Source organism: Asterias amurensis, chromosome 7, assembly GCF_032118995.1.
Source record: "Asterias amurensis chromosome 7, ASM3211899v1".
In the NCBI taxonomy this organism is placed as follows: domain Eukaryota; kingdom Metazoa; phylum Echinodermata; class Asteroidea; order Forcipulatida; family Asteriidae; genus Asterias; species Asterias amurensis.
The window spans coordinates 7,144,184-7,381,283 of NC_092654.1; the positions used below are offsets into that span (position 1 = coordinate 7,144,184).

The following is a 237,100-nucleotide window of genomic DNA, read 5'->3' on the forward strand; positions in this document are numbered from 1 at the left end:
GGCCCGGCTGTTCAAGAACTCGACGCCTACTCTTTTATTCCCGTTCATAAATGCCCTTATGTTAAAAAGCGAAATAATCTCACAGTTATAGACAATGTGGCACTGTTTCTTTTGCAAGTTTGCTAATAAAGTAATAGCTATGAATTGCGTTCCGCGTAATTTAAATTGGCGTACATAAGCTTGCGCGCCCAAACGCGCCAGGCCAGCCGGTCTTAAACAGCTTCAGTGTCTTTATCAACCTTTTAAACACACCCACGTAACGCTAAGCAGCATCTTCTGCTGAAAAACTTTCAATGAAATAAGGCATCATAGGTTTACCATCATGACACAATTCGAGATGTTATACTGTCGCTTTCGATACCAGTGAATACTGAATTCTGTGCCAGCCGTGTAAGCGAAATGTAAAATTTTTGTTCATGAGAATTGACCGTGTTGATTAGTTCATTTTGAAAAATTTCGACTGAAGGTTCTTATTTTTGGTTAGTTGGCTGTGGGTTATGTTCTGCTGCTGTATGGTGTTCTATAAAGGACTGCCTCTGCTGGACCTTCACACAACTACGACAGACCAAGTTACAACTACGACAGACCAACTCACAACTACTACAGACCAACTCACAAGTGCTACAGACCAACTCACAACTACGACAGACCAACTCACAACTACATGATTTGTGTCATGAGAAGTTGTGAGTTGTTTTGTTGTAGTTGTCAGTTGTTTGTTGTAGTCGTGAGTTGTTTGTTGTAGTCGTGAGTTGTTTGTTGTAGTTGTGAGTTGTTTTGTTGTAGTCGTGAGTTGTTTGTTGTAGTTGTGAGTTGTTTGTTGTAGTTGTGAGTTGTTTTGTTGTAGTCGTGAGTTGTTTTGTTGTAGTCGTGAGTTGTTTGTTGTAGTCGTGAGTTGTTTGTTGTAGTCGTGAGTTGTTTGTTGTAGTCGTGAGTTGTTTGTTGTAGTCGTGAGTTGTTTGTTGTAGTCGTGAGTTGTTTGTTGTAGTCGTGAGTTGTTTGTTGTAGTTGTGAGTTGTTTGTTGTAGTTGTGAGTTGTTTTGTTGTAGTCGTGAGTTGTTTTGTTGTAGTCGTGAGTTGTTTGTTGTAGTCGTGAGTTGTTTGTTGTAGTCGTGAGTTGTTTGTTGTAGTCGTGAGTTGTTTGTTGTAGTCGTGAGTTGTTTGTTGTAGTCGTGAGTTGTTTGTTGTAGTTGTGAGTTGTTTTGTTGTAGTCGTGAGTTGTTTTGTTGTAGTCGTGAGTTTTTTGTTGTAGTTGGAGTTGTTTTGTTGTAGTCGTGAGTTGTTTGTTGTGAGTTGGTCTGTCGTAGTTGTGAGTTGGTCTGTTGAAGATGTGAGTTGGTCTGTAGTAGTTGTTTGACTTCATGACTTCATGAAGAAATGTTCGTGGGGGATGGGTATATAAAGAACAGGGCCTGTGTCGTAGAAGCTCAGCTCAGTGAGTTGGTCTGTCGTAGATGTGAGTTACGTCTGTCGTAGTTGTGAGTTGGTCTGTCGTAGTTGTGAGTTGGTCTGTCGTAGTTGTGAGTTGGTCCGTCGTAGTTGTGTGAAGGTCCAGCAGAGGCTGTCCTGTATAGCACCATACAACATAATATAACCCATTACAGTCAACCTTACCAAAAGTAAGAACCTTCAGTCAAAACTTTCCTAAACGAACGAACAAACACAGACAATTCTCATGATAAAAAATTTTACATTTGGCTTACACGGTTTGGACAGAATTCAGTATTGGATGTAGCCTACAGTTTTTTTTTCATACCAAAGAGCTATATATTTTGCACGAGCCTTAATTTTCATTTTCTGTTGGCCCAGAACCGTGTAACAAAAAATAGTCGTGTTGTGCAAGATGCTGTGGGCGCTCAACTGGTGCAGAAATGAGTTGTGCTATTCTTGCTCGCATGTCGACACCCTCAGCTGCATCATCAATTTGTGCAGCGTCCTCATTGACAAATTCACCATCACCATCCGGGTTGTGATCATCGTCGATCTCGAGAACATCTCCTGTGGAAAGTATTTGCGACAGTTCAGTATTTATTTTTATAAATGTCACGGGTGCGATGCGACCCCCCCCCACGTTTATTTTTATGTTACGTAATCATTTGCTTTACTTGCATGGCTAGCGCCCTCTGCGGGCTGCTTTCCGGTTCAAGAGCATTCTGTTTTGGGCCGAAGACCTTAACTGACGTCTTTGCGTGTCTTCACCCAACAGGTAAAGATCTTGTTATATTTTGCATTTAAATGTTTTCCTAATTACTACTTAGATTAAATAGTATGTAATAAGCACTATCCTCAAGTCTCAATTTGTTTATAGAATGTTGTTGACTTTAGTGGATATCTGGTTGCTTTTGCAACATCACGCTAGCTATTTATTGATTTGCGGTGTTTAGATATATTTATTACCTCTAGAGCCTTTCCTAATAATCTTAGCAGTGTTACTGAATGTAACATTTTGGAGATCCTTTAGTTTATTTTATCATTGCTTCTGGGATTGGAAATAACCTGTTTATATTGCATTTCACCGTTAATTTGCCTTAAATCCAAGATGGCGGTCGCGTCCTTAATTTTGGCGCGAACCGCGAGTATTGTTTTATCGTTTCATTGTTTATTCTTTTAAAGTTTAGTTTATGTAATTATTATTGTATATTTTGTATGAGCATTCTGTTTTGGGCCGAAGACCTTAACTGACGTCTTTGCGTGTCTTCACCCAACAGATTCACCGTTTACAGATCTCAATAAAACTAAAGAGCTACTATATGATCAGACTTGCCGTTTCATGCCCGTACTTATTCCAAGGGTCACATTTGGTGGAGAATCCGGGTAAGGGCATATCGACGACGGCATCAAGCATCACTTGATCGTCAGAGTACATTATACCCGTCAATCTTGTGACCGGTACAGATTACCCCATCAAGACGTTGAAGGCATCCCCAGCCAGGACAGCCGGGTTCCAGCGGGCAGAGCGGCCTTCCCCCCTGAACCCTGCCCCGCGGATCGGAGAGACCCTCAACACTCCAGACGTGAAGAATTTTGGACCGCCGTATCCTTACCATCGGACTTGGATCACCCGTGATTGAGCAACCTTATCCAGCCTCTTCAACGCCCCTGAGTGCCGGATGTTTTTTCTTCACGATCGGAACTGTTGAACATTTTCGCCAACATCAAGAACAAGTTTATCGCGGTGTTCTTGAACATTTTGCCAATAATAAAAATTTGCAGATTTCACGAACTCTCGCAAAGAATTCGATCGCCTCCATTTTGGACAAACTCATAGTTGTTTAAACTCATACGATCGGGAAAGCACCATCATCAGGACAATAAACACAATAGCATTGTCACACGGACTAAAGACCTCCTTTGTACTCTTCCACTGTGCCGATTAAGAGTGCGTTCGGTTGTTACCACCAGACAAGCAGCTGATGAACAATTCCCATTATGAACATTGACATTATTGGAATTTGATTGAATCAAGTCTCAATTGTATTTTGGATTCGGATTTGGTATTGTTGGTATTGTTAGGAGTCATTAATCTTGTCTGGCATTTAGACAGGTGTCCACTTAATGGGAGTAGGTACTTAAAGTTCTCATTCAGCTGAAAAGAACTTTAATCCATACATTGTTGTTTGCCTTTGGCGATGCTAAATTCCTGGGGTGTAAAAGAACACCTGTAAATTCTTTTGTATTGTATTTGAGACATTTTGATTGTCCAGCTGTGTGAAAGTTTCTCTTTATTACCTCAATTGGGTAGAGATAATTGAAGTCATTTCCTTCAGAATTGTCGCACGAAAATTCCATTGTTTCTGGTACTTCAATTGTGTACAGAATTTTTTCTTCTTCTGAATATTGATGTGTTCCAATTTGCATTCAAAGATTATATTTTGCTATTGCTGATTTGTTTTTGCATTGGTTACATTGATTGCATTTCATGATTGCTTCAGTTGGATTGATATTATCATTTTTTTCTGACAGCCATTTTACATTTTGTGAAGGTATTGCATTGATGACCATTTTTGATACTTTTGAATTGTGTTCTTTTGCATACTTTGTCACTCTGTATTTTATCTTTGGACTGTGTTCTTGGAAGCATGTCTGACGAGGAAGAATTCCCATCGTCCACAGCAGCATTTGGTCACAGATCATCTCGTCGAACTCTTCCGAACAGACCTCAACATACCTCTCCCTTCCAAGAAGAACTAGGCGACATCCAGCAAACAACCGATCGCATGCTTTCGCAACTGGGAAACATCGAGCGAAGACTATCCCGAGGCTCACTGCATCAATCAGTTCCAGGTACTCATGCACAACGGTCAACTCCAATGATGTCTACCACATTGCCAAGGCAAGGGTCTTCTTCAAATGACTATCCCTTGAGGTCTAGCCAAGTGCCGAGACAAGGTTCTTCTTCAACCGACTATCCAGTTCTCACACCTCAGAATCACCACCTACCTGACCGCAACTCCACTACACTTTCATCTCATCACCGTTTACTTCCATCACATCAAGTGAAAAGTGTACCTATGTTTACAGGGCGTGACCAAGGTGCAACAATCGCCATTGAAGATTGGGTCCGAGACGTGAAGTATCTCATCGAAACTACTTCGATGCCTGAAGAAATCCAGTTTTCTACCATCGTGAGATATCTTGGTGGCGCTGCAAGAAAACTTGTACTCAATCTCCATCCAACACATCAGACCCCAAGCCACGCCTTTGCAGAACTCAAAGCACAGTTCGGAGATGTATTCCTGACTGGTGATCCATTAGCCAGCTTCTATGAGCGTGTGAAACATCCCACCGAACTACCGAGCATCTACGCCGTCGAACTAGAGGCAACGCTGAGAACCATAGAGGAAAAGTCAACCCTAAGTCGCCCTTTTCCTAATAGAAACAGTATGCTGACGCAACAATTTATGAGAGGCGTCAAAGACGAGAAAGTTACACAGAGACTCGCACCGATGAAGCCCAGAGATATGACGTTTCGGGAACTTCAAATTGAACTTCGTCAACTGGAACGAGAGTCTAGGATTGCAGCAGCTGCAAAGACAGGAACCAAGCTTCAAGCTCAACAATTGCAGCAGATTCGTCCTCCATATCAGCAATCCTCACCGAAAGTGCCAGATGTCAAGAGCCCCAAACCAACTACCGATCATGATGTGTTACAAGAACTTCTCGCCACTGTCCATCAACTAGCTCTGAGGGTAGATCATATCTCTCATCAAACTCCACGTGGACCTCAGCAACCAAGAACAGACCAACATGCCTCTGGTCAACGAGTGTTCTACTGCCACAGATGCGGCAATGAAGGTCATATTGCCAAAGGATGCAGAAGTGCCCCTTTAAACTCCAACGGCCCACGGCCAATGGGCAAGCCGTCAGAGGCCGGGAATCAGCGAGCCCAGTAGTAAGTTCTCCTTCAAACACTGCACCACGTCTGTCTTCAATATGCCACGGTGGTAACATACCTCTCCATCACCAGCAATTGATTGGTCCAACAAACGAAGACGTCGTCAACGTTAATGGTGTGAACTACACTGCCCTAATAGACTCTGGCTCCCAGATCACGTCGATAACGGAAGACATCTTGAGGCAAAACCCTGAGCTCCAGAACATGGAAATTTCTCCTTCAGAAGTCTCCATCGAAAGTGCTAGTGGGCACAGCGTTCCTCACCGAGGTGTCATCCCTTTAACCATCACTATAATGGACGTCGTCTACAAGGATGTTCCTACATTTGTTGTACAAGCAGACAGTTACCGTAGAAACGTTCCAGTCCTCATTGGTACTAATGTCATCAGAGCAGTGAAGAGAGACCATCAAGTGACAAAGAGTAATAAGTTCCTGCCTCCGAAGAGCTCTGCATGGTATGCAGCCTTCAACAGTATTTCTGCTTCAGAACCTGGTAGCCACAGCGACGGTACCATCGGCTACGCTAGGTACATCGGCCGATACCCCCGAGTGATACCAGCAGGCCAAGAAGTAGACATCATTTGTCAGGCACCCCCTGGCAAAGGTCCGTACACTGCAGTAGTTGAAAACTTTCCTCGAAGCTCTTCATCTTTAAAAGTTAGCAACCTGGTCACAGATGTTGAATCTAACTGCCAAGTACCCGTGAGACTTTGCAACATCTCCGCCAAGCCCATAACCATCAAACGCAACTGCAAACTCGCACAGCTAGCATACATCCAGCGCATTGATGATCTACCACTCAATGAAGACTACGAAACGTTACAAGCTAGACAGGAAGACGAAGATGTTTCTCCTTCTTATCAGCTGAGCCAAGTCCATGAAAGTCCAGGAGATGTTAAACATACACCACTTGTTGACCTATCCAAAGCGAAGTTAGACAGCGAGTCACAAAAGCAGCAGCTAGAGAGTCTCCTTCAGAATTACTCTGACGTATTCTCATCCAGTCCCCTGGACTTTGGATGTACGTCGACGATGAAGCACTCCATCCCACTCATAGACAATCAACCCTTTCGACTTCCTCACCGCCGAATTCCTCCTTCACAATACCAAGCTGTCAAAGATCATCTCAAGGCCATGGAAGAAGCAGGTGTCATCCGCAGAAGTAACAGTCCATTCGCCTCACCGATAGTGATAGCCCATAAGAAGGATGGTTCACTGCGGATATGTATTGACTATCGTCGCCTGAACAGCAAAACTGTACGTGATGCATATCCTCTCCCTCGCATCGATGAAGCACTGGACGCTCTTGGAAATGCTCAACTCTTCACCACTCTAGATCTCACATCAGGCTACTGGCAGGTTCAAATGGAAGACGAAGACATACCTAAGACAGCGTTCACTACCCCCATGGGACTATTTGAATGTAATCGGATGCCCTTCGGCTTAGCAAATGCCCCAGCTACATTCCAACGTCTGATGATGACTTGTCTCGGAGAGCAAAACTACGTCACGTGTCTTCTCTACCTCGATGACATCATCATATTCTCTGCCAACTTCGAAGACCATCTCGACCGCCTCTCTAAAGTGTTCTCCTGTTTGAGGCAACACGGTCTGAAACTGAAGCCGTCCAAGTGTAACCTCCTCCAAGAAGAAGTTAGATACCTCGGACACATCGTTTCGAACAAAGGCATTAGTACTGATCCAGAGAAGACGCAACAAGTAGAGCACTGGCCAACCCCCACTAATCGCAAGGAACTACAACGCTTCCTCGGCTTCACTGGCTACTATAGAAGATTTATTAAAGGATACTCACACGTTGTCTCACCTCTCTACAAGCTCACTGCTGGTGACCCAAGACGAAAGAAGAAGAATACCAAAAACTCCTCTCCATCTGTAACCCCACCTTTCATCTGGACAGAAGAGTGTCAGAACGCGATGGACATGTTAAAGCAGTACTTGACATCTCCACCGATCCTCGCCTACGCCGACTATTCACTCCCGTTTATACTCCAGACCGATGCATCAGGAGTAGGGCTCGGAGCTGTCCTCAGCCAAGTCCAAAATGGAACAGAGAGAGTCATCGCTTACGCAAGCAGAGGACTCAACCCCGCCGAATCTCGCTACGCAGCACATAAGTTAGAATTCCTAGCCATGAAGTGGGCGATTACTGACAAGCTACGAGACTATCTTCTGGGCAACCAATGTACCGTGCTGACAGACAACAATCCTCTCCTTTATGTCACTACATCTGCCAAACTAGATGCGACAGGCCAAAGATGGATTGCGGCACTATCTCAGTTCAATTTCACTGTTAAATACAAGCCCGGAAAGAACAACGGAGCGGCTGATGCACTCTCTCGCAAATCGCAAGCTGATACTTCAAGAAGTCTCTTGTCATTCCAAAAGGATGCAATCACAATTCCTCCCCACATCGTGCAAGCTATCTGCAACAGTCACCCACCCGAAACAACTCCCTTCATCGAACCTCCAATTGCAAGATGCGATGTCATGACACAGAGTCACACGTCACTCCCATCAAATGAGTTGCCGAGACTACAAGAGAAAGACATCGTATCCGCTCAGAGAAGTGACACGGACATATCCAGAGTCATACACTATCTAGAGAAAGGAAGAAAACCAACCAGAGCAGAGAGGAGTTGTGAAAAGCTCGGATGCCTCATGTACCTAAGACAATGGGAAAAGCTTCACATGAAAAACGGCGTACTCTATCGTCTCAGAAAGACCCATGACGGATCAACAGCCGAACAGCTTGTTCTCCCTGAACAATTTCGACACACAGTAATGACATCACTCCACAATGATTTCGGTCACTTGGGCTACGAAAGAACGCTCGACATCGCAAGAACCCGCTTCTTTTGGTCCAAGATGGCAAGTGACATCAAAACTTGGTGTGAACAATGCAAGCGATGCTGCCTAAGAAAAACTCCGTCTACAAAAACGCGTGTACCTTTGGTCAGCATCACCACAACTGAGCCTATGGAATTACTCTGCATCGATTACCTCAAGCTGGAAAGAAGCAAAGGTGGCTATGAAAACATTTTGGTAATCACAGATCATTTCACCAAGTATGCCCAGGCGTTTCCATCTCGCGATCAGAAGGCAGGCACAGTTGCTAAGATACTCTGGGAAAAGATAATACAGCACTACGGATTTCCTGTACGACTACACGCTGATCAGGGTCGCAACTTTGAAAGCCACCTCATCCGAGAATTATGCAAGATCTGTGGCATCAAAAAGAGCCGAACTACCCCGTATCACCCTCAAGGAAATGGCGTCACAGAGCGTTTTAACCATACGCTCCTTAACATGCTTGGGACATTAGAAGAAAATCAGAAGAAAGACTGGAAGCAATACGTCGAAATAATGACACACGCATACAACTCCACACGTCACGACTCCACCGGTTATGCTCCGTTCTACCTGATGTTTGGTAGACACCCAAATCTACCAGTCGACTTGATGTTTGGACTCAATTCCACTCAGAGAGAGTCTACTTCAAACTATGCGGACTATGTAGAGCAGCTGAGAGAAAGACTACAGAAATCATACACAAGGGCCAGCGACTACGTCAAACAAGCGCAGTCGAAACAGAAACGCCTGTATGACAGAGGTTCCTCCATCGCTCCTCTACGTCTAGGTGACAGAGTCCTCATCCAAAACAAGAACCTCATTGGCACATGCAAATTAGCCGATAGATGGGAATCACAGCCCTATATTGTGATTTCAAAGCACAAAGATCTACCTGTGTACAGCCTCCGCTCCCTCGGTGACGGTAGAGAAAGAACTGTGCACAGAAACATGCTGACTCCATGCATGTTTCTCCCACTAGAAGAGAACAACACAACAGCCGATGAACCACATCAGGAAACCCAGTTAGAGTCAGACGAACATCAGGAGAGTGAGAAAGTTCCAACTATCATGGATCATAGTGAAACTAGCGACGAAGAGATAGACATAGACTTCATCCCAGTAGAAACTGAATCTTCGTCAATGTCTCCTTCACTATCTCCGTCACTATCACCTCCTGTCCTCACACCAATCATAGATCTTGAGCCAAGCAATGTCGTTGAAGTTTCCCCTCCTGTCGCACCACCGCAACTTACCCCTGAGTTACTGGAAACCCAAACTATTGATGTTACAGATGAGTCGAACGACACTGAAAGTACGGTATATCTTTCGCCACCGAGCCCTAGACCTATCAGAAACAGACAGCCGCCCACAAGGTTTACCTATGACTTCATAGGTCAAACCAAACAACTGCAAGCACGAGATACATCACGCCAAGAAAAGATATGCAATGGACGACGACTGTTCGACAAGTGGAAAGAGCCTACTATGGCTAAGACAAGAAGAAAAGCTTGTCTGCGTCTCCTTCTGCAAGAACACAGTTCCATCTAATAACCCCCCCCCCCAATTGTATATACACTGTATTATTATTGATTGTAACTCAATGAAGATAACGAAGTATTATTTAAATAATACTGTTATAGAGAGAAAGAAACAAAAAATCTCTCTGAGTTATGTTCATTTCGTTATAATTGTTACTTTCAATGTGTCAAGATATTGAAGTTGTAATGTAATTAACTTCTGCATTAAGTTTTGTCTACCAAAATGACAGAGTCTTTTTTGAAGGAACCATTTAGAGATGTATTTAAATTACTGGTGTTCTGCTCCTTAGTTATAGAATACTTACCTTTTTGTTGTTCTAACTAAATGCTTGGAACACCAGAGTTTTGTTTAAAGGTTGGATGGTATGGAAGACATTTGCCACCATTTTGTTTTCATAAGTTGTAAAATTTCCATTGTGTAAATATGTAACATAGGTTATGTTAGTTGCATGCCGAGGACGACATTTTTCTCCAGGGGGAATAATGTCACGGGTGCGATGCGACCCCCCCCCCACGTTTATTTTTATGTTACGTAATCATTTGCTTTACTTGCATGGCTAGCGCCCTCTGCGGGCTGCTTTCCGGTTCAAGAGCATTCTGTTTTGGGCCGAAGACCTTAACTGACGTCTTTGCGTGTCTTCACCCAACAGGTAAAGATCTTGTTATATTTTGCATTTAAATGTTTTCCTAATTACTACTTAGATTAAATAGTATGTAATAAGCACTATCCTCAAGTCTCAATTTGTTTATAGAATGTTGTTGACTTTAGTGGATATCTGGTTGCTTTTGCAACATCACGCTAGCTATTTATTGATTTGCGGTGTTTAGATATATTTATTACCTCTAGAGCCTTTCCTAATAATCTTAGCAGTGTTACTGAATGTAACATTTTGGAGATCCTTTAGTTTATTTTATCATTGCTTCTGGGATTGGAAATAACCTGTTTATATTGCATTTCACCGTTAATTTGCCTTAAATCCAAGATGGCGGTCGCGTCCTTAATTTTGGCGCGAACCGCGAGTATTGTTTTATCGTTTCATTGTTTATTCTTTTAAAGTTTAGTTTATGTAATTATTATTGTATATTTTGTATGAGCATTCTGTTTTGGGCCGAAGACCTTAACTGACGTCTTTGCGTGTCTTCACCCAACAGATTCACCGTTTACAGATCTCAATAAAACTAAAGAGCTACTATATGATCAGACTTGCCGTTTCATGCCCGTACTTATTCCAAGGGTCACATAAATTTAATGTGCACAGTTCTATTTGTTCAGTGGCTTTTGCAAGGGAGTAGGTGGGGGGATGGGTATATAAAGAACAGGGCCTGTGTCGTAGAAGCTCAGCCAATATTATTCAATCTTTGTGCTTTCATGCTCATAGTGTGTGCGTACAGAGTGGAATACGAAAACATATAGAGCGTCTGCGTCCCATATCCAACTCGGAGGCCGAAATATGGGACGCAGAAGCGCTATATTTTTTCGTATTCCACTCGCGCTTGTGTGATAACTTATAATATTGCACGGCTAATATCACTACCATGCGTCTTGTGTGTTCTATGTCACGCACCAAGTTTGCTTGAAGATAAATACGGCCTCGTTGGATATGGGACGCAGAAGCGCTATAATTTTCCGTATTCCACTCGCGCTTGTGTGATAACTTATAATAAACTGTATACAGGACACACATGTACTCACCACCAGAGGCATGGCACAATTTGTGCATTGCACAACAAGAAGCTATTATGTAAGGTGCCATTATGGACCGCAGCTCTATCTTCTTCGTGAAGATGCATCGCCACCGAACTTTTAATTGTCCAAAGGCTCTTTCGATGATCGATCTAGCCTTGCTGTGATGATAGTTAAACCTTGCGTTTGCTGGTCGTGCAGCCTCTGGTAGTTTGTATGGTGTAAGCATCTTGTCAGATGCTGGATAGGCAGTATCTCCAAGAAGATAGTATCCTCTTGGAGGATACTGCCTATCTAGCGCAATTGGACTGTTCCTGAATACTCTAGCGTCATGCACACTGCCAGGATAACCCGTGAAAATGTCTATGAAAACTCCCTCATGGTTGCAAACAGCCTGTGTCTGAACTGTGTGCTGGCCTAAGCTCCCCGGTCATCAGTTGGAGAAGTTACACTGACATGCGTGCCATCTACTGCCCCTAGTGCTCCGTCGATGTTAGCGGTCCCTGAAAGAGCTGCAAAGCCATTAGTTATAGCAGCATACTCTTCCTGTTTAGGAAAGTGGATGAACTTTTCAAGGTTCCCGTTGATGGCTGCAAGTTGTTTGTGTACAATTCTACAAACGGATGCTATAGTGGTACTCCACAGCTGCGTGACACTACTCTATATGCACATCCGCACGCCAACCAAAACAAAAACAGTAGCAGCTCAATTTCTATTTGCCAGTCGTGCTGCTTTTCTTCCTTGACTATTGATACCAGCTTGAAGAAAGATCTTCTTGATACCCTAAAGTCTCTCCTTAATTCAAGTCCTCCATCCTGGAGCGTAGCAAGCAGAAAAGTAGTCCTAAATTTACAATAAGGCCCCCGAATTACCTGCAAAGAAAATATTCAAAAATGATAATTCATTTGAAGCAACAATTTTTTATAGGCTACAATACTTCAGGAAAAATTACCGCAAGAGTGACATTTCTGTCCCAGCTGCAATTCTTCCTTGTAACATCCAGGGGCTGGGCTTGATCAGCAAGACTGAATATGGCAATGTGCTTTCTGCAAGGCCTGGGTTGTAGATGTAAAGGGCTTGTTGTAAACACGTACAAACCTGTGGTTAGGAGAAATAATTATAACCTTAAGGGTCACAAAGGTATAGTCTTGAATGTTGAATGGCACAAACATTTGAGGAAAAATTGTGGATAGGGCCTGAGTAACTAGTTAGATCAAAATGATGTTCATTCTTTCTGTACATTATTAATTACTACAAACGGAGCAAAGTATGTATCAAGCTTTCACTTTTTCATTGGTTATGAAATAAAATAGTAGAATGTACTCAAAATTAACTATTATTGCCTGATGACTGTTCTATTCACCACCTGTAGACCGCCCTCTGTATCAGCCCTTTTTTTTCTTTTTTTTTCTCTTTATTATGCTCTGCAGTATTAGTGTTTTTTTTGTTTAATTATTGAAAAAGTGGTGACTTAAAGTACCTAGCTAATATATTTTATCTTCCAGTACCCGCTACTCATCCCATAACTCGAACCGGAGTGTGATATCAGGCGACAACCTAAATACCAGTTTTTAATTGCACTCGCGTATTGTGAGTGTGCGTCACGCTTCACATCCCCAAGGTCAGTGCAAAAATTGCGTATTCAATAATAATAACAACAACAACAACAACAACAACAAAAACAACAACAACAACAACAACAACAACAACAACAACAACAAGAACAAGAACAAGAACAAGAACAACTGTTGACTCCAAAGCCAGAAAAAACAATTGCGTACAGGGAGGTGACAAAATGGCTCATCTCTGTTCAACGGAGGCGTGTTTTACGGCGTGCCAGCGTGCGGGAGCCAGCGGTCCGTTCAACGGAAGAGTGTTTTACGGCGTGCCAGCGTGGGAGCTAGCGGAGCGTGAGCCTTGGGGCATATCCCGCCGTATACAACCGGTGCCGTGTCTGGTGGGGCCAGTACTCTGGGGGGCATGAACTCCCCCAGCTTGCCGGTCTCCGTGTGAGCTTGGGTTTGGGAGCTTGTGTGAGGGGTAGGGAGCCTCAGTCGGTAAACCTCGCTGATCCCATCGAGCTCAAAGGCGTGTATAAACAACCGAATACCAAAGAACCGACACAATACACGCATCAGCCTACCCTAAAAACGAAACAAAAGACATAGAAACAAACCCAAATAATATGGTAGAACAACAAATTTTAGTAAAAAAGCCCAACACATCCATAGGTGACTGACGATCAGTAAGAAGTATACACAGTACTAGTATACTAGGCCTACTACTTTTGCTTTGCCAAAAGTTGTTGGCCATGCGATCGTAACCCTCCATCCTCCCGACGGTCGTTGCGACGACCAGTTTACTGTTGGTACAGAGACAGGTGAAACAATTTTAAAGAAAAAAACAACAACTTTTGATCCCTAGTTATATTTAGTTCCCTTGAATTATATATTTTATATGCAACAAAGTTTTAAAACAACAATTCTGTTCAGAACCAAAACTGCCTTCATTATTATGATATCTGTTTCCTTTTTTAAATATTTTTCTTATTGCCATACAACAGAGTTTGGAAAAAGAACAAACTCTTGTTGGAGAAAGATTTAATGATAACATTATCTGTATGCCTTTTTCTTTATTGATATGGGACATAATTTGTGGACTGAACAAACTCCACCCTTATCCATACTGCTGTTGGGTTTTTTCAGAACAAAAAACTGCCTAATTTGCTAATAATATATGCAAATATACATGTTTTGTTTTTATTTATGTACAACAGAGTGAAGAACAAGCAACTCTTAACTGATATGTTCTCTATGCTTTTTGAATTTTATATGCAACAAAGTTTTGAAACATCAATTCTGTTCAGAACCAAAACTGCCTTCATTATTATGATAACATTATCTGTTTCCTTTTTTTAAATATTTTTGTTATTGACATACAACAGAGTTTGAAAAAAGAACAAACTTGTTGAAGAAAGATTTAATGATAACATTATCTGTATGCCTTTTTCTTTATTGATATGGAACAGAATTGTGGACAGAACAAACTCCACCCTTATCCATACTGTTTTTTTTTTTTTTTTTTTTTTTTTCAAAACAAAAAAACTGCCTCGTTTGCTAATAAAATATGCAAATATACATGTTTTGTTTTTATTTATGTACAACAGAGTGAAGAACGAACAACTCTCAACTGATGTGGTTTTATGCTTTATATTTTATATGCAACAGAGTTATAACAACAATTATGTTCAGAACCAAAACTGCCTTCATTATTATGATATCTGTTTCCTTTTTAATGTTTTTTTTTTATTGACATACAACACAGTTAAAAAAAAAAGAATAAACTAAACTCAAAACAAAGAACTGCCTCATTTGCTCATACTAAAATCATGTACATTTATTTTTATTTATTTACAAGTGCAACAGAGTTTAGAAAAAAACAACTCTCTAATTATATGTTTTATATGTTTTATATTTCTATGCAACAAAGTTTTAAAGCAAAACTGCCTATATTTTGGTAACATTATCTGATAGTTTTTGTATTGACATACAACATAATGTGGAGAAAAAAACCTCTTGTTTAAATAAGGTTTACTCTTAACCAGGATTTTTCTGAACAAAGAACTGCCTCATCTGCTATCACGAATAAATGTTTTTGTTTGTTTTGTTTTTTAAATTTATGAAACAACTCTCCATTTGTGTTTGCTATGTTATGTGCAACAGACTTTGACAGACTAAATTTTCTGTAATTAATCTGTTGATGGTATTTATATTATCACACGCTATGCCTGCCGGAGTAATTCAGTTGATACCACAAATTTGTTATTTTCAACCCGAATGCATACCCAATACTCCTTTCCCAAGAAGCGACACCAACCCGTGCAATATTACGCGACGTTATATTTGTGACGTCAAGATTCGCTTCGCATTCGCATTCGCAGGAAGTATGAACCGGGCTTTACGGATTACTTATTCGTTCGGACGGATCATTAAACCCTGCGAACGAATTACCATAAACCGTATTAATTGGTTCGAACGGTTTAGTTAATCGTGCGAACGAATTATCCTTTGCATATTTGTTGTTCTTACCACTGTCCCTTCCCGGGCTTCGTATACTTGTGTAATGTCTGAGTCAGATTTGAGATCTTCGATCGACATTGCTGTCTACCACTTAAGGATCTATGGTAATTATCAAAGATCAGACTTCTCACTTAACATACGCATAAAAGAACAAACCTGTGCAAATTTGAGCTTAAATGGTCGTCGAAGTTGCGAGATAATAATGCAAGAAAAAACACCCTTGTCACACGAAGTTGTGTGCTTAATGCTTGAATTACCCGGGAATTACAATTTTTTGTGTGCAAAAGCAACGTCATAACATCACCAAAAATCGTCGATTATCGCCAAAATATCAGTGACGGAGTTCAAATTTGCACCGGCACACACGGGTGGGGTATCAGCAAGAAGTAATCACGCTAAATCGGCTTTTCGGGGTGGCTCGAAAATTAAAAAGTTTATTCCAGGGGAAGGAAAAAAGGGAAGAGCGGCCATCTTGTTTTTCTAATAGTCAACTTTGGAAATCGCGTTTTGACGGTGCAAATCGACCATATTGAGCATCCTGAAAAACTTTCATGTGTAGAGTCATGCAAAAATGGCAATTTCTTGGGAATTCTACTATTTTGGTGCAAAAGTGACGTCATAATATCACCAAAAATCGTCGATTACTTCCAAATCATAACAGTGACGGAGTTCAAACTTGCATCAGCACACTCGGGTGGGGTATCCTCCAGAAGTAATCATACGCTAATTCGGCTTTTCGGGGTGGCTCGAAAATTAAAGGCACCTGGAAATATTAGAATATATGTTCATGAACAATAAAATAATTTTTTGAGTAATTGTTTTTAACAATTTATATGTTTAAAAGAATAAATAAAGTTGCGTGTGGGTGACTCCGCCTACCCCTTTTGTGACGTCAATCGAGGAAGACTTTGCCTCGATCGAACATACGTACGTGCAAGTACGTTCCTAGTCGTGAGTTTGTACGTTTTGAAAAAGTTTTTTTCTTGCATTTTTCCGGCAATATCGACCAGGTGTATTGCTGCTGGTCAGTTTGCCAAGTTGTCCGGTCCGACGTCTTTTCCAGCGCTGTGCAGCAAACACTTCGAGCCGTCGTGCTTTGAGAATCCGGAATACACTTCTTATTTTGACATGAAGAGAAAAGCTCTTTTCTAAAACATGACGCCATCCCAATAATTTTTCCAGCTAGCAAGGGAAGTCGAAGAAGGTACCTGAAAGACGTAACGAACCTAAAGGAGCATTTGCCTAACGTGAAAAAAAACAGGTATTGTTTCAACTTTGAGGACATATTTTTAGCTTGCGCCAAGCGTCACTATGTTGTGTTGGCACTGCATGGATTCATCGCGCCTCGATTGACGTCACGAACAGCGCCCTCTCGGGTCGGGCTTTTTTTCAAATTTGTAAATAACATGGAAACTATTTTTTTTAAACCTTAGTTAATTGTTTATTCATATTCCACACATCAAAACACATATTTTAGTGACAAAAGCTTTATTTTGACAAAATACCACTTCCAGGTGACATTAAAAAGTTTATTCCCCGGGCAGGGAAAAGGGAAGAGCGGCAATCATGACGTTATAATTTGACCAAAAATTGTCGATTACCGCCAAAATATAACAGTGACGGAGTTTAAATTTGCACCAGCACACTCGGGTTGGGTATATTCAAGAAGTAATCACGCTAATTCGACCAAGAAATATAACTTTTTGGTACAAAAGTGACGTCATAATTTGACAAAAAAATCGTCGATTACCGCTAAAATGTAACAGTGACGGAGTTCAAATTTGCACCAGCACACTCGGGTTGGGTATATTCAAGAAGTAATCACGCTAATTCGGCTTTTCGGGGTTGCTCGAAAATTAAAAAGTTTATTTCCCGGGCAGGCAAAAGGGAAGAGCGGCAATCTCATTTTTTAATAGCCAATTCTGGAAACCGCGACTGACGGTTCAAATCGACCAAGTTGTTTGCCCCACAGACATAAAGAACCTATAGACCTTTCTTTTGACACGTCACGAGTCACGTGACAAAACAATTCCGCCAACTTGGTTGGCAAAAGTTTGTTTACTTGTGTGTAAATGTATACAGATACGAACTTTACAATCGAATAATCATGGTTCTTAGCCGCTGTTGCTGGAAAAATTGGTTCGGATCAAAAGAAGGGTTAAAGTTCTTTCGCTTCCATGAAGTTGACAAGTTTCAGGATCAAAATAAAGCGTGGATAGATGCCGAAACACGTCCGCCAGCGCAACAGGCATAGAATAGATTGGCAACCTTCACGACATGATCATGATGATGACCGGATATGCATGCATGCATGCATGGTGTGACCACTTTGTGTCTGGTAAATCATTCATTATTTCCGTGTTATTGTTAGCAAGGACAGACTCTAGTCTATGTTGTTAGTTAGCGTTTTCCTCGATGGTTGGATTGTTCATATTGGAAACAATGTCACACAGAAGTGCCAGTTTTCTCATAATAATAAATTTGAGACATCACACATTTTCTTCCTGTTCCATCTACCTCCCAAAAATGGTCAAGAGAATTATATAGAGAATAGTGCATTTTTTCTTTCATTTTCACACACAGTCCCACAACACGAGTATCACACATTTTCATGTATCCACATTTTGCTCGCAAAGCATAAAGAAGGGTTACCCTCACTTGCCAATGAACTGATCGTTTTAAAAGTCAGAATAGAAGGGGCCTACTTTATTTAACGTTTAGTTTTTACATGTTCAACATTTTGTTCAGGTAATTAATTAAGGAAGGAATTAGGCTAGTTTAGTTATCGGTTGGTTCTACACCTGGTGGAAACAATGAACAAAGGGTCTAAATTCCTTAGGTTATTATTCCTACACTTCCATTATAATAATTAATTTATAGGTATGTATGGAATAAGACTTTTTTTTTGTATACTACTTTGAGGCTTTACTACAGAGGTTATCACAACTTTTTTTTAATTTTTTTATAAATTTGTTATATACAGCAATGGAGTAATACCAGGAACAACAACACAAGAGCCCTCTAAGGAGAAACTAGACAGGAAAGCTTCATCACCACCATTATTTAGTCAGCCTGTTAAAGATACATTGTAATAACCCGAACCCATGTCCGCCTTGAGACCAGGAGAACGGAGACCAGACAACTCGTCCGCCGGACAACTCGTCTGTTCGGACAACTCGATGGTTCAGACAACTCAACGGTTCGGACAACTCGACGGATGATTTATTCAACCATCGGACAACTCGACTTGGGGTCAAGACAAGTCGACGGATGGCCTAGTCGGGAGAAGGAGGCTTACGTTGAGATCGAGTGCTTCTAAAATATTTAGTTTGTGGATAAAAAACATGTCGTCTTGCTTGAATCCATTGATCATATGGCCTAACAGACACACAGCAAGAAGATATCTTCCAAAAGCTTTCAAGAAATAAGTTAAATTGAGGAAAGCTACAGTAATAATCAACTGTTTTGAATTGTTTACACAACACACATCAGATCCCAAACTTCGAGCACAAACAGACAGCTACTCTACATCACAACACTTGTTAAATAGAATTATGTGGGTAAAGAGGAAACAAGGTTTAAATAGACTAGCTCTGGTGCTTCTGTTCAGCAGTGTGGGTTCGAATCCTTGTCGTGACACTTGTTTCCCTGAGCAAGACACTTAACTTTAATTGCTTCTCTCCACCCAGGGTAAATCGATACCTGTGATGGAAGAGATGGTTCTTGTGATTGATTTAGCCGAGTACCACATACAATTAGTTGTTATTGTTTCACATGCTGTATACTTCTCATGGAGCTGAGATGGTTTGAGAACTGAATTAATGCACAGTGATGACCAGGGGGAATAATGTTGGAAGTGCTTTGGGTGTGAAAATCACTCCATAAAAACTGGTTATTACTATTATGGGTTGATGCAGGTTTGATTTTGATATTCAGCTGCAGCTACAACACAATAAAAAATTAAATATTTGTGGATTTCAATTTGTTTCTATGATGTCTAAAAAGGCCTTACAGTAATTGATCATGCATGCACATTCACAAACCAAATCAAATCAGGATACAAACACGGTTGTATTCGTTTTAAATTATTTATTCAAATTATCCAAATTTATTTATTATAAAATATTATTATTATTTATTATATTATGTAAAATATAATTTGTTAAAATTATACATATTTAACCATGATTTCTGAGTGCACATTTTTTATGGTTTGTAAACCATGATTTGTGAGTGCACGTTTTCATGGTTTATAAACCATGATTTCTGAGTGCACATTTTTTATGGGCTGTAAACCATGATTTGTGAGTGCACGTTTTTATGGTTTATAAACCATGATTTCTGACTGCACATGTTTTATGGTTTGTAAACCATGATTTCTGAGTGCACATTTTTATGGTTTGTAAACCATGATTTGTAAGTGCACTTTTTTTATGGTTTACAAACAACGTTTTTGAGATGTGTAAATTTTCATGGTTTATAAACCATGTTTATTAAGAAGTCTCGATTTTCATGGTTTATAAACCATGTTTTTTAAGAAGTCTCGACTTCCATGGTTTATAAATCATTGTCACAAACCATGATTTTATGGTTCATTTGTTATGGTTTATAAACCATGATTTGTAAACCACGATTTTTATTCTTCAATTTTCATGGTTTATAAACCATGTTTTTTAGATGTCTCAATTTTCATTCATGGTTTGTAAACCATGATTTGTAAACCATGAATTTGATGCTTCATTTTTTATGGTTTATAAACCATGTTTTTAAGATGCGTAAATTGTCTTGGTTTATGAACCATGATTTGTAAATGTTTTTTGTATGTTCATGGTTTGTAAACCATAAACTTATACACAACAAATACTTTACTGGTATGTAAACCATAACAGGATTTGGCAACAGTTTCTATGGTTTACATCTAATTGCTGTAAACCATGGTAAAAACATGCCTTAAAAGTGTCAAACAATTAATGGACAAACGGCGCCCCATAGATGGCTAGGGATTATAAATAATAATAAATAAAATATTTAAATTGTACCATCTGTTTTTAAGATTTGTTTGAGCCCACTCATCATAAAAATATTCTTTACACCCGTAATAATTATAGCTCTATAATTTAATCAGAAGAAACCCGCAAATTATTGCCACAAGTGAGGAGTAGATCAGTGCTCGACTACCACCTAGGGTACTATTTTAAGGGAAGCCTTCTACCATCATTATTTTCAAACCGCGTGAATCTGTGGACATTTTGTTTTGTGTCCTACAGAAGGTACCCTTTAATTGAAAAACATTATATTTCAGAAAACGTTATGTTATAACACCACCTTCAAAATAACTATGACAACAAAAATGACAGTTAGTTCACATTCAATCGATTCATTGAACAAATTCATTTTATTATCACACAAAAAACAGTCAAATCATAACTCTACATAGTTTACGGAGCTCCACGACTGCAAACAAAATTAGTTTAAATAAACGAACAAGTCTTTGTAACACAGGGCAATTCAGAGACAATAAACATTGTTAACTTTTGTTCATATTTTTTCATACACAAAGATATGGTTGCCCGAAAATCACAGGCAGAACCTATACAAATGTACAAAAAAGCGTCAGCAAATAAATAATAGATAAGACAACAAATAATTATAACTTATTGGTTTAATAATCCCTGTTGCAATACTGCCATGTTGAGGATAATCATCTCTTTCTCTATGAGAAGTTTCTCAATTTCTATCTCTGCTCTTCTTGTCTCCACTTCGCATTTCCGCTGTTCCAGCTTGAGCAGCTTTCCATACTCCTCCTCATTTTCTTCTGATCTTGTTCTTTTTGTAGGCACCATCGATAATCTACACGCCGACAATGATGGTCCAAATGTGACTGGCAACTCAGCATAAGTGCTGAAGGAAAAAAAAAGATAATTTGAGTAATACGTAATAAGCTTTAACTAGTAATAACTATCCGCCATACCAGTTATCATTAATTGCAAACCCTTTGTTTAAAAGCAACACGTCACTGAATTTTCGTTTACAAATTTGCTTGGCGAGTAGATGATGTAAATGCTGTGCCAGCTCAAGGTACTTCAAAGACTACCAGTTATTTACACCGCCTTTTTTATAAGTTTTTATAAGCAATAATAGTAACTATATTTACCTGTCGTCCGGTGTATCAGCAATGGAACCATGAGCAGCTGATGTGGCGACTGCGGGCTCAAAGTTATCATCAGGAGGGAGGCTGTCAATGCCACCACTGATCCCTACAATAGTTGGAGAGTTCTCTCCTATCAGGGTCATCAATCTTTGGTCCATTGGGCTCAGATCAGGTGGGGCAGGTCCTCCTCCTTGAAAGAAACGGTTCTAAAATTGTTGAGAGTTTCCCAAAATTGCAAGTTCTAAAAAGTCTATATCATACATTATGTGTGCTTTTTCCAAGTTAAGTGTGCATAATAACTAAGTGAACTTAAAGATGCTTGATTTCGAGACCTCAAATTCTAAACTTGAGGTCTCGAAATCAAGTTACAAGTTCCCAAATATTTTTTGACCCATTAATTGATTGATTGGTGAACGGATTTGATTGGTGAACGGATTTGATTGGTGAACGGATTTGATTGGTGTATTATAATATTGTTTTATTTATTTTGTTTATTTGTTTGTTTATTTATTTATTTATTTATTTATTTATTTGTTTATTTATTTAATTATTTATTTATTTATTTATTTATTTATTCATTTGTTTATTTATTTATTTGTTTATTTATTTGTTTATATATTATTATTTTATATTTTTTGTTATTTTTTGTTATTTTTTCTTTATTTATTTATTAATATTATTATTCATTTGAAATATTGTTTTAATCATATTATTATTTTTCTTCGTTTATTAATTTTTTTTTTTTTAAGTGTAGTTATTGGTTAGTAATTTTAAAATGTATTTATTCAATTTCGACTATCTGTACTTATTTTGTTGTATTTTGTATAGTTCACTCATTTATAAGAATAAAACAAATGAGTATACTACATACCGGTTTTCACTGATTCCTTTCGGTATTTGGAGGCTTCCTCCTTCATCTTACTGTTCATGTTCTGCCATTTCTTCTGAAGTTCCGGCACATCTCGACGGACTGACGGGAAACTTGAGTTAAGGGCCTCTGCAATTTGTCGCCATGCTTCGTGCTTAATTTGGGACGTGACCTTTGACGAAAATTTCGGTCGGAGCACATCGGCCCGCTTCTCCCACTACAACTGTTTAAACTATGTAGTGCTAAAACGCGTGCGTGTAACATTTTTTTTAAGTGTTAAAACATACTATTTTTCTAGCATTAATACATGCCTAAATTCATATTGTGCGTGGACGCGCGCGTTCTAACATGAGGCCAACGCACAAATTAACAAAGAAAACACGATTAATTTGTTTCAAACTATCAACTCCCTCCGTAATTTGTGGCACCGTTGTCGTGAAAAAAAAATGTATTATAACATTCTCGTCTCGGGGTAGGCCTAATGATAATTGATTGATTGCTCCCGAGTCATCATGGTAACCATTGATGACGTATGCTTCGTGCGCATGTGCACTTACTTGATCTAAACAACTTAACTTGTTTTGATTTAAGTGGGGTACTAAGATAAGTGGGGTACTTAGAAGTTTTGTGAATAGCTACTTAAGCGCCCCACTTAAGTTAGCGGGGTGCTTTAGACTTCAGTGAAAACTTAAGTACTCCACTAAGTTAAGGTTCGTGAATACCGGCCCAGACTCACTTCTTCAAAACCTGCATAAAATTCTCAAAAGGAAAGCTTGAAACATATCAAGAGGTCCATGCAGCTTCACATCGTCGGGGAGATGGATTAAGCAGTGAACATTGTACACAAGTTGGTCTTTCCCGTACAAGCTTGAAAGATGCTGCACAAAATTGACAAGAAGGACTTTCGCATAATCACACAAAGCATTACATATGAATGGATTAGCTAGGATATGAATCGCAGTGGAAAAGAGCATGAAGTTGTTGTACATAGGTTCAGGAATGTCACCCTTCAATACAACTGGTCCAGTATATAATAGGAACAAGCGAAATTCAGTTGCCATCCATTTGTCAACGTCTGAAAGAGCCCTTGGCCGTCTTGCAAATTCTCTGGGTATGGACGCACCGAGGGAGAGAAGAGAGTCTGATATTTTCAACCATGTACGACGCCCGAGACGACATTTCAAAGGACCCTTAATCCAAAGTGCCAGAAGCCGCTTCATTGCTCCTAGACAGACCAAATGCATGTAATCTAATGGGATCTGAGAAATCATGCCAACATCTAGTCATCTTAGAGGGTTTTGTCCAATGTGGTGGTTTTCATCCAGCCTCAAGTTGAAAGAGCCATCTGTACGGGAAAGGTTATTTTGCCGTCATAATTTCCAGAAACTGTGCATTTGTCGCATGCACTGTACCCTGAATGGGATTTGACCTGTTTAATATAAGTACGTGCAGGGGCATCACAAATTATTGCTGAAATAAAAACACTGTACAATTTTTCTTCATGTTGAAGTCCGTTCTCTCCTAGCTCTTTCATTTCATCAACAAAATCTTTGAGAAATTCTTCGGGACAGTTTGGCTTCGAGTTTCCTGAATACAGACCAATGATAAGGGATCACACCTGCATGACGATTCACACACTGCTCCTAGAATAGGCCAAAACTGGGCACTGCTTCCTCTAAATAAAGGAAGACCATCGATGTTTATTTGAAGTCGGATGTTACGATCAAGCTGATGTAGATGTAGATGAGATGACCTTGACAGAATGCCATGTGCAATACCAAAATGGTAATACAAACCGCCACCTATGGGCTTTACCTCAGATGTCATCACCTTGTTAGTTGCCAAGAGTGTACGTGGGTCCTTTGGGAGAGAAGGATGAGAGCTGCCAAGAATGGATAACAGTTACCCTAGTGAAGAGTGAGTTGTGATGTGTTGTGAAATTTCCGAGTCAAAACTTTTATTACCAATTTCATTATCAGAGAGCCCAGAGGCATTATCCAGAAAGATCAGACTCTGTCGCAGAACTAATTGCCGTTACGCTACCATCTTGACTTCTGATTTCATTTAAGACAATTATATCTGAATTAATATCTTCATCTGGGGCAGCACAGACCTGCTCACTGTTAGTGTTGTCAGAACTGCAAGAGGCACCATGTTCATCCATTTCTTGCAAGCGTTGATTTACAAGGTGTTTTACTTTTCTTTGCTTTGTCCAGTAAGAAGACATTTTGCAAATTATGGTTACACTTACAGGTTTACATAAATTCAAATACAAGTCTTACTTGTTAAACGTTCATATGCAGCTGACCAGAAAATAAAGGAGTTTTGTGTTTTGTGTTTATTAAACAAGGCGTTCGGTATTGGTGAACGATCCCTTATGAATAATACTATAGTAGTGAAGATGAAGATAATTGTTGATATATATTAATCCGCCCAATTTCATGGCTCTGCTTACCGCCGAATTCTGCGCTTACGATCACGATTCCCCGCTTACGTGCAAGCGCCGAATTTCTGTGCTAGCCTTGTAAGCGTAGAATGCCTAGTAATGTGAAGTACGCACGCGCAGAAACCAAAATTTGCCGCTAACCCGTGAAATACGCTTGCCGTATAAGCACAGAATTCCCTGCTTCCGTAAGCGCCGATTCTGTGCTTACGGTAAGCAGAGCCATGAAATTGGGCCCTGCACTTAACTTTTTAGCGCGTCCATGATGAGCGCGTATGTTTTCTTCACAGGCAGTGGAGTACGCGCACGCGCGGCCGATCAATCTATGACTGACGGTTGTAAAAACAAAACCATTATGACGTCAGAACCAAGTTCTAAGTTGCTTGTGATGTCATACGTATGAACAAATTCTGTGTTTTGTATTTACTTGTTTTTATTGACACTACTAACAATATAATAATAGTATTTAAGTCAGTGGCATGCAGAAGGTCAGTGGGCTTACATTTAGGGTGTGCGGCGGCGGTATTAAGTTCATTTAAATCTGACCATACATACATATTGTAAAATCCAAGTGTTTTTTTAAAACATGGACGAAGCCTCGGGGAGGAGGGGTGCAGTTTATATACACGCAAGTGATACACAGAACACCTTGAAGTCCGGTAACACATCAGGGAACGAGCCATCCAATGAACAGGGGTTTTCGCACTATTTAGACGGTGGAATCATAGAGGAGGATACGGAGGAAGAAACGACAGCTGATACCGCAAATACGACACCAACCACTGCCTCGTCTTCTAAAAGACATACACCGTCCGTTCAAAGGCAAACTAGAAGTGCCACACCTGTTAAACAAGATGAAGATAAGATGACCGGAAACAAACGAACGAGACGTGGCAGTATTAATCTACAGGTAGGATAGCGTGCGAATGTTTCATCTCCATAATGACAAATAACTTAGATCTCAATACCTTCGCCTAACTCCGAACAGTCTTTCTCACTTGTTGTATCTCGACATATGCATTCAATAACAAAGCTTTGAAAGTTTGAGCTCAATTGGTCGTCGAAGTTGTGAGATAATAAAAAACGAAAAACACCATTGTCACACGACGTTGTGTACTAATTCTGAGGTCTCGAAATAAAATTCATGGAAAATTACATCTTTCTCGCAAATTACGTTACCAACAACTCCCCATTACTCGTGACCAAGTATAGGTCGCATGCTAAACAATATTTTGAGTAATTACAAAAAATGTGTCCACTGCCTTTTAGTTGTTCCACTTTTTTCTTCTTGTAATTGTATAAAAATGTTGACAGGTTCGCCGGCCAAACACGCTTCCCGAATTTCCAAGCGCACCTCAACAGAGGCGGATGAGTGTAAGACGGAACAGCACACTGCCTATGCATGGAGTATCTACACCAGCTGCAACACGAAGGACCAGCGTGACTCCAAAGGTAAAGGAACCCGAGCCTGCCCTCACAGCAGAGCAAAAAGCAGGTAAGACGAACGTAGAGGGGGACCAAAAGTCGCAATGGTGTAAATATCATCAATGTCAAAACATTATTCAAAGTCGTTAGACCATGAAGACATATCTGATTAAAAGTCGCAGTGGTGTAAATATTATCAATGTCAAAACATTATTCAAAGTCGTTAGACCATGAAGACATAATCTGACTACGTAATCGCACTATATGATCATGAGTGTACCCATGCGTTGATTTTTTAGAGAAGACGTCCAATTCGTCGGTAGGTTTGCTGACCCCTAGTAGGAAACAAACTCATTGACCTACATGGTATGATAACGTTTTCTTTTGACCTCAGCTTTCAAGGAAGCCTTTGACTTATTTGACAGTAATGGTGGAGGTAGCATAGACGCAGAGGAGCTTGCTGAAGCACTAAACTCTGTGGATATTCACCTCTCAGTGGACGAGATCAAGGAAGTCCTACAGGCCATTGATAAAGACGGTTAGTCTGTACTCTAAAATGCATGAAGGGCAAATAACGTTTCTGCGAATATATATATACTGTGTTTATCGACCGATAAACACTGTTTTTCGATAAACCATGTTTATCACTTGATAAACAGTGTTTATCGAAAAACTTTGTTTATCACCTCGAAAAACTCTGTTTATCGCTCGTTAAACATAGTTTTTCGATAAACAGTGTATATCACTTGATAAACAGTGTTTATCGAAAAACTCTGTTTATCACCTCGAAAAACTGTGTTTATCGCTCGATAAACATAGTTTTTCGATAAACAGTGTTTATCAATTGATAAACAGTGTTTATCTCGAAAAACAGTGTTTATCGGTCGAAAAACAGTGTTTATCGGCGATAAACAGTGTTTATCGAATTATTGGGCATATGGCTTGCCATACACAGATGGTCGATCAATCACAAACCTCTACAGGTTTGTCAGTTTATGTATATGGTGGATTACCAAAGGTGCCAGCAACTGTTTTGTGTTATGTAATGTTCCTTTTAATTGTACCATGTTTGTGTTTTTATCCCGAGACCAGTTATCACATGGAATAGAACAGCCAATTAGAATAAAGCCGTGTTCGCATTGGACTAACGTTTTACCGAGACAGTGGTTAACATTCCGAAAGGGGAAACTTACCAGCGTCCGCACATGGATTATTGACGTGGGTAAACCATGGAGGAAGGAATAGAAGGAGCTCGAACGACCCACAAAACCGCAGAGTAACAAAAGAATACCCTGACAATGCCCACGTCTAACCAGTGGAAAAAGATAGGAGACCTCCAGCTGGACGGCCGATTAACGAGCAGGATTAGATTTCTTTGTACAGAACGTGCGGTACCGCCGCTCTGCATCGTTGCCTTTGTGTAAAGTTGAATCATTGGAGACAAGAATTGTGAATACACACGTTTTCATTTACCATTTGTGGTGTTTCACTGAAACATCATGGCATATTTTTTCATTTTTTGTGACTTTCCGGTCACTAGCGGTAGTTCAAAATGTTGGTATAAGCACACGAGGGTGGTTGGTATTCAATTGTGTTTTTCGATTTGGTGAGCACAAGTGTACACAATTTTTATCAGGTCTCGAAAAAGTTGTTTTTCTGTATTATATCCATACGACATACGACACCATGGTTGAGTGAAGAACCAAGTGCGCACGCACAAACTCACGTACGCCAGGTCGCCCATTGTCTGTATAAGGTATGTGGGTGATTACGAGGTGTTGTTAAACGACCGCGGTACCGCACGTTCGACTTTTGATGTCCCTTCGTTCGAGCTCCTTCTATTCCTTCCTCCATGGGTAAACTAACCGACACGATCGGTAAAACACATATCCACTAACTTAAGAAAAACGCAAGAGGGCGCTATCGCAGTGACCTTTGACAGGGGTGCATGACAGCGAGAATGCATTGAGTGCAACCGAGCTTCCGTCCATGTACACAATGCACGATGTGTCATCACACAATCACGTGGCTGCAGGTAGATCGGGGACCGGATGTGGCTTTTTACCGGGACGGCTTTTACCCTGATCGCGTTCGCATTGGACTTTTCGGCTCGGTTAAACTAACCTGGTCAATTTAACCGGGCACCTTTGGCTCGGTTAAACTAGCCATTCGGGTCAGGTAAGTTACCTGGGCCGGGAGGAAAACTTCCTGGGCTGTTCGCATTGGACTTTAAATGGGTAAGTTACCCATTGGCTCCGTTAGTTTAGCCAATTTAAGTCCAATGCGAACAGGGCTTAAGAAACACATGAATGGCTTTAACTCAGTAGCATTCCATTGGTCAACCTTGAAACAAAGTTCTACTCTGTATCCTACTATGATAGGTAGCGGCGAAATCGACTTTGAGGAATTCCTCAATATGATGACCAACACAGAGAAGTTTCTTGAAATGTTTGGTAGGTATAGACCCTAACTATTATCTTGATCAACTCGGGAGTTTACTGTAAAGTATACTAACAAAGTAATAATAAAAGACGAGTTAAATAATGTTTTTATATAATTTTTGCAAAAGCAACATTTATTTCCATTTCACAAAATATGTGTAGATGATTTTGATAACTTTCGACAAATTACAAATCTTTATTTTTTCCCATTCCTGATCAGCATCTAAACACGAAGGGGAGGGTCCACGGGAACTTGCAGGGCGAGGTCACATCCTCTTTGATGCACTCACGCAGTTCATGAAATCATCGGCTCTAAAGCAAATGGACGAAATTGTCGGGTTTGTATAATAGTTGCCGATTCTGTGCATGATAAAAGGTATATTTTACTGAATGTAGATGGGTAATTTTTAGCCAGATCTTTCAGATAAGATGAGGTGTTAATGCACTACAATTATTTTTTTTAAATATTAATTAACATCCTTGGCACACTATGATCGAGATGTGCTTCTGTTTGTAAATAATGTGTGGACCTACACCATTAGCGTAGTCTCGCAGTCACTAGGCGTGAGCTGTCTAGATGGAGTGCTTCTTTTTCACAGGAATCTATTCTTTGAAAAATGGTTTCTCAACAACTTATTGACTTTCTACACATGTTGACTTATCAGGTTCAATTCAGAGTAAGGGCAAGTTGCATTGTGTGCCTCAAACTCAACTTGTCTTTATTGACCGTTTGGCAGTAGTGTCAGTTCAGACAACATAATAGGGACATTAGATTCGGGTTATAATGCTAGCCTTTAGTCAAGGCGCTTCGCTGCATAGCCACTCGCGCTGGTCTTTTTTGTTGAGTGACATGGGGGTCTTGCGTGACATCTGGGTGTTTTTTCCCAAACAAACGTCCACACCAAACATTGGTGACGGCTTGACGCATGCGCAAAGCATCAGCATGACGTATTTACATACAATCCATAACATAACATTCAATTCATATTCATATATTATTTTACTTTCATTTACAAATTTTACTTTTTACAACATATTGTATATAATTGTAAGAAAGCTTTCATTGCCCTTTATAATGAAAGTTATCAAATAGTTATATCCAAAATTGCATGAGCAAATTTAACTATTCTTACTAATCAAATAAATATTTTTCATCATTTTAGCTTTCGATCCAAATTGGATCTTCTTCAGATAAGAGACATTAATTTGTACGAACAAATACGTATCAATTATTAGACAAAGGAGGCAAGGGATTAAGGAAAGAATCCAGAAAATACGGGAAAATAGTCATTAGCGCAGTAGGCGCAGACGCTTTACGACCCTTGCTATGAACCAATAGGAGTATGAGGACACAGGATGGTCAGTATGAAAGGATGGATTAATGGACCATAAAAGTGGTAGGACTGGTATCGTATATAAAACAACGTACGGCATAATTGTATGTATAACTATGCAGGGAAATATATAACAATGCAGGAAAAGGGTAGGATTAGAGAGCATGCAATTTGCATCACGATGCAACTTACAATGGTAAATTAATAAAGAATAGCAAGATCAAAGGTAGAGTGATATTAAAAATACGTATGAGGGCTGTGGAAAAAACGGGTTACTACATTTCTGTCCTTACTCTAATTAATACAGTCGGATACAACCAATAAATACTCTGGCAGGAGTGAAATGGAGGGTAATAGGAGGTTATTTAACACCAGTGTTTATGTTTTGTACAAGGGGTTTGACTGTCTTGACTTGGTGAATCCAGTATGATTCTCTCCGCTTGCGGTGTGTATCACCCGTGCAAAGCTTCGTACAATTATATATATACAATGGAAATGTTTGTGGTAACACCATGTAATGACTATCTCTGATGAGTTGGTGTCGTTCTGAAAAGAACCGTTGGTTTCAGAACCTACCCAACTCATGAGAGATAGTCATAACACTTTCTTTCCGCAAACCTTTCCATGCATGCACAGATGCACAGTTTCAAATTCTACTTGTACGCATATATAATCGTGTGGTGTAAAATTAATTATTTGTAAATACACGGTAACATAATGGATGAATAATGAATTCTGGTTATATCATGAATTATATGTAAATAATTGAGTTAAATAATAAGTTTACACTTGGCGCCTCATAGAGACGCGACCCCAAAACTATGGTTATGACGTCACTTGGAAAAACCACAGCTGTGGTCGACGAGAATAAGGTCCACGTTCAACCGAATCTAAAGGTGCCTAGTATAGTATCTGAATTGGTCGACTATCGCTGTTCACCATTAATATATTATCAAATTAATACAAATATCAGGTATTACAAGAACAAGTACAGACGAGTTAACGCACCTCATGTAGTGATGCATTATGCAGCTGGAGCAAGGCTAATTGGATTAACGGAAAAGCAGTTAGCCAGACACCTTGAGCGACTTCAAGCTAGTAATCAGGGTATGTAAATCCATGGTGTACATACAGAAACAAAACATTTGTTGTACAAGGGCCTGTTGGTCAATTGGGTTAAGAGATAACGACCAATATTTCCAGCAATTTGTGCACGAGTCAGCGTTTGCAAGTAAATTGGGGTGTTCACGGTCCAAAAAGAAGAATTATAGCCGTTGATTGGCCGCCATCGTTGATGAAAAGTACCCGCGTGCTCAACTATGTCTCATCAAAGTTGTCTGCCAATGACTTCATGTGCAACCCATCTAAAGGTGAGCAGACGATATCGCTTAAATCTCAGACAATACTGTTATACTCATGACGTTAAACTGTTTGTATCCTGAAGGGAATGATCTTAAAAGTCCCTACGCCCAGCCTCTTCACATTTTCCTGACCGGTCCCCCTGTAAAGAATGTCAAGAAAAAAGAGCCTCCAATTGAACAGCGCCGCCGACGTACTGGAAAGATTCGCCTGTTTGTACATCTACCTCCATCGAGTGATAGTGACGAGATAGAAAAATACACCAAGAGTCAACGTGAGGTATGGTAACCAGTCCGATCAACTTCATGTTGAAGGGACATCCCACAAAGCAAATATAGGTGCAAATTAATTGCAAATATTATCACAAAATACCACTGCAAATAATTATTTGCGACGTCGCAAATATTTCCGCAAACATCTTTGGAAAAATTGCATGTCACATTAATATTCATCCACTGTTCCGGCCTTTTGTTTCAAAGAAATGAACAATTATTATAGTTTCTCTATAGTTTTTCGTTGTCATTTATTGATTCCAATTGAAACTTGTGTTTATTACCGTAGGTTACCCATAGTTGCAAGAATACCGACAGCACCAGCATATTAAAACCAGCCTCCAAACCTCGACTTGGTTGGATCAAACCCCGCATTAAAAGCATTGCTGCCCGCCTACCTCAGAGAAAATCAGTACTTACTATGGAAGATCTGGCATCAATAAGGAAGAGGGTAAAACTCTAATTGTGAATTCAATACAAATCAGGGTCAGCTGAGCCTTTGAATTTATATTGTCAAAATTTCGCAAAGTGATCAGATATAATATTGATGAACGATACATACAAATTTTATGTTTTTCTAGAGGTTTAAACATTTAATGATGTTTGAAAAGTTAATTCCTGGGTTGTATCTTAATTATAACATTTCTCACGACGTTCACCAAATACCTCGGGATACTGGTTGCATGTGCTTTAATATGTCATTTTGGTTGATATTATTGTTTGCAATAATCGCACAACGCATGTTTGTTTAATGTGTAGCATCTGTTAAAACATTAATATTAACATTTATTAGGCTATGAAGTTTATTGCATTTCTTATTATAGTCCTTTACCTTTTTTTGTGGAAACGGTTGGTACACCAAGTGAGAGTTTAATATAAAGATAATTTGTTTACATTCTAATGATAAATTAAACATCGCTTTATAATAATAATGTAGTTATACTTGACTGTTGCACCCCCTATAGATATCGGATGCAAAGCAAGAATACTACCACGACTTGGCCAAAAACAAGGTTGAAGAGAACCAGCGATACTGGCGCTCACTACAGCCACAATATATTCCGTCAGAAACGTTGAGAACCAACTTCCAGAAGGTGTTCTGCGCATACATTGCAGCGGGCCAGCGAAAAATGTGATCAAACTTCAATGGGTGTTTCGAGAACACGGTTAAAGCCCAGTATATATCGTTATAACCCGATGACAGAATCTTGAAGCCCGGTTCATACAATACTAAAGTACCATTGAAAACGAATTATATTATTATGGAAATTCGTTTCGCTTTCTTTATTTGCGTGACCTGCCGTCGATTTCACAAAGAGTTAGGACTCGTCTTATCTCGAGTTAGGACGAGTTACTCGTCCTAACTTAGGATTAATCTTAAGGTCTGCATGCTACAGTGCAGGGTTGGGACTCGTCCTAAGTCATAAGATTAATCCTAAGTTAAGAAGAGTTTTGTGAAATCGACGGCTGGGCTTTAAGTCGTCTTCGACTACAATGATTGCGTCTGCCTTCACATCAGCTCCCAGTTGAAGCCAATAGCGTAGGCCTAAAGCAACTCCAGCAGTCACTCAATTATTGTACTAGTCTGAGCCCTAGCCGTGTTGTCGATAACGCTTAATCTTCCTCCATGATCTTACCATGTAACTGTAAGGTATTGTATGTTATTTCTAAGCCACTATAATTACAGTGCTTTTCTTGTTCGGAATATCACATAACTGCGCATGTCCCTAATTTGCATAAACGTACCATGATTTCAAGTTTTGAATGTTTTCTCGTCCGTTACTCCTCACGCTATAGTTTATTTAGTTCACATCAAGGCTCTCCAGTTCTCATTATAGTTTATTTAATGGGTAATTTTGACAATTCAATGTAAATATACAAATTACTAAATTAAAACAAAAAGTACTTTTAAATAAATATACACAATTTTATTTTAATGTGCAAAATATTTGTATATGTCATTATATATACATATATAGACTATCGTACTTTCCGAAATTTATAAGCATTTACACGTACAAATTATTTTCCCATAACGTTTTGAATGACCACAATTTGTACTTTAAGTACAGTTGTTCAATAGATGTATTAAAACATAGTTTGACACACATCCACCACAGAGGAAGATGTTTTTTCTGCTGGAATATTTTAGTAAAACATAATAGCTTGGTGTGAAAAAAGAAAAGAAAAAGAATGTTTGTGTGTTTGTTTATAATAACTTCAAAACAACTTGTCCAGAGGCGCATTTTAAAATACAAAGGAATGCAATACAATAGTGCTCGTTTTGTTATTGAGTCATTATTTATCATCCACCGACCCATACTTAGGTATGAATATAATTAAACTTAAGTAATAAATAAGACTCCGCGTACTTGGTATGTATCATTGCTGATACGGTAAGTGGCTAATGAAAATTGCGTCAAACTGTCTCGAAATTGAAACCAGATAAAAGACACACGATCATAACGGAAATATTCATTCGGCTTTGATCGTAAAAAAATCGGACCATTCCCGAGGGCATCTTTAAAGCCAACAGTAATGACCGCCAGAGGAGTTTCTTATAGGCTCCGGCAACAATTCCATGAGCGTTAGCAAATTCGTTGGCATGCCTCAAAATAAATGCCATAAGACTTTGCAAAGAGTCAATTTCATGTTGAATTTGCGTGTTCAATTTGCCCTTCGTAAAGCCATTGGGATGGCAACTTGTACATACATTAAGAATCCCCATAGGAATTCCCAATCTTCGTGGTGCCTTCGTGTGGGGCTCGGTTGCCTTCGTGTGCCCTTTGTAGGAATACTACTTGCTTCGGCTGTTGATTGGCTGTTCGCCATCTTCGCGCGAAATTCAAATTTCAATTTTCGTATGGTCTCCTGGGCCCAATTTCATAGAGCTGCTAAGCACAAAAATTTGACTAGCATGCAATTTCTTTCTTGATAAAAACAGGATTACCAACAAAATTTCTATTTTTTGCATATTGCTTGTTACTAGTAATCAGCTGTTGTTTGCTTATCCTGAAAATCACATGGAAATTTGGTTGGTAATCCTGTTGTTATCAAGGAAGAAATTTCATGCTAAGCAAATTGTTGTGCTTAGCAGCTCTATGAATTTAGGCCCTGTTGTCATTTCGGGTCAGTGCGATAAGGAAGTAGTCTGACAAGTTGTATACTATATATAGTCGTTGAGCCTCCGTGTAAGCTACCGATAGTTTTTCACTACGGTAATAATGGGCATGTACACGTAGGCCTATATACACTACATAGCGTATTGACAGAGGTCAAAACAATCAAGTATGGACTAACACAATGCCGAGTTCTAACGATTCGTTTGTTAAAATTATTCAAAATACATTTAACGCAGTTAGGTTTGCACAAGTGCAGAAAACAGTGTACAAAGCATGGCCACAACAAAATTTCTGTCAGGCATCACCACTGGACCGTCAAATGAGGGAATTGAAAAAGCGCTGAACTTGGACAGTTATGCTTCAGCAAGTTTAACCATAAAGAACAGGGAAAAACACGCTAATTTATCATGCACTGACAGAACAACCTCATGAAGAGGTGCGATAATATTCAAATAACGTCATCAGATATCACGAGCCAACCATAGTCTAGACCAGATTTAAAAAACAACAACTTCGAGCGGCATTTTTGAGTAAAAGTTGGTAACATACCTGATTTAACTAATTTGGGGGTGCTGAATCCGGAAATGATGGATACCAAGGCTAATTTTTAGTCCTTCACCCTGAAAAATCAAATTTAAAACAATACAGAAAACCTAGCAGACGACGGACATCTCACGTGAAAAATAGTCAGGTTCTGCTGTGGTTCCATATTGATGTTGTCAGGATACCATACAGGGCAGGTACCCGGGTGCAGGTCAGGTATCCGTAACAAACTTTTGATTGTACTGGATAGATCTGCAATCAAATTGCACTTTCAGAGGGACCAACAGGTGCTTTCAATGTCATTTTAAAAGTATTTGAGTTAGTGTTTTTTCTAATAAAGAGCTATTTATTATTTGAAAATAATTTCTCTGTTGTTAAAAGCACAAACCGTTGATTATTATTCACATATTGACTGGCATCGAGGTAACTAGCATACGTCTATTCCCACGAGGGACTTTGAGTGACCAGAAGAGCGATCGGCCGAGGGAAATAGGCCGGTCTTCTGGTCACTCACAGGCCCGAGGGGGAATAGACGTACACTAGTTACCGAATTATGCCAGTCAATATGTGTTTTATAACACAGCTCGGTCTTAAAATGTCAAATGAGAACAGAAAAAGGAATTTTGTAATTTGTTCACGGTTCAAATCAAGAGAGGGCCCTGTTACCGCAGGCACTATAGACCTTATCGCAAATACCAATGCGCAAGCGCAGACTGTTGAATGAGGTGCATTGTGGGATAGATATGAATCAAATTTTGCTGCCAGCTAGACCACAATGCACCTAATTCCAAGCTTTACGCGCGCGCCCCAGTATTTGCGAAAAGGTCTATTTGCAAAGACTAGTGCCCGCTCTGGTACTATTCCCGCAAAACACGCGCGCGCGGTCACTAGCCTATATTAGTTCATCCCACGTGACCGTGTTTCAGCCAGAATACTGGAAAAGCAAGAGGTGTGTTATAATTTCTCTTATAATGTAGGTCTATATACACTACTTAAACACTAGTACGGTAGGGCGCTGGGACCGAGCGTCTGAAGCCCTCAGCGCGTACGCAAAACACACGCAATATTGTCAAAATAACCGCAGGGCCTAGCTAGTCTAAAGGCCGGTTCGTACTCGGTGCGACTGCGCTCACGTACCCGACATTTCAAATTTTGATTTAACGTTCATACTTCACCAAAATAAAAACAATTAGGCATTAAGTTTGCGTTCGCGCGCGCGGAAACAAACGCGTCAATTTGTGTTCATACATTCGTCCGGTGCAAGAATTTGTCATTAATTAAAATGCATTCCGTCCTTATCTATATCGCTAATTTTTTAACTTTCTTTCCATAATATCACTGTCCTTTTTACATCTCGGTATTCTTTCAAGCTTGTTTTACTCAAATTTTGAAAAAGAAGCACAGTTTTTATCTTTTCGTATCAGGTTCTACCCATCTTTCAATGACATTGCGTCTACGCATCCGACAAAAAATTGAAATATTTCAATTCGTCCGACTACGCATCCGATTAGTGTGTACGACCTAAATTTCATTTTGACAAAATTCGTACGCATTTGCGAAAAACGATTACGCACTGCGCTTCCTTTTACGCACTGCGGACTTTAAAAAAACGGGTGCGCGCGCTGCGTACGCAGTGAATACGCAGCGAGTTTGGACCGGTGTGGCGGCCTCAGCACTCCGGCGGTCTCAGAGCTCCGGGTGACGTCACCGGAGATTTCGGCACGCAGTAATCAGGGTCTCAGATCTCTGGCGTGCCAAGCTCTCCGGGATGACGTAGCATGCTGTCGTTGCGGGCGTGAGTCCCCGTCCCCCCCCCCCCCCCCACCGCCGCCACGAATAAATCTTCGAGACCTGTTTTGTTATCGTACGAGTGCTTTTCCGAGGAGCAACCCAAAACCCTTTTCTGGCTTTCAGAAGAACCTTCTTTGTAAATTCCACTCCTCAAATACTTATTATAAACGTGATTACTTTTTTCACAATACTGTCGCATACGCTCCACTCGGTCAACACACGATATGGGCGCCGCCATGACAGCTACGAGAGTAGACTTGTGGACAAGTCGTTTATGGTCCAACGCGGTGAGATAGTCGAGTTGCAGCGAACTGCTGGTTGCGCGACTACTACGAGCTGCCTGCAGTAGTTGCGCAACCAGCAGTTCGCGCGCGGAGAGCACCGCTGCAACTTAGCCCTATATAGGACTCTTTCTCTGTACACAGGAACAGAGTCCTAACTATTGAGGCCCGTTTCCGGGCGGAAAAATTTCACAGCTTCATAACTTAAATCTTACCTGCAACAAGCCACTAACTTCAACAGATTCACATTCCATTGCGGCATACATTTTTCTGCGGTGGGTTTTGGTCCTCATATTTTCCTAACAAATCCGTCATTTTCGTGAAATAATGCAGCTTCCAACGTTAAAAAATTCCCGTTTCGATCGTTTTCTCACAGTGTTGTCTGTTGTCGTGCGTACGCGTACACATTCGCGTGCAAGACGCATGATGCAAGCTTAGACGCATGAATTCTTGGTCACCGTATCTTGACTGCACAGCGTTAACGACACAGTTCAAAATTTGCGCGTCGTGCGTCTTGCGTACACACGGCAGACTGTGAGAGTACGAACAAAAATGGGAATTCCTTAACGTTGGGAGCTGCATTATTTCATGAAAATGACGGAAATGTGTATAATATATGACGATCAAAACCCACCGCAGAAAAACATATGCTGCCATGGAATGTGAATCTGTTGAAATGTGTGCTTTCTTGCAGGTAAGATTTGAGTTATGAAGCTGTGAAAATTTTCCGCCCCAGAAATGTACCCCGATGTCCAGGACGTCACTTTAGTACAAAACGAAAGTGTAAGGCCGCCAGGGCTACGCTGCAACTCGTCTATTTCTCCGCGTGGGACAATAAACGACTTGTCCCTAAGTCTACTACGAGAGTGTACTCGGCACGGCGCTAAAATCGACTACTTTCGCTTGATGTGCGCAGGCACGGCATGACGTAATACTACCGTATTTGGTAATCTGGAGCTCTGAGACCGCCGGAGCTCCGAGACCGCCACACCGGCCTTTAGTCGAAAAAGGGCCTCAGTCTCGTGTTTGTATAGTTTGATATTAAATTTTAAGTCACAGTTCTCACTCTTGCGGATAAAGACACGGGACCGGACTATGATCTGCTAGACTGGTCGCCCCCCCCCCCCCCGCTTAAACCGCCCGAGAATTTCATTTGTCCCAGGATATCGATACAAATATTTCGTTGGATACAATGATTTTATTGGATATCGTGCTGTGACGTAAGCTTTCCACAGCCGTGTGATGATTGGTCCGAGGTGATGTAATGTAAGCTTGCACTTTCGAACGTATGAAGGCAGCGTAATGCATATTGTAGATCATGTAAATACATGTGTACATGTGGGCCTACAGTACGTGTTGGGCTAAAAATGTGGGGTCAAGGGTACATTTTTTTTTACAGATTCGGACATTTAGACTGATTGCGTATGTTAACGAGCCTCGTGTGACGTCAGATGTTCAAAAAGTATTTCAAAACACACATCATGTCATAATCATTTAGTTCCTCTCTTCCCCCACATTATGATGTGGCCCCTTTCCCAATTGTGTTATCCCATGTTACAGCGCATTCACCACCCTTTGTGGATTTGTGCGTGTTTTTTTAAGACTCCGGTACTTTTATTGTGAGTATTATTTTATCCACAAATTAGTTCCTCCATGGTTAATCTTTACTGATCATTATTGGCAACAAATTGTAGCCCAATAGTTCGTTTATTTATTTAATTTTATTTGTTAATTTTGTTAATGTATTTTTGGCTTGTATGCTGACAACCTACAAAACTTATTCTACAAACTCGTTTCACTGTAGTGTGCGTTGTAACAACGGGCTTTGACGAAATTTAAAGACGACAAAAACGTTCAACAAACTTAAATAACTTTTAATTTTAAGGGAACACTTGAGTTTCATCCTCAGGAAACATCTCAGCGGATCCATCTAGGCCTAAGTTGACATCACTTTGAATATGTAAATAAGGGTTTGATCAATGCTTCAGCGTGTCTTTAAAGGTCTTCCATGTCTTGACTGATCATATCAATTTCACGGGCCGTATCTGCATCCAGACCATTTTCATCCTTGCCTAGGTCTCTCTTCTCACCCGGACTATCTCCGCGGACTCCACGGTTCTTCTCGCTCTTCTCGTACTCATTCTTCTCTGGTAGACTATCCTTGTCTGGGGTCTGGCTAGGAGACTTCTTCTTCTTATTCTCTTTGTCCTGCTTCTCTCGCTCTTTTTTTTCTTTCTTCTTTCTTTCTTTTTCTTTCTTCTTTTCTTCCTTCTCCTTCTTTTTCCGTTCCTTTTCTTCGTCTTCGTCTCCGAAGCTTGTGATTTCATCTTTAATTCCAGTGGAATCCCATATCTTCACTGTTCCATCATGTGAGGCAGTAAGCATCTTTTGAGGCAATATCTGGAAAAAAAAAACACCAAACATATATGCCGACAAAATGTCTCTGATTTTCACTCTCATTTATATACGGCAGTTAAAAGGTGTTCTCTGTTTTTAAGACTTACATAGGGTTTATATTTTCCTTGTTACTGAACAACGTGTAGCCTACAAATGCGATAACGTGTGCTCAATTACCAACGGTTTACAAATTGTTATAAACCTTTTCACTTTAAAGCCAACTTTTTCGATGAAAACATTAATTTTAGTCTATTCGGGGTCTTGTCTCAATTAGGCATCTTTTATTACCTAATTGTATGTAAAGTTAAAGCAAATTGTATTTAATCTCTTTTTAAGTGTCCGACTTTTTAGTCACCATTGTATTCGTGATTCAATTGAATCATTTTAGTCACTGTTAAAACACAGCTGGATAGACCATTATCAAAAACGTGAATCTCTACAAATAACTGACTCTTATGTTGAGAAAACGAAGACTCCTCCTTATGGGCAGACACCCAAGAATCTTAAAGAAAAAAATTCTTCATCTAGGAAGCGACGTGTTGGGTAACAGTTTTACCCAGCCTTTTAGCAGTCACGCAGTACTAGTAGATGTAAAAAAGTAAAGGACTCATTTTGCTCTATGTTCTTACCAAGATAGCATTGATGCAATATTCATGTCCTTTGTATGTTCTTTTTAAGGCTCCAGACTTAGCGTCATACACCCTTCCATTGTTGTCTCCACATCCAGTGTACACTGTAAGAAAACAAAAGGGACTGCTTATTGTGGTCACAGACGTAACTTATATAAAGCCACTCTTTGTTTCAGTTAGAAATGTAGGAACAGTCACATATATGTTTCGATTTAAAGGAACACGTTGCCTTGGGTCGGTCGAGTTGGTATTTGAAAAGCGTTTGTAACCGTTTGTGATGTTGTAAAAGTAGAATACAATGATCCACACAAACATGCCTCGAAATTGCACGGTTTTCATTTTACCTTGTCGACTAATGGCCGACCGTGTTAGTTCGCTCAGTAAAATGAAACCGTGCATTTTTGAGGCAAGTTCGTGTGGATCATTGTACTAAAATATCTTTCTAACCGTATGCACTTCATAACAAACAGTTACAAACGCTTTTTATAGATCAACTCGACCGATCCAAGGCAACGTGTTCCTTTAAGTGAGGAGAAAGAGTCACTGAGGGGTTTTGTTCAGAATGATTAAACAATTAAACACAAACTCTCGTATATCCTACTTTTGGTAACTTGTTTCATTTCAATTTCCTAGTTGAAGCGGCAAAAATAAATAAATTCTCATGGTTTTTATTTCAAAGTGAAACAAGATTGCAATTTTTCCTCAATCGTTCAGGAGATTGGAGTACATGTCAAACTGTACGGATGTTTATGTCATAATGATGACTAACATGTTTTTGGACAAATAATGTCATCAGAGAAAAAGTAATGTGATCTTAAAACTACACAATGTTAAATATTGACTTATTTAAACATGTGTATTTAGGGTGTTCCGAGAAATGATGACGTCATCAAACCTAATTCTCTCTAATTGTTAATGAGGGAAGCTCATAATTGGACGTAGAAAATTAATTATTTGATTTTTTACTTCCAGTTGTTTCCCTTTACTGTGATGTCTGCAAATCACCCAACGAATGATTTCTTAGTATCAGTGATCTGCAGTTACCAGCAATGGCGTTGGATGTCAAGTGCCACGAACACAGTGTCTGAAGTCATCAAATCAGACACTGCTAAAGACTCGCCATTATTGATTCATTATATCCAATAAGTATAATTAGTTATTTCGAAATAAGTAATTTACCGAAATATTGGAAAACCTCCGTGGTGCAAGGGTGTGCCGTGTCCGAATTGATTTTTTTTTCTGCGGCTATGGCCGTTGTCTACAGTCATTCTGGTAGTCTTGATTCAAGTCATGTTCTCGTGCGAGAGGTTCTTATATCCGCCGTCCGTGCACATTGTAGCCTGGTTATTGCAGCACGGCAACATTTGCAGGAGTTTTATGATTGTATTAGGCATTGGGACTGAAAATTAAAGGACTTTCATGGGATTGGGACTTGGGTCATGTCTAGCGTTTGGGCCATAGCCGTAGTCGAATTATCGAATAATATAACAAACACAATGGTTCTAACGTATTATAAAATAGTAACCAGAGATACATGCAGAATGAAGATGAGTGATGCACTTCCATTCCAGCTTCACTTTACTTTATGTGGAAGTGTCGTGGCCGAGCGGTTAAAGGAACACGTTGCCTTGGATCGGACGAGTTGGTCTATGAAAAGCGTTTGAAACCGTTTGTTATAAAATGCATATGGTTAGAAAGATGATTTAAAAGTAGAATATAATGATCCACACAAGTATCACTCAAAATTGCACGGTTTTCATTTTACGTCGCGAACTAACACGGTCGGCCATTTATGGGAGTCAAATTTTTGACTCCCATAAATGGCCGACCGTGTTTGTCGACGAAGTAAAACGAAAACCACGCAATTTCGAGGCATATTTGTGTTCATTGTATTCTACTTTTACAACATCTTTCTAACATTATGCATTTTATAACAAACGGTTACAAACGCTTTTCACAGACCAACTCGTCCGATCCAAGGCAACGTGTTCCTTTAAGAGCACCGAATACAAACTCTGGTGTTTCTGATCAGCAGAGTGTGGGTTCGAATCCCCAGCTGGATGGGATAGTGGAGCCGTTTAGACCATGGGATGATCGCTAGAATTGTTCAAAACCGTAGCCCCCACTTTTGGACCACGCAATTTTTATATGTAGGTATGAAATAAAATACAGAAAATCCATTACTTGCTGTTGCTTGGCGAAAATCCTGCACCGAATCCCGAAAAGAAACAATTACAGCGACAAATAGTGATCTAAAAATCCTCAGAAGCCTGCGATGTGGGTGACGTCATTCGAAGCATTATCGTGTTTCGTTCCCACACTGTACCATTATAACATACAGAGTACTTCTTCAAACCCCTGAATAAAAGGATGCCGATTCACAGGCTCGCTCGACAAAACTATAAGTTATCTCACAAGCGCGAGTGGAATACGAACAAAATAGTGCGTCTGCGTCCCACATCTAACTCGACCGCGCGTGTGATAATTCAAATTTAACATACGCACGTCGTAGCAGCAAAAAACAAATGGCATTGTACTTGATGTCCAATCAATAAAAATCATGGGTTTTTGTTGTAGGCCTTTGCATGTTAATCGGACAGAAAAGGGGAAAATTTACATTGTTCCTATTAAACACTTGGAAAAGGTTCTTGCACTGCCGTGAACGATTGGTAAATAGTCCCAGTATATACAGACGTTATCCAAAAAAAAACTGCTTTTGACCTAAAATGACCCAAAAATTGGTCTGTTCAAGAACTGTGCAGTTTTAGAGCTTAGCAACAACCAAATTCGGATTCAGTACCATTGAAAACCCTTGTGCGTCATATTTCACGCGGTCCGGAGATGGGGACCACGAAACCCCTAAAATAGGCCCCTTTTCAATACCCATCCCATGGTCTAGTTGGTCCCACAGACATGTCTGTGGTTGGTCCCATGAGTTGTGTAAAAAGAACCCAGTGCACTTACCGGTGTTCCTGTCTGTGGCTGCTAATAAATGCACCATGTTAATCTTTATAAGGTGTTACATAATTGGGTCTCATCATGCATAACTCTCAATAATCTCTTGTATTTTCTCGGTATACTATAAATGATTCTAAGCGCCTTGAGTACCTTGTTGGTAGATATATAAGACTTCGATATTATCAATAGGGGAGAGCAGTGATGTTTGCATCGGCAATTTGAACTTACGTAGTCCATCTCTAAACCTGACGGCGCATACGGTATGCTTATGACCCAGGTATGTTCGCGTGCAGTCCCCGAATTCAGTCACCCAACACTTGGCGTTTTGATCAGAGCTGCCACTGTACATCAGTTTGTTAATCACCTATGAGGAGAAAAAAAAAACAAACAAGATTTACGAAGTGTTGTTGAAGGGCTACTTTTGTGTGACAATGATGTAGAAAGCTTCCCTTAAAATATTACTTGCTGAGGTGCCGTAGTTTTTGAGAAATGAGTAAAACAGTGTTACGAAGGTAATTTTCGTCTCAGGAGACGAACATTCAATTTATTTACCAGTACTGGACTCTCGTAAAAACATCGCTCTCATGATTTTCACTTTTTTCTCTTAACACTTGGCGACTAATGAAGCTGAAACTTCTACAGACAAATTATTTAGAACACGTCTTCATTCACAGTGAGTAGGGATTCATGTCATGGCCAAAACTTCTACAATCAGCATCTTTTAAAAGCAAGTAAAAATAATAATACTATTAATAATATAGTTTGAGGCAACCATGATATTAGCCGTACTTATCTAGCATTAAAACCAGGTTTAAGGGGAACACGATGGTTCACACGTTGAAATGAGAACTAGGGAGATTTTGATCAAACCAATTTCGGCTCGCAACTTAAAGGAACACGCTGCCTTGGATCGGTCGAGATGGTCTTTGAAAAGTGTTTGTAACTGTTTGATTAGAAAGATATTTTAAAAGTAGAATATGATGATCCACACAAGTATCACTCGAAATTGCGTGGTTTTACTTTTGCCTCGTCCACTAACACGGTCGGCCATTTATGGGAGTCAAATTTTTGACTCCAATAAATGGCCGACTAACCATGGTTTCTAACCATATGCATTTTATAGCAAACGGTTACAAACGCTTTTCAAAGACCAACTCGACCGATCCAAGGCAACGCGTTCCTTTAAATCACTGCCGCAAACGTTTTCATATTATGCTTTTATCGCAAACCACAGTGTACACTACAATAACTTCGTACTTTTTATAGGCAGAAAAGACCTATACTTTTGGTAATTACTCCACAAGTTAACGACAATTAAAACGTATTTGGTAAGAGCTCTGGAGAGCTGTGAATATTTCAAAATATTTTTATTTAGAAACGACCCCATGAAGAAATATAGTTTAAGAGAAAGAAATTTCACTTCATCATTTGACTTAAAAACGTAAACCTTTCGCGTGCATCTGAAATAACACAATGCAACTTTGATGACCAATATCGAGCCTCATATTGTAATTGTATGAAAATGATTGAATACACTAATTAGGATGCCACATGTACCAAAAGTATTCCCCCTTTAGTATCTCCTCAAAACTTGCAGCATAAAAAGGTTATATATAAAGCTTTCTGCAGGAGACGATCAGAGCATACTGATCGAAACGTCAAGTTGAAACCAACGGTTCTTTTCAGAACCACCCCAACTCATTAGAGATAGTCATTACTTAGTGTTACCGCAAACCCTTTCCATATTATATATTTATTACTAATTATTACAAAATATATTTATTATATACCCTCCTCTGAAATAATGGTACAGTATGGTGTGGGTCTATAATAAAACCATTATCTTCCATCAATATTAAACATAATTGTCAACGCAGTTAATTCGCTGCGAACATGAAAGAACTCATTGCCAAAGGTCATGTAGGTCACGTTTTAAAGCCGACAGTGGCGGCCGGGTGCCGTCGCGTCTCATACCCTGTATTAGATCATCAATGGGTTAAATTCACAAAAGTTTTTAAATTCATCATTACATACTTCTTTTCTGTTAAAATTTTCAGCAAGTTTCAGAACCTGACGTAATAGCTCTGTGTTGTTATATCTCGGTAACAAACTGTGAAGTTTAATTGGTCGGGAACCAATCACGTGCCGTACAATAAATACGCATGTACCATGGTTGAGTGATGTTCACCGGTGTACATTACCTTGATCGTTCCCACCGTTGGACGATATCCAGCGCTTAGTACGAAACAGCCGCGGGTTCGAGGGAACAGAGCAAAACTGTTTTATACTATGCATAATGTTTGAGGATGAAAACAGAACTTCGAGAAGAGGAAAAATAATGTTACCAAGGTATAACCAAACGATTGCCGAGGGAAAATGGCACCCTCAGCTACGCCTCGGGTGCCATTTTCCCCGTCGGTTGTACAAAACGCCATGGACCCGGTCACAGCGTGCAACAATGTATATTGTTATACCTCGGTAACAAACTGTGAAGTTTGATTGGTTGAGAACCAATCATGTGACGCACAGCAAAAACGCATGTTACATGGCTCGACGGGCCGGGTAACATGAAAATTTAATTACACGGGTGTACATCACCTTGATCGTTCCAAGCGTTGGTCGATTTCGCGCTGTGTACGAAACAGACGCGGGTTCGTGGTATTGTTTCTTGTTCGTTTGCTTCTTAAAGATGGACTATAACGGTACTCCTACATTAAAATCACTATCAGAACTTGTTTATGTTGTGTTCAGCTATCAATTCATTGTTGTGGTCATGTTTTTCTCCAAATAATTTTGCTACAATTTGACCGAAAAAATTTGACCTCGATTCTTCGATTTTGAAATTTCCCGCCCTGGACTGGTTCCCGGCTATTAAACCAACACTGAAATCCAAGCGGATTTGTAAACCAGCGGACGTCATGAACGCGGTCAAAAAATGGTGATGTCATACCCATGAAGCAACGAGAGTAAACAAAGATTACGCCATGTTACTCCGTGTGTTGTGTATGCGTTTTCATCCACACTATAGGCGTGCGTGTGTGCTATGAAGCTTTTTGTTTCTAATGTATCAGCTATAAATACTGCCGACTATTTGGTTGTTTGTGGATGCACTAGAAGTTTCAAAGTTTGTGTAAGAAGCCTGGATCGATTCCGAAATTTAAACCTCTAAGCATCGATAGAATTCAGGGGGATCTTCTACCACCAGGCCCCAGCCAGTGCTGCTTGTGCATGTTACGACGTCGGCGGGGTCCCTCTGCCGTGGCCCTGGTCGCAAGTGGCCGTGGAACATCAAAAGAATCAAGTGGCATTACAGAAAAGAGAGAGAGAAAAGCCTGGTAAGTACTTGTTAATAATTTTTAAAAATCTACTACTGAGAAACTATCTCCATTATTAATTCAGGCCCAATACATGTACATGTAATTGTAATCAGAAAAATAGTAAACAATCTCTACCCTTTTCATGCAAGGAACAATCATCTTGTTGTCAAATGACACGATGTGCATGCTCTGAATCTGACCCGACTACCATAAAATAGCTACATAGTGTATTGACTCTGTTGAGTGATGAATTCATGTAGCCACCCAAGTGCTTTAGGCATGTTTATGCCCTGGTTTACACTTTCTGGCATGTTCATGCTCAACCATGTGTGAACACTATATTAATCCATTTAAAAAGTTGATTGTTACAGTTAACAGTTTATTGGCCTCGCTGACATGTATTTATATTGGTCTATACTGGATTGCTGGACATTGTTTTTGCCAAAGCTGCCTAAGAATTGTTTGCTTTTTTTTTTTAAGGCACAGCTCAAAAATATGTTCAAACTCCCATCCATATAATTGCCCATCCATGGTCATTCAGAATTTTTCTCTCCTAATTCAGGAATTACCAATTCCAGAGAAGTTTAGTCTGAAGTTTTCCTATAGCTGTGTTTATTGGCTTGGCACGGTTAATTATGGAGTGTTTACTATATTTGCATTTGTAAAATAAGGCCAGTTCTTTTTCAGCACTAGTTTTTTTGTTTATTTATTTATTTTTTGTTTTTATATTTTTTTGTACAGAAATAACTCGCAGCTCTACACTACAATGAGAATGCAGGACAAAGACAATGCAGTACGAAGACATGCTAGCCAGAACTAGAAATGGAGACCTAAGATTCTCAATAGCACTTTAGGTAAGTAGTAGGCCTATGCATGCAAATTTTCAGAGGATCAGATGATTTCTTCATTTTTAGTTTTTCAGCTGCCCCTTTGAAAACTGTTCACGGTGGAGGGGGGGGGGGGGGGGGGAGGGGATGGGGTATTGAATCGCAAACCCCCCCCCCCCACCCCGATCTGTACCTGAACAGTTTTGTACTAGGTGTAGATCTGGGGGAGGGGGGTGGTTGGAGGTCATGTTTTCTATCAGACATAAAGAAAACCTGCCCCCTTGGTTTTGTTGCATGTGGACTCCTTTTGTACTGGTTTTGCGTTAACTCCTGTAAGGTTCTTTTCAAAACTACGCAAACTCAAAGGGAGATTGTCAGTACATGGTGTTACGTCAAACCTTCCGAGATTGTATTTCTGCCATGTAAATTTTCAAGAAATCCCACATAACGATTATTTGGTTTTGTTTTTTATTTTTCATTAAACAGATACGCATAGAATGCATGCACAATGCACTTGTTCATTGTCAGCAGGGTGACAAGACACGAAAACAACTCCATCCGCAGCTGATGTGTAACCCCCGTGTCATTGACATCAACCTTCACCAGCCGGAAAAGGATGCAACAGCTTTTTTTGGGGGGGGGGGTGGGGGTTCAAAGGTAGTGGGTTCAACTTTGTTTGAAGAAAGAATGACCTGTGTCCAGTTTCATGGATCTGTTCATCACCAAATTCTGCGCTTATGATCACCGTTCTCTGCTTACGTCCAAACGCTAAATTTCTGAGCTTACTTTGTAAGCGTAGAATGCCTGGTATAAACCAACTATGCACCCATGACCGGCAAAAGCCAAAATTCGCTGGTAACCTGTGAAACGCGCTTGATGCAAGCACAGAATTCCCTGCTTTCGCAAGTGCCGATTCTTTGTTTACAGTATGCAGATCCATGAAACTGGGCCCTAGCTAGCCTGTACACATTGATTTTTTGGTGCTTTTTTTTTGGTAGGGGGGGGGGTCCATGGTAGTAAAATCAACTTTGTTTAAAGAAAGAATGACCTATGCCCAATTTCATGGATCTGTTCACCACCAAAATGTGCGCTATGGTCACGGTTCTCTGCTTACGTCCAAAGGCTAAATTTCTGCGCTTAATACTTTGTAAGCGTAGAATGCCTGGTATAAACCAAGTATGCACCCATGACCCGCAAAAGCCAAAATTTGCTGGTAACCTGTGAAACACGCTTGACGTAAGCACAGAATTTCCTGCTTCCGCAAGTGTCGATTCTTTGTTTACAGTAAGCAGATCCATGAAATTGGGCCCTAGCTTGTACACATTGATGTGGGTTTTTATTTTATTTTTTATATATATATTTTTTTTTGGGGGGGGGGGGTAACCAGGGTAGTACAATCAACTTTGTTTAAAAACAGAATGACATGGTCTGTACACAATGATTTTATTATATTCTTTTAATGTACAACTTAATTTACAATTTACAAAGAGAACCACAGCTAACTAGGTACATAACATGGCTTAGGTTTTCTTTTTTTGGGGGTAGGGGCGTTGACAGGGTTGTATAGTTAACTTTTTTTGATGACGGAATGTTCAGATGATTTCGCTATCACTAGGCAACCTTTTTTCAATTTTGATATTTTAAACTCAAAAATAAACTATTGTCGTTTGCAAATACATACAGTTTTAGTGTTGTCGTTATTATGGAGGTGTACATGCCTCCAATTTTTTGTTTTGTTTTTATATTTCTGCTAACCAAGTTGAATTTTGTTACCATGTTAATCATAGTGTATTGTTGACAACAGGGGACAAGTTTATTGCACATAAGTGCTAAATTAATCAATTTGAACCACACACCTAATTTTATAAGCCATAGTAATTTACATTTTGTGTCTTTCAGAGGGGTGGGTGGTTCAAATTAAATTAATCAATTTGAACCACCCACCCATCTGAAAGAAACAAAATGAAATAATATACATGTACATTTATACGTAAATTATTATGGCTTATCAAATTATTTCTCACTCCCTCCGGATCATTATAACTTGGAAAATTGTTACGACTGAAGACAAATAAACCAAAGCAAAGCTGCCTAATCCGTTGGTGGATACGAAAATCCTTCCACTGTACTGTACACGAGGGTTTGGAAACGTCCTTCGTGTTGCTGCCATCAAACATGATGTCAGTGGCAGCGGTTGAACGGACAAGATAGTCCTAAGCTCACCACTTGCTGATAATCATCATTGCAGTGTTTTCTGTAAAACAAAACAAAAGAATTCATACAAAATTATTAACAAAAGAATTCATACAAAATTATTAACAACAGATTTGTGGTTTGCATGGTGAAGTGTTAATATTGCATGTGTGTACCTGAACTGCTTTAAAACTATACCCATGCCAGAAGGCAATCATAATCCAAAGTAGCAGTTACATACATGTACATGAGATATTTGTGTAGATGCACATGTGTCAACCACCATGTAGTTACTTGGTGGAGAAAAACAACAACATAGGTTATCTACAATATCAGTTTAAATTGATAATGTATGAATTTTGCCAACAAAGTATAAAACGCAAGACAAAAATTACCCCTCCCCTCACATTTCTATTCTGCCCAAGTCAGTGCATGTGTTGTTCACATACATGTATTATAACGTGAATGGAGGTAAACAATAAACCTTGTCCATCATGTTCGTTCATGTTTTAATTTAGTCAAGGATAGCCTTCAACTATTTTTGGGAGCAGAAATAAACTGATCAAACGAAGCATCATTCAGTATAATTCATGAAACGTTTTGTGGCCTTACCAGTCTGTCTTTAGCCGTCGATCATCAGGGTTTGGCTCATCGTCTTCGGCCTGACGATCATCGTCCCCGGGCTGGTTAACTACATGTACTCATAACACGTCTTCGGCTTCTCTCTCGTCCGGTGAGCTCCCCTTATCGCTAGAGCCCTCACTTTCCTCTGAAGTGCCTCCCTAAAATGCCTTTTCCTCATCTATACTGTGGTTTTCCCGAGACCCGCTGCCATCGGACAGTTTCACTGTTTTTTTGTGTCAAAAAAAATGCAGCCTATAGTGTCCGATGTTATTCCACATTCAATGTACATGTAAAATGCACGCACACGATCGACCTGACACACTGTGTACAGAGCTTCGGTACGTGGTGTGACGTCACACACTGTGTATGAATGGTTCGTGGGTCACCGGCTTTTGCCGAAACTGAGTTTTCTGGGTCGGAGTACGCCGCGCGAATTCGTGTTTTTTTTGCATGAAGGTAAAGGTTTTATTGAATACTACTAAAATATCAGTCCTTATTTTACATTTCTTGTACAAAAATAGTAATATTGGCTATATCAATAATCTGTTATAGTCCACCTTTAAACAATGAGTAGTCCGTCGTAATAATGTTTGAATATGGCAACAGAACTTCGAGACGAAGAATAACAATTATACAAAGGTATAACAAAACAATTGTTGCACACTGTGACTGGGGTCCATGGGTTTTGTACACCCTCGGTGGCAAATGGCACCCTCTGCTTCGCTTTGTGTGCAATTTCCCCCCTCGGGTGTACAACACGCCATGGATCCCGGCGCAGCGTGCAACAATTGTATAATGTACCACGGCTGCACAGCACGGCGGGTAACATGGAGCAAGTTCGATCAACGACCATAGTTAACCCATGGAGGAAGGAAGAGGAGGAGCTCGAACGACCCGCAAAACCGCAGAGTAACAACAGTGACAATGCCCCTGTCTGGCCAGTGGAAAAAGATAGGAGACCTCCAGCTGGACGGCCGATTAATGAGCGGGATTAAATCTCTTTGTACAGAACGTGTGGTACCGCCAGTCTGCGTGTAAAGTTGAATCATTGGAGACAAGAATTGTGAATATACACGTTTTCATTTACCGTTTGTGGTGTTTCACGGAAACATCATGGCATATTTTTACATTTTTTGTGATTTTAGCACACGAGGGTGGTTGGTATTCAATTGTGTTTTTCGATTTGGTGGGCACAAGTGTACACAAATTTTATCAGGTCTCAAAAAAGTTGTTTTTCTGTATTACATCCATACGACACACGACACCATAGTTGAGTGAAGAACCAAGTGCGCACGCGCAAACTCACATACGCCAGATCGCCCATTGTCTGTATAAGGTAAGTGGGTGATTACGAGGTGTCGTTAAACGACCGCGGTACCGCGGGTTCGACTTTTGAAGTCCCTTCGTTCGAGCTCCTTCTCTTCCTTTCTCCATGGTTAACCATAGTTCGACTAACTCTGATCGACCCCGCGTTAGTCAACGATAGTTGGACAAGTCTAGTCAACTTTTCGCGACCAAGGGCCACTCGAGGCTGGTCGCATCGTTGGTTACCAAAAGCAATTTGTCATACCACAGCAGTGTGTTGCAGGCAAAGAAGACCTCAGTTATCATTAATATACCTGAACAGAAGTGGGTCTGTTTTTGTTATAATAATAATCAAGATATTTATAACGCGCAAAACATGGCGTGTCATTAAGTGTGTTTTCAGTTTGTTCTTGAAGTTTTCAACAGTCTCACATGTCTTCACTGAGTTAGGGAGTTTGTTCCACAAGCGAGGAGCGGCGGAAGCAAATGCTCGATCACCCCATGATCATTTCGACTTGGGGACAACTAGAGAGAGATCACTGGAAGACCGGGGGTGGATTTCACAAAGAGTTAGGACCAGTCTTATCTCGAGTTAGGACCAGTTACTCGTCCTAACTTAGGACTAACCATGCAATAGACTGTGCAAGTCTCGCACGTAGCGAAAACGAGAACTTAATTCGAAAAAAAGTATATTTTTGTACAAAACCAAATTGTATTGAAATTGTTATTTGTTAAAAAATTCTTAAAGATTATTATTTTTAACGTACTTTTTGTATAATTATTATTTTAATTCGTGTACATAGTAATTGTTTTGTTTAAATTAACGTAAATATTATACATTTATCGGGACGAGGATCGCTGTTCGACATCGACCTGGATTTCTAAAAAACCCCGTTTGTGAATCACGTCCAATTGGTGCGATCATCACATAGGTTCAGCGATAATGGGAACGTCAATTGGGTAATATTCTTAATTGTTTAGAGTAAACCGGAAACTGGAGGTCAAGTTTTTTTCTTTAGTTTTCTTCGTTAATTTGTTGAATTGATTTTACTTTTCTGTTTTTAATCACTTATTTTTACATTCCCAAGAACATATTCACTTTTTAGAGTCATAACTTATGTTAAACTAAAATTATTGACAGAACAAAATCTCCCCAACGTAAAACTCCTTTAGGTTGGGACCACAATGGTCCCGGAAGTTCAATTTCTCGCGAGACTTGCACAGTCTATTTGTATATCTCCTAGGACTAGTCCTAAGTTAGGACTAGTCCTAACTCTTTGTGAAATCGACCCCGGAGACCTGAGCGAGATGGCTTATGGATGTTGATGAGAGAAGCGAGGTATTTAGGTGAGGAGGACTTAATGCACGGAAGGTGTTGAGAAGGACTTTGTATGCAAGTCGCTGTTCAACTGGTAATAACCAATAAAGGCTTCTTAGGACTGGCGTAATGTGCGAGTATTTCCGTGTGTTTGTGACAAGACGGGCTGCGGTATTCTGGACCCGTTGGAGCTTCTGAACTAGGTAATTTGGGAGACCTAGCGGTAGACAATTGCAGCAGTCAATTCGAGATGTAATAAAAGCGTGAACGAGCTGCTCAGTAGCTTTCGGAGTGAGAAAATTGCGAATCAGGCGAATATTACGAAGACTGTGAAATGCAAGTTTCACACAATTAGACACTTGTGACTTCATTGTCATGTTGGAGCCAAAAATAACCCCAAGATCTCTGACTTTTCCAGCACGGGAAATTGATGTGGTGCCAATGCGTACGTCTTGTTCACGGCATAGAGCTATGGTTCATGGTCATTTTACATGTCGCTAGAAAACGACTAGAGTTGTTCTCACTTTTATTTCAGCGCGCATGCGCTTCGTACGTCACGAACCTACCACTAGTCGACGATTGTACCCTGATCGAACTTGCTCATGGGTGATGTTAACCAGTGTACATTAACTTGATCGTTCCCACCGTTGGTCAATTTCCAGCGCTTACGAAAACGCCGCGCGGGTTCGAGGGAACAATGTGGTTTCTTATTTAAACAGCTGTTTGTCTGCTTATCAAACTATGCATACTCCGTCGTTATAATGTTTGAAGATGACAACATAACTTTGAGAAGAGGAATAATCATGTTTACCAACGTATAACAAAACAATTTGTTGCACGCTGTGATATCGGGTCCATGGGTTTTGTACACCCTCGGGTGCCATTTCCCCCTCCGGGTGTACAAAACGCCATGGACCCCGTCACAGCGTGCAACAATGGGAGACTTTTTGAAAGCTCTGCCACTAGAGGGCAGCAGACCTACCAGGTCCTAAGGGTGCACAACTCCTATAGCAAACGATGGTAAATGGTAAAAATTCAAAAATACTAAAAAAATATTTAGAATTCTATCAGCCTCTTAAAAATTAAATCAGATACATTGTCATACAACTAAACTTCAGATTTCTTCTCAAGTTTTGGTAGGTCAGCATTTTGGAATTTTTGCTAATTACCCTAGAAGAAACGCTCCCAAAAACTCATGCACACCACATGTTATCCTTGGGGAACTCGTGTCCAGTACGTGCTGTTCCAGAAAAGTTTGGTTTATGCTGACATTGTGTTATGGAAAACAAAAATAATACAGTTTGGCTAAATCTAAATACAAAATCAAAAACACGCAAAACACAAGGTATTATTTTGCTGCCAGTGACCGTCACTCATGCTTCTCCTATTCCTAAGTTGTTGACCTAACCTGGTGAAGAGCGCCCTCTCTTGGTGATTGGCAGATAGTCTAAAGTTTCCCATTGCATAATGTACCACGGCTGCCGTCACGGCGGGTATTAACATGTGTGATGTTAACCAGTGTACATCGCCTTGATCGATCCCACCGTTGGTCGATTTTCAGCGCTTAGTACGAAACATCCGCGGGTTCGAGGGAACAGTGAAGAATTGTGACAAACTATGTAATAATGTTTGAAGATGACAATCTTAGAGAAGAAGAATGACAGTGTTACCAAGGTGCAACAAAACAATTGTTGAATGCTGCAGTTGGGATCCTTGGGTTGTGTACACCCTCGAGGGTGCCATTTTCCCCCTCAGGTGTACAAAACGACATGGACCCCGTCACAGCGTGAAATATTGTATATTCACATGAAGTGATCACGGTATGCCAGTTTTCCCCATTGAAACACATTGCTGACATTATGCCAAATATTCGTAGTACCACTTCCTAATTTGTTACAAAGTGACATATTCTGTTGCCCTGTTAGTCTTTCGTCAAGGCCTTGAAGGCCTTCGTAAATAGCGAAGCGAGTGGAAGGGGAGACCATGCGCGCGAGTCAGTGGCAAAGCCACCATGACCTTTTCCTATTTGTTTGCAGTGTTTTTTATGAATTATTATAGAGTATGAAACGTATATTAATCATAACTTGTATATAACAAAGTGATGAATGATTAACCAATTAAAACGCGGAATTTCCCAATACATGTAGTTCGTACACTTTGATATGAGTTAATGGAAAATATCAAAAAGAAATCAATTCAGACAATGTGAAAGTGAGTTCTTGGTGAAATAAGTTTGGGAAATACGTTTATAAATAATATACGAGAATGAGGGATCAATTACTTTATTTAGTTTGCGGTAAAACCTTGTGTCTACTTGCCAGGTAGAGTTTGTTCGTTAGAGAACTGTCTTGCTCGATATATTCTACTACCGCGGAGTAGATTTATTGGACTGTTTTCGGGAGACTTCTCAATTACTTGGTAGATAGACAAAAACGTTTATTCAATGTTGCAAATAGTGCAGAATCTCCTGCCACACCGGCCGGCAATGTTTGTTTCTGCACATCAAAATTGCCACTGTCATAGTACTTTTCAATGGGGTTTGTTTTCTTTTTCTAATTGGAATCCAAAAGGGAATCCTTAAAAAATATATATAATTCTAAATTTACTGCGGGTTCTAATGCTAAAAAAAACAAATTGTTGCCAGCGGCGTGTGCAGACAAATTAAGATTCATGCAGTTCAGAGTGGTAACATTTTGGTATTCATCTTCTTTCTAATTCGAACGATTTAATCAAAAGAAATCTGTCTTTATCGGTAGGTATATGTTTTCCCTGAGCATATAACTTGAAGGTAGAATTATTTTGTTTGGTTGACCACTTAGTGAATCATTAGGCGCCATAATTAACATCACCCATACGTAACCGATGAAAAACTGGCACTCATGAGAGTAGTTCACTCCGCAGTGTTGCAAACAAAAAGATGTTGTTTTATTCGTTAGTCTGTTAGACCATACCAGTGGGCATACGAACAATTTTGAGATCTGGATCAATAATTAACACCGAATAAGCCGTTACGATTTGTGAATTTACATTAACATTCACGTTTTGGAAATACTTAGGCAATCGGAATCGTGGTAGAATAGTTAACCAAATATTATGAGCATATTGCGATTTGGGTTTCAAACCGAGGCTAATGTGGACGGTTTGTGCTACTGAGACGCTAAATTTTACCTGAATATTTGCTAGTTAGGAAAACATATATTTGATGTCCCTTCAGGTCCATCAAGGTTTATTGTCTGCAAACAGCAGTAGGAACAAGGGTTAAATTCCTAACAGCGTTTTTCTTTACTTACTGAATTTGTGGAATTTGTGGCGCGAACTGAGGGAAGAAGCAGGTCATGGCAACCAATTCACGCTTGATTCCTAAACTGGGGTTCAATTTTAAATGTTTAATTTCAAGGCAGCCTGACCACACTGTATGCCCGCAATATTCTGTTTCGATTCACTAGCGACAAGAGCCTGCCTCGGTTTTGTTTCGGTCATTTCCGAACATAGGTAAATACAATGCAAACCCGCCAGAGTCAAAATGAAACAATGTTTTGCTTCAATACTATTCCGCATGATGCATTCAATGTCTATAGCGATTCAAGGTGTACCCAATACATTACAATTGAATGGGACAGCGTTTAGTGGAACGCCACACTTAAATGTTATTTGACGATCATGTACAAAACATTGGGTAAAAAAATGGAATGTCATAATTACATTATTTGAGTTAAAAAACGGATTTGTTATAATGTCGATTGAGTAAAGTTTTTGATCAATGTTCATGTATACGCTTTTTGAAAGCTGTTTAAATCTCCATTTTGCTTTGTAATCTTGTCGATAATGACTTTAATAAGCCCAATGAAATTAAACTCAAAAGTCACAAAGCAGCAATCAATATCTTTATTATTTTGCAACCAAATCCTTTTTAATATCATTCGAAATAGTGTTTGTTTATGTTTACAAAAACAAGTTTTTAATCATTCAAATTGCTGCTACATAAAATGAAAGATAACAGTTTGGCATTTATTGTTCTCTTCTATTTGTACTTTCGGAAAATGTGACAGCCTCCACTGTAACATTTATCATAAGCGTGCAGACTTTAGCGTCCCTAGAAATACTTGTGAATTTCCTGCTTGATTTGTTCCTTTACATGGAGCAAAATATGACACCAACCAAACATTGGGCTATATAAAAAGACACACTTTAAAATCGGTTGTGCATAAAGTATTGCACGCTTGATGCCACCAGGTGGCTGGTTCTCATATTGCTCGCATGCAGAGCAATACTCGCATAAACAGTAAAATAAGGAGGCATATTTAGGTTGCTATGCCAACACACATCAACAAACTTGGGTCAATTATCGTATAATAGTCGCTTGACTGAGCACTGACACCGAAGCGACGATTTCATCTCACTAGAATCCCGCGTCATTACACGGTAAACTAGTCGAAGGTTCCTCCACTCAACCAGCACGGTGGACCCTTTGATTTGGATGCTAACTTAGATGATGATTGTCTATATATAAAACCTTACTAAAAATTCACAATATAGCTTTTCAGAACACCCAACGCAAATTCTAAGTCACTACTCCGAATCCAATGATTAATTTTGGTAAAATAATTATTACGCAAAATGCAACTCATTGAATACTAACTTATTGACAGTACAAAGCATGGATTCAAATTCGAATGACTTTCTTGAGGCGTGTATTTAGTCATTCACAGTTATTTTGGGGCAATCATTTCTGGAATTTGTTATACCTTAAGAAAATACTTGCTTGAACTTTTGTTTCAATAATAATTGTCAATGCAGAAATACGGTTCACTTGAATCACTTTGCCATGTACTTCGACGACAAGCTTTGGCTACGGTTATACACGCATGTTTCGATATGACAGCTCGTGGTCTGTAAGGCCCGGAATCAGCATCGAATGACGTAGGAATGGTTCCCACTGAAGTAGAATCACAAGTCAAAGTCCATTTTAGCCAGGATCAAATGAGTCCAGTCAATTCTGACCCGGTGTGGCGGTTTCAACTTTCCGCCGTGTTCAGTTTCCCGAATGACCAACTACGGTAACATTACGTCATGCGACGCCTGCGCACAGCAAGCGAAAGTAGTCAATTGTTATATGCTATACTGAGTCCCGGAAAATTGAACACGGCGGAAGACTGAAACCGCCACACCTGTATAGTTTATAGAGTGTAGAATTGAACCACAAAGAACGCAATCTCAATAACCCACCAATTCCGCACCCAATAGTGCCTTGCGACTGAGGCACTTTGCTCACTAGTCTTTTGTTGGTGCCTTGTGACTGAGGCACTTTGTTCACCGGTCATTTGTTGGTGCCTTGCCACTGAGGCACTTTGCTCACCGGTCTTTTGTTGGTGCCTTGTGACTGAGGCACTTTGCTCACCGGTCTTTTGTTGGTTCCTTGTGACTAAGACACTTTGCTCACCGGTCTTTTGTTGGTGCCTTGTGACTGAGGCACTTTGCTCACCGGTCTTTTGTTGGTGCCTTGTGACTAAGACACTTTGCTCACCGGTCTTTTGTTGGTGCCTTGCGACTGAGGCACTTTGTTCACTAGTCTTTTGTTGGTGCCTTGTGACTGAGGCACTTTGCTCACCGGTCTTTTGTTGGTGCCTTGTGACTGAGGCACTTTGTTCACCGGTCATTTGTTGGTGCCTTGCCACTGAGGCACTTTGCTCACCGGTCTTTTGTTGGTGCCTTGTGACTGAGGCACTTTGCTCACCGGTCTTTTGTTGGTTCCTTGTGACTAAGACACTTTGCTCACCGGTCTTTTGTTGGTGCCTTGCGACTGAGGTACTTTGCTCGCCGGTTTTTTGTTGGTGCCTTGCGACTGAGGCACTTTGCTCACCGGTCTTTTGTTTCTTGTTTCGGACCCATGTTTAGATTAGGTGACATCACCAGTCACTGGAACTTGCTCATGTAAGGAGTTGTTCCTTTATTATTGGAGCAATAGTATAAAGTTATTCTCTCTCCGCTGAGGATGCGGGGTGGCGCCCTTTGAAGTTTAGAGACCCCCACGCTCCTCACCGCCTGCACAATCTTCATCAGATATCAATTGTGCAGGTTAGGTCACTCAACAATTCAATAAAGGGTCAACTACATTGGCGGAGAGAAAACAGAACTTGTGTGTCTTTAAAACTTCATTTCCAGTACTTAGCAGCCGCTTTGGACCCCCACACTACATTAGTCTTCGGACCCCAACACATGTCTTACACTCACATGCGTGTTTTGCGAGCTACTTTACCAATGCAATTAAAAACCAGACATCCCAAGTCGATTCACATCGATATGTGCGTCATCTCCAAGCTCTTGTTCCTCCCAAACATCCTGAGGACCTAAAACTTAATTCCAATACCGGATGGAACAGACGGAAATCGAACAGCGTTCTCTTGATGTCACAAAGTGATAGTTCAAGAAAGTACCCTCCTTTCTTCCGAGATGTATTGATGTTTATAGCAATCATGACCCCGGATAAAAACATGCAAAGCTTTATTTTATTGGTCTATCTATCTATATGGTGAAGTACATTCCTCTTGTAGTAGAGTAGAGTCGTACTGTGAAAGGTGCAAAGTGCGCGACCGGGAACACGACATCCTCTATTTACAAGTGGAAAAAAGTGCAAGTAAAAAACGCCACCCATCTGTCCTAACGTACGGTCAGTGGACTCAGCCTGCTCCTAAACTGCTCTATGGTTTGGGCAGTCACAGCTGATGCTGGCAGGTTGTCCCGCAGGCAGATGGCGCTTGGAAAGAAAGAATACTGGAATGCTGAGATCCGGTAGTGTTGTATCTGGGACTGGACGGGTGACCTCTGGTTTGTGATGTAGATGGAACTAGGTGTGGTGGACAGGATTGTATTGCCACTAAGCCATGAGTAATTTGGTAAAGCATGATGACTTTGCTTTTTGCTCATCTCTCGCACAGTGTCTGCCATTGCAGATATTGTTACACTGTGACGTGGGTCGTAATCATGCATGACAAAGCGGGCTGCTCGTCTCTGTACCATGTCGATCTTGGAGATGAGGTCTTGAGTGTGCGGATCCCAGAGTGTTGAGGCATACTCTAGGGTAGGTCAGACATAGGTGTTGCAGGCTTGTTCCTTGATTTTGGGTTTGGCATTTCCTCAGGTTGCGTTGAAGGAAAGCTCTGGTGCTGTTGGCCCTCTTGCAGATGTTGTAAGTGTGAGGCTTCAGTACCATGGATGGTGTATTGTGAAGACAAGATGTTTTTCTTCTTGTTGGTGACATGTAGAACTTCACACTTGTCTGGGTTGAAGGACATAAGCCCATTCCTGGAGACGCTTTAGGTCGTTTGCCAGGTCAGCATCATTCAGCATCATTCTCTGATCGGATCGGCCTGTAATCTCAGATGATACTGCGTCTGGTAGGTCGTTGATATACACTAGGAAGAGTAGAGGGCCCAGGACCGTCCCCTTGGGGACACCAGATGAGACCGAAGTGCTGCTTGCCTTTCCTTCCAAGATGACTTGTTGGGATCTGCCTGTCAGGAAGTCTCTTACCCAGGATAGAAGTGTCCCACGAACTCCTACGTGATGTATTTAAGAAGAAGACGTTCATGTGGAACCTTATTAAAGGCCTTAGAGAAGTCCAGCAGGATGGCGTCAATCTACTTGTCCTTAAATCCTTTTGCAAGATCGTTTATTGTTAGGATGAGCTGCGATTCACATGAGTGTCTCTTCCTGAAGCCAAATTGCCTGCTTGGCAGAATCCCTTGATCATCAAGATGTTGAACGACTTGACTGTGGATGATGTGTTCCATGATCTTGCCCTGGTGGAGTGTGGCCTGGAAGAGGAGAGTCAAGACTGGTGCAAGCTTATCAGACCCTTCCTTGAGTATGTAGGCAGGTAAGTTATCAGGACCTGGTGCAGTAAAGCGCTTGATGTTTGAGAGAGGTTTACGCACTCATTCACAACCAATTTCAAACTCAGGTACTGTTGGGTGGGGACTAGTGCCAAGGGATTGAAGTGTGGCTGTATCCTCGTTGGTAATTACTAATGTAAACTGGTCGTTTAAGACGTTTGCCTTCGACTCGCTGTCACTGTGTAGGATGCCATTCTTCATTAAAGGGGCCACGCCAGAGTTGTCACATCGCTTACTTTTGATGAAGGACCAGAACTTTTTGGGGTTTGTTGACACTTCGTCGCAGATCTTCCTGTACGCTTTATTCTTCCTCCGTGCTAGTTTTTTTAGGTCGCGGTTAATCCAGGGTTGGTTGATCCTTGTTGAGGACATCGTCTACTGGAGAATCAACGTTGTTGGTTTCGAGGAATTTGGAAGAAAAAACACGTAGGTCCGCTTTGATCTTGTTCATATCCGCTTCTTCCACACAAAGACTTTGCGACGTATTGCTTTCTGACGCTTCGCACGGATGTTGGACATCGTGAGTACCATCTCTTGATCGCTTACTCCTGGAAGAGGGTTACACTTATTCACAAGGGATGGACGATTGGTTAAGAATAAGTCCAGCGTGTTGCAGTTTCTTGTAGGAAAGTCAACCATTTGGAATAAACCGAGGTTATGGAATGTAGACAGGAAACAGTTGTTACTTACCAAGGTATATTGGTGACCCTTGATTGAGTCTGTCGTCCAGTCGATGTCTGGTAAGTTGAAGTCACCGCTGAGCCATAGAGTAGCAGAGGGATATTTGAGGGCGATGTTACGGATGGCTTGGCAAAGACGTTGTGCGTAGGGCAGATCATTATTAGGAGGTCGGTAGGCTGACATGATGATGAGGGGTTTCTGGCGGGCAAGTTCTATTTTAGATGCAGCTATCTCACAGTCAATGTCTATAGTAAGTGTGGTATCGATTAGGTCACTACTGGTTGCGAGTAAGACTCCCCAATAGCCATCAAAACGCTAATTCCCAATAGGAACATTGTAGCCAGGAGGCATCATCTCGGCACTGGTCATGTCTGGTTTCAGCCATGTTTCATTGGCGATGATAACGTCTGGACGACTAGTTGAGATGGCTTCCCAGAATGCTTCCTTTTTGGCATTTATACTTTGCAGGTTGACCGATAAGACTTTTAGGGGTCTTGCAATGTTTTTCCTCCTTGATGTTTAGATTGGAGAGGATTGTTTTAGAGGTGGACCAATATCTTGATCTGAACGTACTGATGTATTGCCTGAAGTGATGTGTTGAGGGCTTGGAGAGGCAACAACTTCAAGAGGATTGACATTGTTGGCGTCTATGATGAACAACGGTTCAAACTGGTTAACCGATTCTTCGATGTAAGAATCCATGAGGGATTTGGAGTGGTTAGGCGTATCGCAAGAGGCGTAGATCCATGAGACATCAGATCCATGTAGTTTGTCGTGTGAATCATTTGACATTCCCATACAGTCTGTGTGATACCATGTATCACATGAGTCGCAGGCAACGGCTGTCCTTGTACGGGACCAGGATACTCCTTTCTTACAAGCACCGCATGGATATTTAGGTGTAACTTGGACCTGGGTTAACTTCGGTATCATGAGATTGAGTTATTAATAGGATGCTGAGGTAGAGTAAAACAGATATTCTGTTCATTAGAGTGCATAAAATATTGACCCACTCAATCAAATCACACATTTACGTTGAAGCATCAAGTTATGGGTTCGAACATGTTGGGTATTAATTTTTTGGTTCCCGGCCAGTTTCAGTAACACGTCGTTTTCTTTTATCCTTTTGGGGTAATAACTAATCTGTATTGCGTCTTGATGACGCATAATCGAGGAAACTTCAACCATTGTACATGTACTTTGGTTTAATGAATTCAAGACTAATTTCTACGTATCGAAAAAAGCGTTAACCATCGAACCAAATTGATGTTTAAAGCTGTTTCCTTTTCCTTTTCATTTATGGGGCGACCGAAGTTCAACTTTTGACTGTTCTAACCAAAACAGTAAGTTCCGTTTAACGACGCCCATTCCGAGCAAAACACATGTTCTATAGAAAAGTTTAAATGATTATTGTTATACAAATGAAACTGCGTTGCATTTCCATTATGATCACAGTTCCTTTTCTTGTGTTGATTTTGTATGATACTCTTTCACACTCTGGAATGATTTGCCTCTTCAAATTCGCAAGACTTCTAGTCTCGACACTTTCAAGAGCAAGTTGAAAAACACATTGATTAATGTCGCTTTTATGTAATTGTTCCATGTGTTATTTTCCTTTGCTATGGTTTGTGCGCCTTGAGCACCGCATTTGGTGGATTAATCTTTATTTTTTGTAGTAATCTATAAAAGCCAGTTGCAGCCATATACGTTTAACGGCATCATGGTTACTATTGGTAATTACTCGGAAAAAAATTAGCATAAAAACTAACTTGGTAACAAACAATGGAGAGCTGTTGATAGTATAAACAATTGTGAGAACTGGCCCCCTCTGAAGTAACGTAGTTTTCGAGAAAGAAGCAATTATCCATGAATTTTATTTCGAGACCTCAGATTTGGATTCTGAGGCCTCGAAATCAAGCATCTATAAGCACACAAATTCGTCTGACAATAATGTTTTTTCTTTCATTAATATCTGGCAACTTCGACGATCAAGTGAGCTCAAATTTTCACGGGGTTTGTTATTTTATGCATAAATATGATTGGATACACCAAGTGAGAAGGCTGGTCTTAGACAATTACCAATAATGTCAAGTGTCTTTAAGCTACTGTGATTTGGTGGTAAAGGGCTGTTTCCAATTGGTTGTTCAAATATTTTGTTATGGTAGGCCAACATTTAATTAAAGACTTTTGGATTAAATCAATGATTTTCACCGATGATAAGACATCAATTTGAGTGCAGCCATGGTGCATGTTAAATGAACGTTGTGCGTTTGATAACGACTCTGAATATACGTACAAGAAGTACATCAGCTTTGAAATGCATGTTTAGAAACATTACACTTTGAAGTAATGCGATTATGTATAGAGATATCACTTTTTTATCTTTTCGAAAATTGAATATACGATGCATTACCGCAGTGACGCTTCTCGTTTTGTGCATTTTTATACGAACTATTCCTGCATGGACATTATTCGCTCACGAGTATCTCTAAAACGCGACCACTGTTTCAACTGGAATTTCCACAGGGTAGATCAAGTGTATTATACAGCCACATTTATATAGGATTAAAACGATTGAACGGCTGAACAACCAAAGGCATAACATGGCTTTAAAGCCATTATACACTTTCGGTAAACAGGTTACACTTCGTGTATTACAACTTATATCTAAAATAACAAACCTGTGAAAGTTTAGGCTCAATCGGTCATCGGAGTCTGGAGAAAATAACGGGAAAACCCACTCTTGTTTCCGCGTGTTTCGCCGTGTCATGAGATGTGTTTAAAATTAAGTCCGTAATTCTCGCTATCGAGAATTGATATTGTTTTAATGTTTTTCTCAAAAAGTAAAGCATTTCATGGAACAATATTTCAAGAGAAGTCTTTCACCATAACCTTCTGTAAACCCTGTAAATTATTTGAAAATTTGTGAACTTTTTTTTTTGTACCGAAAGTGTATAATGGCTTTAATTAAGAGTTTATACTACTAACCTTTGGAATATCCTATGTGATAACATTGGAATGTGCACGGGCCGGTGCGGTCCAGTCATTATATTGATATTTTTAATACAGAACTAGTTAGTAGATCAAGCATAAACTTTTGGCTGGTTTGGTCCCTCACTTTACATCATTCATCCCATCATGATATCAAAGTGATTGCATTGATATTTGGAAGAACTAAACTGTCTTCAAAACATCAACTATTTTAAAAGTGAACTTGTGAATGTTAAACTAAAATGATCACACATTTTCAAGCGACATGTTTTGTTGTACGTGAAGGCATCTTGTCAAAGTAATTTGCATTGTGAGAAACTGTATCTGAAGCATCAGCAACTGTGTTGTTTCTTGAAAGCAACAGCAGGAATGGTTAGAGGTACATGAGAAGAATTACATTACTCTGAATCATTTTAAGAATCTAACAAGTACACAAAACAATAAGGAGTACGTATTTACCTGGAGGCAAACGACGGCGCTCTGATGACCCTCAAATGTCTTAAAGATCTCTCCCGTGTTGATGTTCCAGCTCTTGACAGTACAATCGGCGCTCCCTGTGAATAAAACAGTCCCCGTGGAGTCAGCTGCCAGACACAGGACCCCACCCCTGTGACCCTTGAAAGTAACAATACAGTCTCCAGAGTCCATGTTCCAGGAGCGGGCAGTCCCATCAGCACTACCAGTCACTAAGATATCTTTATTACTTTCAATGTCAATGACATCGTCTTTGAGCGCATCCTCAGCCGGGATATACATGAGCGGGGTTATACCCCTACGGTGGCCCCGGAAGATATGCAAAAGTTCCCCATCATCTGGGTCCCAGCACATGGCAGTGCGATCGTAGGAGCTGGTAAAGAGGAAGTCACCAGTACAAATAAGTCTGTTGATGGGTGCAGCGTGTCCCTCTATTGCCAACTCACAGGATCCTGTTTTGACATTCCATTTACGTACCGTGCGATCGGATGACCCAGTGTAGCAAAACTCATCTAAGATTTGACAGCAAGTGATATAACTTTTATGCCCTTTGAGTATCATCGTGCACTCTTGACTGGCCAAGTTCCACAGTCTGGCTGTCTTGTCTTCACCTCCAGTTATAATGACTGTGTTTTCATCGTTGATCCCCATGCAGTTGATACCACCTTTGTGTCCGCTTAAAGTTGCTATCAAATATTCGTCATCCTTCTGTTTTTTTCTCTTCTTGCCGTCTGCATCAATAAATTCCCCCTCCTCGTCGTTCTGCTTCTCGTTTTCCATATTTCTCTTTTTAAATTCTCTTTCCTCGGCCTCGAGCTGTTTGGTCTTCTTTGAGGATCCACTTCCCATTACGTTTGTATAGCCGTGGTTAGTTATTTTCGTACCACTTGCCAATCACCTCACAATAAAACCCTAATTCAGTCAGATACTTGGTTTAGTACGATTCCGTACTATATAAGACCAATGTAATTGGGAGGAAAGAAACATCCTGTATGTTGCATATGATTTCAATATCAATGTGGGATAATATTGTGACTACAGTATCGGCTCATACTGAAGACAACATCAGATGGCCTCCCCGCCATTATCGCAACGCCACGCAATTGCGGTACTCGCCAGAACTCGTTCGTATCCATATACTTAACATGCAGTGTATATCAACAGTTGCAATTTGCACCAGTGACGTCAGACGTGGGTTAACAATACTCTTTAAGCACAATTGCAATGGTTGGTACAGAGTCGCAGCTGTGTACACGACACTCCAGTTAATATCGATTTAACCTTCGTTGTCTTTCAAGATACAACTCAATAATCTTCAGGCTAAAATTACATATTTATTTCTGGACATCGTTATCAACCAACCAATATGTGTCTTCAAAGTGTCTTCATCATTGTCCACGTATAAAGCTGGCTGTCTAATGAGGTTGATTTAAGCAAGGATTTTATCTGCCAAAAAAAATGTGTGTTTAATTTCAGATTTGATGACCCGGTACAGGAAACGTTTTCCCCTGCTGTATTTTGTGGTGAATATATTATAGATGTAAACCAAAAGACAAAAATATTGACGTAAAATGCTGTTAAAAGTCATAAAATAGTTCAATTACAATGAACAATAAAGTATGGTCAACCAGTGTTTGATTTTGTTAATTTGTTTAATAACGAGACCAAATTGTTTTTTTGTCAACATTTTGGATGAGCTCATTTCAGTTTCTTTTTTTCAGTTACAAGGAAGGGGAAATCTTGTGGTTTTCGTAAAATAAACAACAGAATTATAAGCAACCTCTCCTCTGGCAAACATTAATGTTGTCATCTGTTGTGATTAAAAATAGTAAACCATGAATTATATTACAATGTGAAAGGTTCGAGCACATCGTAATGGTGATGTATACAGTACAAAAGGGCACATGAATCTATTGTATAGTACCTTTAGCTGAATTACTTGTGCAATATTTTAAGTAGTTTTATTTATCTACAAGTTTACTTTTATTTATTTATTTATTTCCTTTTATTGTTTATCGTTACCTTATCGTTATTTCGACTTATTTATTTTAAATTTATTTTGTAATCTTACTATATATTTATTATTTGCTATTGGTTGTATAATTTTCTGTTTTGTAATGCTTTGTGTACTACATGTATATTATGTTAAATCTATATTAATTTTATTGTGTACCCCAGATGTTGGGCAACAGATCTACGGATCATAGTATGTATTTGCTTTTGTTGTCCCTTGCCCATCTCGGGGTATTATTGTCAATGTATTATGTTTTGTACTGTTATGGCAAATACAATAATAATAATAATAATAATAATAAAAACAAACTGAAATTCATTGTTTGTAAATAACAATAATAATAAGTGTTTATTCCCAGTCCTTAGTTACACCGATCAAAGGCAAATACGTGTTAAAGTTTATAACAGTAGGCTACCACTTGGACAGAAGTATAGTCCACAAGTAAACATAAAAAGGGTTCATCGGTTTCTCGACCACATGGCAACGTTTCTGTAGTTTCCCGTTAAACATCACCGTTTCAATTTTACAGTTACATATACGTCATGGTCAAGGTGTACGTGGTTACTAGCGATAAAAATAAACACAATATTATTTGCTAATAATATTCATTTGGATTCTGAGTGAGCTTGGAATGTTAAATAATTCCTAAATTTCTGTCATTTTGTTTTCGTTTGACAGACGTATGTGTGTTGACTTGAGAAACCATTAGACGTTCACCTACTTCCGATCAATAAACCACTGGATCACTGAATGCAATAACATTAAAAAGTCTCGAGCTCCCCTCTCCATCACCGTTACAGAAAGAAAGAAAATCAATAGCTTCATTGACACGTTGCTATAGCGACCACCAGGCCTCAACGTGATACACACATAGAGCAGGTTGTGTCATCACATGATGCCCTTTCTCACAGTAGAAAGCCAGTCATTATTTTGTAATGTATGTCTCTTATAAGGATAGTTGACTTTATGTTATTCTAATGGCTGTAGCAGAGGTTATGTGCACGTCAAATGTGCCCTTATTTGACAGTAACCAATTATGTAAAACATGCGTTTACAATGGCTTCATTTCATCACGCTGTTTGTAGCATACAACGTGTAACAATCTAATGGGTATTTTAATAGCCGGTTGTTGCCAGGCAGAAGTCACCTGGAAATAGAATTTGTTTTCCTTCAACCATTAGAGTATATGTTCCTGAACAACAAAACAATTGTTTGAGTAATTGTTTTTAACGATTTTTATGTTTGAAAAATAAATATAGGGGTGTGTGTGTGTGTGTTGGGGGGGGTGACTCCGCCTACCCCTTTTGTGACGTCAACCGAGGAAGACTTTGCCTCGATCTAACATCGAACACACGTACGTGCAAGTACATTCAAGTCCGTACGTTTCGAAGAAGGTTTTTTCTTACATTTCTCTGGCAATATCGACCAGGTGTATTGCTGCTGGATGCAGCAAAACAACTAAAAGATGGTGTCAGTTTGCAAAGTGGTCCGGTCCGACGTCTTTTCCAGCGCTGTGTAGCAAACACTTCGAGCCGTCGTGCTTCGAGTATCAGGAATACACTACACATTTTGACATGAAGAGAAACGCTTTTTTTTCTAAAGCATGACGCCATCCCCATAGTTTTTCCAGCTAGTGGGGAAGTCGAAGAAGGTACCTGAAAGGCGCATTTGCATAACGTGAAATTTTGTTTAAGTATTGTTTCATCTTTGAGGGCATGTTTTAAGCTTGCGCCAAGCGTCACTCTGCTGTGTTGGCATCAAAGATATAGAATTAAATAACTAGATCGGCCGCGCGTACATACGCGCCATTGCCTGTGTAGAAAAAAATGTTGTTCACCATGGACGCGGTAAAAAGTTCACGTTCAAAAGGCGACGCGCGAAAATGAACACGGGAGATAGGTCTTTGACGCGCTAAATGTCACGTGCTGACGACAACAAGTCACGTGCTGACGGCAACGCACAGAAAATGTACACGGGCGATAGGCAATGGCAGCCCCCATGCCAGAACCCGCGTATGTACGCGTTGCTGATCTAGTTATTCTGTTCTGTATCTATGGTTAGTCTTGGCCCAAGACTATGGTGCTTGATTCTGGATAGTGTACTACGCGCATAAAGTTATATATAAGAACTAGAGCACGCACTGGCCTATATACGCGCCCCGGTATGCGAGCAAGCGGCCATTTTCTAAGTTGACAAAACAGCGTGTGTTTGTGCGGCCATTTTGTAAGTTGAACACACAGCATCGCGTGAGCGTTCAATAAAACAAACCTCAAGCATGTGTTTCATATGCAACGCGCGTACAGAATGACGCGCTTGTCATCTTGCGGGGTCCCGTGGCGTTTGTGCACGAAGCATCAAACGGTTACAAACGCTTTTTAAGGACCGTACTCGACCGATTCAAGGCAACGTGTTCCTTTAATACAAAATTAACTTTTCACTATTATGACGATCTGGCTGCTGCTTTCCGTGTTGCAACTTGGGTGTGATCCCTGGGCTATGGGCAATTAACAGTTGCATGACATCAATAACTGGCACCCATCATTGACAATGGGAGTCTACCAAAATATAGTCTTGGCCCAAGACGATGGTGCTTGATTCTGGATAGTGTACTACGCGCGGTTGAATCGCCAAAGCGCGCCCGCCACGGTATGATTTAGGTAATTGGACGGCTTGAAATCTAGACTACACTGGCAAGCTACCACAGTCTTGGTAATCCTGCAGCGCTGTGTTAACATTTTCATTGTTTTCTGCTTCAGCTTTGTAACGGACCAATCAGCGTGCGATCGTTGTAATAAATTAACATAATGTATTAGTTGACCCCGGGGTCATTCATGTTATGATTACACGGCATTGGCAGCTCCGTGTTTGTCGTGGAGGAAAAATCGTAAGAAAATAGGAAATGTTCACGATTATGAATGCTAAAGATGAACAAGTAAGCCGAAGCTATATTAATCTGCTATCTAGATGGCAATTAATTAACGACTATATGTCAAAATACACCAGCTAGTGCCCTCTCTGCGGACGGTCTGGTGTTGCGATAAACTCCGTCAGTTCTACGTGTGCTTCGTCTGCTGCATGCAGGCAGTTGGACCATGTCCGGGTGTGAATAAACTAGGGGAAACTAGAGCATGATACATACAACCAACGTTTGCAACTGAGCAAGTCATGGATCCCAAGTCATTATGTAACTGTCAGTGTCACAAAGTGGTGAGTGGAGAGAATCTTGTTTACATCGATCGAATCTGTATAGAATTAGAAAACGTAAAGTCATAAGTATAATAATAGTCATTGTTTGTCATGTTTGTGAATACCTAATTTGCTCTGAACTGAACTATACTTCAAAACTTGTTGTTATTTATGTAGGTAGACCTCCTTCTTCCTGCTAATACTAATATAGCAGTGCGAAGCAAAATTTTCTTGTGTGTCACTTATGGAAGGGCAGCTCGTAAAAGTATTGCCTCACCAAAATCCACTTCGCATTCGCAGGAAGTATGAGCCTACTCCTTGGGTTTGCTTCGGTAGTGGAACGAACATAGTTCATCATAGGAGTAGTATGAGCCCAGCTTAATGTGAGGTTGGATTTGTCTGACTCGAGTCACCAACACTTCAATGCACACAGATGCATATCCCTTGATTTGAAAATGGCTCATTGGCTGACATTTTTTGTTTTTAACTGACATTTTTCTTCTGTGCACAAGCAGTTAACACTTGTTTGCAATTGCTATAGTTGGGTTGATTGATGATCGTAACCCTCGATGGTCAACGGTTTAACATTAACCATCAAAACAGATGTACATATTTTACATTAAGCTTGATGCAGAAAAAGTTTAGCACATTGAGACCCAATATAATCACTGAACTTATTCTATGATTTGTATTTATGTCATTCTTCTGATAGGGCACATTTCCAGAAAAGGAGTCTGCTTTTAGAGAACTGCTGCATGACCGCCTTGGAGTACGATACTTTTTAAGCCTCGTCTTGTCAGATGATCGAATGGGCAATCGACTGCTCTGCAATTAAGGAATGGAGTTCTTGATTCAAGAGAGACAAATCTGTGACAGAATCAAGATTCAAGCGTATATAATTGTGGAAGACATATATTTTTCTGTTTTGCAGAGGAAGCGTCAAGGGAAACGATGGAACATATTAACTGTCAATCAAGAAAGACATATGCAAAGAACTGTACTCTACATTTTGCTGCAAAGTTCCACCAACGTATCACAATTTAATGTCAACATGTATCATACCAAACCAATACAGAGATTGACTTTCAAGATGAGTTTACATAGCTTTTTCAACCCTGAGGGAGCTGTGTGCATACTCTTAGCAACCGATGCTTTTGGACTGGGGTTGGTGTTGATAATTATTTTGAACACCAATATGAAAGTGTACAACTAAGTGGAAGAGTTGGGAGAGATGAGCAAAATGGTCTTTCAGCTGCCATAAACTATCTAAGACACAGAGAATCAGATGAAAACTGCATTGCACCCCACAATGTAGAAGAGTTGTCGTAGGCTCAGCCGCTCACACAAGTACATACAAACAATATTGTTTATAACTGCTGTGATAACTGTGCACTTTAAATGCTGCTGTGGGAAAGCCTGTGATTGGCGACTATAGTGGTACGCACTACGACTGACGTCGAAATCGCAACTAGTTATTGCTTAGTCGAGTTGCGACTGCCATTAGTCACCTACTCCGTAAATCGAGCCACCATAACAACTAAAATAGTTTCGACTACTCCTGCTTGCTGAAAAATTGTGTCGCTCACAGTCACGATTTTTCACGACAACATAATTTATCTACGAAACACAACCAGACATCAGTAAGCCTGGGCCACTAGGTAAGTTACTACTCGACTAGTCACACCTCAAAAAGTCATGACTACGACACTAGTCACGACTTGTTTGCCGCAGGGGCAATATGGTAAGTTTCGTGTTTAGAGGATTGAAGGATTGTCACTGGAGTCACTGACTGTGTTTTGTAAGTAAATTATGTTGCCATGAATAGTCGTGAGCGATACAATAGACAGTTCACCAAACAGGAAGTTGTTACTATTTTTGTTGTACTCTTGATAGCACGATTATTCAATTAGGAATAAAAAAAGGAGTCGCAACACGACTAGTGATTTTAATAATCTCGACTGTGCGACAAGTTTGACAGTGTGTCGCACTAGTCGCCCAGCCCTAGACATAAAGTGACACAATCCTTAAATCCTTTCAGCGTGAGTTTTACTATATTGCACCGGCAGCAAATAATACGCCGCAATGTATTTTGGGGCATGACAAATTTATGACTAGTGTGTTGAAGTTGCGACTATTTGAGGCACGAATAGTTGAGAAGCAAATTTCACTAGTCGCTCAGGCTTTAATTGTGGGGTATTTCTTGCTATAGCCTGTTCTCAAACCTGATCATTTTAATAACCACTGTTCTTTGAAAAATTTGTGTTTGGCAATAAAGAAATCAATTTTATGAACAAGTAATTTGTGTTGGCCTTTATTTAGAAATAATGCATTCATGTGATTGTGACACAATTAGTAGCCCTAACGTTTAATACATGTGCAAAGTCGATGCGTCGATGCATGAACGACAATTAAATTGTACATGTACAGTGAATAGTGTTTGCTGTAGTAAAACTACTATACATGGTAGTATCATGGACGTTTCTACCTCCGTGGTAGTATTATATGCACTGCGGGTAGCTCGTCTCTGTCTGTGGTTCATGTGATCTGCCCACGACAAATCATTCAAGGAAGTATGAAACCATGAAACAAACATGACACGTATAAACGAAGGTGCAAGCATTTTGTCAGACATTCTGTAGTCAGCTATATTTCATCAGAATAACGACAATAATTATTATTTGTTTTTTTGGAAAAAGGAGATGTAGAATTTAAATCCCTGCATTTCGTTCGTTTTGTATGGCCAGGCAAACCATACTATCACCCGTTCGTCCCGTACGTCCGACCATGCGACCGTGGCCAGATACATGCTGCTGGGCGCTGCCATGTTGTTCACATATTGAATATGCATTACACAACCTTGACAACGGCCTTATTTACATAATACGGCAACGCTCACCACAGTGCACGTAGCGCTGCAGGATTACCTCTCTATGGTAGCTTGCCAGTGTAGTCTAGATTTCAAGCCGTCCAATCAGGGGCGTCAATCCGTCTTGAAAGGTGGGGGGGGGGGGGACATAACATTTACGGCGTGGGATCCGGGGCCCGCTTTAGGGCCCCGGGAATTTTTTAGTCCGTAGATGCTCTCTGGTGCAATCTATGGAGTCTGAGGGTGATGTTCCCCCCTCTCAGATTTAATGCCTATTTCAAGCTATGATGCACCTATTTTTGCTATCATGGTTATTGTACCTAAAAAACAACTCAATTATAGCTTCGTAATATCCATATTGTTTCTGCATTCTAATGCTCAGACGGCAGTTCATCCCTGGTGGGTATTAAAGATGGAGCCTGCTATAAAGCTGAACGCGAAGCCTTTTACGGCCTTGGGTCCGGGCCTAAGGGCTCGGGAAAATTTTGCATTCTAGATGCTCTGTGGTGCAATCTAAGGCCAATAAGAGGCATACAGAATGGAACAGAACATCTGTAAAGTGTGAGCAGCAGTAGAACTTTTTGAGTTAACAGCATCTTCAAGTGCGGATCTATGAACCTTGTTTTTTGGGGAAAATCTGTGAGAGAGTGAGCACACGAGTGTGAAACCTTTACGGCATGGGTCCGGGCCCGCTTAAGGGCCCGGGAAAATTGTGCATTCTAGATGCTCTATGGTGCAATCTTTAGGCCAATAAGAGGCTTACAGAATGGAACAGAACATCTGTAAAATGTAAGCAGCAGAACCTTTTGGGTTGACAGCATCTTCAAGTGCGGGTCTTTGAACCAAGTTTTAGGGGGGGGGGGGGGATACTGTCAAAGAGTGAGCACGTAAGTGTGAAACCTTACGGCATGGGTCCAGGCCCGCTTAAGGGCCCGGGAAAATTTTGCATTCTAGATGCTCTGTGGTGCAATCTTAGGCCAACAAGAGGCTTATAGAATGGAACAGAACATCTGTAAAATGTGAGCAGCAGTAGAATGCTTCATGATAAAGGTGGTCCAAAAGGTGGGGGGGGGGGGGACATGTCCCCCTGTCCCCCCCCCCCCCCCCTGATTGACGCCCATGCGTCCTATTAACTAAATCATACCGTGGCGGGCGCGCTTTGGCGATTCAACCGCGCGTAGTACACTATCCAGAATCAAGCACCATAGTCTTGGGCCAAGACCATAGAGTTATATTAGGCCGTGTCCGAAACGACGACTTCGGCTACAGCTACGTCTAGATCAGCGCGTCTACCAGTGTTGAAGAATAGGCAGACGCGCGCGGTCTAGCCGTAGCTGTAGCCGAAGTCGCCGTTTCGGACACGGCCTAAGAACTAGAGTGCGCACTTGCCTATATACGCGCCCGGCATGCGCCCAGGCGGCCATTTTCTTAGTTGACAAAACTGGAATCTCACAGCGTGTGTTTGTGCGGCCATTTTCTAAGTTGAACAAACAGCATCGCGTGAGCGTTCAATAAAAATCACCTCAAACGTGTATTTCATATTCAACGCGCGTGCAGAATGACGCGCTTGTCATCTTGCGGTCCCGTGGCGTTTGTGCACGAATAGACCTTTTCGCAAATACCGGGGCGCGCGCGTAAAACTTGGAATTAGGTTCATTGTGGTCTATCCCACAATGCAGCTCATTCAACAGTCTGCGCTTGCGCATTGGTATTTGCGATAAGGTCTATGATCACTCGTGCGCCCTCTAGTTCTTATATATAACTCTATAGACCTTTTCGCAAATACTGGGGCGCGCGCGTAAAGCTTGGAATTAGATGCATTGTGGTCTAGCTGGTAGCAAAATTTGATTCATATCTATCCCACAATGCACCTCACTCAACAGTCTGCGCTTGCGCATTGGTATTTGCGATAAGGTCTATGGCCAAGACTAATCTATGGTTGGCACTGCATGCGATTCATCGCGTCTCGATTGACGCCACGAACAGCGCCCTCTCGGGTCGGGCTTTTTTCAAACTTGTAAACAACATGGGCGGGCGGTGTGTTCTTGGATGCTCGAGAATAAGACGGATCGCTGTTCTTGTTTCATCCGCTCAAACGACGGTGTGATAAAAGCGCCACGAAAAGAGGTTGGGTGCTGGTCATGTGACAACGTGGTTCGTCAGTTAAATAGGATGTTTTTTAACAGTTGGAAACCCGACAGTAGAAAAGAGACCACTCTTTGGGATGACTAAATTAACTTTCAACTTATCAACATTCACTTTAACAATCTATTTGAGAGTAATTTTGCATCTTATTTACTTGTTCTCTTGATGTTGTGCTGCCATTTTGTAAAGTGTTGTTCTCGAAACCCCCGATGAAAGGTGGCGTGTGATCTTGTTACGAGTGAGTTTTCTCGGGTCATGTTCTCATCGTTCGGGCGTGAGAACAGTCCACTCAGGCCAAGAACACACTGCCCGAACTCAGCCATTGAAACTGATCTGTTTAAACCTTAGTTTATTGTTTATTCATATTCCACTCATCAAAACACATGTTTTAGTGACAAAAACTTTATTTTGACCAAAAAACCACTTCCATGCAAAGTCGGCCTACATTGGCTGTTATTATAATAACCCGCTCAGCAGAATGTTTATACGTTCGCACACTATTACCCTGCCTATCGGAAAGGTTTTTCTCGTTCAATAACACTTGTCTTCATGTATGCTTAAACAAATAAAATAAACCAAGTTTGCCTCTCCCGTTGCTATGTGCGTTTCGGTAATAAACGGTTTATTGTACAGTTGGACACCAATTGCGCCCTCTTCGCCCATTGGCGTAAGGCATTTTTCTGCACATTTTTTTCGACATGCTCGAAATCCCCATTCCGTGCCACTGAGCGAGATATTTTCTCTGTACTTTTTTTGAGTGTTTATACTGTGTCTCTCGCTAGTTGCTGACACTATAATAATTATTGCATTTTTGAAGAATCGCTTGTCGTAAATTGATACGTTTGGCCTACGGTAACGTTTTTTTTTTTTTTTTTTTTTTTTTTGGGGGGGGGGGGGCATGGGGGCACACGATGGGACAGGGGGGTGGGGGCCGAATATAAAGTTTCATTTTACGAGGTTTTATGTAGTATATACTCAGTATTTTCAGAACGTTTCAGTTACACGTAGACAATGTATACCTTCTAGTTTGTACCTCCTTGGTAAGTTATCTAAAACGGGAGCTGAAAGAGAAGCTTAAACGGGGGCTGAAAACGGAAACTGCGGGTTGTACATACTCAGCGTCTAATGTTCCTTGTTTGGTAGATATGTGCACTAATTTAATTGGTGCACCTTTTGTAAAGGGGCACACGAGTATGCAACCACCATGTTTGTGTTACCCCTACGCCATCGCACCAGGGTACAAAAAGTAAAGGCAAAACATCATCAATTCAAAGTTTAGCACCTGTTCCATAGCAAAATGATGCCTTTTGGGCGACGAAAATAAACCATTTAGTTTATTTAATTCCCTCAAAATAATTCTAATGCGAGTAATTTGTTTGCGCGTTGAAATTAGATTGCTTAATTATTTGTTTCCATTTAGCCCCGCCAATGTTAATTGCAAAAATAATTATATTTATTTTATTCATAATTTTTACTTCGTTTAATACTCTCCTCACTTCCAATACGTTGGACGTGGTGTTTCTGTACTGGCGCCCTCTTGCAGTGCTTGCGGAAATGAGCAGTGTCGTTCCATAAATCCTTACATTTTCAACACACCATGCATGTTGAGTTCATTTCTTTTGAAGGATTTGTGCGTGATCATTGGGCTCCATCTCATTTTAAAGTCACCTGGAAGTGGTATTTTTTCAAAATAAAGCTTTTGTCACTAAAATTTGTGACCCACTCTGTGAAAATGAGTCACATGTCGCCAAATGCAATACTAAGTTATGGACAGTTTAATGTGGAAAATCTATTAAAAAAAACAACAAAAGAGTGTGCGCTACACGAACACTAATAGCAAAAGGTTTTCGAAAAGAAAAAACAGTCTAGGTTTTTAGGGTTCCCGACAACACCGACAAAACAGAAAACGATAAATCGACATGAAAGTTGACGTGCTGTCACATCCGGAATTTTTTTTTAATAGATTGACACAATCGGTAGACAGTTATCATTTGGAAAAGTATCACCATAATGTCATGATTTTTAACACTTTTATTTCAAACCACGAAACGCAAACATAATGCGATAAACGCCAGAGCAAATATCGATAACTGTTGGCCGCTTGATCGGCCGACTTTCCCAGCTAAAGCCAAATGAGGGCGACATTTCAAACCCATTGATAGTCTGTTTTTATTTTGGAAACCGATTCATTTGGTGAATTGGGGGCTTGCAGTTTGCTTTTCTTGAATGTGACTGCAAACAGCAACATGACTGATGTTGTGTAATTGCGTTTATTGCACTTTTAAGTTGAACTTCGTTGACGCCGCTATGTCTCTGTATGTCTATGGTTACAAAGTCTTTCTCAAACTGAATACGTGGTCGAAGCAGGGTTTCAATGACAATTAAAGGCAGTGGACACTATTGGTAATTGTCAAAGACTAGCCTTCATAGTTGGTGTATCTCAACATATACATAAAATAACAAACCTGTGAAAACTTGAGCTCAATCGGTCTTCGAACTTGCGAGATATGAATGAAAGAAAAAAACACCCTTGTCACACGAAGGTGTGTGCTTTTTAGATGGTTGATTTCGAGACCTCAAGTTCTAAGTATGAGGTTTCGAAATCAAATTCGTGGAAAATTACTTCTTACCCGGAAACAAGGGCACTTCAGAGGGAGCCGTTTCTCACAATGTTTTATACCATCAACCTCTCCCCATTACTTGTCACCAAGAAAGGTTTTATGCTAATAATTATTTTGAGTAATTACCAATTGTGTCCACTGCCTTTAACATTAAAACCAATGATTATAATGTTGGCTTATGCACATCATTAAAGGGTCTATGAACTTTTTGTCAGAAAAAACACAATGTTCACAGATTGACATTGAACTTACACAGTTTGAAGATAATGCTAGTAGAAAGCTTCTCTGAAAATATAACTTGCTGAGGTGCTGTAGTAAAAAAAAAGAGTAAACCAATGTCATGAAAAAAGAATTCGTCTCAGTTATCACAAGACGAAAGTTATTTTAGCATGTAAAAACGTATTTTCATCTCATTGTTTCACTCATTTCTCAAAAACTACAGCACTAAGTGTAGTGTAAATATGTGGACATTGTGTTTTGTGTCACCAAAAGTACCCACACCCTTTAAAGTGAAGATGATATTGAAGCTCAATACAATTGGCAGTAATAATGTGGGATCTAATATTATAAAGAATTATTTATGACTTCAAGTTATTTAATTGTCTGAATTCGCCTTCGTTGGTACGATTGAACTTTGTTCTGATGCGTTTGCATTATTTGACGAGATGCAGTACGCTACAAAGAGTTTGTCCACTAGTATGTTCGCACTGACAGAAGAATGTGGTACTTTCATTAAGATCAATTCACAAAGGACAAATTGAGATGTGTTTTCGAAAGCGTTTCTCGTTCGAACAAAAGAAGCAAACGTATAATATTGACTTTACCTCATGACGTAGGCTACATTGCAGTTATATTAACAGTGTATGACCCTTTGCAATGATGCACTGACTACACAAGATGGACAAGATAACTCAATTAATAGTTGTTATCACATCTAGACAAATACGTTGTGTTATTCATGTTCGAATACAATACCAAATAATCAGTTAGAATAATAACTACTTTTAACATCTATCTTGTCTATATGCATGTTTTGATTGGGTTGCAAAGTGTGTTTATATAACAATTTAGCCTTTGAGAAAGACTCTGCTACGGTCAAAACGTCAGGTCATAAACTCTGTTTTGCTCTTAACAAATCTAGCTCAAATGTAGTACTTGTAATATCATAGGGAAGGTATACATTTGGTAATCACTCTTAAAAACTTTGATGACATTGTAATGACATCTTAAATGACATTGTGGTTAGAAGCCTCATCAGCCTTCGACAATAAAAAGTATTTGAAATGTATTTAACTTCGAATAAATTTGATTATGCAAAAACATATTTTTGTTGCAAAAAACTCACACGATGCAACAATAAACTCACCAAAAGTGTTAAGTTTGACCCTAAATACTAATAACGAGGCACCCAGGACGAGTGTGTGCAGATAATTACCCACGTTTGTCCTGGTAAAAAAAAACCGCCACGCACCGGGGTCGACCCAGGGGGAGCTAAACGAACGCACCCATACTATCGCTGTGATGTTGGTTACCAGTGTCATACAAATTATGGGGTCGGGGACCAGTTCACGATAGAGTGCACATGCACAATGTATACAATCCCACAGCGTTGGCCGGATGTAAGCAGCTTAAATTGCAGGACCTGATCATATCTCGATCTGCGTTCAAACTTGGTTTTTTGATCGCCTTTGCGGAATCCCATCTCCCTCTGATCTCGCAATGAAGGGAGGTCGAAAAGGAGGATCGGATCCCGATCTTAATCGCGTTCACACTAGCCGGTGACCTCCATTTTGATTGCCCTTACGAGATAAGATCCTCCTTTGATCCTCCTAGCAGGATCAAGTGTGAACACGGTGTTTGCCGTCAGCTAAACTAAACTTCCGTTTAACTATGCGAGATCAATGCGGTATCACACTGTTACACCGTGTTCACACTTGATCCTGCTAGGAGGATCAAAGGAGGATCTTATCTCGAAAGGACGATCAAAGGGAGGTCATGGGCTAGTGTGAACGCGATCAGGATCGGGATCGGATCCTCCTTTTTGACCTCCCTTCATTGCGAGATCAGAGGGAGATGAGATCCCGCAAAGACGATCAAAAAAACAAGTGTGAACGCAGATCGAGATCAGGTCCTTAATTTCAGCTGCTTACATCCGGCCAACGCTGTGTAATCTTCCTCCATGGTGTAATGTACATGGGGTTCGAAACGTCGAGACCAAACCGGCTCTTTTCAGAGCCACCACTCCTTCAAAAGAGTTTTTACCCATGGTTGTACCCGCAAGTTTACTATAGGTTTTCTCGGTCAAATTCGGCAAATGAGCAGCCAATTTCATTTTCATGCGTTCAAATTAAAGCTGATTTGCCTCTCCAGTTGTTACTGCGTTTCAAATTCTGAATTCGGTCATTCAATTTCGTTTTGAGTCGAGTCAAATTCATTTGGCACTCTGTTCAATTTAGCGTATCGTCATTCTTTTTCGAGACACACACGCCTCAAGAAGCGACTGCGAATTTGAATGCTGCTTTGATGAATTGTTAAATTGAATGTTTGTTTTGTTAAATCGAATGACGCAAAATTTTATTTGACTAATCATAAAACGAAATCGAATGACTCTTTTCAGTAGCATTCGATTTCGCGCGAAATAGAATAGCTTGCTGGTTAAATTGGCTGATCTTTTTCCGAAATTGGCCGAGAAAACCTATATTAATATTTATATTTATAGTTGCTCTTACATGGGAATTGTAAACATTGTGCATGTGCACTCTATCGTGAACTGGTCCCCGACCCCATAATTGTATGACACTGGTAACCAACATCACAGCGATTGCATAACTCACATTGCGTCCTCGAGAATTTTCAGTACCGACCTTTTTTCGTCCATCATCTAACGTAAGCATATTTTTTTAGCATTCAAACAAATTAATTTTCAATATATTTTTTATACAGTTATAATATGGGGAAGTTATTGCCAGTTTGGTAGTTTTGTGTCTGAACTTTCGTCGAGTTCCGGTTATTTCAGGGAACATGCGCGCGCACAATCAATTACCTCGCACAGTAACCTTTGCCGTCAGCTGAACTGAACTTCCGTTTAACTATGCGAGATCAAAAATTGTAATTTTACAATGATTTATTTCAACAAAACACCCATCCAGCTACGAAATGGTAAGGCCCGGGCCGTACCATTTCATAGCTGGAGGGGGGTGTTTGATAAAAACTCCTTAAGAGTAGATTGGCGTGCGCGTCGCGCGTATCGCATGGTTTGGCGCAGGTGCAAGCGCATGTGTCACGCCCATACTTAAACACTTCGGCCGGGGTGGATTTCAAAAATTTGTTTAGACTAGCCTAGCCCTGGCGGCCTTACACTTTCGTATAGACTGTGCAAGTCTCGCGCAGATTTGAACTTCCGGGACCATTGTGGTCCCAACCTTATGGAGTTTTACGTTGGGGAGATTTTGTTTCGTCCATTACTTTAGTTTAATATAGTTTATGACCATAAAAATGACATATGTTGTTAAAAATGTAATACTAATTAACAACATATATAAAAGTAAAAATAAAGTCAACAAAATAACGAAGAAAAACCGATATTTAAACTTGACCTCAGGTCAGGTTACTTGTAAAAAATTAAGAATTTGTGCCCATCTCCGATCTCGAAACTTACGCGGACGCTTGTTTTGGCCGCGCCGGGTGGAAAGCCTTTTCATTGGTCGCTTAGGCGTCGGCTTCCTCTTTAAAATGCGTCACGCGTTTATCTAACGCCATTGCGACCATCGTGCGTCCGCGTATAAACCAGCTTTCAGTAGTTTCACATTCGGGCGTAGATTTACAAAAGGGGTTTCAAAACATTTCAGATCAAACAAACATCCTTGTCCCAGAGTTTTACTTTTGTCTATACATAGACTTTAACCGATAATTGTGTATTTGGTTAAAAAGCTATACTAATTTAAACAAGCTCTTATGGGTATTTTTTTTGTTCAGATTCGGCATTAAGAAAAAATTAAAGCAAAGATTTGATTCATAAAAAAGTTAAGTTCTTCAGCTGTCGTGTTTTCTCGCTCCGGTGCGCGCGAGACTTGCACAGTCTATTGTACTACAGTGACCTTACACTTTCGTATTGTACTACAGTGACGTCCTGGACATCAGGGTACATTTCTGGGGCGGTAAATTTTCACAGCTTCCTAACTCAAATCTTACCTGCAAGAAAGCACCAATTTCAACAAATTCACATCCCATGCAGCATATGTTTTTCTGCGGTGGGTTTTGATCGTCATATATTCTTCACAAATCCGTTATTTTCATGAAATAATGCAGCTCCCAACGTTAAGGAATTCCCGTTTTTGTTCGTACTCTCACAGTCTGCCGTGTGTACGGAAGACGCACGACGCGCACATTTTGAATTGTGTTGCGTGTTAACGCTGTGCAGTCAAGATACGGTGACCAAGAATTCATGCGTCTAAGCTTGCATCATGCGTCTTGCACGCGAATGTATACGCGTACGCACGACAACAGACAACACTGTGAGAAAACGATCGAAACGGGAATTGTTTTACGTTGGAAGCTGCATTATTTCACGAAAATGACGGATTTGTGAGGAATATATGAGGACCAAAACCCACCGCAGAAAAATATATGCCGCCATGGAATGTGAATATTTTTAAATTAGTGGCTTGTTGCAGGTAAGATTTAAGTTATAAAGCTGTGAAATTTTTCCGCCCCAGAAACGGGCCTCAACAGTTAGGACTCTGTTCCTGTGTACAGAGAAAGAGTCCTATATAGGGCTAAGACTAGCCCTATCTCGACTTAGGACGAGTTACTCGTCCTAACTTAGGACTACCCATACTTGTTAAATATCTCCCGGGACTAGTCCTAAGTTAGGAATAGTCCCAACTCTTTGTGAAATCGGCTGTGATTGGTTAAACGCCTCTCTTAATATTTATGCATGAGGTACGTCACAATGCTAATCCAAAACGAGGCGATGGGCGCAGCGACGACGACGACGATGATGGCGGCGGCGGCGACGGCGGCGGCGACGGCGGCGTTCAGTTTGAAAGTCAATTTAGGTCTTTTGTTTTTGTTTTTCACTACCATTGTGATGTTTTTAAACTGGGACCCTGGTTGCAACGATTAATTCGATTATAATCATTAAGGCTTTGACCCACAGCAATTAATTTTTAATGAGGGGGGAGGCAAGTCAGTTCTAATTCCTTCGTCCATAGTACAATTACAAACCATATTATCCATTAAGACACTGATGGAACAGCCTTCTAGAATAGTGATAATTATTCCGGTCACATGTAACCCGTTGTGTATCAACATAAGTTATATTTCTGGGTGGACTATTTCAGAATCGTAGTTTATTGCCGCAGGAAAAGTACAGTAAGCAAATCAATGATCTGAAAATTCAGGCTGATTCCAGAACAAGAACACGCTTTATGTTAACATCTCGCGCTATGAAAGTGCAGGAATATGACTCCATACACCAACAGTAGATTTAAGAATACTCCCACAGGGGTTACTGTGAGATTTTGCCCCTTACAAGATTATCACACTATTTCGGTCAGCCAATAAAACCCAACCCGGCCATATTAATGCCGACCGTTTTCTAGTGGCTGCTCCCCACACTTCGCAGCGCAACTCCTAACACCTTGCATGCCGCAGGATTGCAAGGACGGACCCGTGTCAAGCCTCGAGCGGACGAGGTCCACCGTTAGCTTCCGGGTGTTGTACTTTCAGAATGCACGGACAGGTAAGCTTAAACGGGCACAAGACTCGTTTAAGTTGTGATTCCAACTGCTAGTGTTTAGATTTAACCCAATTCAGGAGTTAACAAAAATGGCGTGAGGCTGTTTTCAATTGAGCTTTTACGAAGTGGCCTTTATTCAATATTTTGGAACAAAAAATGACAAGTTTCGCAGATCGAGATTGGTGAACGATATCACAACCAGGTAGAAGAAGTTTGCTTTGTTTATTTTAGGTTTAATTACTTTGATAAATAAAGTTAACTATTATAAGTCCATTTCAGAACGGTACTTCAATGTCATCAAACATATTAAAGGGATGTGTAGGTCCATTCACTGAAACAAGCTATCTACAAACCAGCTTTCTAGTTATCTTGAAGTGTGAAGTGTTGCTTTATTACACCTGCTTAAAACGTATATGTTAATTACTAATCAGACTATTCAAAACATTCCCTTATACGCTATTGATGTTTATAAGATTCGAGTATTCCTTCCAAGTATAGCACAATTATTTTGCATGTAAAAAGCCTAACGGCAAATTACCAATCATGGCAGTTACCGAAGACCTGCATTATCAAAAATAAAGTCAAATCCATTGATCGTATAGTGAACCAAGCAATCTGGTTTATTGCTCAACCACATCACTGTATAATATCGTCTATGGTTAGAATTTCAATCAGTCAAAATAGGGTCCTTTTATCATCGGATTCATTTCTTATAATATAATAAAAAAAGACGACCGTCTGCAATCAGCTTTGATCCCATAAACTGCGGCATATTGCCCCATGATCAAATTAGGTCACTAAGCTAGATCTGATGAAAATCCCTCAATGTGGATCAAGTAAGTTCTTATTCAAGACCAACCATTTCCCGACAGACCCACATTCGATGGCTAATTTTCTCAAATAAACTCCTGCCTTTTTGTTTGTCTTATCGAGTTGAATATTGAAATAATCTCTCGCTTCCATAGAAAGGTTCAATATATCAACTTACACTCACTCTCTGAACAAACGGCTGAACCTAAAGTTCCATTTTCTACTATAATATTCTACACCGGGATATGTAATAGGCTAACTATAAACATAAGATTGGTTTAATCTTCGATACGTATCAAATAATAGGTATGTTCATAGTTTGTAATTATTGTTATAAAAAAATAAAAAATTCACGATGTAGGCCCTATTATCTAATAATGTCTACCCCATCCGTTCAATAATTGTTATATTTTTGTTGTATCTATTGTCAAATCCATTTCACAGTCTACATCAACTCAACAGCGTGCAATACCACGATTCACCATTCAAATTTGTATAAAGGCAATTCAAACAACATCAATGAAAATCTTCATTAAGCATTTTGTAAATCACCTTTTCAATCATGACAAATTGGTTGACCAAACGATCATTAAAATTGTTGAAGCAACCTAGGAGCACTTTCAAAAGACCTTGATTTATTGTAAAATATGTAAATGAATTCATTACCTTTTAAATGATACTTTGCTGCCCAGTTTGGTCAAGATTTACAGCCATTAGGTGGCGCCATGCCCCCCAATATTACTGAATATGCTGCATAAAATTATTTATAACAGCCTATTCAAAAGACAGTTTCAGTCAGGCCCGTGACCAAAAATTGTTTTTAATAAGCCTATTGTTATTACTATCATTATTGTTATTATTGTGTGTGTATGTGGGGTGTTTGGTCCATTAGGTCCAGTTTTGCGCTATTTTTGCTCCGCACAATTTGAACTTCTATTTGATTCGGGTGACTCGGGGGACTTTTCCCTTAATTCGGAGACTATTTTGTGTGAAGGGGGATCTGGTTTCAGTCATTTATTGTATTACTTGCTACTGACATTGAAAACAAAAGTGTTACGCGCTTGACTCCATGTTATTTTACTTTCTCTATTCGTTTTCTTAAGTTGACGTCATGCGTCTCCTAGCAACCGATTCGAATATTAAATTACTATAAATCTGTTCAATGGAAATAATTGACGAAAGGACATGCTTACAACAAAATGACAACAAACTGACTTTTGTCTCCATCTTTTTTCTCTTTGCACCGCTACTAATAGTTTTATTGAGACAGTTCGAGAAAATGTTTCTGCACAGTAGGGCAACACATGAAGGAAGCATTCATAATTTTTATTATTTGGGTTTATTGATTTTTCTCCCCGAAACACGTGGTTGGGGTGGTTCTGAAAAGAACCGTTGGTTTCAACTCAAGAGTTGAAACGCTTCTCATTCAAAGCTTGATTAAGACTGTGAATCTTTTATTTATGCAATAAACCAATCAATATGGTGTTACCGCAAACCTTGCTGTATCGTTTTTCCACCATTGCTAAATTTTAAATCCTACTTGTTTTACATACTTTGCTCTTACAAATGATCACAAGATAATTTACTGCAGAATGATGACATCATAAACGTAAGATGACGACATCCTTGGGATGAAATTTTTCCCGAGTAAGCTATATTTGACGTTTATGATTTGTTTGAAAGTAGAATATCAACACCCTGAAAGTAGAATGTCGGCTTCCTGAGATAAGCCACATTGGTATGATGACAATCTCAAACTAGGATTTCGTCTTCATCAGAATTTTTTTCTCGCAGACCTACAGAGGAGTGTCAGTAGAAATACAGAATTATTTTGGGAAGACGAAATCCTACTTTAAAGTTTCAAAAAGTCGCCATCGACAGTTAAACTATCAATCTGCGATAATTTTAGCGGGATTCCAACTGTCGGATGAAAATTTCAGAGCTCCGTATACTTCCGCTGTAACTTGTTTTTGCTTCATTTTTTTTTTATAAACGAGGAAGAAACTGGAGTATATAGATCGAACGAAGAAGATACGTGGAACGCCAAAGAGGCATTTAATCATCGGTGATGGTCTTTTGCAACCGGTGATCAAATTTGTCATCGGTGGTGGTCCTATGCGATCGGTGATCAACTTTAGCAATCGGTGATAAAACACGATCGGTGGTCAATTTTAGCGATCGGTCATGCATATTCATGATCGGTGATGGTATTAGCGATCGGTCATGCATATTCACGACCGGTGATGGCTTTTTGCAGTCGGTGGTCAACTTTAGCGATCGGTGATGGCTTTTTGCAATCGGTCAACTTTAGGGATCGGTGATGGCTTTTTGCAATCGGTCAACTTTAAGGATCGGTGCTGGCTTTCTGCAATCGGTCAACTTTAGGGATCGGTGGGAGCTTTTTGCAACCGGTAAACTTTTGCAACCAGTGATGGAATTTTGGGATATCCGAATTTTGCGTCCGGTCGGTGCAGGCCTACTTCAAAATCTATGATTGGTAGATTGTTGTTATTTTCTAGTTCACACCACCATGGAGGAATAAATTACACTCACCAGCGGGTTGACTGACTTGTCAAACATTTTTAGAAGAGTACCATTTTATAACTATAAGGGGGAACGCAACAAACATCAAATTAATTAGCTCTTTCTAAAAAAAAAATTATAATAATAACAAAGGGGTAGGAGAGGGTGTGCAAGCGGATCTATGCCCCACAAATTGGTTGTCGTCTTCCGGAAATGGTGTATGCCGGGGAAATAAAAATAGTAATATTCAGTGAAGGGAAATGTTTTTGAACAAGAGTCTTTACCGATAGTTTTAGGTGTAAGGGGAAATCTGAAATTATACAAGTAGCCCCGTGTAAACAGACCCGGAGGTGAGAACATTATGACCACACAAAAACCGTTTTTGATGGAAAAAACATAATTTTTATGTGCATCATATGAATGTTTTTTTTTTAGGACAAGCACAGATATAGTAAAACCGGGACGCACTCAACACGTTTTATAAAAGGCTAGGTAAAGTATTATACAAATATTTCCTTTTAAACGGAGAGGCATGTATTAATTGAATCCAAAGCGAAAAACGTATTGTATAAAGTTCTTAATTTAGGGGGGGGGGGGGGTGGAACAGGTGTTATAAAGTACTACAGCGGAAATAATACAGGAGCGAGAAATTCTCAACCAAATACAGTGTCAGGAGGGGGGGGGGGTGGAGGTGTTTGGAAAAGGAAAACATGTTATCGGTGTGGTCTCTGACTGTTTGACTCATTGATAACATAAATATAAAAAAAAAAAAAGTTACGTAAAAACCTAATTCAATTGCATTGACAATTCGAGAAAATCGCCAAAGCTCTGACGTGGTATGACCATGGAGGAAGACACTCTCATGGGGGACTGTACTTCACTGAATAATCATTTACTTGACCAGTTTATCTCATAGTTTATCTCCCAATCATGGAGGAATGTCCCGATCAACACCCATCTCTGGACGTCCCCAGCAGGAGTCTTCCTGTGTCCATGTACTGTACTGTAGTATAGGTATCTTTAACCACCTGGCTGCATATCATTATAAAATTGTTAACCATTTAGCCACTGTACCGCCCAGCCGCCTCTATGCGGTACGAGGAAACCTCGCTAGCTTGTGTCTGTAGAAAAAAACGGAACATCAAAATAAAACTCGATAGTCATTAGTAGGTCTACGCATTTGTTAATATATTTAGTTGTTATATATCGTTATTAATTCTCCCTTCACAGTTGACTTGTCGAAGCTAATGATGATGAAATAATTTAGCTCTTACGAAAAAACCGCTCATTAGTAAACAGGAAATTGTTCATCATTTATGATGATATTGTCGAAAGTTAACGCCTTCGCATTTAATCAGTATGAGCATTGAGCCAGATAAAAGCCTTGAAAAGCTATTGTGTCCATTTCATCCGTGCACAAAAATATTCGCCATAAAAATTACCGTAGCCGTTTAACGAGAGGCATTTATTGTTCCCATGAGAACTTGTACTTTTATACAAATATTACCGAAAGGGTAAAAAATTGTGCATACATATTAAGCCATGGCTATCTTTTAAAATGCGAACTACGATTCCAGTAATTTACTGCAAGAATCTTGAGAAATTGGTTTTGCAGCAAACTCGGGCGGTGCAGGGACTAAAGGGTTAAACCGTACCACGTTTTAATAAGAACAAAGCTTTAGTGCAGTGGCTATGGGAAACAATAAATTCACAATACCCAAAGGCGTGGGGGACAACTTGAGTGACTGGTCTCACTTCATTGATCATCTGTATGTCTATATCTTCTAGAATTTGGAAATCTCCAGTTCAAATACTCATACAAAAACTAGTGATTTCCTTCTCCAAACTCAATCTGTAAATCTACCGTATCTAAGTTTCAACTTCTCCTCTGAACAAAGCTAACTTCTCCTTTGAACAAAGGGGCAAAATTTCATTCCCTGAACTATATGCACACAAAGACACACCAACCAAGAAGTATAGCCAAACAAAAGCGAATAATTATGTGAGAAATCTGAGTAGGGTCACTTGTCAAACAAAATGAGAGTATTTTGTCATAATTTCATAGAGCAATCATAAAATTCAGAAAAATTATCGGTACAGACTCGTATTAGTTGTTCAAAAAACATTTAAAAATATTTGTATTCCCACACCATTTCTGGAAGACGACAACCAATTGGGACATGGATCCCCTTCGCACCCTCTCCTACCCCGTTGTTGTTTTACTTTTTAGAAAGAGCTTGCTAATTTAATGTTTGTTGCGTCCCCCTGACATAGTTATAAAATGGGACTCTTCTATGAATGTATGGCAAGTCCGTCAGTCAAACAGACTGGTGAGTGGCGTAATCTGCAAGCATAGGTTTTGAAATAGGCTTGCACCGGACGCAAAATACCATCAACGATTATTATTTGCCTCTTTGGCGTGGCGCCAACGCCAAAGAGGCAAATAATCATCGGTGATACTTGGCGTAAAATGTGTCACTGACCTCATTACTATAATAAGCGAAGAGTTCCCACGGTCAACTCATTACCATATTGCCCGCGAAAGACGAGACATGTTTACATCACACCACCACCACGGACGCTCAGTGAGCATGATAGGGTCCAAAGGTTGTGATAAGAGAAGTGCGTAATTGGACGTCAAAATGAATAATTTATTTGCTTCACATCCTGTGTTGTCTGATATGTCTGACGAAAGATATACATATTCATGAGCTGCATACTAGCATATCAGAGAGCCCCCTTATTTTCCTCGTGTGAAAAGGCTAAAGATACCCGAACCCACACCCTCTCCTACCCATTTGTTATTATTATTATTTTATTTTTTAGAAAGAGCTAATTCCATCACCGGTTGCAAAAGTTGACCGATTGCAAAAAGCCATCACCGATCACTAAAGTTGACCGATTGCAAAAAGCCATCACCGGTCGTAAATATGCATGACCGATCGCTAATACCATCACCGATCATGAATATGCATGACCGATCGCTAAAATGGACCACCGATCGTGTTTTGTCACCGATTGCTAAAGTTGATCACCGATCGCATAGGACCACCACTGATGACAAATTTGATCACCGGTTGCAAACGACCATCACCGATGATTAAATGCCTCTTTGGCGTTCCATAGTTTTCAGACGGGGAAGACTATAGTATTGGAAAGATTTGTGCTTCACTTATAATTTGTTAAGGTTAGACAGGAATCACACGTGGTCAAGCATTGTTCTTTTAAGTATTATGATTGCAATATGTTTTATTTACACTGGTGTATTTGTAGGGAATTGACTTCGGCTCATCTGAAGGATGTACAGTTGAGGTCGTTATAGAACCGTGTCTATTTGACGTACATGGACACGAACAGCAAGTTAAACAATTAACAACCTTGAGATCGTATTCAAAGTCTTCAAAATAAACTAAGTTTTAGCTGTCTCTCAGTGACGATATGTTCATGTTGCACTGGTGGCTTACCCTTGGGATGGATGCTTGGCTTGGCTCCCGTTTGTTGGGTGGTCGTATTTTTGGTTCAGATTTTGTCATTTTTATGCGTTATGGATAAGAGCTTATAAAAGCTTAGGAGGGGCAAATGAATACCATAAGGAAACTCCATTGGCATTGAAAAGTTTATGCTGACAGCATACTTAAATATGTTGAACTGTTTTTTTCTTTTTTTCAGCAAAGTGAAAATGTTTCAACTTTAAAAAGAGTCACAAGTAAGAAATATGTTGATATGGTAACTGGATCAGCCCGATATATGATGAATATCGATGATGTCATCAACCATTTCATCTCACGGATGAGTGGAAAAGCATTTTAACAAGAAATAACGTTGCACAATAACGTGCAGCACAAAGCTGAATATTAAGTCCACATACCAGGTCGGTTTACTTCAGTTTACTTCAATTTAATTCGGTTCCCTTTAGTTTATTTCAGTTAACTTCAGTTTACTTCAGTCTACTTCAGTTTACATCAGTTTACATCAGCTTACTAGAGTTTACTTCAGTTTACTCCGGCTTGCTTCAGTTTACTTCGGTTTACATCAGTTTACATCAGTTAACATCAGTTTACTTCAGCTTACTTCGGTTTACTTCAGCTTACTTCAGTTTGCTTTGGTTTACTTCAGCTTACTTCAGTTTACTTCGGTTTTCTTCAGTTTGCTTTGGTTTACTTCAGTTTACTTCAGCTTACTTCAGCTTACTTCGGTTTACTTCAGTTTATTTCGGCTTACTTCAGTTTGCTTTGGTTTACTTCAGTTTACTTCAGCTTACTTCAGTTTACATCAGTTTACATCAGTTAACATAAGTTTACTTCAGTTAATACTTCGGTTTACTTCGGCTTACTTCAGTTTACTTCAATTTGCTTCAGTTTACATCAGTTTACTTCAGCTTACTTCAGGTTACTTCGGTTTACTTCAGTTTACTTCAGTTTACATCAATTTACATCAGTTTACATCAGTTAATACATCAGCTTACTTCAGTTTATTTCGGCTTACTTCAGTTTGCTTTGGTTTACTTCAGTTTACTTCAGTTTTCATCAGTTTACATAAGTTTACATCAGTTTACATCAGTTTACATCAGTTTACTTCAGTTAATACATCAGTTTACTTCGGCTTACTTCGGTTTACTTCGGCTTACTTCAGTTTACTTCAGTTTGCTTAAGTTTACAACAGTTTACTTCAGTCTACCTCAGTTTACTTCGGCTTTCTTCAGCTTACTTCAGTTTACTTCGGTTTACTTTGTGCGCAACATTTTGCTGCTTTTAATAAAAATATCGCTCCTGACTTTCGAAAGGCCTAGTACGAATTAACTGTATTGCACAAACAACCTTTTCATAGCATGCGATGACTCCATGCAATGTATATAGTCGACAAAAATGTTTGCAGCGTTTGCGAAACCTAGTGTGCTCTTATAAATCGAAAGCTAATAACAAGATAAATGACAGTTTCTGAGCTGGTGTTGGACTTGTTTAGCCTCTGTAATGAAGACGAAAGCAGCTACTTTAAATCAAATCGCCTCTGCTTTTGTAGAGTACAGCGTTGATGCTCATGGGAATATGTTAAAGTGCAGGGAACCCGGGGACTCATTTTCACTGAAATGTTTTTATCAACACTGCTGCAACAGACGCCTTGGGAAATCTCAGCTTAATTGGTTTTGATGGTATCGAAGTTGCATTTTAAGGTTATTGCCTCGTGTGTGTTTTGGATACAGTGTTCTGCCTATTAGTTTAATTGTTTTACTATCCATCAATACGCACACTCAATGATTAAGATGATAATAATAATAAGTAATTAAACAAAATTGAGGAAAAAAGAGTCATATCATAGTAAGCTAATGGTCTTTGAATATTGAACATTGACTCGTCACATATTAAAGGGCACATAAAGTTTGAATGGTGGGTACTCTACGGACCAGTGACGGATATATACCCATCCATACCCCCTACTGGATATATACCCATCCATACCTCCACTAGATATATACCCCACATACCCCTACTGGATATATACCCATCCATACCCCCTACTGGATATATACCCATCCATACCCCTACTGGATGTATACCCATCCATATCCATAGTAGATATATACCCATCCATACCCCCACTAGTTATATACCCACCCATACCCCTACTAGATATATACCCATCCAAACTTCTACAGGATATCTATCCATCCATACCCCCACTAGATATATACCCCACATACCCCTTCTAGATATATACCCATCCATACCCCTTCTGGATATATACCCATCCATACCCCTACTGGATATATACCCATCCATACCCCTACTGGATATATACCCATCCATATCCATAGTAGATATATACCCATCCATACCCCACTAGTTATATACCCACCCATACCCCTACTAGATATATACCCATTCATACTCCTACAGGATATATATCTATCCATCCATACCCCCACTAGATATATACCCCCCATACCCCTTCTAGATATATACCCATCCATACCCCTACTAGATATATACCCACCCATACCCCTTTTAGATATATACCCATCCATACACCTACAGGATATATACCCATCCATACCCCTTTTAGATATATACACATCTGAACCCCTATTGGATATATACCCATCCATACCCCTACTGGATAAATACCCATATATAACCCTACAGGATATATACCCATCCATACTCCTACTAGATATATACCCATCCATACCCCTACTGGACATATACCCAGCCAAACCCCTTCTGGATATATACCCATTCAAACCCCTACTGGATATAATATAGGTTTTCCCGGCCAATTTCAGCAAAAATCCATTCATTTTAACTCCTTGCTCAATCAATTTCGTTTAAAAATAAATGCAATTTGAATCTGCATTCAAGAGTCAAAAGGAGTTATTCAATTTCAACAGTTAAGCATTCACTGGTCAACTTACATAATTCAATTCAATTACAGTACGTGGCCCAGCCTGGAAGAGACCCAAAGGGCGTCCACGCAACAGCTGGTTGATGAACTTGCTGCCCTGATCTACAAGAACCAGATGGAAGGTTCCATATCTGCAGAGGAGTTCTGACAAGCTGATGTGTTAACCTGAGGATGAAGGAGCTCCTCAGGGCCAAAACCAAACCATTGAAGTCATTTAGGACTGCCACACACTAGTTACAGTACGTGGAGATGGTGGATATATACTTCGGAAGTTTGTCAGAGAAGAGCGCATTGGCAACTGGGCGTTGCACATTGAAGCTGTGTCAGAAATGCTGCGCTACCTGGAAGCTTCTGGGCACTACCCCTACACCAAATCAGCCTACCTCTGTGTGCATTGGATGAGCAAGCTCAAGGATGAACATCAAGATGTTTACCGATGATTCGAAGAAGGGTTACATCTTTTCAGAAGAAGTGATCGCCTTTGGACTGGTCTGTCCGTAGATCTTACCATCGAAAAGGTCCTGATGAGGAAAGACCAGCGGTGGCCTGATGAGAGGGCGAGGCATATGACGAGATGTATTAAAATGATTGACACTTCCTCAGAATATGCTTTTTGGTCAAGTTTAGCTTGTAAAAACAGGTATGATTGGATTCCTGGCCCCAGAAAATGTTTGTCTAGCACTTAAAATTAAAGCCCTAATATCGATTAGAACCGGAGATAGTTGGAAATATCTATGGCGGCCATTTTGGAAAATGGCCGCCATTTATTTGTTGACCAGGTTTAACTTTACGAAATGCGTTTCACTTGAATCCTAGTCAGTGAAAATGTATGTTTAGCACTTAAAATTTAAGCCGTAAGTCATTTAGAAGCGGAGATATTGGTAAAAATCCGGTTTTTGGCGGCCATTTTGAAAAATAGCCGTCATGACACTTTCCCCCACTCGGATTGCTTAAGAGTTTTGATATGCTATAGAGGATAAAATTCTGAGTATGAAACAGTTTACAGACTTTCTGTTGCAATTTGTCCGAGGTCATATCAAACAATGCCTGGACTATTCATCAGGCCGCAAGACTCATTCAATTTCGTTAAAGCTAGCAGCTAGAGCTGGTCAGCCATTCATTTTCATTAATGGGCAAACATTTTCCAAATGTTTGCATTCAAATTAATGAATGCGTCAGATGGTATAGCCTGACCTACATGCCAAGATGACGTCAGATCACTGAAGGTTAAAAAAAGAAGAAGATGGAGACAGAACATAACCCATAACCATAACACAAATAGAACAAACGTATAACAATCAAAGAGAGCAAGTGTGAAAAAACACCAGGTTAACATTGAGTTTAAAGGCACCTGGAAATAGGATTTTTTTTCTTTTAAACATAAGAGTATATGTTTATTAACAATAAAACAATTTTTTGAGTAATTGTCACGATTTATAATTATGTTAAAAAAATAAATAAACACACGTGCAAAAGTACATGTAATTCTAAGACGTGAGTTTGTACGCTGCAAAAAAGGTTGTTTTTTCTGGCATTTTTCCGGCAATGCCGACCAGGTGTATTGCTGCTGGATGCAGCAAAACAACTAAAGATGGGGTCAGTCTTCATCTATTTCCTGCAGATCCCAAGTATAGGCGGTTGTGGGCTGCGAAAGTCAGATTAACTAGAACAAAGTGGTCCGGTCCGACGTCTTTTTCAGCGCTATGCAGCGAACACTTCGAGCCGTCGTGCTTCGAATCCGGGATACACCACTCATTTGACATGACGAGAAGAGCCATTCTTAAACACGACGCCGTCCCAACAATTTTTCCAGCTAGTGGGAAATCGAAGAAGGTATCTGAAAGACGTGACGAACCCAGAGGAGCATTTGCTAAACGTGAAAAAGTTCGGGTAAGTTGGACTTTGAGGGTATGTTTTTAGCTTTTGCCAAGTGACCCGATTTTTTTTTGGTACCGCATGCGATTCACCGTGCGTGCAGGTCCTATGTGACCGTCCGCAAATTATACAGCAGCCATAGTGCGTGCGTGCAGTCTGCTCCGTGGCCGTATTTCTATAATAACACGTAGGCAGACCCACATCTTACAACCCATTTGGTCACTAAAAAGTCGCATAGTTAAATAAAAATAGCAGCAATAGCTTTTGTAAAAACCACTACACTGTAAAAAATTACCGTAATTTTACGGTGAAAAGTACGTAAATAGCTACGGTGTTTTACCGTAACGAGATTTTTCCATGACTTTACGGTGCAACCCCGTAAATACCGGCTCGCAATGCACCATGGGATTGTGTAAAAATAATTACCGAAATTTTTACGGTGAAAAGTACGGTGGAACCTGTAAATAATGGCTCGCAATGCACCATGGGATTGTTAAATAAAATCACCGTAATTTTTACGGTGAAAAGTACGCAAACATCTACGGTGTATTTTATATATAAAACAATGTCCTTGACTTTACGGTGTAACCCCGTTATTACCGGCTCGCAATGCACCATACGGTCTGAAAGGAACTACCGTAAATTTACGGTGAGAAATGTGTGTATTTCGACGGTGAATTACCATTCTCGCTTTTGCTCGCCAGCCTTTTACGGCCAAAATCCGTATCTGGGCACACCAAAAGAACTCTAGGGATCATCGCGCACGCGCAATGCTTATGAGGAAGTTCAGGCGGGGCGACTAGAATAACTAGATTTACCCACTTTTTTGTACTCTATTGTACAATCCCGTGCTCATGGGTTATTACTTAAAGGTATGATACATCATTGGTTTTGGTTCTGGAAACAATTAGTTTATTCCAATTCCAGTCGTCTAGTTTTCAAAAAAAACATCATTGGTAACCTGTTAAGCTTTCTATTTCATCAGTTTTTCTATGTGGATGTTTATATTGTGTTATGAAGGCCACTAAATGCACATCTGAATTCGAACAGTGCAAATCGAAAGCAGTTGTTGCCTTTTGATGGTGTTCAGAACTTTTCTTGAATATCAGCATTTAAGATGGAACTATTTTGAAGGGAGATTATTATCTCATTTGCAGTTTGGTTATGAAATTTTTTTAGAATTATATTTCTTCCCAAATTATTTTGACAATTACCAATGCTGTATCGTACATTTAACATATGGTTATACGGTCCCATGGCAGTAATATCAACGTGTAATATACCGCACAAATCACGGCACTCTGTAACCTCGTGTACGGGTTTACACCGTATTGACAGCCTTATCACCGTAAAAATCACGCCACACCGTAACTTCATGTACGGTTTGCACCGTAACTTCGTGTACGGTTTACACCGTAAACTGACAGCTTTCTCACCGTGAAAATCACCACACACCGTAACTTCGTGTACGGTTTGCAACGTAAAAATTACGGGAATCGATTGGCATCTCGCTGCACAACCGATTCCCGTAAATTTTACGGGAATTTTTTTACAGTGTAGGCGTTCAACATGTTCAAGTTTCAATGTACGTATGTGTGTAAAATCGTGTCTAAATTTGTTTTGATGTGCCATGTTCCCAGACGTAATGTACGGGGGCCTGACTACAAATTTTCTCTTCAAATATCGCGCCTTGAATTACGTCACGAACAGCGCCCTCTCGGGTCGGGGCCTACTCGTAAATTTGTAAATACAATCAAAACTAATATTTTTAAACCTTTTTAAAACTTTTTATTCACATTCCTCTCGTAAAAACACATATTTTAGTGACAAAAGCTTTATTTAAAAAAAATACCACTTCCAGGTGACTTTAACTTATTTGTAAGTTTGAGAATGAACCCTTATAATTATCAGCTTTGTGTTTCCGTAAACACAACTTGAAACAAAGAAAAGAACCTGTGGAAAAAACAGGATAACATTAAGTTTATACCACTCCATACTCCTACTGGATATATACTCATCCAAACCCCTACTGGATATATACACATCCATACCTCTACTAGATATATACCTATCCACACCCCCTACTGGATATATTACCCGTCCTTACCCCTACTGGATAAATACCCATCCACACCCCCTACTGGATATATACCCATCCATACTCCTACTGGATATATACCCATCCATACCCCTACTAGATATATACCCACCCATACCCCTACTGGATATATACCCATCCAAACCCCTACTGGATATATACCGATCCATATACCCCTACTGGATATATACCCATCCAAACCCCTACTTGATATATACCCATCCATACCCCTACTGGATATATACCCATCCAAACCCCTACTGGTCATATACCACCCATCCATACTCCTACTGGATATATACCCATCCAAACCCCTACTGGATATATACCCATCCATACTCCTACTGGATATATACCCATCCAAACCCCTACTGGATATATACCCATCCATACCCCTACTGGATATATACCCATCCAAACCCCTACTGGTCATATACCACCCATCCATACTCCTACTGGATATATACCCATCCAAACCCCTACTGGATATATACCCATCCATACTCCTACTGGATATATACTCATCCAAACCCCTACTGGTCATATACCACCCATCCAAACCCCTACTGGATATATACCCATCCATACTCCTACTGGATATATACCCATCCATACCCCTACTTGATATATACCCATCCATACCCCTACTGGATATATACCCATCCAAACCCCTACTGGATATATACCCATCCATACTCCTACTGGATATATACCCATCCATACCCCTACTTGATATATACCCATCCATACCCCTACTTGATATATACCCATCCATACCCCTACTGGATATATACCCATCCAAACCCCTACTGGATATATACCCATCCATACTCCTACTGGATACATACCCATCCAAACCCCTACTGGATATATACCCATCCATACTCCTACTGGATATATACCCATCCAAACCCCTACTGGATATATACCCATCCACACTCCTACAGGATATATACCCATCCATACCCTTACTGGATATATACCTTATCCATACCTCTACTGGATATTTACCCATCCATACCCCTACTGGATATTATACAAATATTGACTGCTTCGAGTGCTATGGTTAAAACTATGACTCCCGAGGTGATCCCCGGAGCGTTCTATTTTCCCGAGGCGAATTGCACAAGTAAAAGCAGTCAATATTTGTTTTATAACACCCCAAACATTTCTAAATACTGTACTTATTATAGGTTTTTTCTGTCAAATTCGGCAAATGAGCAGCCAATTTCATTTTCATGCGTTCGAATTAAAGCTGTTTTGCCTCTCTAGTTGTTACTGCGTTTCAAATTCAGAATTCGGCCATTCAATTTCGTTTTGAGTCGAGTCAAATTCCTTTAGCACTATGTTCAATTTAGTGTGTCGTCATTCTTTTTCGAGACACACGCCTCAAGAAGCGACTGCGAATTTGAATGCTGCTTTGATGAATTGTTAAATTGAATGATTATTTTGTTAAATCGAATGACGCAACATTACATTTGACTAATAATAAAACGAAATCGAATGACCCTTTTGAGTAGCATTCGATTTCGCGCGAAATAGAATAGCTTGACGGTTAAATTGGCTGCTCTTTTTCCGAAATTGGCCGAGAAAACCTATATTAAGTTACAGACCCGAACGCTACAATCCACGGACGACGCGAATACAGATTGCGAAAACTTTTACTGTGCTGCATGTAGTGTCATGTAATCCGAAATGGTTACAGACTATTAATTTATCATCCTCGTAACGCAACAGACGCCTGGGTACTGCACGCCGTGTGATAGTCTTCGGACTAGCGCACGGCAAACCGATGCACTATCACACGGCCGTCGTCTAGTAAAACTAAGACATACCATGTGACGCACTCTAAACCAATGAAAAGGCAGAATATTGGTAAGGGGTGTTATAAACCCCATTATAACACCGCTTTATTATATAGAAACCGATCTTCGTTAGAATGTGGGGAATAATTTGTGTACCTTCCGAATTTGTTACCAACGCTGAAGAAGACACGGCGAATGTTGCGAAGTTTGAGCGATTGTCAAATATTTTCTTCCGTTAGTATAGCACATTCGCAAGCGTATTCGCCTTTTGAGAGAAGCATAAATTGACCGATCTTCGTAAGGAGGTGGGAATAATAATTTGTTGAACGTACCGAAATTGTGACGAACGCTGACGAAGACACGGCGAATGTTGCTAAGTTTACAGCCATTATATACTTTCGGTACAGAAAAGAAGAAAAAAAGTTTCACAGATTTACAAATAACTTACAGGGTTTACAGAAGGTAATGGTGAAAGACTTCTCCTGAAATAATATATCCAAGAAATGCTTTAAAAAAACAATATCAATTCTCGATAGCGAGAATTACGTTATTTTTAGACTCATGTCATGACACGGCGAAACGTGCGGAAACAAGAGTGGGTTTTCCCGTTATTTTCTCGCGACTCCGATGACCGATTGAGCATATGTTTTCACAGGTTTGTTATTTTATATATAAGTTGTGATACACGAAGTGTGGGACTTGGACAATACTGTTTACCGAAAGTGTATAATGGCTTAATGGTATAATTCGTCCAAAAATGGCGATTGGATAGTGATTTTTCATATCTCGGTTTCACCCCTCGATCGTCTTCGGTCGGCCCTCTCCTTACCAATATTTTCCTATTTTATTACGAATGCTTTCCAAAGCTTGCTAATGCCTTTACGAACCTTGCCAACGCTTACGCATGCTTTACCAACCTTACCACCAATGCTTACGAAAAAAGGCAGCTTTCGCAACATTTGCTGAAATTTAGAAAGCGCTTCCAAATTGACCGATCTTCGTAAGGAAGTGTTGGAATAAAGCCCGGTTCATACTTCATGCGAACGCGAATGCGAAGCGATTTTGACGTGAACTTGACCTTACAACCTCCTTTCGCAGCGATTATTCGCAAGGGTGTAGAGCAGAGGGCAACTGCTGCGAATTGTTCGTTGCGAATTTGTGACGTCAAGATTCGCTTCGCATTCGCATTCGCAAGAAGTATGAACCGGGGTTAACTTGTGAACGTTCCGAATATGTTACCAACGCTTACGAAGACACGGCGGATGATGCGAAAATTGAGCAATTTCTTTTCCAAATTTTTCATTCGTTAGCACATTCGCCACCATATTCTCCCCAGTGTGCAAGTAGCATTATACCATAAAAACTAAGAAACGACTGCATGTATTTTTTTGTGTGACGCCATTTTGCTTGTTAATATGTAATTAGACTTTATATTGGAGTTTTCTTCTTCAATTTCGTTTGAGTTAAGATTTTTCCTCGATTTCTCTTAAATTATATGATCAGTGTTTAAGGGAACGTTGCCTTGGATCGGACGAGTTGGCAGAATAAAATGCATTTTTAACCGTTTGTTATACAATGCATTATGGTTGGAAAGGTGTTTAAAAGTAGAATACAATGATCAGCACAAATTTGCCTCGAAATGCGTGGTTTTCCTTTTACTGTGCGAACTAATAACACGGTCGGCCATTTATGGGAGTCAAAAATTTGACTCCCTTAATGGCCGACAGTTATAGTCGACGAGCTATAAAAGGAAAACCAGACGCAATTTCGAGGCATATTATTTTGTGTGGATCATTGTGTTCTACTTTTAAAACATCTTTCTAACCAATGCATTTACCAACGGTTACAAACGCTTTACAAAGACCAACTCGACTGGTCCAAGGCAACGTGTTCCTTTAAATGATCTGTCTTGATTTGGTTTTCACAAATATGAAAGACGTTAACAAAGCTGTGTTTTTTAATAAGAATCCTTGCCAGACCAAAATAAACCGATGATCAAATGAACCATAAGCGAATTGAACGTGGACTCTAAAGAGATATTTAATTTGCCAAGACTCATTAGATTACAGTATCCTGTGTTTTCTAAATGTCCATGAATTACAAGCCACAAGCCAAGCTGATAAATACCGATTTTACATTGCCACGTCATTTTGCAACGGGCGAGTTTTTGTCCTTAGGCACGTAGCGTATAGTTACCCCTCTGTGCGCCAAACATTCTTCCGCATTCTACAACGGTTTCCCTGCAATGTCTTGACGTAGATTCGGTAATTTTGTATTCATCTCTTGGAGCAAACTTTTTGTGAAAAGGCTGAGCACGGTGTGGTTTTCAGTCTTAATGATGGGGTTTCATTTGGTGAGTGATAATAGCTAGGACTTCCGAGAGCTTGGGGACTCATTAATTCACTGCGCCGGACGAGTTCAAAGGCGTAAGTGTAATATCCTTCGCTATGGCACGATCTTGCATCTAAGGATGCAGGAAACTTCTTTTAAGTTTATCATCATCAATACTGTCATAAAACCACCTCCTCAGAAATCGCAAGCGACTAAGAGAGACATTTATCAGATTGACGTATGCTGAATACTGGCAGATTTTGAGGATTCAATTAGATGATACGGGCAATCTTTGTCAACTTGACAATTTGTCCTATCATTTTGCTTCAAGATGATTTTCTTTGACGAGTTTGTTTGACTGTATTAATTCACGATAGTCATTTTTTTTTCACCGAATCTAAAAATTAAAATTAAATATTAAGTCGGTATGAAGACTTTGATGAAAAAATGAAAATATGTTAAAGTATTCACAATCTCTTTGAATTGGATAAAGATTATAATTTTGTTGTTTAATGCTGTTGAATTGGGAAAAATTTAAATACTTTTCGTTAAACTGTTCCTACCCACAAACCCATTGGTTGACGTAATGTGCGATATCAAGGTTGTAACACCGATTGCCAAGAGAGCTGCTATCAACAAAAGTAGAATCTTGACATCATAAATGTACTCTTAGGCCCCCTAACATCCCCATCCACAACATAAACAAAAACACAACACACACAAAACACATTTAGATATGACTGAGTGGAATCTGAGACTGACAGTTTCTGGAAATTATAAATTTGGCAGAAGTGTGTTGGGTTTGAGAATAGATTCAGCTGGACGCAGCATCCCCTTGAGCACGGTACTTGACTTCCCCGTTGTCAAAGTGATTGAATATATCAAGCAAGACAAAATCATTATGATCAGTTTACCTATTACCAGATGAAGATAACAAAATACTGGATGATCAGTTTGCTTATTGCATGATGAATATGTAATATTGCTTATTGCACGATGAAAAAAAAAATACTGGATGACCAGTTTGCCTATTGCATAATAAAGATATAATACTGGATGATCAGTTTGCCTATTGCATGATGAAGATATAATACTGGATGATCAGTTTGCCTATTGCATGATGAAGATATAATACTGGATGATCAGTTTGCCTATTGCATGATGAAGATATAATACTAGATGATCAGTTTGCCTATTGCATGATGAAGATATAATACTGGATGATCAGTTTGCCTATTGCATGATAATACTGGATGATCATGCAGTTTGCCTATTGCATAATGAAGATATAATACTGGATGACCAGTTTGCCTATTGCATGATGAAGATATAATACTGGATGATCAATTTGCCTATTGCATGATGAAGATATAATACTGGATGATCAATTTGCCTATTGCATGATAATACTGGATGGTCATGCAGTTTGCCTATTGCATAATGAAGATATAATACTGGATGATCAGTTTGCCTATTGCATGATGACGACATCATACTTTGGGCACCAGACTTTTTTTTGTTTTTTTTTGTTTTTTGACATAACTTCATTACTTTTTAGTAAAATGTTTCTTAAAAATGCTTTATACCTTCAAAAATTGCTGTATAGGCCTCTAACCAAAATTTCTCTTTACATTCATTTTAAGAGTGATTTCCCAAAATAACACCCCTTTAACCTTTTAGCTTAACTAGATCTCCCATCTGCATAAAGTGATACACTGTAATAAGTTGTAGAAGGAAACATCACTAGCTGGTGTTTGCAGAAAAATAATAACATCTTAAACAGTTGATAGTCACTTTTACGCATTGGCCAATCGATCTAATCATTCATGTATTTTTTATTTTATTTTAATGTCAACGTTTATGATGATGAAATATTTTAGCTGTTACCTAATAAAACGCTCATTTGTAAACACATTTTAAATTGTCTTTCATCATGATGATGTTTTCAAAACTGATGCCTCAGCAATTAATCGGTATGAGCATTGAGCTATACATTAGTCTCGAATAGCTATTGTGTTCATTCTAATCTTATGAAAAAATAATCGCCGTAAAAATTACCGGTAACGTTAACGAGAGGCATTTATCTTGCAAACAAGTCACCCTTTCAACAAAGTCGGGCGGTGCAGGGACTAGCAATCAACTAAATAAGCTCGTTATTAAAAAAATAATTAAATGGTTTTCTCGGTCAATTTCGGAAAATGAGCAGCCAATTTAACCACCAGCCTATTCTATTTCGCACGAAATCGAATGCTTCTAAAAAGGGTCATTCGATTTCATTTTAAGACTAGTCAAATGTACTTTTACGTCATTCCATTTAACAAAATAAACATTCAATTTAACAATTCATCGAAGCTGCATTCAAATTCGTAGGATTTTTTTGGAGGCGTGCGTTAAGGCATTCAATTTCATTTTTGGGCAGTCAATTCTGGAATTTGTGCATTCTTAAAAACGCTTGGTTAACTTGTGTTTCCTTACGAATGTTAAAGGCATATTGTTCATTATTTTGGCACTCTTCAACATAAAATGCCAAGATGTCTGGCACGCTTACAGATTGATGGTTGGCGATAAAACATTAAAAAAACCCACAAAAAACCCACATTCAAACACATTCAAATCAGGTCTTGCTCAGTTAAAGCCAGTATTGTCCAAAGGCCAACACTTTGTATCACAACCTATATATAAAAAAAAAAACCTGTGAAAATTTCGGCTTAAAAGGTCATCGGAGAAAAAACGGACAAAACCCACCCTTGTTTCCGCACGTTTCGTCGTGTCATGACATGTGTTTCAAATAAATGGTTTTGACCATTGAATATCTCCCGAAAAAATAAAGAAGAAAAAAACCCTTATTTGGTCCCAGGTGAAGTCTACTGGAAACATAAAATAAAGAAAAAAAAAACATCGCTTGATTTAAAAGTGAATGTACAGTTGCCTTTTACAGTTTATCTGTTTATTCGTATTTCTTTAGTCGTACTTATTTGAATCCTCGTTTAGCAAAATTGATTGCCTCTTTACGAAATTGAATTTGATTAAATCAGCAAAATCTCTAGTCCAACCAGCTTTGCTATTGAATGCTGATTGTGTGTCATAAATAAAGAATGAATTTAAATGCCTCAAAACGAAACTGAATGACCGAATTCTAAGTTTGAAACGCAGTAAAAACCGGAGAGGCAAAATAGCTTGAATTCGAACGCCTGAAAATTAAATTGGCTGCTCATTTTCCGAAATTGACCGAGAAAACCTATACAACTTTATGAATTGTAGTTCAGGAGAGCTTTATTTGGAACATGATAACGTCATGGTGAGGAAACACGTTGTGAAACGTGGGGACCTACAATCCCCGTCATAATATATTTGTTGTGCCTTGCAACAACATACTTGTTTTCTCTACCCCTGTTTACCCTGGTGACTCTGCGAAACCTCTCTATTCCTTCCTTTCCACGAATTAAAGCCACTCAATATTTGTTTTATATAACTGACATAAAGATTCTTGTGTTTGACAACCAAAAATCATTGAGCGGCGCGTAGTGGCAACTATGAACAAATTTAATAGCAATCGGATCACAACCTTTTGCACAGGTGCTCCTTTGCAGCGGTGCGACGGCGCTGTATTGCTCGAAAACATTGGGAACAAGGATGATCCTAACTGTTGAATGGGAAATGCTATTTCCCATTTCCCATGGGCGAATATGTTTTTTGATCGCCGGTGCGGATGGGAGTAATAGTGAATGTCACGTGAAGTAAGTTCCACCAATCAAATTACAAGGATCTGTATGTCAGTTATATAAAAACTTTTATTTAGCATTTCACTCGGAGAAGATTCGGGCTGGTAGTTCGGCATTAAGAAAAGACTTTCAAATAAAGCTTATAGTCATTGGTGTGAATAAGATTTTGAATAATGACGGGTCGTCAAACGAGACAGGTGGGACATGGTTAGATTCAATCCGAATCCTAATATTATGTAACAGAGATTGCGCGAGTAGCCGATGTACATTCAGGCACTGCGCGTATTTAACTCATTGTCTCCCTGACTGGTTGAATACGCACTGTTCCCTCAAGCCATGGAGAAACAAGGGGCCGGTTTCACTTAGATCTAAGATTGATCTTATCTGCAAATCAATCCTAGTTGCTAAGTAGAGTTGTGATGTCACAATCTAATCCCTATTGTAGTACTGAAATAGTGCCTTGCGATGAATTTGATTGCTTTGTGAAATCGGCCCCTGGTCCTCCAGCAGTGTAACGGGTCAACAAATGACACAATGTGGACACGGCAACTCAACAGCTTAATTCACGATAATTTAATCTGAATAACAAAGATGAAAACCAAAGATGTTGCTGTGTCTTCGTTGAAAAGTAAACCATCAAGTCAAATAAATCAACAACATATAAGACACAGATGAAGAACAAAATATTTACATACATCCTTGCTGCTACGTTTGAATCTATCTGATTAGTATAAGCGTTATCAACTAAAATGTAGTGAACATTTGAACTATTAGGTGATGGTATAGAATGAATACTTTCAACGAAATAGTCATTATTAGCACGGATAATATAATTAAGGCGGTAGTCTACTCAGGACAGTCAGGAAACAATAAATTTATGTCGAAATATTCCTCAAGTGATATTAACAAAATATTTATTTAGGCAAAATTCTAAAATCGCAAATGATAATCAAAGACTAAGAGTAAAACAAGAAGCAAGTTATACTTGAAAATTAGGAAGAAATTGAACATGTCACGGTGTGTTCGTGCGAACAAATTAATGCCGAACCCGAGGACCAATGACAAAGGATAGCATTATGCTGCATCGTTATACAACGATAAACGTTGCATAAGTAACTGTCACGTCGCAAGCAAAGTCATGTTACGTCATAAAAGTTAACGAATATATTGGAACTCTTTCTTCACAATCTTGAGATAAATACCTTCCACGATGTTTGAAGCGCAATATAAATGTTGTATTTTTTATTATCATTGATATTTTATTCACATAAACCTATTCTTCGTAAGATTTTAAACAAATAATTTTTTTCTCCATTACGTAATAATGAACCATGAACAATTAATTATCTGATGATCAGCTGAACAAAAACAAAGACTTCGAATTACTTGAATTATAACCATTGGGATCTGAATGAACATACCAGAAGAAGAACGTAAGAGAACTTTGGTATTTAAATTCAAGTAGGGCCATCTTTGAGAATGTGTCCATCCGACAGAGGTTACAATGTCTTCATAATTATAAAAGCAGGTTGAGAATTGTGTTTCATGCTTTTCCTTTAAAGGCAGTGGACACGTTTGATAATTATTCAAAATAGTTATACGCATAAGACCTATACTGAGAACCATGGAGCTCTTGATAGTATAAAACACTGTGAGAAACGGCTTCTTTTAAAGTAACCTATAATTTTTTCAAGAAGAAAGAAGTAATTATCCAAGAACCTGATTTTGAGACCTCGGAATTAGATTTTGAGGTATCGAAATCAAGCATCTGAAAGCCCACGACCTCGTGTTTACAAGGGTGTTTTATTTCATTATTATCTCGCATATCTTGACGATCAATCTTTGACGACTCAAATTCTCACAAGTTCGTTATTTTATGCATATGTTCAGATACACCAAGTGAGAAGACTGGTCTTTGACAATTACCAATAGTGTCCAGTGTCTTTACTTGTAAATGGTTGTGTCCAGTAAATTTAAGGGATATTATGTTATAATTTATTGTTCTTATTGGTTAGTTTCGATTTGAAGTTAGGAAGAGTAAAGTTCGTTCTCAATGTTCGTTAAAATCGCTCACTTAATTTCAGCCATATCACCTTCGTTAATTTGATTGAAAACTTTTGCCTTTGACTTAATTTTGTTTTTTTCATTGTTTGTTTGTTTGCTCGTTTGTTTCGATTTTGGGTTTACTGTCGATTTTTGGTTTGCTGGATGTTTCATTGTACTGTTACTGTTTTCAATTGATAAGCAACACACTTAGCTTCAACGCAACAGAAAACAATTAAAATGAATAAATATACAGTATAAATGTTTTTTATGAATCGTAGAAAGCCAACTTCATAGCAACTTTCCTTTCTTTTTTAAACTTTTTTATTCCAGCTTTTGCTTCGATACTTCAAATTTTTTAGTAAACAACACAATGACCACTGTACCCGTCAAAGTTGACAACTGTTGCCACAATGGCAAACCTGATCTGTTACAACTTTTGGAACTTATTTGTTCAAAAAAATTGACATTTAGGGTTTCGGAATTTAATAGACTTTGTAATGATATCCAACATTTGGTGATGCATTTATCACCTGAAAACTTAATTTAAGCAAGTCGTTATTGTTTAATGTCATAGTCAGCACGTTGAAATTTAAGCGCACTGTATCTACACAAGTGCTCAGTCAGAAAGGAATAGAGACACGTTTTATCACTTCGAAGTAAATGTTACATTTTAGCGCTAATGATATAGGACAAAATAATGTTAACCAATCTTTGGATAACAACTCAACTATAATTTGCATAATACATAAGACACTAAATTTGTTGACAATTGTATTCATTTGCGTCAGGGGCTACGATACAAATATTGTGTGATGCATAAAGAGTGTCATATTAGAATCACGAGCTCAAGTTAAATAAAACAGTTCAGATTTCAACATAGGGATTGTGATCTGCTTTATTATGAATAAAATGCAGTATATACGTGAGTGCCCATGGATAAACCCTTGTCAATTGACATTATTTATAAATTCAATTCAGTGTTTTGAACACTATATGACTTATTTCGACATTACTGTATGAAATGATCGATAAAGCTGTGTATAAACAAGTATGCTATTTAAAGTACGTTCGGCGTCCATAGCCAAACCTATCCTGGAGCGCAATCAATGCAAACGATTCTCAATGTAAATCTCAAAGCGAAGTTACGAAACGTCAAAAGCGTACAATATTTAATAATGTAGAACTCTTCTAAATAAATATAAAGTGTTGTAGCAGTTTACTTGGCAAAATACTGTAAAGTATGACACGTGACGCGTGTTCCGCCAATCAAATTACACGATCGGTTTAATAATGTAGGTTGACAACTATGTTATATTAATCTGTACAACAAGAAGGAGAGGTTGTGAGTAGGAAACGAAATACCTCCATCTCAAGCCTGCTTCTGTTCAGAACTGCAACTTTCCTTAGATAGATTAGCAAGCATTGTTGAGAACTATATAAATGTGTTATACTTCCTACATGATTCAAATCTGCAAATCGTGCTAAGTAACTCTTTTCTGCTAGTTCATGTTCAAGGTATATACACTTAACAAAAATAAAACATCGGGCTTACGAAGTTGACACAATAGACGGTTTGTGCATAAAATAAATGAACATTTCCTCTTGATTTTAAACGGCAAATAATTGAGTTTGATAATCGGTCTCTCGGAGACGGACAGGGTTAAGGAGTTTATCTAAAATAACCAGCAAAAATGATAAACCTCAACCTTGCATCTGCTATGTAATATTGTTATAAGTAAGAGGGCGCACAGTTGGGTCGGAAACAAATCTATGTTCAAATGTTATTCATTAAAACACACGCAATTCACTCAACCTTATCCTGAACTCATGCATGCTACTTAAGGTCAAAGTTTAGGTTAATTTACAATGGATTAACGTTAAGTTTGTCAACATTGGAGTTTAAACAAAAGAAACAATATTCAGAATGACGCAACGAAATCCACAGTAGTTGTCACAGATTTGTTATTATTGAGAAACAACAGTCAGTTCAAACCAATACAACATCGACGGATTGAAAGTGCTCCGATTTGCAACGCAACGTTGTGGTTAACTCATAACTTTACTATTTTGCCTATAAAATGTGTGTTTTTCCAAAAAGGTTATGATAGAGAAGCAGTGATTGAGATGGCATATAGCTTCAATGGCACCCATATACATTTACAGATTGCTAGACTTCCAAAAGGCGTCAACAACTGCTTGCGTTCTAAAATACAAGGTTTCTTAAACATATAAAACCGCATAACACAAAATACTTCTGCTAAACTGTCATTTTGATCCTGTCATGTAGTTCAGAAAGAGAGGTGTAATAACACTTGTGGTAAACGTCATTTGAACAATGATTCCTATCAAATTAAAAAAAATCAAATGATGGCAACCTTTGCTCGGAACATGACAAGTCAATCTTTAAACTTAAACTAAAGCTAATGTTGTAATTTGGAGTGTGAGCTGTACTGGTGTTACATGATTTATCCGTATTTATCAGTCTAATTAACTCGATACATCGCACGTTCAAACGCATTACACAATTACCAAGTACCCATGGTTTGTGTGAATTATTTGTAAATGATTTCGAGACGATTTTTGCACAATTGTATTTGGCCGATAGTTGGACACTCTATTGAGACTTAACCCCCAACGAAGTGTCGAGTTATATTAGTTTGATATCGCGTTTACTTATCATAAAGACTATGCCTATTTACAAAACATTACTTTGCCAAATTCTTTAGAGCTTTTAAGTATCCTTATTTGCTAAACAATCTACAACGTAAAGTCTTCGTAGTCTTCTTCATTTCGCTTGCCAAAAAATAAGCCAAAGCCATATTGATCATCCCCGCCCCTCTTGGTGTCCTTATCTGTCATTGCTCGTACCCCGTGGTCTGACCAGTTGGATCCTCTCTTGCCCCAGAATAGACCATGGCCGTAGTCATCCACCTTGGATTGTCTTCGTTTACGAGCTGTCTCTGTGTTGCCGTGAAGATAAAGATCTCTCGGGTTTGTGTTTGTGTCTCGCAGTGCTACAAGGAGGTCAAGAATGCCCGAGTCCCTGTTGTTATCCCCAAGTAGTCGCTTGCTCGTCTCGGCCAATTCCTCCGTGCCTTGACCTGTTGAACCGGACGGGTCTAACCACGTGCTGTGCAGGAGTTCCCGCCTTTCCTTACCGTCGGCTACGTCATGAAGAGGCAGGCACGTAATTGGCGAAAGCAAAAGGCATGTCACAGTTGCTATGGCGACCGTAAGCCAACTACTCATTATGATCTGAAATGATAATTGAATAACATACATAATTATTTCAGTGTTTTTGGAGAAGTTATAATGTGAATAATTTTATAACAGGAACAGTTCAGTCTGAACAGTTTGTCGTCAGTTTAAAATGTAGATAATATTATAACATTGGTCAATAATGGGATCACTGAACTGTTCACTAAGCTTGAATGATTTGATTGACAGCTTTAATAATAATTGCTATAGTGATAATCAATTCCTGAAGCACAACCTCTTAAAACCTTGTCCTTGTACTTTGTCTTACCAAGCATTACTCGGTTTGGTGGGAGCATGGATCGGCACGTGCAAGCAATAATTCAGAAGTTCCAATCCTGCTTATTAGTTAAAAGGTTATCGGGATTATTTGGTATCTTGATAAACTTTGATGACTTGACTTGCTTTTATGCAGCAATGGCCCCAAGGGACCTTTGTCCCTGCATAAAAAGGGTATATCCAGAAAAGTATGATTAGTACGATATAGCATAGGCCTAAGACTCAAGAAAGAGTATTTTCAAACAAAGTTGCAGCATTTTCAAACAATGATTTTCGTAAGTGGTGCAATCTTTTTTCTAAAACAGCAACATCAGCACACCAATAAAGAAGTAATAAACTGAACATTCTTTCATACCTTTGAACGAATTTAAATTAAACTACAATACATGAAGTATAAAGAATTCGATTGAATCGAAGTATAATTGTCCGCCTTGTGATTACTCGCTCTTGAAAAGTGAATCATGTTCACGATTGCCATGGGGGTAAAACAAAAGCGGTTATAAGCTAACTCGTATAACATCAAAGGCAGTGGACACTATTAGTTATTACTCAAAATAATTATTAGCATAAAACCTCACTTGTTTTTCTACGAATTCGATTTCGAAAACTCAGAATTAGATTTTGAGGTCTCGAAATCAAGCATCTGAAAGCACACAACTTCATGTTACAAGGGTGTTTTCTTTCACTATTATCTCGAAACTTCGACGACCAATTGAGCTCAAATTTTCACAGGTTTGTTATTTTTATGCATATGTTGAGATACACCAAATGAGAAGACTGGTTTTTGATAATTACCAAAGGTGTCCAGTGTCTTTAAAGTGGTCTGTAAGACTCAATTAGCTCTATCACCACGGTGGTAATTTACAATTAAACCCGTTCATACTCGGAGATAAAAACAATTTGGTTAGAGGATGATCAGGTCCCCCAACAACCAGGTCATCAACCTTTGGCTTGTTATTTTGTTAATGAGTACATAAATAAAATATATACTCAGTTTTTAATTTTACTTTGCTGAAATGAGATTTTCAGTATAACTTAATTATAATAAATAATGACTGAATCAGATTGGTGTGCTGATTACAGCTCAATTAGCCAACAGATTATTGAACCCAGGACTAATCGTCTGATGATTGCCAATTATGAATAGTCTGTTTCAAGGGGTTGCATTCTACACAACCAGTCTGACACTAAAGTCTTGTGATTTAGAGGAGATCTTATGTAAACGTCATGGTAATGGTAAAGAGTTTTCACTTTCCATCAAAGATGCTGCTAATGAAATTGCGGGCACCTTTTCGTAATTTTCTACAAAGTCCCCATCAATTAAAGTGACGAAGGTGTTTGGCTAGAAGCATTGAATGCTGCCATGGTCGGTGATTAACTCAGGCAGGTTGCCAACATTATTACTGCAACATACAGAACCCTTTAGGAAATGTTACAAGATAAAACTATAAACCAATGGCATGGTTGTTTTCATGGTGTTTCAGTGTATATGACCACATTTGCAAAGCAAAGAATTGACCTCAAACTCATTGTCTAGGATAGTTCCCGAGGGATGAGACAATGCAATTAAATATTATTGTTGGGTTGGATTTTGTCAGCGTGTTTTCCGTTTCCCCTAAAATCTATAAAATAAAAACAAATCGAAAAAAAAAACACCCCACCTTCAAACTTGTGGTAATTCTTGTTAAAATATTGGTTACGTTTCAAAACATAAATGCTTATTAGGTTAGACACACGAACCAACTTGGACCAATATATAGAATGTAAACACCAGTCTAGTAAAGTTGGCTTTTACACAATCCCTTAGAAGGACTGCTATTCTCGTTCTGGGGGGGGGGGGGGGGGGGGTGGGGGGGGGGTTCCGCAATGAGTGAAAATGTTTTGTGTATTTTTCTCCTGAGTGATTTTAACAGCCATAAAATGGTGGTATTTTGAAAGTGCCTTGCAAGGGAAGAATGGGATTTGATTAACTTAATTGGCAGGTGTTGCAGTCATTTCTGCTGTGGGAAGGGAATACAGTCATCGCTGTTGGCCTTCAAGCCACCATCTCAACTAATCAATTACCACTAGATACAAAATTGAACTTCAAATTTATGTTAATTCCTGGGTTCATGTAAACAGCTGCTCCACCCGTGGGTCCTTAATTCAATGGCAGTCCAGTCTGCATTTGGCCGCCCATACAGATAACTAGAGGAGCTTGAATTATGCAGTTGGCTGTCGCATTAATATTTCCAGTATATTATGTGAATATTGTATTGTTATTCTAATATATGTAACTCATTTTGACTTCAAGTCAGTCACAGAGCAGATAAACACATGGAAGGCGAATGTATTAAAACAATCGTATGCGTCCTTGTAAGCTTGTATGTTTGTGACGTGAGTGCACAACCTAAATACCAACATCAGACACTCAAGTTAACTTCTTCCAGGCCAAGAGAAATCAAATAAATCAAAATAGCCTTCAAAGCCGCTAAGGTTGTTTGTGATTACTTTATTCAAGGGGGCCATGCCAGAGTTTTGTATATTTCACTTTCAACATTGCGGCAATTCTCCAATGTCCCCAAATGGCTTCCTTCTTTATAGAATAAATATTTTTGTGTAAATACTAAGGCTACCCAAGAAGCCCTATTGTCTGCCATCCGTAGGGTAAGTCAATTAATTACGGCACTAAGAACCAAAATGAAGAACTTTCAGCAAATATTTGTACAGCAAATGCAAATGGAAGCTTCAAGGTGCCGAACCATACTGAGCCGACGTCTCCGGTCAAACCGAACTTCTTGAAAAACACATAACAGATTCTTGTTTTGGCTTTTAGTGAGTCAGAGTGTGAGAGGGTATGATGCATTCCTTCAAGGCTATGTTACTGCTTACTCTATGTATCAGAACAATATTATTTAAATCAACTTAATGTTTCCCCGTCGATATTTTTTGGTTTTCTGCGTGACGAATTCCGCGCTTGGCTGAAAACTTGCATTGCAGTCCACGGTCCGTCTCGAGGGAGAGATGTGAAGTGCTGTGCCGTTTAGTTGCACGACACAGGGCACCCTCCCCATAGATTTCAATCCATCTGCAATGAATGCAGGTCACCCAAGGCTATGGACACTTTTCTTACGCGTGAAATTGTACACTTTTTTGATAATGACTATAACACCGCGAGCGAAATAAATGACACACTGGTAGTGTACATTGAAAATCAAGACAGTCAAATGAGAAATGATACGCTCAGCTAAGAACCACCGATTAATCTTCTTTTAATACATGTTTTTTTTTTTTTTTTTTAATGTATGCAATTTTGATTGGAATTTTTGTTATGAGAACTTTAGCTGATGTTTTAAAGATTATAACGAGTTGTATCAAACTAACATTTAGAAAGTTATTTGGTAACAAAAATAATTGGACATTTGTGTATATATTTTTTTTCTGTTGTTTTTCTGCAAACAAAAAGATTCAAATTACCCATCTTTAATATCTTTCCAGGACAATATTTGTTGCGAGTTAAAGGCCGTCGCTTGGAAGTGTTGTCTTTCGCAAAGTGGTGTGCCATGGAGAGTTGTACAGAGTGATCCCATGACACATACAGCGATCTAGTTCAATCTGACCAATATTTTCAACGGGAATATTATGTCATAAGCAAAGAGAAGTCGTACTCTGACAAGACATTGGAAGTATGTATCACACTGAATGAATGTACTCAAATGGCGCAACACTTGTAGGAACGGTTGTCCCATGAAACTTACATCACCTAAGGTTAAATTAAGCTGTGGTTGATCAGGTCTAAGATGCCCTTATATACTTGTGGCTAAAATGTCAAATGTCCAATTTGTGAGGATCGTAACCTGGTCACGACAGACGTAACCTGGACGTTACCCGGAGCGATTCCCGGGTCTAATCGTGGATGAACAGGAGAAACTCTGACTTACAATCAACAAAACCAGAATGATTCAACAATTGCTATATTACGTGTTATTCAGTACTAATGAACCCAAGAACCTGCAAGATTTTAGTTCACGTAGTATTATTCTTCACAGATGGCGGACATTTCCTGAAGCACAGACAGTAAAGGTGTCTCTTGGAAAAGCAGTCCTTACTTCTCGTTGTGGTTTCTCATCTCAAGTGGCAACAATGAAATTTAAAAGTGGTCTTAATTTAATTAGCAGAAAAGGTGAACAAAAAACAAAAACTCAGCCGACAAATGCCTGCATCCCCTGATCGTCGACTTTGTTACACTAAGAAGTTAATTTGTGCCATTTTGGGGAGTCTGTTGCATCTACTATTAGAACCATTTTAGCACAGGGATAAGGAATATTATTTGAATATAATTTATATTATCATATGACTTAACATCTCCAAGTTAGTTATAAAATTTGGTTGTTGTTCTTAAATAGATGTACCTGTAAGCGATAACAGTTTAAATATGTCAGAGCAGAGGAAAAGCAGGCGTTTATGTCACACAAACAAATTGTAATCGATAATTTATTAAAAGAAATCTACAAATACCATTATATATCGAAACATAATTATTGCTTATCAAGGGAATGATGAAATATTAATTCAGATAACGTACGAATAATGTTCGTTTGTGGCAATTTGAATGTTTCTTGGTCACGACGCCTCTGGGATAAGTCTTGGCCCACTTTAATAACATAATCGAAAGAGATTCAAATGTAACCGTAATTTGGACTGATTTCTTGCTGATTAATGTAACTATGCTGTGATTACTGGAGGGCGTCAAGGAGGATGACGGAGTTAAAACAACGTCTTGAGATTACTGTTGGGTAAAAGACACAACGTTGACGAGTAAGCCACCAAGCCAAGCATTCTGATTGATGACAACCAAATTGTCTTGTTGCAACACCTGCACACAGAAACTCACCCGTAGGCTATCAAAACATTGCCAATATGCAGAACGGTGAAAAGGGATGGCTAAATCATTGTCAACAGTCCTGTTAGGAAATGACTCAATGACGAGATGTTTTTTCTTTTGCTTTGGTCATCAGTCATTGAGGTTTACCTGATGGCAGATTCAGACCCGCCAAATTAGATGCCACATTGCTCATTCCAAAATAGCAATGTCACGTCATTCTTATTATATTGTCTTGTTGACCGTGTTGCCGTTCCATTCCTGTATAATGTTGATCGAAATGATTTGAATTTGCTTGTGCTAAATGTGTCAAATGAGGATAGTTCTCGTATGACTTTTAGTGATGGCGTTTATTTAGAACTAAAATGCAGTAGTGCCCGATGGGTTATGAGAGCTACAACTAAGGTGCTTGTATTGTTTGTTTGATTCAAGATTGTTTACTGATCAAGTGGTTTTCAAACTATGAAAGTTTTTTCCGAGTTATACTCAGATAAGAAAAATGGAACTAGGGACTACTAGAACGACAAATAACATGAAACAATGACCAGAGCGTTTCTTTTCAGCCTATATACGATTTAAACAGGACTTGGGAAATACATCATATGCAATGCTAAGTTAACTTTATGTACTTTTAAACACATTGGTTTGACATAATTAATGATAATTACAAACTGTTTTTTCCCCTTAGAATTTCTTTTTATATGATATATATAATCAACTTTTAGAATTTACGTATCGTCAACTATTTGTGGAGTATGCGTGATTTTCAACGTTGAGGGTGTGTGATTTTAGCTGCACGTTTGTATTTCTTTCCTTGGTTTACTGACATTACTTGTACGTTGAACTCATAGACCAATTCAAAGGAGCGAGATGAAACTAAGGATTGGTGTCAGTAGCCCTACACATCCAAAAACCAGCGATGTTGTTTCATTTGGTGAAATGGCGGTGTAGTGTTTTTTGCAGGCCAACAATTATTGGTCAGAATAATTGTGATTCAAATAGTATTTCAAATCTATTTATTGTTTTTCTTTCCTTCCATGGTTTTGCTTAGCACAGATGACTTTTGCTAAGATGGTTTTGCTTAGCACACAAGGACTGTAAAAAAGAAGCTAGGTTTGTTTTATATAATGTGTCTTTCTTATATATAGGTTTGTTTTATATAATGTGTCTTTCTATTATCGTTATCTAGTTCCATTTCTTATCTGAATTAGAAATAAAAAGAATGACTTTGACTTAAGTTTTTTTAACAACATTAACAATAATCAGTTGTCGTCCGCAATGCTTGAACTTTATAATATGTCGAACACAATGGCTGGCCCAAAGTGGTTGCGCAACATTATTATATTTCGAACACAATGGCTGGCCCAAAGTGGTTGTGCAACATTATAATATGTCGAACACAATGGCTGGCCCAAAGTGGTTGTGCAACATTATAATATGTCGAACACAATGGCTGGCCCAAAGTGGTTGTGCAACATTATAATATGTCGAACACAATGGCTGGCCCAAAGTGGTTGTGCAACATTATAATATGTCGAACACAATGGCTGGCCCAAAGTGGTTATGCAACATTATAATATGTCGATTACAATGGCTGGCCCAAAGTGGTTGTGCAACATTATAATATGTCGAACACAATGGCTGGCCCAAAGTGGTTGTGCAACATTATAATATGTCGAACACAATGGCTGGCCCAAAGTGGTATATATTACATCTCAAATATACAAATGATCTCTTTATTAAAAAACAAATCCATTGTTAGATTTTCCGGTCATTACCATTTTCATTAATTTGTTTATTAATGCTTGTTACTCAAAGTAAAGTTAAAATAATTTTTTTAATTTATATTGCACTCTCTCCAGGACCAGCCTGTTCGATGGCGCATTACATTAAAACTCCAATAAAAGTGATACGAGAATATAAAAATATTATTGTATTTTGTTGTTTATTCAATTGTGCATCTCCTCCCCCCCCCCCCCCGTTTTGCTTGTTTTGATGATATGGATGTTGATTCATCCTGCTGTGTACAAAGAGTTTGTATTTTAGAAGAATGTTTCCATCCCATTTGATTAAGGTTTGCTCAATGAAGTATGTTATACAACTTCATCCTAGTTTAAGCGGTCTTGGGATAAAGTTTCGTCAATTTTGCCAATTTATGAAATTGCAGCAGTTGAAGATTGCCATCTATAATCGTTAAATCAAAACCTTACTTGGACAATAAATCCAGACGCCAAATATATTGTCATGAGCTTTGTATACGTGATCTGATTTGTTCCCAAGAATATTTCCCAAGTGTGTATTTTGGGTTTCTGAGTCCAGACAATGACAGGTAATCCCAGTCTGAACTAGCCCTCACATACTAGTGAATATAACAGGTAATCCCAGTCTGAACTAGCCCTCACATACATATACTAGTGAATATGACAGGTAATCCCAGTCTGAACTAGCCCTCACATACTAGTGAATATAACCTTCCGGAATTTATTCGGCAATTACAAGACATCGGATGCAATATTCACAAGCCCCGCGGGTATCTATTTCAAAAAGTTAGAGATAATTTCACTGGATAGCTCCTCTCGGAACAGATATATAATTTCATGAAATATAATAAAGATGACGTATATTGCCATATCAGTATCATTCCAAGCATTAAATTAGACAACTATTGTATCATAAGAGTTTAGTCAACAGCCTTAGGCTGTGCCTTGATTTAAGTGCAGAATGCTCGTCAAGTTGAAACCAATCAAAACCTGCTACTATTTCCCAGTGTAATTCCCTGTAGTAAAAAAAACCCACAATTTACAACTTGCAATAAACTTGGTAAAACTTTATTTGAAAAAGCAATAAAATGTGTGTTTTAAGCAATAAGATACAACGTACGTCCTATCTGTTATAGACAGCTGTTCAAGAATAATGATTATTTTTGTCCTAAGATTCGCCTGAAAACGAATGTGTTTAAGGATTACGATAGACATTCATATTAAGGAGTGTAGAATTCCAATGTTCAGTAATTCTATCAGACATGTGGTCAGGATTTACGTGAAGAGTATATCAGGGTTGTACACCCTTCGAGCCGGACTGCTTATTCAAAAAAGCTCACATAAATAAAATTGCCCCGAGCAAAGGTGATTGCGCAGACCATAGGCGTGATACAACTTTGTTGTATATATGCTCAGAAGACGATACTCCATGCATAGATGCATCAGTAACATTTTAGAATGTTGGTTCATTTGGCAAGGTATTTAGGACATTCCTTATTTGGCCTTGAATTATCAAAATCCAATAATGTTACGACTAACAGTTTTTTATATATATGTATTTATATATATATATTTTAAACTTGTACGTGTTAGCGAGAGAGTCTGACAGATGACGCTAATGAAATGTGGTGACTTAACGGTAGTTTATTTGATAATCTTCAAGTGCTCTCCACTGAAGCTGAACTTGATTACCCCATACCACTTCAATCGTGTGTTATTGATTAATGCAATAAATCAAGTTTTCTATTGATTCATAAAATAATGCAATCAGCTTGAATCTTTACATCAAAGGCCATAGGGACTGGACCATGACAATCTGTATCGTTTCTTATAAACACATTTAATAATTCAGAAGCAGCATGTCTGACCACTGTGTCGAAAGAACCATTGCTGATCCATCGTGTCGAAAGAACCATCGCTGACCCATCGTGTCGAAAGAACCATTGTCTGACCTATCGTGTCGAAAGAACCATTGCTGACCCATCGTGTCGAAAGAACCATTGTCTGACCCATCGTGTCGAAAGAACCATTGTCTGACCCATCGTGTCGAAAGAACCATTGCTGACCCATCGTGTCGAAAGAACCATTGTCTGACCCTTTGTGTCTAGAGAACCATTTTGTCTGACCCACTGTGTCTAAAGTACCATTGTCTGACCCATCGTGTCGAAAGAACCATTGCTGACCCATCGTGCCGAAAGAACCATTGCTGACCCATCGTGTCGAAACAACCATTGTCTGATCCTTTGTGTCTAAAGAACCATTTTGTCTGACCCACCGTGTCTAAAGTACCATTGCTTGACCCATCGTGTCGAAAGAACCATTGCTGACCCATCGTGTCGAAAGAACCATTGCTGACCCATCGTGTCGAAACAACCATTGTCTGACCCACTGTGTCGAAAGAAACATTTGGTCTGACCCATTGTGTCCTACAGACCCCTTATGTCTACAAAACCATGGTGTGACCTTTTTGTCTAAAGAACCATTGTCTGACCATTTGTGTCTAAAGAATCATAATGTCTGACCCACTGTGTCTAAAGAACCATTGTCTGACCCATTGTGTCTAAAGAACCATTGTCTGACCCTTGTATATATACATACATTACGGGGGTGGAACGGGCTCAAGCGTTAGCGCCTGCAATAGTGCCGCCATCTCTGTGTAATGGGTGGGGTTATGATGTATTCATAAATACCCCAGACAGTTTTTCTACTCCTTTGGTGGAGAGCGCGTCGCGTGTGTGCATAAACCTTTTGTTAATGACCGGTAAAAAGTGTTAATAGACTGTGCAAGTCTCGCGCAGATTTGAACTTCCGGGACCATTGTGGTCCCAACCTTATGGAGTTTTACGTTGGGGAGATTTTGTTTCGTCCACTACTTTAGTCTAGTGTAGTTTATGACCATAAAAATGACATATGTTGTTAAAAATGTAATACTAATTAACAACATATATAAAAGTAAAAATCAAGTCAACATAATAACGGAGAAAAACCGATATTTAAACTTGACCTCAGGTCAGGTTAGTTGTAAAAAATTAAGAATTTGTGCCCATCTCCGATCTAGAAACTTACGCAGACGCTTGTTTTGGCCGCGCGGGGTGGAAAGCCTTTTCATTGGTCGCTTGGGCGTCGGCTTCCTCTTTAAAATGCGTCACGCGTTTATCTAACGCCCTTGCGACCATCGTGCGTCCGCGTATAAAACCACCTTTTAGCATAGATATAGAATTAAATAACTAGATCGGCCGCGCGTACATACGCGCCATTGCCTGTGTAGAAAAAATGTTGTTCGCCATGGACGCGGTAAAAAAATCACGTTCGAAAGGCGACGCGCGAAAATGAATACGGGAGATAGGCCTTTGACGCGCTAAATGTCACGTGCTGACGGCAACAAGTCACGTGCTGACTGACGGCAACGCACAGAAAATGTACACGGGAGATAGGCAATGGCAGCCCCCGTGCCAGAACCCGCGTATGTACGCGCGGCCGATCTAGTTATTCTATTTTATATCTATGGCTTTTAGTAGTTTCACATTCGGCAGTTCGGTAGTTGTTCAGATTCGGCATTAAGAATAAATTAAAGCAAAGATTTGATTCACAAAAAAATAAAGTTCTTCAGTTGTCGTGTTTTCTCGCTCCGGTGCGCGCGAGACTTGCACAGTCTATTCATGGACGTGACACGCGACCTTGCACATGTTCTTAAGGCCGGTTTATAGTCGGTCGCGCGATGGTCGCGCGACGGAAATCTTGCGCGCAATCCTAAGACTGAGGCCTAAAAACCGTGTCTTTTTATGATCGCGCGTCAAGATTTCCGACGCCCGACCATCGCGCGACCGACTATAACTCGGCCTTTGTAAGACAGTTTCTTCATTCCTATTGGTCGAGAGCAACGGCTGAAACAGTTGTGCCACATCACGCGATACGCGCGACGCCCACAGCATTCCCTTATAAGGAGTTGTTTACGCGAGGGCAGCGGAGGGCTCTGGGAGGGGTGTTGTGTTGAAAGAAATCATTTAACAATTAAAACTTTTGCATTTATTTACTTTTTGACCAACAAGTGATGATGTTTTTGACCGAATGGGAATCAAAGTGTGTTGAATCGGTTTTCAACTAGTGGTTTAAACCCGGTAAATTATCAAGAACCGGGCCTCGTTGGGATTAAACCACTAGTTGAAAACCTCTTTATCACACATTGATTCCCTTATATGGCACAAACGAATGGATAAACATCGGAACATTTGAAAGGAACGATTCACGACGTGTTTGGATCTTTGTGGCTTGGCTTGCTCTCCTTCAAGACCCTTCACTCAATACTTTCCATTTCGATGCTGCCTTTAGGTTGTTTCAAATTTCCCGCTACTCATACAGTTTAACAGTGTCGGTCTAACTTTAGAACAATGAAAAGCCAACTAATAACGTGTCTCCCTTTAATGAATCCAAGACGTGTAGCTGAATAGTATTCTAAAGTTCGTCATAATATGTCGGCCTTTTCAAATTACCTCGATGACAACAATGTATTAATAATAAGTACATCATTATTGCGTTCATAATCCTTGAAGCGTTGCATGTCTGGCGCACGTCTTTGGCCCACCGGGAACTATATACTTCTAGTCTCAGTGTCATTAAACAGACTAATTATCGTAATCGTAATTATCAATCAGTGTGCATGTAATCCCACCCCTACCCTCCATCCTTCCACCTCCTCTTTGCAACAGACGTGCTGAAAGACCGTGACTTCAAAATGTCACCGAAATTGACCCAGCTATCACAATAATGTGTATGACCCATGGATATGGAGGCAACGGCCCCCAACAAAACAACGATGGGGACGATTCGGGTACAATCCATGAGAAAGAGAACACATTTTTGACAGAAAAAGCAAAACAAGAAATGAGTGTTTTGAGAAATACGTTAAAATATCGTGAAATCAAGTCTCTGCCTACGAAGTACCATACACCCATGTCGACTGCTGCAAGTATTCCTTCAAGTACATGAACGAATCAAAGCACGGGTAGAAATGAGATCAAATAATATAATGGTAATATTATATACAATGATTTGTGTTTCCATATTGAGTTCCAATTACTCCTTCCATGGTCTTGGCTTACTACATAACTATTCATGCCATTCATTAATAATTGGTTTAAATTTTATGAATTGAAAAAAAAAAGTTGTAAACCTTGTTTAGTTTTGATTCATAAAATGATTCTAGTTGCCATTTGAAATGGTATCTTGAAGTTACATATAATAATGATTTTGCAAATTAATGTACAACTTTAAGGCATAGCTTACTATACGATTACGGTGTAATGAGACAATTATTGTCCAGCCACCTGTGGCCCGGGTATATCTAGTCAGATTTGTTTTGAAGTTGTTGTTCCTTTCCATTTCCCGCAAGGAGATCCTTGTACCTCAATCGTTCATAGGTAAAGGTCGAGCATAGATAGATGAGGTCATATCCGTACATAACACGTCCTTTAATTACGCCTCTTGGGATAATGTGAGGGGAATAAACGAGCTAAATGTCCGGAAATCAATCTGCAAACTATCCGTGAAATAATGAGTCATGGGATTTGTACAGCAAAAACAATAGTCCATTTATACAACCAAACCATCTTATCTTTATGCCAGCACATGCTCACTTGTTAAAGGCACTGGACACTATTGGTAATTGTCTAGGACGAGTCTCCTCACTTGGTGTAACTCAACATATGCATAAAATAACAAACCTGTGAACGTTTGAGTTCAATTGGTCGTCAAAGTTGCCAGATAAAAAAACACCGCCTTGTCACACGAATTTGTGTGCTTTCAGTCGGGACCTCAAATTCTAAATCAAAGGTCTCGAAATCAAACTCGTGGCGAAAAATACGTTACTTCAGAGAGAGCCGTTTCTCACAATGTTTTATACTAACAACAGCTCCCCATTCCTTGTTACCGAAGTAGGTTTTTATGTTAACAATTACTCTGAGTAATTACCGATAGTGTCCATTGCCTTTAACAGGGGCCAGACCCATTGTCAGACATATTGGACAGGGGCCAGACCCATTGGACAGGGGCCACACCCATTGGACAGGAGCAACACCCATTGGACAGGGGCCAGACCCACTGGACAGGGGCCACACCCATTGGACAGGAGCCAGACCCATTGGACAGGGGCCAGACCCACTGGACAGGGGCCACACCCATTGGACAGGAGCCAGACCCATTGGACAGGAGCCAGACCCATTGGACAGGGGCCAGACCCACTGGACAGGAATCAGGCCCAATGGAAAGGGGACAGACCTATTGGACAGTGGCCTGCGTAATGGGCAAGAAGTGGGGACAATGCGTTATACTCGGCCTTTGGACAATAGTACTCGGTTATAAATATAACTCTGAAGACCCATACTCAAAGAGTGACAATGTACACCCTTGTATTGGGCACTACATCACTGACTATTGTACTGCTAGGTCATGTTTCTAGTCCAAATGCCTCCAAACTTCTACACATGAAACGTAATTAGGATAATGTTTCATTATATGACACTTTGACTGTTCTGCCCCTTCAACATGATGAAGTTGCTTATTAGAAAGAGTAATGCAGCAATACTTTGTGTAGACAAATTTCAACCCATGTACATGTATCCCAACGTCTTAGCTGGAGGCGCCATCTACCGCATTTAAATTACAACGAAGCCTAAGGACCAACATACTCCATATTATTATTGAACCGAAGTAAAGTTTGGCACTGGTCTACGCCACAGAGTGTTGTCGTGGGCCGTGGGGTCTGTTTCTAACGTTTCGATGGCCTGTGTGGGTTATGATAACATTAGTTTGTCATTGTTAAATTCATTATATGTGCACACTGAGAGCTTTGTCTGTTGAACCCAGGGAAACAACACAAGAATACTTGAAATAAAGGAACTTGACACTTCTTATAGTTTACAACATTATCGTGTTCAATTAATTAAATGTCCAACCCTTACCCCCAGTTTTTTTTTTCAGTCAAAACAGTTTGAATTGCAACATTTGAAAACGGAATTTGTTAACTTCCAACTTATTGAGTTTCGCGGTTGGTTTGATGCAATTGTTTAAAATGTCAAACTGTCCATAATGATCCTATCAAATTTCTTAAGTATGGATGGTATTAAAAGTCGGCACCCACTGTTGACACTTTTATCATTATCTAGTGTGAGGTCTCTATGAGTGATGTTAGGGGAAATCAGCAATTAATGTCGTAATTATATACTTTTACCCTGTTTTTTTTTACATTAATTTTTTTAATATTTTAGTGTCGGCCTGTTTAACAACCTCTGCAAGACTGTTCCATAAGTGAACTGCTACAAATTTGAAAGAGCGGGAACCATTATTGACCATGTTTTGTTTTTTTTTAACTGGGGAGTTAGACGAGATTTATTCGAAGAACGCAGATTCCTGTTTGACACCTTTGAAAATACATAGGATACACTGATAAGTGAGAAGCAACATTTGAAACTCTATTTAAGCCCGTATTGGTAGCCTGGTAGCCAATGTTAATCATGTTTTACAATGGGTGTAATGAATTCCCGAGTGCAAAATTGGGTGGCCAGGCTAGCAGCTGAGTCTTAAAGCTGCAGTATAGCTGTTTGAATGCCGGGTAGTCCGTAGAGTAGGTTGTATACAAATATTGACTGCTTCGAGTACTATGGTTAAAACTGTGACTCCCGAGGTGGTCCCCGGAGCGTTCTATTTTCCCTAGGCGAAGCCGAGGGAAAATAGAACGCTCCGGGGATCACCGAGGTAGTCATAGTTTTAACTATTGCACAAGTAAAAGCAGTCAATATTTGTTTTATAACACCCCAAACATTTCTAAATACTGTACTTATTATTAAGTTACAGACCCGAACGCTACAATCCACGGACGACGCGAATACAGATTGCGAAAACTTTTACTGTGCTGCATGTAGTGTCATGTAATCCGAAATGGTTACAGACTATTAATTTATCATCCTCGTACACGCAACGAACGTCTGGGTACTGCACGCCGTGTGATAGTCTTCGGACTAGCGCACGGCAAACCGATGCACTATCACACGGCCGTCGTCTAGTAAAACTAAGACATACCATGTGACGCACTATAAACCAATGAAAAGACAGAATATTGGTAAGGGGTGTTATAATAGCAAATATGCGCCACATATTCAAGGAATTAGCCACATTTTCAAAAGATTTCATATCCAGATAATGATGGGGCCGATGGAGCAAATGAGGCAGCATGATCGATATGTTTTGAAATTGTTGTTTGGTGTTAAAGATTGGCATTGTAATACTTTTTCGGTACCCAACACCGGCCTCCTAAGTCCAAGGTACACGATTTGTGATAGGGGCAATTTTTACTATTTAAAATGTATACCAATATATTATAACTACTTCTGTCTAGGCCTAATTCTTTTTAGACTTGAGGAAGAAGCAACTGAATCCCGGCCCCTACTTTGGCAATAGCTGTGTCCTAAAACTCTTCTCTATTAGAAAAGGATTTATCTGGTTGTTGTATTACCAGCTCTCAACCACTGCTCACGCTAACATCAACATAATGCCATTATCTATTTGAATGTACTGTTTGTAATAATATTACAAAGCTGGGTAGAACAACACAACAATGTTAAGACTAAATGGATCTACTAGTAGTTGTATACACTGCATGTGGGACAACACCTCCCAACGCACTTAACGGAGGCCAAAGAACCCAGCCATAGAGTACCTGCCAAGATCCTACAAAAGTGTACAGAGACCGCCCAAAACATATCTTGGGTATTTCTTGTTTCCGGTGTATTTAAGCTCATGAAAACCAAAACTAGCGTCTGGCACTCCAACTCTTTAGACTTCAACAATAATGGCCCGGTAGGTACACCGTAGGCAATAGCTGATATGTGAACTTCAATGCAAACTCCGTTTGATATCACACTCTCCTCTTCACTTTCATTGAGCGTGCGTCTTGCTTGAAAGACTTGGGTCCGAGGTTACATCTCGCCAACGCAGGACATGTTTTCATGAAAAACACAATCCCGGAACGCAGCTCCCTTGACATCCTGTTCTTACGGAAACATTCTTGAAATTGCAGTAAGACAATCATGGAGAGGAGACCATTTTGGGTTTGTTACCCATCATTAAAGGGAACTATGTATTATTATTATTAATATTATTATTATTATTATTATTATTATTATTATTATTATTATTATTATTATTATTATTATTATTATTATTATTATTATTATTATTATTATTATTATTATTATTATTATTATTATTATTATTATTATTATTATTATTATTATTATTATTATTATTATTATTATTATTATTATTATTATTATTATTATTATTATTATTATTATTATTATTATTATTATTATTATTATTATTATTATTATTATTATTATTATTATTATTATTATTATTATTATTATTATTATTATTATTATTATTATTATTATTATTATTATTATTATTATTATTATTATTATTATTATTATTATTATTATTATTATTATTATTATTATTATTATTATTATTATTATTATTATTATTATTATTATTATTATTATTATTATTATTATTATTATTATTATTATTATTATTATTATTATTATTATTATTATTATTATTATTATTATTATTATTATTATTATTATTATTATTATTATTATTATTATTATTATTATTATTAGTATTAGTATTAGTATTATTATTATTATTATTATTATTATTATTATTATTATTATTATTATTATTATTATTATTATTATTATTAGTATTAGTATTATTATTATTATTATTATTATTATTATTATTATTATTATTATTATTATTATTATTATTATTATTATTATTATTATTATTATTATTATTATTATTATTATTATTATTATTATTATTATTATTATTATTATTATTATTATTATTATTATTATTATTATTATTATTATTATTATTATTATTATTATTATTATTATTATTATTATTATTATTATTATTATTATTATTATTATTATTATTATTATTATTATTATTATTATTATTATTATTATTTCATTTTATCACAGCATGCAAAAGAAAGATGTCATTTTCCTTTGTGCCGGTAACTCCTCGAGTCGGGCTACGTCCCGTAGCCTTAGATCTCAAGAGTCTTTCTCAGGATCCTCGCTGTTCCAAAAAGCGCTGCCTTCTGTAACAGATCTACCCTCACTTTTGTCCCTATTTCATCTAGATGTTTCCCCAGTGCTTTGGGAATGGTGCCAAGTGCTCCAACCACCACGGGGACTACTTTTACCTTTACCTGCCAAATCTTACGAAGTTCCCTAGCCAGGTCCTGGTACTTCTCGATCTTTTCCATCTCCTTCGAAGCTACCCTTATATCACCTGGCACAGCTATGTCAATGAGATGACACATCTTCTTCGTCTTATCTAATAGCACAACATCCGGACGCCTATGTGGTATAACATGATCGGTCTGAATGTTAAAGTCCCAAAGGATCTTGACCTGGTCGGTCTCTACAACTTTTTCCGGAACATGTTCGTACCATTTCGCAAGCACTTTGACACCATACATCTTACACAGATCCCAGTGAATCACCTTGGCCAGCTTGTCATGTCTTCCTTTGTACTCCGTTTGGGCCATCTTACTGCATTCGCTAACAATATGAAATACAGTCTCCTCTGCTTTATTGCACATTCTACACATAGGAGAGACGTTTGCTTTCTCTATCCTTGCCTTCATTACATTTGTCCTTAGAGACTGGTCTTGCGCCGCAGTAATCAAGCCCTCTGTTTCCTTCTTTAGTTCTCCACTCTTTAACCAATTCCATGACTTGCTGCTGGCCACTTCCTCAGTACACCTCAAGAACCGGCCATGAAGTGGTTTGTTCCTCCAATCTTTATGTCTTTCCTCCTTCCTTTCCCTCTTGTATTCCTTCGGCCCAACTTTGTCTGCCCTCGTGTACCTTTGTCCAACTTTCAACAGGCTCTCCTCGGTCCTCCTGACATGAAAATGCAAGCTTCTGCGCTCGATGTTAACACTGTCCGCCACGCTAAACAACCCCCTTCCGCCCTCTTACCAAAGAGGACGACAATAAGTTGTGTTTTTGTTGTGTTGTCATTTAGCCTTCGAGAAAGACTCTGCTAGGGTCGAAACGTCAGGCCATTAACTATTTTTTGCATTTATACCCTCGGTCCATTTGGTTGGTAAGTTGTTTGCAACAGCTAATTCTTTTTTTCTCGTTTAAATATAATGTAATGTTTTGTCAAAAATAAAAAGGTTCGGGGATTTTCAAGAATGTGTGAAAATTATGAACAAATTCTTCGTTCAAAGGAAACAATTTCGCAACGAAAACAAACTTCATTCGAACGAAAATGTTAGCAAACCCGGGGCGAGCGCACGTGTGTGCATTGAGACAAAGACGCCATTGTTGACGACGCTGCAGACACGCCCGAAGTCACATCAACAACTATGTTGGTCAACGTCTTACTTGTAGGTTTGGATCTGAAGACGTGACTGCTATCGTGCCTCCACCGGCAGTGCGTCTGTGTCTCTGTCAGCAAACGATCGCAAGTCTAATCTTCGTTCGAACGTAAACATTGTTCCCCGTTTGAACGAAGAAAATCATAAAAAAATCTTCGCTAGAACGAATTTTTGTTCGTTCTAAGGAATAATTGTGTTCACCTATATCACTTTCAAAACTATGTAGGTGGGTTACTTTGTTGAAATTATGCATTTCTCCGCAATAATGTTTGAATCTAAGATCTAATCATTCAAATGTATGAGTTCGATGGTTTAAATAAGGATCATATTATGTCTGATAACAGTATTACAAAAAGTACACCTAAAAGTGGTGAAAAAGTTTCTCCCACAGAATTTAGTTCAGTTAGAAACACAATTCACGTTTATTCGCGTTCCTTTATTTGTCTTTACTCCAGGTAACAACTAAAGTTACACAAAGGCCGCGTAACATCACAGTAACTCACAACGATGATTAAGGTTATTTTGAGATGTAGATGCGATCTTGTTTTCAATGAAGACAAATTGTACACCCAAGTTAATATTGTTCAATGTTTCAAACAAGCACTGAAAAACGTCTTGGTCATGGAAAGTAACTGACTCAGAACATGTAGTTTCAATAAAGTTTACAAATTTGTGTGTTTTGTTCAAGATGGCAGACTTATCTTTAAGTTCTAATTAGTTTGCCTTTATTTGATGGCTGTCATGTATAGGGTTTTCATTTGAACCTTTTGATGTCACTTTGTGACATTATACATTGTTTTGTTTTTAATTTATTTAAGTGCCTTTGTTTTTCCTTATTTCGTGGTTATGTCACGAAAAACTGCTTTAATTTGTTTCTGTGTATATTTTGTACATTGATTAAATATTTGCATTTGCTATGTAATAGCAGTATTTAATACGCTTCTTTATTAATAAGGGAATAAAAGGGTAGCGACTAGTTCTTTCACGGCCGTTTAAAACAGACAGGGTCGAATTGCCGTGCGATAAAGGCCCGAGCCGAATCACCAATATCTAATCAACTTGACGTTTCGATCAGTGTGCTCCGATCGTATTCAGAAGCATACTGAACCAAACGTCCAGTTTGTTTTCGAACCACCGGTTCTTTACGGAGCAATCACAGCTCTAAAATTACATGAATGTCCCCGCAAACTTCACTTGATTATATTTCCAACATCAACAGTTTAAATCCCAACACAACAGTTTTGAAGAAAGACAAAAACGACAAGAATATTTGAATTATACTGTCACGGTAATGGAAAAAACATACATTAGTAAGGGAATCAATGTGTGGTGAAGAGGTTTTCAACTAGTGTTTTAAACCCAACGAGGCCAGGGCTCAATTCCATAGCGCAGAAGCAGAAAAATTTGCTTTATAAGCCTTAGCGTATTTCACAGGTTAGCAGACAAATTGGTCGGCTATATTGCGTGTTTACCGTGGGTTTGCATTGTGACGTCATTTATTTTCGTGCGGTTAGCACCGGAAGGTTAGTATGCCTTTTCGTGTGCTTATTGTTAGAAAATGCACAGTAAGCACAAAATCGGCCGCTTAGCAGCGCTATGAAACTGGGACCTGGTTCTTGATAATTTTTCGAGACGAAGTCGAGGTAAATGATCAAGAACCAGGCCTCGGCGGGTTTAAACCACTATAGTTGAAAACCGATTCAACACACTTTGATTCCCATTCACATGTGGCACAGCTGTCCCGGCCGTTGCTCTCGACCAATAGGAATGAAGAAACTGTCTTATAAGCACAGGTGCAAGCTCACGTGTCACGCCCATGTTCCAACACTTTTTACTGGTCATAAACAAAGGTTTATACACACCCACGTGACGCGCTCTCCACCAATAGGAATAGCGAAACTGTCTGAGATATTTATGAATTTAGGATAATTGGTATAGTTAGCCCCATTATGTTTCCACATTGCTCCCCATGTGTATACCAAAGACATAGCATTATTTAACATTGAACCTATTTGGTTATATTACAGTTATTTGTCCCATGGCACACAGCGCATCAACAAAGGCACAACCTCAATGCACGATACAATTTGTTGTCGCATCTTTAGTTTCCGTCGCAGTTTTGTTTTTTGCGTCGCAGTTTCTTCCGTCGCATTTTTACAAAAAGTTAAAAGCCTAAGGGGTTTTGTCGAGTGAGAATCATGTTTTGAAAAAGAAGTAGCTTTGAAAAACGTTTGAGGTGTCAAGTGCACTTTTCTATTTGAGGGGGAAAAACGGTTATGGGCAAAGTCGGCGGAAGAACAGGTGTAGGTGGGGGAGGGGGTGGAACGGACATTAGGGAGGAAGGAGACTAAATGCCTATAGGCACTGTTCTACTCATTGTAATTTAGAGAATAGTGTGCTTTGATTTGCTGGAATTTAAACACTAATTTCGGCGGCAGTCGGCGAAATTAAAATTAAAAATGCGGCGAAAAAAGAAACAAACATGTACCAGAAAAACATTCGACGGAAACAAATTTTAGAAAAAAGCTAAACAATTATTTGAAGCAAACAAATGTTGTCGGCCTTCCGTCGTGCGTCACATGTCGCTCATCATCCATAGCGGTTGTCGGCCTTCCGTTGTGCGTCACATGTCGCTCATCATCCATAGCGGTTGTCGGCCTTCCGTCGTGCGTCACATGTCGCTCATCATCCATAGCGGTTGTCGGCCTTCCGTTGTGCGTCACATGTCGCTCATCATCCATAGCGGTTGTCGGCCTTCCGTCGTGCGTCACATGTCGCTCATCATCCATAGCGGTTGTCGGCCTTCCGTCGTGCGTCACATGTTGCTCATCATCCATAGCGGTTGTCGGCCTTCCGTCGTGCGACGAGAGGGATTCAAATTAAAAACCTAATTCAACAGATTATCAGTTGGAGAGACGAGTAGTTCAAGTTTTAGGTAGAACTCATACTTCATACCAGTTTGAATAAAGACGAGGCTTAGAGCTTAGAGGGCAAGGCCGTTTGTTTGCCTGACACCGCAGCAACATAAAACACAGGTGACAAATAAAGACTATCGTCAATTAGGGAAAGTCCGTTTGAAGGAAGGGGTAAACTACCCAGCAGCCTTTACAAGATGGTGTGTCTGCGCTACCACACCATGCTATCGGTCAACTTTGTTTCAATATCAGACATCTGCATCCAATTTGAATGTGGTGGATCTTCTCTTCAGATTCAACTGCAAAGTTTAAAGACTCACAAGTTTAGAGTAAAATATGTGCTGCTATGATCAACGGCATTGCTTTCAATGGCGTAACTGGACCGGGGGGGGGGGGGTTGGACCAACCCAACATACCCCTATTTAAAATCTGAAGTTTTGAGATATAAAGTAACCGGATAAAAACTCGGAAAATGCAAACATTAACTTAAGTTTTACTCGGCCAGAAGTGAACCCTATAAAAAGTGTGCACCCCGTTATGGCCCCCTTAAATGTTAACCTAGTTTCGGCGCCGATTACTCGATCCTAAATTAACAGGTTGTTCTGCCTGTAGATATTTACAAATTAACATTTGGGATGGGTATGTCTTTCAAAACAATCGTTAAAGACCGTCGACATCTGAACACCGATTTATTTTCTTTCAGACTCGTTCCTTACGAGTAGATTAGTTATTCATCAACAGTTTTCTTTTGTTTTCCCGCTATTTTGGTCCAGCTATGTCGTGCTTTGCTTACAAAACTACGCTCACTTTTAGGCGGGAAATAAGTCACGAAAGCTCACCGTGTGCAAAACTCTACAGTAAGATTATGCAATAACAGCTAGTCACCTCAAGTGGTGTGTAGACGTGGAGTGTTTTATTCGCCCTTCCCACTTGTAGCATCAGTGAGAGGTCGAGTCAATTCTGCACATGAATAGCAATTAAAAATCAAGCACAGGCTCATCAATTATCACGCTGCTGCACTTGTCTAAGAGCACTCATTTATTTGCCAGGGCCACCTGCACGATTGGCCTAGCTACAATTGACATTCAGATAAGGTGATAGAGCTTACAAGGGCGTGAATCTGTCACTTATTATACTAAGACGTTGCTTCACAAATCAATGTTCTTCTGTCAGAATCATCATTAAATACTGATAGGTATCCATTTCCAGGAGGATTGTACACAGATAGCGTGGGACGCGTGTCAAGTGGTCTGGGATTTTCACCCTAAACGTTCTTTATTTTTATTGTAGGGGAAGTTCACTGCCAGTAGCATAAGGAAACAATTACCACTATAAATTATTACCAATTGCTTGTTTCTAATGGCTCGTCCTTTCAGATGGTTAATCTGTTGGTTTTCTCATTTCATTGACGCTCTCACGACCTCGATTTATACACCTTCCGTATTGTGAAGAAATATTCCCTTCGTATAAAAGGATATTTTTTGGGATGATAAACTTATGTGGAAAACAAAATAAGCCTATATAATTTGTATGATAAAGTTGAAGAACTAGCATAAAGAATTGCGACAAATCAATGCTTAAAGGCAGTGGACACTACAATGATTTGCATAAAACCTTACTTGGTGACGAGTAATGGGGAGCTGCAGCTGTTGATAGTATAACACATTGTGAGAAACGGCTCCCTCTGAAGTACATAGTTTTCGAGAAAGAAGTAAATTTCAACGAATTTGATTTCGAGAAATCAAAATTAAATCTTGAGGTTTCGAAGTCAAGCATCTAAAAGCACTCAAATTCGTGTGACAATGGTGTTTTTCGTGCATATGTTGAGATATACGAAGTGAAAAGACTGTCTCTTTAAAGGCAGTGGACACTATTGGTAGTTACTCAAAATAATTATCAGCATAAAACCTTACTTGAGCCCTTTTCACACTACAGAACCATTTCCCGGGAAATAAACTTCCGGGAAAATCCCGGGAGTTTTTAACCCCACCGCCACCCCAGCAACCGTTCTCACTATCCCAATTTGGTAACTCCCGGGAGTACTATTTCCCAGGAATATGCACGGTCGTTTCACACTTACGATCAAACCCCAGGTAATGTGGTAAACAGGTCAGCCCATGCGGAAGTTACAATGTTTGTGAACGGAAGTCCGTTCCCACAATGCCACGTGGCCGGCTGCAAAATCCTTGCCACATGCGACCCAAAATGGCTGCACATTAATTGTGTATTTGCGTGTTGTTATACCAATATATTGTGTGATAACGGCGGAGAAGAAGTCTTGCAGTTCGGGGAAGACGTCGCTGACGGCTTGTCAGGGGAAGATAATTGTTGTGACAGTGTTTTAAAGACATGCGGTATAACAATCGGATGGAATTTGTCGTGCGATTGACGGGTTTCATGGCACTTGCTGGAAGAATTGGTCAAAGGTCAATCTGGTCTACCATGAAGAGCGGCCACTGGTGGGAGCAAGTTGCTATTAGAAAAAGCGAAAGGGAGCTTTCTACTCTGCGACAGCTTTTTTTGCTTTTGAGAACTGTAATTGAGTGGACTTTTGTGTCCGTGTTTTACCCAGAGGTTTTGTGTTGGCGTTCATCTCAATTTTTGTCTGTTCACACTATAGCTATTTCCCGGGAAATTCCCGGGAACTTTTGGTTGATCTGTTCACACTACAAAAACACTCCCGGGAATTTCCCGGGAAATGACGTTTTTCCAGGAAATAATTAACCCTGCTCAGGGGCAGGGTTAAGGGAATCAACCCTGGGGTAAGGCCTAGAAATTTTCTGAATGGCGTTTTCGAAGGATTGCATAATAATGTCCATGATGTTAGGGCCAAGATAATTAAAGGTTTTATAGAAAAAAATACCGCATGGTCGATTTTGCACAATCTGACAATAGCATTAGAAAGAAAAAGAAGCATTCTTCCCTTCCAACATCAACAGTGCTGTTTTCCCATCGTGCAAAGAAAGAACACGGAATAGGCTTTAACCCTATATTGGCTAGCATTTTTTTCATGGCTTCATAAAGACTTTTAAATGTGTATGTTTCTTCTAAAAAAAAAATCTTTTGCAGGAGAACACTTATGCAATAGAAAATATTTAGGCCTTGAAAATCAAAACTATTATCCTACCGACCTATAGTCTTTTTTCCCCGAGGTTTTCAGTTTTTTCTGCAATGGGCAGGGGTCCGTTCATATCCAGCTTCACGCAGGCAGTCAGTCAATTTTGAGAAAACTTTCCCGTTTCTTGTAGGCCTATCCCATCTAGCTGTTTTTGGACTGCATCGTCGGCCAAAAATGCAACTAGTTTCAAAGTGTTATCATCACTCCATCGGTCACTTCTACCCATCGTAAGAAATTGAGCAACAGATTGAACTAAAATATTTACTGTCAGGTGGTAGATAGCAATGTCGATCTAAGAACTCAAATCTGACTCTGTACAACAAAAGTCCACCAACGGCCAAGTACATGTAAATACAAAATACCATACACACATGGCGTGTGTACGAGAAGGAAGCTTGTTCACGCCAACTATTTATTCTATTCCTATTCCATTCACGTGGTCAATTTTTTAATTCATATATTTATTTGTTAATTACAGATGTAATTCACTTTTATTTTCGTACCTAAACGTAAACACTTTCAGAAGGAGAAAACAAAAAAGGGCTATTGTTACCACGCGAATTATTTGGCGCGCTATTTTTGACGTCTGTGACCTTTCGAGATTAATGACGTCTCAACACAGTGGAAGCAAAAGTGGGGTAAGTTAAACCCGCTTTCGTTCTCACTAGCTGCTTTTCCCGGGAAAAACGTTTTTCCCCGGGGTTAACTCCTTTAACCCTACCCCTTAACTGGGTAAATTATTTACCGGGAAAATGTTATTTCCCGGGAAATGTTTTGTAGTGTGAACAGATCGACTAACATTTCCAGGGAATTTCCCGGGAAATACCTGCAGTGTGAAAAGGGCTTTGGTAACGAGTAATGGGGAGAGGTTGATGGTATAAAACATTGTAGAAACGGCTCCCTCTGAACATGGAGAAAGGAAGAGAAGGAGCTCGAACGACCCGCAAAACCGCAGAGTAACAAAAGAATACTCTGACAATGCCCCTCTCTGGCCAGTGGAAAAAGATAGGAGACCTCCAGCTGGACGGCCGATTAACGAGCTGGATTAAATCTCGTTGTACAGAACGTGTGGTACCGCCAGTCTGCGCTCTTGCCTGCTTGTAAAGTTGAATCATTGGAGACAAGAATTGTGAATATACACGTTTTCATTTACCGTTTGTGGTGTTTCACGGAAACATCATGGCATATTTTTACATTTTTTGTGACTTTCCGGTCACAAGCGGTGGTTCAAAGTTTGGGTATTACCACACGAGGGTGGTAGGTATTCAATTGTGTTTTTCGATTTGGTGGGCACAAGTGTACACAATTTTTATCAGGTCTCAACAAAGTTGGTTTTTCTGTATTATATCCATACGACATACGACACCATAGTTGAGTGAAGAACCAAGTGCGCACGCGCAAATTCACATACGCCAGGTCGCCCATTGTCTGTATAAGGTATGTGGGTGATTACGAGGTGTCGTTAAGCGACCGCGGTACCGAAGGTTCGACTTTTGAAGTCCCTTCGTTCGAGCTCCTTCTCTTCCTTCCTCCATGCTCTGAAGTAACGTAGTTTTCGAGAAAGAGGTAATTTATCACGAATTTGATTTCGAGACCTCAAGTTTAGAATTTGAGGTCTTGAAATCAAGCATCTGAAAGCACACAACTTCGTGTGACAAGAGTGTTTTTTCTTTCATAGTTATCTCGCAACTCCGACGGTTAATCAAGCTCAAATTTTCACCGGTTTGTTATTTTATGCATATGTTGAGATCCACCATGTGAGAAGATTGGTCTTTGACAATTGGCAGTAGTGTCCATTGTCTTTAAGGAAACATTACAACTTTTATAGGTATTACGGGAAATTAATCAAGGGAACAATTAAGCTCCTTATCATTAAGATTTGGTCGCTCAATTTTAACTGCTGGATCCAAACAAACATTACTCGATTAATTTAAAACGTTTGTGGTTAAATAGCATGCAAGTTAGTTAATAGGTTAAATTGGCCAGGGAAGCAACGTCAGTAAACGGCTAATGTGCAAATCTGCTTATTTTAATTGTCCATACTAATTTCCTTGTCTGGAACCAATCGTTATTTTTAGATGTTAAAAAGGTTGTCTCTCTGACTTCATATTGAGATGAAAGAAACGCCGCAACTAGACAGGTGCATCTTGGTCAAACATTTAGTCAAAACCATCAATAATCATAGATGTAACCACCATTGATGTAACACAGTATAAATTGGACAATATATCAACAACAATTATAATCTGTTGCTTTATAATCCTCTTGTTTTAAAGCAGGATTCCAATTTAAAAAGTACAAAAGTAAGTGCGTTTCTGTATTTTTTGTTATATTATATAGATATATTTTAGCACTTCGTAATCATCAAGTGAGTTCCATGCATTCTATATTTCCATTGCTATTTTCTTGAAAATACATGGTTTCAATTTCAAAAACACTCTGTTACCAAACCTAATGCAAAAATAAGGGGTATTATTTGTGATAATATTATGTAAAACTATTGCGTTTACCCCCTTCCGATCTGTTGAAAGAACGTTTCATTACACTTTAAAGTAAACAATGTATTTATCGATGGTTTGGATTTCATTAATGAGTGTAAATCATACTAGAAAGACTGGCAAATAGTGATTTGAATATAAAGTTGACATGGTGGTAGCCAATGGGATCATTTCCATGCTGATCAAACACGTTCGTCTATGTAACCTGTCTCAATTTCAGGAATTGACGCAGTCCTCAACAGTTCATGGGGTTACCATAAAAGCAGTTTGTACTACTTGAAATTATACCATTTGGATCACAAAAAGCACTCTTTTAGTTCAAGGGATTAGGTTAAAAGTTTGCTTTTAGGGATAGGGATGGATCAGGTTTTAATTTTTTTTTATATATATATTTTTTTTATAGTTGAGGAGTATAATTGGATAAGGTTATAGTTACGGAATATGTTTTATTGAGTCTGATATTCAACCTGTGGAAAGGTTCACTGTTCGTCTACATTTAAATAATTTTAACATTTTACAAATGTTTTTATATAAAAAGGAATTTGAGTTTTGCCCGTAGTTGGAGGATTTGGTTTTGGTTTATTATTAGTATGGAGTTTGTATTTGTTTTCTGTTCATTTAGGTAGGCTACAATACAGCATCGAACAAATATTGAAAAGAATTATAAAATCAAGAAAAGGGAACAGGTTGAAAGAAAAACTTCATTTAATTCCCGCAAATTTGTTTTTGTTTTTTAAATCAAGGAACTACTACAGGATTGTAACGAGCAGATAATTGAATAACACTTATTGACCAGTCATAGTCGTATCTGGAATACTGCAGCTGAGACGTTACTTCATTATACTGTTAGAGAATAATACGAGTCATATTGTATGCAGAATAATTGAAAAAAATTGTCTTTCAAAGTGAGGAAGAAAACTTGACCATGTTCTGGAGGCGACAATCCAGTGGTAGATTCCCCACAAACTTACACCTAATGTATTGATATAATGAGTTATGGCTTTGACAAACTTATAATGATTTGAATTTATTATCGCCGTTTGCAACCTGAGAAAAATGACCCCGAAATGAATACAGACTGAAGTATATTATTTGAATATGCCTAATATCTTATAATAGAAACCTAAATTATTCGAATCCCAACCTGCAAAGATTTTAGCCAAAAAGCTTAGTTTGATGTTCTCATTTTATTAGGAATGACAGGCGTAAATTTTTTTATTTTATTTTTTTAATTAAACTTGGTTGCTTTGTTAAATTTCTTGTGTAGGCTGCTTGCGTATTCACAATCATTGTATAACCTGTTAATACTATTACATGTCTTGCAAGTTCTAAATCGGTGTTGGTGTTTCCAAAGTCGTGAAGGTTCAAATTAGTTTCCTTTTGGTATCTTGTGTGGAATATAATAAATTTGAAGTTATTTTGTTTGAAATCTTTAACTTACTTATTTAGAGTTGCCAAAAGTGCAAATCATCCTGAATGATGTTTTAACTAAAACATTGTCGAAAAGGGAGTTCATGTTTGATTGTGATTCTTTTTTTCCTTGGTCAAGGAACAGTCTCATTCCTTTACAATTTTTAAGCTGATTTGAAGTTTTCAACAAATAGCACACATTTCAAAGTTAGTTATTTGTTTTAGGTGTTTCCCCGTTTCTATCTTTCTCTACTTTTTTTTTTTTTTCTTATTTTCTTTCTGGTTAAACATAGATGTAAAAAATGTTTAAATATACATTATACAGACATTTTGACATACATATCTTATTTCGACTATGCTAGACATTATGATATATTTATTTTCACAGTAACAGTTATTTCGCTTTTGCGTTCAGACACACAAGACCAAAAAATGTTTGAATAGCGTCTAAATTTATTTTCGTTCCAGATAATTTTGTATCGAATGAAAACACTGGCTTATCTAATTTGAGATAGTGTAACCGAATCATTTCAGTCATTTATTAAGTGAATATCGATTCACCTTCATGCACACGCGAGTTTACCAAGTAATTGTCTGATATTATTCTGTTGTAGTTATACTTTTTTACTCTTAATGGATGACAACTCGTGATCAAGCCATCATTTTACACACCTTTCACACTTCCATTAATTTATATTTATATTCTTGTTCTATCAGGAACCCCGAGACAATTTCTAGAAACAAAGTTATCCTTGAAAAGGTGGGAATGCAAATGATTTCGGTATTTATATATATTTTTTCAATATATTTTTTGTGTCTAGCGAATCAGTATTCCGTTGAATGTAAATGCCACGAAGTTCCTTATCTATCTCGTGTCAATACTAAGGCATTATAATTAATGTTCAGTTCTGTTACCAATCATTTACCTTTGTGTGCGCATTAAACATCACGAGATAACTTAACACTTTATACGATCCGGTACAAATGGAGATTGATTCAATTTGGTAAACATCATCAATTTCTTTCACAAATTCACCAATAATTACAATATAGGTTGGATCATTGTCACGTACAGTGGTGCATCCAGAAAACAGCATTGACTTAGTGAGCAGTGGGAATTAAAGTATGCTTCAGCAGGTATGTGTTTTAACGCTGCTGTTTATAGGCCCTACCTGAAAACAAGACTAGTATAGGTAACGTATAGGGACGTTAAAGGCAGTGGACACTAAACTCGAAATAATTATCAGCATAAAACCTCACTTGGTAACGAGTAATGGGGAGAGGTTGATAGTATAGGTTTTCTTGGTCAAATTCGGCAAATGAGCAGTCAATTTCATTTTCATGCGTTCGAATTAAAGCTGTTTTGCCTCTTCAGTTGTTACTGCGTTTCAAATTCAGAATTCGGCCATTCAACTTCGTTTTGGGTCGAGTCAAATTCCTTTGGCACTCTGTTCAATTTAGCGTATAGCGTCATTCTTTTTCGTGACACACACGCCTCAAGAAGCGTCTGCGAATTTGAATGCTGCTTTGATGGATTAAGAAATTGAATGATTATTTTGTTAATTCCAATGACGCAACATTACATTTGACTAATCCCAAAACGAAATCGAATGACCCTTTTGAGTAGCATTCGATTTTGCGCGAAATAGAATAGCTTGGTGGTTAAATTGGCTGCTCATTTTCCGAAATTGACCGAGAAAACCTATATAAAACATTGCGAGAAACGGTTCCCTCTGAAGTGACGTAGTTTTCGAGAAAGAAGTAATTTTCCACGAATTTGATTTCGAGACCTCAAGTTTAGAATTTGAGGTCTCGAAATCAAGCATCTGAAAGCACACAGCTTCATGTGACAAGGGTATTTTATTCCATTCATATCTCGCAACTTCGACGACCAATTGAGTTCAAATTTTCACAGGTTTGTTATTTTATGCCTATGTTTAGATACACTAAGTGAGAAGTGTCCATACAGTGTGTTAACAGGGTTGAATAATAGGAGTTGCCTTGTTAGTGTACAGAGCAAAGAAATGTCCGCAGAGCAACTGCAATACAACGCTGTGGGGGTATGTGTAGGAGGGTTATGGGAATAGGAGGGGCTCGTGTGAATGTATCTTGCCCCACTCTACCCACCCCTACGCTTTCCCTTCTGTTTTTAAAACTATTTTATTATATGGGCAGCCTCTTTGACGAGCAGGACCCCATGTGGCCTGTGCCCAGTGTTTATGCCACTGCCCTTAACATTACAACATACACCAATGTTTAATGCATTGTTAATGTCATTTATAAAACAAATTTGTTTCAGAAATGTTGTCTCAAATTCAGAGCACTTTAAATGTTGGGTGAGAAATTTGTTTGTTTGTTAAAGCATTATACACTTTCGGTAAACAGTATTGTCCAAGTCCCACACTTCGTGTATCACAACTTATATATAAAATAACTATCCTGTGGAAATTTAGGCTCAATCGGACATCGGAGTCGGGAGAAAATAACGGGAAAACCCACTCCTGTTTTCGCGCGTTTCGCCGTGTCATGACATGTGTTTATAACAAATCCGTAATTCTCGTTAACGAGAATTTATATTGTTTTACCGTTTTCTCAAAAAGTAAAGCATTTCATGGACTAATATTTCAAGAGAAGTCTTTCACCATTACCTTCTGTAAACCCTGTAAATTATTTGTAAATCTGTGAACTTTTTTTTTTTTTTTCTGTACCGAAAGGGTCCAATGGCTTTAAGACAGCACTTCGAAGAAAGTCTGCTCTTCACAGCATATTCATTTCAGATCTTTGTTTACAATTGTGTAAACTCAAATTAAAACTCAGGAAATGACAAACAACCTTTTTTAAAAGGTCAGAGTTACGGCGGCTTTTGTTGATAATCAAATCAGATGAGATTGTTCTACCAATTTTAGTTTAATTCCACCGTATATCAAAACTGAACACAGGTATCATTTAACTGAACAATTGACAGTGTGTTCTTCGATCAAAATACCATCGACAAAATTGTGAATGCATTGGTTGATAAAGCTCTTATTACTGTACTCACTTACCTCGAGCAGAACTTCCTATATACGGAGAGGTGTTGATAAGTTCAATCAGTCAAAATACAAGCAATGCGAGAGAAACAGTAGCGATGTGGCCCCTTGCAGCTCAACAAGAAGTAACCAAAATACCGACAGTTCGTTTTAAACACGTCAAGTTCGTGTTCCTAGTGGGAATCAAAACTGAAAATCAGATCAATTCGATCAAAAAAGTGAACAAATTAACAGGGGAGGTCCCTTTGTTGGTTAGATGCAGACGGAATTGGGGAGAGATGTAAGCAGCCGGAACGTTGTAAGAGTATGCGATTAAGAACCACGTTAGCTGACGAGCATAACAAGAGATGTTGAAGTTTGAAGCCCGCACCGCTGAACACTTTGACGTACGTGGAGCTAACCAATCAGGAAATAGGTAGGTGTGAGCATGCGCTCTCCACTTGATACTCTGTTGTTGGTTCGTTTCTTTATGTAAATACGACCAGCTACATTATGGACAATTAAAGGGACAGGTTGCCTTGGTGTTGGCGAGTTGGTTCAACGTGATCACCCCATATTTGCGGTGAATTTGGCACAGATGTTACCTGTATAATCTAGTGATAGGCGGATAAGCAAGCTGCCTTGATCTTTGCAAAAAATTTGATTGTTCTCTGCATCAAGGATCAAAGACTCAGCCGACATTGTGATCGCAAACTCGTTTCCGATATAATTCCATTTGCTTTATTTTGGAAAAAGTAAAGGGAATTTTCTCTCACAAACATGACGATAAGCGATACCCAATGTCACGTTCATTGATTATAATACTGTTTTCTTTTCTTTTCTTTTCTTTGATTATCAAAATTAATTGCCAGTGAACCCCAGATGTACTTTCCTCTGTGTAAAACAATCATTGGTGATTATTTCTCACATTATGCTGTGATCACAATTATTCTTGCGTGTGATCTCAGTGACAATGGGATACCAAACAAGCGGCAGTTGGGACAGTTCTGATTTTGATGAACAAATAGAACAAACCAGGTATACAACATGAACAAGATCAATTGTACCAAACGGAGATACAACATAAAAACGTTAACTGTATGTAAGGGATGTTAGTGGCACAATGGCCTACAGTGAATAACATTCACACGATTTATGTAATGTAAACTCTGGTGGTATTCATGGATGAAGACAATTATGTTACGACAAGCAGAAGTATAACTTTTACATTAAGACTTATATAAACTATTATAAGATTAAAGATTGACGGAAATGATAGATTTCACTTCGATTTTAAGTTTGTTTTTAAATCGATAGAAGTCCAAATGAAAAAGAGCGCTTTCGGTTTGAATTGCTTTTTTAGTTCAATTGTTTCTTCGGATATTTTACTACATCATTTACATTCAACAACACAATGTTTTAGTGGGCGAATGAAACACTTCAACTTCAACGCCATTCCTGTGTGATTTATAAATATTGAGTTCGATTTTAACAAATCGATGTTAGCTAGAGGGTTGTCTTAGAATGTGAGTTGTTCGGTCGAACCACCAGTCTTATCCAAGATCGCTTGGGGTGAGCTTCTTGGGATGAAAGTCACGTGACAATAAGTGTCCATGCCCAGATCCAAGCTTACTGCTACGTAAGACCAGTAAAATATATACAGTACGTGGCATGTTTCTAAGGGCACTGGACACTAAAGGGAATATCTGAAAATAGTTATTATCTAAAAAAAAAAAAAAAGAGCTGTTGGTAGTACAGAACATTGTGAGAAACGTGTCGCCAACAGAGTTTTGAGAAATAGAACATTTCCCACTCAAACATTTTGAGTCTGATAAAAGACTTCAGGCATGAAGCCCCTTTGAAACACAGATGCATATAGAGCTTACGTCACTGCATGTTTATCTGTATCCAATGCAATCACTGGTCCTGAAATACAAGTACTTGTCTTCATCCCTGCAAAGACAGGGGCCCAGTCTAGACCATAGCGATGAATAGATGCTGAATATAGACAAGTAGCTGAATAGATGTAGACGGACTAGACTGGACGTCAGACGTTCAGGCTATAGACGGACAAGCAAACGGTGTTGACGTGAGAGGGCGTACTTTCGATTTTAAATCTAAGGGTGCGTTCCATAAGCTTCCCTGGGTCGACCCCGGACTGCCCCGGTGCGTTTGAATAGCTTTTACGTCATTCCAGGGGCTCACCCGGGTCAGCCCCAAGTGCCCTGCTTGTGGAGTGGGTCACTTGAGGATGTCCCAGGTGAATGACGTCACCACGGAAAGGGTGAGTGAGCGTTCGATTCTTGTCAGAGGCTCACCCTAGTGAGCACCGCGGGGTCGACAAGGGAAGCTAGTTGCACGCACCCTTAGATGTAAGGTTTACTCGATCCCAGCGTGCGACCCCAAAAATCAAGGTAGTGGTATGTGTTAAACGTGTCTGCAAAGTCAATCGACCATTGATTGATGTTGAACACATCTCTTCCTGTTTAACCAAAGATTCAACTGATATCACTGATCTCTAGTGCGTTCGTTTAGCTTCCCTGGGTCGACCCCGGTCTGCCCTGGTACGTTCGAATAGCTTTGACGGGGCTCACCCGGGTCAGCCCTCAGTGCCCTGCTTGTGGAGTGGGTCACTTAGGGGTGACCTGAGGTGCATGCCGTCACCATACACGAGAGGGCGAGTGTGATCGTTCGTCTAGCTCTTGTCAGGGGCTCACCAGGGTGAGCACTGTGGGGTAGACCCAGGGAAGCTTATCGAACGCACCCAGTATTGTGACAAGCAAGGTCAAAGGTCGTCTGACTAGGAGCCTCGAAGTGCGTGACGGTGTTCGGGCTACTCAAAGGTACATTACAGAATTGGTAAGAAAAGACTCGTCTAAGATCACAGATTTACATAAAATTTACACGGTCTAATGATGATGATATTGGAAATTATCTCTTGAAATATTTTTGTCTGAAATGTCATTTTTGATGAGAAAATAAATAAACCTAATTTCCCGTTTGGAGTTTATCGCTCAGTGAGTGGTTTATTATTATTAATTTTTATCGATGACGTGCTAAATAACCGATTTTTCACTTTTTTCTCTCGTGACCCAGATGGCCGATCGGTCTCTAAACTCTGCAGATTTGTCAGTTTATGTAGATGGTGGATTACATAAAGTGTTTAGGCCTCTATGCCAGTAACCGTTTTTTGAGCAGAAACTAAATCAACTACTACGTCTCACTACGACTCACTCGGTGACCCTTAAGAGTTAAAGTTGTTTTGTCCTTACATCAGCCCCTCCCAACGGATTCCAATAGCAACCCATAACAAAAAGGAATGCTTAGCACCTTTGTGGCAAATAATGCGACAACCGATATTTTTAAAACAACAAAGTGGTACGCTTATATAAACTGATCGTTTAAATGTAAAGGCTGCCTTGATCCCACTAGGCCACTTTGCTTGCTTGCAAAGTAGTTTGAAAATTAGTTTTCAAAACCAAAACTATTTCGACAAATTTCGATAAATTGAACAAATTGAACTTTCCAGAAAGTGTTAGCAAACTAATGTTTCGATCCTCGGCCCTCTGGGCTATGGGTCCGGGGGTGGATTCCACAAAGAGTAAGGACCAGTCTTATCTCGAGTTAGGACCAATTACTCGTCCTAACTTAGGACTAACCATGCAATTTGTATATCTCCTAGCCTAACTCTTTGTGAAATCGACCCCAGCACGCTTCCACTGCGCCACTGAGATTCCAATTAGTTTTTCAAAACGTCTTTATTGTTCGTTTAAAGATATTGAACAAAATTAAACTTCCGTAACAGTGTTACAAAACATACATATAATGCAGAAAGAAAACAAAAAATTTTTGGAAGATAAAGTAAACCTTCTAAGTAACGGGTAAAGTTTTTGTTTTGTTTTTTTTACATAATAAAGTTATTTAAAACTATTTTCGTCAATTTGTTGTCTCTGAATACATTTTGACAGACGATGCTTTTTTAGAAACGAAAAGACACACAAGCATCACGAAGAGAGTGAAAATAAGAAAAACCAACAATGCATTGGATTCCTGCCGTCCTTTAAACCGTCATTACAGTTCAAGTACAATAACGGTTTCATCCTTCATTTATACTGCGAGAAACAAGAATTTCATTTACACGACAAATGACCTCTTGATCATTATGTTATGGACTTTGACGTCATACTGAGAGAGGTTGAGCGTGACTTGAGTACCGGGAGCCTTCCATTAACAATATTGTGGCGCTGAATGTCTTATCATGGGTTTCACGATGTAAAGAGAATGAGAGTCATATACGTACTTGACATTTAATCCAAAATAGAGATATCTCTGCTATCGGATGTATAAAGTAAAACATTAAATTCACGTGATATACTCTCGATTAATAAGAGATGTTTCTACTAAAAATAGAGTAATAAAATGTGCATTTTCGATGTAGAATTTTCCTACCACAACAATATAATATTCTCTATTAGTTCATCAAATAGAGATGTTTCTATTATCGAATGAAATATCTCTATGAAAACAGAGGACATAGCACTCACACAATTCACACTAGACTTGTGAACAAGTCGTCTGTCGCGGTGATAGTGTTCTGACTACCTCTGCGACTGCCGCAACACTGGCAATATTTTTTTGAGACTGATGGGCCCCGCGAGCCTTATGTAAGCTCTCATGACTATGGTCCCATGGTCACATTTGACGGTGGAGCAGTTATCTCGCGAGAGCAGTTTAAACACACTCATTACGACACCAAACGACTCAACTGTCTCACCGTGTCAGACCAATAACGACTTGTGCGCAAGTCTAACAACACCAGTCTTGGTTTCAAGATGCGTTTAGCCCATAATAATAGCTCTATGGTTTAGCCGCATTTTGCTCAATTCCGACTGCAGAGGGCGCTATTAACTTTAGTTTGATTTTGGACTTGGAGCAACTCGGAGGGGTGCACCCCACCAAATAGCCTCCCATGATAGCACACAGTGCAAAATGCTATATGTTCAAAAATACTCTAAAAATATGTGACCCTCTCTAATACTTAAGATAGTCGTATAAGGATAGAGGTGCACTCGGTGCACCATTTTATTTCCTGAAACAGACGAAGACAAAATACATGTTGTCAGGTCTTCGCTGGAATCATTATCTTAATTAACTAATAAAACAAATAATCACAGAACAGTATTTATGTACAAACAGTTTTAAATGAAATCGTAAACGGCTTTAAGTAAACAGGGTTGTCTCAAGATCATGACATGTGATTTTCACATCATGCGCCATCTTGATTATCGATGGAAAACAACAACTTAAATGCAAATAAAACTTGGCCGATGCTCCTGATCGGAAATGTTTTAAAGAACAAATACTTATAAATAGCAATACTTGTCAAATAAACTACAAGGGTATAGTTCAACAAATTAATAATAAACTTGTATTCAGAAAACTAAACCGGGACAAATCTTTAGTCCGGCAATCAATCAATTCCATTAAAGCTCTAATAATCTCGAAATGAATAAAAATAGAATAAATAGTGGTTGAAGATAAACACCAGTTTACAATAATGTACATGAATAATGATTTTAGAGGGAAAATGTATGAAAATAAACCAAAAGATTATTACCTGAAACAGACGACGACAAAATACATGTTGTCAGGTCTTCGCTGGAATCATTATGAGGGTGGTGGAAGCGCGCGAAATTGGAATGCTGTCCAAGAGAGGGCGCTCTCTTGAATAATTAAATGTTACATAATAAGTAAGTGCAATAAAAATAACAGTGGGGTACAATTTCTATGACCGTCACAAATACTTAAAAGTCTCACAGCTTTTAACTTGAAAGGGAAAATTATTGATTGACTCTTGAACTTTTATTCTCTGCTCAATTTTATATGGGGAGTCCCTGGGCCCGTCGAGTTATTCTCCCTCCAAGTAAAAACGTCCGAGCATCAATCTTGAAAAAGGTCCCTACACCTCTCAGCAAATAAGACCATTTATTTCAAGCTGGATGTCAACAATCCCCAGGTCACAACATAAGAGTATATGTTTATGAAAAATAAACATGTTTTAGTAATTGTTTTTCACGACTTAAATGTTTGAAAAAAAATAGATAAATTTGTTTAGGGGGTGACTCCGCCTACTCCTTTTGTGACGTCAGTCAAGGCAGACTTGGCCTCGATCAAACATCGATCTAACACCTTTTTTAAGGACATTTAAATGTGCTCAAATTGTGCAAGCCAAACGCTAAAATAGTTGTCTTTTTGCATCACTGTGCAGCAAGCAGAGTGGCGCAGTGGAAGCGTGCGGGGCCCATAACCAAGAGGTCCGAGGATCGAAACCTCGCTCTGCTAACACTTTTTATGGAAATTTCAATGTGTTTTAATTGTGAAATCCAAGTTTTGAGATTGTTTTGTACATTATTTTGCATAGCGTTTTAGCAAGCAGAGTGGCGTATATAGTGGAAGCGTGCTGGGCCCTTAACCCAGAGGTCCGGGGATCGAAACCTCGCTCTGCTAACACTTTTAAAGTAAATGTGTTCAAATTGTAAAATCCTATTTTTTAGATGGTTTTTTACACTATTTTGCATCAATTTGTCAGCAAGCAGAGTGGCGCAGTGGAAGCGTGCTGGGCCCATAACCCAGAGGTCCGAGGATCGAAACCTCGCTCTGCTAACAGTTTGTCAGGAAATTTAAATGTGCTCAAATTGTGAAATCCTATTTTTGAGATGGTTTTGTACACTATTTTGCATCACTTTGTAAGCAAGCAGAGTGGCGCAGTGGAAGCGTGCTGGGCCCATAACCTAGAGGTCCGAGGATGGAAACCTCGCTCTGCTAACACTTTTAAAGAAAACGTGTTCAAATTGTAAAATCCTATTTATGAGATGGTTTTTTACACTATTTTGCATCACTTTGTAAGCTAGCAGAGTGGCGAAGTGGAAGCGTGCTGGTCCCTTAACCCAGAGGTCCGAGGATCGAAACCTCGCTCTGCTAACACTTTTAAAGAAAACGTGTTCAAATTGTAAAATCCTATTTATGAGATGGTTTTTTACACTATTTTGCATCACTTTGTCAGTAAGCAGAGTGGCGCAGTGGTAGCGTGCTGGGCCCATAACCTAGAGGTCCGAGGATCGAAATCTCGCTCTACTAACACTGTTTAAGTAAATGTGTTCAAATTGTGCAATCCTACTTTTGAGATGGTTTTGTACACTATTTTGCATCACTTTGTAAGCTAGCAGAGTGGCGCAGTGGAAGCGTGCTGGGCCCATAATCCAAGGTTCCCGGATCGAAATCTCGCTCTGCTAACACTTTTTAAGTAAATGTGTTCAAATTGTGAAATCCTAATTTTGAGATGGTTTTGTACACTATTTTGCATCACTTTGTAAGCTAGCAGAGTGGCGCAGTGGAAGCGTGCTGGGCCCATAACCTAGAGGTCCGAGGATCAAAATCTCGCTCTGCTAACACTTTTTAAGTAAATGCGTTTAAATTGTGAAATCCTATTTTTGAGATGGTTTTGTACACTATTTTGCATCACTTTGTATTAGCTAGCAGAATGGCGCAGTGGAAGCGTGCTGGGCCCATAATCCAAGGTTCCCGGATCGAAATCTCGCTCTGCTAACACTTTTTAAGTAAATGTGTTCAAATTGTGAAATTCTAATTTTGAGATGGTTTTGTACACTATTTTGCATCACTTTGTAAGCTAGCAGAGTGGCGCAGTGGAAGCGTGCTGGGCCCATAACCTAGAGGTCCGAGGATCAAAATCTCGCTCTGCTAACACTTTTTAAGTAAATGCGTTTAAATTGTGAAATCCTATTTTTGAGATGGTTTTGTACACTATTTTGCATCACTTTGTATTAGCTAGCAGAATGGCGCAGTGGAAGCGTGCTGGGCCCATAATCCAAGGTTCCCGGATCGAAATCTCGCTCTGCTAACACTTTTTAAGTAAATGTGTTCAAATTGTGAAATTCTAATTTTGAGATGGTTTTGTACACTATTTTGCATCACTTTGCAAGCTAGCAGAGTGGCCCAGTGGAAGCGTGCTGGGCCCATAACCCAGAGGTCTGAGGATCGAAACCTCGCTCTGCTAACACTTTTTAAGGAAATTTAAAAGTGTTCAAATTGTGAAATCCTATTATTGAGATGGTTTTGTACACTATTTTGAATGACTTTGTTGCAAGCAAATTGGCGCTGTTTTTTGATTTTTTTTTTTTGAAGTGTGTTCAAAATATTGTTTGATCCAGTTTTTTAGATAGTTTTGAAAACAAATATGCATCACTGTGCAACAAGCAGAGTGGCGCGGTGGAAGCGTGCTGGGCCCATAACCCAGAGGTCCGAGGATCGAAACCTCGCTCTGCTAACACTTTTTAAGTAAATGTGTTCAAAATGTGAAACCCTATTTTTGAGATGGTTTTGTACACTATTTTTCATCACTTTGTAAGCTAGCCTTGCTCAAGGCAGTCGCATTATTCGCTCCGAAAAGACGCAGCTGTAAACCCACCCGCCGTATACCCTGTGCATGGTGTGTGCGATCACACCGAATGACCAACCCGTTTACACACTGTCACATCGCACGAATACTGTTCACACAAGTCATCGCACTCGTACACCACTAACCGCATGCGGAGGCCGTCAGGCCGACAGCCTTGTCGGATCTGTATCTTCCCGTTTTAATGTGTTGTATTGAAAAAATTCCAATAGTGGACGAAATTGGGGGGGCTCGAGGATATGCTAGTATGCAGCTCATGAATATGTATATCGTTCGTCAGACCTATCAGACAACACAGGATGTGAGGCAAATGAATTATTCATTTTGACGTCCAATCACGCACTTCCCTTATCACGACCTTTGGACCCTATCATGCGTCCGTGGTGGTGGTGTGTGAGGTAAACATGTCTCGTCTTTCGCGGGCATTATGGTAATGAGCTGACCTTAGGAACTCTTCGCTTATTATAGTAATGAGGTCAGTGTCTTCAACACAGATCCTACAAGGCTGTCGGCCTGACGGCCTCCGCATGCGGATAGTGTACGGGGGCATCGTGTCGTGCGATGTTACGCACAGTGAATACGGGTGGGTTTTACGCACAGTGAATACGGGTGGGTTTTTACACAGCGGCGGTCTTTTTTCGGAGTGAATAATTCGACTGCCTTGAGCAAGGCTATTTGTAAGCTAGCAGAGTGGCGCAGTGGAAGCGTGCTGGGCCCCAGAGGTCCGAGGATCGAAATCTCGCTCTGCTAACACTTTAAGTAAATGTGTTCAAAATGTGAAATCCTATTTTTGAGATGGTTTTGTACACTATTTTGCATCACTTTGTAAGCAAGCAGAGTGGCGCAGTGGAAGCGTGCTGGGCCCATAACCTAGAGGTCCGAGGATCGAAATCTCGCTCTGCTAACACTTTTTAAGTAAATGTGTTCAAAACGTGAAACCCTATTTTTGAGATGGTTTTGTACACTATTTTGCATCACTTTGTAAGCTAGCAGAGTGGCGCAGTGGAAGCGTGCTGGGCCCCAGAGGTCCGAGGATCGAAATCTCGCTCTGCTAACACTTTTTAAGTAAATGTGTTCAAAACGTGAAACCCTATTTTTGAGATGGTTTTGTACACTATTTTGCATCACTTTGTAAGCTAGCAGAGTGGCCCAGTGGAAGCGTGCTGGGCCCATAACCCAGAGGTCTGAGGATCGAAACCTCGCTCTGCTAACACTTTTTAAGGAAATTTAAATGTGTTCAAATTGTGAAATCCTATTTTTGAGATGGTTTTGTACACTATTTTGAATGACTTTGTTGCAAGCAAATTGGCGCTGTTTTTTGATTTTTTTTTTTTGAAGTGTGTTCAAAATATTGTTTGATCCAGTTTTTTAGATAGTTTTGAAAACAAATATGCATCACTGTGCAACAAGCAGAGTGGCGCGGTGGAAGCGTGCTGGGCCCATAACCCAGAGGTCCGAGGATCGAAACCTCGCTCTGCTAGCACTTTTTAAGTAAATGTGTTTAAATTGTGAAATCCTATTTTTGAGATGGTTTTGTACACTATTTTGCATCTCTTTGTAAGATAGCCGAATAGCGCAGTGGAAGCGTGCTGGGCCCATAACCCAAGGTTTCCGGATCGAAATCTCGCTCTGCTAACACTTTTTAAGTAAATGGTTCAAATTGTGAAATCCTACTTTTGAGATGGTTTTGTACACTGTTTTGCATCACTTTGTGAGCTAGCAGAGTGGCGCTGTGGAAGCGTGCTGGTCCCATAACCTAGAGGTCCGAGGATCGAAATCTCGCTCTGCTAACACTTTAAGTAAATGTGGTTAAAATGTGAAATCCTATTTTTGAGATGGTTTTGTACACTATTTTGCATCTCTTTGTAAGATAGCAGAATAGCGCAGTGGAAGCGTGCTGGGCCCATAACCCAAGGTTTCCGGATCGAAATATCGCTCTGCTAACACTTTTTAAGTAAATGGTTCAAATTGTGAAATCCTACTTTTGAGATGGTTTTGTACACTGTTTTGCATCACTTTGTGAGCTGGCAGAGTGGCGCAGTGGAAGCGTGCTGGGCCCATAACCTAGAGGTTCCCGGATGGAAATCTCGCTCTGCTAACGCTTTTTAAGTAAATGTGTTCAAATTGTGAAATCCTATTTTTGAAATGGTTTTGTACACTATTTTGCATCACTTTGTAAGCTAGCAGAGTGGCGCAGTGGAAGCGTGCTGTGCCCATTACCCAGAGGTTCCCGGATCGAAATCTCGCGCTGCTAACAGTTTTTAAGTAAATGTGTTCAAAATTTGAAATCTATTTTTGAGATGGTTTTGTACACTATTTTGCATCACTTTGTAAGCTAGCAGAGTGGCGCAGTGGAAGCGTGCTGGGCCCATAACCCAGAGGTCTGAGGATCGAAACCTCGCTCTGCTAACACTTTTTAAGTAAATGTGTTTAAATTGTGAAATCCTATTTTTGAGATGGTTTTGTACACTATTTTGCATCACTTTGTAAGCAAGCAGAGTGGCGCAGTGGAAGCGTGCTGGGCCCATAACCCAGAGGTCCGAGAATCGAAACCTCGCTCTGCTAACACTTTTTAAGGAATTTTAAATGTGTTCATATTGTGAAATCCTATTTTTGAGAAAGTTTTGTACACTATTTTGAATCACTTTGTTAGCTAGCAAAGGGGCGCAGTTTTTTTTATTTTTTTTTAAATTTTAATTTGAAGTGTGTTCAAATTCTTGTGTAATCCAGTTTTTTAGATAGTTTTGAAAACTAATTTGCATCACTGTGCAGCAAGCAGAGTGGCGCAGTGGAAGCGTGCTGGGCCCATAACCCAGAGGTCCGAGGATCGAAACCTCGCTCTGCTAACACTTTTTAAGTAAATGTGTTCTAACTGTGAAATCCTTTTTTTAGAGATGGTTTTGTACACTATTTTGCATCACTTTGTAAGCTAGCAGAGTGGCGCAGTGGAAGCGTGCTGGGCCCATAACCCAGAGGTTCCCGGATCGAAATATCGCTCTGCTAACACTTTTTAAGTAAATGTGTTCAAATTGTGAAATCCTACTTTTGAGATTGTTTTTTACACTATTTTGCATCACTTGTAAGCGCCTAGCAGAGTGGTGCAGTGGAGGCGTGCTGGGCCCATAACCCAGAGGTTCCCGAATCGAAATCTCGCTCTGCTAACACTTTTTAAGTTAATGTGTTCAAATAGTGAAATCCTATTTTTGAGATGGTTTTGTACACTATTTTGCATCACTTTGTAAGCAAGCAGAGTGGCGCAGTGGAAGCGTGCTGGGCCCATAACCCAGAGGTTCCCGAATCGAAATCTCGCTCTGCTAACACTTTTTAAGTAAATGTGTTCAAATTGTGAAATCCTATTTTTGAGATGGTTTTGTACACTATTTTGCATCACTTTGTAAGCAAGCAAATTGGCGCAGTTTTTTTTTTTTTTTTTTTTTTTTTTTGAAGTCTGTTCAATTAGTGTTTGATCCAGTTTTTTAGATAGTTTTGAAAACAAATTTGCATCACTGTGCAGCAAGCAGAGTGGCGCAGTGGAAGCGTGCTGGGCCCATAACCCAGAGGTCCGAGAAACGAAACCTCGCTCTGCTAACACTTTTTAAGGAATTTTAAATGTGTTCATATTGTGAAATCCTATTTTTGAGAAGGTTTTGTACACTATTTTGAATCACTTTGTTAGCAAGCAAATTGGCGCAGTTTTTTTTATTTTTTTTTTATTTTAATTTGAAGTGTGTTCAAATTCTTGGGTAATCCAGTTTTTTAGATAGTTTTGAAAACTAATTTGCATCACTGTGCAGCAAGCAGAGTGGCGCAGTGGAAGCGTGCTGGGCCCATAACCCAGAGGTCCGAGGATCGAAACCTCGCTCTGCTAACACTTTTTAAGTAAATGTGTTCTAACTGTGAAATCCTTTTTTTAGAGATGGTTTTGTACACTATTTTGCATCACTTTGTAAGCTAGCAGAGTGGCGCAGTGGAAGCGTGCTGGGCCCATAACCCAGAGGTTCCCGGATCGAAATATCGCTCTGCTAACACTTTTTAAGTAAATGTGTTCAAATTGTGAAATCCTACTTTTGAGATTGTTTTTTACACTATTTTGCATCACTTGTAAGCGCCTAGCAGAGTGGTGCAGTGGAGGCGTGCTGGGCCCATAACCCAGAGGTTCCCGAATCGAAATCTCGCTCTGCTAACACTTTTTAAGTTAATGTGTTCAAATAGTGAAATCCTATTTTTGAGATGGTTTTGTACACTATTTTGCATCACTTTGTAAGCAAGCAGAGTGGCGCAGTGGAAGCGTGCTGGGCCCATAACCCAGAGGTTCCCGAATCGAAATCTCGCTCTGCTAACACTTTTTAAGTAAATGTGTTCAAATTGTGAAATCCTATTCTTGAGATGGTTTTGTACACTATTTTGCATCACTTTGTAAGCAAGCAAATTGGCGCAGTTTTTTTTTTTTTTTTTTTTTTTTTTTGAAGTGTGTTCAATTAGTGTTTGATCCAGTTTTTTAGATAGTTTTGAAAACAAATTTGCATCACTGTGCAGCAAGCAGAGTGGCGCAGTGGAAGCGTGCTGGGCCCATAACCCAGAGGTCCGAGAAACGAAACCTCGCTCTGCTAACACTTTTTAAGTAAATGTGTTCAAACTGTGAAATCCTTTTTTTGAGATGGTTTTGTACACTATTTTGCATCACTTTGTAAGCTAGCAGAGTGGCGCAGTGGAAGCGTGCTGGTCCCATAACCCAGAGGTTCCCGGATCGAAATATCGCTCTGCTAACACTTTTTAAGTAAATGTGTTCAAATTGTGAAATTCTACTTTTGAGATTGTTTTTTACACTTTTTTGCATCACTTGTAAGCTAGCAGAGTGGCGCATAACCCAGAGGTCCGAGAATCGAAACCTCGCTCTGCTAACACTTTTTAAGGAATTTTAAATGTGTTCATATTGTGAAATCCTATTTTTGAGAAGGTTTTGTACAACTTTGAATCACTCTGTTAGCAAGCAAAGGGGCGCAGTTTTTTTTTTTTTTTTTTTTTTAATTTTAATTTGAAGTGTGTTCAAATTCTTGTGTAATCCAGTTTTTTAGATAGTTTTGAAAACTAATTTGCATCACTGTGCAGCAAGCAGAGTGGCGCAGTGGAAGCGTGCTGGGCCCATAACCCAGAGGTTCCCGGATCGAAATCTCGCTCTGCTAACACTTTTTAAGTAAATGTGTTCAAATTGTGAAATCCTACTTTTGAGATTGTTTTTTACACTATTTTGCATCACTTGTAAGCTAGCAGAGTGGCGCAGTGGAAGCGTGCTGGGCCCATAACCCAGAGGTCCGAGAATCGAAACCTCGCTCTGCTAACACTTTTTAAGGAATTTTAAATGTGTTCATATTGTGAAATCGTATTTTTGAGAAGGTTTTGTACAACTTTGAATCACTCTGTTAGCAAGCAAAGGGGCGCAGTTTTTTTTTTTTTTTTTTTAATTTTAATTTGAAGTGTGTTCAAATTCTTGTGTAATCCAGTTTTTTAGATAGTTTTGAAAACTAATTTGCATCACTGTGCAGCAAGCAGAGTGGCGCAGTGGAAGCGTGCTGGGCCCATAACCCAGAAGTCCGAGGATCGAAACCTCGCTCTGCTAACACTTTTTAAGTAAATGTGTTCAAACTGTGAAATCCTTTTTTTGAGATGGTTTTGTACACTATTTTGCATCACTTTGTAAGCTAGCAGAGTGGCGCAGTGGAAGCGTGCTGGGCCCATAACCCAGAGGTTCCCGGATCGAAATATCGCTCTGCTCACACTTTTTAAGTAAATGTGTTCACATTGTGAAATCCTACTTTTGAGATTGTTTTTTACACTATTTTGCATCACTTGTAAGCGCCTAGCAAAGTGGTGCAGTGGAGGCGTGCTGGGCCCATAACCCAGAGGTTCCCGGATCGAAATCTCGCTCTGCTAACACTTTTTAAGTAAATGTGTTCAAATAGTGAAATCCTATTTTTGAGATGGTTTTGTACACTATTTTGCATCACTTTGTAAGCAAGCAGAGTGGCGCAGTGGAAGCGTGCTGGGCCCATAACCCAGAGGTTCCCGAATCGAAATCTCGCTCTGCTAACACTTTTTAAATAAATGTGTTCAAATTGTGAAATTCTATTTTTGAGATGGTTTTGTACACTATTTTGCATCAATTTGTAAGCTAGCAGAGTGGCGCAGTGGAAGCGTGCTGGGCCCATAACCCAGAGGTCCGAGGATCGAAACCTCGCTCTGCTAACACCTTTTAAGTAAATGTGTTCAAACTGTGAAATCCTTTTTTTGAGATGGTTTTGTACACTATTTTGCATCACTTTGTAAGCTAGCAGAGTGGCGCAGTGGAAGCGTGCTGGTCCCATAACCCAGAGGTTCCCGGATCGAAATATCGCTCTGCTAACACTTTTTAAGTAAATGTGTTCAAATTGTGAAATCCTACTTTTGAGATTGTTTTTTACACTTTTTTGCATCACTTGTAAGCTAGCAGAGTGGCGCAGTGGAAGCGTGCTGGGCCCATAACCCAGACGTCCGAGAATCGAAACCTCGCTCTGCTAACACTTTTTAAGGAATTTTAAATGTGTTCATATTGTGAAATCCTATTTTTGAGAAGGTTTTGTACACTATTTTGAATCACTTTGTTAGCAAGCAAAGGGGCGCAGTTTTTTTTATTTTTTTTTTATTTTAATTTGAAGTGTGTTCAAATTCTTGGGTAATCCAGTTTTTTAGATAGTTTTGAAAACTAATTTGCATCACTGTGCAGCAAGCAGAGTGGCGCAGTGGAAGCGTGCTGGGCCCATAACCCAGAGGTCCGAGGATCGAAACCTCGCTCTGCTAACACTTTTTAAGTAAATGTGTTCAAACTGTGAAATCCTTTTTTTGAGATGGTTTTGTACACTATTTTGCATCACTTTGTAAGCTAGCAGAGTGGCGCAGTGGAAGCGTGCTGGGCCCATAACCCAGAGGTTCCCGGATCGAAATCTCGCTCTGCTAACACTTTTTAAGTAAATGTGTTCAAATTGTGAAATCCTAGTTTTGAGATTGTTTTTTACACTATTTTGCATCACTTGTAAGCTAGCAGAGTGGCGCAGTGGAAGCGTGCTGGGCCCATAACCCAGAGGTCCGAGAATCGAAACCTCGCTCTGCTAACACTTTTTAAGGAATTTTAAATGTGTTCATATTGTGAAATCGTATTTTTGAGAAGGTTTTGTACACTATTTTGAATCACTTTGTTAGCAAGCAAAGGGGCGCAGTTTTTTTGTTTTTTTTTTAATTTTAATTTGAAGTGTGTTCAAATTCTTGTGTAATCCAGTTTTTTAGATAGTTTTGAAAACTAATTTGCATCACTGTGCAGCAAGCAGAGTGGCGCAGTGGAAGCGTGCTGGGCCCATAACCCAGAGGTCCGAGGATCGAAACCTCGCTCTGCTAACACTTTTTAAGTAAATGTGTTCAAACTGTGAAATCCTTTTTTTGAGATGGTTTTGTACACTATTTTGCATCACTTTGTAAGCTAGCAGAGTGGCGCAGTGGAAGCGTGCTGGTCCCATAACCCAGAGGTTCCCGGATCGAAATATCGCTCTGCTAACACTTTTTAAGTAAATGTGTTCAAATTGTGAAATCCTACTTTTGAGATTGTTTTTTACACTTTTTTGCATCACTTGTAAGCTAGCAGAGTGGCGCAGTGGAAGCGTGCTGGGCCCATAACCCAGAGGTCCGAGAATCGAAACCTCGCTCTGCTAACACTTTTTAAGGAATTTTAAATGTGTTCATATTGTGAAATCCTATTTTTGAGAAGGTTTTGTACACTATTTTGAATCACTTTGTTAGCAAGCAAAGGGGCGCAGTTTTTTTTATTTTTTTTTTATTTTAATTTGAAGTGTGTTCAAATTCTTGGGTAATCCAGTTTTTTAGATAGTTTTGAAAACTAATTTGCATCACTGTGCAGCAAGCAGAGTGGCGCAGTGGAAGCGTGCTGGGCCCATAACCCAGAGGTCCGAGGATCGAAACCTCGCTCTGCTAACACTTTTTAAGTAAATGTGTTCAAACTGTGAAATCCTTTTTTTGAGATGGTTTTGTACACTATTTTGCATCACTTTGTAAGCTAGCAGAGTGGCGCAGTGGAAGCGTGCTGGGCCCATAACCCAGAGGTTCCCGGATCGAAATCTCGCTCTGCTAACACTTTTTAAGTAAATGTGTTCAAATTGTGAAATCCTACTTTTGAGATTGTTTTTTACACTATTTTGCATCACTTGTAAGCTAGCAGAGTGGCGCAGTGGAAGCGTGCTGGGCCCATAACCCAGAGGTCCGAGAATCGAAACCTCGCTCTGCTAACACTTTTTAAGGAATTTTAAATGTGTTCATATTGTGAAATCCTATTTTTGAGAAGGTTTTGTACACTATTTTGAATCACTTTGTTAGCAAGCAAAGGGGCGCAGTTTTTTTTATTTTTTTTTTATTTTAATTTGAAGTGTGTTCAAATTCTTGGGTAATCCAGTTTTTTAGATAGTTTTGAAAACTAATTTGCATCACTGTGCAGCAAGCAGAGTGGCGCAGTGGAAGCGTGCTGGGCCCATAACCCAGAGGTCCGAGGATCGAAACCTCGCTCTGCTAACACTTTTTAAGTAAATGTGTTCAAACTGTGAAATCCTTTTTTTGAGATGGTTTTGTACACTATTTTGCATCACTTTGTAAGCTAGCAGAGTGGCGCAGTGGAAGCGTGCTGGGCCCATAACCCAGAGGTTCCCGGATCGAAATCTCGCTCTGCTAACACTTTTTAAGTAAATGTGTTCAAATTGTGAAATCCTACTTTTGAGATTGTTTTTTACACTATTTTGCATCACTTGTAAGCTAGCAGAGTGGCGCAGTGGAAGCGTGCTGGGCCCATAACCCAGAGGTCCGAGAATCGAAACCTCGCTCTGCTAACACTTTTTAAGGAATTTTAAATGTGTTCATATTGTGAAATCGTATTTTTGAGAAGGTTTTGTACACTATTTTGAATCACTTTGTTAGCAAGCAAAGGGGCGCAGTTTTTTTTTTTTTTTTTAATTTTAATTTGAAGTGTGTTCAAATTCTTGTGTAATCCAGTTTTTTAGATAGTTTTGAAAACTAATTTGCATCACTGTGCAGCAAGCAGAGTGGCGCAGTGGAAGCGTGCTGGGCCCATAACCCAGAGGTCCGAGGATCGAAACCTCGCTCTGCTAACACTTTTTAAGTAAATGTGTTCAAACTGTGAAATCCTTTTTTTGAGATGGTTTTGTACACTATTTTGCATCACTTTGTAAGCTAGCAGAGTGGCGCAGTGGAAGCGTGCTGGGCCCATAACCCAGAGGTTCCCGGATCGAAATATCGCTCTGCTAACACTTTTTAAGTAAATGTGTTCAAATTGTGAAATCCTACTTTTGAGATTGTTTTTTACACTATTTTGCATCACTTGTAAGCGCCTAGCAGAGTGGTGCAGTGGAGGCGTGCTGGGCCCATAACCCAGAGGTTCCCGAATCGAAATCTCGCTCTGCTAACACTTTTTAAGGAATTTTAAATGTGTTCATATTGTGAAATCCTATTTTTGAGAAGGTTTTGTACAACTTTGAATCATTCTGTTAGCAAGCAAAGGGGCGCAGTTTTTTTTTTTTTTTTTTTTAATTTTAATTTGAAGTGTGTTCAAATTCTTGTGTAATCCAGTTTTTTAGATAGTTTTGAAAACTAATTTGCATCACTGTGCAGCAAGCAGAGTGGCGCAGTGGAAGCGTGCTGGGCCCATAACCCAGAGGTTCCCGGATCGAAATCTCGCTCTGCTAACACTTTTTAAGTAAATGTGTTCAAATTGTGAAATCCTACTTTTGAGATTGTTTTTTACACTATTTTGCATCACTTGTAAGCTAGCAGAGTGGCGCAGTGGAAGCGTGCTGGGCCCATAACCCAGAGGTCCGAGAATCGAAACCTCGCTCTGCTAACACTTTTTAAGGAATTTTAAATGTGTTCATATTGTGAAATCGTATTTTTGAGAAGGTTTTGTACACTATTTTGAATCACTTTGTTAGCAAGCAAAGGGGCGCAGTTTTTTTTGTTTTTTTTTTATTTTAATTTGAAGTGTGTTCAAATTCTTGTGTAATCCAGTTTTTTAGATAGTTTTGAAAACTAATTTGCATCACTGTGCAGCAAGCAGAGTGGCGCAGTGGAAGCGTGCTGGGCCCATAACCCAGAGGTCCGAGGATCGAAACCTCGCTCTGCTAGCACTTTTTAAGTAAATGTGTTCAAACTGTGAAATCTTTTTTTTGAGATGGTTTTGTACACTATTTTGCATCACTTTGTAAGCTAGCAGAGTGGCGCAGTGGAAGCGTGCTGGGCCCATAACCCAGAAGTTCCCGGATCGAAATATCGCTCTGCTAACACTTTTTAAGTAAATGTGTTCAAATTGTGAAATCCTACTTTTGAGATTGTTTTTTACACTATTTTGCATCACTTGTAAGCGCCTAGCAGAGTGGTGCAGTGGAGGCGTGCTGGGCCCATAACCCAGAGGTTCCCGAATCGAAATCTCGCTCTGCTAACACTTTTTAAGTAAATGTGTTCAAATAGTGAAATCCTATTTTTGAGATGGTTTTGTACACTATTTTGCATCACTTTGTAAGCAAGCAGAGTGGCGCAGTGGAAGCGTGCTGGGCCCATAACCCAGAGGTTCCCGAATCGAAATCTCGCTCTGCTAACACTTTTTAAGTAAATGTGTTCAAATTGTGAAATCCTATTTTTGAGATGGTTTTGTACACTATTTTGCATCACTTTGTAAGCTAGCAGAGTGGCGCAGTGGAAGCGTGCTGGGCCCAAAACCCAGAGGTCCGAGGATCGAAACCTCGCTCTGCTAACACTTTTTAAGGAAATTTAAATGTGTTCAAATTGTGAAATCCTATTTTTGAGATGGTTTTGTACACTATTTTGAATCACTTTGTTAGCAAGCAAATTGGCGCATTTTTTTTTTTTTTTTTTTTTTTTTTTGAAGTGTGTTCAATTAGTGTTTGATCCAGTTTTTTAGATAGTTTTGAAAACAAATTTGCATCACTGTGCAGCAAGCAGAGTGGCGCAGTGGAAGCGTGCTGGGCCCATAACCCAGAGGTCCGAGAAACGAAACCTCGCTCTGCTAACACTTTTTAAGGAATTTTAAATGTGTTCATATTGTGAAATCCTATTTTTGAGAAGGTTTTGTACACTATTTTGAATCACTTTGTTAGCAAGCAAAGGGGCGCAGTTTTTTTTTTGTTTTTTGTTTTTTTAATTTTAATTTGAAGTGTGTTCAAATTCTTGTTTAATCCAGTTTTTTAGATAGTTTTGAAAACTAATTTGCATCACTGTGCAGCAAGCAGAGTGGCGCAGTGGAAGCGTGCTGGGCCCATAACCCAGAGGTCCGAGGATCGAAACCTCGCTCTGCTAACACTTTTTAAGTAAATGTGTTCAAACTGTGAAATCCTTTTTTTGAGATGGTTTTGTACACTATTTTGCATCACTTTGTAAGCTAGCAGAGTGGCGCAGTGGAAGCGTGCTGGTCCCATAACCCAGAGGTTCCCGGATCGAAATATCGCTCTGCTAACACTTTTTAAGTAAATGTGTTCAAATTGTGAAATTCTACTTTTGAGATTGTTTTTTACACTTTTTTGCATCACTTGTAAGCTAGCAGAGTGGCGCAGTGGAAGCGTGCTGGGCCCATAACCCAGAGGTCCGAGGATCGAAATCTCGCTCTGCTAACACTTTTTAAGGAATTTTAAATGTGTTCATATTGTGAAATCCTATTTTTGAGAAGGTTTTGTCAGCTTTGAATCACTCTGTTAGCAAGCGAAGGGGCGCAGTTTTTTTTTTTTTTTTTTTTTTTTTTTTAATTTGAAGTGTGTTCAAATTCTTGTGTAATCCAGTTTTTTAGATAGTTTTGAAAACTAATTTGCATCACTGTGCAGCAAGCAGAGTGGCGCAGTGGAAGCGTGCTGGGCCCATAACCCAGAGGTTCCCGGATCGAAATCTCGCTCTGCTAACACTTTTTAAGTAAATGTGTTCAAATTGTGAAATCCTACTTTTGAGATTGTTTTTTACACTATTTTGCATCACTTGTAAGCTAGCAGAGTGGCGCAGTGGAAGCGTGCTGGGCCCATAACCCAGAGGTCCGAGAATCGAAACCTCGCTCTGCTAACACTTTTTAAGGAATTTTAAATGTGTTCATATTGTGAAATCGTATTTTTGAGAAGGTTTTGTACACTATTTTGAATCACTTTGTTAGCAAGCAAAGGGGCGCAGTTTTTTTTGTTTTTTTTTTATTTTAATTTGAAGTGTGTTCAAATTCTTGTGTAATCCAGTTTTTTAGATAGTTTTGAAAACTAATTTGCATCACTGTGCAGCAAGCAGAGTGGCGCAGTGGAAGCGTGCTGGGCCCATAACCCAGAGGTCCGAGGATCGAAACCTCGCTCTGCTAACACTTTTTAAGTAAATGTGTTCAAACTGTGAAATCCTTTTTTTGAGATGGTTTTGTACACTATTTTGCATCACTTTGTAAGCTAGCAGAGTGGCGCAGTGGAAGCGTGCTGGGCCCATAACCCAGAGGTTCCCGGATCGAAATATCGCTCTGCTCACACTTTTTAAGTAAATGTGTTCACATTGTGAAATCCTACTTTTGAGATTGTTTTTTACACTATTTTGCATCACTTGTAAGCGCCTAGCAAAGTGGCGCAGTGGAGGCGTGCTGGGCCCATAACCCAGAGGTTCCCGAATCGAAATCTCGCTCTGCTAACACTTTTTAAGTAAATGTGTTCAAATAGTGAAATCCTATTTTTGAGATGGTTTTGTACACTATTTTGCATCACTTTGTAAGCAAGCAGAGTGGCGCAGTGGAAGCGTGCTGGGCCCATAACCTAGAGGTTCCCGAATCGAAATCTCGCTCTGCTAACACTTTTTAAATAAATGTGTTCAAATTGTGAAATTCTATTTTTGAGATGGTTTTGTACACTATTTTGCATCACTTTGTAAGCTAGCAGAGTGGCGCAGTGGAAGCGTGCTGGGCCCATAACCCAGAGGTTCCCGGATCGAAATATCGCTCTGCTCACACTTTTTAAGTAAATGTGTTCACATTGTGAAATCCTACTTTTGAGATTGTTTTTTACACTATTTTGCATCACTTGTAAGCGCCTAGCAAAGTGGTGCAGTGGAGGCGTGCTGGGCCCATAACCCAGAGGTTCCCGAATCGAAATCTCGCTCTGCTAACACTTTTTAAATAAATGTGTTCAAATTGTGAAATTCTATTTTTGAGATGGTTTTGTACACTATTTTGCATCACTTTGTAAGCTAGCAGAGTGGCGCAGTGGAAGCGTGCTGGGCCCATAATCCAGAGGTTCCCGAATCGAAATATCGCTCTGCTAACACTATTTAAGTAAATGTGTTCAAATTGTGAAATCCTATTTTTGAGATGGTTTTGTGCACTATTTTACATCACTTTCTAAGCAAGCAGAGTGGCGCAGTGGAAGCGTGCTGGGCCCATAACCCAGAGGTTTCCGGATCGAAATATCGCTCTGCTAACACTTTTTAAGTAAATGTGTTCAAATTGTGAAATCCTACTTTTCAGATTGTTTTTTACACTATTCTCCATCACTTGTAAGCTAGCAGAGTGGTGCAGTGGAGGCGTGCTGGGCCCATAACCCAGAGGTTCCTGGATCGAAATCTCGCTCTGCTAACACATTTTAAGTAAATGTGTTCAAATTGTGAAATCCTATTTTAGAGAAGGTTTTGTACACAATTTTGCATCACTTTGTAAGCTAGCAGAGTGGCGCAGTGGAAGCGTGCTGGGCCCATAACCCACAGGTCCGAGGATCGAAATCTCGCTCTGCTAACACTTTTTAAGTAAATGTGTTCAAATTGTGAAATCCTATTTTTGAGATGGTTTTGTACACTATTTTGCATCACTTTGTAAGCTAGCAGAGTGGCGCAGTGGAAGCGTGCTGGGCCCATAACCCAGAGGTTCCCAGATCGAAATCTCGCTCTGCTAACACTTTTTAAGTAAATGTGTTCAAATTGTGAAATCCTATTTTTGAGATGGTTTTGTACACTATTTTACATCACTTTGTTAGCAAGCAAATTGGCGCAGTTTTTTTTTTTTTTTTTTTTTTTTTTGAAGTGTGTTCAATTAGTGTTTGATCCAGTTTTTTAGATAGTTTTGAAAACAAATTTGCATCACTGTGCAGCAAGCAGAGTGGCGCAGTGGAAGCGTGCTGGGCCCATAACCCAGAGGTCCGAGAAACGAAACCTCGCTCTGCTAACACTTTTTAAGGAATTTTAAATGTGTTCATATTGTGAAATCCTATTTTTGTGAAGGTTTTGTACACTATTTTGAATCACTTTGTTAGCAATCAAAGGGGCGCAGTTTTTTTTTTTTTTTTTTTTTTTTTTAATTTTAATTTGAAGTGTGTTCAAATTCTTGTGTAATCCAGTTTTTTAGATAGTTTTGAAAACTAATTTGCATCACTGTGCAGCAAGCAGAGTGGCGCAGTGGAAGCGTGCTGGGCCCATAACCCAGAGGTCCGAGGATCGAAACCTCGCTCTGCTAACACTTTTTAAGTAAATGTGTTCAAACTGTGAAATCCTTTTTTTGAGATGGTTTTGTACACTATTTTGCATCACTTTGTAAGCTAGCAGAGTGGCGCAGTGGAAGCGTGCTGGTCCCATAACCCAGAGGTTCCCGGATCGAAATATCGCTCTGCTAACACTTTTTAAGTAAATGTGTTCAAATTGTGAAATTCTACTTTTGAGATTGTTTTTTACACTTTTTTGCATCACTTGTAAGCTAGCAGAGTGGCGCAGTGGAAGCGTGCTGGGCCCATAACCCAGAGGTCCGAGAATCGAAACCTCCCTCTGCTAACACTTTTTAAGGAATTTTAAATGTGTTCATATTGTGAAATCCTATTTTTGAGAAGGTTTTGTACAACTTTGAATCACTCTGTTAGCAAGCAAAGGGGCGCAGTTTTTTTTTTTTTTTTTTTTTTATTTTAATTTGAAGTGTGTTCAAATTCTTGTGTAATCCAGTTTTTTAGATAGTTTTGAAAACTAATTTGCATCACTGTGCAGCAAGCAGAGTGGCGCAGTGGAAGCGTGCTGGGCCCATAACCCAGAGGTTCCCGGATCGAAATCTCGCTCTGCTAACACTTTTTAAGTAAATGTGTTCAAATTGTGAAATCCTACTTTTGAGATTGTTTTTTACACTATTTTGCATCACTTGTAAGCTAGCAGAGTGGCGCAGTGGAAGCGTGCTGGGCCCATAACCCAGAGGTCCGAGGATCGAAACCTCGCTCTGCTAACACTTTTTAAGGAATTTTAAATGTGTTCATATTGTGAAATCGTATTTTTGAGAAGGTTTTGTACACTATTTTGAATCACTTTGTTAGCAAGCAAAGGGGCGCAGTTTTTTTTTTTTTTTTTTTATTTTAATTTGAAGTGTGTTCAAATTCTTGTGTAATCCAGTTTTTTAGATAGTTTTGAAAACTAATTTGCATCACTGTGCAGCAAGCAGAGTGGCGCAGTGGAAGCGTGCTGGGCCCATAACCCAGAGGTCCGAGGATCGAAACCTCGCTCTGCTAACACTTTTTAAGTAAATGTGTTCAAACTGTGAAATCCTTTTTTGAGATGGTTTTGTACACTATTTTGCATCACTTTGTAAGCTAGCAGAGTGGCGCAGTGGAAGCGTGCTGGGCCCATAACCCAGAGGTTCCCGGATCGAAATATCGCTCTGCTCACACTTTTTAAGTAAATGTGTTCACATTGTGAAATCCTACTTTTGAGATTGTTTTTTACACTATTTTGCATCACTTGTAAGCGCCTAGCAAAGTGGTGCAGTGGAGGCGTGCTGGGCCCATAACCCAGAGGTTCCCGAATCGAAATCTCGCTCTGCTGACACTTTTTAAGTAAATGTGTTCAAATAGTGAAATCCTATTTTTGAGATGGTTTTGTACACTATTTTGCATCACTTTGTAAGCAAGCAGAGTGGCGCAGTGGAAGCGTGCTGGGCCCATAACCCAGAGGTTCCCGAATCGAAATCTCGCTCTGCTAACACTTTTTAAATAAATGTGTTCAAATTGTGAAATTCTATTTTTGAGATGGTTTTGTACACTATTTTGCATCACTTTGTAAGCTAGCAGAGTGGCGCAGTGGAAGCGTGCTGGGCCCATAACCCAGAGGTTCCCGGATCGAAATATCGCTCTGCTCACACTTTTTAAGTAAATGTGTTCACATTGTGAAATCCTACTTTTGAGATTGTTTTTTACACTATTTTGCATCACTTGTAAGCGCCTAGCAAAGTGGTGCAGTGGAGGCGTGCTGGGCCCATAACCCAGAGGTTCCCGAATCGAAATCTCGCTCTGCTAACACTTTTTAAGTAAATGTGTTCAAATAGTGAAATCCTATTTTTGAGATGGTTTTGTACACTATTTTGCATCACTTTGTAAGCAAGCAGAGTGGCGCAGTGGAAGCGTGCTGGGCCCATAACCCAGAGGTTCCCGAATCGAAATCTCGCTCTGCTAACACTTTTTAAATAAATGTGTTCAAATTGTGAAATTCTATTTTTGAGATGGTTTTGTACACTATTTTGCATCACTTTGTAAGCTAGCAGAGTGGCGCAGTGGAAGCGTGCTGGGCCCATAACCCAGAGGTTCCCGGATCGAAATATCGCTCTGCTCACACTTTTTAAGTAAATGTGTTCACATTGTGAAATCCTACTTTTGAGATTGTTTTTTACACTATTTTGCATCACTTCTAAGCGCCTAGCAAAGTGGTGCAGTGGAGGCGTGCTGGGCCCATAACCCAGAGGTTCCCGAATCGAAATCTCGCTCTGCTAACACTTTTTAAATAAATGTGTTCAAATTGTGAAATTCTATTTTTGAGATGGTTTTGTACACTATTTTGCATCACTTTGTAAGCTAGCAGAGTGGCGCAGTGGAAGCGTGCTGGGCCCATAACCCAGAGGTTCCCGAATCGAAATCTCGCTCTGCTAACACTTTTTAAATAAATGTGTTCAAATTGTGAAATTCTATTTTTGAGATGGTTTTGTACACTATTTTGCATCACTTTGTAAGCTAGCAGAGTGGCGCAGTGGAAGCGTGCTGGGCCCATAATCCAGAGGTTCCCGAATCGAAATCTCGCTCTGCTAACACTTTTTAAATAAATGTGTTCAAATTGTGAAATTCTATTTTTGAGATGGTTTTGTACACTATTTTGCATCACTTTGTAAGCTAGCAGAGTGGCGCAGTGGAAGCGTGCTGGGCCCATAATCCAGAGGTTCCCGAATCGAAATATCGCTCTGCTAACACTATTTAAGTAAATGTGTTCAAATTGTGAAATCCTATTTTTGAGATGGTTTTGTGCACTATTTTGCATCACTTTGTAAGCTAGCAGAGTGGCGCAGTGGAAGCGTGCTGGGCCCATAACCCAGAGGTTCCAGGATCGAAATCTCGCTCTGCTAACACTTTTTAAGTAAATGTGTTCAAATTGTGAAATCCTATTTTTGAGATGGTTTTGTACACTATTTTGCATCACTTTGTAAGCTAGCAGAGTGGCGCAGTGGAAGCGTGCTGGGCCCATAACCCAGAGGTTCCCGAATCGAAATCTCGCTCTGCTAACACTTTTTAAAGTAAATGTGTTCAAATTGTGAAATCCTATTTTTGAGATGGTTTTGTACACTATTTTACATCACTTTGTTAGCAAGCAAATTGGCGCAGTTTTTTTTTTTTTTTTTTTTTTTTTGAAGTGTGTTCAATTAGTGTTTGATCCAGTTTTTTAGATAGTTTTGAAAACAAATTTGCATCACTGTGCAGCAAGCAGAGTGGCGCAGTGGAAGCGTGCTGGGCCCATAACCCAGAGGTCCGAGGATCGAAACCTCGCTCTGCTAACACTTTTTAAGTAAATGTGTTCAAATTGTGAAATCCTACTTTTGAGATTGTTTTTTACATTATTTTGCATCACTTGTAAGCTAGCAGAGTGGTGCACTGGAGGCGTGCTGGGCCCATAACCCAGAGGTTCCCGAATCGAAATCTCGCTCTGCTAACACTTTTTAAGTAAATGTGTTCAAATTGTGAAATCCTATTTTTGAGATGGTTTTGTACACTATTTTGCATCACTTTGTAAGCAAGCAGAGTGGCGCAGTGGAAGCGTGCTGGGCCCATAACCCACAGGTCCGAGGATCGAAATCTCGCTCTGCTAACACTTTTTAAGTAAATGTGATCAAATTGTGAAATCCTATTTTTGAGATGGTTTTGTACACTATTTTGCATCACTTTGTAAGCAAGCAGAGTGGCGCAGTGGAAGCGTGCTGGGCCCATAACCCAGAGGTTCCCGAATCGAAATCTCGCTCTGCTAACACTTTTTAAATAAATGTGTTCAAATTGTGAAATTCTATTTTTGAGATGGTTTTGTACACTATTTTGCATCACTTTGTAAGCTAGCAGAGTGGCGCAGTGGAAGCGTGCTGGGCCCATAACCCAGAGGTTCCCGGATCGAAATATCGCTCTGCTCACACTTTTTAAGTAAATGTGTTCACATTGTGAAATCCTACTTTTGAGATTGTTTTTTACACTATTTTGCATCACTTCTAAGCGCCTAGCAAAGTGGTGCAGTGGAGGCGTGCTGGGCCCATAACCCAGAGGTTCCCGAATCGAAATCTCGCTCTGCTAACACTTTTTAAATAAATGTGTTCAAATTGTGAAATTCTATTTTTGAGATGGTTTTGTACACTATTTTGCATCACTTTGTAAGCTAGCAGAGTGGCGCAGTGGAAGCGTGCTGGGCCCATAACCCAGAGGTTCCCGAATCGAAATCTCGCTCTGCTAACACTTTTTAAATAAATGTGTTCAAATTGTGAAATTCTATTTTTGAGATGGTTTTGTACACTATTTTGCATCACTTTGTAAGCTAGCAGAGTGGCGCAGTGGAAGCGTGCTGGGCCCATAATCCAGAGGTTCCCGAATCGAAATCTCGCTCTGCTAACACTTTTTAAATAAATGTGTTCAAATTGTGAAATTCTATTTTTGAGATGGTTTTGTACACTATTTTGCATCACTTTGTAAGCTAGCAGAGTGGCGCAGTGGAAGCGTGCTGGGCCCATAATCCAGAGGTTCCCGAATCGAAATATCGCTCTGCTAACACTATTTAAGTAAATGTGTTCAAATTGTGAAATCCTATTTTTGAGATGGTTTTGTGCACTATTTTGCATCACTTTGTAAGCTAGCAGAGTGGCGCAGTGGAAGCGTGCTGGGCCCATAACCCAGAGGTTCCAGGATCGAAATCTCGCTCTGCTAACACTTTTTAAGTAAATGTGTTCAAATTGTGAAATCCTATTTTTGAGATGGTTTTGTACACTATTTTGCATCACTTTGTAAGCTAGCAGAGTGGCGCAGTGGAAGCGTGCTGGGCCCATAACCCAGAGGTTCCCGAATCGAAATCTCGCTCTGCTAACACTTTTTAAAGTAAATGTGTTCAAATTGTGAAATCCTATTTTTGAGATGGTTTTGTACACTATTTTACATCACTTTGTTAGCAAGCAAATTGGCGCAGTTTTTTTTTTTTTTTTTTTTTTTTTGAAGTGTGTTCAATTAGTGTTTGATCCAGTTTTTTAGATAGTTTTGAAAACAAATTTGCATCACTGTGCAGCAAGCAGAGTGGCGCAGTGGAAGCGTGCTGGGCCCATAACCCAGAGGTCCGAGGATCGAAACCTCGCTCTGCTAACACTTTTTAAGTAAATGTGTTCAAATTGTGAAATCCTACTTTTGAGATTGTTTTTTACACTATTTTGCATCACTTGTAAGCTAGCAGAGTGGTGCACTGGAGGCGTGCTGGGCCCATAACCCAGAGGTTCCCGAATCGAAATCTCGCTCTGCTAACACTTTTTAAGTAAATGTGTTCAAATTGTGAAATCCTATTTTTGAGATGGTTTTGTACACTATTTTGCATCACTTTGTAAGCAAGCAGAGTGGCGCAGTGGAAGCGTGCTGGGCCCATAACCCACAGGTCCGAGGATCGAAATCTCGCTCTGCTAACACTTTTTAAGTAAATGTGATCAAATTGTGAAATCCTATTTTTGAGATGGTTTTGTACACTATTTTGCAAAACTTGGTAAGCTAGCAGAGTGGCGCATTGGAAGCGTGCTGGGCCCATAACCCAGAGGTTCCCGGATCGAAATCTCGCTCTGCTAACACTTTTTAAGTAAATGTGTTTAAAATGTGAAATCCTATTTTTGAGATGGTTTTGTACACTATTTTGCATCACGTTGTAAGCAAGCAGAGTGGCGCAGTGGAAGCGTGCTGGGCCCATAACCCAGAGGTTCCCGAATCGAAATCTCGCTCTGCTAACACTTTTTAAATAAATGTGTTCACATTGTGAAATCCTATTTTGGAGATGGTTTTGTACACTATTTTGCATCACTTTGTAAGCTAGCAGAGTGGCGCAGTGGAAGCGTGCTGGGCCCATAACCCAGAGGTTCCCGGATCGAAATCTCGCTCTGCTAACACTTTTTAAGTAAATGTGTTCAAATTGTGAAATCCTATTTTTGAGATGGTTTTTTACACTATTTTGCATCACTTGTAAGCTGGCAGAGTGGTGCAGTGGAGGCGTGCTGGTCCAATAACCCAGAGGTTCCCGAATCGAAATCTCGCTCTGCTAACACTTTTTAAGTAAATGTGTTCAAATTGTGAAATCCTATTTTTGAGATGGTTTTGTACACTATTTTGCATCAATTTGTAAGCTAGCAGAGTGGTGCAGTGGAAGCGTGCTGGGCCCATAACCCAGAGGTTGCCGGATCGAAATCTCGCTCTGCTAACACTTTTTAAGTAAATGTGTTTAAAATGTGAAATCCTATTTTTGAGATGGTTTTGTACACTATTTTGCATCACGTTGTAAGCAAGCAGAGTGGCGCAGTGGAAGCGTGCTGGGCCCATAACCCAGAGGTTCCCGGATCGAAATCTCGCTCTGCTAACACTTTTTAAGTAAATGTGTTCAAATTGTGAAATCCTATTTTTGAGATGGTTTTGTACACAATTTTGCATCACTTTGTAAGCAAGCAGAGTGGCGCAGTGGAAGCGTGCTGGGCCCATAACCCACAGGTGCGAGGATCGAAACCTCGCTCTGCTAACACTATTTAAGTAAATGTGTTCAAATTGTGAAATCCTATTTTTGAGATGGTTTTGTGCACTATTTTGCATCACGTTGTAAGCAAGCAGAGTGGCGCAGTGGAAGCGTGCTGGGCCCATAACCCAGAGGTTCCCGGATCGAAACCTCGCTCTGCTAACACTATTTAAGTGAATGTGTTCAAATTGTGAAATCCTATTTTTGAGATGGTTTTGTGCACTATTTTACATCACTTTCTAAGCAAGCAGAGTGGCGCAGTGGAAGCGTGCTGGGCCCATAACCCAAAGGTTCCAGGATCGAAATCTCGCTCTGCTAACACTTTTTAAGTAAATGTGTTCAAATTGTGAAATCCTATTTTTGAGATGGTTTTGTACACAATTTTGCATCACTTTCTAAGCTAGCAGAGTGGTGCAGTGGAAGCGTGCTGGGCCCATAACCCAGAGGTCCGAGGATCGAAATCTCGCTCTGCTAACACTTTTTAAGTAAATGTGTTCAAAATGTGAAATCCTATTTTTGAGATGGTTTTGTACACTATTTTGAATCACTTTGTTAGCAAGCAAATTGGCGCAGTTTTTTTTTTTTTGAAGTGCGTTCAAATTAGTGTTTGATCCAGTTTTTTAGATAGTTTTGAAAACAAATTTGCATCACTGGGCAGCAAGCAGAGTGGCGCAGTGGAAGCGTGCCTTGCCCATAACCCAGAGGTCCGAGAATCGAAACCTCGCTCTGCTAACACTTTTTAAGGAATTTTAAATGTGTTCATATTGTGAAATCCTATTTTTGAGAAGGTTTTGTACACTATTTTGATTCACTTTTTTAGCAAGCAAAGGGGAGCAGTTTTTTTTTTTTTTTTTTTTTTTTATTTTAATTTGAAGTGTGTTCAAATTCTTGTGTAATCCAGTTTTTTAGATAGTTTTGAAAACTAATTTGCATCACTGTGCAGCAAGCAGAGTGGCGCAGTGGAAGCGTGCTGGGCCCATAACCCAGAGGTCCGAGGATCGAAACCTCGCTCTGCTAACACTTTTTAAGTAAATGTGTTCAAATTGTGAAATCCTATTTTTGAGATGGTTTTGTACACTATTTTGCATCACTTTGTAAGCTAGCAGAGTGGCGCAGTGGAAGCGTGCTGGGCCCATAACCCAGAGGTTCCCGGATCGAAATCTCGCTCTGCTAACACTTTTTAAGTTAATGTGTTCAAATTGTGAAATTCTATTTTTGAGATGGTTTTGTACACTTTTTTGCATCACGTTGTAAGCTAGCAGAGTGGCGCAGTGGAAGCGTGCTGGGCCCATAACCCAGAGGTTTCCGGATCGAAATCTCGCTCTGCTAACACTTTTTAAGTAAAAGTGTTCAAATTGTGAAATCCTTGTTTTGAGATGGTTTTGTACACTTTTTTGCATCACGTTGTAAGCTAGCAGAGTGGCGCAGTGGAAGCGTGCTGGGCCCATAACCCACAGGTCCGAGGATCGAAATCTCGCTCTGCTAACACTTTTTAAGTAAATGTGTGCAAATTGTGAAATCCTACTCAAAGATTGTTTTTTACACTATTTTGCATCAGTTGTAAGCTAGCAGAGTGGCGCAGTGGAAGCGTGCTGGGCCCATAATCCAGAGGTTGCCGGATCGAAATCTCGCTCTGCTAACACTTTTTAAGTAAATGTGTTCAAAATGTGAAATCCTATTTTTGAGATGTTTTGTACACTATTTTGCATCACTTTGTAAGCTAGCAGAGTGGCGCAGTGGAAGCGTGCTGGGCCCATAACCCAGAGGTCCGAGGATCGAAACCTCGCTCTGCTAACACTTTTTAAGGAAATTTAAATGTGTTCAAATTGTGAAATCCTATTTTTGAGATGGTTTTGTACACTATTTTGAATGACTTTGTTAGCAAGCAAATTGGCGCTGTTTTTTTTTTTTTTTTTTTTTGGAAGTGTGTTCAAAAAATATTGTTTGATCCAGTTTTTTAGATAGTTTTGAAAACAAATTTGCATCACTGTGCAACAAGCAGAGTGGCGCAGTGGAAGCGTGCTGGGCCCATAACCCAGAGGTCCGAGGATCGAAACCTCGCTCTGCTAACACTTTTTAAGGAATTTTAAATGTGAACACTTTTTAAGTAAATTTGTTCAAATTGTGAAATCCTATTTTTGAGATGGTTTTGTACACTTTTTTGCATCACGTTGTAAGCTAGCAGAGTGGCGCAGTGGAAGCGTGCTGGGCCCATAACCCACAGGTCCGAGGATCGAAATCTCGCTCTGCTAACACTTTTTAAGTAAAAGTGTTCAAATTGTGAAATCCTATTTTTGAGATGGTTTTGTACACTTTTTTGCATCACGTTGTAAGCTAGCAGAGTGGCGCAGTGGAAGCGTGCTGGGCCCATAACCCACAGGTCCGAGGATCGAAATCTCGCTCTGCTAACACTTTTTAAGTAAAAGTGTTCAAATTGTGAAATCCTTATTTTGAGATGGTTTTGTACACTTTTTTGCATCACGTTGTAAGCTAGCAGAGTGGCGCAGTGGAAGCGTGCTGGGCCCATAACCCAGAGGTCCGAGGATCGAAACCTCGCTCTGCTAACACTTTTTAAGGAAATTTAAATGTGTTCAAATTGTGAAATCCTATTTTTGAGATGGTTTTGTACACTATTTTGAATGACTTTGTTAGCAAGCAAATTGGCGCTGTTTTTTTTTTTTTTTTTTTTGGAAGTGTGTTCAAAATATATTGTTTGATCCAGTTTTTTAGATAGTTTTGAAAACAAATTTGCATCACTGTGCAACAAGCAGAGTGGCGCAGTGGAAGCGTGCTGGGCCCATAACCCAGAGGTCCGAGGATCGAAACCTCGCTCTGCTAACACTTTTTAAGGAATTTTAAATGTGAACACTTTTTAAGTAAATTTGTTCAAAATGTGAAATCCTATTTTTGAGATGGTTTTGTACACTATTTTGCATCACTTTGTAAGCTAGCAGAGTGGCGCAGTGGAAGCGTGCTGGGCCCATAACCCAGAGGTCCGAGGATCGAAACCTCGCTCTGCTGACACTTTTTAAGGAAAGTTAAATGTGTTCATATTGTGAAATCCTATTTTTGAGGTGGTTTTGAACACTGTTTTGAATCACTTTGTTAGAAAGCAAAGTGGCACAGTTTTTTTTTTTTTTTTTGTTTTTTTTTGAAGTTAGTTCAAATTATTGTGTAATCCAGTTTTTTAAGATAGTTTTGAAAACAAATTTGCATCACTGTGCAGCAAGCAGAGTGGCGCAGTGGAAGCGTGCTGGGCCCATAACCCAGAGGTCCGAGGATCGAAATCTCGTTCTGCTAACACTTTTTAAGTAAATGTGTTCAAAATGTGAAATCCTATTTTTGAGATGGTTTTGTACACTATTTTGAATCACTTTGTTAGCAAGCAAATTGGCGCAGTTTTTTTTTTTTTTTTTTTTTTTGAAGTGTGTTCAAATTAGTGTTTGATCCAGTTTTTTAGATAGTTTTGAAAACAAATTTGCATCACTGTGCAGCAAGCAGATTGGCGCAGTGGAAGCGTGCTGGGCCCATAACCCATAGGTCCGAGAATCGAAACCTCGCTCTGCTAACACTTTTTAAGGAATTTTAAATGTGTTCATATTGTGAAATCCTATTTTTGAGAAGGTTTTGTACACTATTTTGAATCACTTTGTTAGCAAGCAAAGGGGCGCAGATTTTTTTTTTTTTTTTTTTTTTTTTTTTTAATTTGAAGTGTGTCCAAATTCTTGTGTAATCCAGTTTTTTAGATAGTTTTGAAAACTAATTTGCATCACTGTGCAGCAAGCAGAGTGGCGCAGTGGAAGCGTGCTGGGCCCATAACCCAGAGGTCCGAGAATCGAAACCTCGCTCTGCTAACACTTTTTAAGGAATTTTAAATGTGTTCATATTGTGAAATCCTATTTTTGAGAAGGTTTTGTACACTATTTTGAATCACTTTGTTAGCAAGCAAAGGGGCGCAGTTTTTTTTTTTTTTTTTTAATTTTAATTTGAAGTGTGTTCAAATTCTTGTGTAATCCAGTTTTTTAGATAGTTTTGAAAACTAATTTGCATCACTGTGCAGCAAGCAGAGTGGCGCAGTGGAAGCGTGCTGGGCCCATAACCCAGAGGTCCGAGGATCGAAACCTCGCTCTGCTAACACTTTTTAAGTAAATGTGTGCAAATTGTGAAATCGTACTTTTGAGATTGTTTTTTACACTTTTTTGCATCACTTGTAAGCTAGCAGAGTGGTGCAGTGGAGGCGTTCTGGGCCCATAACCCAGAGGTTCCCGAATCGAAATCTCGCTCTGCTAACACTTTTTAAGTAAATGTGTTCAAATTGTGAAATCCTATTTTTGAGATGGTTTTGTACACAATTTTGCATCACTTTGTAAGCTTGCAGAGTGGCGCAGTGGAAGCGTGCTGGGCCCATAACCCAGAGGTCCGAGGATCGAAATCTCGTTCTGCTAACACTTTTTAAGTAAATGTGTTCAAAATGTGAAATCCTATTTTTGAGATGGTTTTGTACACTATTTTGAATCACTTTGTAAGCAAGCAAATTGGCGCAGTTTTTTTTTTTTTTTTTTTTTTTTGAAGTGTGTTCAAATTAGTGTTTGATCCAGTTTTTTAGATAGTTTTGAAAACAAATTTGCATCACTGTGCAGCAAGCAGAGTGGCGCAGTGGAAGCGTGCTGGGCCCATAACCCATAGGTCCGAGAATCGAAACCTCGCTCTGCTAACACTTTTTAAGGAATTTTAAATGTGTTCATATTGTGAAATCCTATTTTTGAGATGGTTTTGTACAACTTTGAATCACTCTGTTAGCAAGCAAAGGGGCGCAGTTTTTTTTTTTTTTTTTTTAATTTTAATTTGAAGTGTGTTCAAATTCTTGTGTAATCCAGTTTTTTAGATAGTTTTGAAAACTAATTTGCATCACTGTGCAGTAGGCAGAGTGGCGCAGTGGAAGCGTGCTGGGCCCATAACCCAGAGGTCCGAGGATCGAAACCTCGCTCTGCTAACACTTTTTAAGTAAATGTGTTCAAATTGTGAAATCCTACTTTTGAGATTGTTTTTTACACTATTTTGCATCACTTGTAAGCTAGCAGAGTGGTGCAGTGGAGGCGTGCTGGGCCCATAACCCAGAGGTTCCCGAATCGAAATCTCGCTCTGCTAACACTTTTTAAGTAAATGTGTTCAAATTGTGAAATCCTATTTTTGAGATGGTTTTGTACACTTTTTTGCATCACGTTGTAAGCTAGCAGAGTGGCGCAGTGGAAGCGTGCTGGGCCCATAACCCACAGGTCCGAGGATCGAAATCTCGCTCTGCTAACACTTTTTAAGTAAATGTTTTCAAATTGTGAAATCCTACTCAGAGATTGTTTTTTACATTATTTTGCATCACTTGTAAGCTAGCAGAGTGGCGCAGTGGAAGCGTGCTGGGCTCATAACCCAGAGGTTGCCGGATCGAAATCTCGCTCTGCTAACACTTTTTAAGTAAATGTGTTTAAAATGTGAAATCCTATTTTTGAGATGGTTTTGTACACTATTTTGCATCACTTGGTAAGCAAGCAGAGTGGCCTAGTGGAAGCGTGCTGGGCCCATAACCCAGAGGTTCCCGGATCGAAATCTCGCTCTGCTAACACTTTTTAAGTAAATGTGTTTAAAATGTGAAATCCTATTTTTGAGATGGTTTTGTACACTTTTTTGCATCACGTTGTAAGCTAGCAGAGTGGCGCAGTGGAAGCGTGCTGGGCCCATAACCCAGAGGTCCGAGGATCGAAACCTCGCTCTGCTAACACTTTTTAAGTAAATGTGTTTAAAATGTGAAATCCTACTCAGAGATTGTTTTTTACACTATTTTGCATCACTTGTAAGCTAACAGAGTGGCGCAGTGGAAGCGTGCTGGGCCCATAACCCAGAGGTCCGAGGATCGAAACCTCGCTCTGCTAACACTTTTTAAGTAAATGTGTTTAAAATGTGAAATCCTATTTTTGAGATGGTTTTGTACACTATTTTGCATCACTTTGTAAGCAAGCAGAGTGGCCTAGTGGAAGCGTGCTGGGCCCATAACCCAGAGGTTCCCGGATCGAAATCTCGCTCTGCTAACACTTTTTAAGTAAATGTGTTTAAAATGTGAAATCCTATTTTTGAGATGGTTTTGTACACTATTTTGCATCACTTTGTAAGCAAGCAGAGTGGCCTAGTGGAAGCGTGCTGGGCCCATAACCCAGAGGTTCCCGGATCGAAACCTCGCTCTGCTAACACTTTTTAAGTAAATGTGTTTAAAATGTGAAATCCTATTTTTGAGATGGTTTTGTACACTATTTTGCATCACTTTGTAAGCAATCAGAGTGGCGCAGTGGAAGCGTGCTGGGCCCATAACCCAGAGGTCCGAGAATCGAAACCTCGCTCTGCTAACACTTTTTAAGGAATTTTAAATGTGTTCATATTGTGAAATCCTATTTTTGAGAAGGTTTTGTACACTATTTTGAATCACTTTGTTAGCAAGCAAAGGGGCGCAGTTTTTTTTTTTTTTTTTTTAATTTTAATTTGAAGTGTGTTCAAATTCTTGTGTAATCCAGTTTTTTAGATAGTTTTGAAAACTAATTTGCATCACTGTGCAGCAAGCAGAGTGGCGCAGTGGAAGCGTGCTGGGCCCATAACCCAGAGGTCCGAGGATCGAAACCTCGCTCTGCTAACACTTTTTAAGTAAATATGTGCAAATTGTGAAATCCTACTTTTGAGATTGTTTTTTACACTTTTTTGCATCACTTGTAAGCTAGCAGAGTGGTGCAGTGGAGGCGTTCTGGGCCCATAACCCAGAGGTTCCCGAATCGAAATCTCGCTCTGCTAACACTTTTTAAGTAAATGTGTTCAAAATGTGAAATCCTATTTTTGAGATGGTTTTGTACACTATTTTGCATCACTTTGTAAGCAAGCAGAGTGGCGCATTGGAAGCGTGCTGGGCCCATAACCCGGAGGTTCCCGGATCGAAATATCGCTCTGCTAACACTTTTTAAGTAAATGTGTATCACTTTGTAAGCAAGCAGAGTGGCGCAGTGGAAGCGTGCTGGGCCCATAACCCAGAGGTCCGAGGATCGAAACCTCCCTCTGCTAACACTTTTTAAGGAAATTTAAATGTGTTCAAAACGTGAAATCCTATTTTTGAGATGGTTTTGTACACTATTTTGCATCACTTTGTAAGCAAGAAGAGTGGCGCAGTGGAAGCGTGCTGGGCCCATAACCCAGAGGTTTCCGGATCGAAATATCGCTCTGCTAACACTTTTTAAGTAAATGTGTTCAAATTGTGAAATCCTATTTTTGAGATGGTTTTGTACACTATTTTGCATCACTTTGTAAGCAAGCAGAGTGGCGCATTGGAAGCGTGCTGGGCCCATAACCCGGAGGTTCCCGGATCGAAATATCGCTCTGCTAACACTTTTTAAGTAAATGTGTATCACTTTGTAAGCAAGCAGAGTGGCGCAGTGGAAGCGTGCTGGGCCCATAACCCAGAGGTCCGAGGATCGAAACCTCCCTCTGCTAACACTTTTTAAGGAAATTTAAATGTGTTCAAAACGTGAAATCCTATTTTTGAGATGGTTTTGTACACTATTTTGCATCACTTTGTAAGCAAGAAGAGTGGCGCAGTGGAAGCGTGCTGGGCCCATAACCCAGAGGTCCGAGGATCGAAACCTCGCTCTGCTAACACTTTTTAAGTAAATATGTGCAAATTGTGAAATCCTACTTTTGAGATTGTTTTTTACACTTTTTTGCATCACTTGTAAGCTAGCAGAGTGGTGCAGTGGAGGCGTTCTGGGCCCATAACCCAGAGGTTCCCGAATCGAAATCTCGCTCTGCTAACACTTTTTAAGTAAATGTGTTCAAAATGTGAAATCCTATTTTTGAGATGGTTTTGTACACTATTTTGCATCACTTTGTAAGCAAGCAGAGTGGCGCAGTGGAAGCTTGCTGGGCCCATAACCCAGAGGTTCCCGGATCGAAATCTTACTCTGCTGACACTTTTTAAGTAAATGTGTTAAAAAAGTGAAATCCTATTTTTCAGAATGTTTTTTTACACTATTTTGCATCACTTTGTAAGCTAGCAGAGTGGCGCAGTGGAAGCGTGCTGGGCCCATAACCCAGAGGTTCCCGGATCAAAACCTCGCTCTGCTAACACTTTTTAAGGAAATTTAAATGTGTTCAAAGTGTGAAATCCTATTTTTGAGGTGGTTTTGTACACTATTTTGCATCACTTTGTAAGCAAGCAGAGTGGCGCAGTGGAACCGTGCTGGGCCCATAACCCACAGGTCCGAGGATCGAAATCTCGCTCTGCTAACACTTTTTAAGTAAATGTGTTCAACATGTCAAATCTTATTTTGAGATGGTTTTGTACACTGTTTTGAATCACTTTGTAAGCTAGCAGAGTGGCGCATTGGAAGCGTGCTGGGCCCATAACCCACAGGTCCGAGGATCGAAATCTCGCTCTGCTAGCACTTTTTAAGTAAATGTGTTCAAAATGTGAAATCCTATTTTTGAGATGGTTTTGTACGCTATTTTGCATCACTTTGTAAGCAAGAAGAGTGGCGCAGTGGAAGCGTGCTGGGCCCATAACCCAAAGGTTCCAGGATCGAAATCTCGCTCTGCTAACACTTTTTAAGTAAATGTTTTTAAATTGTGAAATCCTATTTTTGAGATGGTTTTGTACACTATTTTGCATCACGTTGTAAGCAAGCAGAGTGGCGCAGTGGAAGCGTGCTGGGCCCATAACCCAGAGGTTGCCGGATCGAAATCTCGCTCTGCTAACACTTTTTAAGTAAATGTTTTTAAATTGTGAAATCCTATTTTTGAGATGGTTTTGTACACTATTTTGCATCACTTGTAAGCTAGCAGAATGGCGCAGTGGAAGCGTGCTGGGCCCATAACCCAGAGGTCCGAGGATCGAAACCTCGCTCTGCTAACACTTTTTTAAGGAATTTAAAATATGTTCAAATTGTGAAATCCTATTTTTGAGATGGTTTTGTACACTATTTTGAATCATTTTGTTAGCAAGCAAAGTGGCGCAGTTTTTGATATATTTTTTTTTTAAACCTCGCTCTGCTAACACTTTTTAAGTAAATGTGTTCAAAATGTGAAATCCTATTTTTGAGATGGTTTTGTACACTATTTTGCATCACTTTGTAAGCTAGCAGAGTGGCGCAGTGGAAGCGTGCTGGGCCCATAACCCAGAGGTCCGAGGATCGAAACCTCGCTCTGCTAACACTTTTTAAAGAATTTTAAATGTGTTCAAATTGTGAAATCCTATTTTTGAGATGGTTTTGTACACTATTTTGAATCACTTTGTTAGCAAGCAAAGTGGCGCAGTTTTTTATGTTATTTTTTTTTAATTTGAAGTGTGTTCAAATTATTGTGTAATCCAGTTTTTTAGATAGTTTTGACAACTATTTGCACCACTGCTCACCCGCGGGCTCAAGACTCTACATTTAGGTTTAGATATGGGTGTAAACAATTGGGGTGTAGAATCCCGAGTCCGGAGTTTTCCCTTTGTTACAACTGTCCCTGTGGAGAGGGTAAGTGGGATTCAAAAAAAAAAAAAAAAAAAAATGTACTACCCTACTCAGACGTACTGTAAAACTGGCCCAGGGCCAAACCTCACTGTACGCATTTTTTGCCACTACAAACTTCTCTGGTTACGTCAAATTTGAATTGAAACATTGTACTGATTTTGCTATTTACTTTGACCTAGGGGGACCACGGACCATCCAAAAGTTTTGGACCATTTGAGAAAGTTGTTCTCCTCACTTAACAGCCAGACGGACTTATAGGGAGGGGTACACCAAGTAGGAGGGTTGACAGTTCTTATACTGATCCGGGAAAAAGGGGGAGAGAGGGTGGGTACATTTCCCTCTTGCTAAGCTACAAACCCCTTGCTGCATCACTGACCCCGTACCCCTCTCAACCTTGAGCCCGCCAGAAACGCGAATGATTTGAATCATGCGCCCTCTTTGTTCACAGTGGTGCAAATAGTTTACTATTTTTGAGTTACTTTTGTATAACTTGCCTCACATTGTAAGCAATCAGAGTGGAGCAATTTGAACATGCTAGGCACGTAAACAACATGTACGAGGATCGAAACCACGCCATGCTAACAGAGGTCCCCGGGTCGAAACCTCGCTCTGCTAACGCTGCTTTTTTTTTTTTTTTTTTTTTTTTTTTTTTTTTTATATAGGTTTTTCAGGTTTTTTTAGATAGTTTTGAAAACTAATTTGCATCACTTTGCAGCAAGCAGAGTGGCGCAGTGGAAACGTGTTGGGCCCATAACCCAGAGGTTCCCGGATCGAAACCTCGCTCTGCTAACACTTTTTAAGGAAATTTGAATGTGTTCAAATTGTGAAATCTTATTTTAGAGATGGTTTTGTACACTATTTTGAATCACTTTGTTAGCAAGCAAAGTGGCGCAGTTTTTAAAGTTTTTCTTTTTTTAAGTATGTTCAAATTATTGTGCAATCCAGTTTTTTAGATAGTTTTGAAAACTAATTTGCATCACTTTGCAGCAGAAGAGTGGCGCAGTGGAAGCGTGCTGGGCCCATAACCCAGAGGTTCCCGGATCGAAATATCGCTCTGCTAACACTTTATCAGGACATTTTAATGTGTTCAAATTGTGAAATCCTATTTTTGAGATGTTTTTTTACACTATTTTGAATCACCTTGTTCGCAAGGAAAGTGGCTCAGTGGAAGCGTGCTGGGCCCTTAACCCAGAGGTCCGAGAATCGAAACCTCGCTCTGCTAACACTTTTTAAGTAAATGTGTTCAAATTGTGAAATCCTATTTATGAGATGGTTTTGTCAGCAAGCAGAGTGGCGCAGCGGAAGCGTGCTGGGCCCACAACCTAGACATCAGAGGATCGAAACCTCGCTTTGGTAACTCTTTTTAAGTAAATGTGTTCAAATTTCGAAATCCTATTTTTGAGATGGTTTTGTACACTATTTTGCATCACTTTGTAAGCTAGCAGAGTGGCGCAGTGGAAGCGTGCTGGGCCCATAACCCAGATGTCAGAGGATCGAAACCTCGCTCTGCTAATACTTTTAAGGAAATTTAAATGTGTTCGAAATGTGAAATCCTATTTTTGAGATTGTTTTGTACACTATTTTGCATCACTTTGTTAGCGAGCAGAGTGGCGCAGTGGAAGCGTGCTGGGCCCATAACCCAGAGGTCCGAGGATCGAAACCACGCTCTGCTAACACTTTTTAAGTAAATGTGTTCAAATTGTGAAATCCTATTTTTGAGATGGTTTTGTACACTATTTTGCATCACTTTGTAAGCAAGCAGAGTGGCGCAGTGGAAGCGTGCTGGGCCCATAACCCAGAGGACCGAGGATCGAAACCTCGCTCTGCTAATACTTTTAAGGAAATTTAAATGTGTTCAAATTGTGAAATCCAACATTTTAGTTAGTTTGTTTTGTATGTCTTGCCTCACTTTGTAAGCAATCAGAGTGGCGCACTTGGAATATACTAGGCCCGTAAACAATATGTATGAGGATCGAACCTTCGCTCTGCTAACAAAGGTTCCAGGGTCGAAACCTCGCTCTGGTAACGCTTTTATAGGAAAATTTAAATGTGCTCAAATTCTGAAATCCAGTTTTTTAAATAGTTTTGGAAACTAATTTGCATCATTTTGTTAGCAAGCATAGTGGAAGTGTGTTTGGCCATATCCCAGAGGTCCGAGAATCGAAACCTCGCTCTGATAACACTTTTATAGGCAAAATTAAAAGAACACGTTGCCTTGGATCGGTCGAGTTGGTCTTTGAAAAGCGTTTGTAACCGTTTTTTTATAAAATGCATATGTGTAGAAAGATGTTGTAAAAGTAGATTACAGTGATCCACACAAACATGCATCGACCCTTGAGTGATTCGGCGCCAAAGACGTATTTAAGCACTTTTGTTTTGAACAAGTCCGACAGTTTCTCTGGGCCGTTGATGTGGCTCTCTTAAACGTCACAAAAAAACTATCTAGGAGGGTCAAAGGAGGATCTGATCTAGAAAGGGCGAGTAAAGGGAGATCTCCGGCTAGTGTGATACGATCAGGATCAGGATCAGGATCAGATCTCCTTTTTGACCTCCCTTCATTGCGAGATCAGAGGGAGATGAGATTCCGCAAAGGTGATCAAAAAACAAGTGTGAACGCAGATCGAGATCGAGATCTGCAATTAAGCTGCTCACATCCGGCCAACGCTGTGTAATCTTCCTCCATGGTGTAATTTACATGGGGATTGTATACATTGTGCATGTGCACTTTATCGTGAACTGGTCCCCGACCCCTGATCCACCCCCCCCCCCCCGGCCTCGATTTTAATTCATTGAATGAGGATTTCCTGAGACCTTTCCTCTCCTTCTGGCAGAGTTAGCTCGCATTAGCCCAAAATACTGATTTAAACTTTACTTGTCCGCGACTTACATTCAAATGTAACATTTTAGTAGGCATCCTTTGTGAAAACCTTGTAAAACGGTATAGCGAAATATTTGTGTGGGAGCCCATATTTGTCGGCTGAGTCACAAATCTTCTGTAAAAGGTTAGATTAGGGTGACATCAATTCCAAGATAGAGTCACAGGAGGCACAAATTCCTGGACAATGAGGCAATTATTAATTAGTCCTGAAGAAATCTGCCCCACCTGAAGGTTCATATCCAGAATATTTCCAGTGGAGGGCGCCCTGTCTAGAAAGCAATTGGCAAACTACATATTTTGTGTTCATAAATGCAGGCACATTATTCATTAAGATATTTATGTTATTCTCTGAGAACAACATTGTTTATTACTTTAGAATGACAACATGAAAAAGGACAACCTATCCAAGCTTTAGACAGCCATTAATTAACTGTATACTGCTCGTAAGTTGAGTTACGTGATGTATGTCACTTGTTTATTATGATTTCCCTTGTCTTTATAACATGGAGCTTATATCGAGACGGAACGTCATAGAGGATACATAGCTTTAATCTTATTAACAGTCAACTATAAAAATTGCCATCGAAATAATATAAAACTGGCTATTAAACAGGACGATGGAGAATTCAGGCCTTTTCTGCTAATCATAATGCATAACTGAGTTAAATGCCACATTTTCCGGTGTGCCGCGTTTCCAGGGACTCGCTAACAATGTCTCCCTGTTTTTATCCGATCGTAATCCACCCCTTGGGCAAACGTCTTACACGTGACAGGTTAGTATTCAATACGTACATTAGTAAATACTCCCTACGGAGCAATGGCGAACTCTACAAATCCGAACGGGCGTCTGGATTTCGTCTAGGGCAAAGACTTTAAGCCATTAGCGTATGGCTGATTGTTAGCGTGCCCCTGTCCCTACCATGAAACACGGGCCTCAAACTGCCTCCGGGGACGGAAGGACATGAAGGACAGAAAAACCAAAAAGACTTGAGAATGAATACTGGTCTAGAAATCGGCTGTTTTTTATTCTGTATGGTTAAAAAGGACCAGTGAGTTGCAATTGCTTTGTCTGAACTAAACAAGCTCATTTTATGCATCCAACAATGACCATGGATCTTGCCGCTTTAATTTACTAACATAGCAAATGTTGTTGTTTAATGTTGATAGTCGAAAGTAGATGGGCGAGGCAAGGGTAGTTAAACACTAATTTGCGGGAATACTGGCAGCTCCTTGTTAAATTGAACAATACAGGGAGTAAATAAACATGAAGGATCCAAAACGTTTAACGTTTATCCGTCGATTAACGTTTGAGGGTTTCTCTCTCGCTGAATAATAATTCTTAATCAAGAGATTCAAACCATCATCTTGTGTTTGCTTTAAAAACATGATTGTTATAAAAAAAATACCCTGCCCTGACATCCAAATGGGACTGCATTAAATAGATTTTTTAGTTATGGCCCAAGTAAGTTATTTTTATAACACCCACAAATAAATTAAAAGTAAGTTAGTTTATGAAGCCCCAGAACGTTTACATTGTTTCAAAGTTTTGACCGATTAGCTACCCTTCTGCCGTTGATGGCGTGCGTAAAAAAGGCAACTTCGACGTCATTGTGCGAGATTGCTTTGTTGCAACAAATCTGCTATACAAAACAGGGCTCCCACATGTGATGTAGTGATGACGTAATAGGGCTTTTCGCGAATCTTTCTGAAAAGCACCTGTCGTGAGAAGAGTACTCAAAAAAAATATTTTCTTTACATTTAAATCTGTTTAATCCCATCTAAACTCAATTCCCATATTGATTTAAAATGTTTCGAATGGCTTTCAGCGTACATCACTTATTGTCGTTTTTGTTCAAGCTGATCTTTAAATGACAGGCTGTTAATAAAACTAGAAATTTTTGCAATTGGTTGCCCATGGAGAGTGACATATAGACACAAGGGATGTTGAGCTTTAATTGTCCAAATTATTTCAAAAGGAAGCGATCGGCAAAATGGATCAAGCACACCGTGTTTTACAACAAATACCAACCATCAGTGCAGTTTAAGTTTTGCGTTTTTATTTCGTCAAATTCATTTACAGTGAAATATAGTTAGAGTTAGGTAAATCAATCAAGAATTCGTTGGCACTTCGAGATGTACACGTTTGCACTTGGTGTTTGTTTAAACATTCATACTCTTTGCACAACATATATATAGGTTACATGTGACGCTTAAATAAAAACCATACAGGCTTTACTCATGTACTATTCGTCATCCTGTGATTTCAGTTCAAGTATCCGAATAACTGGTAATTTGTACAGAGAGTACATCAGAGTACATCCTAATCTGAAGCATCCCCCTGCAGACTAATCGACGAGGCGTTGAATGATCATGTTTATGTCTTAATTCAATTGCGTTGACAAATAGTGCATCACAATAGGTCAATGTCAAACCTCGATAATCATTAAGAGTTGGGCAACACAACATACACTAAACATTACTAAGTCTAAGGTTTGGAATTAATATAATTAATACTTGTTTAACACTTGGTGTAAGAAAAATAAAACAAATCAAGATCTAGTATACTCATTGCCCTGTACTTTGCCCTTTGTTTATCATCAAATATTTCAAAACTGCACACTGATGTTTGTCTTAACTGACACCAAGTTGGTGGAAAAGAATGAATTTGTAAATGACGATGTTAGTTTGTGTTCAAACCCAACAATTCGTTTCAATTAAATAAATTCTGTCTCAGTGCAGTCTCTTATAAAGGTTGTATCCTTTTGCTTGAAATATGAAGAAATAATGGCTTTATTTATTGTAAAGCTTGTTTATAGTCTTGTATAACTAATGAAACGGTCGACTGTGTGGTTATGTTTTGTTTACAACAATTTCAGTGATGTCAAAGTGCAATGGGATTGTTTTTTACAAGCTTTAATTGGTTTTAGTTTAGATGACCAGGTCATGCCAAACTCAGTGATCTAGCCAACTCACCCGAAGAAATCAAATATCCACACATCGGCCGATAGTAAAACAAAAGTGCAGGCGAAACTAATCACTGAGATTGATTTAAAGGTCATGACTATTTTGCAATGCAAGCACTCAGAGTGTTGGGCGTGTAACTATCTCATTAAGTCAAAAGTCAATTTGACGGACAGGTGTCGATTGGCCAATTACCTCCCGCGGCAAAATTCAATTCAACAATCATGGCTCGACTTAATTTGTGAATCAATTACCAAAAGAAAAGCGGAGAAAGAAGGTTGTGGAAAGAGCACACGAAATAGTTCTGTGTTAAATCTCGTAGACAGTTCAAATGTAGCTTCTGAACGTTGTTTAGGGTTATGTCAAAAGGGGCATGTCAAAGGCTTGGAACAAGCCCATACTGACATTCGATTTGGTTTAAAACTGATGAAGAAAATTGTAAAGAACATCTGTTACCTTTTACATACAATGTTAAAAGAACAGTGTTACTAAAACAATTAAATTCTTTTTGGCAAACAGGTAATACACTGTATCCTTCTCTAATGTTTTACTTTATTTTCCAAACACATGTTTTGTAAAAGTATCTGAGCAAGCTCTAATTTTAAACGTTTGTGGTTTCCGAAATAGTTAAAGAAGTTATCCTTTGTGAATCGAGTCGATATTATAATAGTCACTATTTATTATTTTGTCTTTTAAAACGTTTATGCAACTACAATTAGTTGTAGTTTAGAGTCCCTTTGACAGTCGTGGTCATTGATCTCACACTTTGAAAAAGGTCCCTATAATGACATTCAGCTCGTGTTTCTAAGACGAAAATTTGTCATTTCAAAAATAATGTTCCTTGACAGTGTGAATCGGCCTTCATTGGACTGCGCACGGTACGGCACCTAGTCCATGGAATCGTACGATGACGTCATTGATGCGTTCATCTTAGCAGGCCTCCCATGGCGAATGAATAACGTGAGAATGCAGGAAAGCTGCCAGACTAGTAATGGCTTGGTCGTTTAAACGGGATATCTGTAGTTTGTTGTTTCGAAGAAAACTAAAAACGTTGACAGCACAATACGGTGCTATAATTAAACAGTATGTGTCTGAGTCAAAGGTTGAGATGCCATCAGGGGCAAGCTATCCACACAGCAATTGATCGTGTCAGATAGGTCAAATCATCTCGCCATTCAGCCATTTCATAGAAGCAGATGGTCCTCTGTCCCGTATGAAATAACAAGATAAATTATTATGGTCCGTCCTTTAAGAGTGGTGGCGTTTTACTCATCCTCGAACGCGTAGTAGCCGGGGTCCTGATTGATCTCCTCACCCGTATTAAACATCCTCTTCCGGAAGATCCCTGCAGCGAAGTGATAATCCTGCTGTTCTGGCCCCCTGCTTAGCGACGACAAAGGGCGTCGTTTCCTCTGGGTTTCCGATTCGATTGCCTTATCGATAAATCGATTCCGTAGTTCGTCTAATCTGGTGGATTGTACCCGCTGACTTACTAGACACCAACAACACAACATGACGAGAATCAGAAGCAACTTTGGTCCCATCCTAATATCTGAATGCACAAAATCAAAAAATTTAATTAATATGATAGGCTAATCAACTTAGTTGTTCAATAGATAAACTTAAATTTAAGAAAATATTTTGATACTTTAGTTTCAACTTCGTCATTAAACCAACCAAATCTCCCTCAGGAAAATGAAATTTCTTTAAACGTCCTTTTAAGTTAATCTGCCAGTAGACACAACGTGTCCACATGTAACAATCTTAGATACACACCTTCAATGTTGTGACTAAAGCTGAAAAGGTGTTATTTGTAGTTCTGTACAGTTGACGGTTTCCTGTAAAATACAAAATGAATTGAAATGATTTATAATAACAATTGATATTAATAAGGATAATCAATGTGTGGTGAAGAGGTTTTCAACTAGTGGTTTAATCCCAACGAGGCCTGGTTCTTGATAATTTTACCCAGACGAAGGCCCGGTCACACAGGCCCCGATAACGAGTACGAAAACGAGAACGATAAAAATACACGCTCGCGATTGGTTGAATTGCTCCACGCAGAATACGCCCACGCTCATTCAACCAATCGAGGGCGTGCATTTTTATCGTTATCGTTTTCGTTCTCGTTATCGGGCCTGCGTGACCCAGACGAAGTCGAGGTAATTATCAAGAACCAGGCCTCGGCGGGTTTAAACCACTAGTTGAAAACTGATTCAACACACTTTGATTCCCATTCATTAATACCTCTTTTGTTAAAAGGCGTAATAAAGTAAGAAACTCTGTAAAACTTATCCGTTTCCGAGTGCTTGAGCTCTGTATGTTTCGACCTCCATGGTACATGTATGTTCAGTATACGTGTTGAATGTACATGTATGATGTCCGTACGCGTGTGTTTTCCGGTTCCGTTCGTGCGCATGCGCGTATAGTCTTGGTACATATTCGCTGGTTTTCCTTTCACACATAGCGCGGCAAATTCACCGACAGCGCCTGCATCGCCCGTAACAAGAAACGTCTTGCATCAAGACTAGCGCGGACAACCGGTTATAAACACTGGTCATTATCAACGGTTTAAACACCCCACGTGACGCGCTCTCCATCAATAGAAATAGCAAAACTGTCTGAGGTATTTGTGAATGTTAATTAAAAGTTCGTGTAATGCCCGTCATTATATCGACCTCACACAGTGAGGAAGGGACCATTCGTAATTGTGTTTAAAAATAACTGAAAATCAAAACTTTGTTTTTATAGAAAATTATGTGGGAGGAAAAAAATTACCAGTGGCAAAGATTGTCAATTTCATTCCTGATTAAACTACAAAGTCAAAATTTTCAGAGTGAGCCAGGAAAGCTTAGGCCATTGGAAACTACTGGAGACATGTGATCTGAAATATCTAGTTCTTTTGAGGCATTGCTTTGTTCTTCAGGGTAGAATAGAATAGAATAGAATAAAATAATTTATTGTCCACGTTAAAAACATAGAAACTTGACATCCACTGCCAAATTACCAGTATATACAATCAATATAAAAACTATAAAAGTTACAAAATAAGTTAAGTTAGAAATACAAAGCAACAAAATACAAAAAAAACCGCACACTAAAAAATGCACCAGTCAAAACAATGCTAACCGGTCACAATAGGACATCAAGACAACAACAGGCTGGGGAAAAAACCCACTACTCCTACCTCCTTGTAGCCACCCGCGACCAGCTAACGCTGCCCCGACCAATCCATTCCAACAATGCAAATAATACATTAAATACAAGACCATGGTAAAAAGTTCTAACAACCCTTAGTAACCCTGCTAGCATTGTTGTTGAACATGTGAATAACATTAGGAACAAATGATCGTCTGGTGCGGCATAGTGAAGTCCTAGGAACAGAAATACGAATACCTGACCTATTGAATTTAAAACAATTGTTAAGTGGGTGAGAGACGTCTTGCATTTTTTTTGTGTACTTTAAAGTCACCTGGAAGTGGTATTTTGTCAAAATAAAGCTTTTGTCACAAAAATATGTGTTTTGATGAGTGGAATATAAATAAACAATTAACTAAGGTTTAAAAAAAATTAGTTTCCATGTTATTTACAAATTTGAAAAAAAAGCCCGACCCGAGAGGGCGCTGTTCGTGACGTCAATCGAGGCGCGATGAATCGCATCCCAAAACAACATAGTGACGCTTGGCGCAAGCTAAAAACATGCCCTCAAAGTTGAAACAATACCTGATTTTTTTTCACGTTAGGCAAATGCTCCGTTAGGTTCGTTACGTCTTTCAGGTACCTTCTTCGACTTCCCCACTAGCTGGACAAATTATTGGGGTGGCGTCATGTTTTAGAAAAGAACTTTTCTGTTCATGTCAAAATGTGTAGTGTATTTCGGATTCTCGAAGCACGACGGCTTGAATGAAGTGTTTGTTGCACAGCGCTGGAAAAGACGTCGGACCGGACAACTTGGCAAACTGACACCATCTTTAGTTGTTTTGCTGCATCCAGCAGCAATACACCTGGTCGACATTGCCGGAAAAATGCAAAAAAAAAACTTTTTCAAAACGTACAAACCTACGACTAGGACTTGAATGTACTTGCCCGTACGTGTTTTCGATGTTCGATCGAGGCAAAGTCTTCCTCGATTGACGTCACAAAAGAGGTAGGCGGAGTCACCCTCCCCACACGACTTTATTTAATTTTTTAAACTTATAAATCGTTAAAAACAATTACTCAAATAATTATTTTATTGTTCAGGAATATATACTCTAATGTTTGAAGAAAAACAATTCTATTTCCAGGTGCCTTTAAGCATGAGTCTTTTTTTCATACAGTGAACAATTGGATCCAGATCATTACCAATTAAACGCTGAGCGATTTTCCTAGGTCTCTCCAGTTTCTTTACATTTTGTTTAGACAGATTACCAAAATTACAGATCAAACAAAAAGTGAGAATACTTTGAATCAGTGACTGGTAAAAAAGATTTAAGAGTCAGTTCAGGTAAATAGTTGACATAGTTGCTCACGGTCAAAAAATGAATTTTATTTATACTTTGTGGGTGGAAGGGCCTTGGGGTGCAAGTAAACAAAATTGCATTTTCAATTCTATATATAGCCCGTTGCCATGGTTACGGCTCATTTTAATTTTTTGCCATTTTAGGTCGATTTTGGGGTCTGAAAAACTGGTTTTTAGCTCATATTTACAACTCCACCCCACCAAAATGCAATATTAATTCAAAAAACCTTTTATATCACTACAAAGTATCATCCTTGGCCTTCCTTGAGAAAAAAAATTATTGCTTTAAATATCACCCTTGTGCTATTTTTGCATCATGCATTACAGTTTGTTTTTAGAACTTGCAAAGTCGACATTTTTACCCTATTTTTGGACCCCAAAATGTCAACTTGCCAGGGGTCTCAGAAAATTTTCCTTTCGTCTGTGATTAGGGCCAACACTGGTCTTTCTATATCTGGTGTCAAAAACTTGGGCAATTGTATCCTGTTGGGCCAGTACTGCTTCAAAACTATACTTTTTTCCCAAAAACATGAAAAATGCCTTTTTAAGGGTCTTTTCTTATAATATCGACATATGTGTCCATGGTAAAAGAAAAGGAATATTTTTCTTATACTTTGTGGATGGTAGGGACTTGGGGTGCAAATAAACAACATTAACATTTCAAATCATAATATAACACGTTGCCATGGTAACAGTTCATTTGTGTTTAGACCACTTTGGGCCGATATTGGGGAAGGAAAAATATTTACAACTCCACCCCACCAACAAACAAAAATATTTCATAAAACCTTTTACATCACTACAAAGTATCATCCTTGGCTTTACTTGAGACAAAAAAATATTGCTATAAATTTCACCCTTGTGCTATTTTAAGAACGTGCATTACAGTATGTTTTTAGAGCTTGCAAAATTAACATTTTTACCATATTTTTTGCCCTCAAAATTCCAGGGGTCTCAGAATATTTTCCTTTCGGTTTTGATCAGGGCCATAACTTGTCTTTTTATTTCTGGTAAGAAAAACTGGGGCAATTGTATCCTGATGTAACAGAACTGTCTCAAAAATAGATCCTTTTCCCCGAAAACATAGAGAAATGCATTTTGAAATATTTGCTTCATTTTGAATTTATAACATGAAGAAGTAAGCTATAATTCCATCAATCTGGCAGCTTTTTATAAGCACTTTGTAGGTTTAGTGCATTACCAAACATTGATCAGGACTTGTTGATGAACTAAATCTTATAATTTGCCCCACCCTGGCCCTGGCCCAATCATATTTCTTGACATTGCATAAAATAAAATAACAGTTTTGTGAACAGCGCCTCTTTTTTGAAAGTCACATTTTTTAATTCCCCTTGCACATCAAGCAAGTTTGTACTGTCTTTAATGTTTTATTGGTTCTCGAAATATTTCCCTTTTTGTTTTGATTGGGCTATCATTATGGTTTGCATGTCTACTGGGGAGAAACACTTTGGTTTATTGTATCCTGTTGTGACACTTCTGCCTCAAAAATGGTAATTTTTCCAAAAGCAATAAAAACGCATTTTGAAGTTATCCCTTAGTTTGAATTGATAAAAAACAAAAACGAGCATGCTTGTTAAAAGAATATGGCACTGTTTCCATGCTCTTTAAGCCACTGAGTTCTTGTTTTGTCATAACTACTTTACCTAGTTGTACAGGTATGATTCACATTGCAAGAAGAGAAGTAGTGCGATGAGCAATCTTTACTGTTCTTGTCTTTACATGGCCTTATAACAGTCTTCTTGGTCCCCTGCCCGCTACCAAACTAAACATTTTCATCCCAATCAGAACAAAGAGGCTCTAAAAGTGAGCAAGTACTGTATCCAAATGATCTAACCATTTAGCCGCTGTACCGCCCAGCCGCATTATAGCGATATAGTCCAGTCATACTGCAGCTGGACCTGGAAAAAATTGCAACAGAATTTATTTCAACTGTTATGGGGTCTATAGATACCCAAGTTGAACATATCAAAAGTCCTCCAAAATCCAAGTGGCGGAAAGCCGTCAAATTTGCATAATTATGTTAATTAGTTTCCGCCATTAGCTGAAAATGAAAAAACATGCATATCTTGACAACAAAGAGGGCTAGCATGCTCAAAATGGTGTCTATACCCATGTTTTCATGGTCAAGAAGTCCAATGAAGAAAGGAATAACCTTTAAAAAGTGACAAAAAGTCTTCAAATTTGCATAATTGTGTTAATTAGTTTCCGCCATTAGCTGAAAATGAAAAACCATGCATATCTTGACAACAAAGAGGGCTAGCATGCTCAAAATGGTGTCTATACCCATGTTTTCATGGTCAAGGAGGTTAATGATGAAAGGAATAACCTTTATAATGTGCCAAAAAGTCTTGAAATTGGCATAATTATGTTAATTAGTTTCCGCCATTAGCGCAAAACATGCATATCTTTGAAACAAAGAGGGCTAGCATGCTCAAAATGGTGTCTATACCCATGTTTTCATGGTCAAGACGTCCAATGAAGAAAGGAATAACCTTTTAAAAGTGTTGGAAAGCTTTCAAATTTCCAAAATTATGTTAATTAGTTTCCGCTATTAATTTGCTGAAAATGAAAAAAAAAGGCATAACTTTAAAATAAAGAAGGCTAACATGCTTAAAATGGTGTCTATACCAATGTTTTCATGGTCAAGGAGTTCAATGAAAAAATTAATAACCTTTCAAAAGTGTTGGAAAGCCTTCAAATTTGCAAAGTTATGTTAATTAGTTTCTTTCATTGGTGGAAAAACATGCATATCTTTCATTAGGTGCAGGTGGCAAGTCAGTTTTTACTGGCAACAGGTTCTGTTTGACCATTGCCAATTCAGTTGAGCGAGAGGTTGTCTTCAGCCGACGCACTCTCGGGAAACTCTGATGTTCGTGTTGCATCATTCGTCAGCTGATCTACGAATGTTAGTCTCCTCCTGCCCTTGCTGTTGTTTCCATCAATGGGTTCCCAAAGAATAAGGGTGCCAACAGCTAGCTCTGGATGGCGGACAGAGTGGCCAGTCAGCCTCATTCTTCGTTCACTGATTGACAGATGATTGACGATGCCCTTGGTAGGGCATCGTAGGGCTTGGAGTTGGGCATACAGTCCTCTTAAATATAGTGCACATCAAGGGCCATCCGTGTATACCATTCTTGTTTAGACGCCGTCTAGTGCTCTTTCTTGATTGGCTATCAGAGTCCATGTCTTGACTTGATACAGAAGTACAGACTCAACTGTAGCAACGAACAGCGACTCTTGATGATATCGTTGAGACCAGCTCTCCACAGATGCTCTTGCCAGGAAGGGCCTTCCGTGCTAAAGCTCTCCTCACTCTTTCTCACTCTCGGTTGATCATATGAGAAAGCCAAGGTATTTAAGCTCTTCAATGACCTCTAGGGGAGCTCTAGGGTCTGCCCACTGAGTTGATTTATCAACTCAGTGGGCAGACCGTCTATAGCGTTGTCTTCTTCGAGTTGAGCTGCAGGCCAACTCGGCTGCACTAGAGCTAACCAGCTACAAGCAGTTTTTGTGCCTCATACACTGTGTCTGAGAGGAGAGATGTCGTCAGCATAGTCAAGGCCTGTAATCAGTACAGCTGGCACTCTCCTTCTCCGGCTCTCGGCAAGCATAGAGCTTAGCTCTTCCTCCCTGCCATTGATAGCATACCTCAAAGCAATCCATGACGAGCACAAACACGAATAATGCTAGTGTGTCCCCCTGCAGAGCTCCAGCCGTGATTTCAAAGAGGTATGTGGTACCATCTGGGGTGACCACACCTTAGCCCACAAATTATTGTAGCTTGCAGTGATTGCCTTTTCTGTACTCCATGCTCGAAAGATCTCAATGAGCTTGCGTCGGTGTACAATGCCATTGGCTTTCTTGAAATCGATGAAGGTAATGACACATGGCATGTTCTTGTCACTGACTCCGACCAGTATTTGCCTTAGGGCAAGGATCTGCCCAGTTGTGGTTCTCTTTGGACGGAAACCATGAGTCAGGATCAGAGAGTTGTATGTCTTCATGACAAGATAAGACAGAATGATCCCCGGTATAGTTATCTGGTGTAGAGAGGTGGCCCGATTTGGGTAGTGGTATGATGTTAAGAGTTAAAACCAACCTACGTGGGTAGACCTCCCAACTTGTTGGCTTTGTTCCAGTGGGACATCATGAGTAGCTCGTGTGCCCAACCACAATCCAGTCGATTTAAGTCATCGTTCCCCCCCCCCCTCATTCTTGAATTTGGTAGTAACTTCGCGTAACGTGGAACTTTGCAGATGCCTCAGTAGGTGCCAACTTGCTAGCCTCATCATATTTCGAGCTCTGTCAGTCTGTTAAAGTCTCCTCACTGAAGTTCTTCAATCGCAGTTTGTTAAGAACGGTGTTTTGATCTCCGCAGGTAGAGAAATGCAGTGCCTTTTCAGCAGCATGGATGATCTTCCTTTGGGCTTTCCACCATGAAAGTATCAGCCACTTTTGACAGTCATGCCCAACAGCGATCCATGCGACGAACAACACCCTTCCAGGAAGTATTTGGAAAGCAAGTAGGCCTGTCCCTAAGATCCGTACCAATGAATTGTCAAAAGTGGCTGATACTTTCATGATTGAATGCGCAAAGACAGAGGACATCATCCATGCTTGTGAAAAGACCCTTGCATTCCTCTTAAGTGAGATCAAGAAACTGGTCTTAACAAACTCTGATTCAAGAACTTCTATACACGGGTATAAACACCATTTTGAACATGCTAGCCCTCCCTCTTTGTTTTAAAGATATATTTTCACTTTCAGCTAATGACGGAAAATCATTAACATAAAAATTAGCAAATTTGAAGGCTTTTCGACACTTTTGACAGGTTATTCCTTTCTTAACTGGACTCCTTAACCATGAAAACATGGGTATAGACACCATTTTGAGCATGCTAGCCCTCTTTGTTGTCAAGATATGCATGTTTTTTCATTTTCAGCTAATGGCGGAAACTAATTAACACAATTATGCAAATTTGAAGACTTTTCGTCACTTTTTAAAGGTTATTCCTTTCTTCATTGGACTCCTTGACCATGAAAACATGGGTATAGACACCATTTTGAGCATGCTAGCCCTCTTTGTTGTCAATATATGCATGTTTTTTCATTAGTCAGCTAATGGCGGAAACTAATTAACATAATTATGTAAAATTTGACGGCTTTCCGCCACTTGGATTTTGGAGGACTTTTGATATGTTAAATTTGGGTGTTTATGGAACCCATAACCGTTGAAATCAATTATGTTGAAATTTTTTCCAGGTCAAGCCAGTATTTCTGATAGATTGACTGGACTAATACACTGTTTGCGGTACGAGGAAACCTCGCTAGCTTGTGTTTGTAGAAAAAAAGGAACATCAAAAGAAAACTCGATAGTCATTAGTAGGTCTACGCACTTGTTAATATATCTAGTTGTTATAGATCGTTATTAATTCTCCCTTCACAGTTGACTTGTCAAATCTAATGATGATGAAATAATTTAGCTCTTACGAAAAATAAAACGCTCATTAGTAAACAGGAAACTGTTCATCATTTATGATATTGTCAAAAATTAACGCCTTCGCATTTAATCAGTATGAGCATTGAGCCACAAAAAAGCCTTGAAAAGCTATTGTGTTAATTTTATCCGTGCACAAAAATATTCGCCATAAAAATTACCGTAGCCGTTTAATATTTTATACAAATATTACCGAAAGGGTAAAAAATTGTGCATACACATTAAGCCATGGCTATCTTTTAAAATTTGAACTATGATTCCAGTAATTTACTGCAAGACTCTTGAGAAATTGGATTTCAGCAAACTCGGGCGGTGCAGGGACTAAAGGGCTAAATGGCCATTCACCTGCTTTGGCCTTCTGTAAGCAGTTACCCCATCAATGGTGGGGTTCCTTTCAATTGTACTGTTGCAAACAATAAAAGAGTTGGTTTATTTAACGTGATAAACAATTCAATGTTTTTTGTTGATCGTTCTCAGAGACATATATGATAATTATGAATTAGTAAGATAGCGAATGGACAAAATATCAAACTAGCCTGAATAGACTTTTGTCACTGCAAATGCATCTTACTTATTTATGTTCAGCAGGTGCAAGTTTTTACAACTTCTTTCAATGTTGTTTCATTAAAGGAACACGTTGCCTTGGATCGGTCGAGTTGGTATTTGAAAAGCGTTTGTAAACGTTTATTAAAAAATGCATATGATTAGAAAGATATTTTAAAAGTAGAATACAATGATCCACACAAGTATCACTCAAAAACATCTTTCTAACCATGCATTTTAAAACAAACCGTTACAAACGCATTTCAAAGACCAACTTAACCGATCCCAGGCAACGTGTTCCTTTTAAATAATCTCTTACGCTCATCTTGCAAATCGTTAATATCATTGTTTTTAATAAGATCTTGGCAAACTTTTCCAACACTTTTAAACGGGCTTTTTAATTTCCCACGTTTGTGTTGGACATGATTGGATGCTCCAAACCATCTGCCGCAAGCACAGAAACTGCATTGTTTATGATCTCTATCTCTAAGAAAAGTTTTACATTTGGTAGCAGGCAGGGACCAAGGAGAGTAGGCCCTGTATTAAAGACAACTTGTAAAGAATGCTCATCGCACTCTACTTGCAATGGGAATCATACCTGTACAATAGGTAAAGTAGCCAAATCAAGAACTCTCAGTGGCAAAGCATTGGTTATGGTTTGGTTGGATACCGTTATGTTTAAATAACAACTTTGTATTCATTACTCAAAGGGCATGGAAACAGTGCCAGATTTTTAACAAGCATGCATTGTTTTTGGAAAAATTACTATTCTTAAGGCATGATCAGTCACAACAGGATACAATAAACACAGAGTTTCTACCCAGAAGACATGAAAAAACCAATAACAACCGAACACTTTCACAAAAAGAGGCGCTATTCACAAAACATTGTTTTATGCAATGTCAAGAAATATGATTGGGGCTGGGCCGGGCAAATTGTAAAATTAAGGTCATCAACAGTTCCTGATCAATGTTGGGTGATCCACTAGTGCTAAGGAAAAGCTGCAAGATTGATAGAATTATTACTTTTTAATGTTAGAAATTCAATATGAAGAAGAAACAATTCAAAATGCATTTTTCTGTTTGAGGAAAAAAAGTCTATTTTTGAGAAAGTACTGTTAACATCAGGATACACTTGCCAAGTTTTTCTTACCAGAAATAAAAAAGACAAATTTTGGCCCTGATCAAAACCGAAAGGAAAATATTCTAAAACCCCTGAAAAAATGAAATTTTGAGGGCAAAAAATATGGTAAAAATGTTGATTTTGCAAGTTCTAAAAACATACTCTAATGCACGTTCTAAAAATAGCACAAGGGGGAAATTTATAGCAATATTTTTTTGTCTCAAGTAAAGCCAAGGATGATACTTTGTAGCGATGTAAAAGGTTTTATGAAATAATTTTGTTTTTTGGTGGGGTGGAGTTGTAAATATTAACTAAAAAAACAGTTTTTCATTCCCCAAGATCAGCCTAAAGTGGCCTAAACACACATGAACTGTTACCATGGCAACGTGTTATATTATGATTTGAAATGTAAATGTTGTTTATTTGGACCCCAAGTCCCTACCATCCTACCATCCACAAAAAAATGAAAAATATTTTTTTTTTTTTTTTTTTTTGCCGTGGACACGTATTTCGATATTATGTGAAAAGACCCTTAAAAAGGCATTTTTCATGTTTTGGGGAAAAAAGTCTAGTTTTGAGGCAGTACTGTCACAACAGGATACGATTGCCCAAGTTTTTGACACCAGATATGGAAAGACCACTGTTGGCCCTAATCACAGCCGAAAGGGAAATTTTCTGAGACCCCTGGCAAGTTGACCATTTGGGGTCCAAAAATAAGGTAAAAATGTTGATTTTGCAAGTTCTAAAAACATACTGTAATGCATAATGCAAAAATAGCACAAGGGTGTTATTTAAAGCAATAATTTTTTATCTCAAGGAAGGCCAAGGATGATACTTTGTAGTGATATAAAAAGTTTTTTGAAATAATGTTGCATTTTGGTTGGGTGGAGTTGTAAATATGAGCGAATTCAGACCCCAAAATCGGCCTAAAATGGCCAAAAAACAAAATGAGCCGTAACCATGGCAACGGGCTATATATAGAATTGAAAATGCAATTTTGTTTACTTGCACCCCAAGGCCCTTCCACCAACAAAGTATAAAAAAAATTCATTTTTTGACCGTGAGCAAGTATGTCAACTATTTACCTGAACTGACTCTTAAGATCCTATTGACATTGTGGAACTCTTAAAGTTTTCTCAAGAAGTACAACCTTTGGTTAGCTTTACTAGAAAGTAATTGTGAATTAGTGTTCCAATTGAGTTTATTGTCAATAACTGTGCCTGAATACTTGTGCTCTGAAACCTGCTCAATAGGATGATTGTGAATGATCAAGCAAGGGTTCATCGACTGCAGCTGAGCGACGGAAGTCAAAGATCTTGGTTTTCTTGACGTTAAGCACTATAAATGATGGCGCTCACACCAGTCGACAAACTTTTTGACAGCACTAATGTATTCAGTGGAATCATTGGTTAAGTAACCGCTAATAACTGTGTCGTCTGCATACTTAATTAAACTGCAGTTGGGACTTAAGATTAACACAGTCACTGGTGTACAGAGAAAACAAAACAGGTGAAACCACGCAGCCTTGGGGAGCGCCTATACTCAAATATTTGACGCTAGACACCATATTATTACATTTTACCCTCTGTGGTCTATCTAAGAGAAAATTGATTGTGAATAACCAAAGCAAGCTGTGGTGATACATCCAGACTCAATAACTTATCAATTAAAATAATATGTGGAACAATTGAGTTAAAAGCACTTGAAAAATCAATAAAAATCCATCGAACAAAAGACTCTAAATGTAATAGATGTTAAATTTGCATCGGGGATAAAGAATATTAACTTTGGTTTTTACCCATACACCGATGTGTGTTAGCACTGTATACTCAGTACTTTCCCGAGTCCTGTGAAAAAATATCACAGGCATGTTACTCGGGTGGGATTCGAACCCACGACCCTTGCAATTTTTAAGGGTCTTTTCAAATAATATTGACATACGTGTCCACGGTGAAACAAAGGAATATTTTTTCTTGTACTTTGAGGATGGTAGGGACTTGGGGTCCAAATAAACAAAATTTACATTTCAAATCATTATAATACGTTGCCATGGTAACAGTTCATTTGTGTTTAGGCCACTTTAAGCCGATTTGGGGGTCTGAAAAAGTGTTTTTTTTTTAGTTAATATTTACAACTCCACCCCACCAACAAAATATATTTGTAGAACCTTTTACATCACGACAAAGTATCATCCTTGGATTTACTTGAGTCAAAAAATTATTGCTATAAATTTTTACCATATTTTTTGCCCTCAAAATTTCATTTTTTTTCAGGGGTCTCAGACAAATTTTCTTTCGGTTTTGAGTAGGGCCAAAATTGTTCTTTTTATTCCTGATATAACAGTACTGTCTCAAAAATAGACTTTTTTTCCCAAAACAGAAAATGCATTTTGAATTGTTTTTTCTTCATATTGAATTTATAACATTAAAAAGTAAAAATTATATCAATCTTGCAGCTATTCCTAAGCACTCTGTAGGCTTTGTGGATTACCCAACATTGATCAGGAACTATTGATGACATAAATTAGAGAATTTGGCGGCCCAGCCCCAATCATATTCCTTGACATTGCATAAAACAATGTTTTGTGAAAACGGCTCTTTTTTGAAAGCGTTCCCTTTCGGTTGTGATTGGGTCGATTATTGGTGTTTTCATGTCTTCTGGGGAGAAACACTTGGGTTTATTGTATCCTGTTGTGACACTACCTGCCTCAACTGTAGTAATTCTTTTCAAAAACAATGCATGCTTGTAAAAATCTGACACTGTTTCCATGCCCTTTGAGTATTGAATACAAAGTTTTTACGCAAACATAATGGTATCCAACCAAGCAATAACCAATGCTTTTCCACTGAGAGTTCTTGATTTGGCTACGTTACCTATTGTACAGGTATTATTCCCATTGCAAGTAGAGTGCGATGAGCATTCTTTACAAGTTGCTTTAATACAGGGCCTACTCTCCTTGGTCCCTGCCTGCTACCAAATGTAAATCTTTTCATAGAGATAGAGATCATAAACAATATAGTTTCTGTGCTGCAGATGGTTTGGAGCATCAAATCATGTCCAACACAAATGTGGGAAATTAAAAAGCCTCCGCTTAAAAGTGTTGGAAAAAGTTTGCCAAGATCTTATTAAAAACAATGATACTAACGATTTGCAAGATGAGCGTAAGAGATCATTTAAAAGGAACACGTTGCCTGGGATCGGTCAAATTGGTCTTTGAAATGCATTTGTAACCGTTTGTTATAAAATGCATATGGTTAGATAGATGCTTTTGGGTGATAATTGTGTGGATCATTGTTTTCTACTTTTAAAATATCTTTCTAATCATATGCATTTTGTAATAAACGGTTACAAACGCTTTTCAAAGACCAACTCGACCGATCCAAGGCAACGTGTTCCTTTAATGAAACAACATTGAAAGAAATGTAAATACTTGCACCTGCTCAACCTAAATTAGTAAGATGCAATTGCATGACAAAAGTTTATTCATCCTAGTTTGATTATTTTTTCCATTCACTATCTTACTATTTCATATTTGGTATATATGTCTCTGAGAACGATCAACAAAAAACATTGTCAAACAAAAAACATTACCTGCTGAATTGTTTATCACGTTAAATAAACCAACTCTGTTATTGTTTGCAACAGTACAATTGAAAGGAACCCCACCATGGGTGGGGGAACTGCTTACAGGAGGCTAAAGCAGGTGAATGGCCATTTAGATACTTTGGAGACAGTATTTGCGCACTTTTAGAGCCTCTTTGTTCTGATGTGGATAAAAATGTTTAGGTTGGTAGCAGGCAGGGGACCAATTAGACTGTTATAAGGCCATGTATAGACAAATTGTAAAGAATGCTCATCGCACTACTTCTCTTCTTGCAATGTGAATCATACCTGTACAACTAGGTAAAGTAGTCATGACAAAACAAGAACTCTCAGTGGCAAAGCATGGTTATGGCTTAAAAATAAAAATGTTGTACTTGTTACTTGTACAGTGTTTAACGATCATGCTCGTTTTTGTGTTTTATCAATTCAAACTAAGGGATATCTTCAAAATGCATTTTTCTTGTTTTCGGAAAAAATACCATGTTTGATGCAGAAGTGTCACAACACCAAAGTGTTTCGCCCCAGCATACATGCAAACCATAATGATAGCCCAATCACAACCAAAAGTGAAATATTCTGAGAACCAATAAAAATTAAGACAGCACAAACTTTCTTGATGTGCAAGGGGAATTGTGAACTTTCAAAAAAGAGTTCACAAAACTTTGTTTTATGCAATGTCAAGAAATATGATTGGGGCGGGGCCAATGTGGGGCAAATTCTAAGATTAGGTCATCAACAAGTCCTGAGCAATGTTGGGTAATGCACTAAGCCTACAGAGTGCTTATATGAAAAGCTGCCAGATTGATGGAATTATTACTTCTTTCTGTTATAAATTCAAAATGAAACAAATATTTCAAAATGCATTTCTCCATAAATTCGCATACGTCTGCGCACATATTCGCGAATTGTTTCACGACATTGCATTCATGTGCGCACATATATTCGCGAATTGTTTCACGACATTGCATACGTATGCGCACATATTCGCGAATTGTTTCACGATATTGCATACGTGTGCGCACATATTCGCGAATTGTTTCACGACATTGCATACGTGTGCGCACATATATGCGAATTGTTTCACGACATTGCATACGTGTGCGCACACGTTGCGATATGCGATGTCCCTTCAGGGCCACCATAGGTACGTTATTTTGTTTGTTGAACGTTTAAATGCCTGTTATTCTTCAGTCATGTAGAAACCACAACATATTGCTTAAAGGCAGTGGACACTATTGGTAATTACTCAAAATAATTATTAGCAAAACCTTACTTCGTAACGAGTAATGGGGAGAGTTTGATAGTATAAAACATTGTGAGGAACGGCTCTCTCTGAAGTAACGTAGTTTTCGAGAAAGAAGTCGTTTTCCACGAATTTGATTTCGAGACTTCGGATTTAGAATTTGAGGTCTCGAAATCAACCATCTAAAAGCACACAACTTCGTGTGACAAGGGTGTTTTGTCTTTCATTATTATCTCGCAACTTCTCGCAACTTTTTATCACATCCTGAAAATGATAATGGAACCAATTTTGAACCACTAATACAAGCCCATTGAGAGTCTTTAGCCGTGTTCGCACTGGACTAATATTTTATTTCCAAATATCACAATAAATAGTCATATAACATACAAGAAAATGGAACTAGGAGGAGGGCACCAGGAAAAAGCCTAAGCTTATACAGAGCCTGGACCCTTTACAATATAAATTAATTGGTTTTAGTTTATAACAATAACAATGTTGATTGATGAAATGAAAGTACAGTGAAAGGTATAATGCATACAGCAAAAATAGCACAAAACAATGCTTGTTTGTAATTTAACTGTTTTTAACAATTATGTACATATTGAGAGTTGATAACAAAAAGGAAAACTAACAGAACATATTTAGGAATTTACGAGACTAGATAAGTTGGAATGGATAATCATGGAACGAGTGTAGTTACAGGTGGTGTCATTTTAGACGACACTGGATATAATTAGGTTTTTCAAGTATTTTTTAAAGCTGTGCACAGTTCTAAATGAAGGTATTGGGATGAGCTGCTTCCAGATATAGGGGGCCTTGATGTCTGACCGTTTTCATAAATAAAGTGGTCCGAGCCTTTCCAATATGAATTTTAGTAGCTGATCTAGTGTTATGTGAATGGATGTCCATATTTCGTGAAAAGAGGAGTCTTATGTTACCTGGTAACAAGTTAGATTCCAACTTAAACATAAGGACCCCAAGATGATATTTATAAAGTTTAAAAATATCGAGTGTTTTAAATTGCTTGAAAATGAGTGCGCTGTGTTCTCTAAAGCTATAATTGGTTATTTCTTCTGTACGATTAATAGCTTGTTCAGGTAAGAAGCATGAGTATTTCCCCAAGCTAGAATTCCGTATTGAAAGTGGGTGCAATGCCATCGTATTATAAATAGAGAATAGCTCATTTCTAGGCAGATTATGTTTAAGTTTATGTATGTAGAACACAAACGGCATGATTAGATATATTCAATTCAATTCAATAAGACGTTATTCCCTATTCCTGTCGGAAAATGGAGAGTATACCAATATAAAACATACTGACTCGCTACATCTGTCAGAATAACGAGGGAAGTCATAATTCAACTAAACCCCTTCATTTTGGGCCACTATATTACAGTTACCTTAAAAACAAACATTCGGATCTTTGATTGTTGTACAAAGTGACCGTCTTTGTTCCTGGAAATGCTGGATTAGTCATTCAGGTTGAAGTCGCAGATTACATCAAAATACATTGATAGCAACTAATCTGATGGCGGCCATTTGACAAATTTCAAGATGATCACAATCAGACCAAAGGAAAAAATAGGTTTTTGTGTTGGTTATATCAAAGCTTCCTCTATATGTTAAAATCACAATTCCAACTGAACACGAGTGATGTTACAGTTAATCTGACTGGTGCACCTAAACTTGTACAAAATCTAAGACTGTGGTGTAATATAGTTATCAATCATTCGATTTACCTTGTTATTTAGTTCGACATAAACACACAGGCATCTGACTTTATTATTTCAATAAAACTGTCAAGTAGGAGGTTGGAAAGTCAGTTACATACCGCCAAAATGATGATGCTAGTTTTTCTAGAAAAATAGACCTGATTTATTAGAGCGATTTAGCCCGTGATCTTCTTTAAACAATACAGCCTGTGATTGGAAGGCATTGACAGAATCTTTAACCTCATATTCAAGTTTACCTCAAGGGATAGTTGAAGTAATTTCAACCATGGCGCATCCGCAACCCATTCTACAAATAAATAACTAATTGTTCTTTTCTGAAGACGCTAAATTAATTCGACATTGATGTAATGCAGCTCGGACCGTAAATAATACTGATTAAAGATATTAAAACGTCTCTGTGTGTTGTATTACATTGTTTAGATTATCTGGAAATTGGGATCGGGGACGGGACGGATGAAATAAACAAATCAGAATGTGTAGACATCCGTTTACACGACCGAGAAACAACTAATTAAAATGTAAAGCATGGACATTTCAAATTCAGTTTTACGCCGACTTCAAATTTCCTCGAAACACAAATCGAACACAAATTAAGAGAGAAAGTCACGAGTAAATTATCGTCGTGTTTGCCTTAGCAGGAAGTTTTCTAAACATCCGTATAAATCGGAATTATATTACTCTCGTACGTTATTCTACTCTATATAATCGAATTGCGCAAAACATCAATTTGTCCAGACGTGAAAATGCCAGAAAATACGACACGTTCAAGTTTTAGGATCCGTGCCACAGACAGTGTCTGATTCGTCATTGAAAAACTAGAGCAACGTGGGAATATCCAATGGGTTAGTTGCCTGTCATGTTATCTTTACAACTACTTGGTGCCTATAATGAGAGCCATCGATTGGAAGAGGATTACGCTGTTGGCGTGTCTTCCCTCACAACACATGTTTAACTGGTGGATATTTGGCGTTTTCACATTTGACGTGTACACTACCTCACGTGTGACCTACAATTTGGGCCTGGGTGTTTTTAATTATACCACACAATACAACACAGCTTGCTGCACTCAACCAAACGACATCGTATTAATTATGGTAAACAATGGAGTGAAACCAAAACACGGTTTTCCCGCCACCAAAGATAAAATCACCTTAACGAAGAGACTGTTCATACAATACTAATACCATAATTTCATATCAGCAACCTTGACACTTGTAAATTAACCATACTGTACGGTGACAATAAGTAGGTTAATCATTGTGTTGAGTTTACTAGAGTGAGAAAGCACAATTGGCTATTGCAAACTGCTTATCAACCAAAATGACCTTTGGTATAGATGCAAACAATAGTCAATGGCCTGACGTTTCGACCAGTGAGTATGTTTGTCAGATCATGGAGGAAGGAAGAGAAGGAGCTCGAACGAAGGGACTTCAAAAGTCGAACCTGCGGTACCGCGGTCGTTTAACGACACCTCGTAATCACCCACATACCTTATACAGACAATGGGCGACCTGGCGTACGTGAGTTTGCGCGTGCGCACTTGGTTCTTCACTCAACCATGGTGTCGTATGTCGTGTGGATATAATACAGGAAAACAACTTTTTTGAGACCTGATAAAAATTGTGTACACTTGTGCTCACCAAATCGAAAAACACAATTGAATACCAACCACCCTCGTGTGCTAATACCCAAATTTTGAACCACCGCTAGTGACCGGAAAAAAAAAAAAAAAAAAAAGCCATGATGTTTCAGTGAAACACCACAAACGGTAAATGAAAACGTGTATTATTCACAATTCTTGTCTCCAATGATTCAACTTTACACGAAGGCAACGGTGCAGAGCGGCGGTACCGCACGTTCTGTACAAAGCAATCTAATCCTGCTCGTTAATCGGCCGTCCAGCTGGAGGTCTCCTATCTTTTTCCACTGGTTAGACGGGGGCATTGTCAGGGTATTCTTTTGTTACTCTGCGGTTTTGCGGGTCGTTCCAGCTCCTTCTATTCCTTCCTCCATGGTCAGATCATGGGGTCAGATGGACTACAGTCTATCCATGGAGGTAGAAATAGTGGTGACGTTTATGAGACACAGTGCGATATTTTGGGGTTTTGTTGCGTTACAAGAGTGACTGTCAATAAGTTGATAGTGTTTGTTTCTGTACATACAAACAAAACTATATTTTTCAGTAAAAAGAAAAACATGATTAGGCCCCTATACAAAATGTTAATCGAGTGTTTTCTGTAAACAACCCACTTCTGGTAACTTACCAGATCCGAATGGGTAGTTTAACCGAGCCAGTGCCCAAGAAGATTGACCGAGCGCCCACGATGATTGACCAGGTCAGTTTAACCGAGCCAGAAAGAGGACGCGACGACTCGGTTAAATCTTCCATCCATCCGTGACCCGAAGAAGCTAACATGTTTTGTCATGGAAGAATAAGATTTTCGTGATTCAATGTCGAACTATTCAATGTAGCAAAAATCAGGAATGCAACTCTTAAGCTGAAAAACGCGGAATAACTTTCCCGTTCACGGAGTCGATTTCACAAAGGTAGTCCTAACTTAGGACTAGTCCTAGGCAATGCTAAGAGATAGGACTGGTCCTAAGTTAGGACCAGTTACTCATCCTAACTTAGGACTGGTCCTATCTCTTAGCATTGCCCAGGACTAGTCCTAAGTTAGGACTACCTTTGTGAAATCCACCCATGACTGTGCAGAAAATAGTGTAGAAGGAATTCCTAGCCGCGTAATGTGACCTTCGTGTCGGAGCATGCCTCAAGTAGGGCGAGCGGGACGTCTTTCATCTTTCCAAGTAAGTTGTAAAAACAAAGCGGAGTGGTGAATTTGATATCGATTTGTTTAGATTAACAATAATTGCGAAAGATCGAGTCGAAAACCGAAAAGTGTGGGCAAAGGTTACGCAGGGGGTGGGGCGGAGGGCAGCTCGGTTAGTTTACCCACGGTCTTGGTAAATTTACCCGAGTCAAATAAATCCAAGTGCGAAAGTTAACCCGTCGGAATGTAACCCAGCGTCATGGTTAAGTAACTCAAAATATTAATCCAGTGCGAACACGGCATACTGCAATCTATGTAGGAGTGCCCTTAGTGCCCCCATACTGCAATCTATGTAGGAGTGCCCTTAGTGCCCCCATACTGCAATCTATGTAAGAGTGCCCTTAGTGCCCACATACTGCAATCTATGTAAGAGTGCCCTTAGTGCCCACATACTGCAATCTATGTAAGAGTGCCCTTAGTGCCCACATACTGCAATCTATGTAAGAGTGCCCTTAGTGCCCACATACTGCAATCTATGTAAGAGTGCCCTGAGTGCTCACATACTGCAATCTATGTAAGAGTGCCCTGAGTGCCCCCATACTGCAATCTATGTAGGAGTGCCCTTAGTGCCCCCATACTGCAATCTATGTAGGAGTGCCCTTAGTGCCCCATACAGCAATCTATGTAAGAGTGCCCTTAGTGCCCACATACTGCAATCTATGTAAGAGTGCCCTTAGTGCCCACATACTGCAATCTATGTAAGAGTGCCCTTAGTGCCCACATACTGCAATCTATGTAAGAGTGCCCTTAGTGCCCACATACTGCAATCTATGTAAGAGTGCCCTGAGTGCTCACATACTGCAATCTATGTAAGAGTGCCCTGAGTGCCCCCATACTGCAATCTATGTAGGAGTGCCCTTAGTGCCCCCATACTGCAATCTATGTAGGAGTGCCCTTAGTGCCCCATACAGCAATCTATGTAAGAGTGCCCTGAGTGCTCACATACTGCAATCTATGTAAGAGTGCCCTTAGTGCCCACATACTGCAATCTATGTAAGAGTGCCCTTAGTGCCCACATACTGCAATCTATGTAAGAGTGCCCTTAGTGCCCACATACTGCAATCTATGTAAGAGTGCCCTTAGTGCCCACATACTGCAATCTATGTAGGAGTGCCCTTAGTGCCTACATACTGCAATCTATGTAAGAGTGCCCTTAGTGCCCACATACTGCAATCTATGTAAGAGTGCCCTTAGTGCCCCCATACTGCAATCTATGTAAGAGTGCCCTTAGTGCCCACATACTGCAATCTATGTAAGAGTGCCCTGAGTGCCCACATACTGCAATCTATGTAAGAGTGCCCTTAGTGCCCACATACTGCAATCTATGTAAGAGTGCCCTGAGTGCCCACATACTGCAATCTATGTAGGAGTGCCCTTAGTGCCCCATACTGCAATCTATGTAGGAGTGCCCTTAGTGCCCCCATACTGCAATCTATGTAAGAGTGCCCTTAGTGCCCACATACTGCAATCTATGTAAGAGTGCCCTTAGTGCCCACATACTGCAATCTATGTAAGAGTGCCCTTAGTGCCCACATACTGCAATCTATGTAAGAGTGCCCTTAGTGCCCCATACTGCAATCTATGTAAGAGTGCCCTTAGTGCCCACATACTGCAATCTATGTAAGAGTGCCCTTAGTGCCCACATACTGCAATCTATGTAAGAGTGCCCTTAGTGCCCACATACTGCAATCTATGTAAGAGTGCCCTGAGTGCCCACATACTGCAATCTATGTAAGAGTGCCCTGAGTGCCCCCATACTGCAATCTATGTAAGAGTGCCCTGAGTGCCCACATACTGCAATCTATGTAAGAGTGCCCTGAGTGCCCACATACTGCAATCTATGTAAGAGTGCCCTTAGTGCCAACATACTGCAATCTATGTAAGAGTGCCCTTAGTGCCCACATACTGCAATCTATGTAGGAGTGCCCTTAGTGCCCCAATACTGCAATCTATGTAAGAGTGCCCTAAGTGCCCACATACTGCAATCTATGTAAGAGTGCCCTTAGTGCCCACATACTGCAATCTATGTAAGAGTGCCCTGAGTGCCCACATACTGCAATCTATGTAAGAGTGCCCTTAGTGCCCACATACTGCAATCTATGTAAGAGTGCCCTGAGTGCCCACATACTGCAATCTATGTAAGAGTGCCCTTAGTGCCCCCATACTGCAATCTATGTAAGAGTGCCCTGAGTGCCCCATACAGCAATCTATGTAAGAGTGCCCTGAGTGCTCACATACTGCAATCTATGTAAGAGTGCCCTTAGTGCCCCATACTGCAATCTATGTAAGAGTGCCCTTAGTGCTCACATACTGCAATCTATGTAAGAGTGCCCTGAGTGCCCACATACTGCAATCTATGTAAGAGTGCCCTTAGTGCCCACATACTGCAATCTATGTAAGAGTGCCCTTAGTGCCCACATACTGCAATCTATGTAAGAGTGCCCTTAGTGCCCACATACTGCAATCTATGTAAGAGTGCCCTGAGTGCCCACATACAGCAATCTATGTAAGAGTGCCCTGAGTGCCCACATACTGCAATCTATGTAAGAGTGCCCTTAGTGCCCACATACTGCAATCTATGTAAGAGTGCCCTTAGTGCCCACATACTGCAATCTATGTAAGAGTGCCCTGAGTGCTCACATACTGCAATCTATGTAAGAGTGCCCTTAGTGCCCACATACTGCAATCTATGTAGGAGTGCCCTTAGTGCCCCATACTGCAATCTATGTAAGAGTGCCCTTAGTGCCCACATACTGCAATCTATGTAAGAGTGCCCTTAGTGCCCACATACTGCAATCTATGTAAGAGTGCCCTTAGTGCCCACATACTGCAATCTATGTAAGAGTGCCCTTAGTGCCCACATACTGCAATCTATGTAAGAGTGCACTTAGTGCCATCCTACGGCATAATCTACATAGTTCTACCAAGTTTGAATCAACATTATATACCTTGACAGATCTACCATCAAGCTTATAACAATATTATGAGTCTAATCCAAACATTGCTAACTTAATCATCCAAATGCTCAAGGAAAACTACTGGGGATTCAGAGAAACGTCTGCATCAAAACAAACTCTCAATTCGAATTAAATAATTGATTCAATGCAACTTATATAAAGGTCAGACGGCATGTATCATTGAACCAAGTATCCTCCAAACACGGCATATCTCAAATATCGTTCACCACACCCAACCTTTAAATTAACTTTGAATGATAAATGTTATTAGTCATTTTTGAATAACGCCTATTATTGTTTAGGGATTTTTTGTTCAAGCAAAAATTAAAACAGTGTACACCAGTGCAAAGTCTAAGGATGATACAAAAATAGACATTGACATACATATGAGGATAAGTTTCCAAAAATAAACCCCTACACATTATTTAGTTGTGTGTACACTGCATATTTGTTGGTCAAAAACAATGTGTAGGTTAAATGCATTACTAATTTGTTGGTCACAAATAATGGACGTTGGTTAAACAAAACCGTTGCCCAACACGCTTGGGCAAAGTTGACCAAATTATTGGTTAACTGATTGGTTAACTAATGTGTATATTATTTTAGTTGGGCAAGATTTGCCCGAGAAGTAGGTCAAAATTACCACAGTAACCAATGGTGTTGTGCACATCAAAGCTTTCTGGTTGTTGGGCAAAGTTACCGGTGCGCATATTATACTGTATGTAGTAGTAGTAGGCCTACAGATACATACAAAAGCAACATCATGGCGGCTGGCTGTCAAAAATACTCTTCGAGATTGGGGAATGGAGTGCTGGTGCTAACAACAACCAATATTGAAAGGTTTACCATAGAATACACTGATTCATGTGTAGGGACACAGTTTAGTTTTCAGAAGTAAAGTAGGACGGAGCCCACCGTGCATAGTTTGATGTTTACTCCCGTGTTGGGGATATGGCTGCACAGTCCGTTGCCGTTAACGATCGAAAGGCAAGGGTTATTAGATTGAATCCGTTGTGTTCCAGACTTTTTGATCGGGCTCAGTTATCTCGTCAAAGTTTATAAAGCCAATATAGTTTGGAAATTATAATTTTAAAAAAGCAAAAAAAAAAAAGGGAAAAAAAGCAGTGAACACTGTTGATTGCTGACTCGTTTACCAGGTTACTTCTGACATGCTAAATTTATTTACTTCATCAGATTGAAAAATACTACGCTGCCCAGCTTCCAGCAGATACAACAAAGCAGAAGTTGAAGCAGAAGTGAAGAGGAATGGCTGGCTGAAAACATTATATACTGCACGTATCAGATGAATCCAGTGTGGAAAGAGTACTGCAAATTAGAATTAAAGTTTTTGTTGCATCATTTTACGTTTTTTTTTTATTTATTAAAAGGCCAACATCTTCCTCTTTTTGAAAAAATCCGGACGATCAATGTATTTTTTATTTTGTTGGCCTAACCAAATGAAGGAGTAACCGACAAGCAATCAAGCATTGCTACTTTTGTTGGGTAACAACCTTTGCCCAACACGGTTGCTCAACGTTGGTTCAAATATCAACTGACTACTATGGGTGCGTTCGTTTAGCTTCCCTGGGTCGACCCCGGTGTGTGACGGGTTTTTTTCCCAGGACGAACGTGTGCAGATAATTACCCACGTTGTCCTGGAAGAAAAAACCGCCACACACCGGGGTCGACCCAGGGAAGCTAAACGAACGCACCCATTATTGGTTATTATTTTAACCAACATAATGGTAAACAAACTTGCCCAACTATTGGTCAAAATTATGCCAAATTATGTAGCCAGTTGATATTTGAACCAACGTTGGGCAAAAAAGTTGGGAAATTTTTGACCAACGAGATTTGCAGTATACTTTAACTCCAACATAGAATTATTCCTCGACGGTGCAGGTAAAATATTTTTGACTTGTCGGCAACAGAAATGTTGATTTACATCGATCGGTTTCTTCCTCTGAGCGTGGAGCCCGGTTGAAATCACGGAGCAGAGCCAGCCTGGTAATTGGGTTTTCATTCCTTCCCTAATTGCATGAGTTTCCCCTATAATGTATTGTCCTACCACATCTTAAGCTTATATTCCCTCATCTTGTTTTGACGACCCTGACAACAGACAAGATTCTGACGAATGACCGAAACCATTTAAAAAGCAACAGGAACATTTATTGACGTAGGTACGTCTGATGAATATTTATGTCCTAAACTATACATTGCCTTCCAAGAAATGGGACGTCTTTGTAATGTTATATTATATCATTTAATTGTAATGTTTTGACGTTTTTAGTTTGTAAAAGATTCGCTTGACAAAGTTTGTATCTTGACACCTACTAAACCGATTCAACAACTCAGTCACGGTTTGCTCGGAACAGTGAGCCGCGTCACTGAAGCGGAAGCCAAAGTTCAATGTGTTTGTGGTGGGGTGGCCAAAACGCGTATACAATCAACTATTTCAGTATGAGTATTGTATGTTGTATGTCTTGTTAATTGCGTATGCTAGATAGATTCAGTTTCAAATAAACACAAACAAATATTAAAATGAGAGGTTGATACCAAAACCATTTAGAAGATTAATTCCCAGTCAGTTCTCAACATACATTGACAAACATGGCAGAGACGTGCTGGGCTACAACCGTATTTTGATACCACATACCACCTAAAGCTTTGAGACCGAGAACTCTCAATGTAAATGCGGAACAGTCACATGCACATATTATACCCCAATTCGCTGGTAACAATTAATGCAGTGTCTGTTCCTGTTGCACCATCTGATCAGGGTTACAGAATCGACCAACCGTTTTCCATCCGTAGAAATGAGCCCCATCCGCGAATACAGCACTGTCATGGAATAAGCAATTTGACTAGGAAATGAATAGGTAATTAATATCAAAGGAGACGTAAAATACCTGGTTGTTTTGTTTAACCCACTTTACTTATATAAACACATATATACCAGCATTCCAAAGATTTATGCTTTGTTAATTTTGCCCAATTAGACACGGAAATTAAGGTTTAATTTATAAATGGCTAGCTTTAGTCTGGAAGGTTAAAAGCTTTATGGGGGTAGTGCACACACAAAACCGACGTACATATTATATATTGTTCTATGTTCAATGCAATTTGAATATTTGAAATTTGAAAATGTATCTATGTTTTTTAGTTATTAAACTTATTTTTTAAACTCGCTAAAAGAAACAAAAATCTTTTAACAATAATTATTTCGGCAAAAAACGAGCCATGCAACTTTATAATAATTGTGTCTCCAATGGAATGAAACTATTTCATGCGTATGGGACAGCAAAAGCATGACATTCATCTTTAAATTGGATTGTAGACAAACATTCTTTAAGATGCACGGTTAATACTACTATAGGTTTTCTCGGTCAATTTCGGAAAATGAGCAGCCAATTTAATTTTCAGGCGTTCGAATTAAAGCTACTTTGCCTCTCTGGTTTTTACTGCGTTTCAAATTCAGAATTCTGTCATACAATTTCGTTTTGAGGCATTCATTTTTTTTTATGACTCACAACCATCATTCAATTTAGCAAAGCTGGTTCGACTAGAGACTTTGCTAATTTAATCATTTTCAATTTCGTAAAGAGGCAATTTCGCTAAACGAGGATTCAAACAAGTATACGACTAAAGAAATACGAAAAAACAGATAATTTAAAGGCAACTGTTTCGTACCTTCCCTTTTAAATCAAGCGAACCTTACTTGTTTGTTTTCATGTTTCCAGTAGACTTTACCTGGGGCCCCATAAGTTTTTTTTTTTTCTTCTTTATTTTTTTTTCCGTAAAATATTTAATTGTTGACTGAGCAAGACCCGATTTGAATGTGTTTGAATGATTTTTTTAAAATGATTTTTGGGGGTAAATTTTCGCCAACCATCAATCTGTAAGCGTGCCAGATATCTTGGCATTTTATGTTCAAGAGTGCCAAAATAATTAACAATATGCCTTGAACATTCGTAAGGAAACACAAGTTAACCAAGCGTTTTTAAGAATGCACAAATTCCAGAATTGACTGCCCAAAAATGAAATTGAATGCCTTAACGCACGCCTCAAAAAAATCTTGCGACTTTGAATGCAGCTTCGATGTGATGTTAAACTGAATAATTATTTTGTTAAATTGAATGACGTAAAAGTACATTTGACTAGTCTTAAAATGAAATCGAATGACCCTTTTCAGAAGCATTCGATTTCGTGCGAAATAGAATAGGCTGGTGGTTAAATTGGCTGCTCATTTTTCGAAATTGACCGAGAAAACCTATACTAAAAAGGGTCATTCGATTTCGTTTCATGATTAGTCAAATATAATGTTGCATCATTCGATTTAACAAAATAATCATTCTATTTATGCTACTCTCACACTAGGCGAATATCTTGCGAATACAAATGTTTGAAATTCGCGATGAATTCGCCAACAAGTTGCGATTTGACAGTGAATATGTTCTCTGTCGTCCTTAAACCTCTCCTTACTAACATCTTACGCATAATACGTTTGCTTTACCAACAGTACCAATGGCTTACCAAATGCTTACGCAAATCGATGGTGATGTTACCAAAGCTTACGAAAATCACGCCGAATGGCCGTCTTCGCAACATTCGCTGAAATTAACAAACCGGTTTGTAAATTAAGCTATCTTCGTAAGGAGGTGGGGAATAATCTGTGAAAATTCCGAATTTGTTACCAAGACACGGCGAATGCTGCGAAGTTTGAGAGATTGTCAAATTTGTCCTTCCGATAGCATATTCGCTAGCATATTCGCCGTGTGAGAGCAGCATAAAGTGACCGATCTTCGTAAGGAGGTGGAGAATGACTTGTGAACGTAGTGAATTTGTGGTGAATGTTGCGAAGTTTGAGCGATTGTTGAATATTTCCGTTCGTAAGCACATTCGCTAGCATATTATCCCTAGTGTGAGAGTAGCATTAGCAAACCATCAAAGCAGCGTTCAAATTCGCAGACGCTTCTTGAGGCGTGTGTGTCTTGAACAAGAATGTTGATACGCTAAATTGAACAGAGTGCCAAAGGAATTTGTCTCTACTCAAAACGAAATTGAATGGCCGAATTCTGAATTTGAAACGCAGTAACAACTGGAGAGGCACATGAAAATGAAATTGACTGCTAATTTGCCGAATTTGACCGAGAAAACCTATATTATATTCAACTTTTCTGGTTGAAGCAACTGCCGTTTTGCTGGTTGGAATGCAACGCATCGCCAGTAAGGCCGACCCTAGACTTGATTCATGTCCCATTCTCGTATGTGAGGTCCCTAAGCTGATCGACTTACTGTAAAACAACACGAAGCATACACAGTACATGCAGTGCGCGCTCGCCGTTAAAGTGGTGGTCCTAAAAATGCGGAACAGATTTTGGAATGAAGAGCAGCTCAAAACAGTACTTTCCTGAGAATGGCACGGGATTGGGACTTGAGTCAAGTCTAGCCGACCCTAAACAGGCAGTGCATCAATCACGCAAGTAACCCAGTACTATCGTCTTCATGGGCGTTTAATCAGCAATCTTACCCTTGAACTTTGACGCAGCTCGTTCAAATGGGGGTCCTCCACTTAGGCAATGCTGAAGTACCTATCTCCTGACGCACTTGAACATGTAAGGTGCGAGCTACACGGCCAATTCACAACAACTTTATAACACCCAACAGTACCTGAAACGTAACTCTCGTGGTTCCCTTAGCTTACATGTCCGTAATTTGGTATCGCTTTCCCCTTGTAACAACTAGTGAATCAATTAAGACTGTATCTGCTTGGTGATCAGCCTCTTGAAACAATATAGCATTATTTATTCTGGGCAGAAGAACCCTTTTTCGTGAATGGAATTTCTTTTTATAGAGTAACACCATCTTGACCTAGTTGCATACTTCTCGCTGTTAAGGAGAATAGTTTGTTTCCAGGCACATAACACGAGTAAAGGGAAGTGGATATACCACAGTCACTTTTGGTAAACACAGCTCTGGTTCAGGGTTAACGATAGGTCCACCCATAAACCACACACCAAGTACCAGTACACAAACAGATTTGCCCAAACGTCTCTTGGAAACCCACACGGAATGCAAGGAACAATCCAAAATGCTTTTTAGACTTATTTAATATACGTTTTCTCGGTCAATTTCGGAAAATGAGCAGCCAATTTATACACCAGCCTATTCTATTTCGCACGAAATCGAATGCTACTAAAAAAAGGGTCATTCGATTTCATTTTAAGACTAGTCAAATCTACTTTTACGTCATTCGATTTGACAAAATAATCATTCAATTTAACAATTCATCGAAGCTGCATTTAAATTCGCAGGAGTGTTTTTGAGGCGTGTGTTTAGTCATTCAATTTCATTTTGAGGCAGTCAATTCTGATATTTGTGCAGTCTTTAAAACGCTTGTTAACTTGTTGGTTCCTTATACGAATGTTAAAGGCATGCGGTTAATTTGTTGGCACTCTTGAACATAATATGCCAAGATGTCTGGCCCGCCAACAGATGGTTGGTGAATATTTACAAAAACCAACAACTGCGGGAAAACCATTAAAAAATAATAAATAAAAAAAACATTCAAACACATTCAAATGTCAGGTCTTGGTCAGTTAACCATTGAAGGTCTCCCGAAAAAACTAAAGAAGGGCCCTAGGTAAAGTCTACTGGAAACATAAAATAAAGAAAATAAGGTTCGCTCGATTTAAAAGTGAAGGATACGAAACGGTTTGCCTTATACAGTTTATCTGTTTATTCGTATTTCTTTAGTCGTACTTATTTGAATCCTCGGTGAGCGAAATTGATTGCCTCTTTACGAAATTGAAATTGATTAAATCAGCAAAATCTCTAGTCGAACCAGCTTTGCTAAATTGAATGATGATTGTGTGTCATGAAAAAGAATGAGTGTGCTAGGAACTTGAATGCCTCAAAACCAAATTGAATGCCCGAATTCTGAATTTGAAACGCAGTAAAAACCGGAGAGGCAAAATAGCTTTAATTCGAACGCATGAAAATTAAATTGGCTGCTTGTTTGCCGAATTTGACCGAGAAAACCTGTTTGCCGAATTTGACCGAGAAAACCTGTAATATAGGTTTTCTCGGTCAAATTCGGCAAATGAGCAGTCAATTTCATTTTCATGCGTTCGAATTAAAGCAGTTTGCCTCTCCAGTTATTACTGCGTTTCAAATTCAGAATTCGGCCATTCAATTTCGTTTAGAATCGAGTCAAATTCCATTAGAACTCTGTTCAATTTAGCGTATCGTCATTCTTTTTCGTGACACACACGCCTCAAGAAGCGTCTGCGAATTTGAATGTTGCTTTGATGATTTCTTAAATTGAATGATTTTTTTTGTTAAATCGAATGATGCAACAATACATTTGACTAATCATAAAACGAAATCGAATTACCCTTTTCAATAGCATTCGATTTCGCGCGAAATAGAGTAGCTCGATGGTTAAATTGGCTGCTCATTTGCCGAAATTGACCGAGAAAACCTATAGTATTGTGAACAGCAGGAAAAAGCTGCTTTTGTATGTTTTTCAGAGTTAACAATATTTTCTTTTTTAGCGCCCTATCAAATTGGACCACTTGACTCTTTGATGTCGGGAGCAAGACACGTAGGGCCTCCATTGTCTATACTGTGATATTTTCAAGTTTATTTGACTCTTCTGGTTTATCATAAATATCATATAATAAATAACGATCAATTGCATTTAGATATATTTTATACATTTGATTAGATTTAATCAAGACTTCAACTTGAGACTTGTCCATTGGGATTATGACACTTGTTTAGGACCCGGCTTAAAGGCAGTGGACACTATTGGTAATTACTCAAAATAATTATTAGCATAAAACCTTTCGTGGTGATAAGTATTGGGGAGAGGTTGATGGTAAAAAACATTGTGAGAAATGGCTCCCTCTGAAGTGCCATAGTTTACGAGAAAGAAGTAATTTTCCACGAATTTGATTTCGAGACCTCAGATTTAGAACTTGAGGTCTCGAAATCAACCATCCAAACGCACACAACTTCGTGTGACTAGGGTGTTTTTTTCTTTCATTATTATCTCGCAAGTTCGACGACCGATTGATCTCAAATATTCACATGTTTGTCATTTTGTGCATATGTTGAGATACACCAACTGTGAAGGCTAGTCTTTGACAATTACCAATAGTGTCCACTGCCTTTAAAATCCTTCAAAATCCATTAACCTGTTCAACAAAAGGGACCAATGAAAAATTGATTCACACTACAAATGAGTACCTGAAGTAAACACCACAAACTCAAATACTTTCAAAAAACGTTCAACACACTTTATACCACGAAAGTAAATGCACTACAGCATAACCTGACTATATTTTACGCTTAAAGTAAACTGTCGTCTGCTAGCTTTTCTGTGCTGTTTTAAATGTGATTTTTGAGGGAGAAGGGCTCAAAATTAGCCTCGGTAGCCATCATCTTGGAATCAGCATCCACAAATTAGGTAAATTAGGTATGTTTCCAACTTGTACTCAAAAATGGCGCTCATCTCCTTAACTACAAATGGCCTTTTTGGGAATCTGGTCTAGACTTTTAAAAAAATGGATTGTTAAAAGAGAAAGTCAAGCTCTTTAAAGCCATTGGACCCTTTCGGTACAGGAAAAAAAAAAGTTCACAGATTTACAAATAACTTACAGGGTGTACAGAAGGTAATGGTGAAAGACTTCTCTTGAAATATTATTCCATGAAATGCTTTACTTTTTGAGAAAACAGTAAAAACAATATCAATTCTCGTTAACGAGAATTACGGATTTATTTTAAACACATGTCATGACACGGCGAAACGCGCGGATACAAGGGTGGGTTTTCCCGTTATTTTCTCCCGACTCCGATGACCGATTAAGCCCAAATTTTCACAGGTTTGTTATTTGATATAGAAGTTGTGATACACGAAGTGTGGGCCTTGGACAATACTGTTTACCGAAAGGGTCCAATGGCTTTAATGGTACTTCTTGTCAAGGTAGCGGACGCCATAAATGTTTTGACGGGAACCTGTCGTGAGATAAATTATGCTACGTTATTTATACTATAAATGTTGTCATCTAACTTCAATCTTTAGTTGGTCAAATTTGTTACTTTAGTTAGTGAACTTTTTTACCTTTACCCTTTCGATCGATGTGCCATTTTCGGAAAATGTTTAACTCGTGGGCCGAGATAACCGCTCGTAGCAAATTTATGAATAATGTTAGTTTGCCCTACGCTATATATAAGAATAATTTGTACACAGATATTTCAGAGTTTTTTATGCAAAAGTGTTTTATTTTTCAATGGGATTCTTCTTTTAGATGTCGAGATAACGACACATCTTTACTATTAAATGTTTTACTGATCGATCTGTGATATTAAAGAATGAATCAATCGTTCTTTAAACAGACACAAAATTCGTTTCAGCAATGAAACTTCCGCGGTCACAGAATTATTTCCAATACTTGTTTATTCGATTTGTATACATGTATAACTAAATGAATTGTTTAACATGTGTTTGCAAAGTGCACATTTTTTGTCAATGTTCATAATCTTTGAATCATGCAAATCTACATTAACTGGGAAATAATCAAGCATCGATTTTGGCTCCAAACTGCAAAGGCATTACAAATCTGTCCGATAACTTGGCAAGGTCTTGAAAAGGACGGCATAAACTCATCTAACCATCAAAGGCAGGTTGTCTTTTAAAGAAAAAGCTTTTAAATGGGTATATAGAGCAGCCATCTTAGAGTTGATAATAACTGAGTCTCCCTAATGGCTTCAGTATTATTGCTTGTTTTATTCGATTATGCGTGAAAACAAGCTCAATTTGAAACCAAATGCACTGCAGGGAAATATCAATAGTTAACCTGCTTGTGCGGATGGGAAGACTTTGAGAGAGTATTCTATTAGTACAGACAGTTTCCAGCGTGACTAAAAATGGATTTCAGGCACACACCAAAAGTGGTTGAGGGCCTGAACTACTTTCTGTTGCTACTGATTCGTATATCTTTCGATATTACTTTAGAAAGATTCGAAACAAATCTTTTTAACGTGCATTTCTGCAGGACGCAATAAGTCTGATTTTAAGTGGATTGACGGATATTAAATAACAACTGTCAAAAAAAAAAATGTTGTCCGGCTAAACGGATTTCGATTTGCCGGGATGCATCAGCCAACAAAATTTCAACAACAATTTGACAATATAATGGATTTCGTTTCTTGTTTGCCATTTCATCAATTATTTTTCGGCAAAGCTGTTGTACTAGCGAAGATATTTTCTTTTCCTTGATAATAACTAAATGTCTCCACGTAAAACTGATTCCACAGAGAGCAGTTTAATTCATGTTTTACCTCCAGGAACTCCTCCCAGTATTTGTGTGAGTTTTCAATTCTCGGTTATTTCGTGAACTTCATCCAAAGATCATGTAGGATAATAAAGTGTTATGTAAATTAAGGCATGGACCATTTCTGTTAGATTACTGCAATATGGACGGATCTCAGTAACATGAAAGGCCCCCTAACGGTCCCGGATGTGTCCCGCCCATCAGTAAACGTACAGACTATGTGGTACCTAATTATCACTTCAGTCTCTGTATACTTCACAGTTCACGTACCATTACTTATTGACGTAGATCGCTATTTTATGATGTTTCTTTACTTCCACTCGAAGGTCACTGTCGTCTCTACTTTCTTTGAGGAACAAAGACTGCGGTTTTCAATCATATTTCTTAATTGAAACCCTTCAGTTGAGATGACTTTGCATTGTTTGCATTTCAGGATCGTGCTTTAGTGTAATGATATTTTTGGTGCTGTGTCGTTTGGCAGATATTCGTTCAACATTTAAATAAAACCAAAGTTTCTCTGCCGAACAATCTTGCATTTCAAAATAAAAAGGGACTTGTTTACTATTTTCTATCCCCGCTATTTCAAAGTGACCCTAGAATTACACAAGTAAACCGTGTAAGAATTGTGTCGGTATTTTTTTTCTCTCAGAGTGGATCAACGTCAACTTTGGAGTATCTAGGAACACTATAATGATTTTAGGATTGCCAAGGCAGTCTTGATAGCGCTAATATTGAAATGTGTGTGTACACTTCGTGTAGGCAATCGTTCAGCGTCCTTACCACGGATGTCGCATCGTGAACGTAGCCAGATGCTGTGATTAATACTCAAGTCAAAACGTGGAAGGACTCAAATAGAGTCCAATAGTATAGACATTCTAACGCCGGGGGGACTCAAATAGAGTCCAATAATATAGACATTCTAACGCCGGGGGACTCAAATAGAGTCCAATAAGAGTCCTTGACCTCCAACCGTATACCCCTAACCGAGGCTAGCGGGAAATTGCTGAATAATGTGCCATTGGTGTAGTTGTATATAATTTTGTGTTAAAAGATGTAAACGATTATTGGGTTCGTTGTTACATTATTAATTTATAAAAATTCTCATTAATTGTTATCATCACTGACATGCCAATTTAAACCACCATTTATTGTATTTTTTTTAAGGCTGCTTTCCTAAAAAAAAAAAGGATATGTCTATAGTTGAGAGTACCACACTTTGATCGAAACTGATACCACAGAGTAAGGCCGTGTCCGAAACGGCGACTTCGGCTACAGCTACGGCTAGATCGCGCGCGTCTGCCTATTCTTCAACACTGGTAGACGCGCTGATCTAGACGTAGCTGTAGCCGAAGTCGTCGTTTCGGACACGGCCTTAGTCTCTCACTGGATAGAAATTTGGACTTTGGGTTATATACCAATAACCGAATAAGATGGGGTCGATTTCACAAAGAGTTAGGACTCGTCTTATCTCGAGTTAGGACAAGTTATAACTGAGGATTAATCTTAAGGTCTGCATGCTACAGTGCAGGGTTGGGACTCGTCCTGAGTCCTAAGATTAGTCTTAAAGGGTGTCTGCGCTTTTAGTAGGACAAAAAAAAAATGTCCACAGATTTACATTAAACTTACACAGTTTGAAGATAATGATAGTAGAAAGCTTCCCTGAAAATATTACTTGCTGAGGTGCTGTAGTTTTTGAGAAATGAGTAAAACAATGTCATGAAAATAATTTTCGTCTCATGAGACCAAAATTATTTTAAGCATTTACAAACGTATTTTCATTATATTGTTTTACTCAATTCTCAAAAACTACAGCACCTCAGTAAGTAATATTTGAAGGGAAGCTTTCCACTATCATTTTCTTCAAACCCTGTAAAGTTTAATGTAAATCTATGGCATTTTGAAAAAGAACCCAAATCCTTTAAGTTAGGAAGAGTTTTGTGAAATCGACGGCAGGCGTCGCAGAAAAATATTACAGAGAAATACAGAAGAGAGTCACAGTTTAGGACAAGTTCCAAGAAATTAATCTTAAAAGGAACAAAATTCAATTCATCAAAAAAGGAAAGTCATACAAGAAATATTCCACAGCTAATACAATAAGGAAATCTATTATCAGTAAGAAAATAAAAATCACACGCGATGAATACGCAAGACAACGAACTGTAAGCCAAGACCACTGAACCAATTGAGTTTACACGAAGTGGCAAATGGACTACGTGGTGTTACATGCACAGGTTAGATTTGAGAGATTTAGAAAAAGGAAGATCCCTTTGCAATAGATTGAAGCAATGTAGTCCGGAGGACGGACAGATAGACAAACAACTTTCAACACAATCAATCTATGTGTACACTTGGTAAACAAGCCGGAAGGATTGTGTGAGATGTATTAGGACAAACTCTCTGTATTAGAGTACCGTGCAACAAAGTTGGTGCGAATGAAGGATGCAAGCCTATGTTCAACGGAAAAAGGGTTTGCCTTAAAAATTGAACTGAAACATTCACGAATCGTGTTCTTTGGTTACAGTGAATTGAATGCAATTACAGTGTGAACATGTTGTCTTGTACCGAACTTTGATAAGATAAACATGAATGATATTGTCATCAGAATGTATACGTGTTCTTTGCGAAGAGTCTAAAGCAAACCTGTCACAGCTTTGTGTTTTACTCATTAGCTAAAGTGTCATGATTATATTGATAGTGTCCCAATGAGACAAGCGCTTTCATATTTTGTCTCATGCAATACCCGCAACGAAGGTAAAGAACCGGGTTTTCTTAACTATCTAATATGCATACTTAAACCACTCACAAAGAGGTAAACTAAGCATTCCCCCAATCACATGTAAAAAGAAAAAAGTTTTACGGATAAAAAGTAATTAAGAAGATTATTTAAACACGGCACAATAGTAATTCACATTACGAGAATCAAAGAACATCATCATTAGTTTGACCAACCTAATTTAGGTATAGCAGTATGATAGTTGATAGATCAATATATAGGTCTAATAGGCAATGTTGGCTTCACTTTATTAACAGGGTGTTTCTGTCTGTGTGTGGTGTTTTGTTATTTTCTTTTAATTTCTGTCTTTTACTTCTGTCTTTTACGTTCACAAAGCATCGTGTATTTAAGCCTAATGGAACCATTTAAAGGTGATAGTTTGTTAACCATTGCAGAGTTTTTTCCGCTCTACATGCACGCTCCCCGTGTATCGATGTGTGATCGTTCACTACGGGTTTTTAACTGCATATGCACGGGTTATTGGGGGTTTGACTTGTTCGATTAAAACTTTCAACAGAAAATAAGGATATAAAACCGTGATGAAAAGTAATAGCATGGTTGATTCTTGAGGTCTATACGCATATCCAGTCGAAACTCGAAGAAACTAAACCTTTAAACAGGAAGCCATGGCTAGTAATTGAAACAGACAACTGCGATCTTCTACAGTAATAACTTCAGATGTAGGCAAACACATCAAACATTTGAACAGAAGTCACGTTTTTCAAACAAGTTGTTATCCCAGACATGACACTGTATGCGTTAATGATCCAATACGATTGTTATTTGAACACCTAATAGCCTGATGACAGTTTTCCAATAAAGCGACTCTTCAATACCTCTTGGGCGACTTGCGAATCGACCATTGCTGCCAGAAACACAAATTCTGTTTTGAGTGTTTTGGAGACGCAGCTGGAGGAAGGGTCTAGTAAAAGCATCAGTTTAGTTGGGGTATGGACCGGGGTATTCAAACATCCGGCTTAAAAACCTCCCAAATTACTCCGTGTACTTTCTTATCCACTAGATCCGCGCTCCAGTGACGCCTGGTTTTTATGACAATTTAATTGATTAAGCATGGGACATTGACGTAGATGTATTTATTTATCATACATCCAACAACACAATTAGCGCTAATAACATGGTGAATAGGAAGTGAAAAGAAATGCTCGGTATGTGTGGGAGGAAAACCCCAACAGGGAAAGCTCACGGAATCAGGAATGGACCGAACACACAATCACCCAGACATGGCTCCGGGTTCAAGTGGGATTGGAACCGAGTTCAATAATGTAGCAGTTAAAGACAGTGAAATAAACCACTGAGCCATTGTGATGATTCTAGTTTAGGAATGATTCATCATTGAGCAAAGTCCTTGCTGTAGGGATCCATTTAACATCTGTCCAGACAAGAAATTCTACCGTATGCATATTTTGATAACGTAAGTTTTACTCATTTAATAATCCACTAAACAATTGTTATATTCAGCATAAAATATTGTCACGTCTCTGACCCAATAAGTGTCCCTGCAAAATATCTGAAAGACGATAAAAAGTCTAAGTATATTTTTTCCAAGGTTTGGTTAGTCCTATTAATTATTGACTGCATTAGAGAATATGATTTATGTGATGAGGTTCCTCCGTCTGCGAGCACTAGGGTTATGACTGTTAGGCGCAAGTAATAACCGTCAATTATGTGTCTGTAGATAACAATCTAAAACGTGAAGTGACAATGTTCCGATTAATGGTTTGCGTAATACACTACAAGTATTTCTTTCCTCTAAGGCAACAAATGTAGATTTTGAAGTGAAATTAATTACCAAAAACAAAATGGGTCGACCGGGGATTATTTATTTTCATAGATGGATTGTTTTCCCATAATCCAGATGTCTAATGTGACTACGACACTACTCTGAAACACTGAGACGTTTCACATGAATGAAGATAGTGCCAAGTCTGTCACGCTTGACACTGTTTTGTGTATAGACGAGTTGCAATGTTCCTTTATATGAGGGGTAATTTATTGTCAACGCTCTTGAACCAATCTGACACCTCAACAAAGAAATAGACAATTTGGACCCAGCCAATTCAGTCCATGGTTGAAATTATTATCAACAGAAAAGAGAATAACGTTTAATATATGTTCAGTCTGCATTAGGGTTGAAAAAATCATTCGTTTTTGTTTTATATTGTTTTATTTTGGTTTGTGCCTTTTGAATATTTCGATCCCGCAGTTGGCATGGCAACATCACCAGGCATGCTAAGTACGAGTTGTAGCTGTGACTTATTGTACTTAAGAATGCGAGATGTGATGTGATGTATAGTATTGCACCACACAATGAACAGATTTCCAGTATTTTTTGTGATTTGTATTAATAGTAACTTAATTTTCAAATTTGCGATTGATGTACAGTGCTTGGTATTGAGTCATTGCATCCAAATGTTTACGAGCTATAAGGTTTTTAAAAGTCACTTTAGTGATCTTTTGATACTTACTGGTCTTATATGTCTCCATTATGTAACTGTACTTCAGGTCTATAAGGATATCATCCCAGCCGTCGATTTCACCAAACTCTTCCTAACTTAGGATTAATCTTAGGACTTAAGACGGGTTCAGTTCCGTATCCAAATACGTAGGACGCATTGAACCCTTCCTAAGTTAGGACGGGTTACTCGTCCTAACTCGAGTTAGGATTAATCCTAGCGTTTCGTGAAATCGGCTGCAGCATCACTAGGACACTATAATGCCGAATATTCTAGATATGGCATACATATTTTGTGAAGTGACATCAGCATAAGCCATAGCATTATTCGTACGGCTAATTAAAAGTAGTGGACATTATTGGTAATTACTAAAAAAAAGTATCGGCATAAAACTTCACTTGGTAAAGAGTAATGGGGAGAAGTTGATGGTATAAAACATTGTGAGAAACGGCTCCCTCTGAAGTAATGTAGTTTTTGAGAGAGAAGTTTTTTCCACGAATTTAATTTCGAGACCTCAAGTTTTCAATTTGAGGTCTCGAAATCAAGCATCTGAAAGCACACAACTTTGTGTGATAAGGGTGTTTTTTCTTTCATTATTATCTCGCAACTTTGATGACCGATTGAGCTCACATTTTCACTGGTTTGTTATTGTATGCATATGTTGAGATACACCAAGTGAGAAAGCTGGTCTTTGACTATCACCAATAGTGTCCAGTGTCATTAACTACCAAGGGCATTTCAGATGTTTCATGAATCTAAAAAGCTGTCTTAATTCAGCTTTGTAAACTATCTCCATGAGAATGACGACTCTAAACCCATTTCCAAAGACTGATATAGTTTTATAATATTGGGCATTGATTAGCCTACATAAACGCTGTATTGAGTAACTACATTATAAAACTCAATTTATTATAGGATCTAATTAAATTGCACAAAGCAGATGAGGCCCGTATACAGCCCACTGAGAACCAAATAAAATTGTGTTTGACATCATATCATTACGTGTGCTCTTGGAATTTCAATTTTTAAAGTGGTCTGTCGTAGTACAATTTGTTAATGTTAACTATGATATTATCATAATAACAATCTGATTTGGTTAACCGACCGAAGTCCCTTCCAACATTCAATTAACTTATCCAGCTTGCGATTAATTATTATTTAGCATACTCCTTAAAGTAATTTTAAAAAGCTAGGTCCTGCTCAGTTTTTGTTAGGTAAACTGTGTAAGTATGTTTATTTCAATTTTCATGTATATCAAACTATTGTTGACTTCCAGAAATAATAAAACATGTCATATTTTTGTTTTTTAAATAATGTTACCTTTTATTCGGTAATATTGTTTGCTATACAAATTACCTCTCTGTTTATTTAGAATAAAAAGATACTCAGAAGAATTGAAAATGTATCTTTGGATTAAGACTGAGTTTTTCTGATAAAATAAATTTAGCGGCAGCGGCAAATTCCCAATATGGACTAATGTTTCATCTAATGTGGTATCATCATTACCGAATGTGTTTTGGGGCTGCCTTAAGTTAAGACAAGTCCATGATTGATAAATTTGCAAAAACAACGTTGTAGAAAGTTAACTGCGGGTTTTGATGTAACTATTATTATGCTAAAATATCAGACGGTGAGAGAATGTGTAAAACTTTATAAAATCTACGGAGTTAGAAAAAATAGTATTAAAATCTAACAGCACGTTGATGTAATGATCAATTTGTCTTATAAACGGTGAACTTTGCTTGCATTGCAAGTGTGGGTATTATAAAACCAAATTCATGTCAGCGCGATTGGAAAACCAAAATCAAAAGAACCCTAAATACAAGTTATCAAAATTGTTTGCTGAATCAAAGTCATTTTAACCAGGAAAAAGCAAAATTCACAATAAAATTTGAAAAAACAAGTGTGGCATTTACCTTGACGTAATTCCTGCTATGTACGTAACGTTTACCGGGCAGTATGTTTCTTCCGTTCCCGTAGTGTCACCAACTAATCAGCGCTGCTCAAATAAAAAGACGGGGTGCTGTCGTTAAGCTTATATTTCGTGTTGAAGATGTGCGGTTGACCAATCACAGCAAACCCGCACCAGTGCTACCCGATTCTAATGTTCAGTCGTGGGTTTGGATGGGGGTGGGTGTGTGTGTGTTTGTGTGGCGGGGGGGGGGGGGGGTGCCGTCAGTGACGCAATCTTTCATTCTTGAAGTTGCGATTGTTGTTAGATGCGTGTACTGAAGGGTGTATAATGACTCTGTTTAAAGAAGTCTACGTGTCGACCCGTACGCGTAATTAGTTCGGCACGTTTAAGGGCCAGGAATAGTCAACGCTTCATATAAAATTTAGTTCCTATCATTAATGACCCCCTGTTAATACTACTGTGATCTTTCATTAATGCTTAAAACAAACGATGTATGTACCCTAATGTAGCCACAAATCATCCTCATTTTGTTAACCGAGATTTCCAATGGAATAAACTCACATGAGGGTAATCGAGTGATGACACTCCACATCAACGTCCCCCCCCCCTTGTACTAATGGAACCTTCCCACACAAAAGCAACCAATGTCATAACAAGACACCATGGAGTTGCGAGCTTCGAATCGTAGTCAAGTTAAGGAATCGGATTCTACAGACCACCTAGTGCAAAATGCCGCAAACGAAAATTATTTACCGTATATTGATATCTCACAAATAATTCCAATTGCATTTGTTACGGACAGTGTTTCGCTCTCCAACTTTTTGTATTTAAATTTCTTTGTCTTCTTATTTTCAAAAAAAAAAAAAAAATGACAGCCTCCAAGATGTGTCATCTTCAATCCGGATCCTTCCCAAGTCAGATCTTTTCTGGAGTCGGAAGATCTCAGGGAAATTACAATTGATTTAAATCTCCTGTATTCTTCTGGGATCAACACTATTAAAACATCTGCGCGTGCTATAAGTGAAACATAGCACCTTATGTACAACCCCTGTATCAATATTTAATGGGGGAAATATTTTTCAGCTGAGTTTGTTCAATATTTGTTAACACTTATCAATGAGATTTAAAAATGTTACAACAACATGTCACTTTGCAAGCGATATTGTTTGATACACAGGGGGAAGAGGTTTACATTGCAGCTTGGCGGGTTTTTATCCAACTGTATCGAGAGATAATCTTCATTTCATTCCGGAACTCAATGCTTGAGTAAACGCCTTCTTTGAGACCTCTGACGTCACAGTGTCCCAATTGTACACGACGAATGGTTTCCGCTTTCTCTTTTCGCTTTTTTAAATTTGTTTTAGGCATTACGTGTGAAGTTGTTGTGTGTTTAAGCAGACCTGTTTTGAAAGCTCTATTCTGGAAGTTAACAATCAAAACTAAATGATAATTACATCATTTTGCTGTTGGCGAAGGTAATAGGTCGATGGTGAAAATTAAAAGTTGAAAATACAGCTCAATGGGGGAAACAAAAATTAACAAACCAATTCTATTAGGCCTTATATGACATAATTACGGGTTTGTGTATCTCATTAAGTCACGAGCTTCGTAGACTATTTCAAAAGGCGGAACTTTCCGTCTATTTCGTTCAAGTTCTTGTATAAGTGACACGTGGTTTCTGTTATAAAAATCAAAAAGTTTCCTCGCCGCAAAATGGTGTTCGTTGTTCCTTAAGTCGTGTTTGGCGTATCGTGGCCCAGTGGTTAAGAGCACCGGATTCGAGCTCTGGTGTCTCCGGTCAGCAGAGTGTGGGTTTGAGTCAAAGGCGTGACACTTGCATCTTTAAGCAATATACTTAACCATTGCTTCGTCCATCGGATGGGACGTAAAGCCGTTGGTTCCGTGTGTTGTGTACCGTACGTAAAAGACCCCAGTGCACTTACAGTAAGTAGAAGGGATTCGCCACTGTGTTCTTGGTTTGATTGGCCGCATTGCGTCACAGCACCTTGCAAATAATTACATGGTGCTATAACGGAGTAGCTCTCATAATTCAAACGTAGTCCCACATACCTTGCAAGCTGAATGTTGAAGCACCTCGAGCATCACTGAGTGACGGATGTGAACGCAAGATGAAAAGCCATTATTGTTTCAGCAAGGACAAACTAATTTCTGCTCTGTTTTCTGTATAACTGTACTATAATACTACCAGTTTTTAGTTACTGTGGGGTTTTAGTTTACTCGTCACGATGTGAGTTTTACACAAACCTCTACTTTTTTTTCATAGAGAGGGTGGGTCTCGTTTTCTGTTTTTATTTCTGTTCAGGTTTAGATATATTGCCTACTTGCCGTCATTTGTTAAATTGCTTTGCTTCTGCTACGAGCTGGTCTACGTTTTGGGGAAGTTTTTAAGACTTTTTAGTGATTTTGTTGTGCGATGTTATTGTTGTTTTAGAAAACCTACATTGTCCAGGTTAACTCCTCACTAATGGATGTTCTATATCCAAAGCACATCATTTAACTTGGATCATAGATACCCTCAGTCTCCAATAGGCTCCCCATCCTCACCCATGTTCATGATTATACTTACACCGTTTTGCGACTTGACTCAATAAACACTCCCTCCAGTTTCCCACCTTCGAAATTCATAGTCACTCCTCTACAATTAGGGCAATTCCAAGCAAACATGAACATTACACAAAAAAAATCACGTTTTTGTCACAACTTCCTTTCCACTTGGAAGTTATAGCTAACATATGAAACCAATTAATTGACAAGGAATGAACCAAATTTTGCCAGATACGAACTCAGCTTGGGCTCTATATGTATGCTTGGCTAAATTGCCTGTAAAACTGTAATGTGACTGACCGTAATGCGACTGACCATGGTTTTGCAATGTCTACCTAAAAGTTCAAGTTGCCGACTATTTATAAGTATCCTGTTTGATACTCATAAGAGTTGTGTGTTGCATGTAGTAAAACTTTTGAAAGTTTTTTAGTTTGAGGAAACTTTTGAATTGTGACTAGTGTATTTTATCCATGTACTGTTTGTGGAATGCGCTTTTTACAACCTTACAACATCCAGAGCACAAAGCCCACAACATTTTTAATATCATCACTTCAAAGCCTTGGGTGTCAAGTAGGCCTACAAATCAGTCTATAAACTTAGTGAAAATAATATCTCACATAGAACTACTAGCACCAAGATCAATAAATGACAAAGAAAAGTGTAATGCGACTGGCCAAGGAATTGCCCAATAATGTGAAGTTTTGTGGTTTTCTTTTCCGTAATATTGTGAAATTTCGACTGAAAAAATGCCCAATCTAGGGTTTTGTTTTCATGAGTAGTTTTTAAGTACACGTGCAACAAAGAGTGGAGTTGGAAACTTGTTGAAAATAAAGGCAAAATTCAAGCAATTGTTTCAATTGTTGCCCTTACCCCACCCCCCCCCCCCACCCCTCCACCCCCTAGTTTTCGTTAATTGTTCGGCAGATGAACGTAAGGATGTTGGGAATCGCCAGTCAGGTTAAAGAAAGTTTGGGATTAGAAACAAAAAAATATCGTTTGAATGTTGTCACTGTCTAAACCTTGAAAGCTAAGCTCATTGTGAGTGGAATCATTCAACCCACAGCGCGGCAAAGAACAAATGAGAAATAATAAATAAATTTGGTAGATGTCTGTATCACATTGCCTCCTATTGGCTGAATCAAGATTAAACAAAGACAAGACAAAGGAAGCAAGACCTGCCACGTGTCGTACATAATCATTCCCATCTCATTCGCCTCTGCGATGGGTTGCCAGAGTTACAGCGATTTCTGAGCCATTCACTCTTATTCACTGCTACTGAGCGAATAAGGGTAATTTTCGAGTTAATTTGACCTGCAGCGTGTCGAATAATCTTTGCCTCATGTGTTCCTTGCGGTTTGTTGATGTCAATGCATGTACAGATGGTCGTTGTCGTGTTAGAGAAATGGTTCCCACTATACTTCAAATACAGCTAGAATTAATTATTGAAAGAAGCACAAACTTTTGGAATTATGAATGGTTTTTTACTGAACATATTAATTAGGGTATGGGTGTTTTCTTAAATTCAAAATGGTGGCCATTGTGCTTTAGTGGAATGTATAATTGCGAGTCCATGTAAACGAAATCCTCCATGGTAATACGTCCCGACTTCATGAATTGTTTAAAGCCATTGGACACTTTCGGTACAGAAAAATAATTAAAAGTTCACAGATTTACAAATAACTTACAGGGTTTACAGAAGGTAATGGTGAAAGCTTTCTCTTGAAACATTGTTCCATGAAATGCTTTAGTTTTTAAGAAAACATTAGAACAATATCAACGGATTTATTTTAAACACATATCATGACACGGCGAAACGTGCGGAAACAAGGGTGGGTTTGCCCGTTATTTTCTCCCGACTCCGATGACCGATTGAGCCTAAATTCTTACAGGTTTGTTATTTTATAAGTTGTGATACACGAAGTGTGGGCCTTGGACAATACTGACCGAGTCAAATGGCTTTTAAAGTGTCGTACTTTTCACATTAACCGGCTTTATTTCTACAATTGTCCCGCTAAGGTCAGGCTTTCTCCTGAAGACAACCAGAGCCTACTTATCGAAACGTCGAGTTGTAACCCCACCAATTATTTTCAGAACCACAACAAACTCAAAGCTTCAAATCCTACTCGTGAAAAGGATGTTTTATTAGTGAATTGAAACGTATTCTGGGATAACACTAGGCCAGACACATTTTCGTGTCAGTAAATCCCATCCCATAAAGCTGCTTTATGACATTTTCTGTATGAACTTGTTCACTAGAGGCTTCTCGTCGCCTTTAAGTGTCAAGGGCAGATGTTACGATGTTCTTCAAGGAGGAAGGTGGACCATCATTTAAAGGTTGGTTGTATTTATTTGTTGGTGTTCTGTAAAAATCCAATCTCACTGTCTGACTCGATCTTTCTTCTATTCTGTCTTGTCTATCACGAGTTACCACAATACTATACGTCTCTCTATACCCAGCAGGGTTCCCCTAAGTTGAATTTAATGAGAGCAGATACGTTTATTTTACGCAGCCCCGGAGCATATGGTCAATGTAGGAGTCTTAGCTTCTACAATGATCATCATTTCCATTAAGAAGAAATAATTGAAGGGAATTATTAACATTGCTAATTGCGCAATATTACCTTTATTTAGAGGGGATACGTGTGCAATAATTATTGATCCTCATTTGGAAGTCCAGAAGACTCAAATTGTGTTCACTTATTTAATTGTTTGTCTCAATCTCTTCATGTTTCTATTGTTGCGTAACCAAAGGATGGACAGGGACGTCACTGATAATGTCATAATACTGAGACTAACTACATAACAAACACGTTAGCTGTTTTATTATTTGTGTACGACATCCTGCGGTTAACATGACAGTATGGAAGCAGGATAACATCAGGCACCACAGGTTACAGTATAGGAAATCATTATGCTTGTGAGTTAACCAATTCAATTCATCCTCAGAGATTCTACACATTCAGGTTTGTTCAAATTGTCATAAAAATGTAATTTCTCTAGAAAACTCTAAGTATTGGTTCCAGGGCAAGATGAAGAAATCTCGTGATTGAATTACTTGCGGTAGCACAATTTGTCTGAGATTTACATGTACATGTACTGGTTTGTAAGGGCAAACTATTTATTATTATATGGGGTTTATGCTTCATGTTCTATATATTATTATTATTTTTTTTTTTTTTTTTTTTTGGGGGGGTAAGCTTATAGTCGATATGTTTTTGGTTTGATATGAGCATTTCCCACCACATTTTCCTACGCCCTTCCCAATTCGACCCAATAACCGGTTGGTTGCCTTGTGGCCTTATACAAGATTCATCTGTCACGCAACGCCAATTGGGAAGAAGCTCACCTTCCGGCTTATATCATTGCTGAGGATTAGCCGACTTGTTGCCACGAGTATTTGGCCACAGGCTGCAGTTCCGTTTCCCTCCCGTTGATAGGGCTCCACTCTCAGGACCAGTCACGGCAAACATCGTATCATGCCGCTGTGTGTGCATCGTGATTGACTAATGTATAAATTTTAGGGGGCGGTTCAAGATTTGGTTTCAGTCTTCTAGTTGAAGGTTCATCGATTGCCAGCGATGTGGTCCGTCGGTAAACACATATTAATTTTCTAAGCAATGAAATAAGAGCCCCGCTTGAGTTCACCAACCAAAAGCAAAGATCAGAATAATGTATAATAAGAAATGTGAGTACAATTGCCGAAAGACATGGACTTGCACGATAGGACTGTGCTTAGTTCGCAAACCCCCAAGCTAATTATAGACTTCGTTTGAGAATATAACATGACAACCTTTTCCACCCGCAATATTGTTTAAATAAAGATGGAAGGAGAGCAAATGTTTTCTAAGCAGTTCAATATTGGAAAACTGTTGTGGTTTCTTGTCTCTTTATCCAAATTCTCATCATCGTAATTTACACATAAGAATCACAGCCAACCCTAATCACAGCGTTATCTCCTATCTACGTGATACCATCATCGTAACACGTTGAGGTTGAGATATAGGTTCGATCCAAATTCCTCTTGCTCCTTACATACGTATGTGCGGCACGTTTGGGGCTACATTTAGGTCCGGGCTACATTTAGGGCTCGGACTACATTTATGTCCGGGCTACATTTAGGTCCGGGCTACATTTAGGTCCGGGCTACATTTAGGTCCGGGTTACATTTAGGGCTCGGGCTACATTATGGTGCCGCACATACGGTACTGGAACAGGTTGGGCTATACTATGCCAGCCTGTTCCAATACAGTATGATGAACCAGTTGGCAGACGCCCCATCCTCATGACATCACCCACTCTACCAAGCGTGTACATTATTTACAAGCACTATCTTATTATGAAATGACTATTATGATGTGTACTGCCATGACGCACACTAAAATTGTTCCCTGATACAACGACCTCTGCACCCCAAGCGTTAAATGGCACCTAAGTGGCAGGTGGACTATAGTCAAGTGTATCGACCACTCTCTGTTAAAGTATGGATTCAAAGCAGATGCCCGCTACACCTTTGTGTGTCCACGCCTCCTCCCACACCACTACAAGAGAAGTTCACGTTTTTGGACATTCCACATGGATACCAGTTAACACCACCCGTTGAAGTCAATAACAACCCCTTCATGAACTTCCCATAAAATACATACTTACCCCCGGCATATAGAACGTAGCGATGCTCAAGTGCTTTATTTTATAGGTTAAAAAGACGCCAGGTATTCTGAGGTTTGGAGCTTCTTGTAAAGCTTTCTAAATCCTTGGGATGAATGAACCGACACGCTCGTCACCTGATGATGGAGACATAAGTTTTTCAAAGTTTAGTGAGTCAGATTTGACGATTTCAATTAATGTAAGCTTGAAAACATTGATCAGGATAATGATCAGTATCAATCGTTGCTTTTCAGTTATCAGTAATGCTCAAAATAAAAAATAAAAAGATTATTCAATATAATCTTCACATTGTCCTTTCTCTGTAATCTGACCAACACTTATCAATAGTTTGCGATTTTCCAGCTTTCAAATCAAACTTTACAAGTTAGTGTTGTATATTGATGCCAAAAGGACCATTCCCCGTGAGTCACTGATTTTGTTGCTAATTTAATACCAACCACATTGAAAGATCATTAAAACAACAGTGTTACTTGGAAACACAGGCTGGAGCTCTAATTCAACAATTAAATGTTACAGCAAAAAAGATTACACATTAAACGTTTTCTGGGATTGTCTTGGTCTTTGGTTTTAATTTGTTTTAAATTGTAAGCGTTTTTCAAAGTTGGCCTTAAAATATTTTATTGCAACCCTTCGAACACCCTACCGTTATCATGACCTTACGAAAACCCATTATCTAAGCTACATTTCAATATAAGCGAACACGTTCTTCCATGTTTTATTCTCCATGCGATAAACCCGAGAAGAAACACGTGAACGTGTCTGTGAATATGTCCCTAATCCATGGTATCTCCCTTAACGTAATACACACAGGAAAGGAGAATACAACCATTAGTAATCGGATTGGTTTTAAACGGCCCTTGATCTGCGAGTCCATGGACACGGCCTTTATGGCAAATCCTACCCCACTTCCATGTGTATATTGTACGTTTACACGTCCCTCTCTTCCATTGAATTGCCTCACGGGGGGAATTTGTGTTTTCTTGTCACTGACGCACGTGACTGAGACATTTCTCAAGAAGGTGAATGATGGTGGATACTTGTAATGTGGTAAATAAGACGGCATGTAACGATGCTCAACCACGACCGACCATTACTGACCGTGGCACTTGGTGACCAATTGACTGTCTAGTTCATGAAAAACACTCTGAGAAACACTTGCGTCATGCAAGAAGTGACTTAATAACTCTATTATTGGTTAGTTATAATTTGATGAAATTATTGTCAAATCAAATAAGTATTGATATATGGACCTGTCAGTCGCAGAGCGAGGAGCATACCAACAATCGCTGAATAGACGAAGTTCCCTGGTGAGGGAACAGTTACAGTTTCGCCTTGCCTCAAAGCCAACTGAAATAATAACGATGCATGCAGTTCACAGTGCTAAGACA

General features: G+C 39.2%; 4 protein-coding genes, 3 long non-coding RNA genes and 38 other non-coding genes across 45 annotated transcripts; 40 read left to right on the forward strand and 5 right to left on the reverse strand.

Moving 5' to 3' along the window:
• Window positions 1-21,062: 21,062 nt before the first annotated feature.
• On the reverse strand, window positions 21,063-24,750 carry LOC139939549 (uncharacterized). The gene is made up of 4 exons (XM_071935548.1): window positions 24,625-24,750; window positions 22,590-22,758; window positions 21,722-21,908; window positions 21,063-21,468 (listed from the first exon to the last, which is right to left on the reverse strand). The coding sequence occupies exons 1-4, from the start codon at window positions 24,748-24,750 to the stop codon at window positions 21,222-21,224; spliced, it is 729 nt and encodes a 242-aa protein (XP_071791649.1). The 3' UTR covers window positions 21,063-21,221.
• A 729-nt stretch (window positions 24,751-25,479) lies between these two features.
• LOC139939825 (uncharacterized) lies at window positions 25,480-36,008 on the forward strand. The gene is made up of 9 exons (XM_071935960.1): window positions 25,480-25,939; window positions 26,344-26,524; window positions 26,849-26,992; window positions 28,836-28,907; window positions 29,116-29,233; window positions 31,203-31,336; window positions 31,674-31,867; window positions 32,150-32,311; window positions 32,826-36,008. Exons 1-9 carry the CDS (start codon window positions 25,616-25,618, stop codon window positions 32,994-32,996), a joined length of 1,500 nt encoding a protein of 499 aa, XP_071792061.1. The 5' UTR covers window positions 25,480-25,615; the 3' UTR covers window positions 32,997-36,008.
• A 1,881-nt stretch (window positions 36,009-37,889) lies between these two features.
• On the reverse strand, window positions 37,890-66,306 carry LOC139939904 (uncharacterized). The gene is made up of 4 exons (XM_071936067.1): window positions 65,189-66,306; window positions 43,810-43,945; window positions 40,624-40,727; window positions 37,890-39,997 (listed from the first exon to the last, which is right to left on the reverse strand). Exons 1-4 carry the CDS (start codon window positions 66,050-66,052, stop codon window positions 39,593-39,595), a joined length of 1,509 nt encoding a protein of 502 aa, XP_071792168.1. The 5' UTR covers window positions 66,053-66,306; the 3' UTR covers window positions 37,890-39,592.
• LOC139939905 (uncharacterized) lies at window positions 46,280-49,820 on the forward strand. The gene is made up of 3 exons (XR_011786363.1): window positions 46,280-46,916; window positions 47,640-47,752; window positions 48,212-49,820. It is a non-coding gene; the product is annotated as an uncharacterized lncRNA (long non-coding RNA).
• Window positions 48,878-51,093, reverse strand: LOC139939906 (uncharacterized). Its single transcript, XR_011786364.1, has 2 exons — window positions 50,531-51,093; window positions 48,878-49,979 (listed from the first exon to the last, which is right to left on the reverse strand). It is a non-coding gene; the product is annotated as an uncharacterized lncRNA (long non-coding RNA).
• A 39,590-nt stretch (window positions 66,307-105,896) lies between the features above and the next one.
• On the reverse strand, window positions 105,897-142,278 carry LOC139940038 (uncharacterized). Its single transcript, XM_071936235.1, has 2 exons — window positions 141,995-142,278; window positions 105,897-110,639 (listed from the first exon to the last, which is right to left on the reverse strand). The coding sequence occupies exon 2, from the start codon at window positions 110,631-110,633 to the stop codon at window positions 110,142-110,144; it is 492 nt and encodes a 163-aa protein (XP_071792336.1). The 5' UTR covers window positions 110,634-110,639; window positions 141,995-142,278; the 3' UTR covers window positions 105,897-110,141.
• A 6,271-nt stretch (window positions 142,279-148,549) lies between these two features.
• Trnam-cau (transfer RNA methionine (anticodon CAU)) lies at window positions 148,550-148,621 on the forward strand. Its single transcript has one exon. It is a non-coding gene; the product is annotated as a tRNA-Met (tRNA).
• A 1,609-nt stretch (window positions 148,622-150,230) lies between these two features.
• On the forward strand, window positions 150,231-150,302 carry Trnam-cau (transfer RNA methionine (anticodon CAU)). Its single transcript has one exon. It is a non-coding gene; the product is annotated as a tRNA-Met (tRNA).
• Window positions 150,303-151,839: 1,537 nt separating this feature from the next.
• Trnam-cau (transfer RNA methionine (anticodon CAU)) lies at window positions 151,840-151,911 on the forward strand. The gene has a single exon. It is a non-coding gene; the product is annotated as a tRNA-Met (tRNA).
• Window positions 151,912-152,768: 857 nt separating this feature from the next.
• Window positions 152,769-152,840, forward strand: Trnam-cau (transfer RNA methionine (anticodon CAU)). Its single transcript has one exon. It is a non-coding gene; the product is annotated as a tRNA-Met (tRNA).
• A 365-nt stretch (window positions 152,841-153,205) lies between these two features.
• Trnam-cau (transfer RNA methionine (anticodon CAU)) lies at window positions 153,206-153,277 on the forward strand. The gene has a single exon. It is a non-coding gene; the product is annotated as a tRNA-Met (tRNA).
• A 950-nt stretch (window positions 153,278-154,227) lies between these two features.
• Trnam-cau (transfer RNA methionine (anticodon CAU)) lies at window positions 154,228-154,299 on the forward strand. The gene has a single exon. It is a non-coding gene; the product is annotated as a tRNA-Met (tRNA).
• Window positions 154,300-155,976: 1,677 nt separating this feature from the next.
• On the forward strand, window positions 155,977-156,048 carry Trnam-cau (transfer RNA methionine (anticodon CAU)). The gene has a single exon. It is a non-coding gene; the product is annotated as a tRNA-Met (tRNA).
• Window positions 156,049-156,602: 554 nt separating this feature from the next.
• Window positions 156,603-156,674, forward strand: Trnam-cau (transfer RNA methionine (anticodon CAU)). Its single transcript has one exon. It is a non-coding gene; the product is annotated as a tRNA-Met (tRNA).
• Window positions 156,675-157,193: 519 nt separating this feature from the next.
• Trnam-cau (transfer RNA methionine (anticodon CAU)) lies at window positions 157,194-157,265 on the forward strand. Its single transcript has one exon. It is a non-coding gene; the product is annotated as a tRNA-Met (tRNA).
• Window positions 157,266-157,784: 519 nt separating this feature from the next.
• Window positions 157,785-157,856, forward strand: Trnam-cau (transfer RNA methionine (anticodon CAU)). Its single transcript has one exon. It is a non-coding gene; the product is annotated as a tRNA-Met (tRNA).
• Window positions 157,857-158,375: 519 nt separating this feature from the next.
• Window positions 158,376-158,447, forward strand: Trnam-cau (transfer RNA methionine (anticodon CAU)). The gene has a single exon. It is a non-coding gene; the product is annotated as a tRNA-Met (tRNA).
• A 519-nt stretch (window positions 158,448-158,966) lies between these two features.
• On the forward strand, window positions 158,967-159,038 carry Trnam-cau (transfer RNA methionine (anticodon CAU)). The gene has a single exon. It is a non-coding gene; the product is annotated as a tRNA-Met (tRNA).
• A 518-nt stretch (window positions 159,039-159,556) lies between these two features.
• Window positions 159,557-159,628, forward strand: Trnam-cau (transfer RNA methionine (anticodon CAU)). The gene has a single exon. It is a non-coding gene; the product is annotated as a tRNA-Met (tRNA).
• Window positions 159,629-160,585: 957 nt separating this feature from the next.
• Window positions 160,586-160,657, forward strand: Trnam-cau (transfer RNA methionine (anticodon CAU)). Its single transcript has one exon. It is a non-coding gene; the product is annotated as a tRNA-Met (tRNA).
• Window positions 160,658-161,211: 554 nt separating this feature from the next.
• Window positions 161,212-161,283, forward strand: Trnal-caa (transfer RNA leucine (anticodon CAA)). Its single transcript has one exon. It is a non-coding gene; the product is annotated as a tRNA-Leu (tRNA).
• Window positions 161,284-161,774: 491 nt separating this feature from the next.
• Window positions 161,775-161,846, forward strand: Trnam-cau (transfer RNA methionine (anticodon CAU)). Its single transcript has one exon. It is a non-coding gene; the product is annotated as a tRNA-Met (tRNA).
• A 239-nt stretch (window positions 161,847-162,085) lies between these two features.
• Window positions 162,086-162,157, forward strand: Trnam-cau (transfer RNA methionine (anticodon CAU)). The gene has a single exon. It is a non-coding gene; the product is annotated as a tRNA-Met (tRNA).
• A 644-nt stretch (window positions 162,158-162,801) lies between these two features.
• On the forward strand, window positions 162,802-162,873 carry Trnam-cau (transfer RNA methionine (anticodon CAU)). The gene has a single exon. It is a non-coding gene; the product is annotated as a tRNA-Met (tRNA).
• Window positions 162,874-164,922: 2,049 nt separating this feature from the next.
• On the forward strand, window positions 164,923-164,994 carry Trnam-cau (transfer RNA methionine (anticodon CAU)). The gene has a single exon. It is a non-coding gene; the product is annotated as a tRNA-Met (tRNA).
• A 675-nt stretch (window positions 164,995-165,669) lies between these two features.
• Trnam-cau (transfer RNA methionine (anticodon CAU)) lies at window positions 165,670-165,741 on the forward strand. The gene has a single exon. It is a non-coding gene; the product is annotated as a tRNA-Met (tRNA).
• Window positions 165,742-165,949: 208 nt separating this feature from the next.
• On the forward strand, window positions 165,950-166,021 carry Trnam-cau (transfer RNA methionine (anticodon CAU)). Its single transcript has one exon. It is a non-coding gene; the product is annotated as a tRNA-Met (tRNA).
• A 2,231-nt stretch (window positions 166,022-168,252) lies between these two features.
• On the forward strand, window positions 168,253-168,324 carry Trnam-cau (transfer RNA methionine (anticodon CAU)). Its single transcript has one exon. It is a non-coding gene; the product is annotated as a tRNA-Met (tRNA).
• A 1,759-nt stretch (window positions 168,325-170,083) lies between these two features.
• Trnam-cau (transfer RNA methionine (anticodon CAU)) lies at window positions 170,084-170,155 on the forward strand. The gene has a single exon. It is a non-coding gene; the product is annotated as a tRNA-Met (tRNA).
• Window positions 170,156-172,496: 2,341 nt separating this feature from the next.
• Trnam-cau (transfer RNA methionine (anticodon CAU)) lies at window positions 172,497-172,568 on the forward strand. The gene has a single exon. It is a non-coding gene; the product is annotated as a tRNA-Met (tRNA).
• A 705-nt stretch (window positions 172,569-173,273) lies between these two features.
• Window positions 173,274-173,345, forward strand: Trnam-cau (transfer RNA methionine (anticodon CAU)). Its single transcript has one exon. It is a non-coding gene; the product is annotated as a tRNA-Met (tRNA).
• A 203-nt stretch (window positions 173,346-173,548) lies between these two features.
• On the forward strand, window positions 173,549-173,620 carry Trnam-cau (transfer RNA methionine (anticodon CAU)). The gene has a single exon. It is a non-coding gene; the product is annotated as a tRNA-Met (tRNA).
• Window positions 173,621-174,043: 423 nt separating this feature from the next.
• Trnam-cau (transfer RNA methionine (anticodon CAU)) lies at window positions 174,044-174,115 on the forward strand. Its single transcript has one exon. It is a non-coding gene; the product is annotated as a tRNA-Met (tRNA).
• A 202-nt stretch (window positions 174,116-174,317) lies between these two features.
• Window positions 174,318-174,389, forward strand: Trnam-cau (transfer RNA methionine (anticodon CAU)). The gene has a single exon. It is a non-coding gene; the product is annotated as a tRNA-Met (tRNA).
• A 111-nt stretch (window positions 174,390-174,500) lies between these two features.
• On the forward strand, window positions 174,501-174,572 carry Trnam-cau (transfer RNA methionine (anticodon CAU)). Its single transcript has one exon. It is a non-coding gene; the product is annotated as a tRNA-Met (tRNA).
• Window positions 174,573-175,613: 1,041 nt separating this feature from the next.
• Trnam-cau (transfer RNA methionine (anticodon CAU)) lies at window positions 175,614-175,685 on the forward strand. The gene has a single exon. It is a non-coding gene; the product is annotated as a tRNA-Met (tRNA).
• Window positions 175,686-176,472: 787 nt separating this feature from the next.
• Window positions 176,473-176,544, forward strand: Trnam-cau (transfer RNA methionine (anticodon CAU)). The gene has a single exon. It is a non-coding gene; the product is annotated as a tRNA-Met (tRNA).
• Window positions 176,545-177,249: 705 nt separating this feature from the next.
• On the forward strand, window positions 177,250-177,321 carry Trnam-cau (transfer RNA methionine (anticodon CAU)). The gene has a single exon. It is a non-coding gene; the product is annotated as a tRNA-Met (tRNA).
• Window positions 177,322-178,152: 831 nt separating this feature from the next.
• Window positions 178,153-178,224, forward strand: Trnam-cau (transfer RNA methionine (anticodon CAU)). The gene has a single exon. It is a non-coding gene; the product is annotated as a tRNA-Met (tRNA).
• A 347-nt stretch (window positions 178,225-178,571) lies between these two features.
• Window positions 178,572-178,643, forward strand: Trnam-cau (transfer RNA methionine (anticodon CAU)). The gene has a single exon. It is a non-coding gene; the product is annotated as a tRNA-Met (tRNA).
• A 354-nt stretch (window positions 178,644-178,997) lies between these two features.
• Window positions 178,998-179,069, forward strand: Trnam-cau (transfer RNA methionine (anticodon CAU)). Its single transcript has one exon. It is a non-coding gene; the product is annotated as a tRNA-Met (tRNA).
• Window positions 179,070-180,411: 1,342 nt separating this feature from the next.
• Window positions 180,412-180,483, forward strand: Trnam-cau (transfer RNA methionine (anticodon CAU)). Its single transcript has one exon. It is a non-coding gene; the product is annotated as a tRNA-Met (tRNA).
• A 227-nt stretch (window positions 180,484-180,710) lies between these two features.
• Window positions 180,711-180,782, forward strand: Trnam-cau (transfer RNA methionine (anticodon CAU)). The gene has a single exon. It is a non-coding gene; the product is annotated as a tRNA-Met (tRNA).
• A 2,065-nt stretch (window positions 180,783-182,847) lies between these two features.
• Trnam-cau (transfer RNA methionine (anticodon CAU)) lies at window positions 182,848-182,919 on the forward strand. Its single transcript has one exon. It is a non-coding gene; the product is annotated as a tRNA-Met (tRNA).
• A 1,551-nt stretch (window positions 182,920-184,470) lies between these two features.
• Window positions 184,471-228,581, reverse strand: LOC139940095 (uncharacterized). Its single transcript, XR_011786381.1, has 3 exons — window positions 228,484-228,581; window positions 188,706-188,767; window positions 184,471-188,481 (listed from the first exon to the last, which is right to left on the reverse strand). It is a non-coding gene; the product is annotated as an uncharacterized lncRNA (long non-coding RNA).
• Window positions 228,582-237,100: the final 8,519 nt, after the last annotated feature.

What these genes read in the sequence shown, in the direction of transcription:
- LOC139939549 (XM_071935548.1), bottom strand. Translation starts at nt 24,750, where the DNA reads ATGGATGAACATGGTGCCTCTTGCAGTTCTGACAACACTAACAGTGAG. An exon ending in TCAGAAGTCAAGATGGTAGC is followed by an intron (nt 22,759 to 24,624) that starts GTAACGGCAATT and finishes TTTTCGTCAAAG; the next exon opens with GTCACGTCCCAAATTAAGCA. An exon ending in GCTGATACACCGGACGACAG is followed by an intron (nt 21,469 to 21,721) that starts GTAAATATAGTT and finishes TTTTTCCTTCAG; the next exon opens with CACTTATGCTGAGTTGCCAG.
- LOC139939825 (XM_071935960.1), top strand. Translation starts at nt 25,616, where the DNA reads ATGGACGAAGCCTCGGGGAGGAGGGGTGCAGTTTATATACACGCAAGT. An exon ending in CACAGCAGAGCAAAAAGCAG is followed by an intron (nt 26,525 to 26,848) that starts GTAAGACGAACG and finishes TTTTGACCTCAG; the next exon opens with CTTTCAAGGAAGCCTTTGAC. An exon ending in GAAGTTTCTTGAAATGTTTG is followed by an intron (nt 28,908 to 29,115) that starts GTAGGTATAGAC and finishes ATTCCTGATCAG; the next exon opens with CATCTAAACACGAAGGGGAG.
- LOC139939904 (XM_071936067.1), bottom strand. Translation starts at nt 66,052, where the DNA reads ATGGGAAGTGGATCCTCAAAGAAGACCAAACAGCTCGAGGCCGAGGAA. An exon ending in GCGCCGTCGTTTGCCTCCAG is followed by an intron (nt 43,946 to 65,188) that starts GTAAATACGTAC and finishes TTCTCCTCATAG; the next exon opens with GTGATTAACAAACTGATGTA. An exon ending in ATTGCATCAATGCTATCTTG is followed by an intron (nt 39,998 to 40,623) that starts GTAAGAACATAG and finishes TTTTTTTTCCAG; the next exon opens with ATATTGCCTCAAAAGATGCT.
- LOC139940038 (XM_071936235.1), bottom strand. Translation starts at nt 110,633, where the DNA reads ATGAGTAGTTGGCTTACGGTCGCCATAGCAACTGTGACATGCCTTTTG.